The sequence below is a fragment of the Python bivittatus genome, unplaced genomic scaffold, assembly GCF_059951505.1.
Source record: "Python bivittatus isolate LINGU-HERP-01145 unplaced genomic scaffold, Pbiv_v1 ctg000080_np1212, whole genome shotgun sequence".
In the NCBI taxonomy this organism is placed as follows: Eukaryota; Metazoa; Chordata; class Lepidosauria; order Squamata; family Pythonidae; genus Python; species Python bivittatus.
The window spans coordinates 28,323,045-28,608,386 of NW_028277035.1; the positions used below are offsets into that span (position 1 = coordinate 28,323,045).

The 285,342-nt window shown below is 38.9% G+C and overlaps 7 protein-coding genes and 2 long non-coding RNA genes across 13 annotated transcripts; 5 read left to right on the forward strand and 4 right to left on the reverse strand.

Moving 5' to 3' along the window:
* Window positions 1-849: 849 nt before the first annotated feature.
* On the reverse strand, window positions 850-2,806 carry LEAP2 (liver enriched antimicrobial peptide 2). The gene is made up of 3 exons (XM_088133720.1): window positions 2,677-2,806; window positions 1,747-1,883; window positions 850-1,120 (listed from the first exon to the last, which is right to left on the reverse strand). The coding sequence occupies exons 1-3, from the start codon at window positions 2,734-2,736 to the stop codon at window positions 1,084-1,086; spliced, it is 234 nt and encodes a 77-aa protein (XP_087989846.1). The 5' UTR covers window positions 2,737-2,806; the 3' UTR covers window positions 850-1,083.
* Window positions 2,807-15,995: 13,189 nt separating this feature from the next.
* On the reverse strand, window positions 15,996-18,631 carry GDF9 (growth differentiation factor 9). Its single transcript, XM_007431889.3, has 2 exons — window positions 18,198-18,631; window positions 15,996-17,743 (listed from the first exon to the last, which is right to left on the reverse strand). The coding sequence occupies exons 1-2, from the start codon at window positions 18,601-18,603 to the stop codon at window positions 16,797-16,799; spliced, it is 1,353 nt and encodes a 450-aa protein (XP_007431951.2). The 5' UTR covers window positions 18,604-18,631; the 3' UTR covers window positions 15,996-16,796.
* Window positions 18,632-22,599: 3,968 nt separating this feature from the next.
* Window positions 22,600-48,765, forward strand: LOC148216651 (uncharacterized). The gene is made up of 3 exons (XR_015794751.1): window positions 22,600-22,687; window positions 23,833-23,961; window positions 48,628-48,765. It is a non-coding gene; the product is annotated as an uncharacterized LOC148216651 (long non-coding RNA).
* An 8,116-nt stretch (window positions 48,766-56,881) lies between these two features.
* LOC148216652 (uncharacterized) lies at window positions 56,882-64,591 on the forward strand. Of its 2 annotated transcripts, XR_015794749.1 has the most exons (5): window positions 56,882-57,373; window positions 58,772-58,891; window positions 59,045-59,125; window positions 62,704-62,824; window positions 64,455-64,591. It is a non-coding gene; the product is annotated as an uncharacterized LOC148216652 (long non-coding RNA). The 2 variants fall into 2 exon arrangements; XR_015794750.1 differs by lacking the exon at window positions 62,704-62,824 and having other exon boundaries at window positions 56,882-58,891.
* Window positions 64,592-64,603: 12 nt separating this feature from the next.
* SHROOM1 (shroom family member 1) lies at window positions 64,604-84,562 on the forward strand. Its single transcript, XM_007431894.4, has 6 exons — window positions 64,604-67,228; window positions 70,747-70,817; window positions 73,820-74,386; window positions 76,446-76,596; window positions 82,957-83,229; window positions 83,810-84,562. The coding sequence occupies exons 1-6, from the start codon at window positions 64,604-64,606 to the stop codon at window positions 84,062-84,064; spliced, it is 3,942 nt and encodes a 1,313-aa protein (XP_007431956.3). The 3' UTR covers window positions 84,065-84,562.
* Window positions 84,563-96,865: 12,303 nt separating this feature from the next.
* On the reverse strand, window positions 96,866-101,027 carry SOWAHA (sosondowah ankyrin repeat domain family member A). Its single transcript, XM_007431893.4, has one exon. It carries the CDS (start codon window positions 100,801-100,803, stop codon window positions 99,319-99,321), a length of 1,485 nt encoding a protein of 494 aa, XP_007431955.2. The 5' UTR covers window positions 100,804-101,027; the 3' UTR covers window positions 96,866-99,318.
* An 11,162-nt stretch (window positions 101,028-112,189) lies between these two features.
* SEPTIN8 (septin 8) lies at window positions 112,190-184,518 on the forward strand. 3 transcript variants are annotated; one of them, XM_088133724.1, is made up of 10 exons: window positions 112,190-112,684; window positions 151,291-151,405; window positions 153,098-153,293; window positions 154,987-155,173; window positions 161,336-161,497; window positions 163,380-163,476; window positions 164,391-164,559; window positions 164,931-165,063; window positions 166,463-166,653; window positions 184,330-184,518. In XM_088133724.1, the coding sequence occupies exons 1-10, from the start codon at window positions 112,655-112,657 to the stop codon at window positions 184,493-184,495; spliced, it is 1,446 nt and encodes a 481-aa protein (XP_087989850.1). In that variant the 5' UTR covers window positions 112,190-112,654; the 3' UTR covers window positions 184,496-184,518. The 3 variants fall into 3 exon arrangements, with proteins under 3 accessions (XP_087989850.1, XP_087989848.1, XP_087989849.1); XM_088133722.1 differs by lacking the exon at window positions 184,330-184,518 and adding an exon at window positions 171,305-174,282 and having other exon boundaries at window positions 112,200-112,684; XM_088133723.1 differs by lacking the exon at window positions 184,330-184,518 and adding an exon at window positions 171,305-174,282 and having other exon boundaries at window positions 112,200-112,684; window positions 154,993-155,173.
* Window positions 184,519-187,633: 3,115 nt separating this feature from the next.
* Window positions 187,634-195,944, reverse strand: CCNI2 (cyclin I family member 2). The gene is made up of 5 exons (XM_088133725.1): window positions 195,607-195,944; window positions 190,073-190,224; window positions 189,479-189,613; window positions 188,096-188,170; window positions 187,634-187,808 (listed from the first exon to the last, which is right to left on the reverse strand). The coding sequence occupies exons 2-5, from the start codon at window positions 190,184-190,186 to the stop codon at window positions 187,767-187,769; spliced, it is 366 nt and encodes a 121-aa protein (XP_087989851.1). The 5' UTR covers window positions 190,187-190,224; window positions 195,607-195,944; the 3' UTR covers window positions 187,634-187,766.
* Window positions 195,945-200,420: 4,476 nt separating this feature from the next.
* On the forward strand, window positions 200,421-231,192 carry KIF3A (kinesin family member 3A). Of its 2 annotated transcripts, XM_088133726.1 has the most exons (17): window positions 200,421-200,577; window positions 204,881-205,163; window positions 206,546-206,690; window positions 208,227-208,311; window positions 208,808-208,913; window positions 210,714-210,853; window positions 211,186-211,383; window positions 214,332-214,506; window positions 215,647-215,748; window positions 220,333-220,489; window positions 221,135-221,315; window positions 222,644-222,754; window positions 225,752-225,877; window positions 226,850-226,903; window positions 227,299-227,367; window positions 227,518-227,642; window positions 228,403-231,192. In XM_088133726.1, the coding sequence occupies exons 1-17, from the start codon at window positions 200,572-200,574 to the stop codon at window positions 228,449-228,451; spliced, it is 2,112 nt and encodes a 703-aa protein (XP_087989852.1). In that variant the 5' UTR covers window positions 200,421-200,571; the 3' UTR covers window positions 228,452-231,192. The 2 variants fall into 2 exon arrangements, with proteins under 2 accessions (XP_087989852.1, XP_087989853.1); XM_088133727.1 differs by lacking the exon at window positions 200,421-200,577 and having other exon boundaries at window positions 204,875-205,163.
* Window positions 231,193-285,342: the final 54,150 nt, after the last annotated feature.

Here is a 285,342-nt window from a genome sequence, read left to right on the forward strand (position 1 = left end):
TATGTATTTTGTGGTATTGAGATTATAGAAAGTTTAGTGTCTGAAATATGCGTTTAATGTGTATTTTTAAACAAATTTATGGCAATTAAATATTTGGAGAAAAGGGTATCACATTTCAATTTGTAAAGATCTTTTTAACTACTGTGTCATTAAAATGCTTTGTACAATGCAGAACTGTAACTGGAGAAACTAAGTTTAATAAATATCAAATAGATTTTCTGTATTAAACTTTATAAGCACTGTGCTTGAATTAATCCTTTAGTATGAGCCTTTCTGCCATGGAACTGCACATTGGATCAGAAAATCTTTTCTGTTTGAGAATGGGAGCAATTATGAGCTGTCCTCTCATTTCCTGAACACAGAATAGTGGGAAGGCAACAGGACATTTTATCCAACTAATGTATTTAAATTCACCCAATTTAAGTATATTAACGTGTTTAAACTCCTACAATTATCACTGAAATATTTGCATTAAGCTGATTGCAGCATTACCCACTACGCAATGAAAGTTTGAAAGCCATAGGAAAAATTAAAAAGGGAAAAAACCTGGAAGAGTGTTGAAATTGGTGGTATTTAAATGCCTGTTGTTAATAATTTAATAATATGCTTTAAGTGCTTCATTAAGGCTGGAAGGTTTTTGAAAACTTCTAGCACTATTAATGATTAGATAGAGTCAGAGTCTTGTCACTTTTGCTTCAGAAGGGTCAACTGTTGGAAAAGTCCATTTCTTCTCAGAATATTTTCATTGTATCTTACTGTTATGTGTCTTTCTCTTTTGGCTGGTATGCAAGACAAATATCAAACTGTAGTTGCTCTTACAGATATTTAATTTTTTTGCACAGAAAAAAGTACAAATAAAATAAAAGATAAAATCAGTTGAAGCTATTGTAGCTTGGATAAAAGCCCACCTTGGAATAAGATGGAAACTAAATTAGCATGTATTTCTGCCATGTGAAATTCTTTCATCTGTCCATACAACTGAAGCATTAATTGAAAAACATATATATATATCAGGAGAGGTGACAATAAATAAACAAGGGGGAGCATCATCCAAGGTAACAGCTTGTTCTTCTTAGGACATAATTACTCTTGCAATATTCTTAAAGAACATTGTTTGTTCCTGCAAAACGAAACAAAAAAGCAAAAGAAAAGAATCAATCTGCTTACTATTTTTAGTCACATTAAGACTAACCCACATATAAGAAAGGATCTAGTATTTTAACAGTACTTTCTGTAATACTAAAGCAAATGTTACATGAGTTTAAGTACTTTGTTTCAGGAAAGCAATAGTGCTACCAGTAATTTCTTATTAGCTCATTTTTTAGAGTTGCACATCCAAATGGGAGATTCTTGTTCTTGATGGTAATGATGTACAGTTGCAAGGAATAAGAAATGTATCAATATAGTTAAACCAGTTTTCATGTTAGATTGTCCTAGAATTACTTGCCTGCATTACATTTTCCAAAATGTTTTCAATCTGTACTGTAATATATTAAAAAAAAAATACTGTTTAACGTTTTCAGTTCTAACATTAAATAGAAAATATTTTGTAAATGAAGTCTAGGTTTGTAATTCCTTTTGTATTGATTTTTTGCTTCTGCTAATTTACAGACTTGGAGAGACAATAATTTATTTTATCTTCCTGCTATTCAAGATGACCTGATGATTGCAGTCATCCTAACAGTAAAAACATTTGCTGGTCTGTATGAAAGTCCTTTTTATTTCCAGGCATGAGAAGGAAATTACCTGCACAAACTTGTGAAGCATTCACTGTTATCCCTGCATGGTGCTCCAACTGGTCTTGAAAGTCCTCTCCAGAAGGGTGTCATTCTTTTTGGCCTAACAAGCTGAGCATTTTGTGGATGCAGCAAGGCACAGTGTATCTGAAACATAATTATAATCTGGCTGTTTAATATGATATTGAAATCTGTTTGGACATTCAGCCCTTAGAATTCTCTTCAGACTTGACTCAGATCATATCATTTCTGTATGGAATCTGTAACAGCTTGCCTTTTCTGTACAGAATTCTCTAAATAAGTGATCATTTCAAAACTTGCTTTTCACACCTGCAGAAACTCATGTAGCCTGCACCTTCGTGTTAGCCATTTTCCACACTTACATATTAACAGTATTTGCAGACTATCCCAATTGTGAGACTCTTTTCTTTTTTGAAAAGAAAAGGCAAAACCAATTATTAAAACCAGCAATACAAATCTATACATATCTACCACAATAGACTCCCATAAGTCAGGGCCAAAAGGACAAGATGTCTCAGTCATCATCAATCTCTTCTCCAAAAAAGCCAGGTTTTACAGCTTCCCAAATAAACCAATGTGACAGAAATCTTGGGAAGAATGTCATTCCAAAGGATGGAAGCCATAACTCAGAAGGTTTGTCCCCATAGTCTCTGAAGATGACATTATTTAGAAGAGACCTGGAGTAACCCACCCTTCCTGATCTTACAGGTAGACAGAAGCAATTGGAAATTGATGTGAATCATTCCACTGAGGAAGAAGTCTAGCATTGCAGCTAGTAATAGCTGATTCCCGGAGTCTCTTGATAATGGCCCTTCAGACATTGAGCAACTTCAGATTCAGGCATATCTTAAGCATAAAATATATGTTGAAATACATTTGCCTGACAATTTTGAAATTCAAATGCCAGTTACGTCCTTACCTGAAGCAGCAGGACTGAACAAATTGAGAAGATTACCACAACTTTTAAACACTGCATCATTGGATTCTTTTTGGCCCATCAAGATTTTTCTCAAAAGGTAATGAACACACCTGAACATCCTCATTCAGCTTTTATAGATGGAAGTCCCCATTGCATCACCTGCCAGCTCTAAGGGACAAAGATCACCTTAGAGACAAAAAAATTAATAAGTTAATGTCTACTAAAGTGATAGTCCAAGGTCTGTCCTATAAGCTAAATATATTTATTTTTCAAGCACTTGTACCTTGATCAGTGTATCATACATGCCAACTGTTCCCTTTTAAAACCTAGATTTCAGTCAGTGTTTCATTGTGTATTTGTAAGTGGGTCAATGGTCAAAGCACAAAGAATAAAACTGATGCTATTTTCTTACTGTTTCTCAGACTTAATTACATAGGAAAAAACTACCAGTTGCATAACATGAAAAAGAAAACAGCGTAGATTTTTTAAAAAGCTTCTATACACTGGTGCCTCTTTACCGTCATCAAACAAATACACAATAAGCATGCATATACACACATTTGGAAGTGATAAAATCCAAGACTGATTTCTCTAAAAGATTGTTGAATGAAACAACTCAACCCTTATTCTTCTGAATGTGTGGTAATAATACATTTTTAAACTTTTCTGCAAAAGTTCATAATGTTCAAGTTCAGAATTTGCTTCAATTGTTAATTCATTGGGAGTATCCCTAGGAAAGCTACATCATCTCAGCCTCACATTGAATGTCATCACTTATCTGAAATATGGAACTCTTGTAACAATTTAAAGATTGTCTACAATATTACACATTTATTTTTCCTCTTTAATAAGTTCAGGCCACAGGATATCCTACTGTATCTGTGCAAAAACATATCTGCAGGAGGTTATGGCAAGATCAGTATGAGTGTTGTGCTTCCATTTGCATGTAGCTTAAATTTTCCCAGTCCAACATCAACAGGAACATTAGCGATTATGGCTTGAATACAAACTGCTTCTGCAGAAGTAGAAAGAACTTCCAGAAGTACAATACTATCTCCTGATTTTTGCCAGCTCCCTCTGTGTTTTACATTATTTATGAGACTTTCCCAAAATCCTTTTTTAAAAAGCGTGAGATGATTTTCCCATGCTTACTTTTAGAGATGAACACTTTACATCAGTTTTTCTAAACCTGGTGACCCTACATGTGTGCAAGAATTCAGGATTCTCAGAGTGGTCATAGTCATGACACATCTGGAGGAATTTCACAAAATATACTTCCACACACCTGGAAGGCTACCTTGATGTGTTTGTGGGGCTTGCATGCTCTGAGGAAGTTGAGACCTATGCCAGAGGTTCAACCATTCTGGACAGGTCTCATCAGAGGAGCCAGACGAAGAGTGTCTCTCCCATAAACAATATGGCGAGACATAACTTACAGAAACCTATACAGATCGGTCATCACTCATATCAACAAGGGCTGCCCTAGGTGTTGAAATTTCTGGATATCTGGTGACAAGTGGACTACAGGACTCAGGACTGTTGGCTGAGCAACCAGGGCTAGCAGCTATAGGACTACTGGAAGAAAAGTTACTTATCCATTGCAAATATACAAAGACTGAAAACAAAGAAATAATGATTTGCTTTTACAAATCAAGTCCAGTGAGAACAGGATATCTGAAGAGAATGCACCAGTTCTGAAAAGAACATCCAGAATCAGAAATAATAGAACAGAGGCTAGCAGATCAACGTCAATTTATAATACAAAATAAAGTAGTCACAGAAGTAGAATTGGAAGAACCGCAAAGGGCTACCCAGGGCAAAGAAATTGAAGCCTTGCCAGAAATAGCTCAGACAGTAGAGACAAACCAGGGAGAGTTGGCAGCAGAGGAAGCCAATATTGCTATTGAATCATTTGCACTCCCAGATAAGGCAGCCTCTCCTCTACTTTCTCCTCAGAAAGAACAAGGCCCTCTAACAAAAAAAAAAGAAGAGGAACTGAAACAAAGAATAACTGAGCATCTAGAACAGCACAAAAAGAACAAAATAAGGTTGCCTGCATTAAAGCTTGTTACAAAGAAAGAGCTAGCACAAATATTACAAGATGCCAACACTATATCAAATATAAGCACCAGCTCACTGCAAGAAACAAACCAACTGATGTACAGCACAGCTGCAGTTATAACTGAAGATCTTGGATGCAAAATCAACAAACAAGAAAAAAGTAAATAGTGCATCACCAAAATGGAAAATAAGATCCGCATGCTAAGTTTAGTTGCAAGCAAACAAAAACAGATGAAAAAGAAGCTGAAGAACAAGAAGACCAAAGAATACCTGATCAAGAAATGTCACCTAGAGACAAAGAAGGTTAAGGAAACACTGGAAATAAGAAAGCAGCAAATAACAGCCATAGCCAAAAAGATCAGCAGATATGAAGCTCGAATTGCGCATTATAGGCAGAATCTCCAATTTCAGTCAAATCAGAAATGTTTCTACCAATCCATCAATGGAGAGACTGCAATGAACCAGTCAACACCTGACAAAGAAGAAACAATGCAGGTCTGGGTGCAGCAGTTATAGGACAACCCAAACAAGAATGCAGCTTGGATAAAAGAGGTGGATAAGAATAAAAAGAAAACAACCAAGAAAACAAGAAAACAAGAAAACAACCAAGCTCAGAGAACCCCAAGGGCTCCACATAAGAATAAAAAAGAAGCTGAAATGAAAGAACTTATAATAACAACAGAAATGGTGGAGAAAAGGGCAAGGAAGATCAAGAATTGGTCAGCACCAGATGAAGATGAACTGCACGGTTTTTGAAACATCGGACTGGTCTGCACCCGCTCATTGCCAAGCAGTTTAACAACATACTGCAAGGAGGTGAAATTGAAGATTGGTTAACATCTGGCAAAATCTACCTGATAATGAAAGATCCAGCAAAAGGGGCAGCATCAGGCAACTACAGGCCAATTACCTGCTTACCAACAACTTTCAAATTGCTAACTGGTGTGGTAGCTGATGCAGTCCAACAGCACCTACTTGAAAACAAGCTCTTTCCATCTGAGCAGAAAGGAAACTGCCCAAACAGCAGAGGGACAAGAGATCAGCCCCTAACTGACAAGATAATTTTCGAAAACTGCAAGAGAAGGAAGACCAACTTGAATGTAGCTTGGACTGATTACCAGAAGGCATTCAACTCCCTGCCACATGACTGGATAATCAAGTGCCTAGATGCTAGAAGTGCTAGAAATAACAGGAGTCAATAGAAACATCAGAAACTTTGTGCAAAGATCAATGGCACAATGGAAGACACAGTTGCTGGTCAATGGCAATAGACTGGGAGAGGTTAACATCAAAAGACGAATCTTTCAAGGAGACTCACTATCACCACTACTGTTTGTCATTGCATTGATTCCTCTGTCAACAATACTGAGCAAGTCAGGCCATGGCTATCAAACATCAAAAACATTTGCCAGGCTATCCCACCTCCTTTACATGTATGATATGAAGCTGTATGGAAAAACACCATCTGAAATAGAATCGTTGCTCAACATTGTCTGAATATACAGCCAAGATATTGCAATGTAGTTTGGCTGGACAAATGTGCCATCCTTACCATCAACAAGGGAAAAATAGTGAAAACTGAGGGAATCAAGATGCCCAGTGGAAATAACATCACGAGTCTGGATGAAGAAGATCACTACAAATACCTGGGCATCCTTCAGGCTGACAACATCAAGCTCATTGAAGTCAAGAAGAAGGTTAGTAGTGAATACATCAGAAGAGTGAAGAAGATCTTAAAGTCAAAACTCAGTGGCAGAAAAATCATCAAGGTGATTAACGCCTGAGCAATTCCAGCCATTAGATATACAGCTAGAATAGTGGAATGGACTCAAGCTGAACTAGAAGCCCTGGACAGGAACACCAGAAAAATAATGACAGTGAATCATGCCCTTCATCCATGCAGTGACATTGACAGAGTGTACCTACTAAGGAGCATAGGTGGGTGTGGAATGTTGCAAGTACATCAATGACAGTTGAAGAAGAAAAAAGGGCATTGGAAGAATATCTGAAGGACAATGAAGAAGATGCACTGAAGCTAGTATACCATGAAGGCTTACTGAATACCAAATAAACCAAAGTGGTCTATAAAAAAGACTAGATGAAGAACAGAAAAGAGACATGTCAAGGCAAAGTATTACATGGCCAGTACATTAAAAAAAAAAAAACAACTAGCAAGCAAAGCAGATAACAAGTCCTGGCAATGGCTAAGAGCAGAAAAGCTGAAGAAAGAGACAGAGGAGCTAATTCTGGCTACACAGGACCAAACCTTAAGAACAAATACATATAAAGCCAGAATTGAGAAGACAGTAATAGACAGCAGATGTTGTCTCTGCAAAGAAGCTGAAGAAACAGTGGACCACCTAGTTAGCTGCTGCAAGAAGATCGCGCAGACTGGCTACAAACAATGGCATGACAAGTAGCAACACTGGTGCATTGGAATATCTGCAAGAAATACCATTTGCCTGCAAGCAAGAACTGGTGGGACCACGAAATAGACAAAGTAATAGAAAATGAAGAAGCTAAAGTGCTCTGGGACTTTAGAATTCAAAGAGACAAGCATCTGCCACACAAAACCCCAGATTTAACAACTGTTGATAAGAAAGACATAAAAGTCTAGATAGTGGACATGGCAATACCTGGAGACAGCAAAATAGAAGAGAAAGATCTGGAGAAAATCACAAAATATAAAGACCTGCAAATAGAAGTAGAATGACTAAGGCAAAAGAAAGCAAAGATAGTACCAATAGTAATGGGGTGCAATATCAAAACATCTGGAGCACAACTTGAACACCATCAGCATTGACAAAATCACTATCAGTCAATTGCAAAAGTCACCTTTACTTGGAGCAGCTTACATCCTGCAACGATACCTTTAATATTATTAAAGAACAACACTTGCTAGATCCTTGGGCTTGAAAGGTGGACAAAAATGCCAAATCCATTCTAAACATCTGGCTGACTGTGCAACCAGCCATAAATAGAGCTACATATTAGCTTTGTTGTATGCCACTCAGAGTCGCCTGTGGTGAGATGGGCGGCTATACAAATTGGTTTAATTAATAAATAAATAAATAAATAAATAAATAAATATTAAGTTGAGTTCATGGTGTGTCTATGGGACTTCTGTACAATTCAACCACTCTCCAAAAACCAAATGCTTATTGGTGAAATGTACTAGCCCCACATTTTAGTTAACCTCATATGTTAAGAATAGTATTTCTTTTACCAACTCCATAAATAGTCCAAACTTATATGATGTTTCACTTCATCTAAGCAAAAAAATGCCCATAGTGTAGAATTTCTCAGAATCCAGCACTATGCTCACTTTGTTTAATGTTTTCAGTTTGCATGTAAGCACTGTTTGTTCTACGTAATTCATCAGATCTCTTGGAAGCTAATCTTAACTTGTTTCAAAATACTTTACATAGAAGGAGTATTCTGGCTTGCCATATAGGACTTGCAAGAGCCGGAACTGTCTAAAACTGTCATGGAGAGAGAACAGAGTCACTTTACAGTAAATCTACTTCATTTACTTATTTCCATGGGCTGCCTAATAAAACATTGTCATGTGGCTTAAGAAATTGCCTCACTCCATTCAGTTCTAAATATGAAAGCAAGATTGTACAACTAATGTGACATGGAAGAATCATTGCTTTAAAGTGCTCAAATACAGGCAGTCCTCGCCTAACAGCCACAATAGGGATTGGAATTTCTGTCACTAAGCATTATGGTCATAAAGCAAGATGCCATGTGACCACATCACTTAGCAACCGCAATCCTGGCACTCCCAGTTGCTGTTGTTAACCAAGAATCATGGGTTGTTAAGTGAAGGGAATCCCAGGTAAGGAGCACAGGGGTGCCACAGGGTGGGGGAGACCCTGGGAGGCCTGGTGCAGGCTGTGTGTGAGTTGGGGGGGGGTGCTGTAGTGTGGCACAAAGCTACCGCGCTCCAGGAAGCATCAGCCGCCCCAGCCCAGCCCAGCCCAGCAGTGCTTAAGACTGCAGGGGCACTGCAACGCCCCCCACTTGCCCATCTCCCCCCATCTATGCCCTTTTGGCCGCTCTGCACAGTGGCATTCTGCGGCAGCAGCACCAGGGCTGGGGCTGAAGTAGAGGCCCAGGGCCTTCAGCAGTCTCAGCCAGCTGCCACCACCCCCAGGCCTCTATTTCAGCCCCAACACCACTGCTGCCACTGAGAAATGCCCCACACCATGGCCAGCCACCCCAGCACCATTGCATAAAGCTCCAGTTGCCCCCACCGTCCTACACTCCACAGGCTCAGCTGCACCCAGCTGACTTTCACCATTTTCTTCCTGCTGCTGACAAGGCACACCTGGCCTGACCCTATTATACTGTATGCAAGGCAGCTGCTGGCCATGCCAGGCCTTCTTCTTGAGGCTGCTTGTGCTGTTCTCCAAGCTGCTTGCACTGTTCCTTCTCCAAATCATGTGCTGGATTCTCATGATCCTTCAGAAACCTTCTGGCCTTCCTCAGGTCTCGCAAGAACAGGCATGCAATTTGGAGAACGTGGTCTTCCAAAGCACCGTGAGATAAACTTTGCATAACACTGGAAACAGGATACAGTACCAACAATATCAGATTGGCAACTTAAACTTGGAAAATATGCTGCAGTGGTGAAACAGTATATATACACAACAGAAGTTTAACTAAATTTAAGGAAGAATGGTTTCCATATGTATTACATATTACAGAGCAAGGTAAATACATACATTTAGAGTACAGTTTCTAAAGCTTATGCCAACAGGTACTGCAGATCAGTTGGAGTACAAAGAAGGGGGAAGTCAGAAATTAAATATTTATCTATATTATTTTAGGGCCTTTTTTCTTTTTCTTCTTTTTTTAACATTTATAAACAATAAAGTCAAACTGGAGATGCCTTGAAAGACAAAATCAACATTTTGGGAAATTTGGTATCATTAGAGAAGGGAAAGATCTTTGTTGAAAGTATTGGTAAAGTCCAGAAATAAGCAGATATCTGTGATTTGCTGTTGGTTTATCTCAAATGTTTGGTGGACCCAAAAATATTTAGCAATCATAAACCACCCAGAGTCACTGGGAGTTGGGTGGCATATAAATTTAATAAAATATTATTGTTCTTGTTGCTGGGCGCACAGCCAGCCAGTTGCTTAGACTAGATTTGGCATTTTTATCCACCTATCGAGTCCTTCCCAAGGACCTGGGATAGGCAATTCAATGCACTCTGCTTGGTAGCTTTACCAATGTTATAGTGAGCAATAATTGTATAACCTCAGTCATTGTCTGTTCATTCATAGATAATATCTTTTTTTGAAAATATATCTTTGTTTTAAATAAAGGGATTATATTTTTAAAAAGAGTCAACATTGTTGGCACATAATCAATCAATCAATCAGTCCTTGTAGCTTTTATACAGACCCAGATGAGGCTTGTTCCTTGCCATTTGTATCCTTACTTAGTTGGGGAACACGCAAGCCTTGCTGCAGTGTGCTATTTACATGAGACTTCCTGACTATCTGGCCATCTCATCTTTGCTCACTTTGTGTTCGTCTATTTTTATCTATTTTTCCTAGCAGCACCCAGTGTTCTCTTTTTTTGAAGCTGAACCTTTACCCTCCCTACAATTATAATTATATACTTTCTTTGACTTTTTCAAGCCATGCAGCAACTAACTGTTCTGTGGGAAAGCCCATGGAAAGTCACATTGTTGTATGTGTGTGGTGCTTACTGCTGCACATAAGAGTTTGTGTATGAAAGCAGAGGAATACAAAAATTGGGTTTTTAGTATGTGTACATTGTACCTTTAATTCTCACACTTCAATCTGATTCTTTTGCTTGGTTTTAATCCTACTCACTCATTCACCTACAAAATGGATATTGGATAAGACTAGACCTGTGATACACAACAACTATAATAACTATTCTTCAAATATCTGGACACTTATTTTATGGCAAATAAAAATGGAAAAATCCAATACAATTGGTTCAAGGTGTCTATTTCCACGGAGAAACCCATCATTTATCCAGAACTAAAGGCAGAAAATCTATGTTGTCTCCGTATCATGTCCTTTGGTGCAGAAATATAAGATGATAGTAAAAAAATACAGAATAAAGTTCCCAGTCTTGGCAGCTTAGATGTGTGGACCAACTCCCAGAATTCCCCAACCAGTATCGAAATATAGTTTTTGAGACTGCTTCTTTTTATACCAAGAAATTCAATAGTTTTAATATTCAATTTGGAAACTGGTATGCTTTAGTCTTCTCCAGGTCATCCAATGATCAGTTGTTAATTGTGAATATGCTAGATTCATAATTACCGTCCAAATTTCACCTAATTTAAACCTAACCCTAACCCTAACCTATTGAAAGCATCGTTTCATCAGGCTCCTGAATAAATAAAGTTCTGTTGAAATCTAAGGCACTTTTTAATTCTTATCACTAGCAACGGAGTGACAAAAGTAAATGGCAACTGTGAAACATTCATGTTTGTGTATTTTCACCTGTTTATGTAATTAATTAGAATATATATATATATATATATATATATATATATATATATAAATATACATACATAAATATATATATATATATAATATATATATATACACACACATACACATACACATACACACACACAGACATAAATTAAATAAAAAAACCTAATTGTTTATGTAATTAATTAAATTATATTTTGGAAATGTAATATTCTATTTTGAGCAACATTTTGTCCTTTTTATTTTTATGTGACTACCAACACTTTAATAAAATTTCATATGAGAATATGAACTTTTAGGTAAACATTAGAATCTTAGCTTACAGGGGCAAAAAGCACAGTTCCCATGAAATCTGTCTCTCCCAGATTCATAAATTAAAGTTCAAGTAAACAAAGCAAAGAGAATTTCTAACTAAAACTAAACTAAGCTACCATAATGGACTGTTCCAAATTTCTTCTGCTGCCTATTTACCATTCCAGATCAATGTGGTCACCTCAGCATATAAATCTCTCTAACTCAAACTGTTAGTTTTCAGTTATTTGAGTTAAAGAATCTCCAGATAACTGAAAGTACTTTATTGGATCAAATGTGATCCTATGAAATAACCAGGTTCTACTTACTGGATTATAGCTGTCTGAGCAGAAATATTCTCAAACCTATATACAGTACTGTCCTCACAGGTATTTATGTCACCTCACCTCCTTTTGTCAACCACCTAATCCTGTTTTGTTTTTGTTTTTTTGTCACATATTTTCCTCCTCCTGCATCCATACTGAGTTATTTGCTTCCTTACCACATATATCTCCACCTGCTTTGAAACTCAAGGCAGCTCACTTACATTAAAACATCTAAAGTCACAACAAAAGGCAATAATGAAAACATCATAATTTAAACAGAAGAGATTAAAAGAATTGACCCCATGCCAGCTAATGCTCAACCTCAAAGGTGTGTTGAAACATCCAAATCTTTGTGGCTTTCTTAAACATTAATAGCATCAGGATCTTTAGCACGGATGGGGCTGATCCAGAGCAGCAGCCATCCTCTGTCTCCACGTTCCCATCTCTCTGACTTCTTTCAAGAAGGGACCCTCCTGGGTGACTTGAACAGGATGGCCAGATTCCATATAGAGGAGATGGTCCCTCAAGTATCCCAAATTCAAGGCATGTAGGCTTCATGTGTTATTATCAGCATTGGATCTTACTGTGAGCCAAAGTTTTACTGCTAAAGTGGCTCTCAATCACCAGTATGCAGGTTCCTACATTCTGCACCAACTGTAGTTTCTGAGTAGTCCTCAAGGGCAGCCCTAAGTAAAACATCCTGCAGTACCCTAATTGCAAGGTAATGAGTATGTAAGTTGCTAAGGCCTCCCATTCTAAAAAGGGCTGTAACTGCAAGATATGTCAAAGTGGGGTGAAGTCACCCTTGGCCAGAGCCTTAATCTGCTGCTCTGGTAGGAGTTGTGAGTTCAATTCCCAAACTGTGGACCTGTTACTTCAGGACAAATGCTACTGCAGAGTAAGTATAAAAACTAGCAGCAAACCAGCTGGTTTCTGTACAGACAACCCCTTTGTTTGCTGGAATGTAATCTCTTATTACTCCCAGACGTCAAGAAGGACAGCCACAGCATCACCTACTCAGCCCTGTGTAGAAATATATCAATAGCCTCAACAGATCCACTACTGTCTCAACAACACTACGCACCCACCTGTGAGATGACTACCATTTCCTTTTTCAGTGACCAGTTAGTAATATCCACTGCTGTGGCCTCACCTCTTTCCCCCCATGACTTGAGGGTGATGCGGTAAACCCAGGGAGCTACTGTTGCACCTTCCACTCAGGTTCTCCATAGGATTAGCACATTTGTGGCTTCACCTTAGACAGGTATGCCCTGCGTGCTAGCCTGACACTTCATTGTTTGGGGAACGTTTGAACGTAGGCCTTCTTAGGCCTAGACTGGCACACCATCCTCTCACGATTCCTCCGGTGCTGCTCCTTTCACATCTTTACTTCTAAATCCCTTCAGTATCCACCTCCGTGCTAATTCCCCTTCTCTTGCTTTGGGCTTAAGAGCCCTCTCGTCCCTGAGCCACTGATGCCATTGCTCAATCTCCAAAACCCACCAATGGATCAAAAGACAGTTCCCTCCTGCAATCTGCATTTCCCTAGACTAGACAAGTCCTGTTTTTCTTGCTGCCCATCGTGCTTAGACTATCCTAGAGCTGAAGGGCTGAAAAGAAGCCAGTTTACACACACGCAAAAGCTCTGTTGCTAAGGGAGTTGGGAGAACAAGCAGATACTGAGGCTTCGCTCAGGAAATCAATCAGATTGCCATTTTCAAGATATCATCAGTTACTTACATTGAGTTTGGCAGGACTTTGGACCACATAAGAACTTAGTTCTACACCATCCCAGTACCTGGTAAGGTCCTTCTCCAATTTTACACTTGATCTTTCTAGTCTTAGCATCGTTAAAGTACCTGTTCTTGCAATGTTAAAAGGCAGCCAATGGTACAGTGCATTTTGAGAAGGAAAAGACGTCATTGGAATCTTTTGCCTTAGAAATCACAGCAGATTCAGCCTCGACTATCCCCGCCCTCCCACTGTACAAACAAGGCATTATAAATGACGCAGATGGTGGGGCTATAAAATATTCTACAGTATTTTCCCAATACTGACTCCATGCAACTTATATACACAGCATTCTTAATGCATTTTATGTCCGTGAGCGTGTGTGTGCTACACTGCTTATGCCTTTTGTTCCTCTGCACCTAGCTTCCCACATTAATAAGGAAAGCCATACTTCTTTACATATTTATACAAGCCAATATGAAACATTTAACTCAATGTGGTATTGTTGCTTCACCTCCATGTAACAAAGCAACAGTATTTTGTGGTGCTTTCATCTATATTTAAAATGGGCTTGGAAATCAGCCTGTGATTTCAGGATAAATTCTACTCACAGGCCAGAATGCACATTCCATTTCTAGTGCATGGCTTCTGGCCCATGGTTAACTGAACCATTGTTTAATTTAGTTGCCTAACTTCGTACTGAGCCACACCGGTCAGTTCACCAACCTGCCTGAGCCATAAATCAGCCAAACACATTTAACTTAACATGTTCTGCAAACATAACCTAGAGATCTGGCCTGGATTCCAAAACTTCACTGTTTCTTGGCTCCAACAATTCACTCTTTCTAAATAGAAAGCCACTCCTGCCAGCACCACCACTACCTTTGCTTCCATATTGCGTGGAACCTCAACCCAGCCATGAAAAATGCTGAAACTTTCTGCTGATGCTGCCATAATACTAAGCCACCAGAGGCACATTTAGTCTGTCGCAATGACCAGGGCAGATGACATTGTTTTGATGCTTTCAGGTCACAAAGGATTGCCCCTTACAATCCTTAGCTACTTAAATAGGCTATTTCTTGCACATGAGGGTAAAGTGATATTTATGGTTCACCTACCTGTGGTTCAGGATATAAACCCCAGGTAGTAAACTCTAGTCACTGGGATCTTACCTGATATCAGTATACTGTAGATGATCACTGGCAGTAATGCCAACTGTGCTTTGTTTTTAAAATTGGTTAGATAGCATCACTGAAGCAATGAGTGTGAAACAGAGCAAACTCAGGGAGGCAGTGAAGGACAGGAAGGCCTGGTGTGATAGGGTTCATGAAGAGTCAGACACGACTTAATTCAACATACTCAGGAAAAGAACAGCTAATGGAAACCAACTATGGGAATCAGGGCCATTGTCACCTGTAGCCAATGGAAGAATAGTAGGGCAGTCTTAAGTCACTGATGAGCTCTCTATTTTTGAATTTCAAGGCTATTCAGTTTCAGTAAGCAATGTTAATGAGATTGTGGGAGATCTAGCTCTAAACTTTGGAAATGTTTGCTTCAGCAGCAGTAAAGCAACCAAATGACTGAAGGAAAAGCTCAGCATTGACAAGGCAACCTACTGAAGGCTCAGCATATACTTCAGTCTAAATAAAATGTGTTAGTGTGCTTTACTGTACAAATCCAGCTGTGATTTAAAAGAAACATGGTTTAGGGTTCAGCATTGTCTAAATCCAGCCCATTGTTGTTTAATAAACCATTAAGTATACCCAAGATCTTGAAAACATTGCTAACTATCCCACCAAACATTTCAAGTTTGTTTGGGGCTCACTGCCAGCTTTGAGTCTCAATGCATTATGGTATGAGAGAAAACGCCATCTGTTCTAGTCCATGCTTATTTCCAAAGTACTGAAGTTCAAACATGCCAATTTCCAATCCCTTCCTCCAATGTTCCAATTACAAACTAACACCTCATCTACCTTCTACCACAGATGTATTGCTCATTACAGAAGTATCTTCACATGGCCCATTACAAAACCTTCAGAGGACAGATTAGGTAAGATTGTACTGTATCCTTAGTCTTCCATGTATTACAGGATTATTTTCATATCAAGTTTACATATTTCAACATACCTAGATAATTCCAAGAATGTAAAAAAAAAATTACTTTCATTTGGGCAGTGCCTTTCTCCTTTAAACTGAACACATTTGACTACCAAAGACTGGTACAAAAGATGATAACTTAATGGTTTGGGAATAATGGGAAAATAAAAACCAAGCCAAGTTACAATTAATTCACATTTATTTACAGCAAGTGTTCAGGTTTATGAGTACACTTAAATGGCATTTCAGTTCAGCAACATTAAAGACAAAACATTAAAATGCTTTAAGCTAGCTGATATCTACAGAACACCTACTTTTAAACTTCAAATATAGTTTACTAATACCAAGGAACACAGTTTCATACTTTTAATTTATATTTAGGTGAATGAAGTTTTCCATTCATAAACCAGAATAGAAAACTGAAAGCATTTAAAACCTGTTGAATGCCAAAGTTAATGAACGTCAATCTGATAAAGGCTCAGTATAAAAGGGATTTTCTCAGCCTGTTAAGTTTGCTGCAAAGCTGCTTTCCACACATACCTGTTACAAAATCCCAAAGTTATTTCCCAGATGTGTATAGAGATGTAACTGCAACATATTCTACATTATTTTGAAACATGAGCTTTCAGAGTCAGACAAAAGGTTATCCATTGCTTTAAAATGACATTTGCATCTGGTAGTCATCATAATAAACAAGAGTTGTCTCAGACAACCAGTTTCAATCACTAGAAGTAAATGTAAAAATTAAGTGATTGAGAAGTTAGCAATAGTAAAACCTTCTGTGCCTAAACACTTGTCATAAAAATTTTCATAAATAAAAATATAGGAAAGACTAAAGAACTATATAGCATGGCATTTACTCACTCTGTTGTCAATTTAGAGAAGTAACATGTTCTATTTTTGTCAAAACAAAAAAATCACAATTCATGGATAATTTTTCCATCTTGAAAATAAGAAAAACTTAATGCCCAACTTTTCTTGCAGATCAGAAAAAGCTAACAAAAACAACACTATACTAGAATTACCTGCTATACCACTCCATATTTTATTTTTCAACTAAGAGTAGGCAATTCATCATTAGGGAAAATAGCAGAACACAAGGCTCAATAAATCACAATTGGTTTTAACGACAAGTACATCTGGTAGCTATCATATTTTCATATTCTTTATACACAATTGATCTATCAGCCTCTACCTTCAAGACACTCAGAGGACTGTATTCAGCAGGAATGCAGGAGGGTCTGGGGACAGAAGAATCCAGCTTTTCATATATGATGTTCTGAACCATTGCATGCACAGGAGAGCCATAGCGATGGCCAACTACCCTTGGACAGTCACCTTTGCAATAGTGAGGATTATATCTGTGTGGTGCAATTATCCATTTGTCCCATTTCAGTTGACTGAATTTCAACCAAAAATTGTGAAGTTCACATTCATTTTGGGGAAAAAGGAACTGTTTATAATACTGACTTAAATCATATATTGGAACTGGAGTGTTTTCCATTTTCCCATCTTCAGCTCTTCGGTGACGAGGTGCTCTTTTTCCCTGTTTAAGGCCTTTTCTGGCCTCTTCACTGGGATCTGTGAAAGGACCCTTTTTCAGACTAGACCATGCAAGGTTGCTCCTTCTGTCTTGGAGAAAATTCCACCTGTGATAAGCTTGCTCACTAGTGTCATTGAGGTACAGCAGAAGAGAAGGTGATACTAGTGCTATATTGAAATCATGTTTAGAGTTAGGAAACTGTTCATTTTTCAAGCAGGTGAAATTCACAGCCATATGGATATTTCTCTTGTTAGAAGCTATCAGAGGATGAAGAACAGTGGTCACATCGATCTCAATCCACTTGCGTCTAAGTTCCAAATGCGGATTGAAAACCACTGTGTGTGGAACATGGAGACACACTTGACCAGAGGCATCATGCTCTTGAATAACTAGATTACATGTACACGTAAGATTTGAAGATGTAGAAACAGACTTATCAGACGAGAAGAGTAAGACTGACTTGAGTAAATGCTCTAAGGTAGTAACGCAGTCCAAGTTGAAAAGCAGGTCTACTGAATGAAGATCTCCTGCAAAGGGATTGAAGAAAAAACATTTAAACAAAGTAGTCCTGCCCTCCCAGCTTGCTTCTATTAACCATGTAATCTTCACTACATTTACTTGGGAATGAGAGCAATTAATCTCAGACTTTCTGATTAGATATACATTTTTCCCCAGAGAATAGCAAGGAAGGCAGCCATTTTAGGGTGGCAGCCACTTGGAATGTTTTTTAAAGCATATCAAGATAAAGCTTTAGAGAAACAAACAAAATAGCAGTCACCACTATTGCCTTCTACCAAGAGAAGGTAATTTCCCAACTATAGCAAACTATATTTCTCTTATGCCATTTAAGGAAAGACCCCAAAAATATACACCATTCCATTGTACACAGAAGAGCAAGCAAAAAGTGAAAAAATCCCTCAGTCCCATATTTAGATAGGAAAGGGACAAAAAAGAATTAGTTAACCCAGAGATCTCACATACCGTTTGCAGTGGGATGCTTGCATTCAGCATGTGGGGTGAAAAGCCGAACAGTGTTGTAGAGATGCCTTTTGTTGGCCTTTGGAATACCTTCCTTGGTAGCAAAGGTTTTGTAAAGCCTCTTCATGTATCTCAGGGCTCTAGAATCCAGTTGTGGTCTTGGGATATCACTTTCCAACCCCTGGTGATTGTGACCGGACAGCAACTTGAAAAGAGGTGGCTGTGGGCCTTGGGTGCTTTCCTTGTCGAGGGGAGACAGCAATGTGGGAGATCTCTCAGAGGCCTGCCCCACTGAGAGCAGTAATGGCTGAGAACCGCCTTCATCCCTCAAACTGGGGGAACACAGGACTCCAAGAAAGAAGAGACTGCTCAAACAGAAACAAATAAATAGTCCCCCCAAAATCTTCATGATGAGCCTTAGTCAGGCAAAATAACCATCACCCCCATGACACATCAAGCCCTAAAAAAAGGAGCCGCTACTTCTAGCCTCTTAAATAAATTCCAGCTGCATTAAGAAAGCTGTTTGCCTCTAATTAGACATTAAGGAAGGACACACACCTGATGATGTCACCCCATTTATGTTAGACTCCACCCCTTGCTCGTGAATAAGTTTAAGTAACGACTCCTTTTCTCCTGCAGTTTAATAGAGTTTAACCAGATTAACTAAAATAATTTGGAACATGTAGTGAAATTTATGCTGTAAACCTGTAACACTTTCCAGAAAGTAAGCCCATAGTTCAAAATAGGACTTGCTTGTGAAAAGAGATATTTAGACTTGTACTTAAGATTAGTTAGGCCTCATTCTGAAACTACAGCTGTGCTTAACTTTAGTGATGTATGGTAGCAACATTTAATTTGATAGTCCTGTGCATGTTAAAGACACACATTCACAGATGACTGCTTGTTTGGGATCTGCTTTTCACTCCATTGGTCTTTCAAGTGAAGATAAACATATACAGAATAATGAACTGTTAGAAGGTAGAAAAGGGCAATATTATTACAGTATTACTTGTTTTTGTTTTCAGGTAAGGTGAATAAGATGAACAGGCCCTTCTATTTTTTTTTTATCTCTACAATTTTAAGAATGATAATGACAATCCAGTGCAAAACAGATCTTTTTCTGCTTAAACCATAATTAATGTCAAGATGATTTCATGAGAGAGTTTTCCATGAGTAAAGTAGAGGAAAGTAGAAAAAAAAACAATTGCAGAAGCTGCTGCTTGTTCTTTTTAAAAAGAGTTTATGGTGGTTGGAAAAAGGAGGCAAAGAAATAGAACAAACAGCTTTCAAATCACTTGCTCCAGCTGAATTTTTTCAACCAATACTGAAGATTTCTAGCTGGAGTCCTTGGTAAATCTAGCAGGCAAGCCTAACTCCTGAGTAATGGTTTCTACCAAGCTCCAGTCTGTGCGTTAATGGAAAAGAGTAATCCAAAGATCTGAGCAGTTTCATAGTGCAGTGACTGGATAGAGAGATTGTTAGCTAGTGTGTTGTGTTACCAGTGGGTGTCTTTTGCTTCAAAACTGCATAATGTTTGGAAGGGTTCCTTCTTAGCTCCTTTGATGGAGGGGAGTTACAGCAAAACGATGAGCAAAAAAGATTCTACAAGCACCCAAAACAGCACATGTAGTGCTTTGGATCTCAAGAATGGATTCCAAATCACATTAAGGTTAATGTTACTTCCTTATAGTAGCATTAAATTGCTGTGGCTTTTAGCCTCAAAGGTACTGGGATTTTCTTACGCATCTATAGTTTGATTTCCTTATACGACAGTATTTTTCTATATTTACTCAGAAATACCTCACAAAGCATTCTGTTGTACTTACTCATCAATGGACATGCATCAAGTTGTTCTGAGGTTTTCTTTAGCTGTGTATCATTCTGCAGTTTGCTCTTTAAGTTTTTAGTATTTCATTTATATAATGTTATGCATTTGTATATTAGATGATTGTTTCTTTGGGTATTTGCACAGAAATGTAATAGTTAAGGATTCCTTCACATTGATCCAAACTCTTGGTGACTTTATTTATTAGACACATTTCTATCCCACAACAATAAAAACAAAACCAAAAAAACCTCTCTCAGTGGTGTAGAAATGTGGTATAGATAGATAGGTAGTTTTATTGGGAATAATATGGAACTGGTTGCCATTGCTCTCTTCCAGGATGTTTTTGTTTTTTGTTTTAATTTCCAATCTAGTTTCCAGCCCTGGGATTTCCTAGTGTGTGGGTTTGTGTAAGGGGAAATCAGTTGCGGCTGGCAGAAATTCCTTAAATAATAAGGCCATAGCTGTGTAGTCTGAGTTTCTGTCTATCTACTTAGAGGTAAGCCACTCTTCATTTAATGGATTTGTTCTCAGACTAGTCAGAGAACTAGTCACTAACATTTAAAAAATGTTCTTTTGTGATGTGGGGCTATTCAAAATAGGGGTCCTTTTCCTCCAAAAATGAGCAGCTTCTGTAGGCAGACCTCAGGGTTACGGTTTATTACATGAAAATTGTACAGTCTATCATCTATCTGTATTTATTTCTAAAATGCTCAGCATTCCTAGAGTACTTAATCCCAGGCATTGTTTAGGGCAAAGGTCTCTCTAGGAGAAGATCTAGAGAACAGCTCATAGACTGAGGACTTAGCTAATTTTGAGGGGTCCATCTGCTTGTAGTGGAGAGGGGAAGCAAAGCTAATTGTGGGTGATGACACCACCAAAACAAGTGCAATAACCACCATTTTTTTCCTCCCCTCTCCATCTTCATCTGGGTCCAGCAGGCAGACAAGAGAACACAGAGAGATTTGTCAGAATCCTAAACTGATAATTACAGAGACTTTGGAAATTAAGCCAAGGACTGCATGTCACTTTAGCCTTGAGAGAGCACGGGGACCAGAAAAAGTTTGTAACCTATTATAACAGATTAGGAAGACTACCATTTCTTTCAACTTCCATTCAGTTTTAGGAATCATACATAATCAAAGAAGTTTAGCTTCCTAAATAATCTTTATTTAAAGAATGATTTTTTACAGAGCTTTCTCTTGAGGTTTCTATCAAACCAAAGGAAGGACATTTGGTCCTGAACTAGCTCCTGGGTCTCCCAAGGGACCAAATTATTCTCAGGCTCTGTTTAAAAGAATGGGTCTAGAACATAGCTTTTCTGATCTGCAAATCTTTCAATAGGCGGCAGGCCTTTTCTGCTGTGGTGCCTGTGCTGTGGAATCTTCTCGCCCCCGAGGTGAGACTGGCCTCGTCATTATTGAGCTTCTGGAGGTCCCTTAAGACTTGATTATGCCAGCAGGCCTGGGGACTCCAGGGCACGGGGGAATCAGTGAGGTGGCTCCCTTATTTTTAACTTCCTTTTATTCTCTGTTTTATTTTGTTGTATATATATTTAATGTATTTTACTGCTAAAAGCTTTGCTGTACGCCCTCAGAGTCACCTGTGGTGAGATGGGTGGCTATATAAATTGATTTAATAAATAAAATAAATAAATAAAATAGTTCAACTACTTCTAATGGGTCTAGATTCCATCCTTTATTTTGCTCCACTCTAGTTACTGCAAGACTTCTTCTGCATTTCTTCCTCTGGATTTCTGCTTGATTTCTGTTGAAGTCCAGACATGAGAAGGATTACACTTTTTGTTTGTCTCTCGCATGAGTTCATTGTCTGATGAATCCATTATTTTCCTTAGATGTTTTCTGCTATGTCTCTGTTTTGTTACCAGTCCATCTGTTCCTCATATAACCCTTACCAGTATTGTCACATTGATGCTACTTTGTGCTGGACTCTGCCCTACTTTGAAGGGGGGATTAGACTCCCAATTTGGCCCCTGCTTATAAGTCTGGAAGACCTTGGCCTAACCAGTTGTAATATATTCCTTGTCTCTGCTGCTAATGTTTCCTAAATTCATCAAGAGATACCCAGTGATTCAAATAAACCCTCTCCATTTCTTTGTCTTAGTTAGTAAACAAGTTTTACCTTTTTGTCTTGTTAACTTTTGTGCTGGACTTAGGTTTGTAGATATTGTCTTTTGATGAAGAAACAGTGCTAGATATGGATTTGGTCTTGCAGCCTTTACTTTTCTCAATAATTTTTAGCTGATTTTATGGCTGGTTCTACTTTGTATTACACAGTGTTAAATATTATGATTAAAGTCTCATCCTAGCTTGCCACAGAAATCTTTCAACACTCTAATGTTATGAATACACTTTGTGCTTGATTTCTGCCAAAGAATTTCTGGAATCATTATTCTTTCTTCCCAGAAGCTGGTGCCATTCTGCATAGACAGCTCATGTCATCTTGAAATAATTGCATAATTTTCTTCAGTTCATGGTCCTTTGTTTCTTGCCACCTTGTAATAAAACAAATTTCAGATTCTGGGAAAAGTCATTTTCTTCTTATCATCGTTGTAATTCTAGCAGGATTTCCATGGACATCGGTAATTATGATGCCATATTGATGGATTTTATTTCAACTTCTACTGATCCCTCTACAGAAACTTCTGGTAAGGGTCATTCTCCTATGACTTCTTGTCACCTGTTAACTTGATCCTACAGTCTAGCCCTGTTTAATGTGATTTTTCTGTGTATTGTTCTCTTTAACAATGGTCAGCTTCTTGCCAGTCAGTATAACTTAGAGCAATATTTCTTAAACTTTTTTCTCTCAGGACGCCTTCCCACTTCTAAAAATTATTGAAGACCCCAAAATAGCTTTTGTTTGTATGGGTTATATTTATCAATATTTACCATATTAAAAATTAAAATTGATGCATTTGCTGCCGCTACCACTCCTCATGATTGTTTGATGGGATTTTAATATTGTATTATTTTTCAATATAATCTGGCAAATAATTTTGATTTTGTGGACCTCTGAGAAGGTCTTGGGGATTCCCAGGGGTCCTAGGATCACACTTTAAGACTGTCACACTGTGTCAATAGTGTCAATAGACACTGACTATGTCTATTGACACTATTGGCAGGCAAATTATTGGATTGTTGAGTAGGCATGTATGTATGTATGTATGTATGTATGTATTTATTACATTTGCATGGCTGCCCATTTCAAGTACAGGTCTTTGAGCAGCTAACATTTGAAAACAGAATGACCTTTGTGGGAAGATCATGTTTGTTTGATGGTTCATCTATGTTGGCATTTTGTTTAATCCTGGCAGCAACTGGCTCAGTTATAAAGTAGAAACAATACCCTCTCCATTGTTTTCTTGACCTTACTTGCTAACTATACTCTGCTCTCCATTCATTTTTATGAGGAAACTTTAGACTAATTCTAATAGCCATGTTTTTCTGAATAAAAATGTGTTTCAATATTGTACTATTATAAGTAGGAACAGTTTCAGAATTTAACTACATACAGTAAATTGTTGGGAGGATAGAATCCATCTGTGGGGTGCTGCTGAGATGGCAAAGATATAAGAGGAAAAGTAAAGAAACCCATTTTCTGATAATAATCAGAGTTATCAAAAGGTTCATATTCAAAACAGAAATAGCTAGGAAGCAAGAAGAGGACAGGATTTTTCTGGTAGCAAATTAATGATTTTTGTTCAGGTTTTTTGTCTGATTATCACAGGGCAGTGACAATTATATGAAGATGAGAACAAAGAATAACAAATTCTTATGTTCTTTTCCTTTTCAGAAGTGGAAGAATAAATGTAATCAATGGTTGTGAAATACTGTGTGGCAGCAATTCATGTTCACAATGCTGGGGAATTCTGGGAGTTGAAGTCCACTCATCTTAAAGTGGCCAAGTTTGGACAACACTGCTGTAAGTTATACAATACATACAATCTTTTGGAAAATCTGTTTCTCCCATTCTTATATATGTATGCATTGGTATCTGATTTTACTCATACTGTACATATACTTGGCACTGCAGTGCTGTATGTGTTGCCATGTACCCTCCAAGCAGCTATCATGTCTGGGACAAATTCTGTAATTCCATGGGTCATGTTTGAAAGAGGTTCTAGTGTAGATATTCCATGAATTGACAGTTATTCACCTTTCTAAAAAGTAGCAAACAAGTATGCACAGGAGGAAATATATTTTGAGGTACAAACAACCATAATTGATCCTTGAGTGTATTAAAGTAATATAAAAAATAAAATGAAAGAACAATAGAACAATAGAACAATTAAAAGGAGGATGAGAAGCACTGTAGGAGGCAAAGCCTCTCTCATGGCTAGGGCTTCCATTTTTGAGGTGGACACCTAGGTGGGATTTACATGCAACTCAGCCACTTCATGGAGAGAGGAACCTGAATTGTTTCTCTGCTGAATGTGGATCTGGTACCAGAAGAAAAAGAACATAGAAAAGAAGATGCAGCACAAAAAATAGACACGAATTAAGGAAAAAAGAGTAATGATTTAGAATAACCTGCTAAGATAAGTTAGGTTCCAAGATTGATCCTGGCTGGTTTGACTGTTTGCTGATCTAAACTTTGCCTTCCCTACTATATAACTTTTCCAGCACATACGGGAACTCAGTCAATAAACAGATGTGAAACTGATCAAAGTTCAAGTTCCCTGTCAGCCATGGAAACTTACTGGTGACTTTAGGCCAATTATTATTTCTCAGGCCAGCCTCCCTCCCTTGGTGGAGAAAAGTAGAAGGAGTGAGGGCCATGTAAGAAATCTTGATACCCTGAATGTAAACAACACTTGTAAAATCATTCCAGAATAGCTGGAGAAAGGAAAAAATGTATTTCTATAAAGTGTCACAGGGGGGCAGAAGTGCTATATAGTGATGATAAACCCCAACCCAATATTCATCCAGTTTTTGATCAAGTCAAAGAGTGATTTGCTTTGATTTGATTTGAAACCTAGCTTTGATATGATTCATATGAGGGAGCCTCAGTGAATGGTCACTACCCACAAACTTTAATTGATTATATTAGTCTTGCCTTAATTTTATGGGAAAATATTGTAATATTAGGCACTTTGGTCAAAGAGTGGTATATTGGAAAAAGAAATAGATGCTTATATGCAGGTAATATATAGATAGAATTTCCAAATAAAACTAAATAACAGAAGACAAAATCATGGGGTACCTGAAAATAACCACCTGATTAATTATATGGTTAAGTCATCCTACAAAGAGGAGGAAAGTCAAATTATGTTTATTTTTGACATATTTTTGTTAATGATAGATAAAAAAATAGAAGATGATAGATAGGAACATAGCACAATATCTAGGTTCAACAAACACGGGGCAAATAACAATATAGGTTGTAATTACCATTTCTTTTCTATTTAAAGAACTTGCCAGAAGTATAACAATATATTTAGTTTCATAAATGGCACATTATTGCAATTGAATGATTTCATCTGCCTCCTAAGCACAGATTTCCCTCCAATCTGAAACACTTTCAGAATTAAACATATTCAAAAGAGAAATGATAGGAAGAGATTTGACATAGTTGGAGCATGAACAGTTAGACAAAAAGAGGAAAGAAATGTAAAATGTAATTTAAAAAAAATCCTTAGCAGATCCATTCATGGAAAATGATCTAACGGCAATTAGGAAAGCAGATCACCTAATTCACATATTCATGCAGACTGCAAACCCATACAGGTGGCTATATTTCAGTGTGAAACACCCTAAAATTACCTGTGGTAAATGTCACCATTATGGGTCAACCACTGTTTCAGACCATGTACCTGTACTTGAACAGCTGCCCTGTATCTAGATGCACTACATATGTGAATATGGTAACTAAAAGTCATGTTCTTAACAATCAAGATAATACTATAATCGTTTCAAGGAAAAGTTCACCTTTGAGATCCAGAAATGTATGAGCTCTATCAAAAAGCATAGGCCCCCTGAACACCAGTCTTCATCTCTAACAAAGCAACTCAGGAACAAGCCAACAGGATCCTTACACACTTTGAATCACTAATTCAAGACCACAGAATGTATAACCTCTAAATTATGCCTGTACTGCATTTGAACATCTGAAACTGGAAAAGGACTAAACAGAAAGCAGAGAGGGGCATTGGGATTGAGATGTATTTATTTATAAATCATATTTATATGACTGCCGATCTCACAGAGCATGACTCTGGGCGGCATACGGTAAAACCATAAAATAATATTAAAACAGAATGTCATTAAAAACATTGATGTTATTATTAAAAAAAGGCTAAGTGAGAGTGTTAGATACTGTGAACAGTGGAGCCACCTCAGGAGATCACCATTCCCTTGAGACCCCAAGGTATGTTGACATAGCCAAGTTCTGAGGGATTTCTGGAAGGATGGGAGGGAAGGGGCCAATCTCACCTCAGGGGAGATGATGTTCCACAGAGCGGGCACCACAACAGAAAAGACCCATCTCCTGGGTCCCACCAGATGTAACACTTTAGTAGACGGGACCTGCAGCATACCCCTTCTGCTGGATCTGAGGGGATGGGCAGATGGAATTGGTAAGAGGTGGTCTCTCAAATAACCCAGCCCCATGCCATGAAGGGCTTTGAAAGTCAAAATCAGCACCTTGATTTGGACCCAGAAACAAACTGGGAACCAAATACAGCTCACAGAGCAGAGGTATAATGTGCACAGATCTAGGTGCACATATAACTGCCCATGCTGCTGCATTTTGCATCAGCTGAAGCTTCAGAACACTCTTCAAGGGCAGCCCCATGTAAAGCGCATTACAGTAGTCCACACAGGAGGTGACCAGAGCATGAGTGACTGTGAGCAGAGGCTCCTGATCAAGGAATGGGCACATCTGGCGCACAATATGAAGCTGTGCAAAGGCTGCCACTTGATCTTTGAGCAGGAATCACAAGTCTAGGAGGATCCCCACGTTGCGCACAGGGTCTATCTGGGGCAGTGCACTCCCATCCTTTTCTGTGTATTATATACCTGTTCTAAAATAAATGACGTGAACAAACCTGAATTCTTTGTCCTGCTCAGATGTGGAGATCTAACAATGTAACTATAATTGTAAAAATAAGAAATGGCTTCTTTTTAAATGGTTTGTGAAATGCCTTTGGGATCTATGCATATTCCAAGTTTCCCTGCTTGTTTTTAAATCTTATTAGAATGTTTATCCAATCATTTTCTGATTGTATAACTCCATGATTTTATAAATTTTGTAGTCTTCTTGCAGAGACTGTAATAAAGTCCTGGTGTTTCTTCTGTAGTAATTTAAGACTTCTGTCTAACTGTCCCTCAAGACCATCTCAGGATGCAGAAAGAATTCATTCCTGATTGATATTCATGTTCATATTCAACATTCTGGAACTGAATTTTTTCCAGGTTCATAGCTTAGACAGGTTTAAGATTTAACAGGTGTATTACAGAATTTTTAGGATTCTGTACAAATTTTCTAGACTCGTTTTTCTTTGGGCTAATCAATTTGAGTTGGTATTGTCCTCCCAGTTTTAATTCAGTGTAATTCAATGTATTTTAAAAACTGATTTGTCTCTTCCAGTGGAATATAGTAGTTCACCAGGTTTCCTGAAAAACAGGGATAGCTGGCTTCACAGTCTAATTGGGATGATAATGTTTTATCTCCAGTTGCACTACTGCTGCAAATTATTAGCTTTTCCTGTTGCTGTGTTCATTATTTGATCTGCTACCAACAGAACACCTTCACTTTCAATGACACTCTTCATATTTATAGGGTGCAAGTCTTGGATTTTTTTTGTTTTGATAGGCACCTGAATACAAAGTGATTTAATTTATCTCATTTGTGATCTTTCTTCTCATGAGCTGCAGATGTTGACATACTTCTATTGTTTGCAGTTTACTGTATTGTTTAACTTCTACTTAGTTTTGGTTCTCTCTCTTTTATGAACTGTCTAAATAGGGTTCTTGCCTGTCCTACCTTGTTTCACCAAAGGTTCTCTTTTTCTTTCCCATCTCCAAATGTCCTGGATTCTGCACAACATCAGATCCACTACTAGTATTTCTGAGAACTCTAAAGCTGTAACTCTCTACAAGTTTTAAACAGCTTCATTTTAAAATGTCTTGCTCTGTCACTTGATTCCTGGTTCAAAAAAAAAAGCAAGCTATATCTTTCCATGCCTGCAATACTCAGGGACATTTAATTTATTATTAAAGCTGATGTATCCTGTTCAAGGGGATATTTGCGCTCTCTCTCTCTCTCTCTTTTATTTTTTGCTTTTCTTACCTTTCATTTAAAAAGTATAAAAACAGTTTCATTTTCACGGCTTCCTTTTTAAAATCTATTTTGCAAAATTTATAAAGAGCTTAAACACCTCTTCTCAAATATTTCATGGCTGAACTCAGTTCTGAACCTACAGATTTAATGTGGTTGGTGGTTTCAGAGTCTCCATTTATATTCTTTTTCACTGTTTGTTGTTCTTCTGGCTCACTTTCCGTCACTGCCGCCAAAATGTGTGTAAGAAGTTAGGAATGCTTTGAGGTTTTCAGCCTTTCTTTCAACAACACGGAAGAGGCTGGTGTTGCTTTTAACTCATTCCTTCCTGCCTAGAACTCCATGATATGGAAACTGTATCTTGTGGTTCTTTCATATTACGTGCCATCTATCCTCTCCCGTGGCTCAGAATTTAGGAGGGGGCTTGATTTCCTGAATTTTCAATTGGAGAGTGAAAGAAAAGAAGGCTGGTCTGGTTTTTTATTTGTATTTATTTTTTGCCTTTTAATAATTGTCAAAACTGCAACATTGGAATAGATTTTAACATTCTGGAATTGAACAATATTGCCTGCTCAGGTTCATAGAGTAAACAGCCAATACAGACGTGAGTGTAAAAGACAGTAATAAAGTTGGTTCTGGCTAGTTTTGGATTCTAGGATAAAACAAGGTAACATACTAAAGATGAATGATAAAGCAGTGACAGGACATGTCTTGTAACAACATGACTTAGTATCACAAGTCACAAAGACTTTACTACTGCCAAAGGCCAGCATAAAACAATTCAATATAAAAAGGGTATAGAAGTATAAGACTATAATATAAAAAGCAATGGATGATACAGTGTGGGGAAACAGGCCCATAGGACTTTTCATAGGGAATCTAGGCCTAAGTAAGAATAAAATTAAAATATGGTTAAAATTTATATTTTTACAAAAAAAATCCTATATATAAATAAATAAAAGAAATATAGGTAGTCCTCAACTTATGACCATTCATTTAACGACTGTTTGAAGTTATGACAGTGCTGAAAAAAGTGACTTACAGCCAGTCCTTGCACTTATGACCGTCACAGCGTCCCTGCGGTCACATGTTGAAAATTCAGGCGCTTGGCAACTGGCATGTATTTATGATGGTTGTAGCATCCCAGGGTCACTTGATTGCCATTTGCGACCTTCCCAGGCGGCTTCCAACAAGCAAAGTCAATGGAGGAAGCCAGATTCACTTAATGACCACATGGTTTGCTTAACAACCATGGCAAAAAAAGGAAATAAAATTGGGCATGACTCACTTAACGACCACATCACTTAGTGATGGAAGTTCTGGTCCCAATTGTGGTAGTAAGTTGAGGACTACCTGCAAGTAAATACATAAACTTAATAGCCTCTTAACCATTAAGGAAGCCTTTGGAACTTGCTTACTCAACTCAGAATGGGGATGGAGTAGCTAATTTGGAAGAAACAGCACATGAGTTACTTACTCCCTAATCTGAAGAAAGAGTATTTTGATGCAGTTGTTTACCTGTGATATTTCCCTATGACACATGCATAGAGTTTCTAGGGAGTGTCGCAGCTTTCACACCATGCATAATCTCCTGCACTTGCAAAGTATTTTTGATCCATGTTTGTCCCATGTTTTCTATATTCCATCCATTATTTCACGAACTATAACTTGACTCTTGAAAGGGTATGTTTGTGAGTGGGGAGGTGGTCCATTAGTGCATGTTGCGAGTAATTGGACATTGTTATTCAGTAGTTGATTCTTGCATGCCTGTCTTAGGAATCTCTGCTGCTTTGTGTCTTAAACAAAGTGTGTTGAACCTAGTAGAATCTTAATCCAAGTATTTTGCTCCTTATTGTGTTAAAACTGTGAAAAGGCATGTGGCCAGATTTTGGTATTTTGTCACTGAATATCAGTGGTGTAATCAGAGGGGGGATTAGGGCTACGAAAAAGAAATGGGATGGATGGGGGCTATGGTTTCCCCTTCTGCTGTAATGCATTATATGTGGGGATGCTACTGGAACTTTAATAAATAAAATGTGGCTGCCATAATTCTACCTCACGGAGCCAGATGAGGTACGTGGTGTTTTTTTGGTGCCTTTGAGTCAAGCTGGACTCCTGGCGACTGCCTGGACTAGTCCCTGCAATTTTCTTGCAAGGTTTTTTGGAAGTGGTTTGTCATTGACTCTTTCCTAGAGCTGAGAGAGAGAGTGATGGGTCCAAAGTCACCCAGCTGGCTTTGTGCCTAAGGCGGGAGTAGAACTCCCGGTCTCCCAGTTTCTAGCCTGGTGCCTTAACCACAGTGCCAAACTGGCTCTCCATATGAGATCATATGACACTAATATTTAAAGAATCACACTGGCTACCAAATTATTTAAGTCCAGTTGAAGGTTCTGATAACTACCTAGAAAGTACATGGTGGCTTTGGATTCAAATATCTGAAGAAGCACCTCATCCTATATCTATGTGGGCAGTATTTTGGAGACTGGGGTCACTCGTAACCCCATAGTGAGTAAGGTGATTGGGCAATGTTTTGCCACTATAAATTGTCTATATATAGGTGCCTCATTTGAAAGTAAAGTACTTGCTGGAATTCTTGTGTTGTACACTTAGAAAGGTTACCCAGAGGCTGATAGAGCCTGGGAAGCAGGAGACTACTGTAAGTCCATGTATTTTGTGTTCTTCACCAATTCCCTTTGTAGTACCCTTACAAATCCAAGAGTCCTTCTTGGTCTTCATGTCAGCCTGAGATATCTACAGATTCTAAGGGGAGATGACAATTTAGGACATTGAGGGAGGCGTTGACTGTTTATAAAAACCTTATCCCTTCCTAGCCTATATCCTCAGAAGAGATTTCTGTACAACAGGAGAGATGCCTGATTCTGAACCTGAACTGGACTTTCCTTCTGTCTTCCTTGATCCTAGAGTCAGTATGGATACTCTCCCACCACCTCTGCCAGACCGTGAGGAGAACAATCCTGATTTGGATGACTTGCTGGATAGACACTGGGCTGCCATAAACCCCTTGCCTGAGACTTTTTCTTGGGAAAAAATGGAAGCTTATTTCTCTCCTGACTCTGGGGCATGGGGGAGAGGAGAGAAGGTAGACATTATTTGCACATTGGTTGTTTCTGCCAGGATTGGCCAGGGGGCAGGGGAGAGAGGAAAGAATATCCAGGCTTCTCTGGGGACAGGGAAGGCAGAAGAGAACTTGAAGAGAAAGTGGTCTGAGAGTTATTTCTCACACTGATAAGATGCCCAGCAAGTTTCAAAAATAACTGATACATACTGCATTTATAAAAGTGACAAGCTTCCAACCTTCTTCATTTTAAGAGCACAACAAAATTATGCTGCCATAAATAGTATATATAAAGGTGTTACATTTGAGGTAAAGGAGTCACTGGAATTCTTGCATTTTTACCTTATCCTTCCTTCTAATAAATTTTACTAATTGGAACTCTGATACTTTTTCCTTGGATTAACTGTTTTCAGTCCAGACTGCTAGGAGGGAAATCTGACACTATGCAGTTGATATAACTAAATGGATTTTCTGTCTAATGAGATGGACAAATATGTTCTTTTGTGTTGAAAGGCCCTTAAGACCTGGCTATTATCCCAAGCTTGAATCAGAAAGTTAGGTGAGCCTATGAGTTAGTATTAGTGCTGATAGTTTGGGGCTGCCATTTTAAATTTTTCTTGCATATTGTTATTTTTTGATTATACTGAAGTTTTTATTTCTCTTCACTGGCCAGAGTTGCTTATGCGAGATGGGCAGCCATATAAATAGAATGCATGAATAAATACATAAATAAACTTTAACTGTTTCAAAGAAACAAATCAAAGAAAAACACCTCCCTCCTCCTCCAAACAATGATCGAACAAGTTGTAATTCAGCAGTCTTGTTCATTTGGAACATTTTTACTTAACTTTTTTGTCTTGTGTTGTCTTTGGAAGTGTTATGTTGTGACATCCTGAGTATAGCTTCTAGTTGGTGGGATGTGGGCAGCAGTATGTTGGCTTGCAAGGTAGTCTCTAGGTTAGAGATCCTAACTTTCATAGAATAGCATGAGCATACTTGGGATAAAGCTGGGCTTTGGTTGCACTTGTGGCATGCTGGCCGAAATGTGCCAAAACCAACAGCTACTATTGTTACTGCTAACAGAAAATGCTAAAAATGGTACAGGTAAGCTTAAGCCTGCCAACCTAATTTTCCTATACAGGTAGTCCTCAACTTACGACCACAATTGGGACCAGAACTTTCATCACTAAGCAATACACTCATTAAGTGAGTTGCACCCGATTTTACAACCTTTTTTGCCATGGTTGTTAAGCAAATAATTGTGGTTATTAAGCGAATCCGGCTTCCCCCATTGACTTTGCTTGTCGGAAGCCCCCTGGAAAGGTCACAAATGACAAGCACATGACCCTGAGATGCTGCAACTATTGTAAATACATGCTAGTTGCCAAGCGCCTGAATTTTGATCATGTGACTGCAGGGATGCTGCAACAGTCATAAGTAGAAGGACCGGTCATAAGTTGTTTTTTCAGTGCTGTCATAACTTCAAAGTGTCATTAAATGAACAGTCGTAAGTTGAGGACTACCTGTATCTTACCAAAAATTGTTATATGAAAACACCAATTGACTAAAGCCGAAGACTGAGGAAGCTATGGTTGGATGGAGTTGATGAGATCTTCAAAAAGAAATTAGAAGTTAAGGAACAAAGGGCAATGTTTGAAGTGGTAGATACAGATTTGATACAGCAATATATTCATGATGCTGCTTACTTTTATATATTTTTTTAACCTCAGAACTATCATTGCAGGTATAGATCACTTTACTATAATTTTAGCATTAATTTTCCATTTCTCATATCTTTAGTATCTTTGTGATTTATGCCATTTTATAGCCATATTTATTTTTGTGTTATTTTTAATTGGAGCAATAGCACTCTTCCTACCAAGTAATATTTTCTTACAAAGGGAAATATTTCCATTATCATGTTTAACTATGTTAGGGGCTCTTTTTAGAATGGTTGTATTGGTTTGATAATCTCATAATTTTTGAGCTTTGCAATTTATTATTTTTATTTATTATTTTTTTATTGATTCCATTTAGTTCTATTCCATTACCCATGGGTTATAGCTCAAAGCAATTTATAGTAAAAATAAGTCAGTGAACATCTCATCTCTGGGACTGTTGGATGAAGAATGGTCTATCAATTAAAAATGATAAGTAAAAGAACATTATAGTTCCAATTCTATTTTTTTAAAAAACACCACCTTTCTGTCATTTAAGAAGGAGATTATTATTGTCACTTCCTTGCCCACATAGCTACCTATTCTCATAAATGTGCGCAGAATAGAAGGAGATGTATACTAACAACATACTGTGCTGCAAAAGGTCAATAGCTTATAACTTAATACTAAGATCAGTTGTGCCATTAGGGGACTGCATCAGCCAGGTCAGATGCCATGAGTCTGCAGTTATCTAGTTGTCTTTCCTGAGCACCCCAGCTTCTCCTTCTGCTAGAGGACTCAGTTCCTTTGCCCTCTGAATAAATCTGGATCCTCTGAAGTGATCTGCTACCTGAAGGTACAGTGGAAGATGGTAACTTATCCTAGTCTTACAGTAAAATTTACCTGTCAGTTCTGTTGACTGGATGGAGTAAGAAAGGTTCTCCTACTGTCCTCACCTCAAAGGACCAGACGTCTTGTTCTGGCTCTGCCCAAAGGAGAACAAGAATTGGGTATCTTTTAGGGTCACATTTATCTATCTATCTATCTATCTATCTATCTATCTATCTATCTATCTATCTATCTATCTATCAATCAAATAAATTTATATGGCCATCCATCTCACAAATGTGATTCTGGGTGGTGTACAATAATATCAACAATTAAAACATTCTTCAAAAACCATTAAAGCAATTAAACATAAATAGAAACAAGATCACGAGAGAATGTATCAGAACCTTAGATATGATACAACCAAGGCATGGGCTCCCTGTTACCAGGGAATCCCCAGGCCTGTTGAAAAAACCATGTTTTGAGAGATTTGAGAGACCTTGCCTTCTAGAAACACCCCACATACACACCACCTTCATTCATATTTCATGATGCAAAATCCAAATGAAACAGAGCAGCTGTGTCAGGTTTATGAATTTCCTGTCCACAGCTTACTATGAATAAAACTGTCCAGACAACATTTGTGAAATTTTACCTTCAGGAGAGTGTATAGTTCTCATGCTATCTCCTATCCTTTAGGTTTTTAGTTCATAAGAATTATTCCATAAGTCACTGTATTATTATTATTTTAAACTTATTGGCTGCCCAACTCCAATGGATTCTTTCATGAGACAAGTCACAAAAGGAGAAGGGATGTGTTTATTTATACACTTGGTTATAATTTTGGGATATCTTGCTAAGTGCTACCTACTTTCTGCTGAGAACATTTTTTCAAAATCTCATGACTGTACTCTTAGTTGCATTACCTAAAGATATTTAACTGGAGCCTTTCGGATTGTAGTAGAGGTCTTGTTACCTGAAAAATCATTCTGCTGTTGAGCTATAGTCTTTCCAGGCAGTTGTTAATGAATTATATATGGGATACACAAAGTCATCCCTGGATTTTAATATGCACCTGACATATGAGAAGTTGAAATGTACATTCTTTCCACACTATGATTTTCCTCATGCATATAATTTGCCAGTGTCTTTCTGGGAACAAAATATGTAATTAGAAAGTCAGAGAAAGAGCTGGAAGGGTTGCCAGAATATTTTGAAGCCAACATAAAAAAATAAAGAAAAGACAGGAGTGTTACAAGAATTTTCTACAAAGACAAAAGAGTCATTTGAAATCCTTACTGTAAACAAAGATCCTCATGAACGTGTAGCCATTCTGTGCAATGTTTTAATACCTTAAAAGATTCTAGTTACCATCTCAGCCTTGACACAGATTCTAAGCTGCGTGTAAATCATCCTAGTTATCATTTTGTATGCTGGTGGGCGCTTCTCTTTTTCTCTTGCATGAAACAATCAGGGTCAGCCTGAAACACACTCACTCTGAAGCCAGCGTTTCAGGTTCATTATTTTAACCCCACCTACTTTCACATGATTGGATGGGGAATTCTTCCAATTACCTTTATGATCTAAAAGTAGCTAGGGAACTAAAGGAAACTCAAAGAGCTGCTTCTGTTGTGCTTAAGGAAACCGTACTCCTATATACAAGAGTAAAGGAACAGCAGCAACTTCTTGCCATAGGCCAGCACAACAAGGAAGATCATATCATCTGCATCGGTCTCTTTAAAGTAATTCTTCCAAGCTGCTACTTTGGAAAGTGCAGTTAGGCAGAGGCAGCATCAAATGATGACAAGCAGGTAATTATGATTGGTTTTATAATGGATCCCCTGTATAGTCTGACAGTATATTTAGAAATAGACAAATTCAGAGTGGTAACATGTGATACCCACCCTATGTTGGTTGGGTCTGTTTCATAGGAACGTGACAACAATTTATGCATCTGGCAGCAATAAATTTTTAGGGAAGGTAAATAGAGACTTCTAGAGGAAGATGACTTTGAAATTGTCAGAGATTGGAAGACCTTTCTTGTTGATTATAGAATTTAAATTTCAGGGATACTTTAGGGGAGAGAACAATGTAAACCATTTGAACTGAGTTTGTTGTATTTAACATGAGAAAAAGATAACTGTACATGGAAAGCCACTTATTTATATCAGGCAAGATTGAACTGGGGTAGAGGAGGGATGAAAAAAATGGAGTTTTGTGTGTTTCTTATTTCTTGCATTTGAACTATGGATGATTTGGTTTTTAATATATTAATTTATAGTCTTAAATTACTATAATATATAATATTTTCTATAAGTGTGGGGAACCTTATAAGAATTTGCCTTGCATAAAATAATACTTTGCAAATTCAGAATAAACTACCTAAAATCCCAAAACACTTTAGAATTACATTCTCTGAAGATGTTTGTTTACTTTAGGAAAAGCAAGTTCTTTCAGGACCAAGCACATTGGAATTACATTTTCCAGGATGCTGAGGTTGTAAAATACATGGACCTTTCTTATTCATTTTATTATTCACTCATAAAATGTTAGTGAAACCATCACCTAAACAGCAGCTATTTCTATTTCGCTGGCTGCTGAACTGTGCAAGGGTCCACTAATATGATATTCATTGCTTCCAGAGCAATATTTCAGACAAAAGGAATAAGTAGAAGCTGTGTAAAATCAGCAACTCTTTTTCAACAAAAAGTTCAAAGGAAAAAAAGACAACAATCTTACACAAATTAGATTCCACAAGTCCTAGACAGGCTGTGTTCCTGTGTACTGGATATCATCAGAATATAAATATATGTCAAAATAAAACTTTGTATATATTTGCTGATTTTGTTTTCATTGCCACAAAATATAAAGTTATGCACAGATATATATATATATATTATACATACAAGCAAAGAAGAGAGAAAATAACCAATTATTTTGAATGAAAATGTTCTATAATTTCCTTTAATAAAATCCTACTTTCCTTCGAACTATTTAGGGAATTTACCAAGGCTTTTCTACATGAGTGGAATTAAAAAAAATTAAATACAGCTGAAGACACATAAATACAAGAAGAAATAAGTCTGGGGCTATCACATCTGGGCTGCAAAAATCCAGATAGCTTGCAATGCAAGCCAAGATTCAGAACCTTCTATTTGTCTCTGGTGCTACCTAGTGGCTGTCTGGAGTTTTGCAGCCCAGATGTGATCACCCTGTGAAATGCTAGACAGTAGTCCTCAACATGTTACTGAGTTTGCTGCTGTTGAGAAATTATGTTGAACAAAAGCACGTGAACTGGTCAGGGCATCTGGAAAGAATGTCATTAGTGAGAGGGGCCTTCCCACCCAGCCTAATAAAAATAAATTGTGACCCTCCACAACCCAATGGATGTTTATAATGATTAATTATGGGAAATATCACCACAACTGTAGCAGAAATGGTAGCAATATTAATTTGCTAACATTAACATTCTGAATGCTGAATGTTAACTGCATTAAGAGTTGTTACTTCGTAGAAACTTTGGCTGTGATTTTGGATTTGTTTTATTGTAAACCATCCTGGAAAACATTTGATTCAAGGTCAGACAAAATATCTAAACTTAAAGGCATGCCCTCAACTTAGAGGTAGCAATAATCAGACCATGAGAGATCCAGATGTTATTCATTTGTTTTCCACTCTTTCTATGCAATGTAGAGTAAGATTTAGGGGATAATTAAGTTAGCCTTGTCAAGGCAGTGAAGAGGCAGACTTGGGATCCGTTTTGGTTTTTCATCCTTCAAACCATACTTTGATTGCCATGAATTTGGCAAGAGACCATGAGGTGAAGAAAGCTTGCATTTTTCTGATTTCAAACATTCTATTTGGCATCTCTTTTTTGCCTGCTTTTCATCGTCATTTATATAGTAAATCCAGTGCAAACTGCGAAATGAAAGATGAAGTAGCTGCAGCCGTAGGTGGGTCTTGTGCTTGTGACAGATGGCCCTTGGCTTCACAGGTCTCAAAGGGCTTTTCAGCAAGAAACACTTGGGCACGGTTAATGCACCCCTCTATACATGGAAATGCAAATAAATCAAGTCTGGTGTTACGTAAGTAATTCCGGCATTTAAGGAAATGCTGCATAGCTCAGAGAATGGTAATTTTGTGCAGTCGCACAGGGTGAAATTACATCAATCTTAATAGTAACCCTTCCATCAATTTACATGACATTCAGTTTTTCTCAAGTTTTTTTTTTTTTTAAGTGTTTGACTTAGCTTTGTACAGATGGCTTATCATTTAAGAAACTATTAAGACTTGGAACAAAATCAACTGGGAGACTGCTTTTAATGTTTCCACTTAAATAAGATGAGCAGCAGAGGGATACAACGTGTACAGGAGAACTTCCTAGTGAATTATATCCTTTTAAAAAGTAAGATTCTGTTATTCTAACATTTATGCAACAGCTATAATTTCATTTTTATAACCCCTTCAAAATGGTATAGAAATTATATATGATGTACATTGGGAAAATATAAATGATATTTATTGCAAAACTCTGTTCTTTGCAATACATATTCTTGCAGATTGAATGCGGACTAAATTTGTTGCTTTTAAATCCCTTTGAAATCAGTATGAAAAATCAGTCATGGATTATATTCCATTGATGGTGTTGATAACCAAATGCAGTCACATAGTTTACCTCCACTGTTTTGAAATTGCAAAAAAGGTCACCAGTCAGGTAGAAACCCTATCTCTATTCTGGAGAAATCAAACAAAACAAAAGGGGAAATTTCACATACTAAGTTAAAATTAAATACAATTTTAGAGAAAAATAATGCATGTGTGGTTGTCAAACCTTTTAAGGAAATTTATAAAATTTACTGAACTTGCACTACTTGAAGCTAAACATTGAGAAAATATGTTCCTTGCATGTAACAATTAAATTGTTTAACCTGCATGAGAAACCTGAAACAGATTGTGTTGTTGTGAATGAAATGATTGCTCACCCATCTGAGGCTTCAACAGCACTGGCAATTCCAAGCTGTGGTTGCCGGCCAAAGGTTGACTGAGCATCAACACACCTCCTCTCCATGGCTCCTTTCCCTACTTTTCACTGCAGGATGGCTAAGTGCAACTCTTTTAACATAATCACAGTGTTTTAGGATACTCTTTGGGCAGAAGATAGTTCTGAGCAAGGTCTGAAATTAAGCTAATTTGAAAGAGAAATTTGCAGACCACGTTAAAGGGCAACAATGGCAGAAAAATGTGTGGGCATGAAATCTTGCTGGGGAGGGTGAGCGATGGATTTAAGGACTGACAGGTCTGTTTTCAAGACAGTAACACTTGCAATTAATTGCGCAATCCACAGCCTTTTAAATAGATGGCATGTTTGTGAAAGCTGGAAATACAAATTGATGGAAATATATTCCTTGCCACTGAATTCATATCTCGTTATTGGTCAGGCTTTCTTTTCCATGGTTGTATGGTGTGGCACTCTCTCCCAACTCAGTTAATTTTTCTTTTCTTCATCCTCATTCCCGTTCCCACATTCTCTTTTGAATGTCTTTCAGTTCCTTAGTTTATCCAGATTTCCATTCTGTTCTTTTCTTACCCATCCTTTCCTTTCACCAGATATTCCAACCTATTATTTTATTTCAAGACCATAATTTTACAATTGAACTAGGATTTTTTCCCCTCCTCCTTCATTCATCGATTCCTCCTGCAAATCATTCATTACTTATTATTGGTGTTCTTGCTTTTTTTTTTTTTTTACTGTGCAACTAATTGTAAATACTAGATCATCACAAACACTTCTTGTCTTTTTTTGTACTTCTACACCATAACCCACATCCATCTGACTTTGGCACTTTTGATGGATTTGCACTTATTAGGGCAGATTGAGAACTGAGAGGGATTGGGTCTCAATCAAATTGTTCTGTAAAAATTATGAGGAGAGTCTCAAAGTGGTCTGAGGGAAGAACTGCCATGGTTAAAATATTACTGTATGCAACATAAAAAAGAAATTTGGCACGTGGGTCTCACTTTACCAGAAGTTTCATTCTGTTCTGGTAAAAATCAAGTGTGTGTGTGCGTGTAGTATTTAGATGTTCTTCAGTAATATGGATTGTAAATAAGCATAACTCAACCCCTCCTCTTTGTCATGCTTATGAATTTAGATAGGCTTCATCCCCCCATAAGAAAGCCCTGTGAATCAGGCAGGTGCGAATAATTGTAATAAGTAATAACACCCTAATGTTACTGCAAATATTTGCCCCATGCTGATCAACTACAAAAGTAATCAGTGCTGTAGATGTTTTTGTTTTTCAGATGCTACTTAATGGGAGAGTCAAGCTTGGGATTCCCAAGTAACATTTGGGAACAATGAATGAAGCTAGATCAGCTGTGCTAATGTTACTGCAAATATTTGCCCCATGCTGATCAACTACAAAAGTAATCAGTGCTGTAGATGTTTTTGTTTTTCAGATGCTACTTAATGGGAGAGTCAAGCTTGGGATTCCCAAGTAACATTTGGGAACAATGAATGAAGCTAGATCAGCTGTGCTCCAGAGGGACACAGAATCTGACCAGGAAGGGGTCAGGAAATTCCTACTAAGTGCTTCAGTAGGAACAGGCTAGAACATCTGAAAATTTACAAAACCCAAAGAAGCAAGTGATCACTAAGGAGCAGAAATATCTGTGTCTGTATATTTCCTTCCTTCCTTCCTTCCTTCCTTCCTTCCTTCCTTCCTTCCTTCCTTCCTTCCTTCCTTCCTTCCTTCCTTTTTTTCAGTCTAGTAAGATAATCTCCATATGTACACTATTACCACTACAAATTAATATTAATACTTTGCATGTGTAGGGGACTTATGTGCGCATTAGAACACTTAAATGTACATAGACCTCACACAGTGAAACATTTGCTGAATGAAGTATCTATTAGGATACTTTAGACACATCCTAAAACTTGAGCCCAGCCCAAGCTATTCAAATTTAGTGTTCAGTAAAGACCCTTCCTTCCTTCCTTCCTTCCTTCCTTCCTTCCTTCCTTCCTTCCTTCCTTCCTTCCTTCCTTCCTTCCTTCCTTCCTTCCTTCCTTCCTTCCTTCCTTCCTTCCTTATTATACAGTCCAGCTATCAGCATAGCCCTATTTTTAAATCAGTTTTTGCAAACCAACAGCAGCTCAAGAAGCAACACTCCTTTCTGCATTACTGAAACTGGCATTCAGAACAAATTGCAACTCTACCCAACAAACATATTTCACAAGGTTATTATCTGATCTTTTTATCTTAAATCTGCAAGTTCTTGTTTTGAAAAATAAATTATGCCCTTTCTTAATCTGATAGGAAAGTCCATACAGGTCATGCTATGTTGTAATCTTTGAGGTGGTCATCAGTTATGTGATACTTAACAAAGCTTCATTTAGGACTAAGATCTGAGAATTGCCAGAATTGTCAATCCCAAGAGTGTTGGAGGGCACCAGGGTGGGGAAGCCTGAGTTAAATGGATGTATGCCAGATAAGAATGGCACACATACACCTGCAGGAATGCTCATTTTGTGGGATTTGAAATGAAATCACCCTTCCTCTTAACAGACATTTGCAAGAGTCACATGTCCTGCTTTACTTGCGCCTTCCAATTACAAACAAACTTAGCTCATAGTCTGGTTAAATTCATGAAGGGTGTAGCCTCCCTTGTAGGGGCAAATGTTCCATGTGCTTGATACTTCTCTAGTCTACCCTTCAGTTCCTTTTAATTCTACTCTTTTCAGAAGACAGCATATATATGTATGCATAAGTGCTTATTCTTTACAAGTTGTAATTTCTGAATAATGTTTGTTTATTTTTTTCCATATGGTGGAGTTTTAAACTGCAAATCTGATAGATGTACCCCCCCTTTGCTCCCCTCTGTCAAACTTTTCTTCTGATCTGTGGCACTGAAATTTCACTGTGGCTCAAATTTTTAAAACAGCAATACTTTGTCAGGCAGATACAGAGAAATCTCATGGCTACAGCATAAAAAAAGGCCTCATATCATTCTTATAGGGAAGTCCATGTATAGCAACATATCTGGTATAGCCATTAGGAAATGTAGGATGCCTTGGGAAAGGGGACTTAATCTCTGTGTAGGTATTTTTGCCAACTATGCTCCCTTCCCTTTTGGGGGAATTCATAATGTCCTTGTGATTCTCTAGAGATAGGGAGAATATTGGTATAAAGTCCTTTTGTGTGTGTGTCTTTGAGTCAGTGTTGACTCCTGATGACTGCCTGGACTAGTCCCTGCAGTTTTCTTGGCCAGGTTTTTCAGAAGAGGTTTGCCATTGCCTGCTTCTTCCTAGGGCTGAGAGAGAAGGACTGGCCCGAGATCCCCCAGTTGGTTTTGGGCCTCAGGTGGGACTAGAACTCAGAGTCTCTAGCCTGGTACCTTAACTGCTACACCACACTGCCTCTACCACAGATAAAATGATGGGAACTGTGTCATAGTGCCAGCTGGAGTATCCACCACTTGTCATAAAGAAGCCAGTTGATTAGCATAATTAGCTTTCCTCATTTGAGGAATTAAATAAATACATGTGATTTGTGTTCTACAGCTCAGCCTGTAACTCATACATCTATCTCTGACATCTGAAACTTTGCCTAGACACAATAAAAATATAACCTCTTCCTTTTCAAAAAAACCCCTAATGTTTACCTAGTCTGAATAATTTCAGCTTTATTAATGAGTTTTAAATTTAAATACAGAACCCAAGAATAAGATTTTACTTTTTGTTTTATCTCAGAGGAATGAGAAAAGGGGCCCTTTTCCTTTGTAGGTCACTGGTTTAAATTCAAACCATGAAACTGGTGTTAATATCTAATTGTATAAGTGTGTCCTTATGTGGGATTTTTAGAACTCTCATCTCAAAACAGAGTAGGATTTCCAGTGGTTTGGTTGATTAAAAAAAAAAAAGATTCATCCATTTTTCTGAAAGTGGCCTTGGAAAAAAAGGCTACGCACTTGTTTTATTGTACTCAGTTCTCATGATGCAAGTACCCATCACATTTCAGCTATTCAAACAGATGCAAAGTCTGATATGTTGGCTGGAATAATAAAACTTTAATGCCTTGTTCTTTATCTTGCCAGCATTCCGGCTTACAAAAATCAGGCAAATTTTAATTTGTAGTTATATATAACAAATTTTCCCCTTCCAGTATGTAACATAGCAAGGATTGCTTTGTGATCAAATGTTATAATTTTGTCCATCTACATTTTCAGAAAATATTAATATGATTAGTACCATTTTTCCCATCAGGAAATGGAGCATGCTGTACATTACTGGGACTAGTTTTTTGCCACAAACACTGAAGCCCAATTCTATGGGTGTGTTCAGACAATGGGGCAAGCACAGTTTATCATTACTCACGAACACCTCTTTTCATGGACTGGACAGCCATTTGTCTGGGTTGGTCTGAGGATTTCTGTATTGGGCAGGGGGTTAGTCTAGAAGACTCCTGAGGTCTCTTCTGACCCTATGGTTCTATGATTCTATGATCTTCTACCTGCCATCTTGCATGCCTCTCTGCAGCTACTGCTACTTGTTTAATAGCAGTTGGGTCATTTCCCACCCATTGCCAATCAGAGGAACATTTGGGTGTATTGAGAATTAACCATCGGCTAGGCTCATTGTGTTATGTAAACCTATCTGTGCCTTTTGGAGCATCAGTTTTAACCTCTGTTGGTTTATAATCCATGCTGTATCAATCATCTTGCCTAGAGTTTGTGTTTCGAAGAAACTAGTTCTTGTTTGAATCGAATAATCCCTTTTCTGTCAACCTCAGTTAATCTGTGTCTGATTCATAAGGTAGCTTATGTTTGGGTGAAATGCCTCTTTCGCATGATTTTACAGGGAGGTGGGACTGATCCTAAATATTATCACATTCCATCTGTAAGCTTCCCATATTTTTCCATAGCTTCTTCTGCTTTTCTTTTCCACAGAAATCCTGGTAATAAGAAAAATATGGTTGCTAAATGTATTTAATAGCAAGGGAGTGCTCCATTCGGAAGAGATAGAGATAGATAGACGGATGGATGGATGGATGGATGGATGGACAGATAGATAGATCAGGTTGTCCTATTGACACAATGATATCTATGAAAACAGTTGTTTTTATTTGACTTTTCATTTAAACTGTCTGAAGGAAAAATGAGATGAAATCTAATTTGCCACTGAATAGAGTAACAAAAGACATTGCTCTTACACATGAATGGGTGAATATATGAGGCAAAGAATCTGAAGTTCACATATGGAGCTAAATCTGCCTTCCCCAGTCTGATGTCCTCTGGCCATGTTGACAACAGCTCGCATAACCCTTTAGTGAAGATGGCCAAGAGCTATATCGGTTGGGATAAAAATCCAACAGAAATGGAGAGCACCAGTTTGAGGAGTTCTGGCCTAAGTGATTGGAGTCCTAAGCTGTTTTGTTTTGGGAGGTTTGCAGAATGAAGAAGAAAGCTTGCTTTTCTGCAGTTGAGGGTGTTATTATTTATTCAGTCACTTAGTAACAAAGACACTATTGTTTCAAAACTTTGCCTCTGCCATGTAACACTAGCAACACATTAGCAGAAGGCTTCCTCCTTCATTTATTCATTGGCTTTCATACCAAAAAGGGAAAGAGGCACCTGATGACAATGTAGCATTTTTACCTTTTGTGATAATTTGCCAGAGAAATTATTAGGCCTCTGAAGTGGAATGACTCCTCTTTGGTGCTGTAATGCAGAGGATTGTTTCTTTATTCAGCTGGATCTTTTTAAAGTGGCTGGTTTTGGATGATAGCCATGTAATGTTATTACCTCTAGAAGGAAGGCAATATTACAGACTATAGGACTATGTCCTATAATATTCTGGGACATATTCAAAAGACAGCACGCAAGATAATAAGGGGTTTTTTGGATTTCCTCTCTTTGCCTGGGAGCAAGTTTATTTATTTAACCTGAACGAACTAGTTCAGGTTCGTAGTAAGTACACATTGGGGCTGGAACCATTCTGTGCACACAAACACACACACACACCATCTGTCAACTCTTGAATCTCAAAAGTCCACAGTAATAAAAGGAGGAACTTTTCTTGCCTTTTTCTCCAGATAAGTTTATTACTCAGCCATATTGTAATGAACAGAGATAGATAGGAGAGAGAAAGAGAAAGAGAGACTGACTGACTGACTTCTGGTTAGTTTATAATAGAAGGAAATGCTAGTTTGTATACTTCTGGTGGCGTTGTTAGGTAGCAACTATGCTATGCTATGCTATTTTATTGAATGAATCAAAAAAAGGCAATATCTTAATTAGGGTCCAGCAACTGCTATTTCATGACCTGGGAAGCTTTTAATTAATCGATCAAATTCATATTCTTGTTTAACATTATCCTCAATTGGTTTAATAGCATTAAGTCAAATGTCTAATCATTTAATGATTGAGCTCCTTTCAAATACTGTGACTGCATTTTTTTGTTAATAAGAGCTCAAATAAAAAAATATGAAATAATGATCCTTATTTCCACACTATAAGTCGTTTTTGTGTTGGGCTTGGCAGTCATTCTCATGTTTAAGGGTGCTGTAGAGTTCCAAGCTTGAAGAAATAGCAAGCTTAAATAAAAGATTATTGCAGTGTTGTCTTGGTAGTGACCTAAAGCTTTAGCTAGTTTTCAGTTACTGCTTACTATATTTGCCATCGTACTATATTTTTAAAACTTTTAAAATAAGCCAGTGAAGTTCTCATTTACCATTAAACAGTACTATAATTCTCCTATGATTATTTTATTAATTTTAGCAGTATGCTAAAAGGAGGCATGCCTTTTCTGCTGTAACGCCTGCCTCTAGAACATTTTCCCGTCAGAGATTAGGGTGGCCCTGATCCTGTTGGCCTTTCATAAGGCCTTCTGGGAGTTGAAGTCCACTCATCTTAAAGTGGCCAAGTTTGGACAACACTGGACTAAATGGTCTCCACTGTCCTTTCAGAGTCTACAGTTCTATGGTTCTGTGATTCTGTTCATGGAGGTCAGAAGATGAAAGAAAGTGGAAGCCATCTTAGTCTTCCAACATTCAGTTGGATGGCTTGGTCCAACTGAATTTCACTGTGACAAGAAGTATGAAAAAGAAATACAGCAAATTTACCCAGTGATTTTTTTTTATATAAAGGAATAGTCTATTCTAATATCCCATTGCTACTATTGATAGCAATCCATTGCCTTAAAAATGAGAAAACTCATACGAGAATAAGAACACGAAACAGAGCTACCACTGCCATAACAGAAAGGAATAGGAAAAGGAATAGGAAAAGCTTATAGCTATAATATCTGCAAGGTCTTGATATATCGTGATATCAAAATATCTGGAGAGTATCTGATTGCCATAGAGTATGTCCAGAATATGCATTTAAGAGTAGTTATTTGGAGGCAAAAGAAAAAAAGGAGATTGATATTGAGAGAATTATTCTTCAATATGATCATTTCTAAAAACTATTCTACTAAGTAATATATAAATGAATAGTTTAAAGTGGTGTGGTATTGTCACCCCAGACTGCTGGGATCAGGGTGGGGATGAGTGTCTATTATATTAACAATTCAAATATTCCTATAAAAGCAGGAGGATGATGGAGAGCTATTTGCATGGAGAGCTATTTGCCTGATCACACGCTTGCTATATTTGACAGCTGCAGACCACCTTCTTTCTTTTTTTACATGATTCGTTTACTTGAATCCCATACAGAAGTTGAAATCAAAATATATGCCCGGTGATAAAGCTGAAAGTCAGGAAAGTTAGACCCTATTATCATATGACAGCATAATTTAGATCAGGGTTTCTTGAACCTTTTTTTCCTCTCAGGACCTCTTCCCGCTTTTAAAAATTATGGAGGTCCCCAAAATAGCTTTTGTCGGTATGGGCTATATTTATTGCTATTTACTGTATTAAAGATTAAAATTGACACTTTTGATGCTGCTACCATTTGTAATGATTGCTTAATGGGATTTTAATATTGTATTATTTTTCAACATAGGCTGGCAAATATTTTTGATTTCACAGGCCCCTGAATAAGAACATGATATAGAACTGAGAGGGTCTTGGGGGACCCCAAGGGGTCCTAGGACCACACTTTAAGAAACACTGATTTAGTAAAGAAAATCCAATCCTTAATCTCTTATCACTCTCCTTGAAATAAAGGTACTAAGATAGGAATAAGTAAATATAGCAATTTGTAAGTAAGAGTTATCTTTACAATATTTATCTTTCCCATATTTTATAGTAATTTTTATAATACTCAGTTTGTGTCAGTTTTGTTTTGGGATTTTAAAAAGTAGACATAGTTATGGCCACAAATGAAGACAGGTACCATGCAGTATAAAAATTCCCAAATTTTGACAGAATTCAAGCAATAATTGAAACTCTACAAATTTCCATAAAAACATTATAGCGTATAGAAAGTATTTGAGACTTATTCCAGTTGATTTCTTAACCTGATAAATTGCCAAACTGTTGCACAATAATCAAAAAGTTGTGGTACAAAAATACAAAATTACTGATGAGATATATCATTGGCATATCTGTCTTTTGACCACCAGTCTCTTGAAGGAGCAGAAGAATGATGCTGTGGTGTTTTTCAGCCCCATCCCCTAGTGACTGCAGTGATTTTGCTCAAATCATCAAAGCAATGGACTCAGTGTGGAAGTGAGCCCAGCCCTGGTTGGAAGGAGCTCTCTCTGGCTCATGGGAGGGGCTCTCAGTGTACTGAGGCTGGCTGCAGTGGGTGCAAATGCCAATCAGCTTTAAAGTGACCTCCGGGTTTGAGGAGTGAAAATCATTGAAGGGATCTTAGTTCTGGAGAGCAGTTAGGGACAACATTCTTGGGGATGAAAAGAGGGTGCATTGTCATCAATTTTTTTTCTTTCCAAGAACATGAGCAAAATCTGTATACAAATGACGACCACTATACATAGGCTAAAAAAATGTAAAACTTCTCCTCCTAGTCAGTTATTTCAGAATAAACCCGTATTCATTAAATAAAAGGAAGAAACCCCATTATTGCCCAAAGAGACTTTTTCTGAAATGGTATCCACATTTTCCAAAGAAAATTCATCACAGGATTGTGCATCCATCCTGTCCATTTCTCATCTCCCCTCCCCAAAATCTTTAGTATTATTTCTGTTTGCTTCTTTATCTAATTTTCTGCAGTAAGAAAAATGATGGGGAAAGTGATGGAAACACATGTAGGGATGTCAAAAGTTAGACAATATTATCCGCACACAGATGCTTAAAATATGATGATTTAAAAAAAATCTTTTTTTAAAAAAGGAAAATAGTACGATTAATGACATATTCACCATTGCCTGAAAGCTAACTCATTGCAGCTAATTTCAATCTCTGCATTAGCATATTCCATTGGTGTGTGTGGGGGGGGATGAATTCCCTTCTACAGTAGTACAGAAACATTATTATTAATGAGAACAGTTTAGCACTCAGTAAATTTGTGTAACAGTGAGGTAGTGTCAGCCCACGAGGTAGAGCAGACCAGGAATCAATTCCACAGGAAGTCTAAGACTACTTTTTTTGAGAGTGGCTATAATAACAGACTCTTGCAAGTCTGTGCTGTACCTCCTCCCCTGCTTATATCCTTGTGAATTAGGGAGGTGTCTGTTTCAGCCACTTCTGCACATTTTCTGCTTGTTCTGCTGTTTTTCTCCTTGTTGCTTTAGTAAGGGATCTGACTTTTCCCTTTCAAGGTCATCTTCCTTATTTTCTGCAGGTATCTTCAAGCTGGTCCAACTAATTTGGTCTACTCCAGAACTCCGGGAACAGGGAAGTATCAAGAGATCATTCAGACCGGCCCAATGTCATTATATTCATGAAAATCAAAGAATAATAAGCCAGTGCAAGGTTTCCAGATGGTGACATACACTGGGATGTAAATTGAACTAGTTTCTGAAGCATGATGGGACCCATATGAGACACCCTAAGGACAGAATTTCCCAGGAAGTCAGCTTTAGAAATAGTTCAGAAATATCTGGACAGAAAGATGGAAGTCTGAAAATAACATATTGATGAATACGCTAATAGGCAAAGAAAAATGGACTAAATTTTTATTTTAAATTCTCAGCCAATTTAGTATTTCCTGGCCTATGGTTGGTAACTTTTCACATACATTTATTCATTCTATTATTATAATAATAATATAGACTTGCCTCTCCTAATCAAATAAACACTACTGAATGCTTGCTTGCAGAATCCTCATATGGTTACAGAGGCTATTATGGTCCTCCGGCATGGGTCACTGCTTGTAGTTGTAGCTGAATCCATGTACATTACCCAGAGTCACTGTCGTGAGCTGGGCAGCTATATAAATTATTTTAATACATGAATTAATAAGTAAAATACAGCTGCATTTATTAAGGCCTTCTTAAGGTCAACTGATTATTGTACATGTAACAGATTTTTATCACGAATAGTCTTAGTTCATTTGCTGTCGCTGATTCAAACATAAGACTTAGGTGAAAATTTGCGGAGTTGGAGAAAGTCAACAAAGACATTCATTGTATAACTGTTGGAATAGAGTAATATCCTAATTAAATATCTTATATGGCTATTATTGTTTTTACTTCTCTTGCATTTTCAGAGAACAATCATTTAACTATGTTACTGTACTCAAGCACTGGGTTAAGCTAGAAAAGGCTTTTTCCTTGATACTTAATACTGGATAGCCTAAGTGCAAAATTATACAGAAGGACTTCCTCGTCAAGTAATGATATGTTCCTTGCAATGTGTTTAATTTTTTTCCCATCAAGAACAGAGATGAGTATCGGCTAATTGTAATGAATGCAGTCAGTTCACATTTTGTCTTATCGTGGCAGCTGGAATCTCAGACACTAGCAAAGGATCTACATTATATCCTTTTTGAATACCATTTATTTATTTAGCTTATATATCTTCCACAGGCACTCTGGGCAGTGAACAAAGATAAAACCAAAATCATTATCATAATCCATTGCAAAAAAAAAAAAAAAGCCTGCATCATCATCCTGATTAATACAATTCATATATCTAATCTACCCCCCTAAATACATGGATTCTATTAACTGCAAGGGAGCAGTAGACGTAATTAAAAGTAAATACATAGTCATATGGGAAATGTAGTTTTAAACTCAGCCCAGACTTGAAAATATGTTTACTTTGCAGGAGTGTAATATGAAATCACCTCATCTTTTGACATGAGTCAAAAGGTGGATTTTATGGTTGCAAGCCACCCAGAGTCATGCATTTGAGATGGGCAGCTATATAAATCAAAATAATAAACAAACAAATGCAAAACATGTACTGGTATTACAGAGAATTGGGTATATGTAGAATTTTCTTTGCTTATGTTTCTTGAGCAGTTAAGATACAGAAGAGATTGTGCATGTGCAGTACAAAATCCCCCTCAATTACCCTGCCCAGATCAAAGACATCATGTCCCATTTCTTCACTTGCCAGTTCAGTGGTAAAATGCTAAAAATGATCTCCTTTACCTCCTAGCTTCAAGCTCCAAATTGTCCAGAAAGACTGGTTGTGATCCGAGATCTCACTCTGGCTATGAAAGACCTGATCTCTGATATTTGCTACAGGGCTGAGCTGATAATTGTCAAGTCTGTGTCTGTTGCAAGAAAAACAGAGTATTACGCAGAGCCTCTTGAGCCCTCTGTGATGCACTGATTATTGTTCGCAGGTTGGGGTCTAGACAGATTTTGCCAGAAGAGGCCTTTATGTGACCACAACTGCTGGCTAGATGTTCTCCACTGATCTGGCTTTAGACCAAAACCTGGAAGAAGTAGAGAGTGATCATTGAATTAGAGTGCCATACTTGTCATAGAAAATGACAACATTTTGAATATGCACTTGACCTGGTTTAGTTGTGAAATAGTCTTCCTTCTTCCATCTGCCTTCTCTATTTTTGATGTTTGCACATTTTTATGCAGTATTGCTTTTATGTAAAAGAGAAATGAGCTCTGGATTTTGTGCTGGATGTAGTAAATCATGAGAAGGCATTACCTTCTGTTGCTGCAACTAATTTTTTTTTTTTAATCTGATTTGTATCCAGAGGCACATCAATATTTCCTTCTAATCTGATAGGAAATCATTTTCTCTTCAATGCAACATTAGGCTTGCAGTAGCTTGTATAACATGCCTTTAAGTTGTTTAGCAATAGGAGTATGCAATAGTTTAACATTTCCTTTTTATCTCCACTGAAGGTCACTTTTTACTCTTATAGAGAAGTAAATGCATAGTTAATATTAAATCAAGAAAACACACATAAAGACTAAGCATATATGTGTATGGAATACTGGTTCAAAATCTTTACAGTTGATTTGGTGAATAAGGGCAGATTTTTCTAACTGGAGGCTCTCCAGATGTTGGTTCACAACTACCATCGTCCCCAGTCACTGATGTACTGGAGCTGGCTTATCCCAGCTCATGAGAACGAATTATGCTTTTTAAAATTTTGTGAGCCAGTTAAAAGCAGAGCTCAGCAATGACGCCTAGTATGCCCATCAGCTGTTTGCTGGTCAGCAGTGCAGCATGGTGGTGGCAATGGAACTGGCAGGTCCAATAAAACATTTACCTGCCACCACTATCCCCAGTATATATTGATATGATGTCTGGTGTTGTTGTGAGGGTACCAATTTGGGATGATTAGAATGAGATCATTAGTATAATCCTATGCATGTCTACTCAGAAACATGTTGAACAATGAAACAAATATGCATAGAAATGCAGCTTTGATGGACAAAATTTTTCAAAGGGGCACTCTAGATTTAAGTGGAGGGAACATGTCCTGCAGGCATGTTACTGTGAAAAAAAGTGACAACATATGAGCATTTGTAACTCTAAGAATAGTAAAGTTTAGCAAAATTTGTAACATCTCTAAGAGCCTAAGGGGCCCTCTGCTGGATCTGGTCTCTTCAGCCTATAATTTAGTTCTCACATTAGCTAACCAGATCTGGACAGAAATGCAGTGGTGCCAGCCAGGATATTGAGAGATATTGTGACTCTCATGTTGGAGCTTCAGTCATCAGTGGTACCCAATGATAGCATTATCCTCATTGATCTTGTCCAATTCTTTTTTTAATGTCATTGACGTTGGTATCTATCACTACATCTCAAGTTAGCAGATTCCATAATTTGAGAATTTTGTGAAGTCCTTCCTTTCAACTGAATATCCTCCCACTCTAGTTCATTGTTCAGTTCTAGATTCTAATATTATAAGAATGAAAGAAAAAAAAATCTCTTTGCACCTCTATGCCACCTCTACTTTTTCTCATCAAAAAAATCCTAAATGTTGTAATTTTTCATCGTTCAGAAATTGCTACAGCCCTTTGATCATTTTGGTTGCCATTTTCTGCAACATTTAAAAAGAATCAGTTAGTTTGGAGTTCACTGGCAGAACTCCTAAGGATTAGTTGACATGCAGAAACATGAAAGTTTCTTTTTTCTTTTTTAATTTATTTTTCTGGTCCCTGGATATGGGGTGAACTTCTTTGGAGAAATGACAACAGTGATATATTTATGGTTTCACGCCAGAAATGTGAAGGTGGCCATATGAGAATTTAGGTGGAGTGAGTGCAAGCAAAAGTCCTTTCTCCCTGTGGTCTTCTGTATGGGAAAAGGTTACAAAGAGAATCCAGCTACTTTTCTAACTTCAAATAATTTTGTTGCCTTACTCAGCTATGAAAACAAAAGCTCTTTTTAGATATTAAAAGGGCTGAAGCTGACAGAAGACATTAAAAAGTACAACCATGGAAGGGAAATTATTTTTCACTGTACTTAACTGAAGGTTGTTGTTTTTTTCCAGAAACTTATGAACTAATTTTAGTTCTAATTTATTGGACTAAAAGAGTTCCACACAAAACAGTGATGAGGAACCTGTAGGCCTCCAGATGCTAGGCTACAATTTGCATTTTTCTCTACCATTGACAAACAACATCTCACTCACCCTTATTGATGTTTCAGATGCTAATCAGAGACTCACATTTCAATAATTAGATCTCTCCTGAACGTCTAGTTTGGCCCTGATGGTGGTGCCTTCACTCCAGAGTTTCTGCTTGTGAATAAGGAGAAACTGTCGGTGCCATGCACCAGTTGTACTGAGTGGAATTTTAGGAATTTAGTTAAATATTGATCTTAGCTATTTGTACCTTGATAAGCCATGGGTCATTCACAGCTGGGTACCAGACATAACTCTGGTAAACTAGTCATGATGTTTGCTTTACATTTCACATTTTTATTGATTGCATTCTTCTGAGAACTGCTGGATTTTGGTTTTTGTTTTTAAATAAAAATGATTAATAAGGGGATTTCTTTTGTTTTGAATTGAGAAAGGGCTTTTTGGGGGGGGCTTTTTCCATTACTTGGTTAAAAGCAAGTGCTCAAATGCATAAACCACCAATCACTTCCTGACAGGGAGACCATTAATTAATGAGAGAGTTGATCATTTCGCTACCTGGAAGGCTACAAATCAACCCATGCGTGCTCCAGCCGCCTTTTAATGTCACTAGAACAATACAAATCCAGAGTGACCCAGAGTGTCTGCAGTAATTTGCACTTGATGAGGGGAAATGTAGTGAACGGGGTGCTGATCTTGAAAGAGTTAAAAGAAAAAACTGATCTGTTAACTCAGATAAATGGGCAGGTACATCTAAAGCCTGTGAAAGTCAAACTCTGAAGACCTAATCAGGAGTGGGAAGTGGCCCTTCTTGGGTAACCTTTTAAAAAGAGAAGGGTTAGGGTTAGGATTATGGTCAACAAAAATTAACAAAATACGTTTGATAGATAAAAATGGATCCATGCCAGTTTTCTATCTCCACATACGCTCTAGACGTGGTTGCTCTATGGAAACATAGGGGTGTGTGTGTTAGGGTGGAGGGATCTACAGATTATTTTATTATTTTATTTTTTATTTCCCTATGGAAATAAATCAGTTCACCTGTCCAAGACTGCTGAAATTATGTGAATAGAGAAGTCTGAGCATTCAAGATAGCTCAAAATCAGAATGGAAAAGTGTCCAGACTTAGTTCTTCTTGGACTTGGATCTCTTCGTGGTTTTGGAAATGCAAGGCAGGAGGCATGGTGCTTCTTCTTGTGACCTTTGGTCTCTCTTCTCTGCACAGCCATCTCTCTGTTTCCTAAACTTACTATTTCTTTCTTCAGTGTATATTTATTTTTCCACTACCACTACTAGTAGTCACACTAGTAGATTTATTTATCATGTGCCTATAACTAAGAACAGTACAAATGTAGAATAAAAACAATCTAATACTGTAGCTGTAATGGGCTGTGAGAATTACCCTGGAGACAGGAGGAAAAGCCACAGCCTAGACAATGGTCTATAAGAGAGATCTGAGTCCAAAGGAAGGATAGAGGAGGAGAAAGCATCTCAGGAGGGATCCTCCCTAATTCTCTGGAAGATGAGGGCGGGGGGGGAGGGGGGAGTGCTTTCAGACTTGCAAGTTTCTGTTACTGTAACCTTACAATAAAGGTAGTATTAAAACTCATGGTTTTGGTTTCCTGTCTGGACTACCTTGAAGAGCTCATAGTAGCATACTACAATCTACTACAAAATCACAGTAAAAAATAAGTCATCTCTAGATTAAAATTGCAACATTTATTTATTTATTTATTTATTTTATTTATTTATCATTTTATATAGCTGCCCATCTCATGAATGTGACTCTGGGTGGCGTACAATAAAAAACATAGAGAAGCCCCAACCTTCCATCCGCTATCAGTTGATGACCTCAGCATTCCGCCTCCTTCACAAGGGGCTTCCCCAGCTCTCTGCCCTCCTGGAAGGCCCATTTTGACTGACAATAGCACTAACCCCAGGTACATTGCCAATGACCTGCCTAGCTTCCCCAAAACTAGCCAGCAAATCAGATCCCTAGGATTTTCTGCCTTCTGGCCCTCGACTTCTATAAAAATCTTTGTTTGTAAAGCAGGCATGCAATGATTATTGCAATCAACATGGTTCTTCTCCTCAGTGTTGTGCTCCTTCCTTTGGCAAAATTCCATGACCATCAAGGAGGTCCTTCTTCTCCTCCTGCTAGAAGCGATTCTCATAGCAATCATAACAATGAGAAAAGGCCTCTCTGAAAGATCTTAGAACCTGGAAAACTCAGATAAGAGAATATGTTCTTTTAAGAGCTGTAAGAACTTTACAGGTCATACCTAGTCTGGAAACTGAACAATATTCAGGACTTGCTGAATTTGATTCCAGCAGCATCACCCCCACCACCCCCACTCTTGCATATTTTTTGTAAATTATATTGTAGTTTAATATTTGATTATTTGGTTATTTCCTATAATTAAATATGGAAAAATATGTATACAGTTTGTTACCTGCTTTTGTAGATAACACTAAAGGAAGCTGCTTTGATGAAACACGCAAAGCCCACAATAAACCTTTAGGACATGATCTTTCTCTTGGTTGTGGTTTGCTGGATGCTCCCAGGGTTGTTTTGGTCAGGTAACCAGGCGTTGCCATGGCCTCAAACAGGCATGACTGATGCATTAACCATAACAGTGGAAACGTACATTCCTGCCAAAGGTGGGCATCCTGTGCAGAGTTAAATCCAGGAGTATATTCAAGCTGATGCTTTTATAACTCTTTTCCTAAAAGAGATTTTTAAAGAAACGCTCTGCTTTCTGACTCTGTCTTGTCTGTATCAAACTTGAATTTCAGTGCTTTCACCAGACTCTGATTTATAACTTGACCAAAAATGATAGTGTTACAGGTGGCCATGAATTCCAAAACTCAACATTACCTCTCACAGCAAATTAATAGATAGCTTTATAGGGTGCTGAGCAAAATAAAACCCTAGAGAAGACTATTGAACCTGGGTGTCCACAGGGGGAGGATCAACAAGTTCATCAAGGAAGGGTGGTTGTGGCACCAGATTTTTCTGTTTTTGGCTTTATTATTTTTTGTTTTATGATTGTATATATTGTTTTGTTGTTGTTGTTGTTGTAATCCACCCAGAGTTAGTCTTAAATGGGCAGCTATAGAAATGTTTTAAATACAATAAATAAATAATAAACACAAGATCAAGATGGCAGCCATAACAGCGCAATCAACCCTCCCCTTTTTGTGTATGTCATACTGTATGAGCTTGTGCATCGCAAGGAAAAAAGGGCAGAGCTTTGATTACACAATTGCAGCTGCCATCTTTATTTTTTTACACTCCCTCTCTCCCTCCCCCACCCCCCATGCCTCTGCTATTTACCAAGTGGCTACAGAGTCAACCCAGGATCCCTAGCACCACTTAATGAAATTATTTCATCAAAGTCCCATCCTAACCAGGTGGTACAATATCATCAGTAGGATTGAACTAACCACCACTCCCAATTCTCAACATAGATTGTCCACCAAGTTGACCAGAGAAGTCACTGTGTCTCATAACCAGCCCCAAAAGTGTGACTTTGCTGTTCCTCTGACAGTTTGGGAAGAGTTGTTTTTTCTTCCTTGCCTCTGGATAGTATAGCATAAAAAGTAAGTGTGGAAAAGTTATCCTGTTGCATGTAACAGAGTTAGTTATTCATTGGGTTATATACTGGTGTAGGCTTTCACAGCCACTATCTGTTGGGCAGTGTTGAGCTTCAGGTTTTAGTGACTGTGGTCTAGACAACAGATTTCCTGACATTTCGCTGGCAACTGTGCTAGGCAGGCCACAGGCAACTGAGCAGGGACTGACTGGGCTCCTGTCTTTATAGCCAGGAGACCTGACTTCTGAAGTCACTTCCTACTCAGCACTGCCCATTGGGTTGTCATCATCAGACCTTTATATGTTAGAAGCAGAGGGTTAAGTCAGGCAGTGTAGAAACAAAAGAAAATTCTGCCACCATTTCCCCCTCCTTCCTTTTTTTTTCTCCTTAGGTATGAGATGGATCGAAATGTATTAAGGGGACCCTAGCAAATGTATTCTGTAGTGAATCAGGGTGAATGAGAAGGAACATGAAGGTAAAGCCAATTAGTTGTCATGCTTATTTAATAAAGCACAGATTCCCTTGATAAAGAATAGTAGAACACATCATTATTATATACTGAACAATGACTACCACTGTTTAGCTTTGCCTTCTGCATTGTTTTGGGGTTTGGTGCAATACCCACAGTAGTATGTGTGTGTGCGTATAAAACCTGAAGCATCATATTCTTTAACTGTTGCAAGTATCTTCCATGCTGGTCAGGAATTATGAGATTTGAAGTATTCATAATATGAAGGGCACTGAATTTGAATAACACCAAATTTGTATGCCGTCCACATAATGCAGCCCTCCAGTCATGCTTAAGGCTTCTCTGTCCAGTTTTTCTCACATAAAGGTCCCAAGATTTTCAAAGCTACTCTCTTCCTTGATGTCAGTTCTAGAGATGAATGCAATGAGCTCCTGCTTTCCCTGATCCTCAACTGTCTCCACAGTTTTAGAAATCCTCAATTTCCACAGAGTGAACTCGCCATGCTGGTATCAAGGCAAGTGGTCTTAACTGGTCTTAATTCAATGGTCAGCTGAAAACACTCGGTCAGGTTCCCAAGGCTATGGACTCTCCTCTCCATGCAAGTACAGACTGCTCTGACATAACAGCATGTCTTACTTATAACAGCCAGATGGATTGTGTGGTAAGAGAGAGAAGGAAATCACTAGCTTTTATTTCCTTCAGTCATTCAACACTGACATGCCAAACCCTTCTGAAGGCCTTTCTTTGTAAAAAGAACAAGTTTCCTGTCTTACTTTGTTCAGATAGCAGAAGAGAAGACCTGCAGAAGGTCAAGAAGTTCTTTTAGGACAAATCGGGTTTTTCACATTTTCACAGCATAACTTTTTTTTCCCCAGAGACATATCTGCCCTTCTCTGTTGTTTGCCAATTCAGCTATGATGTCCTGACTCCTCCTTAGGACTTTTCTCACTTGCAAGGCTGGCCCTAGCATTAGGCAGAATGACTCAGCTGCAGCTGCATCATTCTGCACTTGGCATGGGAAGAGCTGTACTTTCCTTCCCGTCAAGCAGCACATCATCTTGGATTGATTCTTCCCCCTTATTTATTCTGTCTTGTAAATCCACTTTATAAATTAACTATTCCCCACCTCTACCTCTTACCCATCTTGGCCAATTTCCATAATCCCTTGGCTCAAAATGAGTGATATCAAAACTGTTCTTGAAACTATGCTGGAATGCTAAGCTTTTTGTCTGGAGACAGTGACTCTCCAATGAACTAACTCACTTCCTTCTGACTGAAATCCAAAATGCATACAAGGTCCCTTGTATGGAGAATGACATTTCTTTCTCGTGAAAGGGCTGCGGCACCTTCCGTCTCCCATTCTCCTGCTAGGAAGTACTGTGAGATGGATGACTCCAGAATCTGTGTAATTAATTGTGCATATGGGCTATGGAGGTGCTTGCTTTGCCATTAGGCAGAATGAAGCATCTGCCTTAGGTATCTGAGTCTGAGACAGCAGACTGTAAGCTACTTATTTAGAACTGGAAATAATTTATCAGTGTGTCAGAGGTTTCAAAAATACAGTCTTTTGACAGCTGCATTGCTAAACATGCATCTGAGTGCTTCTAGGGACTTGCAGACCAGCATCTTGTGCCATGCATGTTCTTAAGTGAATGTAACATCTGATTACATTTGACATTTAATACTGTGTAATCATGCATTAGGGAGTGCTGCTTTTTTTTTTTCCAGCTGAAGTTGGCTGAGTTGTCAGAAGACTTTAATCCATACTAGGTCAAAACAACATGTGAATCATGATGTCATCACACAAATGGCATCATTATGTCATGATGTCTGATGCATGTATGTAAGTTGGATCTTTTGTACACCCACATTCCCAGCAAACATTTGTGTTTCTCTTTCCTTTCTTATACAGGCAACAAATGCTGGCTACAAAGTTCTCTGTGCTTTGTTACGGAAGCAACGGGGAGGGTTGGTCCCACAATTTACTTACTACTACTTAGTACATTCAAATGGCATGCTATTTCAAGCCCCTGTGAGTAGTTTCTTTTATGTTAATGTGTTACTGTGTCCAGCCCTTTAAAGAGACGACAGCAGATTAATAGTGGCAGACAAGAGTGGCCACGGACAAATGGTGAGACACTGCCAAAGAGATAATTAAGTCCTGAAACATGTACATTTTTTTAAGGACCAGGAACCAGAGAGGAGGACCAGGTATAGATCAGCCTGGAATGGCCCAGAAGCATCTCAGTGATTCCACCTGCTATAGGTTAGTTGATCACACCTCTGATGTAATGGGTGGTGAATCAATGCAAACCTTGCTGCTACAATGGATGCTCTTGATTTAAGAGAGAAAACATTACCTTAGCATCAGTAAAACTGCAAATGTTTTAAAGCTGCCTTACCCTGGGCTGAGGATGAGTTGAAGGCAATATCATCAGGACAAGGTTAAAAAACAATTACCAGAGCATATTTGTACTGTGGTTAAGTGCAAGTGGGAAAAGACACAGAGAGTGGGAGCTAACTCTAAAAGTCTCTAGTTGCTACTGGGAAAGCGATTCTGATCTCTGGCTGCAGTTGGTTGAACTGTCTGTTTCATATGAAGGGCTAGGATTCTGGGGTCCTTACAGAAAGAAGAGTAGAAGAATATGCACTCATCTCGTGGATTGTAGTTGTTCCACTAACTACAGCATGAAGATGCCCTGTGAGCCATTCTTAAATGATGTATCTTCAATGCATTGCCTTTATCTCATCTCCAGGCCACCAGGAAAGCTAGGCCAATGTAAAAATGGTACTTCCCCTCTTTTCCCAGCACAAGCCTTGCTGAACAAATAGTCATTGATAACATAGTCAATGACATGGTCAAGGCTGGGATTTGCCCAGCTTCCATGGCCGTTTTAGGCTACTATGGGTATACACCTCCCCTCTGCTCTATTTTCCAGGATCCTTCTGCTTTTGGCAGTGGGACACTGTAAGCCTTGTGAAACATTATCCCAAGTGCATCAACTTGCTTTTTAGGGTGGGAAGGATTAATCTCCTTATCGCATAAGCTACCTACAGAAAATATGGCTGATTTTTGAGATGACAGAGAGATAAAGTTTATCCACTCATTTATTAGGTTTAAAACCCACCTGTCAAGGCAGTATACATTGCATTCTCTTTTTCCACACAACCACCATCTTGTGAGGTAGGTTGGGCTAAGAGAGAAAGTGGCCTTCCAGAGCTGAGGGGAGACCAGAACAACAGCAGTGGGAATTAGGTTACAGGTAACAGCCCAAAGATATCCACAGAGGGAGGTCAAAAAAGTTAACCTTGGCTCTTTTGATCCTCCACTTACAGGATACCCCTGTAAATGTCAGTGCTGCAGACCCAGTGGCCTCATTTTTTCAACATTTGATACCTTTAAACTGTATTGACCGTCACGGCATATTTTGAAAAGCAGAGCTCCATTGAGAGACAGCTTATTTTTTTTCTCCATTACCTCAGGATGTTTGCAGGGTAATTGCTATTTTGGAGGCCAAAACTGTTTGCCTGTCATTAAGATGTATGACTCACATCTGTCAGAGAACTTTATTATGGGGCACAGAGTTCCCCCACGGTAGTTGATCTGAAGTTGGATTTTCTAACATGTTAACATCTGAACATTCTTTCCTTCATAAAAACAATACCACCAGAGCCCCTAAAAACTGTGTACCCATTGACCTGGTGACCATCTGTCCAAACCTGGGGCAAATGTATTCTAAAATATCAGAAATATGTGTACTTTTCCAATACACCCTCCCGGGGCTATGAAGGTGACTTGATTTTGGCAAAGATTAACAATAACCTTTGTGAGGTCCATGGGCCATTTAAACACTAAACTCTGCATCCTTTAGCCTCATGATCATTAGGTGAATTTTGTACTACATTCCAGGTACAATTTTTCCAAGTAGAAATGGTGCCCAAGACAATAACTAATTCTGTACCCCCTTTGGTTATTTTGAAAAATAATGTTTTTCATGCCTTGTTCCTTTTCCATGCTGTCTTGGAAGCAGGAATAATAAGGTCTGCTGTACATGGAGCAACCCCTGGATTTGTTGCTGAGACATCCCATGTGCTCTGGTTGCCACCATCTGCAATCTGGATGGAGCAATGGAAGCTGCCATAAACAAACAAACCAACAAACAAAATCTGGCTGCTCTGCAGAGATAGTTGTTTCTTTAGCCCACTTCCACAACAGAAGAAATAAGTTTTCTTCTGGCACGTTGTTCCCATGCTTTGCTTCTTCATTGAAGAGGCTGCTGACTTGTCGCTCAGCTGGTAGAAATGAGAGCAAGATGGGGGGAAAGCTCTTATAAATGGCTGGTAAATGACATAGGTTGTAGTGTGATGAGGCCCCTTGTGTAGGCAAATATTCCAGCAATGACCAGATGGCAATTCCAAATTCAGGAAGGTATATTGTCTTTATGTCTGTCTGCCTATATACATATGTGTATGTGTTTGTGCCTTTGAATCAATCTTGACTCCTGACAACTTTATGGACAGGATCATGCAGATTTCTTGGCAATAATGCAGAAGTGGCTTGCAGTACATTCCTCCAGGATGCTTTTCAACTTCCTAGGCTAGGGCTCAGAGACAGACTTGCCCAAATTCATCCAGCAGACTTCTGTGCCTAAGGGATGACTCAAACTCAGGCCTCTCTGTTTTAGTGCAGCCCCTTAACCATGCACCCAACTCGCTCTCTGAGATAGATAGAGAGACAAATAGACAGACAGACAGAAGCAAACACAGACACAGACACAATGTAGGCCATTTGTATTTGGAAAATAGTAACCAAAATGGGGTGCTGAATTTTGTTCTGGCCAAAACCGATTTGAGAAATGTGTAAGAAATAATTCAGAATTCAGCTGGTTTTCCCTATTTGTTTTGTAGTCCTTTGAGGAAAAATCAAAATAGTCATGACCACTATAAAAATGGCTACCTTCTTTATTCAGAATTATGGAAGAAAAATTGCCCTTCTGAAAGTTAATGGTCATGGATTTGAGTGAGTAGAGATACAAGGGTCCCCAAATTAAATTAAATTAAATTTTGAAAGGCTGAGGTCTCACTTCTAAGATCCTATGAGATTTTGATCTTTGCACCCCAACTTTTGTGAGTTTTTAGCATTTTTTAATATATACTTTAATATATTTTTGTTTAATTTTGGAGCTCTCTGGGAATGTCATGAGTGCAGCCATCCTTGATCTAGTACTGTCAGATCAACTGAATCTTCAGAATGCCTGGCATTTTATCTGGTTGTCCTTCCATAGTCTGTGGAGGAAATTGCCAGATTTCTCTCTTCTAGGTGGAGAAAATTAAGTGGCTTGAGCGCTTTACGCATGCTGCCAATTAAGACACACATTTAAGTCTAGTTCAGTCTTTGATGTGGAAGCGAAGATTGGAGAATGAGTCCTTATTCTTTAAATATGAGTCTTAGTTTATCTAACTGGATTAGAAACTATTTACTCAGCATGCACTTGGGCCTCTTGGAGTCTCAACCCAAACAAAGAACAGGAAAATAAAAGTTCATTACTAACCTAACTGATCTGTGGAGCTCAAGAATGTCAATATGAGCATGGAAAATGAGTAAAATCCTGCCTTCCACTGTGTAGCCGATTTAGATTGGTAGAAATATCACTTTTCCAATATTATATTTGCCCCATGCTGGCAGTGAATTCTGACTTGGAAAGTCTTCATTCTCAGTAAGGTCACAAAACCAGTGTAACTCTCGGGAGCCTTACCAACTTGACTTATGTGACATGACAATCAGGGACGTGGTGTTTAGGGGGGTTCTTTGTATTCCTTTAAACATACTTCTTATTTTGGCAGCAAAGAGGCCTTGGCGATACACTGCCAAAATTCCTTCACCGATTAAACAGAATCCAAACTGCCACTCTAGAAAATAACCTTGGAGCAGAACAGGATAAACATACCATTATCCTCCTCTGAGGTAAAAGGCTATTTCAGCAGACTTGCTAAGCAGTATCAGCCATGCTGGCTTTAATATCATTTAAAATAGTTCAATGCATGTGATGAGGATTGGATTTGAATGTCCCAGCACTGCTGACAAGAATCCAAAGAAGTATTTGAAATACAGCTATAATTCTTTTTTTTTTTCCAATAATCTTTTCTTTGAACAGCAGATTGCTGAATTCAGCAAGTTCTGCTGTTAGTTGCATCGCCTGCTTCAGAAAAAGCATTCAAAGATTCTTTGGTCATGTAGTCCCACTTGTGCTGTCTTTGGAGCCAAGGCTTTGTTTACACACTACACTTTTTGTTCAAAAATTAAAGGCAATCAGGTCACTTCTTTGGACTAATATAATTTTTTAAATGGTTTTAAAAATTTCCCACCAGTACATGTGAATTATGGGGACAGTCTTCCAAGACGTTTTCATATGCAAACTCCTTTTTTCTAAGCATTGCATAATAATAAACATGATTAGCTAGAATTAGAATGCTATCAAATTCATATATTATTTGGAAAACAGAAAGGTCAATCCTGCCATTTACAGTATAACCATACAAGAATAACATTTGCTATGGTATCTTCAGAGCTGTGGGGTCAAGTGGGATCTTTCATTTGCAGTCTCAACGTCAAATATATCCAGAGAGAGTAAAGGCTTCTTGATACCAGGACAGCCAGATGCAAAAAATAAGAGAAATTCCTGCTGGGGAATCAGGTGGGAAGAAGAAAATTGCATAAGGGCTTGGCAGTTTCTAGGTGACCAAAGTCTGAATGAGAATCACATTCCAGAATGAGGAACCAGGAAATTAAAAACTTATCACTCAGATGAAAGAAATCAGTGAAAGCAACCCAACCTTGTTTTTCTCTGACCAAAAAAAGTTTCAGGGAGGAATTGTACATTTGCAAGTACATAAATGGCAGAAACAAAATCTGTTCAAATTTTACACTGCAGTGGCAAAAGCAGCTGAAACTTTTCTATGAACTAGATGAATAATTTTTCAAGGCCAACCAATCAAATGTTTCTGGATAAACGTACAAGTGGGGGAGCAATAAATAAATTTTTGCTGTGTCACAGTCAGCCATACTGGTTGGTCACTGGACAGATAATTTGTAAAGCAAATATATTCATGCACAGATGAGAAAAGTTAATTTGATCTCTTCCAATGTAATGCATGTGATGATAGGGTTCGTAGTGATGGCTTCAGTGCTATTACTCCTAATATTTAGTATCTGGTATTTGTTTGTTGTATCAGTTAAAAACTGTAATATATATAATATATATAATATATTTTATAAAAACTGTAATATGCATTAATTACAAGACTGAAATTCCAGCAACAGTTGTGTTTATATAATATATCAGAAAACAATTCCACAATTACTTCACAAGTTATAAATGAAATAATTAATAATTATGCACCAGGATTTCACATATATAAGAGCATGTTTTTGAATTATACTATGATGGATTGATGATTTCCTTTACAAGATGTGGTACTGGATGTTTAAAACTTCTGTGTTGATAAACATTGTGCTGGGTCTATCCCCCAGTGATCAGCTAGGAAAAACAAACAAATGTAACAGATCTGTTTTAATTGCCTTTTTTCTTTTCTAGCATCCACCTCTCTTCTCATGAAGGGTGAAGCTGACGGGTGAAAATCCCTCCAAAGAAATATGTGCTAATATGCTCATTCCTGGCAATAAGACCAAAGGACTCTTTCGATTACTTCTTTTCTGGAATACCAGCTTGATTCATAGTACAGGATGTCTTCTTCTGATAATGAAGTGTCAAGATGGCACCCGAGGCATGTCAAAGAAATAGCTGAGCTCTTGTCACCATTGGTCTCACCCAACAATGTTCACATTTTTTCACCAGAGAACCCTCTTCCTGGCATACACCAATGTATGCACATTTCTGGAAAAACAGATTCTGCATACAGTTCTTTCTCAGGGAGCTCAAATCTTCCAGATTTCCCTGTGTCATTAGGCTCCAATGAACATTATTTGCTTCCTCTGAAGCAAGTGTCATATATGGACTTAGGATACATAGGAGGTATTTGTAATCCCAGGGCTTGTAAACCCCAAGGAAATTTTGAGTGTAGGCAGAAGTTTGAAAATAATTTAGTGAGAAAATGCAATTACCATAAGTTGGACAGTCCTGCACATACCAAATCTTATGGAAGCAAGCCAGCCCCTGGGATGTTATACCAAACTGCATCACCATTGGCCAGGCTTTCACCTCTGCTTTCTCATTCACCATCCCCAACAGCTCAAATAGATAACTATAAAGCTAACAGAAATGTGGATGAAACTCATGCTGGACTTTGCTTGAACAGTAATGTTCAAGGAGAAACTTACATGCAAGTGCTTCCTTTGCACACCCTACCAAATTATTGCAATGACTGTTGGCTCTCCATTTCTCAGAATGAAAGTCCAGTCACAGAAAAGGGTATCATTTGGTATCCTACAAACCTGAATACCACAAAGAAAAATAGCACTACCTCTTCCAACAAGCGTTGTATTCTTCAAGAAAAGTTAAAATCTGGCTGTTTGGCCAAGGAGACCGAGGAAATGTTGACTGCTCAAAATGCAATTCATGCTTATAAAATTCCTGAGGCAATGACGGCTAAGCCTTCTCTTTCACTGCAGACCAGCCACAAACCTGTTAATGATCCACTGGAGAACAAACAGTATTTGTACGCCTGCAGTGTACACAAGCCACCCTTTGGAGAAGCAGATTTGACAAGCACGGCTGCAGTGCCCAGGAAACAGGAGGGGCAGCTGTACGGTGTTCTGGACCTGCTCAGAGCTGATGATTATTCAGGTTTCGATCACAGGATATACAAGAGCAGTAAAAGTTTAAAATACGCTGACAACTCTGTTCCTAATAAAGCTATACCAGGAATAATTAATACGTATGAAGATAAGGACTGCACTTTCCATTCTGAAGAAGAAAACAGCAGAAGCATTTGGCAGCAACCTTTAAAAATCCAGAAGCTGCCATCTCAAGCCTTGGATTCTACAGAAACATCTTATAGTGAGATTTATGAGACATCAAGTCCAGTATCTTATTTCAACCATGATGCAGAGGAAGTTGCTTCTCAATTATTCAATGGTCTTGGAAAAACAGAGCAGAATACAACCAGCAGCACCAACCTTTTAACAAATCCTGGACAAGAGGAAATGCTCAAGCCTTTTGGTTTTCCCAAACTGCCATTTTCAAAGGCAGAAAGTCAATCCCAGAATGACTCTGCCAATATCAAGATAAATAGAAAGACAACTCCTTTGCTTTATTATCTTTCTGGTGGGAGAAATTCTAGCTTTATGAATCATAAAAATCAGGGTCAAGAACATGAAGACTTTTTGATGAAATTTCCAAGGAACAATCATCCAGGCTTGGCTGAACCACTAGAAATACCAAAGGACAGTAACAGCCGTGTGGATGATACTGCCAATAAGAATGAGGGCTCCTTGGATGAAAAATTTAAGAATGACTACCGAGAAAAACTTAAAGTTGCCCAACAGAAGGTCCTGAGAGAAACATCTTTTAAGAGAAAGGATTTACAGATGAGCCTGCCTATTCGGCTAAAGGAGAAGCCCTCTTCAAGGCCATCTATTCAACATCTCCGGTCATTGTCATTATCTAGTACAAATGAAGACTCCAAGTTGATTCCTCCACCTAAGCCACAGGAAAATACTTATCCAGAGGAGGAATCAAAAAAGCCACAGACTGTTCGAATTGGGGGAAGAAAAAGGGCAACCAAAGAACAGAAGAAAATGTCCTATTCTGAACCTGATAAGCTCAACCAATTGGATGACCTGAGGGATCAAAGTATATCATGGGGAGAGAAAAATGCAAGGTCTCAGTCTGAGGAGATTACTGGACAGGACATGAAGATAATCAGAAGTAAGGCTCTGGAAAATCAAGGCAGGGCTATTTCAAAAGCTGAACTGAAGCAATTACAGCACAATGCACTACTTGAGTACATGGAACGAAAGATTGGGCAACAGCCTGCTATTGCAAAGAACCGGTCACAGCAGAAACTATCTTCGCAACTCAGAATTTTGAGTTCAAAGAGGCTTCCAGAAGACAGCACTTCCAATCCTAGTACCACTAGAATATCACAGAATACGTTCTCTCTATTCCCTGCTTCTGGGAGAATTCATGAGCCACCTTCTGTCTTCCCTACTTTAACTTCTACAGCCACCACAACTGATAGATGTATTGTCAGGTCACTGGAATCTGAGCTGCTGAATACAAAAGCACAGCCTGCTATCAGTGAAGAAAGCTATAACAGCAAATATGCACCAGCTCAAAGTTCTCTTCACTCAGGTTTTGCTTCCAGCAGACCCCGAGAGAGATCCCAATCAGTTCCTTCTCCTGTTCAGGTAGTTATGAAACTATTAATATATAATTTACTTTTGGTGATAATTTGCTCTTTCATTTAGTATATTATAATACATATGATCTTGAATTTCAAAAGGCAATACATTGAAGAGATCACTGAATAAAAAAAAAATTGAGGGAGGAATGAATGACTTATGTTTTATTCTCACATTTATTTCCAGTATGATCTTAAAGAATGCTTGAATGTCATAATCTGAAAAATTACACCACTTAATAATCCCTTTCTTAAATGCAGAGGCAAGTTAAAATGCAGCCCCAGTGATGTCAACTGAACTTCTGTATGTTTGGGTATTAATAATTAAACAGAAGGAAAGAGAAAATATAATACCTTCTCTTTCATTGAAATCACTGGGGCTTAAACAGTAACTTGCTATAATATCATAAAATAGTTAATAGATTAGTGATAGATCTGTCATTATATATATATATTTTTTAAAAACCTGAGCTTTGCAAGAATGAGAGACTAAAAGTAATATCTTCCTCTTTATCTTAGATATAGAATTGTTTTGGCTAAGAACTGTGTCATGTAAAATTTTGGTTTCTTATGATTGATTGATTGATTGATTGATTGATTTAAACAATGTATGCAGCCATCCATCTCACAGCAATGACTCTAGGTGGCACAAAGAGGATTAATGCCAAAAAAGAAACAACATCATAATACACAGAAATAAACACATAAAAACACTAATCCAGAGTAGTAATAATAACATATACCAGGGTCTAAAAATCAGCTGATGCATTTCAACTGATAAAGACCAAACAGACAAAGGCATCAATAGTGCTGGTTTAACATTCTGGCCCAAATGCCTGAGGGAACATCCAGGTCTTTAATGTCCTATGAAAGGCCAAGAGGTTCAGGGCCATCTGGATCTCCAAGGGGCTGCTGTTCAACAGGGCCGGCACTATGACAGGGCAGGTTCCACAGCATGACCTAGTAGGGACCTGCGGCATGCCTACCCTACTGGTTCTGATAGGGTGAGCAGAAATAAGTTAAATAACATCCTTGGCTTCCAATTTCTTTTCAGCTCTGTCTTTTCCAAGGGAACATGCTGAGAGAGGCAACACAATATGATGTTCATTGTGAACCGCTTTTGGGTTTTTTGATGGAAGTCACACCCATTTCATGTAAAATAATTTTTATGTGAAATTAATTGGTGTCAAACTGCTTTCAAAGTTTACAGTTTTCTGTATGCTAGTGATTTTTGAGTAAGAAGTTTTGTCTTGAATTTAGAGGTGATCAAATATCATGTAGGATAGTTCTCATATTACAGAGAGAATGGGAGGCCCTCTCCTTTTCAGATGATAACTCTTGAGCTATTATTTTAAAAGGCTAGAGGGAAAAGAGATCTCCGTTTCTTGGTAAAATTGTGGAGAGGATAACAGAGAAGTGGGACTTACGAATTTCATGAGGGGTCCCTTATTTTTCCACTCTGTTGTCCATTTATTTATAATTTACCATCATTATATTTTAAAATACCTTAGTATTTGGACTTAATTGCTTGAAATATGTTAACTAAAATGTAGAACTGTTTTTACATCTACTGACTGTAACTTGACCAGTTAAAACCATGGCCCTCCAGCATTTGAGCATGTAGCAAGCAATGGGAAAGTCCTGGAAAGTCCTCAACCCAAGACCGTATAAGCTGCTCCCAATGAGAGACGACACTGGGCTAGATTAACCAGTGGTCTGCACTGTGGTCCAGCTTTATGTGTCCATAAGCCATCGGACATATGAAGATATGGAGATAAACAGACTATAATGAGTACTGCACACCCTGCCTTGGGAATAATTTACACATTCAGCTTCTTGTATAGCCTGTTACTTTGCTTTCTGATTTTCTTTAATTACTACATATACAGTATGTTGGGTGAATTATAGCACACAGAACAGGGAAGCTGTACCTTTTCCTTTTGTAGCAGTGACTCTGCCACTTCCCCAAATATGTTTCCTCCTGCACAGTTATGAGAGGTGGAAAAAAATTCCCATTGCTACTCTGTGTGTGTGTGTGTGTGTGTGTGTGTGTGTGTGAGTGAGTGATGAGTGTATGTCAGTTGTAACTGCACAACGGGATATTTTATGGAGGGAGAGGTGCTCAGTCTGGATGAAGAAGGAATCAGGTATATAGTACTCCACTTTGAATTAGCTGTTCCTTAGAGAAACCACAGCTTTTCCTGGCTCCTTCTTGTTAACAGGCATGGTGAGTAGATACATGCTAGATCTGAACACCTTTCCCGCTTTGGTTCTGAATACTGCACATCTCAAGGTGCCTTTTAAAAAAATCAGATAGTGAAGTTACATGCCACTTGATCAGTATTCAGGTAATAAGTCAGTGGTTTCACCAGCAAGCTGAGGGAGTGTGAAGCTAATGTTTTGACTGCTTGGATTTTCTGTATCTCTCACTGTGTGAGAGAGGAGCCACATCTAATCCTTTGCTAGGGGTCACTTCAGTATAAGTCAGACAGCCTTTCCCCAGGAACACCTTTGTAATTTCGTAGAGTTAACTGCTTATTTCAAACTGAAGTATGAGACTACTGAAGATAGTGAACATGGCTTTGAACATTAGAACAAACCAGTAGTGCTCTGCATAACATGCCATGTGTTAAAATGGTGCAAATTAGGCAAAAGTCTTTGTGGTGTGGATGTTTTTGTAATTAGAATCTTGGCACCTCGCTTTTATCAAAGCTGCTATGTTGTATTTCAAAGAATGTTACTGTAGTGTCTTCACATTTTGAATGATACTTGTATCTCCCTCCTTGTTATCTTGCATCCTTATTAGTTGTAAAATAATTCATCTCAGTATTTGGGGTCCCGGTATAGATGTGTGCATGCTCAAACTTTGGTCAATATGCTGTATGAGATGTCTGTAACCTTGGGGGCTCTTGCACTTGGCTCATTGTTGTACGCCGCCCAGTCGCTTTGTGTGAGATGGGTAAATAAATGTGATATATACATACATACATATATACATACATACATTTGGGTGCAAGAGACCAGTGACTCACTGTAACCTGCTAGCTTTAGAAATTATAAAACAATTGTTGGATCCTCTCCAGTGGTTGGCATTTCTTGGGTGAGTTTTCTACCACAGTGGCCAGTCTGAATCATAATGAGGGGTAAAATGCTCTGCAGAATGTTGAAATATCACGTAGTGCAAAACCTATCCATACTTAAACCTATCTTGGCAATCAGTTGACTTGTGGCCCTCCTATCGGCCATGCTGGCTGGGTTTGATAGGTTTCAAAGTCTTTGTTTCTGCCTTTGAACTGAAAACATGCCTATCTGGATTCTCAGCAATCTACGTTCTGCAGCCAGAGACACTGCGCACAACACAAACACTTTGTCCCTGAACACTTCTCACTTCCTGTTGCTAACATGTTATATTACACCTACAAGTTTATATGAAAAGTAAAACAAAACAAAACAAAACAAAAAACCCAACATGGGATGCTTTGTATGATAAGATTTTTCTCACAGCATTTTATTTTTATTTTTTAGGATTGCTCTAGATCTATAGCTTTTTCAGCCTTGTCATCTCAAGATCATGAATATTATGCTACACATCACAGGTAAGTAGAAGTATATAATAAATCCAGCCAGTTGATTTAAAATTTTCATACATGCAAACGAACATATTCACCTACATGTGCATTTCTTGCAGTATATAATAACTTTCTTGCATTTTCATATGCATTTTTCCTCACCCACATCCACTTTCACTTTATCATTCCACCAAACATTCTTTTTCGTACGTTTCATTAATGTACTGTAACTGCACACACTTCTGTGGTTCTCTGAACATCATTCTCTGCATTCTGTTCCAAAACACCTTCTAGATCCTTTGCCATCTTCTAATATTTTTTCATTCAGGATTTTATACTTTCTCTTCCTGCAGCTATTCTATTTTTAGTTTCTTCTTTTACTTTTCTCCTTTTCTTCCATTTCCATTTTGTTTCTCCAACATCCACTCTTGGCATTATCAAAAAGTGGTTTGTTCCACACTGAAAACCTCTTATCTCCCTTTTATGTTTCCCTCTGTCTTTCACCATAAGCAATCAAAACAGTCAAGTTTCCCCACTCATTCCATTTCCATTTATATGCAGAGAGAGACTTATGCCTAAACTATGTATTTGAAAAAGCCCATTTTTCTAAACTGCTATTCATCAATCACCATTCTCATTCACTGTTGGGTCTCTGAACTGCCCAGTCACTTTTATTTGTTATCCTCTCAACTTGTTTCCACCCATCCATTCCTGTCTTCTAGCCAAGTACCTTTCTGACTTTGAATCACATTCATTCAGAAATGTTCCACAGTTTTTCCTAAACTCAACATTTGTTTTTTCCATTACTATTACTCACAATTGATTTCCGCTACCCATAATAGCTTGTGAGGCTTTCACACTTTCTAGTAAGAGAAAGAAATAATAGATTAGGCTTTCAGCCTTAGTCATACCCATACCATATATAGCATTCCCTGCTAACAGTGATAACAATACAGATTGATTTTGGCACATTTTGACTAGCATGCTGCAAATGCAACCAAAGCCCAGGTGTGCCCCAAGGATATTCATGCAATTCTATGCAAATGAGGATCTCTATTCTAGAGATCCCCTTGCAAGCCACCAAAATGCTTAATGTCGCCCACATCCCACCAACTTGGAAGTCTATGCAGTGGACTGACAGACTCAGGATACAATGTTAATAGTAAAAATATTGTCTAATATTAACTCATTAATTAATTTTTCACTTTAAGATGAAATACTTGCCAGATTTCTCTTTCTAGAAATTTAGGAAGAAGCCTTCCAGAATGAACTGATAGCACAAAATGCCCTGAGAAGTGTATTTTATTTGTTAAATTTATAACTTGCTATTTCATAGAAAATGCTCAGGGCAATTACAAAATATATTTAAAAATGTTTAGTCAATGTGATAATATACATATTAAGCAATCACATAATAAATGCTACTGAGAGCAGATTACTGGAGAGTCATTTTCCCAGTAGTGATTTATAGCATCTTCTAGAGTAATCCAATCATTGTTATGCCAAAATAACCGTAATGGGGATGGACCTTCTGTTGCTTCAACAATGGCTGGGTGAAACTATGAAGACTGTGAGAAGGCTGAAAAAGAAATGAGAGGCCATAAACCATCAACAGACGGCAGGGTTCATTAGTGACTTATCAATGGCAGCTCAGCCTAGGTTACAGAAAACCTGAAAAGAGATTCAAAACTTTCAAAGACACTCTTTCTTAATGAACTCAGTAATAAATGAGTAATAATTGAGGGCTATAAACCAAATAGGTTCCCAACATTCTGTATCTTACCCCTAATAATGGCATTAGAAATCCTTATTGAAGTCCGTGTGATTCTTACTTCCTTGATCATGCCCTCCTGTAATGAGCTTGACAAAGATGCTATAAGTCATTAGGGGGAACTGACTGATGAAGATGCCAACCTACCAGAAATAGGGACATAGCTATTATACTGTACCCTGCGTAATACAGGGCATCAACTTTTTTTTTGGCCACACTACCTGTCCCCCTGCATGTTCAAAAAGACAGACATTAGTAACTGCAGCCAAAGCAATATTTGCCACTATTCCTAAGCCTGAACTAAGAAATAAGTTTAAATAATGAATGGGTACTAAAATACTTTTGTTGGATAAGGTCTTCTGGCTCCAGCATTTTAGCAGTTTTTGAATATAAAATAATGTTTAAGGTAGGAAAGGAATTGAACACGTAAACATGCTTACAAAATAAAATAGTGTTTTGATAAGAGTTCAGTCTCAACTTGAAGCAACTCTGAAGTCTGTGCTGTGAAAGTGTCAGGTGTCAGTAAGTCGTAACAAGGCATTTGAGATGCATAGGTCCCATCAAATACCTGATATATAGGCTCTGCACTTAAATAATTGGTGCAAAACAGTACTTTTAGATTAATATGTAGGAGTATGTCTTTAAATGAATTTTTATTCATAATTAATTTCTGGCTTTTTGAGAAAAAATATTAATCCTGACAGGAGATGATTGAGGCATGTGAAGCATTTACGGCTCTGCCTATGATATTCTAATAGTACTATTTTGTAGAATTTTTGCACCCTTTAAAACTTCATGGCATTATAGTTTGGGTGGGTGGGAAATAGAAAACAAGGCTCTCCAAAGAGATATTTGACACTGTTTCCAAATTAATAACTTCTGGGAAAACTATTTTAGTTTTTTAGTTATTATTCTAGTATAAAATGTATATACTACTTAGTATATACTTGGTGAGAGAGTGAGATTATGGAAGAGTGCAGCTCCAAAACTTTTTTTTAAAGAGCAGAACAATGATGACATCTGCTGAAACCCTGGAATATAACCACAATGTTTGGGTTTACACAATATTCTAAACCAAAATTAAAATATATTGTGGCTTACTGTCACATGTCATGTCATGACTTCTTATGAGCCAACACATGGGCTGGGTTTACTGTCACATGTAAACCCAGCCCATGTGTTGGCTCATAAGAAGTATCATTTAAAAAAGAAGGCTGTGTGGAATTAAATAATTCTGTATCTACTTTTTTTCTTCTAGCTTCTCTGTGACTGAGAAAGAAGATTCTGGAGACAGCGAAGATGCTAAGAAATCCATAGAGAATTCACATGGCCAAGAAACTGAATTGTCTTTGTTCTCCAAAGAAAAGAGTCAGAATGCCCAGCTGAAGCAAGAAATAAGTGAAAACTCTGAAGTGTTCAGTGAACCCGGGGGAACCTGGTGTCAGCATAGGGAGGAAGAAGACACATCAGATCATTCAGAACACAGGACAGACAATTGCACAGCTCTGTTAGGCAATGAAGGATCTAAACACTTGAGTCAACAATTAGCAAATGTAAAAGTTCTGCAAAATGAACATGAGCATCAGTTTTCATTGCAAGATACAGCTTTATCTATAGCTCAGTCAAAATCTCAACAGGACCAAAAGTATGACCACCTTGCAGTTGAGATTATTGCTGAAGACAAATCTCTGGTTGACATCCTCATGCCTCATCCCTCTAGAAAGACTGTTTATGATCTCATGGAAGGCCTTTTTCCTGTGAACACTTCAGTGTTAGGGAGGTCTCGCAGAAGGAATTGGGGAATTCAGTCTGCTCAAGCAAATGAGTAAGTTTAGGAAGCATGGAACTTTAATCAGAATGGATGGGTAGAGACAAATGTGTGCAGCACAATGGATGTTAACAACTCTATGGATTATCTGCAAATGGAAAAAATACATTGGTGCCTCAACATCATAGGCTTAGTAGGTGGAGAGCTATGTTAATCTATAGTTGCAAAAAATCAGGAGTCTAGTAGCACCTTTTCCAGCCAACAAATTTTATTAAAAGATTGAAGCTGTTGTGATTCTTCTGTTTTTTTGCATGAACATCAGAGATACAGCATTTGCTAAAATATGTGACCCTGTCCTGGAGAAGGGACTATAGTTCAGTGGCAGAGCAGAGAGGTTGTGTGTGGAACGTCTGAGATTCAGTCAAAGTAGAATACATTGTGTAGATGAATAAATACTCTTATTTTGGATCAGATAGTTTCCAAATTCCATAGTTCACAAGGAATTTTTGACAATTTTTGGCAGGAATGTCTGATGTTTTTGTAATCATCTTATTTTTAAAAAAATGTACATGTAAAATCTGGAGGAACCACACAGTGTAAGCAGGCAGCAAAACAGCTGGTCCTTCCTTCTCTTCCTCTCTTGCTGATATTATCTTTCTCTGTGCAGTTATCTCCAACTTTGAAAATGCAAACTTACAGCATTGGCTTTGAGCCCAAGGCTGCAAGAAAATTATTCCTTCAGAAAAGGTCTCCCCACTATAAACACCTATTAGAAAATATCTACTAATTGGGTGTCACAGTGTGATTGGGTTCTTTTAGAACTGGAGGAGGTATTTTAAGGTTTTCAAGGATGGCAATTGGTACAGAGAAACGAAGTGAGTGGAGGATTTTATGCTTCTTCTCTACTATATACAGTAACACTATTTACAATAGTTATTTACAATAAGATCCTGGCTTTTACCCAGGGTCAGGTTTCTTCTTTCAAAGATTATTCCCTCCTAACTCTGTTCCTAAATGCTTAATTTCCTCCTCCTTCACTCCATCTCACTCTCCCATTTCTGGGTTTATCAAGAGACAGTACAAGGAAGGAATGTGCTGGATTTACGAATGAGCGTACTCAGTGCTGCTTGTCTCCTTCCTTGGATCCACTCAGCCAATCCTTGTCTACATTGTCTACATTGTCTCCCAAGAGGGGACAAACCTCTTTTGGGAGTCTTCTGCCTAGTCCTTTCCCAGAGACTAGGGCTTAATCAGAGATTCCAATGCTTTGTCCCTAGCCAGCTATCTTCCTCCTTCCTCTTTTGGGTCTTGAGTGAAGATACCATCTCTTTGGGATTTTGCTGCTCTTCCTCCAGGAAACCAGCTGTTAACTTTTCTTCTCCCATTCTGACTCAAGAACCAACAACTGCTCTGCACAATCATGTCAACTGTACTCTCCAGCTTTTGTCTCCACCCTCTCCCTTCTACAATGGTCTTTGTAGTTTTCATTTCTTTTCCTTGTTCTCCCCTCATTTTCTGTCCTCCTTTCTCTCTCAATTTTGGGCTAGACCAGCAGCACCCCAGCAACTGAGGAGGTGGGTGTCCCCCTCAGGGCTGTAGTTACCAGCATCTATTTACAAGGCTGGACCAATGGGAATGCTGTCTACATCTGCCCCACAACAGTCCTGATAGCAGCCAGTTTAGCTCATCAGCCCATGTGACAGTACACCTGCACATCATGGCTAGAATTGAGTTTCTTCTCCCCTTTTCTCTCTCCTTTTTGCTGACTCACACCAGCACAACAGCAGCCATACCAGGCCACGAAAAACCATATGCCACATTAGGAAAGCAAGGATCTTAGTATTGTTCAGTAGCTTAGCAGCCAAAACAATACCTACATTGCACTGGGAAATATTTGAACAAGCATATCCCATTCTATCTCTGATATGCATGAAAATATTAGGTAGAATCATGGATACACCATAGGTTTTCAAGGATGCAAGAAAACTTAAATGCTTGGAAGAAAAAGTGGTTTAGAGTAATTTAGAGCATTTATTTGAATAATAACCTTTCTATTGGTTAGTTGTTTGTCACATGGTTATGGTGATAACATTGTGATTGTTTTATATTTTTGCAGCCAAAGGAGCAATGAGTGTGGAACAGATCCATATCATGGAACTACAAATGATCTTGGACAAAGAGCAGAAGATGACATACTTCATATAAATCAAATCCTGAATGAAAATACAGAAAGATTTCTTGAAGTAGACAGAATCACATCTAAGAAAGTAAGTAGATGAATGGCAGGACAATCCTATACATGTACTGTATATTCACAGGAAAGTTCCCTTGAGTTCAGTGGAATTTATTTTGTGGTAAATGCATATGGTGTTGCTGAAAGACAAAAAGTTATGGATAAAATTCAGCTGAAGATATGTTCACTTACAAACAAAAGATTATATAAGATGGAAAGCCATTTTGTCAGAACATCAAGTCAGGAATTATGGACACTGCAGATCCATTTCTATAAAATTGTAATGAATTACTGATACTTCACCTCCCTGAAATAAAAAAAATGTTTTTCTTGTACCAAATTCTTTTTTTCAGAAAGGGCAAAATGATGTAGTCACCCAATAGATGCTGGGTGACAGAGGTAATAAAAGTAACCTCCAGCCATTCTTGCTGACCCCACAACATGAATAGGCCATACAAATAACCCTGGATAAGTTCAGGAAAAAAATAGGAATAAGCATACATAAATCTATAAGATACATTGCAGCTTATAGAAAATGTTGTATAGTTCTTTGGAATAATTCTGATCTTAATATAAACAGGACAAAAGTTTTAAAGTAAAATGTTACTTTAAGGTAGCCTTATCAAAATGTGTCCTTTTGATTGGCAGGATTAAAATTCTAGTGTTCCTAGCCAGCATACCCAATGCATCTGGAGGGCCAGACTGGGAAATCTCTCTTGGATTAGTTTATGACTCTGAACTAAGTGAATACAGTAACATAGGAAGCAACTTGCTGAATCAGACCAATTTAACACAGGGCGACTTGCTATTCTGTTCTTCATTTGGTCTTTCTTATAAGCCAGTTTGGTCTCTTCAGTATTCAGTAAGCCTCCATGTTGTACTAGCTTCAGCTTCAGATATTCTTCTAATGCCCTTTTTCCTTCTTCAACTGTGCCCTTTTTTCTTCTTCAACTTCTTCAACATTACTTGCCCACCTATCCATGCTCCTTGGTAAGTAGAGTCTGTCAGCGTCACTGCATGGATGAAGGGCATGATTCATTGTCATTATTCTTCTGGTTTACCTATCCAGGGCTTCTAGTTCTGCTTGAGTCCAGTCCGGTAATCCAGCTGTGTATCTAATGACTGGAATTGTCCAGGTGTTAATTCTCTTGATCGCATTTCCTCCACTGAGTTTGGACTTTAAGATCTTCACTCTCATGATGTATTCACTACTAACCTTCTTCTTGACTTCAGTGTGTTTGATACTGTCAGCTTGAAATATGCCCAGGTATTTGTAGTGATCTTCATCCAGACTCTTGATTCCCTCAGTTTTCACTATTTTTCCCTTGTTGATGGTAAGGATGGCACATTTGTCCAGTCCAAACTCCATTGCAATACCTTGGCTGTATATCTGGACAGTGTTGAGCAGTGATTCTATTTCAGATGGTGTTTTTCCATACAACTGCAGATCGTCCATGTAAGGGAGGTGGGATAGCCTGGCAGATGTTTCTGATGTTTGATAGCCATGGCCTGACCTGTTCAGTATTGTTGACAGAGGAATCAATACAATGACAAACAGTAGTGGTGATAGTGACTCTCCTTGAAAGATTCCTCTCTTGATATTAACCTCTCCCAGTCTATCACCATTGACCAGCAACTGTGTCTTCCATTGAGACACTGATCTTTGCATAAAGCTTCTGATGTTTCTACTGACTCCTGTTATTTCTAGGTACTTGATTATCCAATCATGTGGCAGGGACTCAAATGCCTTCTTATAATCAATCCAAGCTACATTCAAGTTGGTCTTCCTTCTCTTGCAGTTTTCCAAAATCATCTTGATCTTTTGTTCCTCTGCTGTTTGGGTGGATTCCTTTCTGTTCAGATGGAAAGAACTTGTTTTCAAATAGATTCTGTTGGGCTGCATCAGCTACCACACCAGTTAGCAATTTGAAAGTTGTTGGTAAGCAGGTAATTGGCCTGTAGTTACCTGGTGCTCCCCCTTCTGTTGGATCTTTCATTATCAGATAGGTTTTGCCAGATGTTAACCAATCTTCAATTTCACCTCCTTGCAGTATGTTGTTAAACTGCTTGGCAATGAGTGGGTGCAGAGCAGTCAGGTGTTTCAACCAAAAACCATGCAGTTCATCTTCATCTGGTGCTGACCAATTCTTGATCTTCCTTGCCCTTTTCTCCACCATTTCTGCTGTTATTACAAGTTCTTTCATTTCAGCTTCTTTCTTATTCTTATCCACCTCCTTTATCGAAGCTGCATTCTTGTTGTATTTCTTTGGGTTGTCCCATAGCTAGGCCCAGAACTGCACTGTTTCTTCTTTGTCAGGTGTTGACTGGTTCATTGCAGTCTCTCCATTGATGGATTGGTAGGAACGCTTCTGGTTCAATTGAAATTGGGGATTCTGCCTATAGTGTGCAATTTGGCTTTGTATCTGCTGATCTTTTTTGCTGTGGCTATTATTTGGTCCTTTATTATTTCCAGTGCTTCTTTGATCTTCTTGTTTCTAGGTGATATTTCTTGATCATGTATTCTTTGGTCTTCTTGTTCTTCAGCTTCTTTTCTTTCATCTGTTCTAGCTTGCTTACATCTGATCTTAGCATGCTGATCTTATTTTCCAACCTGATCTTCCAGTTTGGTGGTGCACTGTTTGGCTTTTTTTCTTGTTTGTTGATTTTGCATCCAAGGTATTCAGTTATAACTGCAGCCATGGTGTACATTAGTTTGTTTCTTGCAGTGAGCTGGTGCTTATATTTGATATTACAGTATTGGCATCTTTTAATACTTGTCCTAGCTGTTTCTTTGCAACAAGCTTTAATGCAGGCAACCTTATTCTGTTTTTTTTGTGCTGTTCTAGATACTCAGTTATTCTTTGTTTCAATACCTCTTGTTTTTTAGTTAAAGGGCTTTATTCTTTCTGAGGAGAAGTCAGAGGAGAGGCTGCCTGATTTGGGAATCAAAATGATTCAATAGCTGTGCTGGCATCCTCTGCTGCCAACTCTCCCTGGTTTGCCTCTACAGTCTGAGCTACTTCTGGCAAGGCTTCAATTTCTTTGCCCTGGGTAGCCCTTTGCAGTTCTTCCAATTCTACTTCTGTGACTACTTTATTTTGTATTATAAATTGACGTTGATCTCCTAGCCTCTGTTCTATTATTTCTGGTTCTGGATGTTGTTCTTTCCAGAACTGGTACATTCTTTTCAGATATCCTCTTCTTGTTGGACTTGCTTTGTAATAAGAAACCATTATTTCTTTGTTTTCAGTCTTTATATATTGTGATGGGTAAACAACTTTTCTTCTAGTAGTCCTGCAGCTGCTGGCCCTGGTTGCTCAGCCAACAGTCCTGAGTCTTGTAGCCCACTTGTCACCAAATTTTCAGGAACTAGAACACCTAGCATGGTCCTTGTTGACCCAGGTGATGACCAATCTGGTATAGGTTTCTGTAAATTACACCTCACCATATTGTTTATGGGAGAGACACTCTTCATCTGGCTCCTCTGAAGAGATGGGTCCAGTATGGTTGAACCTCTGGCATAGCTCTCATCCTCCTTGACCATGTAAGCTCCACAACCACATCAAGGTACTGCCTCACTGGGGTATTGGTGGTGGTGGTGGTGGTATTATTATTATTATTATTATTATTATTGGAATTGACTACTGTAGTTTGACATTTTCATTGAGCTGTTCACTGTGATTCCAAGATCCCTTTCTGGATCCCAGGCCAGAACCCATCAAATTATATGTTTAGACTGTTTGCACAATATGTTTTGCGTTACTCTTGTTTAGCCTGAACTGCATTCACTATTTTGAGACATATTTCCCCAATTTAGAGAGAACTTTCTGGTCAGCTTCATACTCCCTTTTTGATTTTCCATCCCTGAGGAGTTTGGTTTCACCGACAATCTTGGCTACCTCACTGCTCACTCCTAATTCCTAATCATTTATAAACCAATTACAAAATACTGATCCCAATATAATAATCTCTCCAATTTGAAATTAGTCCATTTTGTCCTATTCTTTGTCAAACTATGATATTATCTTAGCCCATGGCTACATTTGTCCTTAAACCTTTAAAGAGGGATTATGTAAAAGGATTTTTGAAGTCCAGGTAAATGGTATCTGTTGAATCACCCTGTCTGCATTCTTGTGACACCCCCAAAATAGTATAGAAGGTTAGTAAGACCAGCTTGTCCTTTTCTCACTAACCTTCTATACTAAATGTTAGTTTACCAGGTTGGTTGCTTTACACAAGTTCTCATCTTTCTATACAGTATGTTTGTTTATTTCTGTGATGGAATGGTTTGGTGAAGGCCGCGCTCAGGGAGATAAGCATTTCCTTAGCCCCCAGCAAGAGCGTGGGAAGGTTAAGAGGATGAGACTGGCACCATCCTAAGGAATTCGCGGTGTTTGCTTGCTGGCTTGGGAAGTTTAGATTCAGTCTGGCAAAATTCTATCTTGTGGGTGAAAGCTAATAAAAGCTATTGAACTAGACCTGTACTGTCTCGTGGAGTTCTTTGGGCTGAACCCAACAATTTCCTCTTTAATAATTCTTTCTACTATCTTACCCAGAACAGACATTAAACTAACTGGCTTGTAATTTCCTGTTTCTCACCTGGATCTCTTTTTGAAAATTGGAGCCACATTGTCATTTTCTAGATGCTCAGCTCAGAATAGATGCCTTAAAAAGAAGTTGCACATTTTTGTCATTTCATATTTTAGTTTTTAAATTGTTGGATACTACCTAGACCCAGGGATTTTTTAATTTTTAATTTTTAAAAGCATATAATGTCATTTCTTATACATACAGTATTTCCCTCCCTTCACCTGAAAAAAACAATAGGGCATCTGTCCTATGTCATTATCAATGAAAAGACAAGCAAAGCATTAATTTCATTTCCCTGCAATTTCCCTACCCTCATTTAGCACTTCTTGGTGATCCAGTGGCTCCAAAGTCTCCTTGTGACTAGTCACAAAGATCACTTTGATTTGAGGACATTGTAGGAGGAGAGCCATATTAGTCAATGTGGCAAAAAATCAGGAGCCCGGTAGCTCCTTTTCTGACTAACAAATTTTATTAAAAAGGCATAAGCTTTTGTGATGCTTATGCATCATCTCCTGCATGGAGTGGCTAGCCCAGTGTTTTTCAACCTTGGCATGCTGACTGGGGAATTCTGGGAGTTGAAGTCCACACATCTTAAGATTGCCAAGGTTGAGAAGCACTGGGCTAGACTGATCTAGGATTTAAATTGGAGTGAGGTGAGGGAAAAGGTGGGGGAAAAGGGATGGGAAGATAGGTTGGTTATGCGGGTGCAGGTGACCTGTGAAACATGTGAGGATGGATTCACAATCCATGAATCCAATTCTCCACTCCCTTCCTCCTTTTTCCTCTTCTACTAAAGTGTCTTCTCAAGCATGGGGTATGTGGCCCAGGATGTGGAGCTCCAGAATTACATATTGGGGAGGGTTTTGATCTAAGACACGCCTGCCTCACTTCAAATAAACTAAACAGTTTCCTCACATTGCTGCTTTCCAAACTGGATTCAGATTCACGTGGCATCTGAGTAGACTCAGACATTTTTCAACGTTTCTGCCACACTGATGGTGTAGGGAAAATGCTGACCCTTTTTAAACCTCATTGGTGCCAGAGATAAACTTGACCTACAGCTCAGCCCCAACTAGGATCACTGCAAAAAGCAAAGAGCTGAAACCTTCACACTACCATTTTGATCTGGATCAAATCCATTGCAGTTATTTTAAAATTACAAATGAAAAGTCTTAGCTGGTACTAATGAACAACTAGTGCTAGCAAATCTGTTTGGCCCACTGAAAAAAAAGCCAATCTTCTTTATTCCTATGCAAATCCAGCAGGATCTTTGATTGCAGTAAAAACAGGACAATATAAATCCTTACATCTGCTGGGTCAGATAAGGTAGTATTTTAGCCAAAATTTGCTATTCTGCTCTTCAAGGTGCTTCCAAAATTCAGGTTGCGCCTAATCCATGGACCACTTTTTAAGATGTCTTTCTTAAATCCAGTTCAGGCTCTGTCAGCCCTTCAAGGTAGTTCAGACAAGAAACCAAAACCATGAGTACTAACACTACCTTTATTGTAAGGTTACAGTAACGGAATCTTGGAAGTCTGAAAGCGCTTCTCCTCTCCCCTCCCCTCCCCTCCCCTCCCCTCCCCTTTTCCTTCCCCTCCCCTTTTCCCTCCCCTCCCCTTTTCTCTTCCCTTCTCTTTCCTTCCCTCACTAGGGAGGGTCCCTTCTGAGGCCCTTTCCATGTCTCCCTTCCTTCTGCGGCTGATATCTTTTGTCTGACCATTGTCTAGGCTGCGGCTCTTCCTTCTGTCTCCCAAAGTTATTCTCACAGCCCATTAAAGGTTCTCAGCTGTTTCTCTTCTTGCAGAAGCAGCTTATTTCGAGCATCCAGTCAAAACTGCAGACTCTTCAGGATGAGAGGGAACTTATCCAGTCTGAAGCTACAGAGCACACTGCTCATGGGAAGGTGCTGGGATCCCTGGTGCAAGATCTCTGTAAACCCAATGAGTATGAGCGCTACCAGATGTTCATTGGTGATTTAGAGAAAGTTGTGAGCCTGCTGCTCTGCCTCTCTACCCGCCTTGCCCGGATCCACAATGCTATGGGGAAAATGGATGAAAATACAGATGCTGAGGAGAAAGTGAGTGCCAAGAAAGATACTGTACAGTTTTATACTACATCTTTCAGATGTGTTCTGGTGCTTCTTTTCCAGTTGCCTAGACTTTTGCTAATACAGGATCTCAAAATCTGAAGTGAAGTCTGTGCCTATTGGCTGGGATCCCAAAGAAATATTACACAGGGTTGGAAGATGGGACATGATGGGACATGAGCAGCTCCTTTCCTCTTTAGTCATTATTGCCTTTAAAATTGCCTCTTCTTCCACATTTTTCTATCTGTAATGGAGAAAAAAAAAGAGTGGAAAAAAGAGATGGAGTTGAACTAAAAACCAACTGGAGGAAGAACAACTGGTTTTTGTATTTAAGTGGGTTGCCTGTCCACAACTGCTTTTCATTATGGTATGTAACATCTGATTTGGTTCCTCACATGTTTGGATTTGGTCAGACAAGAAAGGACGATTCTAGCTGAATTCATCTGCTACACAGGGTGTCAGTAATCATAAGATACAGGGACATCCCAGGAGGAATCAGTAATCCTTAGGTTATGATATATTCACATTACATTTTACTTATTAACATTGTTTTGGTCATGTTTGTCTTCAGCAATCCTTAAATGAGCGGCACCGACTTTTGTCCAGGCAGCGGGAAGATGCAAAGGACCTGAAGGAGAACTTGGATCGCAGAGAAAGGGTGGTGTCAGGCATTCTTTCCAAATACATGACTGAGAATCAGCTCCAGTACTACAGACACTTCATACAAAAGAAGATAACTCTGCTGATTGAACAAAAGGACCTTGAGGAACATATTAAATTTCTTGAAGAGCAACTGGAGGAACTAGAGAAGAGTATTCCTCCTTAAAACCCTATGACTCACTCTTGCTTTCCTAAATATCTATTAACAGAAGGATCCTTTAAGATGTGCACATTTTGATTATTTCAGGCTAGCCATCACAAGATCCCACCACTGACAAAGGCTAAATTGGCTCAGGCATACATTCTTAGAAGGAAATGAAAAAAACTTCACTGCAGATAGCACTTTTTAAAAATCTTGAAATGACTGGTACAATGTGTTTTGCCTTTTCACAAGGAATTAATGTGATCCTTTCTTCTTTATTGACTGCAGTCTGTTTCAGACTGATATAACAACAATAAGATTAATAATAATAATAATAATTCCACAAACATATTTTATGCTATATTGAATGTTCATCAATGCCTGCCCTTAATTCTTTTTTTTTTTATCTCAAACATCATCAATATGTCTTTCATTGTTATTTATATTATTGCCAGATATTATTTTAAAATCATGCACTCTGTTCTTGGGGCCCTTTCAATAAAAACATGTACATTGGGTACAGAGATCACTAATTTACACTCTTATTCTCAGGTAGTAAATGCTTTAAGATTGCAGCATGGTGTGTGGCAGAAGCAAAGGCTGGTTCTCATGTCATGCTAACAATTGTTGGCTTCATCAGCCTTTATGGAGTAAGCCACCATTAGCTGGCCTTGCTTAGCATCCTAAATGTTAACTACAGTTACAGTAACCATATGTCCTTTATTATAAAGGACAGTCCTTTATTTCAGAAAGCTGTTAGTTAGATTTATTTAATTTAATTATTTATTTTGGTTGTTTTGCTGTTGAATTTTCCTTTGTAAAGCAAAGTTATAAACATAAACAATTAATTTTTTTTATTCTTATGAACCTCTTTCAGATTTGCCCCTTTTTTAGTTTGTCCTTTATTTTTTCCAAGAAAATAAGGTCACTGTAACTATAGTTCAATTCACACAACAGTCAAACGCAAACAAACCAAATTATGGATTGGTATCTGTGAACCCAGGTCATCTCTTATTCATCCAGTATTATTTAACAGCATCAAAGATACTGAAAGCATAGAATAACCATGAACCAGGAAAAGTAAATACATTCTGGAGGTCTATATGACATTGCCTTCATCTCATCAGCAGCCCTTGAATGGGTGGGTGTAACTTGTCCTTAGCTGTACTGACATTAAAATAGCATTTTCCTCCATCCTCTAATGCTGTTCAAGTCAGCCTCAAGGTGTGTAAAATCTATGAGGTTTTGCCAACCATTTCTTTGGAGGGAAGTCAGGTGACTGCACTGCCTGGAATAGAGACAATGGAGGCAGGACTGGGATGGGTAGTGGGGATAGTAAATTCCATGCCAGTCTAGTTTTCTGCAGGACTTTTTCTCATGAATCATTTAAAATGCTACCCGCTGAGCCTGGGGTTGTCATCCACATCAGCCAGCACAAAACAACTGGAATGAAGCAAACAAATGCACGTGGCATTTCAGTGCTCTTGAAATGCATAGTGCCTTGAAAATCCTGGAGTTTTTTCACTATATCATTCTAGAGGAATGCTATTCCAAGCTACCATAGGGTCATTTATTAACTGTTTTGCCACATCCTACTTTCAAACACCCACTATCATTTACACATGATCTTTAAGTGACTTTGTTTTAACTGAAGGACAAGTAAAGGATGCCAGGTATGTAAAGCATGGATTGGATCTAAATTGATAGGTCAGAGGTGAGCAGTAAAAGTAAACATGTTTCTTCAAAAGTAAGTTCCACACTGTTCACTGAGTCATAGGTCAGATGTGTACTTTCTGATTGACACGTTGCAAGCACAGGCCATCCACCACTTCTTGAATAGAAGAACAGGCATCAGTGTCACCAACCTCTCCTCGAAAATGCATCCCATGCTGGAGTTTGGACGTTCTGGTTCAAAAGTACTATTTTCCATCCTGAGCTACCTTAAGCCCACCCCAATGGTCGGTGTACAACTAGATTCATTCCAATCTAGCAACAGCCCCAGCTCCAATTGACTACAGTGACTGGCACACATCCCCCTCCAGTGGGTGGTTGCTGCCCCACACGATAATTTCATCCTAGACTGCTGGGCTGCTCTGTTCTCAGCTGGTCAGCAGCTTCCATTTTTTTCTTCTTCCAGTTGATCCAACAACAGTCCATAAAGAACATGGAATCCAGTAATCTCCTGGCTACTGTATTCCCCACCCACACCACTTCCTCTGCCAGCACACTTCTGTCTTTGGTTTCATCCTTACATCTCCCAATGGGCACCCTTTGGAATTCTATCCAGATTGAGTGAAGCATACTCTGTTTTCTTTTCTTTATTACCCTGGGCCCACCACACTACAATGGTTCCTTTTCTTCTTCTTCTTCTTTTAATATTTACATTGCAATATAGACACATTGGAATGCAACTTCTTTGCTTCTGTAAACTAAACCATCAATTCTTCAATGCCTCACTGTTTTTATGGACCTACAGTGGAATGAAGGAACATCCTTCCTTTACTTTTAACTATTATATTATCAAAACAACAATGGTATAATAAAGAGGAGGAGAAAAGGCCTGAGTTAGTGTCAAACAAGAGAATGTGAGAAGAGGTGTGTGAAGACATCCATGTGTGCAAATGTCTGAGAAAGGAAAGGAAAAGAACAGACACTGAGAAGCAAACAACTTGGAAAAGGAAAAGGCAGACACTGATGGACCCACCCTGACACAGGCCGGCCAACAAGGGGTTGTGGCGGCCATACTCTAGACTGAGTGCCAACCTGGCTCCATTGCCAAACCACTGCAGTCCAGACTGGAATTTGTTAAGTCGGCTTTGGGACAGCCAAGAACAGCCTAAGGGACTAGCAGCTTGAGGGTCCTTGTGGCCACAGAGTAGGGCTAACAGTAATCGGAGAGAGATACAGAAAACCCATTGCTGCTATCTACCGGTTGTTTAGGTTTTTGCCCCCTAGATCTGATAGCCCTACTTCAGAGGTTCTGCAGATGTTAACTATTTCAGCTATTTGGAAGCTGAGAATTTCTTCAGAGACATTATCTCTGCTTGAGCCTGGGGCCCTGGGTCTGCGATGGAGCCTTGTTATCCACCAGAGTCGGTGCTCTGCAGTTCTAAAATGATCTGTTTCTTCTCTTTCGTTTTTTCATTTTAAACATTTTGAAACATTTCCTGCAAGGTGAAAGAGCACCTTCTGGTGGCCAGAATCATCCTTTGCTTCTTATTTGTTACAGTCTTTCTCCATATAATTTCATCTGGCCTACTAGTTGGAATCAAGTAACCGTCCTGACGTGTTTCCATAAATACTGATGAGTACAGTACAGACAAGTGCAGCTACAGCTCATATACAAAGAGGGAGAAAATCAACAGCTCCAGATAAAACCTGAATGGCAGTGCAATCCTATAAGTGCATATTCCCAAGTAACCAGGTAGAGTGTTGCAGGGCAAATACATTAGGAGCTGCCAGACTGGGGCTGCATCCAAATCTGGGTGACCACTAGATGATAGCAAAGAAGCAAATATTTATTTCTCTTTCTGTGACCATATAGTGGTAACTAGACTTCTGCAGCCCAGGTCTGATAGCCTTGTATCTCAGAAAAGCTCGACCCTTCTCATCTCTTTCTCACCATCTTTCTTACTTATAAACAAGTCATGTGGTATTTGATCAGTTCTCAAACACCTGAAACCTGGTCTCCCTTTGGGAGGAAAAGCACTTGTTGTTGTTATCATTCCACCTCAAGCCTTCTGTTAATTAACCTCTGGATCCCTGTCCCTTTTCAAACCAAACTCAGAGCTCAGAAAAGCAGAGTTAAAACAGCATTGACCAGGGAGCAGGACAGCCCAAAGCTGGCCCAGTCCAGGCAAACATAGCAAGGCTGAAAACATTCTTACCTTTTGCCCTACAGAAAGTCTGCATGAAAGTGTTTATATGCTAAATTTTTTTTACAAAATAGCCATTTATGTAAACAGTCCTAATCAACTTTCTATAACGAGGTTTTGTGTAGATTTCTGGAGGAAAGGTAAGATACAAAACTAATAATTTATTATTATTGCCACACATTTTCTCTTTATATAGTGTTGTTATTATTGAGACCAGTTTTTAAAAACATAATATAACAGTATATCAAATATAAAACAACAATAAAATTGTATGGCAAAGTCTGAAACAACTAGCAATGTGAAGGAGGCACCAGGTGATTTCTACAAGCAATTGTTAGAAATCTGGCAATCTTTTTGGAAATGGCTGAACTTTGATCTTATAGGAAGAAAGCAATGACCTCCTGCTCAAGAGAACAATTAAGATGTCTAACAAGTGATTTTATAAATTCTGTCCTCCATTTAGTATATAGTGGCACTCTATTGGTACATGAGAAACACACTTGAGCACTTATTGGAGCATAAACAATTATGGCTTTCATAGGGAATGCTGGTATATCTGCCACTTGTCTAATAGATACCTAGACAATTCTATGTGAAATAAGTAAAATATTGAACAAGTATCTGGGAATGGACCAAGGAGGGGGTGATTATTGAGCTATAATGCAAGTGGGATACTCTGATTCTTTCTATTTAAAGATCTAGGTCCTAATCCTCTGCTTGAGATTAGTTATGGTTTTGTTAGGGCTGAGAACAGCTAATGCTGGGAAGGACAAGCCACAGTAAATCAAATCAAGACTGATTTTTCCTCTTAAGGAAGACTCAAACCTATCTAATGAGGTAAGGTGAACAAAGGATGTTCTCTAAAGAGTTTGCTTCAGCCAATAACTAAGGTGGCATAGGCTCAGACAGGCCCCAAAGGAGTTGCAGCCTAATTCTAATTGAATAAGAGAATGAAGGGTGGAATAAGGAACCCAGAATTTAGATTGAATAACCTGATCGAAGCATCTCTATAGACATCTCTTTATAACTTCTAAACTGGAAGCATCTTCTATAGAACGTTCTACAGAACTCTATAGAAAAGGCACACAGAAAAGCAAGCAGATACCCAGATGCAAGATAACAGAAACACAGTTACAGAGAGATTCTTTCTCCATCTCCCTGGTTTAATTTTGGCAAATGGCAGTACTCTTCCCTACTTTTTCTCTCCCTGTTGCATAATTCATTCTGGAGCTCACAGCTCCTATAGGTGCGTGCAAGCCACCACCCAAGACAGACCAGCGATCTGAAGACATTTTAGAAACAGTTCTTTGTTGTTCCAATTTTCTGCTAGCTTCCTTTGCTTCATCAAAATAGCGAGTAAACGATAGAGACAAAAAAGCTACAAGAAACTGATAGTGAATTGTACTCCCATTTCAGTTCTATGCAGCATTTATTATTAGATTTATATCCTGCTCCCCCCTTCTATTTAATCCACAGCAATCCTGTGTGGTGGGCTGAGCTGAGAGAGAATGACTGGCTCAAAGTCACCTAGCTGGCTTTTGTGCCTAAGAACTTGCAGTCTCCAGGTTTCTTGTCCAGCACCTTAACCAAATTGGCTCTCTTTGCATTTGCATGGAAGGAAAGACACCAGAAAAGCAAAAATGTTGATTCAACCAGATGATCAAATGGATAGAAGAATATGGCTCAGACTAAAGGCCTGTTTAGTCCAGCATCTCATAAAGATGCATCAAGGAAACTTACATGAATGTGGGTTATATTAGCAGTGGGGAACATGTAGCTCTCCAGGTATTGGACCACAACATTTATCAGCCCACATTAGCTGCCATGTCAAAACAGTAAAGATGGTTGCTGTTGTTGATGCTATAAGCTTAGTTATGTAAGAGTTTTGAAGGCTGCTGAATACATCCATGGTATCAAAGTCCATCTATGAAAATAATAGTTACCTTTCCCCAACCTCACCCTTTATTATAGTTGGAACGATCACATTGCTTGCAAATGTTAACTTTGCACCCATGAGCCATACATAAGTCAGTAATTGTGAGCAGCTAAGTTTGTATTCCCTCCCTTTCAGTTAAAATAGAGCTTTGGGGGCTAAATCAGCATTAGATTAAGCAAGCAAGCCCCTTTAAATCCTATCATCCAGATTTTGTTCAAAGACCAGGAAATGTTTGCTCAGCTATTATCTCAATTATTACATTTAAAAAAAATTAATATGGAGTGACTGCACTATAGTTACTTCCATTTCACAGGATCTGTGAATAAATTGGGGTCAGTGATTATTTCTCGTATAGCTTTTTTCACTGGTAACTTGGAGTTAAACATTAATTATAACACGAGAGAGCTTTTCTTATGTAAAATATTTCAATTTTGACACAACTATGTGCATTTGCAGAGTAAGTGGGCATAGAAATAGTGACTGCTGAATTCAACGACTGAATGCATTTGGTTGTTGGAGAGGCCCAGGGTAGTTGAGGGTGGGGGAAGGGAGAGAAACTGCTGAAGGAATCATTTATGTATGTTGTCTGAGAAATTAATATTAGGAAAAGTTGGTTTCCAGTGGGTCTGTGCACACCTTGAATGTGATTTGGAAAAATTGCCTCAGATCTCATGTGAACACTAAACGTCTCTGCTACTAATGAAAGTAGACAAGTCCTTTTTCTGGCTTCTGCACCAGCCTTAAAAATGTAGTCCTTTCAGGAATGATTTCACTGACGCAACTTTTAAAGCAAAGGCCTTTTTTCTTTAGGCTGGTGCAGAAGCTGCAAAAATGTGGCTGCTCATGTTTTCACGAGGGGCGAAGCAACTTCTGAATCATTTCCAAAGCATGCAGGGTTTCTGCACTAGGAAGTACCTTTATCCTAGATACTATTACACAAGGCGTGGGAGAAATAAGGCAACAAAGATTTAAGGCAGGTTTTAGTGTCATTGGAAGCTATGTTTAGTTTCCCAAACAGTAATACATATTAAATTTGTTCATGATTGATAAAAGCAGTCAATTTAATTTCATTTTTCAAACTGATCAGCTATTGAAATAGAAATTCAGTGTAAAAAGAATCAAGTGTTTCTCAAACCCTGCAGCTTTAAGATGTGTGGACTTCAACTCCCAGAATTCCGCAGCCAGCATGGGGCCTAAAGTCTAAAAATCCCTGTCTCACTAGCAAAGTTGCCTTGTATTAAGACAGACCAGGGGTTCGTCAAGTGTGATTTTGTCAACACTTATTACTGGAAATGTATCAGAGGGGAATCTTCTCCAGACCTGCTTGGAGATTAATTCAGATCTTATTCCTTCCTCCAAATGTCATTCTTTTAGCCCTGAGGAAAGTCTTCATGTTTACCATTCCACCTACATCAGCTGAAGCAAAGATTAAGAGACAGAGAGTTCCCCCCCCTCCCCAGAAAACAGATCGGTACTGGTACTTGGCCTGATGTTTTTAGTAGACTTTATGCCTAAACAAATTTCAGATACCAAGGATGTACCATGAATATCTTCAGTGACCTATTTTGTTGCGGGTACCACCAGTACAAAATATCCACTGTTATTAAAGTGCCTGCTTTGAATCACATGCAAATAAAGTAACAAAGGGCACCAACGAATGTAGGTCAGGTAACTTAAATACACAGAACGACAGGGAAACATAAAATTCTCTATGAAAGAATGTTTTCACAGAATAAGTGATGTTTCTGTTCCCCTGATTTAAATCTGGGTCAATGATCTTAGATAGCTTATTTTCTGTGTTCCAGAAGCTCCAGAATGTGACCTGGTCTCAGGTAAAACATCTTTACAACAATGCCAGGAAAAGCTGAAGGAAATGGCTAACTGCCATCACTTCCAAAAGTTGTGCAGAAACTTTTAGGCTGCATTTCTAAACACATTTATGTCATTGATCCCGATACAGTTCACTTCTCAGTACGCATATATATGATCACTCTACCTCTATGCTTCTTTAAAAGCAAGTGCTACTGAATCTAAGAGGGGTTAGTCTCAGCAACTAGAAATAATTTTTTTTTTTTTTGTCTGCGCTCAGTCATTACTGACCCTGCAGTGACTGCTTGGACAAGTCCTTGCAGTTTTCAAGGCAATTGTTTCGGAAGTGGTTTGCCAGAGCCTCCTTCCTAGAGCAGAGCCCAGCTGGCGAGCGCAGGAGGTGGGGTTTCCGTTGCTTCACGCCCTTTTCGGGCGAGCGCGGTTTCGCGTTTTACCGGCAACTGCTCCCGACTCCTTTTTGCAAGGCGCCGCCAGCATTTTTCCTCCCACCAGAGTGAGAGTACCCATTTATCTACTCACGTGAGTTTTCGAACTGTTGGGTTGACAGGAACTGGGGAGGAAACAGGAGCTCACCCTGTTTAATGCGAAGGCTGGACTCGAACCGCTGAAGCGTCGACCATTTCTGTCCGGCAACTTTCAGCATCATTAAGCCACTGCGCCACCGCTGAAGAATTATTTAAGAAACTACTGCTGAGTAATCGTGCACTGGATAATCGGTATCCAGAATTTTCCAAAAAAATATTGTTCTGTAGTTCCTGGACAAAAGAATGTTTCCCAGTGAGGTGAAAACTGACTGTCTATGCTATTTGGTTGGCAAATATCTGTGCTATTTAGTGGGAGCCAAGAAAACAAACTCATGGATCATGGAACAAATCAACCCAGAGTTCTCACTCGCGGGACAAATGACCAAGCTCAAACTATCCTACTTTGAACCCAGCTCTCTGGAGAAGGCTCTAATGCTGGGAAAGGTGGAAGGAAGAAAAGAAGAGGATGACCAGCAGCAAGGTGGATGGACTCAGTTACAGTGGCGATGGGCGCACCGTTGGAAGACCTGAAGGACCAGGTTAGGGACAGATCATTATGAAGAAAATCCATCTATGTGGTCACTGGGAGTCAAAAACAACTTGATGGCATATAATCAATCAATTTAGTGGGACTTGTAAGAATGTTATGTTAAATCCTCAATCTCATGGATTATATCAAGGACGGTGGGGTTCCCTCACTCCTCTAGTCTTTTTCCCATTGCCTCTCACATCTTTCTCTCCCCCATCCCCCCCATCCCCCCCCCATTGTAATCTGTTAGCTATTGTTCTCTGGGGACAAGGAACAAGAAGCTCTGTTTGGATCCTTCATTCAGATTCATCATTGTTAAGAAGAAGGAAGAAAACATCATCTGGGTTCATATAAAGTCCAGTCAATAAAACATGGTGATGCACATCCACACCTGCACCCAGTTTTATCCTGAGGCTTCTTTAGCGCTTACCAATTTCTTTTCTATCAGCAGCATTTGCAAGGGGTGCCAGGCAACCAGCCACATAAGGATTGCTTTCCCATAAGGGTTTACAGATTTCTACGGGAAAGATTGACATGCGAGAGGTAAACATCTCCACCTTTTTTGCTCCAGTTTGAGTCATAGACTTTATTATGTCTAACTCAGAGGTAGACTGCCCATTACTCAGTGAGAAGTAATTATTAGATGTTAACTATCCACTATGTCTACTGAATAGGGTGAATTACCCATAAATAATCCAATTCTCATTATACTAGAAGAATTTGCTCTGTAGAAGCAAACCATACTACCATATTGGGAAATCAGAAATAACCCTTTATGGAAAAGTTCTAATCGCTTTGTTTCTAGAATATTAAGGGAACATAGTAATATATTCTCTTCTTCTAAGACAGGAAAGGGCATTATCAGTTTTAGATGGCATATGCACACCATATTTGCAGGTAGGCAAAACTATACCTCAGGGTGCCACTGTTTTTGGTGAAATAAAGTCCTTCCCTGTTTTCTGATAAGATTTCATCCTTGTAAATCCTTATGCATTTTTCTACGTATATATTTTATATCCCATTTTTATGTCCATGGAACACAAAATTGGTTAGCATTAAGTCTACAAAATAAGCCAACAAATATATACCTCAAGGGGAAAAATGGCCCAGTTTTATTAGTAATACTAATTGGAATTTTAAAAAGAATTATATCCTTTATAATTCCACAGGAAAATAGAGAGATTTTTTTAGGCTAATAGGACACAGGCAATATAAAATGCATTATATATGGAAATATTAATTTACTGCTTATGTAAATGTACTTAGCAAAACAGAAACAACCTGTAACTTTTACAAAAGTTAACACAAATGAGTGAGGCTAATCCATCAGTTCTTCTGTTAAAGATACTGTCATCAAATCAGCTTAAATATAGTTCATGGCTGACCATAGAAAGTTGCGAGACACACATTCTGTTACATAAAAATCATTGTATCTTTACCAAAGAAGCATAGTATGAACAGCTGTCAAAGTCACCACACTGGATCTTTTTATAACTTTAAATCTTTTTATGACCTCTCAAGCATCAAACTGCCTAGCCATTCTTCCCTGAGCAACTGAGCACCCACCTGCTAAATAAAATGCAAAATGCAAAGAGATGGTTTTGTAAAGCAGATAACAATGCAATTACAAATGATTCACTTAAAACCAGCTTAAACCAGTTTAATGAAATAGTTCAGGCACTTAAAATCTACTGAAAGTGTTAAGCGGAAGAATGTTCAGTTATATATTCTATCAGCATGCTTTAGTTTTATGTTTATGTCTAATTGTGCTTTTTTATTTTTTAAAGACTTTTTTCAGCACATTGTCCTTTTAACTTAAATATGTGGAACTTACAGATGCCCTTACTTTCATACCCTTTCCACTAGGGACAAGGAGCATGGGGCTTGTATCACAACCAGTGTGCCTGCACACATTTCCCTTGCCAAATGTCAAGCTCCACAGCCCTCCTGATTTTAATTTCAAAATGAAGTGGCAGTTAGGATGCTGGAAACTGAAACATCAGTCTCCAAGATCATCTCTATTTTCAAGAATGCCTTGGAACTCAGAGACATCAGAAAAAATAAAAATGGGACGGGAGAGCTTCAGATAGTTGCTTTTGTTTAAAAGTGGGACTAGCAGCTCAGATCACACACACGCATGTACAAAGACAAAAATAAGTTGGACTAGTAGAGATAATCTTTTTTAATCTTATTATAACTGAGCACAATCACCATAGCAGCCTTTTGTGGTTAGGCAACACCCACTGATAGAAATGATTTTATAACAGCATCCTCCAGTGCTTTGAAAATTCAAAATTTAAGTATCAGCCTCTTCTAATATCTGCTTTATATATTTAAGAATTGCCTAACTGACTGAATACGGTGGTAAAACAAAAGTGGCAATTTTGGGGTTTATTTATTTATTCTATTTATACGCAATCTGGGTGGCTGACATGGGATTAAAAACTTAAATTAGCAAAACATACAAATGAACAATAATTTCTGCCCTTCGTGATCCTTCTAGAAGCAGGTGAAGAACCAGAAATGACAACCTTCTATCAGTGATGTTATGCTAGAATCACATATGAAATCTAGAAGTTTCAGCTGCTGTAATTTCTTATCATCTCAGTTTTGATGGTAGTTAATAAATATGCCCATTGTGAATACTGGCTTGCTGGCAAAGTGCATCATATCAACACGCCACAACCAGGTGTTACTAAGGCCTAACTCTGCAAAACAGTCATTGTATATTCAAAAGGGACGGACTAAGGTTTCATAAAAGAGGTGCATGTATATTCCTCTTGGTCTTCAGTGAGTAAAAAAACACACTATTTTATTACATATAGTGATAAAGAACTCTGAAACAGCTTGGGAGTGTAATAGTCTTCAATCAATTGCTACTCTTCATTGAAGCTCTAAGGCAGTGTTTTTCAACCTTGGCAACTTTAAGAAGTGTGGACTTCAACTCCCAGAATTCCCCGTGCTGGCTGGGATATTCTGGGAGTTGAAGTCCACACATCTTAAAGTTGCCAAGGTTGAGAATCTCTGGGCTAGACTGATCTAGGATTTAAAAACACTGCTAAGGGATTTGCACCTTCAGCAGAAAGGATATGAGGGAAATAATGTGTTTGCAGGTGGGAAGGCCAGAAAAGGAACTGAACTGCAGGCAGCACTTAGTTCCTTCTGGGGCAGAATTAATTATTTAATTAGATTTCTATCTCACCTTCTGTTCTGGAGTTCAAGAGGGGTACATAACATTCCCTTCTTGCTTTTTGCACAACAACCCTGTGACATGGGCCGGGATGAGAGAGATTGCCCAAAGTCATCTACTGCTTCTGCATATACAAACGTGGCCAAAAGTAGTGGTTTGATTGATTGATTATATGCCATCAAATTGTTGTCAACTCTTAGTGCCCACATAGAGAGATTGGTGTTGGAAAAATATTGGTGCCCCTCCCTTTTTTCTCAAAGAATCCCAATTTGTCGTGAAATAAATTGAAACTGACACAAGTAAATGGCATCCACCATTCTTTAGTCCATAATCCATAGAGCAGATGCCTTTGATGTATGACTTAACAAACATCACAAAAGTGGAGGAGTACCAATATTTTTGGCCACATCTGTATATGTTGGAGAGCTCCCCTCATTTTATTTTCATGTTTACAAGGTTTGTTTTCATTTAAACAAATCTGCTTCTTCCTCCCATTATTCCCAATGAAAACAGAATAGGTTGTATTACCTCCATTATCACTGTCTTGTGTTCCTCCCATTCTAGAAGTATGAGAGGGCTTTTCAACAAGAACTGTTAAATAACCTATAGCTTTTTAAGTGTTCTCAAGATCTAATATCAGAAGTGAGTACTGCTGAAAGAAATATACTTAGGTCAAAGACTTGCACAATCAAATGGTCCAAGAGAAGGTTTCTACTCTGTCTGTCCCTAACTCTGCTAATCTGGGAATCCAATTTCTTTTCCTTCATGAAAGAGGTTGATCCTAAACTGTTTGCTTAGGTGCCATTGTTAAGTGTAGCTTAGCCAAATTCTGTGCTGGACTGTGGTCCCTACAAATTATTGTCAAAGAATGTGAACAGTAAATAATTGCTGTCTCCTCCATATCATAGCACATTTATTGCCATACTTCGTAGCGTTTATTAAAGATTATGCTATGCATGCATGAACACACATATCCAGAAATAAGAAGCACTGACTTTATTAATACAGGGTTGGTAACAAAACATTCCGAAAGCCACTGACCCTGAAAAGAATTTCAGAGTAGTCCAGTGAAATGCTACAGTTGAAATTTGAAACTTGTAATGTGGATTAAACAACCAAACTATTGTAAACAGATATGCTAGCCTGTTTGTCCATTCTATTGTAACAGAATAATGGATTTTTAAAAATACCATCTATAGTGCTAAAGACAGCCCTTAAAGCAAACTGCATTAAAGAGAGAGTGGTTTCTTTAAAGTTGTTGATCTTGCTGGATTCCCATCTAAACTATGTGGATCTTACTGGCATCCTTGCACTCCATTCAAGATTCATTTGCTAAATCTGTCAAATTTACAAGTTTACAAATATATATTGGCTTATATTGTGCTATTCAGCATTAGTAATGTAGAGTTAAATAATCATTTGGCTTTTAAGCATGGTCCTATAGACTTATGTTTTAGTTTTTACTTATATACTTTTATTTTCCAAAGTATTTAAACATCTTCATGGAATATATGTCATACTTCTGTGAATGCATTTTGGAAGTTGAGTGACAGTCCCAGATTCAGTTAAGAAAGCACTTTCCTACACGAGATGATAGTACCAACAGGGATAATTATTATATTTCTGTATGTAGCTGAATTATTAACTACAGTTGCTAAAATGGATGGTTTTCTTATCTGAAGACTGTACCACTTGCCATGTTATGTTTGCACTTCATGCTAATCTTTTCAGATTTAAGTTGGCTTTGGCTTAGAAATATAGCATAAAACTAATTTTACCATGATAACAACAGCACTTATACATTGTACAAACAGCACCAGAGAGGCACAAAAATAATTTTAATGTTTTGTGTGCACAAAATCTTGGGCTTCAATTCTGTACACATTTTAGGATGTTCTTCCCTGTAAATTCACATCAGGTTCAGAGTCTTTATTTAATTCCACAGAATAGTTAATTGTATTAAATCAATGTACACAAAACAACTATACATTCATTTGTAAAGCAGGATGATAGCCACCTTATTTATACAAGGCTTTCATAACAGTTTATGAAAAGCATTTTCAAATCTAGGAGGACTTCATGATGAAAATTTCACAATAAAATTTAAGGTCTTATATTGGATGCATTTTAAGGCTGCAACTGTATACAGATTTACTTCAAAAGTTTATAGAATTAACAATATAAAAATAACTCCTTAAGCTGTTACATTTTGATTCCTTCTTGTATAAAAATAAATATCCTAAATAGAATTTTTCTTACTATACTTTTAAATATTTTAAGGACAGAGTATTATAATTGTCACTATATTATCAAGTGCAGGGAATTTATAACTTTGCAATTAGGAGTGTACACATTTTCTAAATAAAAAGATTTAATTAGTCATATAAATAGTACAGTGAAGTAGAGGTATTAGGCTTCCCCTCTTTTGTTTTAAAGTTGGCATGAGCTAGATTTATAATTTCACTATATATTCTGAGTTCTACACATAGTAAATATATAAGCGTATATTTGATAGAGGGCTTTTAATTTTAAAAATAAATTAACCTTTAGTTGGCTATTAAAAGCCATGTGTGTTCCTTTTTCCAATTTATTTAAAAAGGTTAATGGAAAAGAACCAGTCTGGAGTTTTAGACTGTAAACTGTAATATAGTTTTACTACAGTTGCTTTCTTTTCAGCTACAGAAATCAGAGATCAGCTGAAAATTAGACTGGTACAAAATGGGATCTTGTGCAATTATTGCAGAGAAGATTAAACACTTCCAACCCTAGAAACGGCACATCATTAGGGAAGGGGTGCTGCTTTAAATGAATTTGTTAAATCCACTTTAATGGAACAGGATAGGATGCCATGAAATACTAGAAATAGTTTTTGTTCCCATTGCAGGACATTTAAGAGACTTTTGCGAATGGCATGCATGAATAAAATACAGTGTTTTTGTTTCAAGATAAACTATCCTATATATAATGGCATTTTTCAATTCTATCAGTGCTTACTCAGAAGTCTGTCCACTGATTTCAGCAGGATTTATTCTCAAGTATCCAGGATCGTTGCCTTACTCAGCTGATTTTCATAGAAATCTGTATCCAGTTAAGTGAATACAGCCTAAATCAAACCTTACATTTTATTCAGAAAAAAAAAACCCCAAATCAGATAAAATTGAGATGAAACTTCAAAATGTTCACATTTAGTAAAGGTAGATTTTGTAATTGAAAAAATCTGCCTTTTCAAACGCTGGAAAGCATCAATATCAAGTTAAAACATAATCCTATTAATAATCTTTTCTTTTTCCTCCTTGGATTAGGCCTGAAGTGAAACACATTCAAAAATACAAGGCAAAATATTTTTGCGGATCTGTGATCAACACGTTTAGTTAAACACTGATATTACTTGATTTCAGTGAGACAAGTGACCAAAAAACAATTCTGAAACTGGTCTGTGTTTTGATGTGGTTTCATCCTGTTCTTCCTCCAGGGCCTCTGACAAGGAAGAAGAAGAAGATAAAGTTCTACGGGACTTCAACTTCCTCCTAGGGGTTGTGGCTATGTTAAGGAACTTATTGAGAGGGGCAGGTTTCTTTAAGCCTTTTGTCAGCTCATAGAAGGCAGTATCATCAGACAAAAGTCCCAGGACAGTGCTGGTAGAAGTCAAGATAGAAGCAGCCACTTTTATGTTCTTCTTGATGGAAGGGTTTTGTCCAGTGTTGGTGCGAAGACCAGGATCATTTAAGAGATGCCTGACTGCAAAAGAAGAGCCTTCTTTTAAATACTGGAATGGTTTCTTCCCACTATAGTCTCTTAAACCAACCTTGGCATTGTAAACTTTGACCAACTCGGCAATAACTTCTTCTTGCCCATGGATAGCAGCAATATGGAGTGGGGTATAACCTCCGTACGACTTGGCATCCACATCAATGTGAATACCTCCTTTCTCAGTCATTTCTATAACTTTCTTCAGCGTTCTGCAATTTCCACTTTTAGCTGCCCAGTGGAGAACTGTGAAGCCACTCATGAAATCTCTTTTGCTTGCCAGATTCAAGTCAATGAGCAACAAGCCGTGAAGCTGCTGAGACCACTGGCCAGCTGTGGCTTTCACGACCCACTGGTGCTCTGCAGGTTCCAGTGGCACACTGGCTGTGCTGTCAGCTTCCTCACCCACCTTTAGTGGTTTGGCCCCCCTTCTCAGGGAAGGGGATTTCGACCCCATTTCACTTAGCTGCCGCCTCTTGGCGCGAGGGGAGGCAGACAGAAGTATGGCAGAGGCATCCACTTGAAGACCATCTCTGACTCTGGTCTGGTCTTGCTCAGGGCTCAGCTCCTCAGTGCTCCTAACGCTGCTGGAAGGAGGCATGAGGCGGACCGGCAGCATGCAGGGCTTCTCGGGGGCACCCTTGGGGGCCAAATGGTCTTTGCCACTGGGCACTTTGGGCATCTCCAAGCCCCCCTTCTGAAAGAGGTTCTTCAACTGGAACACAGGGATCGTCCCACACACTTCAGGGCCACCCTCTCCAGGCGGGTTAGGAGACGCCATGAAGCCGGCAGGGCAAGCAAGTGCCCAAGAACCTGCGCCTTCTACTTCCTCGTCCTCGCCAGACAGGTCCCCGGAGTCTATCGGTCTCCGTTCCGCATCGGAGGAGTCCAGGGCCAGCTGGTGTTTTTTTTTCAGCACTACCAGCTTGACCCCCTCCAAGTCCTGCACGACGGCCACGCTGTTGACCAACTGGATGAAGCGCTGGCGGAGAGCAGCTCGTTCCTCCGGCTTCGCCGCAGGCACGTCCAACAGCGGTTTGAAGCGGCTGAGCAGCAGCGAATTGCGCACCTTGCCGCCGTGTTCCTGAAGAAAGCCCAGCACGGCAGCTTGGCTCAACGCGGATTCAGCCATGCCCGCTGCGGCCAGATGGGTGAGGCGGACAACGGGCGTGGAGCCGCGGAGAGCGATGGTGACCGCTCCGCGGGCGGCTGCAGCCACCTGCCGCCGCCGCTTCCTCGGCTGAGGAGGAACCTCCCTCCGGAGCCCTCCTTTCCAGCTGGCCAAGAGCGCACGGGGTGGAGTGCGATAGCAAAGCCACCGACCGTGGAGGTGGCTGGGATTTGTAGTCAAGAACACACCTGAGTGCGAACGTGGCGTTTTTCCTGAAACCTGAGGGTAGCTCCCAGGCGCCGCCGCAGGTCGTTTTTCCCCGCCTCGCCTTCCCAGGCAACAGGCGCCTGCCGCCTTCCATCCCACCACGTGCGTCAAACTAAGACAAGATGCGCCCCCTCTCGCTCTGAGGAAAAGCAGCAGCAGCAGCAGCAGCAGCAGCAGCAGGAGCGTTTCTGTGGTCTTGGGGGTTTCTTCTGGAGCCCTCTCGGCATGGCAGCCCTGGCCCCCGGGTTGAACGAGTGCCGGGTCACGCTGGCCGAAGTAGATCAGCCGCTCGGCGTGGCCGAGGCCAGGGCAGCAAAGCGGGCGTGGCAGGGAGCTGTTTTGAAGTACCTTCCCCGGCGCTCTGGGAATATTGCGCTGCGTGGGCTTGGCAATAGGAGCAGTTCTGTCGACGCAGAAATACGCTCAGGAAAACAGTGTTGGTCTGGAGCTCTCCGCAGTGTCGGAGGATACCAGAATCCTAGAGGAAGGGCATACATTATACGTGCGAATATGCTACAGAGACACTCATTCTGTTAGTGCCACACATTTCTTTCCATTTTGCCTCTGTCTGAAGCAAGAATGGGCTTTGGGGAGCCCACCCGGTTCCCTCTCCAACCAACTACTATCTTTAAGAAATGATTATGTAGGAAGGTAGTATGTTCCAAAGCAAAGCACCAGCTCTACTTGGGGCCCACCAAAGTCCACCAGTATGGTAGAGAGTATCTGGAAGAGCTAGGGCACACCTGGGCAGCCATTTTTGGAATAGGAAGAAATCTCCCATGACAGCCATTTGGTGACTGCGCTGTCATATAGTCCTTAATTCCAAATGTGTCCGCTGCTCGACCTCTAAATATTAAATACAAGTCAGCAGATTCAGAGGCCAACCATAACACCTTGTAGCAGCCCAACCTTGGTAGCAAAGTAGGGGCATGCAGAATTTAGGGTGTGAGGCAATTCATGTGGGCATCAATGTTCCCGTCAATAGGCAAGTCTCAAGCCACTGAGGTCTTCAGAGATATGCACATTTTAAAAAAATCTATAAGTTTTATTAATCCATTTTCAAACAAACTTACATGAAATAAAAATGAACAATCACAGCTCTGCACATGCTATTGAATTATATACCAATCTCTTGGAATTTAACATGTTCAAAGCAGAGATATATATTAACAACTCCTTGAAATAGATTCAGAACTCACAATGGCTGCTCGAAGACAGCAGTTGGACTGATTCTTCTTTCCATCTGAACCCATGGAAGGTATTCAAGTCTTAAATCACCACCTGAAGTTGGTAATGGATAAGGAGAAACAAAATTTAATCCAGCTAAAATACTCAAAAAGCAAATACAAAACAAGGGCAAAATTACACTTAAAAAACATGCCCAATAAAATTAAGGCATCTGCCTTTGTTTCTTCTGAATTTATGGAGCCAAATTTTCACTAGCTTCAGTAGGAAGAAAGATGACCACAGCATGAACAAATGTACTTGCCAGATTAACTTCTAAAGGCAAGAGAGCAAAGAACATTTACAGCAAAATTCCCTTGGCTGGTATAGTGTTTGCTTGGTTTATTTCTGTCAGGATTTCCTTAAGTAATTAATTATTTTTGCTCCCAGTTATTATGCCAAAACCACAGCTTTCAAAACAATTGCTGAAGCTTAGAAACTGAAGTTTCTTTTGTCCTCAGGGTGTCTTGTTAATGTGCATCTGCTTAAGCTGTAGTTTTAAGGAGTCTGGATTGCCTAGGCTCCATCCTTTGGGGCCACTGGGCACATCTGGGATTTTGAGAGCATCTTATGGGCACAAAAGAGCTGCCATGGGGAATGTGGCTGGTCACAGATCTCCCACTGAACGAGAAGCAAGCTGGTAAGCTTGCATCCCCACTATATTTTCTAGACTCTCAGTTCATGTTTCTGCAACAGTGGTGGTCTATCGTTCTGGGGAACAGGGCATGCTTTTCATGGTCTAACTTTTATCCTGTACTGCACTTAGTTCTAACTGCAGGTCAGACTTAAAAAATCGCTGCTGCTACTGCTATTAATCTCTAGGCCTCATAGGATCTGCTTCCAGCAGTGCAAATATTCTCAGTTAAGGCAATGAAGGGTACTCGCGCTAGCAATAGGACTGGTAACAGGACTCGTACTTATAAAATACCATTATAAGAAGAGCAGTTACAAGTATACTTAGAACATTCCAGACTCTTTTTCTGTAGGTGGAGAAAAAGGCAGGAGTGGATCCCATAGCTCTGATCAGCCTTCAGTAAGGTTTAGCTCATTAATGGAAGGGCGGGGGCTCTGTTCTGGTCTAAACTGGCTGCAGCCATGGACCCCTGCAGCTGCCGGCAGGCTGTGGGTGGGGCTAGCATTGAAAGCCAACCGAGTCGCTTTGAAATCCCTCTGCAGAACAGATTGGCTGATTGAGGTGGCTTGGTCTACCTCAGCTCTTTGCCAAGGTAGAACAACTTGCCTCTGCTGGCAGTCTGCACATGCCTAATATTGACTTAATTAAACTAAATTAATATTAAATGGTAATTAAATACATTTGAATGTTGCTATGACCCTGCCCATTTTATCTGGAATGTAGCCCTAAGCATGCTACTCAAAAGGCCAACTCCCAGAAACTTCTCTGCCTTACGTATTTGTCTAGAGCAAAACACGTTTACTTACACATTTCCACTCTCACACACTGAGACGCTGTCTTCCTATACCCTTCACGCCATTCAGGTCCATGATCTCTTTTATGTCACTGTTAGACTTTGAGGCATGTTCTATGGCTGTTGTGAAGCCTCACTGCTCTGTGTAGGGTCATTCTCTCTGAGAACAGCATTTGAGAGAGGGGAATGCCTCCAGTATAACAAAACGCAGTCTAAAATACCACGCATTGATGCCAGCGGATGAGTTGTTTTAAAGTGTGATTGGATTGTAGGCTGTGTGCGACTTCTTATTCCCTTTTGCAATTCAAACTTCAATTGGAGAAAAAAAGAAAGAAAAATTGTTTTTTTTTTTTGACCAAACCAATTTGCAATGAGTTCTGTGCTTTCTTAATACCATATAATCCTCCTGTTGTCTTGTAACCTTTTCAAGTTTACAGGCTTATTGTGTAACTATGTAGCCCTGCCTTTCACCTTACTGATGTATTACCCCACCCTTTGCCTTGGATGCTTGTGATGTGTGTGGGAATTTTGTTGAGATGACCTTTTTGCTAGTTACATCTACACATGAAGGCTCGTTCCCAGAGGTACACTTTAGCTAAACATGGAGCTGTTTATGTATTACATTAAGACCTATACTATCAGCCCATCAACCTTCCTGTTCAGTGAAGTAAATATATAGAAATACAATAAAAAAATCTTTCAAACTAGTTAGTAAAATACATAGAAGTCATGCAATTACTATAATTAAAACAACTGCAGGGCTCTTAAGGGAGTATTCCATAAGGGTGTGTCTGAATGTGTTCCTTTTCTCAGTGTAATGGTGGGGCCACTCAGGTTTTCAATGGACTTTTTTCCCCCTTTCAGACAAGACTGCAACGTTTGCTGATGTTTGTGGCATTGTGACAAAAAGTATTCAATAGATTACATACAGTATGTATGTGTCTATATGTTTATATGTATATGCATATGTGTATGTGTGTGTGAATGTATATCTATATCGATATCTAGCTATCTATATAATTTGTCGAGCTACTTTTTGATCAGTATATATGTTCTCTGTTCCAGTAGTAAGGATTAAACAAAGTAAGGGGTGGGAATTTAGTGTCATCCTTTACTGTGGATTTCCAGTGCTAATTTACATACTGGCATTGTAGCACTGTTCCAGTCTTCCACATACACGTGCATTACTGTAAGCAGGAGAGATCTAGATGTGTGCAACATAAAAGGGCATACATTTCAAGATCCACGTACTATAATGGGATGAAATATATTAAATAATGACATTGAATTTATTCCATAGACTTTTACCCTTGACTCTGGGAAGAAGCAAGGCCATGCTTACAATGCAATCTGATGCAAGTTTAATCAGAAGTAAGTTCCCGTTGGGTTCAGAAATACTAAAGCATTCAAAATATGTGTTATTACTAATGCAAATAATACATTCAGGGGATTTTTGTAAAAAGTAAAAGAATACGAATCTCTGTCCCAAAGGGCTTGCAATTTCAGCATCAGAGGAAGGGTAAGTGAAATGGAGGTAGGACTGAATGGGATCAGCATGTATATGTTTCAGTTTATGCTTAATCTTTGTTAAGGTCATATAGATTAAATGACTGTGCCAAAGGCTAATTTAATTTACTTTAACCTAAAAGTTCAGGGTCAGTACGAGAATATTTCTAGCCTGATGTTCTTTCATAACCAGACTTTACTGCAAGTATTTAAAGCATTTTTCCTCTGTTGTAAGGAAAGTGTAGCACTGTGTTGCAATACTGATGGAAGGAGGAATAGCAAAGGCATAATACGAGTTTTTCCGTGCAGCATGAATGTTATTAACAGAAAATTGAAAGTTGTTCTTTGCAAACGGTGGAAAAGCTGATCCTTATTCTTTATTTGGGAGGGTGTTATGGTGCCATTTTTAAACCTTCAGGACAGAGCTGATCTGCTCCTAGAATGCAATCTTGTACTCTATAGGCAATGGAATCATAAAAGTCAGAGCTATCAAATTATTATATTTTTCTTTGAAACAAAGGATATGTTATGTGAAGGCAAACAATTCTTCAATTGTTCAGGGGAGAGATCAGTAAAATTTCCATAGACCAAAATAAATAAATAAATAAAAATCAGATAAGAGCTTGTGGAAGAGACAACATTCACAGATAAAAGGCACCATTTGAGTAGAGATTGATATAAATCAAGAGCCAATTCTACAATGTATTGTGTCATGTAGAACAGTGGACAATATCACACACTGTTTTTCAAGAAGGCAAAGATATCGCTGAATTGGGTTACTGTTGAAGAATAATCTTTTGTCTGAGCCAAGTATTTTATTTAAAGTGGCGTTATACTTGAGGATGGACTTGACCTGATCAATATTGTGAGATGGTGTTCTTCAGAATGCAGATGGAGGAAATCAGAAGACAATATTTCAATCTACACATTTTTTTTCCTTTGGGGGAGGGGAAAGGAATATGGAATCCAAGGTGTCTAGCTTAGCTTTTTAATATATAGTGGGGAGGATTATGGAACCATGTAGTTCTTCAGCTGCTTTCAGAAATAATCAGGTCCTGAAAAAATTATATGGCATTCCTTTTCTGAATTATGTAGATGCCATTTTGATTTACATGCCTGGGTAAAATTGGGAGAAAAGGACGGTGCTAATTTTGTTAAGAGATATGGAATTCAACACATTACTGTAAGTATTCTCCAGAAGTGTAGTAGATGAGGAGGAGGAGGAGGAGGAGGGAAAGGAGGATTAAATTGCTGGTTAAAGCTTTGAAAATTAAAGTGGAAATACAAATGGTAAATGACCTGGACAATGACTTTTTATTGGATTTACAAAAGAGGTTTGCTAATGCCACAAAGAAGCCTTTGGGATGGGAAAAAAAATTGAAGAGAGACCAAATCCTATGACAACATCTGAATGAATTAAAGATCAAGATTGTTAGAAGTAAAAGGAAGGAATCTAAAGTTGGTTTGTTTGACCAAGGTTAAAATGTGACATGTTTCTATAAAGCTCTGGTAACCCTTTATGGACTTTTTGCTGACACCAGGACTGAAAAGTTGATGATTTATGGATTTGCCTATAGATAAGGGATGGCTTATGGGAAGAAGAGATATTTGTTTGTAACCTTATAGGGGGTGAAGAGTTATTATGTTTGCTTATACTTGCTGTGATGAAGATTGGAAGTCACTTCTTTATATATTTCTTTTCCTTTATCTTACTTTCTCCTTTCTCTTTTTTTCTTTATCTTTCCTTGCACTTTTTATTCTTTCTTTCTATCCCTCTTTCTTTCTTTGAGTTTAGCTTGTATTTGCTTTTACTCTTGTAATCAAAATCTTCAGTAAAAATTATTTTAAAAAAGGATTAAATTGCAGGTTATGCTAGATTAGTTAAAAGTCAAATGATCAGTTAAAAGTATTGTGGTGGCCCCTTACCCTCCTGGCTTTCCAAAAAGGTTTAAAGACCTGGCTCTGTCAGTGTGCATGGGGCAATGTGGGCTCTACCGGTCCCTGGGGGTGGTTAGCCCCCTGACAACACTCCCTGGAATTACTCACCAACTCTCCATCTTTCCTGGAACCTATTTATTTTTAGGACTGTTTTTATGTTGCATTTTAATGAATTTTATCTCTGCTGTCAATTGCCCAGAGTTGTTCAATGAGATGGGCGGTGACAAATTTGATAAATAAATAAATAAAATTTTCTTTTGTATGTAAGAAGTTAAATGACAATTGCACAAGAATTTGAATACTAATAAGGGCCTTGTTTCTGAGGCTCCACTGGAATGAGAATAAAAGCAAAGAAAAGCAGAACTGTAAATAGCTTGCTTGTGCAAAACCTAGCTCTTATTTTAGTTTCTTGAAATCCACTGGTCAATCAAAGATAAGGAATTATAATGTGGGTATCCATACGAAAGGTATCTAGGTGTCCAAACTGTAAATGGTGCACTACAGAAATGTATACCTCTGTTCCAGAGAAATTTTCTTTCTACTGCATATGCCCACACAGGTGAGTCAGAATACAGTGCTGGGGTTCTCCTGCTCTATAAAGTGAGTTGCCTAGATTACGGGCTACCTTGCAAGATAATTATGGAGGGTAAAGTAGTTTCTACCAGAACAAGGGAGATGAAGCTAAGATGTAACAGAATCTACAATTATTTAGGATGCAGGGTAGCAGGATCATAAGATGCCTCATTGATTCTAGCATTGCCACAGTAAGCATATAGTGACATAAAAGTTCATCTAAATTAAAGGGATTGATATAGCCTTGGGTGAGCTTGTTGCTCTCATCTAGATTATTTAGCACCTACATGGGGCACAAAGGTCATGCATGGTCTCATTGGCCTCTCAGAACATAATCTTGTTGAGTAGCTAAATCTTCAAGGATAGGTTTCTATTCACATCTGCTTAAACATGGGTAACAATTGTGGAACTAAGCTTATGGTTTAAACAGATGGGACATGTGGGCATAGGGATATCTGGAACAGTATCAGGATCCTGTGCCCCTTAGATGCATGTGATTTTCATAGGATCATAGGGTTGGAAGGGACCTTGGAGATCTTCTGGTCCAACCCTCTGCCCAAGGCAGGAGTCCTCATAACATCTCAGACGAATGGTTGTCCAGTCTGAGTAAGGGAAGCAGATACAGAACAGAGGTTTACTGTTCATGCTGTATAAAATGTGACATCTCATGGAAAATTGGGCTATAGCTAAAATGAACAGCTGCAAAGCAATGAATGTTTGGAATTTACATTTTTGACACTGCCCTGTGGCCTGTTTATTTTAGGTTATAACCTCGCTTGCCATGACATGTGATGAGATCTTATCAGGAGACCAACTGAGCTAGCACAGTCCGTCTTAGCAAAAGAATATTTCATTAAATATTTCAGTGAAATGGAAAAAGTAAATTATTTTAGCTATTGATCAATGTGTGACATGAAAATATTTATGCTGTTTGTGTATAAAGAATTATATCAAACAGTAAATTTTTTAGATGTTTTTGTATAACCCTGGGATTGCATATATATGTTCAGGACATTAAGACCCATTAAACACAATTTGTTTCATTAATGAATAAGACTACACTGAAATGTAGATTCTAAAACAAATAAAATTACCAGACAGTATACAGATAATCCTTGTTTAGTGACTGCTTTGTTTAGCAACTGTTCGCAGTTACGACAGTGATGAAAAAGTAATTTTATGACCAATTCTCACATTTATGACTTTTGCAGGTCTGTAAAGCAAAGGAAAGCTGAAGTAAGATCATAAGCACAGTCGTGGTTTCACTTAGTGACTGCTTTGCTTAACAAGTGAGTTGCTGGTCCCAATTGTGATCACTAAATGAGGACTATCTGTATATGCATAAAATAACAATTTGAACATTACCAGAAAAAAACACAAATCAGCCAGTGTCAGCTAGTCAAACAATAAATTGCCCAGTTCTCACTGGGCACCAAACTGGAGTTACCCATCTCTTTGTTTATAGGTCTCTATCACATCTTTCCTTGGTTGGGGCTGATGGACAGTTTTAAAAAAGCTATTTTTTAAAAACTGTTGCTAAATTTGTGAGTTGTAGCCATTTTTAACTGTTTTTGCCTAAATTTGTGAGTGGTAGCCATTGGCTTAAAGGGAAGAAGTAAATATATAATTAGATAAAGAAATTAGATATTTTTAGACATACAGAATGACAATCAGGTTTTTCCTTTTATCAGATATATTCTAGAGTGCAGCATATTTCCTTTTTCCCATAGAAGTCAAGGGAAGTTATGTATGATTGACCCATCCCAATGTATATGCATACTTCCTTAATTCTCTTCATTCTCTTCTCTTCATTTTGCATTCTGTTGTCCAGATATAATGTTATCCTGAGGAAGCTGGCAAATTATATTTTAAACATGCTGATTTGGTATTAACATGCCAGAAACCTCCCTGTCCTTGTTATTTTCATTTATAGCTGAATGTCAGGATTTGGTAAAGGGGCTAAAGCTTGGTGATTGACCAATGGTTCTGCCCCGCTCCTTTTACAGGGGGGAAGGGCTTTGATGTTTTGGGGCATGAAAATGGGCAAAAATGGGACAAGCGCTCCTCATTGCTTGGCTGAGGCATCTCTGTGTTCCCCTATTGTAGAGGACCCACCCAGAGTCCCCTGTTGTAGGGGAAATGGGCAGGAGAGAAATCCAATAAATAAATAAATATAAATAAATAAATAAATAAATAAAATATTGGTCCCATATATTGTTCTGATTGCTGGGTTGGCAGTGCTGTGCAAGGTAGACTCACAAACATACCTACGCATATAGTGTCCCTGTATACTAAAACAGTCTGAACAGCCCCCTAAATTGTGGATGCCTTTTAACTATGAAATATCAGGGTGAAGAAAAGGCTGGTCATTTGGAAATGCCATGCTTTGAGATGCCTTCTTCATTCCAGATTAGATCAGCAAAACCAGTATGAGGGGATAAGCCCCTGTTACCTGAAATACACTGTAGTTCCTATTTGAATATAAATGAGGAAGCGAAATGGGGAAGCGATTTATAAATCTGGTGAATAAAAAAAAGTACTAGGAAGAAGTATTTTAGGAGACCTCTAGCAAATTCAACTATTAAAACTAGTTTTAGGTATAGGAAGTAATTTGTTATTGTGCAACAAATGAAAAGCATCCCAAAAGAAGGAAAAACATGAGAGACCAAATATCATGACACAAAAATGAAAGTGGCATTTTACATTGCAGCATAGTAAAAAATGAACATACATACTCTATGCTGATCTTTGATTGTAATAATAAATTTGATTTGATATGTTCTGGAGCTATAAAGGTAGAGGTAAAGTCTTTTTTGACTCAGAGGTGACTCTTGTTGAATCATCAATGCAGCCATCATTTTTCTTGACCACACTATGGAAACAAACAGTTATGCCAGGACTGCACTGAAGGCACACTCTAGAAACTATTACAGTTTTGAAGAAGATGCTGAGACATAACACCATATACTGTAATGGAGCCATTCTGCTTCATTGGCATCCTTGAACATTTGCATCCCCAAGTATTGGGTTATTTATCTACTTGGGCTGAGGCTGGAAACAAAGAAACAGCCACAACAAAACCCAAATGCCTGAGATACAAATGAAAAATAACTCTCAGTGCAGTTTTTAAGATGTGCCTTCAGGGTCATACAGCCAGCACCGTGTCATGGTTAGAGTGCTGGGCTAGGACTGAGGAAATTACAATGAAGTCTCCAGTTGAGCTTGACTCTTGGAGATTGTGTGGACATGTCCATGTTGTTCTCTTGACAGCAACATGGAAGTGTTTGCTGTCATTTTCTTTCAGTCCAGTTTGCAGTCCTGGGGCTTCCAGGTGGTCTCTCATCCAAATACTAGCGCAGTATGTCTTTGATTTGTTTTTTGAGATCAGCCAAGTTTAGCTGGGTGTTGCTCCTTGGTGTGACCCAGATTTTAAGTCTCTGCTCAGATACAAAATTCACTGGATGATTCTGGTCTAGTTGGTATGTGTTAACTTAGTATCTCACATGCTTGTTATAAAGCTAAAATGTTCAGGGAAAGGAAAACTACCAATACTTTGAACTCTTTGAGGAACATAACAATATAAATGCAATAAATAAATGATACTATATATGCCTTTTCAGAAATGTTCTACTTAGCTCACTGTGACTTGGTCCTCAATAAGTGGGCATAGAATTGCAGCATCTGAGGCTTATTTTAGATGCACTGGGCAGTGGCTTCTCCCTTTGGAAAAGTTATTTTACTGGGGCAGTGTTATTGTTACTATTTATTAATTTCCTGTTGCTATCCAAACGCACCGTTGATCTTGCTGTTCGTCACCGAAGACAAATTCCTTGTATATATTTTATACTTGGTCATTAAAGTATTTTGTATTTGTATTTGTATATAAGGTTGAATAACATTTTAAAACAGCTGCAGTAAGAATTTATGTGATCCCACAAAACTGTTGGATCATGGTGGAATATAGTGATTAAACAGACTCAGGTTTGCAATCCTATACAACCTACAGCTTGTGGGCCACACGTACTATAGTCACCACAGTGTCCTTGTGAGCCACTAATTCAAGAGTATACCGTTTTAGAACGTGCCACTTTTTTTTCCTTGATGCGTAATCTTTGTCTTAGATCCTTTTGAATTTTCCAAGATGCTTTTTCTATTTTTTTCCTGGCCTCGCCCACTTAAAAAAAATGTTCTCCCTTGCCTGATACTCAGCAAGGTTTTTCTCCCAAAAAACAGTTGTCCATTTTTGCTATATCCAAACTAAGCTTAATTCTAAATATGAAGAATTTCACTGTGGAATTGCACCTAGGATTGCACTGTAACCTGGGCAGGTAAATAAACGAAGAAGTCCTCATTTTACATTTGCCAGCAACTTTTCTTAGGTGAATTATTCTCTCTCTGGACTGCTGCACCCTATCCTAGAGTTAAGGAACATCAGACTCCTTTACAGAGCTATTGGAAAGAGGTCAGCGATGCTGCCATACTGTGCAGCGTAGTGCTACAGCATGCTTTTTAAACTGATGTTGTTATTTTTATAGCTCCTGTACACACACATCTGCACAGACACGCAAAGTAGACTGCCCGAATCCGCATGGGATCGAAACAAGCAAGGGACGATAATTCCCAGCATTCCTCCTGTGGACTGCCGGGCTGCAGCAATTCATTTCGTCGTCTTCTCGCCGCTCCACGGAGACTTCTGCAAGCGCAGGGGTTCGCGGAGGCTCTCCCCGACTTTCCCCACGGCTGGGAGCCCCGGGCGAGCAGGGGCGGGCCGCGTCTGCGTTCTCCCCAGCCGACGAGGGGGAGTTTCCAGGAAGTGGCCATATTGGATTCATTCAGTTGCATCAATCTAAGGGAGAAGAGCAGGTCCGGGGTGAGACGACTTTTATCTAGCGCTTGAGAAGGAACTGCTGGCCACTGACCTCTGGACCTTCCCAGCGATGGCTGCTACGGACTTGGATCGGTTTTCTGTGAGTAGCGAGAGTGCGCTGTCCCCCCACTGCCACCGGGCTAAGGGCAGAGGCTGGGCGCGCGCTCGCCTTCGCCCGGCGCTGGAAGGAGGCTAATGGGTTTGGAGTAGCCCGTCTGCTTCGTGGTGGGTTGAGGGAATCTCCTAGGTAAAGGAGCGGGGGAAGATGAGGTCTCTGTCCCTGTGCCCGGGCTCTGGGGTGGCTGGGGTGTTTTGCTCGGTCTCTCTTGCGGGGCCAAGCTGGCGGTAGAGCTTGGGTGAAAGGGAGTCGCCTTCTCTTGCGAAAGAGCTTGCACCTAAGCGCACTCCTGAACCCCGAGGAGTTGCTACTCCCCCCGCCCGCAGAATAAACTGCGTTTTTGTGTTTGTGGCAGGAAGGTGGCTCTTACCGGGGTATACCTAGGACCGGAGCGGACGGTCTCTTCATTTACTTGGAGTGGGTGTAAACAAGGTGTGCAGTTGAACACCAAGGATCTTGTCCATATACCCAAACGCTCTACTAGGTTTGGTGCCTGTGGCCTGTGTTAGGGTGATACCCATCATCTCTTCTCTCCAGTTGTTGGGAATCTGAGCTTTCCAATGGATTCTGCCTTGCGGTATTTTTTTTTTTTTTTTTAGCTCTGCTGTGGTAGGAGATCCCTGGTTGGGCTCCACCAATGATACTCACAGCTGTAATTGTGAGCATACGTACCACCCAGTCCTGGAGATGTTTACATCAAATAAAGTCACATTACCTTCGGAGTTATTTCTTTCACCCCACCCCACCCCCAGTGAACCCCACTGAAAGCAGAAACTCATTTGTGCATCTGGGAAGAGGCGCCACCTTTCACCGGTAATGGAATTAATGAGATTTCTCCTTGGTGAGAGACATTGTGCATTTAATGCCACCTACTTATTAGCATGAACGATATCTACAATTGTTGAGCTTTTCTGATTACAGATTAGGGCTATCTGGTCTCCTTTGTAAAAAAAAAATCTAGATAATCACTAGATGACACTAAAGGACACTCTTAACTCTTTGCTGCCATTTAGTGGTTATCCAAATTTTTGCATACCAGATTTGGTAACACTATATATTTTCTTTGAGTTTTAAATGTATTGAGATAGAGTAATTGGACCCAAATTAATTTTTTATTTGATGGGTTTTATTCCAATGAGAAATTCCAAGGGACTTGATTTTGTAGATGAACTGATGATGCTAGACATATTCCCCTGGACAATTACTACAGTTGTAGAAGCACATTGCTTCTATGAAGGTGCCTTTTATTAATTAATACTGTCCATAGGTTTGGTGGAACAATTTCAGGACGAGAGTATGGAAACCAGATCAGAGAGTATTAGCTACAAGCTTTTTTTTTTTTTTAGTGTTTTAGTCATTTTTTTCTGCAAATGATTTCTCATACATCTGCAGTACACTGTGTAAGATAAAGAGCTCACTCAACATGGTCGAATGAAGCTTGATGTTTGTGGCACATTTCAAATAACCAGTTCAGACTGTCTCTTTCTAATCTTTTTTATACAGCTCTGCATAGGAACGGAATATTTATTTTTCTGTAATCTCCCAGTATTCTGCCTGTCCTTTGTAAAACAAACAGCTATTTCCCTCACTTTCCAAGTAACATTTTACAAGCTGATTGTCAGACTTCTGTGTGTGCCATTATGTTATGTAGAATACAGCTAATGTTTTGTTTGTGTGGCCAGATGTCTTTGGCCATTGCAAATCCTTAATTGTGTGAATGTTGGCATCTCAACAAGGCAGAAGTAAGGAATGGCTTTCAAAGCCAACACTGTGCATATCTCTGAGTGGTAAAATCAATTAAATGTTGGATTTGCACATTTATGAAACGCATGCTAAACTGTGGCTTGCTGTGTTTGGAATGTCAGATGGAAAATGAGTGTGTTCTGTATACTGACACGTTCAGTGTGAAAGAACACTCTTGTTGAGAAGAATTGGAATACTATACACATATTGTACAGCTGCCTGCATATATTGAATACATTGTATAAGGAGTGAATACGTGACTCTCAGTGGAAAACTCTGTTAAAGGAATTTGGCATCGCCTATAAGTTTGTATAGTTTCTGACTGCTCAGTTGAGCAATTACATTATTTCCTACAGTTCCTTTTAACTTGTGCTGTTGCACCCAAGCATTTTCTCCCATCTGGAGACATCTCTCTTTGACATCCCTTGGCAGTAGCCAATTGGAACTCTGTGTCGTTAAAAACATACATTTTGGTTTATGGCAGCCACACAAATAGCAGCTTGGATTTGGCAAGTTGGCTTCTGCCTTTGGCAGTTGCTCAGAATTCCAGTTCTTTAAATGAATTTTGGCAACAAAATTTGGAAAACGCATTCTGAGGTGAGAGAAAACTACTGTGGGAATCATGTTTTGACTATAATACCGGCGGGTTTGAAAAGTGCTTTATTACAACGTTAAAGCAATGGCTACTTAGAGAACTTGTGATAAGGACTGTCTGGGTTCATAAACATACTTTTAAGCCTTCGTTACAGGATTATGTATTTCTGTTTTCATCATTTCACGGCAGTTCTCCCCTAGTTGTTGCTGAATTACCTGCCTTAGGCTGATAAGATCTATTAATGGAAACTGAAATATATACATTAACATGTACTGTGGAGTTTCTTGGGAGAAAATAACTTTAATATTTTCTCTAGGCTGTTTGATATTAATATGGATTGGAAGGGTGGGGAGGCCCAAGGCAGCCAAGAAGGATACCAAAACAAATACAACTCTTACAGTGAGTTGCAGTGTATGCTTGCAAGTACCTAACCTATACAAACAATGAACCAGCCAAGCTGAGAAACAACAAGATGATTTGAAGTAGGATTGACTGTGGGAGGGATAACCATACACAGAATCTATTAAAGAAACAGATACTGCATCAGTTGAAATGCTGGCTCTTACCTTTACAGCCTGTGATTTGGCTCCAATCTGATGTGGTTCTAAAGGATTTGGAAAATCAATTCAATTATTTGGATCAGTCTGAAAAAAAGGTATGCACAAAAGCCCTACTGAATTGTCAGATTATGAGGGGGCATACAAGATAAGCAGTTCCATATGGCGAATGAAAGTATCAGTAAGAAGCTGTGCTCTTCAAGATGTCATTAAATTGGGGACAAAATATGACATTGATGTCATCACTAGGGGTGTAGATACATGCAGTGATCCCTGTGCCCAGTGACACATCCTCTTTCTGCCTGTCCTTTCAGTCATAAAAACAAAGATCTAAAATTAAGATGTTTAGAATTGAACATTTTAAAATAGGTTTTGCATTTTTTCTGAAGTTCACTAAAGAAAAACACATTTTTTTTGTTATTAATATCCCTCGTTTATGGAATTTATCAATATACTAAAATAGTTTTGGATTTTGCAGGCCTGCAATATAGCTATGATAATTATTTTGCTGTATTGAAGACCAAATCTGAATCTGTTTTCAGCAGATATTGGAATTAGATGTTCTGTATTCATATTTAAATGGCTCTTTTTTTATATAAAGTCAAGGAAGAGATTTACAAGTCATTTGGTCAAATTCCCTTGCCAGGTTTGCCTACAGTGCTATGTTAGAGGTTTTAAAAGGACATTAATATTTATATAGGAGAGGTAAAAGTAATATTTTTTTAAAGTTCATTTGTACTCCAGTTTTGCTTTGATGCCTTGAAAGCTTGCTCACGTGCTTGTGGTATTTCTATAAAGAATAATTAGCTCAGAGGAAAATTATTTCAGTAGGTATGTTAGAAGCACTTGAAGTTAAAAATATAACAAAGAAACAAATTAAGCATTGTTCAGATTGAGGTTGATTTTAAAAAAATAAAAAATAAAATCTAAAACATTGCTTAGAGCAGCTGAAGAGTGCAGGCAGTATGTACTGTATAATTGTTTCCATACATTGAACTGTATGGGTGAGTGGTGGTGTTCAAAAACTTACATTTAATCGTTAAATTCTGAAGGAATTTGAATAATGAACTACTTAAGTAAACATTCTAAGCTGAAGCAGTGATGGTAACAGTAGTTCCATGAATTAACATTTTCCCTTCCAAATTGTATGTCTCTTTTCTCTCTTTTGCCCTCATAAATATGTTTTCTTTTTGTATTTCCAAAGTTTTCTGAATAAGAATGTTCAGCTTGGGGATCCTTCAGGGAGAACGTGGAACTGGTGTTAATTTGGGGGTTTTGTACAGCTCCTGTTGAAAGGAAAAAGTAGCGAATGGGATGGTTGTATTTAAATGTAACAGATTTTGAGCTAAAGTCTCCCTGCAAAGCTTGGAGGTTTTAAAACTGGAGATTTCTGGATTCCAACAAACGAAACTCTTGTCCTTCCAGGACCTTCTCAAAAAAACAAGTACCAGATTGAAGATGTGGCCTCATGTCCCTGAAATAGTTCCCTAATAATAGGTTACTGATAGTAGATTATGAAAATAAATGTGATTATTCTGAATTCTTCTTCTTTACTGATATGAACTGTGTATGTAATATGGCAATTAAAACAGAAGATAGATACAGTGGTCTTCCTGCCCCTCTGACCTTGTTATGGAAGATTTTCCAAGCACAGTGGAAGATTTTCCAAGCACAGAGGGATGTTTTGGATGCAACAGTATCTTGCTGGCCTCCAGATTACATCAATACTAATTAGTGATGTGGCCAGCTAATAATCTCTGCACATTCATGAAGCTCCCTAGCTGGCTTGAGATAATCATGATTTTTAAATATTATCTTCCTACTGGATGGAGCAAAAATTATATATATTTTAATATTTCCCGGAGTGTTGGCTAATAGTTGCTTTGTTTTACTGTATATATACTAAATAGAACTATGATTCCATTCCTACCTATGTTTGGACGTAAGTCATGTTGGCCTTCATGGGACTTTCAGCTGAACAAAATAAACATAAGATTGAACTGTGCTTTCCATTGAAAGACTTGGAATCTGGAGTTTTCCCTTTGTTTGTATGCCAAGAGGGTAAAAAGTAATTTTAAATTCTTTCTACAGATTTACAATTATTAAAATAAAGTTCAGACAGTTCTGTAGGCTGAGAGCTTACATTGAAAAAATGTTCATAATTCTTCTACGGCTAATTCAAGCAACCTCTTCCCAGCTGAGTATCAATTTTGATTCTTGAACAAACAATGCAATTAGGTACATGTAGAACTTATTCACTAGTACAGTATATATGTTTAGGATTTCAGTCCTGGATTTAACATTCATCAGTGCCTTCATCTTCATTAGAATTGTTGATAAATCTGTTCTTTCCTCCTATTCTTTGGTTGACTATCCACATAGATGGAGAATACAATAAAACCAAGAAGATACGTTTGAATGTCCCTCAGCAGTTGTCTGCCTATTTCCTGAAATAAGAATGAGCACATCAGGGCATATAGAAGGGCTTCATGACAGCTTTGCTTTCAGTTCATAGTGGGTTGGAGAATGATAGTATTGCTTGCTTGTATAAGAGCATTGAATTTACTATCTGGACTATTCTAAGAGGGCACTTGCACCATGTGATTATGCTGATGGAATGGCTTAGTCTTTAATTTCAGTTGTGGCTTCTTAGGATTTAGCAGTGTAACATATAAAATAAAGAAAATATTTGCCTGCCTTCTGATAGAGTTTGTGTATGTGTATGTCCTCTTACTTTTCTACTTTATACACGACTTGTGAACTTACTTGATTCTGTGCCATCAAGTCCATGTCAACTCTGAGTGACTACACAGATAAATCTCCAGGGTGATCTGTCCCCAACCCCAAGTCTTCCAATGGTGCACCCTCTGATGCTATAATCAAGTCCATCTTGTTGTCTCTTCTTCTCTTTCCTTTCATCTTTCCTGAGAGAGCAAAGTCTTTGCATAATATGTCGAAAATATGATAATCTGGTTATCTGTGCCTTGAGTGAGAACTCTGGATTTCTTGGTTTGTTTTCTTGGCTAGCCATGGTATTCTCAAGAGATTTCTCCAACATCAAAGTTCAGAAGCATCAATACTCTTTCTATCCTGCTTCTTCAAAGCCCAGCTTTTGCTTCCATGAAGTGTCACAGGGAAAACCATTGCCTGCATGATGCTGATCTTTCTAGGTATAGACATGTCATTTACTATTTATTACTTAATAATTTATTATTTTACTTTTTAATAGGGAGAATATGTCTAAGATGCAGAATTGAACTTATTAGAAAGTAAGGCTCTTTGAGTTCAATAGAACTTCTTAGCAAACATATTTAGGATTGTACTACATGTGATGCTGGGAACCTCAATTTCTCAGTTTGAATGAGGCTGAAAACCATAATTTCCCAATTTGAATGTACTGAAAACTCCTTAGTTGACCACAGTGTACTGAGGAGAGAAAGAGAGAGAGAGTGCATGTGGGCAAAATGCATATCTTGGCTTCTTTATCCAAGAAATGATTGTCGATACTATCTATTATATTACTCTTGTAAGGGAGTTCTCATGGGGGCATTCTGAGCTTCTCAAGCATTAAGAATGCTGTTGAAAGAACAGTAAATTCTCAAAATAACAGGTCCTTTGGCAGTTCTGCATGACCTAGAAAATAGCACTGTATGATATCCTGAAGAATAAAGGCTTAATCATACTTTAAACTTTCAACTGTAAGTATCCAGTGTGAATTTGTTGTTGTTGTTTAGTCGTTAAGTCGTGTCCGACTCTTCGTGACCCCATGAACCATATTGCGCCAGGCCTTCCTGTCCTTCACTGCCTCCCTGAGTTTGCTCAGTTTCATGCTCATTGCTTCAGTGATGCTATCTAACCATCTCATCCTCTGCCGTCCTCTTCTCCTTTTGCCTTCAATCTTTCCCAGCATCAGGGTCTTCTCCAAAGAGATCTCTCTTCGCATTAGGTGACCAAAATATCTGAGCTTGAGCTTCATTATCGATCCTTCCAATGAGCAATCAGGGTTGATTTCCTTTAAGATTGACTGGTTTGACCTCCTAGCAGTCCAGGGGACTCTCAAGAGTCTTCTCCAGCACCACAGTTCAAAGGCATCAATTCTTCGGCGCTCGGCCTTTTTTATGGTCCAGCTCTCACAGCCATACATTACTACTGGAAAAACCATAGCTTTGACTATGCGGATCTTTGTCGGCAAGGTGACGTCTCTGCTTTTTAATATGCTATCTAGGCTTGCCATAGCTTTCCTCCCAAGGAGCAAGCGTCTTTTAATTTCATGGCTGCTGTCTCCGTCTGCGGTGATCTTGGAGCCCAAATAAATGAAGTCTGTTACTGCTTCCATTTCTACCCCTTCTATTTGCCAGGAATTGATGGGTCCAGATGCCATGATCTTAGTTTTTTTAATGTTGAGTTTCAAGCCAGCTTTTGCACTCTCCTCTTTCACCCTCATCAAGAGGCTCTTTAGTTCTTCTTCACTTTCTGCCATTAGGGTGGTATCGTCCGCATATCTGAGGTTGTTGATGATTCTCCCTGCAATCTTAATTCCGGCTTGTGATTCTTCCAGCCTGGCATTTCTCATGATGTACTCTGCATATAGGTTAAATAAGCAGGGTGACAGTATACAGCCTTGTCGTACACCTTTCCCTATTTTGAACCAATCGGTTGTTCCATGACCGGTTCTAACTGTTGCTTCTTGGCCCGCATACAGATTTCTCAGGAGACAGGTAAGGTGGTCTGGTACTCCCATCTCTTTAAGAATTTGCCACAGTTTGTTGTGATCCACACAATCAAAGGCTTTTGCATAGTCAATGAAGCAGAAGTAGATATTTTTCTGGAACTCTCGTGCTTTCTCCATGATCCAGCGAATGTTGGCGATTTGATCTCTAGTTCCTCTGCCTCTTCGAAACCCAGCTTGTACATCCGGTAGTTCTCGGTTCATGTATTGCTGAAGCCTAGCTTGTAGGATTTTGAGCATAACCTTGCTAGCATGTGAAATGAGTGCAATTGTGCGATAGTTTGAGCATTCTTTGGCGTTGCCCTTCTTTGGAATTGGAACGTAAACTGACCTTTTCCAATCCCGTGGCCACTGTTGCGTTTTCCAAACTTGCTGGCATATTGAGTGCAGCACTTTAACACCATCATCTTTTAGTATTTTAAATAACTCAGCTGGAATCCTGTCATCTCCACTAGCTTTGTTGTTAGCAATGCTTCCTAAGGCCCACTTGACTTCACTCTCTAGGATGTCTGGCTCAAGGTCAGTGATCACACCAGCGTGGACATCAGGGACATTAAGATCTTTCTTGTATAGTTCTTCTGTGTATTCTTGCCACCTCTTCTTAATCTCTTCTGCTTCTGTTAGGTCCCTGCCTTTTTGGCCTTTATCATGCCCATCTTTGCACTAAACGTTCCTTTCATATCTCCAATTTTCTTGTAGAGATCTCTAGTCTTCCCCATTCTATTGTTTTCCTCGATTTCTTTGCATTGTTCATTTAAGAAGGCCTTCTTATCTCTCCTGGCTATTCTCTGGAAATCTGCATTCAGTTGCTTATATCTTTCCCTTTCACCCTTGCTTTTCGCATTCCTTCTTTCCACAGCTATTTGTAAAGCCTCATCAGACAGCCATTTTGCTTTCTTGCATTTCTTTTTCTTTGGGATGGTTTTAGTTGCTGCCTCCTGTACAATGTTACGGACCTCCGTCCATAGTTCTTCAGGCACTCTGTCTACCAAATCTAATCCTCTAAATCTATTCATCACCTTCACTGTGTACTCACAAGGAATATGATCTAAGTCATACCTGAGTGGTCTAGTGGTTTTCCCTACATTCTTCAATTTAAGCCTAAATTTTGCAGTAAGAAGCTCATGATCTGAGCCACAGTCAGCTCCTGGTCTTGTTTTTGCTGTCTGTATAGAGCTTCTCCATCTTTGGCTGCAAAGTATATAATCAATCTGGTTTCGGTATTGACCATCTGGTGATGTCCATGTGTAGAGTCGTCTCTTGTGTTGTTGGAAAAGAGTGTTTGCTATGACTAGCTTGTTCTCTTGACAGAACTCTATTAGCCTTTGCCCTGCTTCATTTTGTACTCCAAGGCCAAACTTGCCTGTTATTCCGATTACTCCTTGACTTCCTACTTTAGCATTCCAATCCCCTATGATGAAAAGGACATCTTTTTAATGTGCTAGTTCTAGAAGGTGTTGTAGGTCTTCATAGAAGCGGTCAACTTCAGCTTCTTCAGCATCAGTGGTTGGGGCATAGACTTGGATGACTGTGATATTGAATGATTTGCCTTGGATACACACTGAGATCATTCTGTCGTTTTTGAGGTTGTACCCCATTACTGCCTTTCCCACTCTCTTATTCACTATGAGTGCAACTCCATTTCTTCTAAGGGTTTCTTGCCCACAGTAGTAGATATAATGGTCACCCGAATTAAATTCACCCATTCCCGTCCATTTCAGTTCGCTGATTCCCAAGATGTTGACGTTCAATCTTGTCATCTCATGTTTGACCACATCCAGCTTGCCTTGGTTCATAGATCTTACATTCCAGGTACCTATACAATATTGTTCTTTACAGCATCGGACCTTCTTTTTGCTTCCAGATACATCCACAGCTGAACGTCCTTTCGGCTTTGGCCCAGCCGCTTCACTCTTTCTGGAGCTACTTGGAAATGTCCTCCGCTCTTCCCCAGTAGCATATTGGACACCTTCCGACCTGAGGGGCTCATCTTCCGGCGTCATATCTTTTAGCCTTTTAACATTGTCCATGGGGTTTTCTTGGCAAGGATACTGGAGTGGGTTGCCATTTCCTTCTCCAGTGGACCACATTTTGTCAGAACTCTCTGTCATGACCTGTCCGTCTTGGGTGGCCCTGCACGGTATAGCTCATGGCTTCACTGAGTTACGCAAGCCCCTTCGCCACGACTAGGCAGTGATCCATGAAGGGGCAGTGTGAATTACCTGCTCTTCAATAACAGCATTGGAACTATACAGTACAAGCACTGAAAATAAATATAGTTAAATTTTATAAAATCACTGCCCTGTAGTGTTCATTCTCAGATTGACCCTGTTCTTTTTCTTTAAAGTTTCAGAAAATCTTGCAGAAGACTGTCTTACTTGGGCATATATGTATTACTGGTTTGTTGATGAAAATTCTCAGTCATCCAGGTGGAATTATCTGGAGGTTGAGTCATGACAACTTCTTTTCTTTTGGTTTGATAGTTTTGCTGCTTGTCCAAGCAGCTTCTTCAGTCTAGAAGGTTGGTTGGGGGGACTCCATAAATGTCTTTCAGGGTGGCTGTGTTTCTCACTAACATGATGGGCTCTGAAGGGACAATAGGAGAGGTGATTAGTAGAGTCTTGGGGATGTGGATGTCTTACTCCTAATCCCTCACTCATTCCCAAGTGGGTCGTTAAGTGCTGCCTCCCTGGTGAGCTTGTGGAGTGGTCTTAATCTTCCTGGGGACTGATGAAAGAGCAGCATGAAAAATGGGAGACAAGTTGTGTCTGAGGCCTCCACCTCTACTGAGGGAAGGATTTTCCACTTTGGCATAAATGGATTCCTTCACTCCTCTCTCAAACCACCTACCTTCTCTGTCCAAAATGTGAACATTATTGTCCTCAAATGAGTGTCCTTTTTCCTTTAGATGAAGGTAAACTGCTGATTCTGGTCCTGTGTTATTGCTCCTCCTGTGCTGGGCCATCCTCTTGTGTAAAGGCTGTTTGGTTTCTCCAATGTAGAGCTCTGAACACTGAGTGTTCAGGGAGGCAACACTTAACAACCCACTTGGGGATGAGTGAGGGATTAGGAGTAAGACTCTACTAATCACATCTCCTACTGTCCCTTCAACAAGCCCATCATGTTAGTGAGAAGTACAGCCACCCTGGAAGACATTTATGGGGTCCCCCCTAACCAACTTTCTAGACTGAAGAAGCTGCTTGGACAAGCAGTGAAACGTCTCTAACCAAAAGAAAAGAAGTCCAGTTGCCACGACTCAACCTCTAGATGTATTGCTGGTTTAACTGGATTGTTAATATTCTTTAAAAAATTGACTTCAGATTCTACAAGCTTAGTATCTAATTCCATTCTTTAGTGCTATGGTTGAACCTTGAAACACATGGCAGGTCAGTACAAAGGGAGTCCCTCTGAGCATGTGCTGTGTGTGATTTATGTAGGATATTTTTTTTGTGTGGAAGGCAGAACTATTTTCCCTCTCTTTGTAGGAATCTATTGAAGCTTGCTCACTGGAAATGACCGTCTTATACATACATGAAAGAGGCTTGCTAAAGTGGAGGTCCTCAATGAATATTTTGATCTATCTTGTTAACTGATGACATGTCTAAAACATTTTAGATAGAGTGGGTTCAGGGTAGACATGTTGAGTGATTTTGGGAAGTTCCCATAACTTCCAAGTCTATCTGTCCCATTCCCCTCCCTCCCCCATGGCTGAATGCAAAAATGTTAGTGAAGGAATTATTATAAGAAGCTGATAACTGATGTTGGACAATGTGGGAACCTGGACTTTCTAGATAGAACTTGAAAAATGTGAGTAACGTTGTGCTTAGCCAGCTGCGTAATTTTAGTGTAAAGCTTCGAGATGACAGGAAGTCCATGGCAAATAAAGGAGTTATTAAAAAAAAGAGTTCAAAAATGTTACAAACATCTGATGCTGGAGTGTGAGAACTGGTTATATGCTGCTGTGCTCTCATTTCATAACAGACCACAACTGTGAAATCTTCTGTGAGTGTTGGTGTGGGAAAGTTGATGGGTGTGATTTTCTTTTGGTTGCCTTGGAACTGGCTTTTCATATTTTTTACCTAACAGAAGGAAGGAAATAAATGTCTAAAGGAGCTGAGGGAGCTGTGGGGTAGACTTTCCACACTGTGGCATATACTTCCCTTATTTAGTGTCTGAATTCTTTTACTTTGGCTACCCTGAGTATGTTTGCCTTTGTTTTTGCTTTAGGAAATCTCTTTTGGAAGAGTATTGAGATAGTGTTCTCTGCAATGATACAGAGCAGCTCATAACTGAAATGGATGGGGAAGGATTAAGACAGAAGGAAAAGTTTAGCATGATAGATATAACCAGCTGTCATTATACCCAGGAATGTTTGAATGAATCAAAATGCTCCTGTGATCTTGGAATAATTTATTATTACTAGCACATTTCTGTACTAACAATTACGTGTCTCTTCGTAGTTGTAACAAATCCCCTCAAAGGAGATTAAACAATTGAAATAATTCAAATATATTAAACATCAGCTGGCCACAAAAAATCATTTTTAGGGCTTTTTTAAGGGCCATGAAACACATTGTCCTCGTATTTCCAAAAATGCATTGTACAGCCTAGGAGCCACCACACAGAAAGCCTAATCTTGAGTTGCTGTCAGACAAGCTGGTGGGAACAGCTGTGGATAGACCCCCTCATGTGACTTCATAAGCAATGAGGTTCACGCAGAAGAAGCTGCTCTCTAGGTGAGTCGGATCAAAGGTAGTGCAGTGATGTACCACTGAATCAGCCTGGTGGGATTCTAAGTGAGCTGAAGTTTTTGAGTCACATGCAAAGGTAACCCTATGTAAAAGGGATTGCAGTAGTAAATTTTAAGGGTTACCACCATATGGACTACTATTTTTACATTTTTTTTAGATAGATTTTTTTTAGATTTTTTTTTTTATCTCGCGTTTATTACTTTATAAGTAACTCAAGGCAGCGAACATACCTAAAACTCCTTCCTCTTCCTATTTTCCCTACAACAGCAACCCTGTGAGGTGGATTGGGCTGAGAGTGAGTGACTGGCCCAAAGGCACCCAGCTGGCTTTCATGCCTAACGTGAGACTAGAACTCACCGTCTCCTGGTTTCTAGGTCAGCACCTTCATCACTACACCAGATTGACTCTAATTTTTGGCCTTAGGGCTGTAATAAATGTGTGTGTGTGTGTGTCTAATTTTTTAATACAAATGGACCCAGCCCAGTTGATGTATTAGCAGAAGCTGATAGAAGGTACTCGTGGCTGCTCTGTCACTTTGAGGTATTGAAGTCAGATCCAAATCCAGAAGCACCTGCATGTTTGCTCTTCTGGAGGATTGTAATCCAATCTAGAGCAGGAGCAGGCTTAGAAAATGACCCTTCTTCCTCTCCCAGAACAGCTTCATCTTATTTGCATTCACCTTCCATGCAGTTAGTGCTGTTCTGCAGTCAAGGTGAACATGTCCCCATCCCATTTGATACCATGTAATTTCCATTGGAAGGAGAATGCAAGTGTGTCTGGATATATTACTTTATCAAACAAAGCAGTCATTGGCAACAGTCAGGAATGTTAGATTAGTTGACCAGCAAAGGAAACTGTATTTTTTTTTTCCTGCAGTGGAGTGTGTGTAAGCAGCAGACATGGGGTTATACAAGGCGGCAGGGGATCAGATGAGCCTGTTGTTTTGAGATGGGCTGCCTGAGTTTCATCAGAAATGTCAAACAGAAGCAGATGTGGGAAACCAGATAGGACCGCTATACATGAACAAGATGAAAATGCACATTTCCCCACTGCATAAAAGAACCTCAGTGAATCCAGTAAAAAAAAAATAATAATAATAATAATAAAAAAAAACTAGGCAGTTCCAAGCTAGAAACCCTACCTGCTCAAAAATTAAGACAGAAGAATTTCTTCCCATGTGATCCTTAAGAAGGGAGCATAGGAGGTTAGATTATGGGGCAACAGCAAAGTGAAGGCCATATCATTAATATAATTCAGATTCAGTTGTCAAATTGATTTTTTTTAAAAGACCACTTGTAATAAATAATATGTGTCTTTAAAGTATGGAGTAGAGTAGATGGAGAGTAGCAAGGACTTGGCAAGTTCGGGTTGTCTGCTTACTGTGTGACCCTACAGAGGAGGACAGGGGTCTTGTCTCTGATGCTGTAAGGTGCTTGGAGGCCTCCAAAAATATTTATCTCTTTATTTGTTTAAAGCATTTATATGATCACCCAACTCCAACAATGTAATTCTGGGTGGCATACAGGAGAAAAAAATAACAATTAATTGTACTGGGAGCCAGTTGTTCTTGGGAGCCAAAATGTGAACCTTTGAGGTCATCTAGCCAAACCACCTGCCCAAAGCAGGAATCCTCATACCTTTCTGGATGAATGGCTGTCCCATCTTTTCCTGAAAACCTCCAGTGATGGAGCACCCATGACTTCAGGAGGGAGGCTTTTCCATAGCTCTCACAGTTAGGAAATTCCTTCATATTTCAAGTTTGGATCTCCCTCTGTAAAGCTTCTGCTCACTTAGCCTTGGGTGTGGTGGAGAATAAACCCACACTTTCTGCCCTGTGACAGCCCTTTATGTGTTGGAAGGCTGCTATCATGTCTCTCCTTAGCTTTCTCTTCTTTTGGCTAAATGTACCAATTTCCTTCAACTGCCATTCATAGTATTTAGACTCCAGGCCCCTTATCATCTTTGTTGCTCTTCTCCGCACTCTTTCCAGTTCCTCAGCATCCTTTTTGTATTGTGCCCAGAACTGGACACAGTATTCTAGGTGCAGTCTGACCAATGTGGCATGGAGCAGTACTGTCACTTCCCATTATCTTGACATTGTACCTCTGTTGATGCAGCCCAAAGCTGCATTGGCTCTTTTGGCAGCTGTGGCACATTGCTGGATCATATTTAATCTGTGGTCTACCAAGACGCTCAGAGTAAAGATGTCAGATTGGCATAACAAGAAACCACCCAAATTACCTGCAATGCCACATTCTGGACCAATGCATTCTTGGAGATATGGGGAAGGCTTTAGGTGTTTCCTGAGCCCATGGATCCAGGCTCCTGTATAGGGATCAGAAAAGAATGGACTTCCATAAGCCTATGATTTGCACCCCTGGACTTTAAATCTAAGGGAGCAGGGGTGGTGCCAAGTTGAGTATCAACATGTTGAAAGTTGCAAAAGGACCATATTGCAGAGAAACGTTTAATGGGAACAATGATTTCCTCTCAAACTGCTGTTGCCTCAGTTGGCCCTGGATTCTGAACAAGGCTAGTGGCTGCCTGAGCTTTAGATGCATCAATCTAGCACCTGTCTTTTACCAAAACAGCCATGCCTTTTCCACAAAAGCTGTAATCCCAGGAAAAGGTGCATCTGTTTTAATACATAGTATTGCAGACAAGGACTTTGTTCATGCCCCCACATGCCCCAAAGCAGCTTCTAGTGCTAAAATCATCAGTGCTGCTCAGAACTAGCAAGTGCGGCAGGGCTGTGATGGAAGTTTGAGATAAAGCTTTCCACTAGCCAAAGATAAGCCAGGAGACAGCATCAATCTGTACCTCTCTGGTTCTTCTGACTGATTTGTTGTTTTGTCTTAATTTTTCTTTGTGACCTGGAGGACTATCTTGATTAGCTTGCTTGGCTTACCTCTTGGACTTTTAATTTTTTTTTACCGCTACTTCATTGCTTTACTCACTTTTTAAAAAAACGTTCTACTATTCCTTTTGCAGAATTTTCTGCTCAGGACAGGTTACGGGTAGTCCTCATCTTAAAACCACAACTGAGACTGGAACTTCTGTCACTAAGTGTTGTGGTCATTAAGTGAGTCACACCCTACTTTATGATCTTTTTTGCTGCGGTCATTAAGCGAATCACATGGTTATTAAGCGAACCTGGCTTCCCCCATTGTCTTTGCTTGTCAGAAGCCCCCTGGGTAGGTTGCAAATGGCAGTCGTGACCCCAGGATACTGCAACAGTCGTAAATACATACTGGTTGCCAAGCACCTGAATTTTGATCACATGTCCATGGGGGATGCTGCGATGGTTGTAAGTGCAAGGACCGGTCGTAAGTCACTCTTTCAGCATCGTTGTAAGTTCCAGTGGTCATTAAATGAATGGTCATAAGTTGAGGACTACCTGTATGCTCACCATGGAAGAAAAGTTTTGTACTCCTTCCCCCACCCCCCAGTGCTCTCTCTGACTGGTGACCCTGATTTGAAATGCATATCAGCTTCATCTAAATTACAGTACTATTTCATTTTTTTATTCCTCAGATATACTGGGCTGCCTTTCAGTTTGTTTTGTTAGGCATTTTATGAATGCTTCAGTCATCAGAACTGTGCAAAGTAAACATGAAAAACCACATTACTGGAGTCCAGGGGATAAAAACAAGCAACAGCAACAAATATAGATTCACTTGTCTAATGGGAGCCCATTTTGATTATGATTCTGTTATTCCTAGGAAAGTGGGGGGGATCCAAAGATGCACATAACACTGAGCACTGAGTTCATGGCCCTTGAATATTTGCTGTTTTGATTAAATAAAGCTTTTGGACCTCTTGCAGCTACAGTGTATAAAAACTTAAAAGCAGAGCATAGCCATTTCTTGTGCAGAGCTGTTTGTACTTACATGTGCTGTAGAATTTGAATAAACAGCATTTTCAGATCATGCTGGAAAAATTCAGCAGCAAAATAGCAGAATCTGGATGGCAGATTTTTTAGGTTAAAATAGGAACAGGAACAGGAGTGCAAGGCCTATGGTGAATAACTCTGATGCAGTCCTGTGCCCACTCTTAACATCTCCTGGCAAATTTTGGCAGGACATTGCCCCTCCTTCATTGGAGGGTTTTCTGCACTCTTACTAGCAAGCTGGGAGACTGAATCGCAGCCTTTGACCTGAAAAAGATTGCCCACCACAGGACTACAGGGACCCTCACTCCTTTTACACCAATGTGATATAGGAGATAGAGAAGGGATCCTGGAGGTATTTTGGGCAACAAGTCCCACAATTCTTTGCCATTGGCCATGCTGGTCAAGACTGGATAGATTTTAAGAACTGGGCTGGGAAGACTTTATTTCCTTGCTCAGCTAGGATGTATGTTTCCCTTTTTGGTCTGACCCACCCCAGAGAGTTTCCATTAGGATAAATCATGCAACTGCATTCCTTGAAGAAAGGGCATTCTGCTGAAGGCCTGGGGCTTAAGCTTTTACATTCTCTGGAATTTGTCTCATCTAGTTGTAAGCCAAACCAAATCTGTCTGATTTGAAATCCTAGATTTTAGGATTGTGTGATGCATTAGGATGATGTTTTTCCAGCACTGAGGAGCTCTGAGTCTCACAGTGCAGGTTGATGGTACCTCCATAGAAGTGTTGTGAGCAGGGGCTTGTTAACATTACTGACTTGGCCTTTTTTAGGCTGATACGGTTTTCCTTTTTTTCAGGGTATTCTCATTTGGGGAATGAAATCCTTGTACTGCTGAAATTGTGAACTCTCTCATGCTTTAAGGTCATCCTGGAGGAAATGTCTCTCATTCTTTTGTTTCTTGGCTTCCAGCTGCGTGTTTGAGCCCTCCCAAAGCCCAGCGGCTGTCTAAAGAAATATGGTTTGTGTGCAGCAGTCAAGGCCTAATTTGCTTCACCTATACCTGGCCTGGGCCACTTGAAGCTAATGGTGGAGATTCACATAATTTCACAGTTTCTTCAAGTAGGTGGGTGGGGGAATTCTGCACTGAAAACTAGTGTGTCAAGCAAATGGGTTCTAGTATTGTCTTCTCTGTTTTCATAAAATTGAGGTGTGACTTTCAACAGAGCCCTGAAATAACGTGAACTGAATCATAACTGAACTGAACTGAAGTTAATCAGTTCTATTAGTACAAGAGTAGAATGAGCTTGGTCCCTAAACTGTTATCCATAAATGCAACAACAAAACTGAAGAATCAGATAGATCAACATTCTTCATTCTGCATCATTTCTGAAACCTGATCCAAACTTTTGGGTTGTGTGGATTAAGAGAGGATAGAATTTGGTCTGAATTAATTTTGCTTAATCTGGAGAAGATATTGCTGTTTCTGTCTATAGACTTCTTGTCTTACAGCAGTGTTCCTCAGCCTCAGCAACTTTCAGATGTGTGGATTTCAACTCCCAGAATCCCCCAGCCAGCATTCTGGGAGTTGAAGTCCACACATTATAAAGTTGCTGACGTTTTCAAACACTGTCTTACAGGATGACTTGGAAAGCTCTGTGATCGGTGGATAATAGAGCAGGCAGTGATAGGTCCCTTTGAACAGTCCCATAGCCCATAAAGTGACTTGTAAATATATTGTAACAGTCTTCCCCAGTCTGCCTGTTGGCACCAGGCTGAGAAAAGTTGTTTAATTTGCTCTATTGCTTAAATAATCTGCAAATTTAATGCAGATTAAAAAAATATCTCTTAGTATTGTTTTTTAGAAGTTCGTTTTTCACAAGGGAATTTGGTGATCGTTGTTATGTGGAAAAACCTTCCGTATCAGTTCAGAAGTGTTTCTCTGGGTATTGGATGTTTCCAATTTCTCTCTTCACCCCATTCTGATTTCCTTTGCACTACATTATTTTTCTGGAGGGCCCCAGGGCTCAGAAATACCTTTTGAGGGAGACAGAGAGTTGTGGCAGAGAATAAAGTTTACAAAGTGCTTGTACCCTGCCCGGCTGTTTCAATGTCTTACATGGTCCGTGCCCATACTTCTGTGGTGTTTAGGTTCTATTTCTGTTTTAGTTGAGGAAACCGTAATAAATCGAGGTTCTTCTTTGTTTCCATATACCAAAGGTGTGGCTGGTTGGTAGGAAAGCTGAATCTGTATTTTGATCTTGCTGGAATATATTATTTTGTCCAGCCTTACAGGCAGGTGTAATGTAGCCCTGTATCCACACCTGCTGAAGTTATTAAGTTCATCCAGAGCAATAGAAAGGCCAAGGGAGTAAATGTGCAATCACTTTTTTTGCCAGGGGTAGGAGTGTTTAATGGGCTGGGCAGCTTGGAGAAGGCATGTTTCTAGAGCAGGCAGTTATTTCTTTCACAACTGAGGTTTTTGATAATACTGTAGGTTTTGATGGCAATTAAGATGTGAGGAATTAAGCAATCGTTAGGCAAAGATAAGTGATGCATTTATGTTAAGAACAAGTCCATTTTTTTTATTTTCTACACTTTCTATTTTTTCTTTTCATTCTTTTCTTTTTCTTAGTTTATATTAGTTTTTGTCTTTTTAATTGTAAAGTTTAATTTACTTTAAAAAAAGAAAAAACAAGTCTAAGATTAGCATTAATATGTGCAGAGGATTCAATGTGACACATGCCTGTATAAAGTAGAATATGTGCTTTTTCAGAAGGTAGTGCAATGCTATTATATTGTATTTAGCTCTTTTCCCAGGATGTTCAGGGTAATTTGCAGTATTATGGTTAGGTTCATGGGAATGAGACTTGATGCACCATCAGAATATCCCAGTTGAAATAATCATGGCAGAGGAATGTTGGTTTCCTAATTCTTTGTGATTGAGTACACACATTCACACTCTAATGTGGTTTGTTCAGTTTCAGTTTCATGTATTATGTGAACCCAGTTTAACCAGGATTGTAAACCATGGTTAATGGTTTAGAGTGTTGCGCATGCCAGACAGTGTAAGGTCAACAAACTAAGGCTTAAACAGAGCATGGTTTAGCTCATTGTTTGATATCAGTCTATCTATGTCTGGGTAAAACCACACTTTAGGAATGCAAGAATGAGCTTTAAGATCATGAGTGTTGGGTCCTTCCTATCTTTTGCTGTGAGGACATAGGAAACATTCTGTTTGAGTTAACCCAGTTTACTTTGTTTAGACAGGCCAAAAGCAATAATAGTGTTGCCTTTGGGTTAGGGTAACAAGGTTGGAAATGTGTTTGATTAGATTCAGAGAAAAGGGATAATTGCTAATAAATAGTAAATAATTAATATTAATATATTAATATTAATTATTAATAAATAATTGCTAATAAATAAATGGGAAGGAAAGTCTCTGGTCTTCATGCCAGATGAGCAAGGGGAGTGGAGAAGAGGATATGATTTTAAATAAAATTTATTGCATGCAAACAAGGTTTCTCAAAGCATGGGTATAACTCTGTGGCTAGGAAAATATGATGAATTTGGGATTTCCCTTGTAATGCTTTTAGCATTATCTGTGGAGCTTTGGCATAAAAAGTTTTGAGTAATTCCATGATGCTTCATTTTGTCATTTGAACAAAAAGCAGCTATACAGTATGGCTTTGTAAGTGACAAAAGATGACAGATGTTCCAAAGTATTTTATAGACTGCAGGACAATGTTATGATCTTTTGTGCAACAGAAAAGTCTACAAGAAACTTTTATGTCCATGTTTATTAGCTTGTTAAATAATTATATCTTCCCCATGTTGTGTCAGAAAGAGATGGAATTTTGATTTGTAAAAAGATTTAATGTGTGGGTTACCAACAGTATTGCCTAGAATTTTTTTACCATTCTCAGAAAAGATAAAAGGATTGATCTGTTTCCAATAAAAGCTTAAGCATTCTAATGGACAGGTTGGCTACTTTGAGGAGCTGTGTAACAAATATATAGCTGTGATTAACTTAATTTGAATATGTTTATATAATTTTGAAATGTTTATGGCTTGAACAGAAGAAAATGATCAAGCTGCAAATATAATTTTTTTTCCTGTGCAGAGAAGATAGAATTATTTAACAAGCTAATAGACATAAAAGTTTCTTGCAGACTTTTATGTTGCACAAAAGATCATAACATTGTCCTGGATTCTGTATAATACTTTGGAACATCTGTCATCCTCTGTCCCTTACAAAGCCATCCACATTTAGAAGAGTTTTATAGTACGGCCTTCTTGGAATGCTAATATTTTTAGAATGCATATGGGAAATAATCCATGTAAATGTTTTGCAAGTGAATGTTTATCTTCATGTAGAAAACATATGGGTGAACTTCTCCTGCATCCTCTTTCAGCAATGGATTTCCTGCTATAATTTTGCCAGAATGTATAACAAATAAGTAATTAAGCACTAAGAATCAAAGTGGATTTCTCCAAATTTCTTATTTTTGTCTTGGGAAAACAACCTGATATGAAGATAACAACCTGGACTTTTATAACTATGTATAATTATTTCTAATTTTCCGGTGGAGATAGAAAGGGACATCCAGTTTTCACAGTTACTCTCTTGGTCATGTGGACAATTTTTGTGAAGCATTGAGTCACATTTAGTTTTGTGTGACGTGTTGAGAGCTGCCTATCAATAGATTCAGGCAGGAAAAAAACCCAAAATATTTCTGATATGTGACCTTAATATTAAGAGTCATTCACCTTAAATTCATACTCTCCTGTGTGTTTATTGTATTGATTTGTCACAGTTTTTCCCAATCAACCTAGATGTTATAGAGAGGCAATTGTTAAGTGGTTTGCTACCAGAGTTTTGTAGCAGTTGGCAGTAACCCTGAAATTTGGTGGCCAGTGAGGAGAGGGATCTTGCAGTGGTTAACTCCCAAACTGATGAAGGCCATTTTTATAAATGGCCAGCTTGAAGCGTCTCTGTTATCAGTGAATAGACCTGCTGCCTTATCAGTTAATACAAAGACTGTTAGAAAGAAACTAAAAAAAAGTATCTCTACCTGAGTAAATAAGAAGATTAATTGATTTTAAATGGGAAATAGTTCAGTAGCTGGAATTCTTGCAACCCCATCCCTTTCATCTTAATCCATCTTGCAAGAGACTCTGTGTGAATCTTGCTTGGAAGGAATTATTTTCAATTTTAGTCAACTGAGGCAGTTTCTTGGGAGGGGGCTGTAGGGTGCTTCCCCAACTGTTGGAGGGTGGGAATGGATAGGAAAGAAGCTGGACACACACTTGCAGCTAATGAGTGGAGAGAGTGTTCTCTGTTACTAGGCAAACATAGTGCAATGTGTAATTACAAGACTTTACATATGTAAGTGTTTATCTATACGTATATCTATAGTGACTTAGTGTAAATATGTATTCTAATACCTACTGAATGACTTACATTTCTACTGCTTATAATAATTCAACTGTTTTGCTGCTGGTTTCTTCCTCCTCCCCCCATGCTACCTTGTCTACCAGAAGACAACAGATTCTCCCCTTAATACTCTAGTCTCCAGGTCTCCATCATCTGAACCACGTGGAGTTCACTCTCCCACCATCTGTGTTTTCCAGCCCAGGGCTTCATTTCCTTTCTGCTGGCTCTTTTCTGCAGGTTCTTTCTTGGTTTCAGCTGTTTCAACTCCCTACCCCCACCCCACCATTTTCTGCAAGTGAGTATATGCCTCAGCTGGACAGGTGACAGTCAGACCGCTGCAGAGAAAAAAAAAACTTGTGACCTTGGTAGTCACATGAAACATTTTTCCATTTCAAGGTAGTTCATCCTTCCACACCAACATAATGTAAAAAAAAAAAAAAGGCAAATAGTCAACATGTAATTTTTATCTCCCTCTTTACACCACAGTGTTAAAGTTTTTATTGAAAGCATGTCAGCTGTCCCTGTCCTGACTTTCAGTGGCAGGCCTATCTATCTGTGCCGTTTTGTTGTGTCACATGCCATACAGAGTTCATATAAAATGCAAATTATTCTAATGTGCTTTGAATAGAAAAAACGAGTAGATAAAGATGGACTTAATATGGAGCTGGCTGGAAGGAAGTGTGCATGGTGGTTAGAATCCTCTGATGAGACCAAAAGTTCTTTTGTAGAAATTTTTTTATCAAACTTTATATTTTATTTTTTTCTAATTAAAAATCTATAAGGAAATTGTTTGTCTCCCTGGAGCCATCTTGAAACTGAATCTATGGCAAGCTGAAGGTAAAGAAGATAGAGGGTTTTGCTTGAACTTCAAATTCCCATGGCTGGTCTGTGCATGATTTTGGTAACATACCATTTGGAGATATTACACAAACCTGATGAACAAGTTGGATTCATTCACTCTCTCACTTACTGAAATATGGACACTTTTTTTTTTAGGGACCTTTTTGGGAGTCTTTCTCACTTAGTTCAAACCAGCTTACTTGGTACATCAGAGAGCCTTCCGTGTATCAACTAGGACAGTTTTACTGCCTGTGCGTGGTAGACATTTTTCTAAAAGGTCAGAGGGTGTCATTGCTAATAGAGCATCTGCTTGGCTGAGCTGAAGCAAATTGTCTTTGTGTCTGTTTGCAGTTGCAACACTTGCAGACAGCAGAGCATAAGGCATCTGTTGATTGTTTAAGCATTTCTTAGAGCAAACAGCCGAGGGTTGGGGAGAACCTATGGGTTAGGGGAAACGGCAGCAAAGTGATTTATTATCATCCCACTGATAGTGAAACTTGCTATTTGCTATGCGGTGTAGCTGGCTGTGGGGGATGGCAGAAGATAACCCTCCCCAACCTACTACTGTCCCAGATGCTTTTCCAGTTGGTATTAACATAGGACATGCAGGCTGGGGATTATGGGGTAGGTGTCCAACACATTTGGAAGACATCAGATTGGGTGAGGTTGCTATAACAAGAGTTGGATATTAATATTGGTGTATTAATTTATGGCATATGCTGAAGCAGGAGGAGCTTTTAAGAAAATAAAAGATTTAAAAGAGTTTCTGCATGGTTCTCACCAGAGCCTTTGCCATCTTTGAAAGTCCTGCTCTGTTGGCCCTCCACACTTAGATGTGCTGGTGGCTGCTTGGGAACCCCCCAAGCTGTCCCCAGAGAGCTGGCCTGCCACCTAATTTACTGTCTTTTGGCAGCAGAACAAAGTCAACTTGGTTCTTCTTTGACTTCTAATGTAAAATGTCTATTCATGTTTCAGTGAAGCTTTTTAGTTACGTTTTTATGGTGGCATTGTTTGTTAGCTGTCTAGCAGCTGTGGGTTTAACTGTATCTTATGCAAACCCACATACATTTGTATCTGTGTGCATATTTTGGTGGTTAGGATTTGCTTTATGCTGCTTTTTTTAAAGCTACGGTTTTTAAAATACTTTATCTGTAGACTTTTTGTTTGGATGGCAGCCTATACATTTTATATAAACAAATATCTCAGTTGGTCCCTTGCTTTCCTCATCTAAAAAAAAATAGGATTTATTTCACGAGTCCCGAAGTTATAGCCATTGATCAAACATTTCTCTGCTTCATTCTAACAAAATTACTTGCAAAGATTCTGTGTTCTGGAACTGCACTGTCTGCAAGTGAATGAATTGAGAAGAATATACAGTAAGTCTTCTCATGTTCTTTCCAAAGTCACACAATCTGTCCAAGTTGGCTACTGTGTTTCTCAATATAGATGCCATCTGGATTTTTGCTTTCTGTTAAGTATTTGTTGCTTGTTATTAATGAGGTAGCTGTCTGAACAGCATTTTTTGGTGACTTTGTTCTATCATTATAATTTGTGATAAATACCTGTTTGGTTAGGTGCAAGAATATTTTGTACATGAACTGAGTGGAAATGTAGTCTCAGTTCTCAGTGAGTTGGTAAATGAATCTGGGGGAGTTACCATTTTATATAGTGGATTATTCCTAATCCAAGAGATAAGAATTTCTCCTTGATCATTTTAGATTGCTAAAGAGAAGCATTCTTCCTCCAGGATGTAACAACAACATCAACAATGATGTGTGATTTCTTCAGCAAACCATTTAGCCATTCAGTTCAGTCCACGTGTAAGGCACTTTAGCCCTGGAGATGGTTTTATCATGTCAGGGAAAACTAGATCTGGTCAGTGCTTGGTGCAATATTGCTGCACCTTTTAAAAACTGCCAGGTTTTCTGACTGCAGTTAATCATTAAGGACAAGTCATTGCAAAGTCATCTCTGGCTAACAACTCTGCATTTAATAGGTGGATTACAGCGGATGGGGTTTACTCTGGTCACGTTTTCTGCATAGACAGAAAGCAGCATAAACTAGACAGAGCTGCCTTTTCTGTGTGTGTTCTGGAAAGCCTCAAATATTTGACCAACTAACATTAGACAAATGTGGATGGATAGGAAGATGGAGTTGAGATGAGGCCTGAAGGAAGTGTGAATACTTCCTAAAAATGTTCACATGTAAAAAGCTTGAGATGCTGGGGGTAAATGTATCTGCAGTGCTCACTTGTGTTGTAGCTATTGAACATATATGATGATAACTTTGGAATTCCACAGAGCAATTTGTCATTGAGAAATATCAAAGTAACAATGGACTGTATGGCCATCACTAATTAGTATGTTTAGTTGACTGTAATGAATAATAGCTTGTTTTAATGCAACCCAAAACTTTCTAGGAGCTGTATGCAGCAGTCATTCTTAGCTGACATTTTCTGTTGTGCTTATGTGCATCCCTTCTGTAATGCTCACTTTTTTTTTTTGCTCAATACATACATTTCTTTTCAGTGCTCCCAGCTTTGATTATCGGTACCTGTGAACTGAAGAGGGACCCCTCCCTCCCTCCCTCCTCCCTTCCTTCCTTCCTTCCTTCCTTCCTTCCTTCCTTCCTTCCTTCCTTCCTTCCTTCCTCCTTCCTTCCTTCCTTCCTTCCTTCCTTCCTTCCTTCCTTCCTTCCTTCCTTCCTTCCTTCCTTCCTTCCTTCCTTCCTTCCTTCCTTTCTTTCTGTCTTTCTTTCTTTCTTTCTTTCTTTCTTTCTTTCTTTCTTTCTTTCTTTCTTTCTTTCTTTCTCCAGTGTATATAGCCACCCATCTAAAACTGCATTGAGGCTCAATAAAAACGTGAAATCACTAGACACATACATACATGCCAGGGCTGCCATGCTAATGCCGATGCCTAGGGAAAGAGCCAGGTCTTCACAGCCTTGTGAAAAGCCAGTGGAGTAGGGCCTTTCCATATTTCAGGAGGGAGGCTGTTTCATGGGCAGGCACCCTAATGCCTGACCGGTTGGGCTGAGTTACTGATGAGATGCATGGAAGATGTTTTTGCAAACTGTTCAAACGTGATCATTTTAGGAAGCCATGTGTTAATATTAATGGCATGGACTTGCATCATCAGTCAGAGTTTGGAGGTAACTCCTGTGCCTTAGAAGGAAATGTCAAAGGGGTGAAGCAGTGTTGGTCCTGCTTTACAGTCATCCTGTGATTCTGGAAAGAATCAGCTTTTCAGTGCCTTGATCCTCTCTCCAAAAGTGGTGCTAAAACTAAACCTTTATGACTTGTCACAGTTTTCCTGAAGTTGAAATAGGAGTCTATATTAAGCATTCATACCAATAGATTTATACTGTGAATATTCCAGCCTCCAACTAATTGGCACCCTGGTGACTTTAACCAGGTCAGAGACTATTTTCTGTTGGTTTATTTTTAAAGTATGGATCCTGTAGAGTGCTCTGAATTCATTCATTTGAATGTACAACTAATTGCTGTCATTTTGAGTGCTAATGAATGTGTGTCTTTCCTAAAAATATAATTTGAAATACTTCTGTTTCCTGGTAGGATGATGGGCCCAATGCTAATTTCACTTGATGTTTCTGTCTGTCACATAAGACCAAGTTGCCTGTGATTGTGTGGTAATACAGCACTGGATAGTTTCAGATAATACAGCCAACCTCCTAATTTTCATATGGTCTGTGAAATGGCAGAAGCCACACAGTTCAAACATAAAACTATAATAGTTTACAGTCTGAATTTAGAGAACATATTTAAGGCAGTTGCCGAGATGCCATACTCAAGAACTGTAAGCAATCTGTGGATTTGACTACATCTCAAAGTTAGCTAACTCCTGAAGATACTTTTACCATTCTCCTGATAAAATAGGCCATTGTTACTGCATTATTGTAACCAATTTTTGTATAGGTGGGTGTTATCTAGGTTTTAAGACCATTCCAGTGCTTTGGATTCAGTTTGGAAGAACTGCATTGGAATTTTGCACAACTGCAAATGCAGCACCTACTTGTGACTCATTAAAACAGCCACATCTGGGCAGATGAAGTTGCTTTAATGATCCACTAACTGGTTCTGCATTTGTGATCCCACACCACACATATCAAAGTACTTTTTCCAACTTGAGTGTGTAGCATTGCACAGCCATACTACATATGTGTTTTTAAAGGTTTGTGCTTTATAGCTTGCAAGCTTACTCTTGGACATTTCTGTCATAGGCTTGTCTGAGAAGGAAGAACATATAGAAGGAACATATAGAATAATAACATCCCAACATAGGTATAATGGCTCATCTGGCTATATAGATTGGGAAGTTCAGATCCCCATTTAGCTATTAGGATGACTAGTCACTATCACTTAACTTGTCTCACAGGATTATTGCAGTAAGTGTTTTGGTGGAGTTAGAAAGGCTTTGAGAAGGCACAGTATAACTATGAAAAAGATTGAGGGGAAGATCTTTCAAAAATATTTGAAATTATAGGAACAGGCAGTTCTTTTTCTTAAGTTAAAACAAAGATTTTTGAGGCAAGAAATAAGGATCATAAAATGCATTAGTTAGTGTTACAATTAAGCTGAGCAAGAACTTAAAAATAATAGATTTCCTTATAAATTATTGATGTATAGTTTGTATTAATACATATTTCTAATTTATGTTCTGCTTTTCAATCCCCAAAGTGTTCACAACTGAAGTCCTCAGTATTAAAGTACTAAAAATAATTGAATATAAGGCAGGTGTCTAGAGCAAGGTAGCCTCATCTAGAAGACTTGTCCTTTGCAATATCTTTTGCAATCAAGTTGGCTATGCAATTAAATTATAAAATACACACATTTGGGTTTCCAGTACAATCCATTATGTTTTGTGATGTAAACAGTGTAAGGGGATGTAGAGGAGGCTGGAGTGGGGTACAGCAAGATGAGAAGGGTCTTTGCCCTCCTGACTATGACCTTCAGCCCCCTCCTCAGCATGCTTGGTGCATTGTGGTTAGGGGTTATGTAGTACTTCAGCTGCCACCAGGAGGAAGGACATACTTGACCAGACTCCTTTTCCTTGGTCCTGGCTTGTGAGAGAGAGCAATTTACTCAGTTGTAAACTGGGCATCATAATAATGGCAATAATAATAAAAGTGATGATTATGATTGATAATAGGAAAAAAACCAAAATGAACTATAGCACCAGTTCCTGATAGCACTGAGGCTTGTGCCCAGAGAAGTGCAGCCCTGCCACCTTTTGAGAAGATGAAACAAAATCATCCACCTTATGATTTAGAAATAAGAAAAAAGAAGTAAAACTCAGTTTCAGCTTTAGGCAATGGTATACCCATACAATTACAGTTGGATGGAATCAACATTTAGTCCTGAGAAGATAACACATGATGCTTCAACATCAATCTCACATTAAATGGTGTGGGGAGAGAGGATACAGATCCAAATGGACAGGATCTGAGGTTCAGATACTTAGGTCAAACAAAGCGTATAAGAATGCAGCTTGAACAAGGACAATAACCTTCTGATACTAGAGGCAAAATCATGGGAACAATTAACAGACATACTAAAACTAGCAGAATTATAAAGCTGACTAGCATACTTTAAAACAAAGAACCTGATGCAGGATTTAGCTAGCTCAGTTCTCCGACTGCCAGAGATTTCAACTTTCAATCAAAGATTTTAGGAACACTTCCTGTTGACTCTCTAGAGATTTCTGGGTCATGGTTTAGTGTCTTATTTCACCTCCAGCCCAGAGGTACTTAGCTCTGCTCTTACCACAGGCTCCGAGCAGTCTACTCTGTTCCTCTAGAATCTCTACCTCTGCCTTATTCTCTGTTCTCTGAAGATTTCCTTATCTCTAATTCATTACCCATCCTCATTACCAGTCCTAGAGAAAGTTTACTTTACTCTTAATACAGTTCCTTCATGTTTGGGCACTGTTTAGCTCTCTTCTTCTACTGGAAACTAGCTCTCCCAAACTATGTTTCCAGTCTCCATCCTGTCTTTCAGCTGTCTATTTTTATCTTCTAGGTGTTCTTTCCCCTTGGTCCCCCTGATGCTCTGCTTCCTTTAATACCTGCTAGTTATCTTGTTTCCCTTTGTCTCAACACAAAGCTTTTTCCAACAGCAGGAGCAAACTATGGACAATTTCTTCCCTTCCCACTCCTCTTGAGGCTTGGGTTTTGCAGTGAACCTGAGCTCTTCTGCCTAAATGTTCAGTCATCTGGGATATATGATTTGTCTGTGTGGTTGCAGGTTTCCCTGCCTGGCCTATGTGCAGCCCCAGTCTGAGCAAATGTGGGGAAGGAAAGCACCTTGCTCTGCTTCAGCAACTAGCGGGTTGCCTATTCAGTTCAGGGGGAAAATAGAAACTTTATATTGTACTTTTTGTTTTTAAAGTAACAGTTCATGATTGTACATAGGTAAGGCTTGTTAAGTTCCACTGCCATACATCTAGGTAGATAGGCATAGGACTTCAGCTTTGTTTAAGAAGTCGTCATAACAGTTGGAGAGTTTTCTACACTAAAAATATGTATGTGTGGCTTTCTGACAAAAATTATAGGGAAATATGTCACAGTAATAAAAATAAGTTAAGAATGTGTTACAGTAACTAAAGTTATGTTGATTCGAAGTTGAAAATACAAGGCAAGGAAAATTTGTATAACTACAATTAAAGCAGATTCAACATAGTTAGTGTAGGCTGTTTCTCCCCCCTCCTGGCTGATTTTTAGTATAGTAAGCCTTGGCTCACATTTTGCTTTTGGAGCTAACTGGAAGCATTCTTGGCTTTGCGGCTGACCTATTGTCTGCCAATTTTTTTCCAGGCCCTTGGATGCTTTCTGTTGTTTGCCCAACAGGCTTCATTTAGCAAGCCCAGTACAATGTGAGAAAGGGCCTCTAGGCCTGTTGGGTTCCCAACCTGGAGTACTCCAGATGTGCTAGTCTAACAACCCCCTTCATCCTCAGCAGGCCTGACTAACGTCTAGTTAGTAGACAGGAAAAGGCCCTCTAGCTTCTCAGCATGCAGCACTGGTGAAATGAGATGAAAAAAGAAAATATGCCATTTTTCCATTTTTGCTTCCCCCTTCTTATGTTGTATTGGAAATCACTCCTGCAATTCTGCCAAGCATCAGAAGCAACTAGTTAGGAATTTTTGACTATTTTTTGAAGAAGTAATATTAGAAGCCTGCTGAGCCTACTAAACTAAATTGGATATAGACAGTTTTCACTCTTTTATTTCCAGATAATAAAAGAAAAAATATATACTTTCTTAAACTATTTTGTAAGCTGCTCAACTTCCAGATGATGCAGGAATGTACATGTGTTCAAGTGAACAAATTTTGTTTAGACAGAAGGGAAATGGTCTATGTCAGTTGAATCCAAATGTACACCACATACTTCAAATTAACTCAGGTTGAGTACTGACCTTCTCAGGCTTGTGCATTGAGTAACGAACTCTGCAACCCAACTCCTCTCTAGCAACATTGTTTAATTTTTATTTTGAATACTTTTGAAAATATAGATTTTTTAGAATCAGGATTATATAGCAGCGTTGCCAAAAGCAGACACCTTGATTTTTTTTTTTTAAAAAACCCTTTTGTTTCTAAACAAATGAACTGGATGTCTAAGAAACCATGTGGTTTTGTTTACCTCTGGGAAGGACCTGCTTTGGATAATTAGGAACCATTTACTGTTTTTTGCTGTGGAAGAGAAAACAGAAGGAAGAAACACTGCTTTGAACTCCTAAAGGAAAGGCAGGATATAACTCCAAACAAATACTGCAAGTAATAAAGTACAAGACCATGATAGAAAGACAGAGGGAACATTTAAGTATATAATTGAGAGTTTTTTTCATGCTTGTTTATGTTTCCTGTTTTCTAAAAACTGTACATGATGACTATTTTAGGGTTTACACCCCTACCTGGTGTTAGGCTGTCATTGCTCTCATGTAATTAATGATGAAAAGATGAGTTAAGTCTGGGTATTTCCTGCCTCCAATGTATTTTGAGGCATCCTACCTTAGTACTCTTTCATGGAATTAAAAACTCTCCCTGGTACCAAATTAAGGCCAATTAAATTATTCCCAGTATAATAGATCATGCTAGATGACAAGAAAAAGGCAAGGAAATGAGGACATTAGGAACAGATTCTTTATAGCACTAATTAGGTTAATGTGGTTTTGCTGAAGCAGCATATCTAAAATTATTGGGGGGGAAAATGATTGGTTAACTGGCTTGTAGCTCAAAGCCTAAAACTCTCCCACCCTTTTGTTCACTTAATTTCCTTTGTGTAGAGCAGCAGTGACAGTCTGCTTTTTAAGTATTGTTCCATTCAGGTGCTGCAGTGCTTTAATATTTAGTCCTGTAGATTTCCATATCTCTTCCCCCCAGCATATAAGAAATCTTAATTATCTTGAATCGTTGTCCCTTCTGTATTTCCTAGTTATGAAATGTAAGCTTTATGCTGCTAGTTATCTTGGGCTCAGCCCAGCCCAAGTTAAGAACTCTTATACTTGCATTCTCTGCATAAACTTGCATAAACTCTGTTACTTGCATTCGTATTTATCCCTGAGACTGAAATTAATTTATATATTTCAATATTACTATCTGTTAATACTGACATCTATTCATTGCAATTTAGAAATTTAAGTGAGATGGTTTAGTTTGGCAGCATGTCTGAACTATCAGTACCCAACAAACTTAAGACTTAAAGTGGTTGCCAGACTAGTATTTGAAACCACTTGTTGAAGCTTATCTGTAAACCACAGCTTGGACATCTAACTTAGCAAAATAAAATTTGATATACAGTATTGCTTAATCCTCCATGGATGCTCTTTTAAAGGTTCTCCAGATTGCCAGATAGAAGAAATAAATAGTATGAATTATATAGTATTTGCCTGTGTTATGTAATGTTTAAACTCTAAACTATGTAAACCATTGTTGGGTGCTATGAAAGTAATAAAAGAAACCTTTTTCACACTCATAATAGGTTTTGAATTAATGTGTCTTCAATGCATAAGTATAGTCTTTGAAGATGACACAGAAATGTACATCTTTCTATGGGCAAAATGTGTATTTCTTCTGGAAGAAAGAAAAACCTTAGCTCTTTGGGTTATTGTTTATTCATCAGATGGTAAATGCTTAACTTAAGGTTACAGTATTATCTTTCTTTACTTCTAACATTAGTAAGTCAGTGGAGGTGCTGCATGTGGACTGTCATTAAATTTTATCAATATACTTTCAAATAATGCAGTTACATTTTGTATATATTTGTAGCTATATAAATTTGGGGGGGGGCGTCTTAATTCATTATGCATTTGTAAAAACTCTGGAGGAGACTTAGGCAAGCAGCTTAACGAAAATGTTAACTGAGGTATAATATCTGTAGAGTAATCAAGAAATTGGTCCAAATTTATTTTTTTATTATTTTTAGTGGTAGACATTTTTTAAAAAATCTTTCCCTTTTAGCCATCAGCCTTTGTCAGCTTCACAGCTGCTTTGGCAACAGGCAAGAAGGATTCCGAGTATAGAACTATTATGAAGCATCCATGCACAGTTTCACTTCCTTTAGTTTTCTAGCCACTTTCATAGAGAAAACTAACCATTTGGCTTTGCACACAATCTTCTGTCTATATTCAGACCATGATCTGAGCCTTTTATTTTAGGGTGGATTTATTATTAACATTGTTAACATTTGAACATCTGCTGTTCCTTGCAAGATCATAAACTGCTTTTAAAACCCTTTCCATTTCAAATGCAGCTTGCTATGACACTTGAAATAAATCAAAAGCCTTTCTTTTGAAGTACAACATAAGAGACAAGACCTCTTTACAGGTAGTCCTTGACTTACAACCATTTGTTTAGCGACTGTTCAAAGTTATGACGGCACTAAAAAGTGACTTACGACCACTCCTCACATTTACGACCATTGCAGTGTTCCTGCAGTCAAATGATCAAAATTCGGGCGCTTGGTAACCAGCATGTATTTACAATGATTGCAGCATCCCGGGGTCACACGATCGCTATTTGCAACCTTCTCAGCCAATTTCCGACAAGCAAAGTCAATGGGGAACTGTACGATTCACTTAACGACCCAGTGATTTGCTTAATGACCATGGCAAAAAAAGGTCATAAAAATCAGGTGCAGTCATGTGATGCCTCGCTTAATGACTGCACCTCTTAATGATGAATTTTCCAGTCCCTATTGTGGTTGTAAGTTGAGGACTACCTGTATTAATTTACATATTACAATTGTTTATATCCTACCTTTCAGGATAACTAATCTCCCAAAGCAGCTTACAAGCAATATAAACTATTCTTACTGAAGGGTCTACAAACAAAGAATTTTCTTAGATCCTTCTCTCAGGGCATTTGGTGGGATGACCCTGTGGATGGATGTGGGGTGAGGAGAGCAGGTTTTTTGGATAATCTTTGCTTCCTTCCTTTTTTCCTCCCTTCTCTTCAGTGATCCCTGTTATCACCCAAGCCCCATGGAAGTAAACGGAGCTTATTATTTAATACATCTAGGACTGCACTGTCACTAGTGAAGTTCTGTAGATTGTGGCCACCATAGTGCCAAAGCCATCCCATCCAAGCTGAATCTGACCACAATTTGGCAAAGTGAGACATCAAATGACTCCCTTGACTCTTTTCAAGCCTGATTTGCTGTTAATGCTGTTCCTCTTCCTAACACTTTGTAGGGAGGAGTATATACTTGGGAATAGCATAAACTGATGGGGAATAGGGTAGCACCTCTGCTTCAGTCTCTTTTGTAAGCTGCTGCTCTTTGTATAATTCATTTTTGGCCCAGGGGCCAAAAGGTTGTTAACCATTTGGATAACATAATGCAGGTCATTCTCCCAAAAATAGTTGGGGGCAGTATAAAAATCAAGTTTAAATTGTAGAGACTCACAGGTATATTAAATTGATTAAACACTTTTCATATGATTGCTAACCATGTATTTTATAGATTGAAATATCAATTTGCTTGCAATTCTTGGAGGGTCCATGGAGGCCATATTTGGCCTTGGACCCTCAGCTTGTGCACTGTTATGACATTCAGGGCAGAGCCTTTGACTTGTTAATCATTAAATAGTTTATGGTCAGCCTTCTAAAGAGCTTCTCTGTTTCTGTGTGGTTTGTGATAGTGTTTGAGGAGAAAAGTGCTCTCTTTGTAAAGGATGTTCTCACGCCATTCATTGTGGCAGAGCTCTTTCCAGGCTGTGTCTTTGCACAGCTCTGTTTGGCTTGCTTCTTCATGGGAAAACCAAAACTGACAGGAATGGGTACCCCTTTTTAGACTTATGTAAAGCAGGGCTCGAGGGAAGCGGTGGCGCAGCGACTTAATGACGCTGAAAGTTGCCGGCCAGAAATGGCTGAAGCTTCGGCGGTTCGAGTCCAGCCTTTGCGCTAAACAGGGTGAGCTCCTGTTTCCTCCCCAGCTCCTGTCAACCCAACAGGTCAAAAACTCACGTGAGTAGATAAATGGGTACTCTCACTCCGGTGGGAGGAAAAATGCTGGCGGTGCCTTGCACGGGAGTCGGGAGCAGCTGCCGGTAAGCGCGAAACCGCGCTCGCCCGAAAAGGGCGCGAAGCAACGGAAACCCCGCCTCCTGCGCTCGCCAGCTGGGCTCTGCTCTAGGAAGGAGGCTCTGGCAAACCACTTCCGAAACAATTGCCTTGAAAACTGCAAAAGGACTCGTCCAAAGCAGTCACTGCAGGGTCAGTAATGACTGAGCGCAGACAAAAAAAAAAAAAAAAGCAGGGCTCACTTTGCATTACAGAGTTGGAACAAAAGAGCAATCTGATTTGAAGCAGTGCTTCATTGGCAAAGAAGTGAGATGTTCCATCTGAGGAGTCAAGGTGGGCTGGTCTCCTGGGGTTGGCTGCTTCCATTTTCTGAAAGTGTCTCCTGCCTGCATTAAAAGTTCTAAGAGTGTTTCCTTTGATGCCACTTGACTATGCCAAACCAACCAGAGCAACCCTTTGAGGCCTTGGGTAGCCCTGACTTTACAAAATTACATTTCTTAAATACAGATACTACAGTCCATCACTCCTTCAACAAGAGCAGGGGACAAGGATATATTAAAGAATGTCAGGCATATAAGATTGTATGGATTCACAGCTCTTCCAAAAGGTAACGCCTTATATATTTGGTTATGTTCGTCATTCACTTAACACACTCTGGGTGGTGGGCAAAATATTTGCACTGAAATATATACAGAAGTTCTTATAGCCAAATCAGTGGTTTTCCCCATTGGGAATATGAATTTTAGAAAATAATATTTTAAAATATTAATATGTTAATATCTGTAGGGGGAAAAGCTGAAAGGGTTGGAGGGCCAACTAGAAATTGAACAAATAATCCCTCCAACCTTTTTCAGCTTTTCCCCCTACAGATATTAATTTTTTTTTTTTAGTTTTGAACTACCAAAGTTACTGTCCCAATTCCATACAAATGCTGAGGCTGCTGTATGTAAAGCTGTCTCAGTGGGATTGACATGCATGAACCAGGATGCGGTTTCAATCATGTGACACCAGCATCTATTAGCATATGCAGAAACAACTGTCCCACTTCTGTACATCCCTGTTTTGCTTGCCAGTTGAACACAAAGCTTTTATTGACCGCTGACCCTGCTGCTTTTGTTTCACAAAAAGGGGTTAGATGAAAATTTGCAATAAAGCAACACTCCGTGCAAGAATAACAACAGCCTCCACTGATGCGCTGTTTATGCATTGGTTTATAGGATTATTTTACAAAGTGAGATATGCAAGACAGATGGCAGCAACTCTGAAGATGCTAGGATGATAAAAGGGGAAATGTCCCAAGGCATATAATACCTTTTCATCTTCCCTTTCCAGTCTATCTGAGTTTGAGACTTTGGGCTTAGCAGTGAGAGAGCCTTTTTCAAAAACCTCCCTAGCACTGATTCTGGCTGTTGCCTAGGAACATGTCTCTGGTCTTTTGGTGCATTCATATTCTAATCATAGCACTTTGGCGAAGGCTTGTTTACTTCCTTTGCAAGCTGTGGAGATGACAAAACCTTTGCATGTTTCTTGTTTTCTGTTCATATTTTCATCTCATTTACACATGAAACAAAGCAAGGGCAAAGAGTTCCTCACCCAAGCAAATTTGCACATAGGACAGTTTGTCAGTCAGAATGATCTGACTATATTTTATGTTCATAGTCTGATAGTAGAGGTAGTCTTGAAAAAAGTAACTTATCTGGTTTCTTGTGGTATGGAAAAAAGGTTTCCAGATGACCAGAAAGAGAAGCCTTGGTAAATCAAGAAATAAGTTATTTCTTTCACACCATCATGACTACTAAACTACATATTACATAAACATTTAATGTTCTTTTTTAAAGAAAGTAATGCGCGAGACAACCAAAACTGGGACTCTGATAGAAGGAGGATTAATCCCTTTCCTGTATGCAGCAGTCCTGCCAAACATTGTCATATTCACATACACAAATGCACGCACACACACACACACCAAGACAGTGAAATGAATACCAATGGAAATGTCCTCAAAATTGCGTAACATATTTTTGTGTGTGGTTTTCATTAAGAGTAGGGTTGGATAATGTACAAAAGCCAACTCCATTACAAGCGCTATTGTTCCCACTTAATGCTTGTGTTCTGAAAATCAACATAGAAATCATGTCACTAGACAACCACAAAATCCCATTCAGATAGGTATCTTGCTAAGGGATGGATATATCTTGTATATGAAGTCCTCATGCAAGTTTCAGCGATGGAATAAGGCTCAACACTAGTTTTTCCAATTTTCACTCAATTTAAACCTTTTGAAGGATGTATGTCCTTTTGGTTTCACCTTACACCTAAACATATAAAGGCTGTACCTGTTCAGACTACATTGGGTTTTCAGTCAAACAGTGTACCTTTCACATACTGAGGCTTGACTTTAGTCTATATCAGTTACATATTGTGTATCTCTCTTCTTTCTCCTCCATGTGAGTTGAAGGAGCGGAGCAATTCTGGTGCAGGCAGGGTCTGCCTCAGTGCAAAGGAATCTCTTGGATTTTACATACACTGTAATTGTAGAGAAGCAGCAGGGACCCAATTCAGAACTATTGGTAGTTGCCAAGAGTTGCTTGTTACCTTCACTGCAGACTTTCTTTCATGCTCCCTTGATACCTATCCAACACTCTGCTCTTCAGTTTTACAGTTTTACATGTTCAGAAAGGTCATTAACACAAGAAGGAGAGAGCTACACATGTTTATGTTAGAATAAAATTATACCATATGGGATGTCAAATGCATGTACAGATGGAATGTCTCTTGTAATAAATTTGGGACTCAGCAAAGTTTTATATAGAGACAAATTTTTCATCCTTTATCACCTAACGGGGCATTTCCACATAAGTAAATGATGTCTGCAGATGTGCAGTGCAAACACATTTCCACATAAATAAATGATGTCTGCAGATGTGCAGTGCAAACACATACAGTCTGTTTACATCAAGACCAGTTTTGCTGAAGATCCTAAGTTTATGCATTTTGGCTCTCTTGGTTGAGCAACTGGTGGTATTACTCAGCTTGGATGTTACGTTATGTGACAACTTGTAGTACAGTATGCTATGAATTACAGGGATCATCCTGCCCTTAATGCTACTGTTCAATCCTTTCTGATTTTGTGATTTGTTCATGGCTTGAAGTCAAAATACTTTTTAGTCATCTAATAAACAAGTCATCTGGGAAAGCATTAGCTTATTCCTCTATGCTGAGAGGAAAAGAACAGATGGAAGGGGATGAGAAAGAGATCACAGCAGAACAAGATACTGCTTTAAGAAGGAAAATAGATAGAGTTCCAGATGACAAGGTGAGATGATTCACTACTGTCATAGTGAATATTGTTGGATGCATCAAGCCTGTCCACCAAATTGTTTCTTTAATGGTGTGGAATAGAGGAAGGGTCACCTTGTATCCCACTTTCCATCTCTGATCTGCTACTGTTATGTACATAAAGGGTTAAAGCTGCAATCACCAAAGGCTACCACCTTTTGGACTCTCCATGCTAATAACCCACAATATTGTTTCTAGTGGCTCTGGACAGTTGTGTGCTGATAGATAGATAGATAGATAGATAGATAGATAGATAGATAGATAGATAGATAGATAGATAGATAGATATTAAGATAGAGATCACATAAATCACTGCCTGTTGTTCATGTCTCTCTTCCTCTCTTGGTTCATCTGCCTTTTGTCCCTTGTTTTGACGTTTGCTGATCTTTAACAATTAAACATCAAGCTATATATTTTTTTTTGCTAGCTGAGCTGCATGGTATGCCTGTTTGCTCTGATGTGGATGTAAGGATTGAATGAGAGTGTGGTGGGTGCAAACCAAGTTGGAAGCTCCCCACAGTAATATTCCCACAAATATAAGGCAAAAGATACTTATGTACATAGTTTCTTATGGCAAAGTCTGAGGAAACTGATCAAGGATTTCTTAGAAGTGACACGATTCAGATCTGAATATTTTAGAAAACAAACAACTAGTGGTGATAAATCAATAAAAAGATTAAACTCAGGACTGATGGGCAGAAATACTTTACACTGTGTGTAAATAACTTGTGGAATGTGCTAGTTGTAGAAGTTGTAATGTCAACCAACCTGGATGGTTTTAAAAGAGGACTGGATAGGTTCATGAAGGATCAGGCTGTTAACGGCTGTTAATAGTACTTCCTGAAGCAATGCATGTCTGAAATACAGATTGTTGGGAGGCAATTGTACTTTCAACAGAATGTCACAATGCAGTCTTCGGTCTCTTTAAGATAATTATCTGCTAACTCGCCCCTCCCTTTTCTTTTCTGGTGCTTGATTGTAATTAATAGTATGCCTGGAATGTGGTATATAAAAACATAAATCTTTGAATAGCTATCTGGAGAGATGCTTCTCCAATTGGGGAGTTTGCTGCATTTCAAGTAAAATGGTTGGGTTTTCAATGAGCTTTTGGGATGATGATGATGATGATGATGATGATGATGATGATGATGATGATGATGATGATGATGTAACTTCTATCCAGATAACCCCTGCATAATGGTGTCATTCCTTTTTAATAGAATGAAGAGAAAAGAAACCTATCTTTGGGAGGCCACGTTGGATTTGACAGTCTTCCTGATCAACTTGTCAGCAAATCAGTGGCGCAAGGTTTCAGCTTCAACATCCTCTGTGTAGGTCAGTAAAGTGCTTATTGTAAAGAGGAATACTTAGAATCTGAATAATAACCAGAAGCTGCCAAGTTGCAAGAATAAAGGGAGGGCCAAGGCTTATTAGAAGAGTAGTTGTTTAGCATACAGAGAGACCTAGCTTCTATCCCACCATCTCTGTTAAAAGGATCAGGCAGTGGATGATATGAAAGATCAGGTTGTAAGGGAGCTTCCTGTATTCTTCCACTACTGGCTAGGTTCCCACATCATGTTAAGCCATAATGTGATTTATTTGGATTTTTGCCCTACGGTTTTATGGGAACTCAGCTGTTCTGACTTACACAATACATTGCATCTGTCAGTGATATAAACCTGATTGGTTTTTCAAATTGAAACAACTACAGTATAGCTAATATGCTAAGAAGTTAAACTTTCCAAATTTGGGTTATCACATGCTGTGTCTTGGAATGCAGCTAAACGTTTTTTCAGAATTTTGACCTTGCTTACATTTTTTCTGAGTGAGAACAGAACCCAGTTTGAAACATTTACATGAATAATGTCATTTTACTCCACTGAGCTTTTGGTAATCAAAATGAAGGCTCAACTATCTATTCTGTCACCCTTCTGGCTCATTAAGTTGCCAGTGAATCCTGGCAACTTAATGAATCATTTCTACAATTCCTGACTTGTTATGTATAGAAATTGTGGCATAAAAATATTTAGTTACTTGCTAAACAAACTGTTTCATGTACGTTTAGACATTTATTTATTCTACAGTTGATTAGCAAGGAAGTATATTTTAGATACCTAAAATATTTTTATTTTAATTTATAGCTAAAGTCTCACAGGATTTAAGCTGTGCTTTAAAAGATATTTAAACTTTTAAATTTCAGCTTTCACTTGCTTCCAAGACCTGGACTTCGGAGTCTGCCACAAGATGTAATGTGATGCCTTTCCTAGCAAGCTTTAAAAAACATTTTAAGCTTTGGTTTTAAGGTCCCCTCCCCTCAAAATTGAAGTCTCTTGATATGTTCTGCATTCAACAGTGATCAGTTGAACAAATACAAATAGAGTCAGTATTGCTGTATGAGAGGATCTGGGCCAGCTTTGAATGTTTTTTGTTCTCTAATGTTTCAAAAGTTTGGTGCCACTCCAACAACTCAGTTCCATTCTTGCACATGCATAAAGTAGTTGCCTGCCATAGCCAGGAGCAAAAATTTCTAGATTCAGTTCCTACCTGAACTTCTAACTCTGCCAAGAACATATCCTAGCATCATAAAGCACCAAGATTTTTTAGTGCCTGTCCATGTATTAAAATGCACACAAAATCCTGGAAGGATGTTTTTGCCATTAACTATAATTTTTAAAAACTGCTTTTTTTTTTTTAAAGGTGTGAGTGTTTTTGTCATAATTAAGGGCAGAGTACTCTCCTGGCACTGTAGATCTTGATCATGTTGAGATTCCACAAATGTTTGCCTTACTGTTCATGATGTTTTGGTGCTTTTCCATTTTATGTCTGGAAAAGTATCTCAAGTCCATAAGTTTTTAAAAGTGCAAAGGACTAAACTTTACCAATTACTGAAAATTTAAATGTGAAAAGATGCAGTCTTATGTTACCGAGTTGGTTCTTCACTATGCTATTTTCTTTTTTCAGAGAAAAAAATTGTTTTTTGTTGATTTTGTTGATCACCGTTTGAATAAACATTTTAATTTTTTTTAGGTGAAACGGGCATTGGGAAATCTACCCTGATGAATACTCTTTTTAATACAACGTTTGAGACAGAAGAAGCCAGTCATTACGAGCATGCAGTCCGTTTACGGCCACGAACGTATGATCTGCAGGAAAGCAATGTCCATCTGAAACTGACCATTGTAGATGCTGTGGGATTTGGAGATCAGATAAATAAAGATGAAAGGCAAGTCACTTTCCAGTTTGGTCCAGAAACATTTGCAGTGTTTTGGTGGGAAAAAGATGTGTATATTCCACCTGAACACAGGACTTACATATAGTGCTTGTGATCATCTGCTTACAGTATCTGCCATGGAAGGCTTAGAGGACACAGCAGTCTGGAAGCAGAGGAGAACAGAACAGTAATAGGAAATTACAGATGTCATTCAGATCAAATATAATCCATAGCCACCTTGTGGCTAAGCTGTAATACTATCCATACAATTGCCGAATTTAGAAACGTTTCCATTAGGCTTGGTAGGAAACTAAAGAGTTAATGATGGCTCTGCATTTTGGATTCTGGGCATGCGAGCTATATTCGTTCTCAATTTCTCCACTGGCTCTAATGTAAATTGCTGGGTTGTGTACATGCTGAAAGGAAGATGAAAGAGTGAGGCTTTGGGGCTCTTCTTCTGTCAGTCAGATATCCTGATTCCCTTCCTCCCATTTTCCCATACAACAAGCTGGCTGGAATCAGTTTTGTTCATTTCATTTGAGTAATGATAGCTGCTATACCTCTTGCTTCCAAAGTAAAGACAAGGGTACTTTATCTGCTGTATGTCCCAATACTGAACAACAACAGAGACTACTGTTGTTTTCATATCCTACATGTGAGCTTCCCAGAGGGTCATCATAGGAAACAGGAGTTATTTATTATCGACTTTGGCTTTTATGTTGTTCAGTTCCTAATGGTTCTGAGTGACTTCCAGGATTCTGTAAGTAGTGGCTTTCATGTACTACAACAGGGCTGCTCTTATATTTCAAGTCAACCTGTAGAAAATGTCCTAGATTGGAGATTCTGCAGTTAATCCATGATTTGATTTATACCTTAAAGGAGGCTGAGGATTGAATGCTAGTCTGAAGGAGAATTTAAAGCAAAGATTCTTCTGGCTAGCAGAAATTGATGAGATATGCCTGTTATTTTTACTGCAAGGAACTCCTCCAGTCAAGTGGTTGGGGTGTAACCACTTGACATTCTAACATTCATTTAGTCACTGGATTTATATCCAGCCTTTGCTCCAGGAGCTCAAGTCATCAAACACTCCCTCTTCCAGTTTTTATCTCTTCAGCAGTCTTGTAAAGTAGGTTGGGCTGAGAGAATGACTGGTCCAAAGTCACTCAGTGAGCTTTTCATGACTTACAATGGATTTATTCTGCATGTAGTTCTCCATTTACAGAAACAAGTGGCCAAAGGTCATTGTTGTCTGAGTAGAAGATGCACACCAGGAGGACCTTACACAACAAAAGAAGTGTTTGCTGCTTGTAGAAGGGCATTTCAGTTCCTGCTATGTAATCAATCTGTAGTTTGGAGATAGTAGGTTTATGAGTAACTCTGTTTGCTGTAATACTGGTGTGGGAATCCATGACTGCCAGTTGTTGTCAAACCACAGTTCCAAGTGGTGTACACCAACACAGTCAATGGTAAGAGATGTTTGAAGCTGAAATTCAGCACTAGTTCAGAACTAGTTCAGCACTTCTTACATGCAGTCTTCTGCTAACTTTTGTTTAGTCTGTTTCAGCCAGCACTAAAAGTTTTTCAGCATCTCTTTTGCTCAGATTTTATGAAAGTTTGGTAGATGGAAACATGGAGTCATGTTGAAAGTGTTTAGTCATTCTTTGTGAATGGTACCATTCAAGTTGCTAATGGAATTCGTTTTTAGTTACAGGCCAATAGTAGATTACATTGACACGCAGTTTGAAAATTATTTGCAAGAAGAGCTAAAAATCCGACGTTCCCTCTTTAATTATCATGATACAAGAATCCATGTCTGCCTTTATTTTATCACCCCAACTGGCCATTCATTGAAGTCCTTGGACCTGGTGACCATGAAAAAGCTGGATAGTAAGGTAAGTATCCCCCATCATTACAAGGACTGGCTTTTATCTACCTATCTACCTACTTACTTATTATCTATCTTAATGATGCGCTTGGTCAGGAGTTTTCCTTCAGTGATCTGGAGGCATAAATGAATATCAGACAAATTGAACAAAAACTTCATAGAACTCTAATCCTTTTCTTTATCAGAAGATCTTCTTTTCTACCTCACCCCACAAGAATTGTATAAAAACACTGTTCTTATCAGTTTTTATGAGACTTCATCGTCTCTATTTTATTAGAATCATTTTAACCAAACTCTGTGGATTGTGTTTCCTTAAATGCCATTACTTTAGCAGTCCAAAATTGTGATGCAGCTTCAGCATTACAAGCTGCATCATACTGAGATATGAACAAAAGAAAGTGAGGGTGATTGTATGTGGAGTTTAGTCATTGTTGCTATCCCCAGAGCAAGAGCATTTCAACAGCTGGGTGGAAAACATAGTACTGGAGAAGTTGCAGGGATATAAACCCCATGAATTTGGTTCTGTGAGTTGCAGATGTTCTGATGTAGAAGCCAGTAGGATATAAAGCATTGCTGTGGGAGTATCTAAGGCAGCAGCCTTTTGTGATGTGGTAGTCAAACATAGGCCCTTCTCAGAACACTTGCAATTGCTTCCTTGATGCCTGTTTTCAGGGAACCTAGCTGACAACTAGTCATTTAATTTATTACATGGTGATCAAAGAGGAACAGCTGGTCTTCTGAAGTTCATGCTGGGAGGGGAACTGGAGGCATACTGCAAAGGTCATTGATGTAAAAGAGATTCATGTGCACAAAAAAAACCTGTAATGCTCATTCCTTAATGAGTGACCTTTTAAAACGTAAAAGAAACAAAGAAGCAGTGCCATTTCTAAATAGTAGCAGCACATCTAATCTGCTAGAAAATGCTAATTAGTTTCCTCATCCTAGGACAACCGGATATGGGTTTGAAAACTCCAGGCCACTAGATGGCAGCAAACAGGTAAAGAAACCTCTTAACTCTTTGCTGCCATCTAGTGGTGTGGACTTTAGCAGTACTACATCCCTGCTATATATTTTGTTACCTTCCAATATGCTATTGATTTTGCACTTGGGCTGGATACTGGATATGTAGATGTTGGCCAGCACATTTGTATGTGGCTGTAGCTTTCTGGACATAATTATTTTCTTACCCTTGGACAGATCTGATGTAGTATGGGATCATGCGGATGTCAGTCTGATTACTGGAAATATCAGTGGACGTGATAGTAATTGGGAATCTTCATGTAATGTGAGATTCTTCTGTCACTTGATAAGCATGAACAACTTTCAAGCTAGACTCAGGTCATAAAACCTCTTCTCCCGATACTTCAGGAGGTTTTCTGCTGAAGGGGTAAAGAGCAGCATGATCTTCGCTTAACCCTGATAATGGATTGCAGATGGGAATCCCATAAACCCCATTCCCATGGCTGTAATGGTCCCGAGGCTTGTCTCTAAGTAAACATTGATCTGTTATTTGGCCTGTCTCCTCCTTTCTGTGCTTTACCTCTGGGGGCTGCCCTAAAGGATCCCAGGTGAGGAGGGAGTTGGGTTTAAATAATTGATTTCATTTAATTGGTCTTGCAGTGAAACACAGATCAGAGATGAGTTGTAAAAACGGGATAACTAGCGATGTAGACCTCTGCCATAAAACTTCTGTTATATTTTGCCCTTCCTCATTTCTGCCCAGCTTAAGCAGTGTGAATACTCCCCAAAGAATGAACTGCACTTTTCTTAGGGCTGCAGTGGTTATCCTAAATTTTGTTTCTTTGAAGAACGTGCTATGTTAGTAAAGAAATAAAGAAATTCAAGGGAAAGATTGAAAAATGAAGATATTTGATATGTAATTAAGTAGGAAATAATGCTCTCCTTTTCCAGCCCTTATGTTTCTCTCTTCTGAGACTGGTATGATTTAGATATGGTATGTATTGGCTGGAGATCAAACATCTGCTCAGCAAAGTTGTATTTTGGTAAGCATCTGAAATGGCTATGTATTGATGGGGGCAGATGCTCAACAGTTCAGCAGCGTCAGCAGGATGATGTAAGACTTGGGTAGACTGTCTGGGTTTTCTGTGATATTAAGGGATCTTGTTCACGAGTGTGACTTCATCAGTGGGTGACCTTTTTGCCCAGCTTGCTCTTCTTATGAGTTCAGCTGCGTGTGCTGAACCAAACCAGCTGCTGCCTCCTGTATCTAATTACTTTCAGACAGCCAAAAACTCATCTTCAAAGCTGAATTCTTAAGCTAAATAATAGGTGGTTGGAATTGCAGTTGAAACAATCTAGTCAGATGGAACTGATGCACCTCTAGCTGTTCATAAGGAATAAGAGAAAGTTCAAAGGAACCAACCTATTCTGCTTTGCGATTTAAATTGAATTCATGTACATATAGCACGATAAAGTGTAGTGCCATATACCTGCCTCTTTGGAAGGACTTTTGTGATTGACTCTTATTATATAAATAAAAATTGTTGTGCATCTTTATTCTAGCTCCATGCTTGGTTTTTCCTTGTGATAATTTCAAAGTTCAGGATTTAGATTCACTCCAAGTTCTAGAAATAGTATAGGAAGACAATAGATACAGATAATAGATGTAGTTGAGAAGACTACTAGATGTCATGAGGCATCAAATAGATGCATATTTGAAAACTGGTGGATTACCTGCTAGGGGATCTCCAGTGAACTGTATGATAAAAAGTTACCCAGTTTGCTCTGATTTTTCTTATAATAGCTAACTTGCAAGTAATGTCCCCTTCAGTGGCCAGGTGTTCAACTTGAAGCTTAATTTCAATGAAGTTGAAATGGTGGGATTCTTTTTATAACACTGCTTTTAGATTTCCTGCTGGTAGATTTTTTTGGAACACACACACATTTTTCTCACTTAAAAGAATAAAATCTAAACATACCCATTTTGCAAAACTGAGAAACCAGTGAATGAATAATCGAGCAATTTCCTATAAGAAGTCTTTACATTTTTATTGGTTGCCAGCTGTTTCCAAATTCTGTTACTCTCCAGGATATTAAAGGCAAAAGCTGAAATGCAAAACACCATATGCAGCTAGCACTTTTTGTGGGGGGAGACAAGAGTTTTGCTTTACTTGGATCTTCAGAAAGGTTTCTCTGCAGACAGGAAGTTCTCCATAGTGGTGAGATGTCACTACAAGAGCCGACAGATGTCTGGAAATAATCTCTTGCCATACGTGCATTTTGTGTGTGTGTGCGTGAAGAGTTGGATCTACAGGTATTACTCTCTTGGGGTCCAAATTGCCTGCACGTGACATGTCTAGCTTGTGTGAGTGAAAGCTAAGTCAGAGCCAAGAGTCAGAAAGGCTGGGCTACCAATTTTCCTCCTCCTTTTCCCTCTTTCTTCCTCCTCACCCCAAAGTACTTAGTGATATAAAGGAAGACTTAATAAGATTATTTGCTGCATATCTGGATTTGGGGGGCCAGTTGGATATATCATTATAGAGCATACTGCTATCTTCAGCACGGCAGTATTTTTGTTCTCATTCAGTGAACCATTGGAGCTAGAGGGGGAAAAAACGCTTAGCATAAGCATCTACTGAAAAAAGCAGGACCAAAAGGAGCTTTCTTCTTATCCCTCCCCTTCGATTTTTGGCTCTGCCTTTTCAAGGAGAGCAGTGGCTTCCCAAGTCAATTCAGAAGAGCATTGAAAAGCATGGTAGATGGTCTGGAGCAGACTCATGAGTCCCGAGAATAGATAACCAAATACTAGGCCGTACCTCCTCTGATCTCATAGTCAGCCACCAAGCATTAAGGATCACATCCATGGAGCAGAAGTGACCCTAGCAAGTTGCAGATGCCAGTTGCCCCTTCCTCTAGCAGTTGTCCCTGAAAACTGGCAAGTTGAAGAAGAGAGAGCACCATGCATGATTACCAGCTGAGGAATGTGAGGAATACCAGCAAGCTTAAAGAGTACATATGGCAGCTGGGTAGCATTCCCGCTGGTATTTCCCCAGGGACCGCAAGTGTCAGGAATTTCCCAATAAAGAGATTCTCACCCACCTTGTCATCATCTGAAATGACAGCAGGAAAGAGGAGCACGTGGCATGTTCAAGGGAATGGGAAGAGAGCCAGAACAGGGAAACATGAGCAGGACCATCTGCCTGGGCAGCAGGGTGTGATTTCCCAGCACATTTAACTCAAGAGAAAGACTCTAAGCCTCTCTCAAGGAGTTATGACATCCTCCTCAACCCTGTCCCCTTCTGATCCAACAAAAGTCGGAAAGAGGATGGAGCCAGGTCTCTCCAGCCCTAAACAGTTGTATTAACTGCCAAAGGAAATAATGGAAAGATTGGGCACTGCATCCATAAATAATGTGGTGGCTGATTCTGCAAAGAGCCAGATGAGAAGAGAGCTGAAGGCAGCCAAGGTGGCTACATGAGGCTGCAGCCCTATTAACAGACTGCATCAATCAGTTGGAGCCAGTATAACTCACTGGAGCTGAGTCAGTTCATTCCATCTCACAGGGTCTTTAATTGAGGAGTTCTTCATCTTCATAGGTCATAATCCAATACCGTCTTGCTGTTGCTCAAGTCCAGCAGTTGTGTGAACGAGAGGGGGAAACACCTTGTCAAAAATTCTGGGGATCACCCAAAATGTTTTCTTTGTTGAAGCAGCCACAGAACTTATGCCAAAGATAATTGAACAACTAGGTTGTGCTACTTAAGAGATCAAGGACATGGATATGTATTCCATTCTAGTATCAGATCCGTAAATATGAATCTTAGGGATGGGTTAGGCATTGATAAAATGAAAGATATTAACTAATTATATGTTAACACATCACGTTGAGCATATCCAAAAACATATTCTGCAGATCCAGGTATGCAAACAGATTAAACTCTTCTGATAAAATGTATTTAATCAGTTGCAGAGCATTTTTACAGGAGGTTTATTTTGTATTATTGCCCTGATCAAGGATCAATTAATGAAGGTGTCCTGTAGATTTTGTGGAAATACAGCATATTGGACCTTTGGCCGTGCTAATTGTGGCTGCTGAAACTCCAGTCCAAAGCATCTGAAGGGGACTGAGTTTGGCATGAACATACAGTAGGAATGAAGCTTGTTGTGGTTACAAATGCTACTTTCCCCTTTCAGTTCAGTTAAGTGTGCGTGTGGTATTCAGAGGGCAGCTTGGTTTCACCAAGCTTTGATTGAAACATTCCTTTGAAGTGGTGTCCTAGATTGAAATAGCACTTTTCTTTGAAGCGCTGATCCGAGTGGCCAAGTCATTTGATCTGGAGGCAAAAAAAAGAAACGTCTGTGTATGTTCAGAGGCTTGTTTCCAATGGCCAGATTGAATCATCCCGCTTTTGTCTTGGATAGAGCAGCTTAGTATTTTGGATGAAGGTGCATCCTGGTGTGGCAATCTGGATCAAGGCAGTGCAGGACCACTTAGCAGAGGACATAGTCACACAGTTCCCTTCTTCAGGGTTGTAAAAGACAACACTAGTCTAGATTGAATGAAACAAGTAGCTTGTTTATCTTAGAGTAGGGAGATGTTTCTATAAAGGGGAGGATGTTCTTTGTCCCTGCAGGAAGAAATGGGAGATTTTTTGCTTCCTGATTTTTCCCCCTATTTCCTAAATAGATGGGAGCTATTTCAGGGGAAACAATGGGAGGAAGGGCTTCTTCATTCAAAAGCCCCTCTTTTGAATCCCCTGACTTTGTCACACTTGCAAGACTGGAATAGGAATCATCAGGCTCCTGGCCTGGATTAATTTTCTCTTTCCTGCCTTAAATTCTTAATCTCAGACAAATATTAAATTAGTCAATTAAATTATTTCTATTCATTGTCAGAAAGTTTGGAATCATACCAGTCAAAATGCTCCTACTTTGCTAAGGGAACCATATTACTAATTCACTAACTTAAAGACTGGTTCCAATGCTAATAAAATATCATATCCTTTGATATTTCTTGTATTTGTTTTGTAAAATCTTGCTAAATGTATTATTCCCAGTTCTTTTTACATTCATCCTTCAGCCACTTTTCATTTAATAGTTAATTCTGCCTGCACTCCTAGCTGGCATTAATTCATTTTGTAGCTAATTCATGACTGATTACAGAAAACCCAGTTTTTAATTATTTCTTTGGCTTTCCACTGCTGTCCAGGTGAACATTATTCCCATCATTGCCAAGGCTGACACTATTTCCAAGAGTGAGTTGCACAAGTTTAAGATTAAGATAATGAGTGAACTGGTCAGTAATGGAGTACAAATCTATCAGTTCCCCACGGATGACGATGCTGTAGCTGAGATTAATTCTGTGATGAATGTAAGTAACATGCTTATTCTCCACAATTGTTTGGTTTTGTATTTATAGCAGTGATGCTGAGAAATTGTATGTTGTATTAGCTGGTGAATTCCATTGTAATAGTGTTTATTCCTTCCATTTCTTAATTGGATGTGCCTTTCTGGTGCAAGAAGGCAGTGAAATTCTCTTGGTTTGGAGTAGTTGCCATTATATACACATGAAAAGCTGAAACTGGGTATACCTATGGTTCTAAACAACCTGGTTTCCAGACACTTGTTGAGTCCCATCAAAACCAAGTCAAACCAGTGATTCAGTGCAAAATATAGTCCTTCCCCCTCGATATATTTAACTGTCTTTAGAATGGGGTCTGGATTTGTAATGCAGTCCAGAAAGACAGTATGAGGTCCTTCTTCACATTCTTGGATAAATTTTAGATTTAGATATTCACATTCTTTAGAATATTGAAGTAAATTTTTGACATATGTTGTGTTAAAGCAAAAAGTCAGATTAATGGGTGTAACTACTCTGTATTTCAGAGAGGGAAAGGGGAGAAGATAGAAAAGTAATAGTGTGCATCATTTGATGGAGCAAAGTTTTTCTACTTGTTTTTTAATTTGTTATTACATTTATATCCCGTCTTTATTTTGTACAACTCAAGACATCATACATGATGCTCCCACCTCCTATTTCTCCTCAGTAACCATCCTGTGAGGTAGGTTGAGCTGAGAGTGACTGGCTCTTGGGCTTCCATGTTTAAGGGAGGACTAGAACTTGCAGTCTCTCGGGTTCTAGTCCAGCCAGCACCTTAGCCACGATGCCAAATTGGCTCTCTTTTTCAACTTCGTTTATTACATTATATCCCACCTACCTTAGAATTCACGTTTCTTGCAGTAACCCCATGAGGAATAAGTTGTGCTGGGAGAAATGAAATACCGTTAATTTGGTCAATGACCAGCAGAATTTGAAAAAATACAACACAAAAATAAAATACATGAGATAAAATACTAGCACAGCAAAGGTAAAATAACAAATAAAAACTACCCTCACGTACACTACTATAATGGTTAATTACCTATGCAAGTGTAAATCTAAAATATTACAATCTGTGAAGTACAAAATATATCACCTAAAACAAGATAGCCAACATTTTAAACCTGAAGTGATAAATAAAACAGAATTAGTTATTTTTCTGACCAGTTATGCCTTATTTTAATCACAGCAACATAGAATTTGGCTACTACACAAGTGATAAAGGGTTTCAAATCTTCTAGAAGATGGTTCACATAGAAATTGTCTGGCCTTCCTGGAAATTTACATATTAGGAGCAGAATATAAACAGACCTGATATCCCTGTAGGATTTACTAGAAATTAGAAAATGATTGGCCCCAGCTTAATCTGGCAAAATGGCTCTGAGGCAGAAAACCTCCTGGCTATTCTGCTATACTAGTTATTCCTGCAGGATAACTAGAATAGCAAACTACTTTTTAGCACGCCCATAATAATTTGCAAAAACAAAAGGGTTTGTTTTGTTTGGCTCATTCTTCTATTTATGACTGCTTAAAATAAACTTCTGTGTGTGGATACAAAGACTTGGACTACAGTACGTACAGACTGCTAAAAACATTATTCACAAAACGATGGATTTTTAAATTCCCTAAATGATTTCACTGAAAATTCTGGAGTACTCTTTTTTTTTTAACGGGATGTGGAGTGATAATCTTTCAAAATCAGGATTTGTTTTGTTTTTTCCTGGCAGTTCTGTCTTAACATCATGCTGATTCCATAGACATGGAAAACTTTTTAATTTTGTTTTGCATTGGGAAATTTGCATTAAAAGTCAAAAGGACTTTTGACAGTTCCATTGTTCTGCCCTGAATTCTATAGTTATTTGTTTCCTCAAAGGCTCATCTGCCATTTGCTGTTGTGGGAAGCACAGAAGAAGTAAAAGTGGGAAATAAAATGGTTAGAGCTCGGCAGTATCCATGGGGTGTCGTACAAGGTAGGCTGGAATCCCAGACATGTTTAACAATGATTGAAATCCTTGCATGTTGTAGCTTGCTAAAGAATATTTATGATTGTTGGTTGCACAGTCAGTCAGATGTTTAGACTGGATTTGGCATTTTTATCCACCTATCGAGTCCTTCCCAAGGACCTGGGACGATGATGATGATGATGATGATGATATTATTATTATTATTATTATTATAAATATTTTATATTTTTAATTTCTCCTGCTGTTCTGTTTCTATTACACTTTCGTTTTGCTATTACAAGATTTGATTGTTTAACTGTTCTCAAATATCTGTGGAAAGGCAGATATAAATGTTTGAAAATATTAAGTAAAGAGAGGAAAGGGGTGTATTAGTTTAATCACACTCTGATATATGATTTGATTTAATATTTGTAATTAGCTTTGCCGACAACAAAATTGATCTAAAAGTAGTTTCCAGTATCCTATGAATAACAGGGCTTCAAAAATTGTTTGGAATAAATGCTGGGCCTCTCTGCTGTTCATTAAAGCACAGATGTCATGTTTCAGGCTTCCACATGATTGCTTTAACAATTCAAATAGAGTTGCTTTGTTTGTGTTCCCACACATTGCAAAGCACCTCTTTCAACTGCTTGTGCAATGTAATTAAACACAGTTGCAAGGGAGTGAGCCCCTTTGAAGTGAATGTGATTAACTTCTGAGCAAAATATACATAGGAATCTGCAATCTATCAAAGTTTCTGATCTTGCTTCATGAAACTGTGGTCCTCTTATCCAAAGCAACACTACTTTACTTTTCTGGAGGATGCTGTTTTTATAAAAATGCTACAAGAGGGTGGGTGGGTGGGCACACGTGCATGTGCTTGCCTCCGTGTGAACCACTCATTTTCTCCAATGTGTTTCATGTCTGCTTTGTTTAAATAGTTGAAAATGAAAGCCACTGTGACTTTGTGAAACTGCGGGAAATGCTGATCCGTGTCAATATGGAAGACCTGCGGGAGCAAACTCATGCTCGCCATTATGAGCTTTATAGGCGATGTAAGCTAGAAGAAATGGGCTTCAAGGATACTGATCCTGACAGTCAGCCATTCAGGTGAGAAAGCATTTCTCTTCTTTCTTTCTTTCTTTCTTTCTTTCTTTCTTTCTTTCTTTCTTTCTTTCTTTCTTTCTTTCTTTCTTTCTTTCTTTCTTTCTTTCTTTCTTTCTTTTCCCATTAAAACCTTGCAGGGAGCTGTGAAGGCTGGAAGTTTGGTTGGTGTCTGTGTGAGTTTTGCTCTCAGGGTGGCATTGACAAATCTCTTCATGTTTTCTCTTTGCTGGTCCAAAGTGTTTTTCCCTTGCTGAAACATGCAAACTTTTCAAAGGAGTATAAAAGGATGTATTTTCAGATGTGTGTGACCTTGAATAGCGTCTTACATCTTTGTTTTAATGTCTGGGCAATTTGGAACTTGTGTTTTCAATCAGCCTTCAAGAAACATACGAGACCAAAAGAAAAGAGTTCCTTTGTGAATTGCAAAAAAAAGAGGAGGAAATGAGACAGATGTTTGTGAACAAGGTCAAGGAGACTGAGTCTGAACTGAAAGAAAAGGAGAGAGAAGTGAGTATGGCACAGGCAATGACTCTAGGGTACAAACTCCTGTACCAGATAGGACTGAGCTCTTGCTTTTGTTTGGCCTATATTGATCAAATGCTATAAAAAGGGCATCCCCAAATCCTTCTATGCTAAACAGATTCGTCTGGCCTAATATTCTGTTTCCACTGGTAGACAGCCAAATCCCCCTGGAAGTTCAGAAACAGGACACAAATAAGAGACTTTTCTTATAGGCAAATGTGCACGGGTGTGTGAGCGGATGCTTGTAGGAAGATGTTTGGATCTCAGAGAGAGTCGCACCATTTCTCTGGCCTGTTTGCTTTTTGTTTTGTTTCAACAGTGTGAAACTACTTAAGACTCAAAGTCAGAAGACCAATTTTCCTGTGAAAAGGTTAACATAATTGTTACATTTTAAAATGCCCCAAATGGATGCTAGCATAGAGGATTGTTACTTCCCATGAACCTGCTTATTTTACGGTCGTGGAATTGCACAGGTATCAATTGTAAACCGTGGTAGAATTCACAGAATGGTCTACAGCAAGTCACTCACTTAAAACAAATGGAACTAGTACTTCTTGTTTCCTCTACATCAATAAAACATGATGACTTTAGCAGTACAAAAAAACTGTATATACTTGAGCACATTACAAAACACATATATTTGCAAGGAAATAATCCAGCTAATTAAGAATACGAGAATATAGAATTACAGAAAATGATATTTTTTTGTGAGGGATTACCCTGAAATTATAAAAGGAATTTTGTACAGAAAGCTCGGAATCCCTATCTTGAGATTTCATGAAGCTTCCATAAAGGGGCTTTGGGTATATAAATCTGAGCCCAAAGATAACATCCATGATGCATTTATCTTGCCTGAATCATGTGAGTCTTAAGAGCTAAAATGGGCATTTGTATCCAGGGGCTATATTGTTAATTTACTTTGGCCTGTAGGGCTTCATAAACAGTAATGTCATGATGATGATGATGATGTAGGCAGGGGCACTTGTTTGGACCAGTTTGTGAGTTTGTAGGCTTTTTAATGAGAGAAAGCTTAAGGAACCCTATTTAACCCTTAACACACACACGTGCACACACACACACACTCATCCAGAAATAGGATAGCACTTCAACTCAGCAGTGAGGAAAAATACCTTAGGCAAATTGATATTTTGCCTTCCCATGCTCGGAATGTTTGTAAATTTGTTGTGTAGTTAAAACATCCCACATAACTATTCTATGTAGGCATTTCCTAAACAGCATACAATCTGGCCATCCAGAACCGGCATCTATGATGTATAATTGATTCTGTGGAGTAATCTGCCTCAGTAGAAGACCTTATTGCAGGCCAGAATTGGTCTTAGTGCCAGACAAAGCCTGGGTTATATTTCCCTTTTTCTCCTACCAGCTTCATGAGAAGTTTGAACATCTCAAGCGAATACATCAGGAAGAGAAGAGGAAGGTGGAGGAGAAGAGAAGAGAGCTAGAGGAGGAGATGAATGCTTTCAACAGGCGGAAGGTAGCTGTTGAAACACTGCAATGTCAGTCTCTGCAAGCCACTTCACAGCAGCCACTGAAGAAAGATAAAGACAAGAAAAAGTAAGCTGCTTTATGTACCTTTTCTAAGGTCAGATATTCACACCTGATTATATAAAAATATTGCCACAGCTTAGTTATTTAAACAAAACCAAACCCAAGACGTAGTTTCCCATTTAGAACTATTTCAGATCCTAATGGGATAAGCCAAAGGAACACCTTTTTTAGAAATTAGAAAGAGACAAATGATTCTTAGATCTGAGAAGATGATTCACTTGATTCTTGATTATCCTGATTCCTATAAGGCGTGGTGGGTCTGCTAATCCCCATGGAAGTGAGTGAAGTCTGTATTCTTTACTGCTGGATTCTGCAATCTTTGTTATTTAAGCACTACCAGAACCATAGGATCTTGAAATCAGAACAGCAAAAACAGGTGTTATAAACTGAAGAACAGGAAACAATGAATTGAGGAATAGGAAGCACTTAGCATATACATGTATACCTAACTTTGGAGTATGGTTTATGTTCCATAAATATATATTTATCTTTCTCAATGTTGGTATGTTAAAACTGAATCATATGCTCTGTATTTGGACCAAAAATGTGGTCATTGGACCAGCTAAGCTGTATTCGCTGACAGCAGTTGTCCAGGTGTTCATGCAGAGACCTTTCTTGATGATCTTGCCCGAGATCCTTTCACCTGGACATGCTAGGTATCTGCTCTGTGAAAAATACGTTCTGGACCACTGAGCCAGTGAACATGAAAATTGTTGGGTTGGATTAGATATCAGATATGTTCTTAAAAAGCCTACTACTTTGGATAGAGAAGTATCCTCTAATATTCGTACGATTTGTATGATCTATAGTGGAACCTTCTCTGTATTCAGATGCTGTGGATCTCTCAATCATCTTGAAGGTGTATGATCCTCTTGTAGAGCAATCCCAACCAGTGGCCATCCCATATTTTCTGCTGCCTACATTCAATAAGATATGTTTTCAGTATTTGCATAAATGCATATTGTTTGTGCTGAATCAGTAGCTAAAAGCAGAACGTGTTTTTCCAAAGTTTACTGTTGACATAGCTTCAGCTAAAAAATGAAAGGGATTTAGAATGTTTGTGCTGCTTCTAGTAGATCATGTCTTGAATTAAGAGATCCAAATTTTATTTTTGATAAGCATTCAAAAATGAAGGAAAAGCAGAATATAAACCAAGGTTTAGCAATTGTATTTCAGGTTGGCACTTTAATATACAACAGCTTCATGGTTTGTGTTTTCTTACCAAGATCATTTCAAGAAAATAAATTTCCCGTCTTCCAAATGAATGAATCTAGAATGTTTCCTGTTTAGGCTGTCTTTAAACTTCTTGTCTCTTTCTCTTGCCAGTACTGTATCATGATGCCCACCCTTTTAATCCTTATCAGTGGTAACAGACAACTGGATTTGTAAAGTAGTCACATCACACATCAGATGGCTATTTTATATGCCTTGCAGAGCCCAGAAAGTGCAGCATAGGGCAGGGGTAGTGAAATGACACAAGTAGCAGGAACCTTCTGGAAACGGGAGGCTACACAGATGGGAAAGGCAACATCACTGTGAGGTAGGAAGCTGCCCTTTGTGAAGCAAGGCCATTGTGTCCTCTGGCTCAGTATTCTTTATAGAGACCTGGATGACCAGAGTCCTTCCAATATGAACTGGAAACAACATAAATTGGACCTGGGATCTGATTATATGCAAAGCATATGCTCTTCCATGGAAATACTTACTTCCTTTAGAAGGTGGTTTGTATGCCACCTTTTAAAAAGTTATTTCAAGGTGGTTTATGGGCCTTTGCCTCCAGCAAAGTTATGGGCCTTCGCTGGTTGGGAACTCCACAGTTTTCCAGGGGAGTGGCTGTTTTAGTCTCTTGCAGCAGAAGCAAAAAAGAATTTTATGGAACCTGGGAAGCTAACAAACTAACAGCTATCTAAGCTTTTGTGGATCACTGTCAGATGCATAGAATTTAGAGAAGTTATTACATTTTTCCCCCAGAGGTATTATCTTTCATATTTAAAATGCATTATAATATATTAGCAAATTAAGTAGTCTGTGTTGGTATTGCAATAATTAATTCTTCTAGTGTTTTAATTGTGCTTGATAGGTTTTACCTTTAAAAAATGTGAACAGGATAAATTAGTGTAAACTCTCAAACTGCAGAGCTGGCCAACAGTTACTTAGGTTTAAATGCTGCAATATTAAGTCCGTCATTTTCCTTAATTATGAAATGGGCATAGTGTATTTCTATTATTTCATAGTGTAGCTGAAGATACATTATACACTAATAATAAATGTATTAAAATAGAAATTGGGCTGTTAATAAAACCAATAAAAGCTCCAATCAAATGCAATTTAAAATATAGATTCAAGATATCTGAAAATAGTTTAACTGAGCTGACTTTCTGCTGCTATTTGAAAACCATACTTGGGATTTGGAACCATAATCAGGTTGTCTTCCCCTCCCTTCTCCCACCTCATCCCAATTTAAAACCTAGAGCAGTCTAGGCACTCTATGCATCTGATGAAGTGAGCTGTAGCCTACAAAAGCTTATGCCTTTAAATAAAATTGGCTAGTCTGAAAAGGTGCTTTCAGATCCCTAGTTTTTACTACCATATTCTGACACACCTCTCCTCCTACCATGCTGGTATTTGGGAGGCTCATAACTACAGATTGGCTTGGAATAAAACTAATCTTTAAATTATATTGTGACATCTACATATTTCAGAAAGTAAGATTTCATGGTAACTTTTGTTACATTTATTTTTTCCTTATGGAATGCCTAAAATGAATTGGAGCGAAGTTGCAGCTGTAGGAAAAGAACCCTTTTCCTGGCATAAATTGAAGCAGTTGTACTAAGACTAGGGTATGTAACTGTGTGCATCTTCATCAGAATGATCTTAAGATACAGTGCAGTCCCCTAGACATATTTACCCTGAATAAACTGTCCATCTTTTACTATGAGTTCATACAAGCTGACATTTGAGTGCAGGACCAAGACATAATAGGCTAAAAGATAGGACAGGGATGGCTAAAAGAGCTTATTTTTAAGCAAATTCAGATTGTTTGCTTGTTCTTTATTAATATGTAAAGATTTAGTCATTATTGTATTTCAAAATTATGGAAGTTTATGATTTGAATTGGGCTGAATGTCAGTATGGACATCGCCGATTGAAAGATGCTCAGTTTACATCATTTGATTTGGTTGCTTATTTCATTCATACGTGGTACTTTTACTGGTAAAAACAATCCCAAAGCAAGGATACAGTTTATTAAACACACACACTCACACCATTTAGAACAGTAACAAACAGAATAGAATCTTGTCAAAACTTCCATTCATAAGGGGCTCCAAGAGGACCCCTGGATCGTTCACCTGCTCTTTCAAGGGATGTACAACCCTGTCTGAGGTAACAAGAGAACATCATGTTCACATTGCCATTATACTGTTAGATTCAGCCTCAGCCTCTTGATCCTCATCCAGCCTGCTGCCATGTTGAGATACTGGTCAAGAGCATGTACAGTCTCTCTTGACTCATATGATACCTAACTCTGTTGCTCTGTATTGTCACATATTGATGAAGCTTGCCTCCATTTCCCTTAAGAATGGCCTCCAACAGCTTCATAAAAAGCTGTACAATGCACTATAAACAATGGGAACGCTTTGGAGTTCCATAACATAACTGCCAGGAAGCCAAGATGTAGTCACCTAATGCTAATCTGGGGTACGGTGGGATCACTGTAATGCTATGCTCCCAACCTACAAAGAAAGTTTAGGATATCACATTCAAAGGGAATCAAGAGATAAAAGGAGAACAAAGACACATTCCTCACCCATTTGGGCAATCAACATTGATTTGGTCCCATAATCCGGCCTGAATGAGGCTGGGATGAGTCCAGATATTCCTTTCTTTCAGGACCATCTTCAGTTTTAACCTCTCAAGTACCTTCTCTTGAAAGGGGAGATTAGCCAACTGAATGTTAAGTTGTTAAGAACCAGAAGATCCAGATTGGTTTTTTTAACCAGCAGGCATACAAGGCATCTCGCCCCTGGCCCTTTCACAAAGGTGCATTTGTGAAATGGTAATCCCATCCAGTTATTTTATTTCACTTTTAGAATTTGTACATTGCCCTCAACAACCTATTAATGTGCTCCAGCTAGACCAATCAGCCAAAGTGGACAGGAGTTGAAAGAAGATGGACAGCTACTAGTATCTTGCCCATGTCCTCAGGTTTCAAGTAACTAATATTAGAATAGATATTTCTTTTTAAAATACTCTATTGGTTGTTAAACTTATTATTTCACTAAATGCAATGTTCCTGAATCTGGCAACCATCTAGATATCTTGGAACATAAGAACCATATACTAAATCACACTGTGCACCCCTACTAGTCTGAGATCTTAGGGACAATCCAGTCCTGCTACCACAGATCTTAAAAGTGGAAAAATACAAGCGATTGATCATGAGGCCTCGTATATGTCACAATGCTTTATTGTTTAAGGTAAATTGGTTGAGTTTATCTGCAATTACTTACTTGCAGATTTTTGAGACAGGTGTAATTTGGTTGGTCATATATGGTACGTCCCAAAGGATCACATCATCTTTTTTTTTTATGCTATTATGTTTTTATTATATTTGAGTTCTATAGTTTAATTCATGTTTTTTATGTTTTTGTTTCAGTTAATCTCACACATAGATTACAATGCCATGAGTGGACTCTGTATATTCATATATATGTTAATTGCTTGTTTTCCCACCCTGTGAATACTTCTGCCATCCCACTGTGCAAAGGAAGCAGCATGAAAAACTCATCACCTGCCTTTTTTCAAGAATGGATGGTGACCATGCAGGAAATTAGCATTATTAAGAAAAAGAATGATTTGCTTTGCCTTTGCAGATTCAAGGTGGAAATTCTTCACGTTTAGTTCTGAAATATTGGGAATTTAATTTAAGCATATTTGTTTTAAACTCTTTGACCATCTGTGTATCAAGTGGCCTAAATATGTCTAGTCAGTTTTTAAGATGCAATATAGGTGGGGAGATAGCAGTATAAAAGTTGCCATTGGGAACCTGTTTTATTTTCATTTTTGGAATTTATTTTGAGACAGATATAACCAGTATGTTATTTTTGATCAAACACTGTTTTGAGGCAACACTCTTAACTTTATACTGAAATAAGAAATACAATATGACAAAGCTTAGAGTTTCTGTTGGTGACTGAAATATTATTCAAGACAGCTTTTAAGAGGATATAAGTTTGCTATAGGATCTAGAGGAGACATGTAACCCCTTTTATTAATTCTGTCCTCAAATTTTTAAATTAAAAATACCTCCAAAATCAGTGGTAGAACATAGAAAATCATACTTAACTTTTTAAAAAACACATTCAACATTAATCTTTACCTTTTAAAGATGTTCTTTCACCTTAAGTGGTTTTTAGCCAAGTTGATTTTGGCTATTTTAAATAGTTCATAATTACTGAAATTCTCAAGTAAGTACTATAATTTGTTGTGTATGATACAGGTAAGGCAAAAAATGGAGATAGTGTTGACAGCAGGAGTTCTGAAAAAATTAGGCCAATTAAAATTAGGCCAATTAAAATGTTTAGAGGTTTTCAAATCATACTTCTGTGCTGATTTAAATTATTACTTACAATACAGTCTGCTTTTAAAAATGCACCTTGTCTCTTTTGTTACATGCTTTGGGGAAATGTACAACTGAAATGTGAGTCTGAAAAGGCTAGCTTAGTACACGACAGTCAGTCCTGGGATCCAGTTGGTCTGTTTGTTGCCTATGGAGATCCCAATTAACACTGGACTGTAGAATTCAAATGGACCTTGATAAATGCAAGGTTCCCAATTGTATAGTGTCTCCTTGTGATGGAAAATCAATTACACAATCTTCCTAATTGCATAAATAAGGCCGTCAGACATTCAAGCCAAGCTTAAGTGAAGTATATTTAAGCTTGATCTTAATGCCATTAAAGGATGCAGTTTTCTTTGCCAGAAAATTGGTAAGAAAACCAAAAGCACAGCAGCTGTTAGTGCCAGTTTGTGCACTGCATAGAACTGGATGGACACATGTTTTCTCTCCCTTGCCTTAGTGTCAAGCGAGCAGCTGTTCGCACAACATTTTGCTCAGGAAGCATTTTAGTTGCCCTTCCATTTAAATTTTCTTCAGTGCTACAGCGTAGCCTTTATTTTATTGTTAAAACCTAACAGGCATCTTCTTCCCTTTTCAAAAGCAGAATTTAACTATATTGTGATCCTGAGGTTCTTGTTTTGCACATTCTCTTGCAGAAGCTTCTTGCTTGGATGTTGAAATACTGTTCAGGCTTTTGTTGTTTAATTGATGGCCAATGTCTGAATATATTGAAAATCATGTTATGCTATTACTTGATATTTTAAGGGAGGAAAAAAACCTCATGAAAAAAACTGTAAGGGTACTTTTTAACTGCAAGCCTGTTAAAGTTATACTTTTTTAGGCTTACATTTTAATCTTTTTTCTTTTATAAAGGCTGTGCCTTTATTAAGATAAATATATTTTCTAAAAAGCAACTGGATAATTAGTGAAGGCGAATTGCAGTGCAGAATAGATCTATTGTATTGTTATATAGATGGTAGAAGTTCTGGTACATGATTGGTTAAAGACGTAAAATAAAATGTATTTTTCTTTGGGAGACAAAAATTTCTTATGAGCCTGAAAATGAATGCATACTAAGGAGACTGCAGGGCGGTAGAATAAAGTTATATCAAATATGCCAAGTGATGCAGCTTAAGAGTTTTTCTAACAATTGTGAAAGCCAATAGGATCTCTCCTATGCAGAAAGTATTTTTCATCCAGTTGGCTTTCTGGACCTCAATTTGATGCTGTCCTGTTTTTGAAAATGATTAAGAACATGGGAGTAACAATAAAATATAAAACACGTAGAAAGCATAGCCAAATGGCAGTATATTTCTGATGAAGACATTCAGAATGTATGTAACAATATATTAATTATTATAATATTACTGTTATTATTATTATGTGAGTGCATATTTTATGTTGTGCTGTCTGTTATATCATTCTCTGTGTAATGTGGGCCTCAATTTTTCCATTGTCTTTGTTAATCTGTAATAGTCTTCCCCAGTGGAAACTAATATCCTTTTCTTGGTTGAGGTCTGATTTGGTACTTCATTTTTTCTTTATGGGACCAAATTTAGTAGTTCTGTACATTGTTATTTAATAAGTTACTAGCTGTTATAATGTGACACTAATCTTAAATTAAATCTTAAACTAAGCTTGAAGATTTACCTCTGTTGTGTGAAGTAAGAAAAACAGGAAAACACAACAATCAATTTGGATTTTCCTACTATTTCCTACATTATTTTCTATAATGTTTGACTATTGGAGAGGTGCATCTTCTAATGACCTTAATTGCCCATATTTTCCTGTTTTTCAAAACTTGTGTATTTTTAGTAATGCTTTACTTTATGGTCTGTTTTCAGAAGCAAAAACTTCCATCTGGACAATCATACTGAATGATATTTTTAAAGTGTCAACAGGAGAACCCATCAATTTCTTTTATGAAGTGTTATGTATTGTTCTCACATTATAGTTTTAGTAGATTTTAACCACTTTTTTCAGCTTCCTTTGTACTTCTTTTTATTAAATATTACATTTCATTTTAAGTTCTGTGTTTTTATTTTTACACATTTCATTCAATCCTAACTGGAAGAAAAAAATACTTGTAAAATTTATATAACATTTCCACCCTTAAAGCTGATGTGCCTGGGCTGAAACCATATTTTCACTGATACCAGCACTCCTGAGAATTTTTATGCTGGAATTAAGGTTTGCCTGTATTTAAAAAAGAGATGATTGCATAATCTGGCTTCAATTCTGAATGAAGAATGCATTGGTAACATAAAGATTTAGCTAGGAACCTAAGGAGATTCTACACTGGCAGAATTGCCAGAATTGAGTTGAAGGATATCCAAGTTGTGGAAGATAATACACTAGTATAGGGCAGAGAGATTTCAGTTCTCAAAATCTTGAAAACATATTTTTAAGATGGAAAAGATAACATAAGCAATATGAGTTCCATAGGATAAAAATGTAGGACTGCGTTCAAAACACTGTTTTAATAGCGGGGTTATTTTTTAAAGAATATAATATCAATAGATAAGGTCACCTATAGTGAAAAATAACTATAATTATAGTTTTTATGAAAGTGGACTGGTAGTACAAGGCGTTCTTTTGCACTTTTCCTTCCTGCAGGCCCATTCATTGTCCATGTCTCTTTCTTCAACCCTCTAGAACAGATGTGGGAGACATGTAGTGTTGTGGACATGAAATCAATTGCCCTGATGTTCTGTGAACTGATATACCAATGGATAGAATCCATTGTGAAGTGCTTCAGCATTTAATAATTTTGTACTAGGGTAGCAAAAGTGTATGCAACTTTTAGGAAGCAGAATAGCTGAATGAAACAGCAGTTCCTAATCAACCTCATGGATACATGATGACTTTTAGGACTCAGCAGTCCTGCCACTACAGTGATCATGTTTAATTTTGTTTTGCTGAAGTAAATTGTCTTAAGCAAGTCTTAAGTTGCAGTGTATTAGGTAACTATATTATTAAATGAATATAAAGTGTTGGTAATCTGATGAAATGCTAATTAGCAAGTATAATGCATCATAAAAAGAATGTAAAGTACATTGCATTTTTAAATTGAGATGCAAATATATGAGATTTGTTCTAGTCCAACATTGGGGGTATATGTCCTTTTAGAATGAAGAATATTATATTTCTTGTTGATTATCTTTTTTTTTATTGGTAACTGTCGAATATGACCTCTGCTTCTATTCTTTATGGGAGTACCAATAGAAGAGAATATCTGTAGCTCAGAGCTGAACTGTAGTCTTTGGTGCTCTCTGAGCTTGGTTGTTTATTTGCAGACCTTTCATTACCCAACTAGGTAACATCAGTGTGTGGGAGTAATTTGGAAGAGGTACCTGAATGTTTGTCTCATTGTGGAGAGATCATTGAATGTATTTACCCTTGCAGAAGTAGCTAAAGCAATAATTGCTTATAAAGCAGCTTGCTTTAGTGAAATTTAGAAAACTACATTTGAAGTAAAGAGTAAAAAATGTGGATTCTATTGGGCTACTCTTATGACATATTCTAAGCAGGAAAAAGAACTTTGAGAAGGCCTATCAATAAGTTTCTCATGTTGAAACCTTTATTTTGTGGCTAGAATCAAGGGAAGGAAGTTGTCTTGGCTCAATTAAGGGCTAGTTTTTGCCCATTAATATATTTTGAAAGGGGAGCCTCTATCCCTGTGCACCTCCTATCGTACAGTCCTTATTGGAGTGTCCATGGTTCCTAAAGGTACAGAACTCATTCTGTTCACCCAGGGTTTTTTTTCTCTAAAGCTATTCTCAATTCTGCACGGCAGTGACAATTTATAAACATTACAGTCTGTTGACTGTCTGAACTCTTTTATTTTACTACTGGAATTCTTGAGAAAAAGCAGTTGAATATGAACCTTTTCTCTATTTGGAAAGATCTTGTTGTGACCTAGGTCCCATTGCAATGTAAATTGCAGTAGATAACTCACCCCGTATTTCTCTTGGATAATTTCAGAATAAAATTGTGATGAACCTATAACTTATCAATACACTTATTTGAAGATATGAATGCCCATGTTTTAAGTGGAAAGCCTTCCCCTTCATTTTATTGGACTTTCATAATCCTGACATTTGAACAAGCAGCAGCTGTCCTTTCATTTTTACAGAGTGTGTTTTCTTGCTGTATGTTTGATGTAATTAAGTGAGCCTGAAATCTAAATACTCTCTCTTGTTCTTTCTGTAGCTTCTTTAGTCTTCCCAGTTCGTGCTCCATAACATCAGGAAGATATGTAAATTAGAAGATTTATTAAGGCCAAAACATCTCATACAGAAGAGTTTAAATTGGTGCTTCTACTTTTTTAATGCTTGCAATATATTCACAGAAGAGATTCTAAAGCAAGAATTGATTTGGACGGCACTGCCTGATCAGGTTCCTTGATTAAGTAGAAACTGATCATTCACCTATAAATGTTTAATTCAGACTAAATGCATGGCATGTACTAAAATAAAAACACTAATCTTCCTATATGGAGAAAGAAACCCCAACGAAGTTTCCTAGTGGCAGATTGAACACATTGAGAAGGTATTCAGAATGAATTTGATGCTTCAGACTATTGTTTTACTTGCACTGTAAATAGAGATTTGATGTGTTTAATTATAAACTGGATCCATTAAAATGTGTTTAGTTATAATGGATCAATTAAAAAAAATTGTAATCTAGAAGCCCTACATGAGAAAAGTCCCATCCTTTAAAAAACTAATAATGACACAGTGTGTTTCAAATTGGGACATCAAAGATTACTTTAAATTATTTCTAACCCCTCTATTGAATTCTAGTATCTCTTAGCACTAACTTTGCAGGATTTTTCCCATATGTCTGTATAATGAGATGTTTTGTATGAAAGGAAAATAACTAATTCAATTCCTGTGCATAATTTGATAGAGGGACACCTCCATTCTTTTCTCCTTAGACCATTTTTGTCTTCTCCCTTTCTGTATTTGCATCTGTTTCTTATTTAAAGCCACAATGCCCCAAATCCTTTTCTGTCTTCAAATAATAAATTGAACTGGTCATGAACCATTTTTAAAGGACAACTAAATGGGGGAGGTGGGGAAATTCCACTGTTAATAGGCTTGTTGTTAAGATCCTGAAATAAGAGAACAAGAAGACTGTCTATAGACCCCTTCCTTTAGAAAAATGGATAACATGTATGTAGAACCCAATGCAGAGATACTATCCTGTTCTGGGATAAAATTACTTCTAATGGAAGCCAAATACAACAGGTGGAGCAACAAAATAAATTTACATTTGGTCCTTAAAAATCTTTAGTTTGCCAGCTCATTGAAGACTGTTCATGTGAAGTGGAAACCTGAAGTGGGGTGTAGAAGAACTCTACATTAAGAGAGATTATATTGGAGAGAGGTCTGTAAATTAGTGAAGCCAGTATATCCAAACTGGTATATAGCATTAAGATGAAATGCAAGAATTGCTATCAAGTTAGTGTCCTATATTGTCTTGAAGTGCACAGCGATGCCTGTAGGGAGTACTCTGGGGAAACTGGCCAGGGACTCCTCAGGACAAGCAGGAGAAATCTGAATGCAGCAGGACTCTGTTGCCACATTTTGAAGGAAGCAAAGTGATCGTGCACATTGCTATCTCAAGAAGGTACCACATCAGAACATTGAGCTGAATGGGAGAGAGACCAGAAGCATCAAATCCAGAAACTGAAAGGATCTTATTACAGCAGTGGTAGTCATTGGCTGTTTTTGGTCAAATTTGCTAAGGTGTGAAGAATGAATAATGTGCACTATTTCCCCTCTCCTCCACTTCCTGATTTGCTTGTTATATGTAGAAATGTCTGTTTTAAAAAGGGAATGGCATTCAGCATCTGTGGTCACAAGAACTGTCTCTTGATAAACCCAGCTAAGAAATGCCCTTTCACTTTCTTGAATATTTTCCAGCCTCCCCAAGACATCTAAAAGAATTGGAGGGCTATAACTGAGAAACGTATAAGATACTGCTTTTATGCCATCTTGGAATTTATGAACACCAAGTTACCATTGCTTTCTGTCTCTCACTTTTGTGGTAAGACAGAAGTACATAAGCAGTTGCCCCAGAAGGTTTTACAAATAAAAAGAAACAACCTGAGTTCTGTTTGAAGCCAAAGGAAATGCTGCTTTTGGCATAGCATGGATTCCTGTAATGAAACGTTTTACGTTCATTTCTTCATTTATGGAAAACAAGACTGTAATTGAATTTCTTCTGCTAAAGTCCTACAGATCATCCAAAATATATTGGATATTAATAGAATTACATTCTATCAGAAAAAAATCTTACTGTTTAATATCAAGTGTTCAAGCTTAGCCAAATTCTGCACATTTTCTCCTATTAGTCTGTCATTAAATAATGTCCTCATCAGATCCACTGAAAACTATCGCATTTGAGGAACATTTGTGACCGGGTAACATTAATTTCCCTACCGAACACACCTCCCTGATAGTTATAATTAAAAATCAGAATGGTGTTTTCATTGCATTTTGTTTGTTCCTTTTCACATCCCTTTCTCAACTGTCATATTGTCTGATTCCCTACATGTAGAAGTAAACAGAATATGCCACATTCTATAAGAAAGTATATATTGTGTAGGTATAGTTAGTCAAACTGAAGGAACTTTCAGAAAGTTGGTTTCTGAGATCATAGCCCAATTAAATGCATGCCTGTTCAGATGTTAAGATCTATTGAGTTCAAGGCATATTTCCAGATAAGTATCTATAAAACTATAATGTCTTGAATGCACTAGCTTGTTTTCTATTTGCAAAAGTCACAGGAACCTAGGCCATATTTCCAAAAGAGAAAGCAAAATCAAGAAAGGACAAATTAGATTTAAGATTTTAAATTGTTTTTATTGAACAAAACCACCCACATTTTAAAAAGAGACACCCCCAAATCACCGATATTAAAAATATAAAAAGTCACAGTTTATGATGATGCTTTTGGTCCTATAATTTGAAAGCAAGGTCATGACATTTTCCAAGCTGGCCCTTAGGAGACATCAAGGCATACGAAAACCACCCGATTTTACAGTATAATATATTGCATAATTTAAACTCCTATGTCCCTCATTGTATCAGCAACATTCACATACTGTGAAGCTGGCAAGGCATTATCTTGAGTTCTTGAGCACACAGTAGAACCTTCCTATTGTTTGGGGAAAGGCACATCATTCACACTGCTGCTGCTCTGATATATTCCTACAAATGCGGAAATACCTTTTGCTACACTTACTTCGTTCACATGATCATCAGGTACATAACTGTTGCAGGCAGATGACCTGAAAATGCTGTCTGGGCCAGCTGAATAATGCATGCAAGGTAGCTTGCTTTCTAAATTGGTTTCTGATATAATGAATTTAATAATGATGAAAAGTTGCTTTTTTAGGATTTGTAATAATATATTCCAATATCTCCCTGGAAACAGGTAAGGAATGAGAACTGTAGTTTTTTGTGGTTACCATGCTCTTCAAGGGCAGCCCCATGTAAAGTGCATTGCAGTAGTTCACTTGGCAAGTGACGAGGCATGAGCGATTGTGAGCAGGCCTCATGGTCCAGGAAAGGGAGCAACTGGCACACAACACAGAGCTGTGCAAAGGCCCTCCTGGCCACAACCGCCACCTATACATATTGTGACATCCTTCCCAAGTTGTTTGTGACCTCCTGGGGTGAAAGAATTCTATTGGGTATTTAATGATTAATTATGGAGTATACTATAGTTCGATACCCAGTGGGAAGAGGGTGCTCTTTTGTTGTTCCTCCTTTGGGAATTAGAAGGTTTTAAACCTACTCTGCTCCTTGAGCCATTTCTTTCTAAGGTAGCTGGAAACTGAGTTTTGGAGAACAAATGGCTGTAATGATTTTGAGTGAAATATCTAAGATGTGTCCATATCAATTCACCTATGATTTGATATAATTGATAGCCAGTTAACATCAACTGGTGTGAACACACCTGAATTTGGATGCTATAATAATATCTTCTGCTGTATTGGCAAACTCTATAGGAAACCTGCATCTCCATTTTATTGGATTTAGCTAAGGCGAGAGTGGTCATCCTGTGTAGGCAATTACATTGCTCAGCTCAGCATTTCTACTGTAACAATTTAACACATAAGAGCAATGAAATCTCTCACCCATTTAGCCAAAGGATTGAGCCTTTATATACAGGTCTATCTAAATACCTTTTAAAAATCCATATATTAAAACTAGCTGCACTAAGAGAAGCTGAATTTTATGATGTGTAAGCTATGAGAATCAAGCATCTTTTTGCTCATTTTGCACCATTTTACTAGTCCCTAGTAATCCCCACTGGAATTTTGAGTTTATCAGGAATGTTAGGAGAGTGGCCAGCCACAAAATGGCCTTTTCTGAGAAAGCAAATGGATAAAGCTTATAGAGAGTAACTTGCCCAAGAACATACAGCTGTTCAGAAGTATTTTGGAACCTGTACAATCATAGGACCTCTCTCCCATTCATTAAAGCAGCCACATCAAGTATGCTGCACAAGGATGAAAAAGAGATGGTACTGCTTTAAAAAGCTGGCTCATTAAACTTACTGCAGCTCTGAACACAAACACATTTTTCAGTCCCATGCAGCAGCTGGAAAAAGTCTGCATTAATGAATAGCAGAGAGATGCTGCGATTGTGCACACACTTCTTCAAATTATCTTCAAATTATTTTTGAAGCATGCGTAGCCATGCTAAGAACTAAGGATGTATCTGAGTACCTAAATATATTAATACTCTTACTGGAAGTTTTCTGCCCCAACATCCAGTTTACAGAATATAAAACTGATGAGGCTCAGAGACAATTAATTTCTCCATGGAAATAGAATACAAACCAGTGTGGGGGCTGAGCACCATTTCATGGTGTTCAGAGAAATGTGCATAAGCTGAAAGACAAAAATGTACATCAAATGAAGAGCAAACCAGTTAACACATACCTGTGCTCTTCTAGCCAAACCACTTTGTTGTTCCCTGCAACCATTTTTCATCCTTCAGGACACTCCTTAGTATTTGGACAGCTGAATATACTTGAAAAAAAAACTACGCACCCATTCTTATTTATCAGATAGTTTTAGGCCTCAGGTGGGAATATATAAGATGCTAGAGAACCAGCATTATCCCAAAATATTAGCCTCTCAGCACCAGTTCTATTGACATGCATGTATGTATATAACTCACAGTCATAGAATCGAAAGAAGCCAATCATGTTCAAGCTCCTGCTCAAAAATTAAGAACTTTGAAAAGACAGACCATATCTGTAGGCACTGTAATGCCAATGTACTATGGGATGGTAATGCATCATCTAAGGACAAAAAATTAGCCCTGGATCAATAGAAATCCTGCTTCACTTCCTGTCCTTCTGAGATCTCATAAAATAGTGTATATTCATCTCTGTTTACATAACAGTGCAGATGGGAAGGGGAGAAGGATTTTCCCATGTTTGTGGGATCAATGTCCAAGGCCTATGTTTCTTTTTTCAAAGGGGAACTTTCTACCTGGATGAATTTTTCTATTTATATGGGGATGGAAAGCCATGGCTGTGGCATTAAGCAGTGTAAAAATTAAAAAAAAATTGCTCACCTGTATGGCCTGGCCATCAACTGAAAATCTTTGGATTCTACCGTGAAGTGTGCTGACCATTCCAGTGCTGAGTTCAGATCATCAGTCAACAACCAGAAAAGTTACACTACTCACTAAGCCTCCGCTATTCCTGTACCGTAATTTCACTAGTAATTGAACTCAGCTAAGTGGTGGCCAAGTGGTGATTTAGTTGATTGCTATCAGGTAACTTTCTGCTCCAGTCCTTAACATTTCAGACCTGCAGAACGTAGCCTCAGACAAGAGAACTCATACGCAAAAGTTCAACAAATGGTAGGAGAACCAAGCTAGTGTCTGAATAACAACAAACATCTTAAGCTGTCCTAAGAAGTTTAGCAAGCTCCTATTCTTTCCCGATCAATATTTCTAAGCATAGGACATCTTAATCGCCTGAGGTTTTGCCTTGCAGCTACTCATAGTCCAAATGGATGTCTTTTTTACATTTATATTTTGATCTAATCAAAAAAAGTTTGCTCAAACTTTTTAAAAAATGGAGAGTTGAAAGCTACAGTGTAGGCAGTACTTTGGATTAATACATAGTTCTCACTGATGAAATATTAGAAATAACATTGGCTTTGTCGGGTGTTTGGTCCCTTTTGCTTATATAGGCTTCTCTAATCGATATGAGGGGCAGGTTGTAAAGGTGGACAAGTGCTGATCCTTTCCTCTGGCCCCTGAATATCACCACTTCCCATATTGCTGTTCTGTCCAGCTTCTGAGGTCCCACCTTCATTGTACAGGTACTTGAATCCATCATAGAATTCATCGGTCTGCAGGTCATCTTCACAAACATTGACTCTGAGAAGTGTGGTTTGTGTGTTAAACTGCATTTCTTCCTTTGCTATCGAATAACAGCAGGGTAATGCTTCAGCCAGGTGAGTTTGGATATTTTGATTTGCAGGGTTGAAAATGTAGACAGCGTTGGGTAGCTGGAAGCCCAAGACCTGTTGATCAACAAGTTCTTTGCAGTGGATAAATTTGGTGCTATCGATCTGTCACGTGATAAAAATGTAACGTAATGTAATGAAACCATTTTCTTCTCACTTCCTTAATTTTTCACTGCTATTAGTAATTTACTTTTAAAAGTCCATCAGTTTAACTCCAGTGATTCCAGCAAGCTCACTCTGTACAACCAGTCAAGATAAAGTCTCTCCCTGGATTAGGTACCCACCACCAATGGGGAACCTGGATATGCTTTGGCTGAGTTCACACTTAACATGAAACTTCTATTTCTTTTCATGTCAGAATATTTCTTTTCATGTTGTGAATGTATCATAAACCACAATTAGGGTCAGTGCTCTGCTTTAAAACTCCTGCTCCCTCAAGAGTATGATGTGAAATGAGTCCTGAATCAACAAAAGCATTGCATAGCAAATGTGGCTTATTCTTTTAGCCACATACTCCTATCCTTGAATAGTGTGGCAACAAACCCTGTGTCAATCTTTTGTTTTTGAGAAAATTGAGAAAATGCAACATGATGGAACAAGGCAGACAAGAAAAGTTATCCATCATCCTTGGCCATCTGAGCTGGGAATGCAGTTCTGCAACAATGGGAGAATCACAAGTTCCCAATCTTGGCTCTGTTTCATGAGAACTTTAAAAAATTGCATCAATGAACCCCTGATGTTCTGGGAGTTATAAGAGATGCACTATAATTTTCTCCAGTACTCAGTTCTACCTTGGTATTTAGCAAGTACTATACAGACAGGGAAATGGGGGCACAGTAGAAGGGTCTCTTTTCTGTCTTTAAGAAGTCTATGTAACGCTCACAGTAAAGTGTCAATTTCTGTATTAGAGTATAAGGTTTGACAGCAGTTATTTTCATAGTTAATGCTTCGGATTATGTCATTGGCTAATATCAAATCTGGCCACCTTTAAATTTCCTACGACCATGGGCACCGTTATGTTATTATTATTACTTGTTGCTTTGCTTTTGTTTTGTGGTTTTAAACCTATATGTGTTGCCCAGAATCACAATTGTAAGATGGGTGGCTATATACATTGATAATTAAATAAAAATCCAACCCCTTGGTTCAGTAAGCCGCCCACTACATGGCCATGTGAGATCTGAATGGGCTATGAAGCTAAACTATCTGGCAAATTCTCAACTGCCAGAACAGAGGTAATGCTCTGGTTGAGGTGAGAACATCTGGAATACCTGAAATTCCACTGTGAAATTATAAGCTTCTTTAAGCATGACCCCCTGGTCCCATGTAACCTAATAATGGCTCTCCTTCATCCGAATGTTAATGCCATTAAACTAACCTGGTGTTTTGCATCCTAACAACTACACACAAGCACTCCTGAGAAGTACATTGTCTAAAACGTGCAATGTTTTAAAACAATTCGTCTGCTTGCTTGCTTGCTTTTTGAAACTTGGTGTTGGCCTCCAATGTAAGCTGCAGAGGCCAACCTGACTCCTACCTGTGCTTTTTTTAGCAGATCGGTAATTACAGGAAACCAATCAGGAGTCAGCCTCTCCAACTCTAAGGTGATGATCACCAAGGCCAGTGTGGAACCCTTAAACTGCAACACTTGGTGGCAGGCCATACAGTGCTGTAGCTGTTTGGTCAAGAACGCAACGTGGCGGGAAGGATTCCTCTGAGGCAGCCTAGTTAGTAGTTGGGGCCACTTGGACATCACCATGGCATGGAACTGGAGAGAAGAGAAACAATCAGTATATCACTCATATCCATATTTATATATATATATATATATATAAATATATATATATATATATATGAATGAGAACTTTGTACGTTTTCCTATGTCATTGACCAGAAGTGCAAACTAATTCTTATTCATGGCAGGACCTCTAAAATCTATATTATTATTATTATTATTATTATTAATTATTATTATTATTATGTTCCATTGTTATCACTTGTGTCGTATTTGCCAAATATTGAGATGTTTAAGCTTACACTGAATGTAACATTCTGAATTCGTTGCATTGTCGCAATTGGAAATTCAGAAAGTCTGAGTTCTCATTTATTTGTATAAATAAGAAAATAGTGATATTCAAGCCAGCACAAAGAAATAAATGAGAGTGATCAAAATCACTGCTACGTGAAGATAAACAGTTATCATCCGGGTTGGTTACAACAGGACATTTACCCAAAAAACTCCAGGATGGGAAAAAAAACCTAGTTTATTATAAAAGGAGGAACATTAAGACACTGTTGTATCACTTGATTTTTTGCCTTACTATAGCACATAGTAACTTCTTAAAGGGAAGTTTTCTTTCTATAAATGTTTAGCAGTTAAGATATGACTTAAGTGCCAGATCAGAATGATCTATTTTAACTAAAATGAGGGTTAAGTGCATTTATGCAGGGTGAAAAAAGGCTGATCTGAGATGACCTATTTGTGAAATGTAGCAAAAATTTTGAAAGTTTTTTATGTACAGTATTAAGAGTACAGATAGTTAGAAATATTTTTGCAGTGTGCAAAAAGGAAAAAACCTCTAGTGGACAGTATGAGTATCTCTTTTCAACATCCATTTCAGTTGTCCTTTCAAAATGGGAATTTACATTCATAAATCAGACCTAAGTGTTCGGAATAGTAGAATGTTCAAATGGAAATTCAGTATCTTTGTGGTAAAAATACACTTCAAAATACTTGCAGATAACTGAGAATGTATACTTTGTGATGCTAACTAGAAGGGAATGTACGTGCACTAATGTTAAAAAAAGTCAGCTTAGTCTTTTAACCAACAAAAGGTTTAACGCTTACAATGTGTAAGAAATCCATTGATGTTGCTGTGTAAAGATCCCAGTGAAGTTTATCAAGTATAATCCTTTCCATTCTCAAAATCTCAGCTGGAGAACATTTGCAATCACTCTGCACCGCCAGCTTCTTTACTGATGGTATTATCTGTTCAAAAACAAATGGGAAAATAATAAAAGAAGCTCAGTTCTTATGAAGTATTGTGTAATGGTGATGTGCGTACAATTCTCTGAAAGATGAAGAGTTGCTTTTTGGACTGTCCGTGTTATAACTGAATAACTCCTAAAACAATTCTTCTCCGAAATCAAAACATCCAGGATGCTCAACTGTGTATTACAAGACAATATTCTCGTAAGTTTGAATAAAAACTAATTCATCCATACCAATTCCTTATGTATATGAGTAAGTCCACTGAAGTAACCTAAATTGTGAAGTGTGAAAATTAGCCTCAACTGTGTAATCTGTACTTGAAGCTTTGGTTCATAATTCATAGTGGTTTGTTTTCCAAGCCACTAGTATCTTACTTGCTTAGAAATGGATCTTCTCCACACCAATCTCTACAAACACAATCTCTACAAGCACAAACAAATGAAGCTCCACTTTAAAATCCTGAGAATGTCAACAGTGTATATTTCTGATCTTTTCATGGCAGAGTTTACTAGAAACCAGGTTTTCCTATTGCTTCCCTACTGACCACACATAGGCAAATGCAGCGGGAGGTGAGTAAGTGACACAATGTGTGGCGTGCAAGTATGAAAGGACAGAGCTTGGGTTGTGATGTTACGATGCACGTTTCATCATTTTGCTGTCATTGTGGCTCGGGATGGATACGCACGTGACCACATCTGCATGGAATACAATCAGATTGCCAACTAAGGCCAAGGTTCAAAGGATGATTTAAGAAAGGGACCATTTTTTTAACAATATGGATTACAAGAAGCTGATGAATTTAATTCTAGATCAATGTTTCTCAACCTTGGCCACTTGAAGATGTCTGGACTTCAACTTCCAGAAGTCATGCTTGCTGGGGAATTCTGGGAGTTGAAGTCCAGACATCTTCAAGTGGCCAAGGTTGAGAAACACTGATCTTGATTATCTTGCAACTTTATCTTCAGGTACATGTCTATGACAGCAGTGCAGTGTTGCAGACTGCAGTGCCCGTTACCAGATGATACTGTGCTAAAACTGCAGCATGTACTGCAAGATGTTCCCATCCATGGACAGAGGCAGCAAATTCAGTGACTCAAAACTGACAGAGTTTACACAGCATGTTAAGATAAAATTTTTCAAAAAATTCTGCTGGGTTAGATAAGCCAACATGGGTGGATTCACGCATAACACATGAAGACACGGCTGAGTTCACACAGCACGTTAAGCTGAAATAAGCAAGTCTATGCCTTAGTGTAATGTCTGAACCCACATTCTGTACTTTTAATTCATTCTTGTGTTAACTGCATTCCTCCAGGCCCTCAACTGGCAGAAAAATATGCTGGCAACTGATCTGCCTCAGTTATGAGGTTTGCAGGTGGTTCCATCCTGACAGCTTTACTGTGGGACAAGTTAAGGGCAACGATTGGTAGATCCCCTGGCTTTGTTTCCCCTCCCATCCAATACCACCAACTGGCAGGAAATACCACCATCAAAGGTGCATTGGGACGGGACTAAGGGTGGGGCAGGTGCTAGGATGAAGTACAAGGAGGCTTTCTCAATGTGGCATGCAAACTCCCTCTGGCTTCACCTCCATCCTCCTGACCTGTCAGATGGGCTGTTTTGCACACAGGTAGATACACATTCAAAAATAGCCCAAGTGACATGGCCAGCATTTTCAGCTAGCAACCCACACTCCACCTTATTTTCCCTTCCTAAAAGAATGGCCTCTTGGTTGTTCGAAAGATTGTTGAACACATGTTTAATAACAAGACGAGTGATATTCTGGAAGAGGGATATATCAGTGTGCATAAGTAATCTGTGTCATGCCTGAACAGCACTTTGCAAGGCACAAGTCAGGCGTTACCTGGGAGATGCCTCCAAGGAAATCGGGTGTCAGGATCTCCTGCAGGCCAAAGACCCATGGAGGACAACGACCAAACGGACAGGTTTGTAGCAGCCTCAGTCAGCCAATCGGAGCTTGACAGCTGTCAGCTCCTCTATGCATCATCACCAAAATTGGGAATGAGGCATTGTAGGTTCTTCATAACCCCACATTTTTGTTGGGAAAGACAGAAAACACTACTTTAAAATGGGAACAGCTAAGGAAACATTTATGCTGCCTCTCCAGTGGGCTGCAGTTGAGACAAAGGCTGCATCATGAGGACAGATCCTTTACAGGTGGTTAGGGAGACATTGTAATCCCTTGGTTAGGAGGACATGAAGGCTGATGAATGAGCCATTCCATCCAGGCCCATTTAAAACAGGACAACATCTTGTGTATTACTCAACAAAGTCCAAACCTTTGCTTATTTAAAATGAAGCCTACCTCATCTTCTTCATTGATTTTTGCTGCTAGAAGCAGACAAGCAATTGCGATGCAACGGAGATGTTTTAACTGTGCCTGAAACACAGAGATAAAGAATAAAGGACCACTCTGAAGCAAAAAGTATATAAAACAATATTGCTGTGCAAGCTGCTGAACACACATACACACACACACACGCACACACATCATATATATCTATACATCAGATAAGAATAAATCAGTACCTAGAATGTATTTTATTTATCACTGAATTTATACCCGTCCTTTCTGTTTATTCCATCACTCAAGACCATATACAGCAATAAAAAAGATAGAGGGTAAGATGTAACATAATACAATTAAAATTAAGGTCCTTTCTTGCATACTCAATGATCAAGCACCTAACAGTGTGGACATCTTCAGAAGGGCGTCTCCTGCTGATCTGTGGACCCAGGCAGGTTTGCAGTGGAAGGAGCCATCTCTCAAGGAGCCAGCCTCTACACCATTTACCATTTCAAAGGGTCTTAAATTATACCTGGTGGGCAATTGGTAGCCAAAGCAGATCGTTTAGTACAGCATCCGATGGTCCCTATATCTTGCACTGCTCAGCAGCTTGGCCACTGCATTTTGCACCAGTGGCAATTTCCAGACTCTTTTCACGAATATGTCTACATAAATAATCTTGCAGTACTTGAGATGGGTTGTAACCAAGGTGGGGGTAACTGTTGATAAGCCCAACTGACTCAGAAAGGTTGCAGTTGTGCAAACATACTTCTTGCTGCAGCTGCTACCTGTCAATCCAGTGACTGCTGGGGGAAAAGAGCACCCCTAAAGTGTGAACTTTTTTTTTTCCCTGGGGAAGTCCAATCCCATTCAGAACAGACTTCACTTCAATCCAAGTCCAGCTTTTTCCTAACAGCAGCACCTTCATACAGTCAGTAGGTAACTACATCTTTTTCATGCTTCTTTCAAGTTGAAACTTCAACAGTGAAATAATCATAGGTCATAGTATCATGGTTAAGGACCACCAACTTCAAGTCTGCTCTCAGCCATGGAACCTCATTGGGTGACTTTGACCCAATGATTCTCTACCCAGCCAATCTCACAGGGTTCTTATTACAAGGGTAAACATGAAGGGAGATCCCCATGAAAGCTGCTTTGAGCTCCTGGAGGGAAGGAGGGACATAAAATCTAACAAATACATACAGTACATATGTACATATAAGATTATGCCGTAAGGCTGCAATTATTTCCACACCTGGAATAAGCCTCAATGAGCTTTTTACCAAGAAGACACACCTAGGATTGAAGATTCAATTATCTGACATTACACGTGTGTGATGAGATCTCCTTTCCACTTTCCACTGTTAACAGAAACAACTAGGAGAGGCCAGAAATCTTTACCTTTACTGATGCCAACAACCGGTTCAGAAAGCTGACAGCCAAGGAAAATGTTTGAAAGCAAAACTGAAAGAGTGAGCTTAACTTTCCAATCCACATAACAGCTTCTCCATAAGACAGTGGAGAAATATCTGTGCCCTAAATGGAAAAACAGAATTAAAACAAGCAGTACAATCATTTGGAATCTCTCAGAGTTCATGATCATAATAGCGAATACTTGTACCTGATAAAAGTCAGACGTGTGCATCTTAAGATGCCTGAGATTTTTCTCCTCCTCATTGTAATCAGGAAATGATAATGCCCATCCCTGGAGGTTTAGACCCAGATCCTTTCCCCAGAAAAGTACCAGGATATTCATAGGTGTAGTCAAGGAAAGCAAGAACAGAATTTACTGTTTTACCCAGGTTCACTCTAGAATAGGATTCGATGCTATGCAAATGATAGCACACACAAGCTGTTACACATCCTTGTGAACACTGCATGTGGGAAGAATGTGGATGCATGCAATGGCCATGCTAAGTTTGGGGGATCCAAAGGGAAATTCTCATCTCACGTGGGTCTCAAATGCCATTCGGCAGAGATCACCCTTTCGCATACCTTCAGTGTGGAATCTTGGAAGACTGGTGCTTTCCATAACTTTCCTTCCCTTGCTAGAGCATGCTCCAACACCAAAGCAAGATTCTGGCTTTCCAAAGGCCCAGTGCACTTCATAGCAGTAAATCAATGGGCCTATTTTCTGGAACTACTATCTGGAAGTTAAAAACAACCATTACAACAGCCAATGATTATTTTACTCCTAAAATAACACTGCATGCACAAATGAATCTGTTTGCAGACTATAGTTAGTAGACAGCCACATACCAACAAGGAGACATGGTTTTCAAGAGGCCGGAACACTATTTGCTGTACTTTACAGCGGGGTTAGGAAACCTCAGGAGATTGATGAATAGGTAGCATCCTTCTCTTTGGCTATGCTGATCAAGGCTACTGGAAGTTGAACTGTACCCACATCTGCACGTTTACTTTATAGGAACACTGTAATGATTTGATATGGGCCCAATCTTACCTAAGCAGCATGACCACTATGCTGTGGTAATAAATAGTCCCAGCTATTTTGTAATGCAAGTTAAATTTACAGGAGTATATTATCGTTAGTTTGTTAAGCCATGTCCATTACATTTACTGCTGAAGAGAAAGTTTTCTCCCCATTACAGAGAGTTTTAACTCTCTTCTTTGATGGAGAGACCCACAATTTCTGATATATCCCATTTATATCTCAGATCTTCTGCTCTTACCATATTTCCAGAGACATTAACGGGCATATAATAGAAATGATATACCATATAATAATTAAAAGAGCAAAAACATACAGTAAAAGCACAATTACTTTCTGTCCGAGGTGTGCATTGCAAGGCTGTACATTTGCATCTTCCTCATCTAATGTCTAATAAATTCCTGGGCACAAATCTTTGTTTCAGAGTGAAGTGACAGCAGGAAAACAGGCAAGTAGCCTGGAAAAAAAACATGCATGTTCCTAAATCATGAAGTATAAAGCCATTTCATTTGGACTCTGCTGCTTAGAAGCAACAATAATATAGCAGTGTAAGCTGTTAAGACATGGCCCAGTTAAGACTCTTATGTCTCTTGCTGAATATAAGATAAATAAATGCTCAGCTAATCCGCTGCTTACATTACCAGCAACAGTTAATGGCTCCCTGTGCCATATTGACAATTGTTTTTTTCCGCACCCTCCTCTTTTTCTTAGGCAGGAGCCTGATATCATTCTGCCTCCTTTTGGGAGTCTCCATTTCACTTGGTTATACTCTAATACCCACTATGGTTCTGTGTGGAACCTCTAAGGACCAGATGAGTCTGTTTCCTTCAAAGCAATCCCACAAATTGGGATTTGTGGGACAGAGCTCTGCTGTGAAAGATTTGTCTGAAAGATTTATAAAATTTCTAGGCACAAGAAGCCAATATTTATGCATGGTGTAATATTGGAGGTCTTTGGCAATAAAAATAAGTCAAGTATGAAGCAGAAAGAAATGACCCCAGGTCTAAGAATATGCAACAAACAGGTTTTCAGATAGCCTGCATTCCTTATTCAGTCTGCATGATGAATGCTGCAACCACCAGTCGAACACAGATGTATCCAGAATACATGATTAAGAATTGAGTTAGGAGATTCCCACACTACTCACTCAGGCATAAGAGTGGTGATAAATCACTAATGCAGACAGGCATTTTGTGCCATAATGATGGTTTGGTAACCCCATAAATGGCTGGGCGACTCCATTAATCTTGGCTTGTCAGAAGGCTAGCAAAGCAGTTGGGAAATACCAGGTCTCAATCCATGCCAATCAGCAGTGGTCTACTCATGCATTCCAACTGTGCATTGTGGGACTGTGGTAGTCACACAAGAGAGTTCAGATACTCCCATGTTACATATCGTGCCAAGATCACAACTAGGGCAATTTTCCTAACTTGGTACTTAACAATGCTGGCTGGTCTGGGAGATGATGGGAGTTCAAGCTTAATATATCTGGGACATATCTGTGAAGCCTGAGTGATAGACAAGCTTGTGTCCTCCATGATTGAGACTTCTATCTGTCCTAGTCAGCATAGTCAATAGCAAAAAGTTGTAAGAATGACATTCTTAAACATGAAGGATGAGGTTCCTATCCATGTTTACACCATCTTTTTGCCAAACGTAAGAAAAAGAAGACTTTTGGAGTTTTCTTACTGGGGGCGGGGGGGGGGGCATGCCTGAGTCAGTCTTGATTCCTGGCAACTGCCTGGACTAGTCCCTGCAATTTTCTTGGCAAGGATTTCCAGGAGTGGTTTGCCCTTGCCTCCTCCCTAGGACTGAGAGAGAGTGACTGGTCCAAGGTCACCCAGCTGGCTTTGTGCCTAAGGCAAGACTAGAACTCATGGCCTCCCAGTTTCTAGCCTGGTGCCTCAACCACAACACCAAACTACCTCTTCTTTTCCTAAACTGCTCTGTTTTTCTGGATTTGTACTGGCTGATTTGAGGCTGATTCTAACATTCTTCTAACACAGGACAAACTTGCTCCAGTAATCATTTGTACATGACATGTCCTCATAATGTTGCTTTTGTCTCATGCCCAGTCCAGAGCTGAGGCAGTTTAAAGCTGCCTTTAGTGGATTCAGTTTTACAATAAAGTCCTCCCTCTTCTCCCAACACAGTTTTCCATGGATATGATCTAGCGTGCGTTTTGCCACACTGGGTTCTATGGAACCCTAGGGTGGGTTCTGCAGGACTAATGTGGGTGGGGGGAACCTCTCTGCAAGACTTAATCTGTTGCAGCGAGTTCTGTTTTTTCTTACTCCCTTGTGGAGGATTTCCTCCCCTTTTTTGCTCAGTTAGAAAAACTGCTATGGATGTCCCTCAAGAGCAGCCCTGAGGCGAGAAAAGATAATTGACTGGGTTCAGGGTTTGTTTTTTTTTCCTGCTTAGTCCTTTGCAGAAAGGGTTTTTTCCCCCCTTAGTCCCTCACAGTAGTTTTACTCTCTGCAAGAGACTAAGGGAGAAGAAAACCTCAGATGTACTCAGACATCTGCTCCTGTCTTGATGATGCAACCTGCAACCCTAACAATTTTTCTAAAGTCTAGAGCAGTGTTTCTCAACCTTGACCGCTTGAAGATGTTTGGACTTCAACTCCCAGAATTCCCCAGCCAGCAAAGCTGGCTGGGGAATTCTGGGAGTTGAAGTCCACACATCTTCAAGCGGCCAAGGTTGAGAAACACTGGTCTAGAGGAAAGGGCAAGGCAGGGCTTGTCAGCTGACATTCAGAAGCCCCAGCCTTCTTGATTCTGAGAATTTTTTTTTTTAAATAAACAGGTTCCCCAGCCAGAAAAAAATTGAGAATCCATGGCTTAACACATTTGGTTGATGATGCGGTCATTAACTCAGTTCCCCTAGACTGCTTTCAGAGCCAGGTTGGTGTAGTGGTTATAGGCACTGGGCTAGAAACTGAGAGACAGCAAGTTCTATACTTGCCTTAGGCATGAAGCCAGTTGAGTGACCTTGGACCAGTCACTTTCTCTCAGTCCTAGGAAGCAGGCAATGGCAAGCCACTTCTGAAAAACCTTGCCAGGAAAACTGCCAGGACGGGTTCAGGAATTACTTGAAGGCATACAGTACACACACACACACACGCACACACAGTTGAGAGCTTTAGGATACTGGGGGCATGCTCCTCTTCTAGTTGCTGACCCTGCCTTTCATGGCTATTTTGGCTTGGGCTGTAGGATACCTGGGCTCCAGACAGGTTTCTGTCCCATCATTTTCCAAAAGGCTGGATAGATCTTACCTGGAATCCTTACAAATACAGGTTTAGCACCCTGTTTTTAAAACATGATACCAGCACTCTTTGAAAGAGCTAGGCCCGTGTTTAAAAAGCAAGATTAGTGCTCTCCTAAGAGAATGCTTGTCAGATGCTTCACAGAAGGAAGCTGGGAGAGGAAGCCAGCTTCCACCAGCTGTCTGTTACAAAGGCATTTGTTTGCTGCAAAGAAGGTCAGTTTGAAATGGGGAAAAGAGAAAAGGAAAAGGTTCTGCCAGATGGATGTTGCTTGTTCTGTCATCAGTGAGTGCATTACAAGTTTCTTGCTGTTTCTGACATCAAGAGTTTAACCTGGCTGTACATTTTGCTGTTTTTGTTACTTTGGTTGTGGGAATAATGGTGTCCCATTGCCTCTGACCCAGGTACTTCTGGATGCTGTTGGAATGACTACTCACAGTGCCATTCCATTGCAGCACAAGCTGAGGACAGAACTTGCTCCTTTTCAGTCACCCTCTTCCTCTGTGCCTGTTAGCCTGGGGTGACTTGGGAGGGAGAAAGGGCGCCCAACCTTCCTTGCAACCTTGCTTCCCTGCCCATGACCTGTCAGTTGAACAGTGGTCTAATGTTCCTTGGGCCTGCTGCTCAAAGCATCCACTACATTCGCCCAGCCTTGCCACACCATACGTCAAAGAGAGGGATCATCGATGATTGTTTTCCCATTGGCAGTTGATGCCCAGTGGGAGGGGGAAAAAAGCAGGGGAGGGGAGTCTACCAATCACTTTCTTTAACTTTCTTGCATTAAAACTGCAAGGATGGCACTATGTGTTGGCCATATTATTGAGGCAGAGCAGCACTCAGAGGCTGGGGAAGCACACTTTATGCAGGCTCAAGGCCTGGGGGATTGCACTGACAGACATCCGGCTGTGCCCTTCCTGAGGTTCTCTTAAAGCGTGGCACCGTAACAGTTTCCGTTTATGCTTATTGTAAATGTATCTTTTTTTGCATGCAATGAGGAAACTGTGTTTAAGAGTGGGGAATAACTCCCACTGACCCCCCCCCACAAAACCCCCCCACAAAACCCTATGCAAGTTAGCAAATCTAAATTTCATGAATGTGGAGTCTTTCATAATTTATTACAGCCTCTTGCATCATTGTAAAGGTTGATAAATATTTTATAGCATCATAAATGTGTGAGTTGCAGCTCTTGTTTGGAATTTTTTCATAACTTAGTAAACGGAAACTTCTTGGCAAATTAAAATTTAAGGTGTTAAAGTACTGCTGATTGATAGTGGCTGCTGGTTACTGAATTATCCAGGTTAATTCTGGATGCGTACATTGCGCTGAACCCTATACTAAGTAGACGGTTTGGGTTTGTACTACAAGCTGAGCCATTTAGCTGGTAACCGAGATTAACCAAACATGGCATGTTGTGCAAACCCAGCCGCTGGATCTTTATCTGTCCTAAGTGCGTGGCGTGAACTGAGCGCGTGGTGTCAGACGATGGACCAGCGGCTAGAGCAGGGGAAGAGAAGGAACACAAACCGTCTACCCAAACCCAGCTACAGCAAGCGCGCTCTCCAGGAAGAAAACAACAGGAAACCAAGCACGTGACTCAGATCATATGAGTGGCTGGTACTTTAAAAAAAAAGAAAAGGAGAAAAACAAACAACAAAAGTCACGCTTGCAAAGCAGACCCCGGGCGGAACGGCTAAGGGAGTGGGGGAAGTGGGTCGACTCCGTCAAGGCTGTCACCGCCAGGAATGAGGAGATGAGCGCAGCTGGCGGGCTGGAAGGTCACCTCCCTCTCCTCGGATGGGCTCTTACCTAACCGGCCCGGCCCGAGAGGACCCGATCGCTAAAGCGAGGCTCTACCCGTGGCGTCTTTGCTGCGGCGGCGGCGGCGGCGGCGGCGGCTGCTGCTGCTCTCATCCTGGGTTGCTGCGTCTCTCGGCAAAGGCTCGATAGGCGAGGAGGAGGAGCGGGAAGCGTCTCTGGCCCGGGGGGCTGGGGGTTGAAGTCAGCGGTCCCTTCTTAAGCCCCTAAACTCCTCGCGCAGGAGGGCCGATCCGCTGGCGCGTCCTCTCCTAAGCGTTAGCACCGAAGAGCAGCGGCAGCTCCGCCGCTGACAAGCGCCCTCCCCAAATGCACAAGGGCTGGGACGGTCCTTCCGAGGGCGGGTTCAGTCCGCTTCGGTTCCCTATTCGGGTAGGCCACGCCTTCTGGGAGGCACTCCGTGAGACTCTACACGGAGCCGCCGGGGTGAGCGTGAGAACACGGAGCGGGGGGTTCTGTTTCTGCTACAGCAGGCCAGCAGGAGCCCTCGCTCAAACTGAAGGGAAAGGGGACACACAGAGCAAACAAGCAAGCTGTAACAGTATCAGCTGGATTTGCTGGAACTTCTTTTGTCTAAAGTCTGTTGAAGTTGAAATATATCTATTGCATAACTTCGTGGGGCGACAGCTCCAATAATTCGCAGCTAGCACAGCCCTGGTGATTCGGTTTTATTGCTTCTAGTTCAAACATCTGGAAGACATCACCAGCTTGGCCAAGCCTCGCATAAGACTCTAAAGGAGGATCAAATCTCCGCCTATGAGTTTTATGCATGCTGGGCTAGCGTAGCCAGGAATAGCAATCACTTTTATTGAACGCATCCTGTTGGTGCCAGATCCCGGAGAAAAGGCAGGTGGATAATCCAAATCAGTACATCCAGTTAGCCAACTGGGTACATACAGAAAGTACCACTGGGCCAATATTTTGAGAAGTCATGTGTTGCAAATAGATTACAGAGGATGTTTGCCCAAAGTTCACTTGGAAGATGCAATAAGGAAATAATCATTGGCTTCCTGTATTTGGAAAAGCGAAAACAGGATGTTTCCAATTTTAGTGAGATTTACAGCTACCTTCTTGCCTTAGGAAGACTATTTGGGTATCAGAAAACTCTTGTGCTATTTTGTAAACCTACAGTAGGCTTTGTGTTGATCGGCATATTCATGGCCTTGAAAAATCAACTCGCAAACATACCTATGAAGAATAGAGGAGAGCTCATTTAGGGAGGTTGATTCCAATTTCCAATTCTTCCCTCTTCTTTCCTCCATACAATAAAGCCTCAGAATGTTCATTAAACTGAGGTGGAAGACATTTAGGAAGGGAGGCACTTACATTTCTCTTGATATCTGTTCTCTTATCTTCTAAACATAAGTCCTGATTAAAATGCTGTGCTGCGTGAGAGAAAGGTCTTTTGTCCTCAAGAGGATAGAATAGGCTTGAGGTCAATTCTGCCACATTTTTAGCAAATAGTACAAGTCACTTGCTGGGAAAATGTTTAAGGATTTTGGAATCTGTGTCTGGAACATCATACCCCCTGAGATCAGATTGGCACTAATCCTGCTGGCTTTTTGTAAAGCGTAGACCTGGACATGCTCCAAAGCCTGTGGGTCGGGAGGTTAGATGGCCAGTCGAGAGGTCTCTGTTAATTGCTTTGTTTGGGTCTAGGTGACCATTGTTGTTTTTTAAATTCTTTAGTAATATTTTTCTATTGTTTTATTTGTTTTAGTGTCGTTAGCCTCACAGAATTGCATGTTGCAAGATGGGTGGCCATATAAATGGAATGAATAAATGTGTGTATCTGTGTGTGTGTGTAGGAACTTACAACTGACTTCCCTAACATTAGTGTTTTGTGTGTCTGTGTGTAGGACTAGTCAATCCTTCATGTTTTGCCCATCTGCTCAGATCTCTCAAGGAGGATCCACTGAGCCCATTCTGAGGTCTTCTTCCGTTACATCTTCAGTTATAAGAAATAATTTGGGATCCCTGCCTCCATATTGAAAAGACTAACAAAGGTCTTTTCAGACCTTTTATGGCTCCAATTCCCCACCCCCCCAATGGGATTAGGAATATTATGGTACTAATATAATAGTAATTTGTTGCTGAAATTGAAAGTAGAAATGTAGCACAAAACTTACAATTCCATTGAAATCAATGACATGCAATTAGTGTAGCTCAGACTATAATCTAGACAAAGAAATTATAGTTTGGAGTAACACTAGTGATTATATAAAAGCAAAATCTAGAAAAAATTAAATATTTTTCCATCCCATTGTATCCATGGAAGAGATTTGAGATTGTGGAGCCCATAGGTTTAACTTTAGGTTCCTAACTTTACATCTATTTAATATATATCATTAGACAGCCCTTTCTTTAAAAAACCTGCTACAGTATTTGTTTTGACTTTTTTTTTAATTGTTCTTGACAATTTAGGACACAGCTGTGTTCAGACGAAAACATCTGAAAAATTATTTTTCAACAAAATTGTAAAACCAATCTCAGCTGCAGAAAACTGATGAGGTATCCCAGATGACTTTGAAAAGAAACAAATACCAATTCAAGAAATGCCTATCAACACATTGTGTCAGTAATATGTCACTAATGGAAATGGGTGCTTCCTTTATTCTGTTAATTATTTTTGGATGTTCTACAATTAAACTCTGAAATTCTATATGAATAAGAATTAGTAATAAAAACAGCCACCTACCTGATTTTAGCCAGTATGTCAGTTTTTTACATTTTGGCACATCATTTTAAGCTTTCTCCCAAAGGCTAAATAGCTAAATTTAAATTTGTTTATCTTCAGTCTAATTTGAATGTACATAAGTAGTGTCATGCTGCATGGTGTTGAAACACCGCAACTTTACAGTTCTATAACTGTACTTTCTGGTTAACTGTTCTTCCTCTTCCTCCTTCTAAGAATTGCCAGTTGTAATGACCTCAGACACAGTGAGCTAGATGATCACATATTTCGACAGCTTTTAACCTTTTAATGTTGATACTGCTTTATTTATTTGCCCTGAATATTTTATAGATACGGATTAATAAGTAAAAGGTTTGCCAACTAAATCTGAATATTTTTGTGATTCACTTTATGATGGAAATTACACACATGTATACATACATGTATAACTTATATAGGATTTTATTAGTTTATGGATCAATGAAATCTTGTTGTTACATGTGGTAAGGCAGAGAAAATAAATTGTTCAAATCCTGTGAGAAGTGTGTGACCTGGATAAAGCTGAGTTAGCAACAATAGTAGCAGGAGTCATTCCTCTAGAATGTAATCTGTGTCCAGAAGGTTCTAAGTTCAGGCTCTGGGAAAAATGCTGGAGAGACAGTGCTAGGCAACAGTAGCAGACTATGCTGGATTCTCAAATGTGCATAATCAGCTTTCACCTCTATAAATTTAGTTTAGGAATCTATAAAACCACCAGTCATTTTTATGGGAAAAGCAAAGTGCATATATCAGTTTTGGGAACAGTGATGGGAGAAAAGTCTTGATTATAAGCTAGTAGATAGCTAGCAGCTCAACAACTGCAAACAGGAACATGACAAAGTAAGAACCACTTCCTTAAGATAGTCAGGAAGGAGCACAGTGATCAGATCATGGCTGCAAAAATGAGACAACCAGTAGATGGCAGCAAAGAGATAGAAAAAAATTAACTGCTACTGCCATCTGCTGGTCCTCTGCATTTTTGCAGCCCAAATTGATAATTGGGGAAGAGGAAGACATTAGTAGCTGCTCCCCACCACCCAGTTTGAGCTGCTAGTTATTTCCTTATTTTCTGCAATTGCTCTGTTTTCAATGCTTCTAAAAGTACCTATTGGTTTCTATGTTCATTTGCTCAATGGGATAAAAAGGATTAAGATGAAAGATCCCAACTGGAGATCACTGCAGGTTGATTTCATACAGACCACACCAAGCACCTCTAATAAAAACAGAACACCTTAATTGTTTTTGCAGAAAACAAAATACAGGAAAGGGATAAAAAGAAGGCAATAACATCTAGGCCATTCCCAACACACACACAGACACACACTAGGTGTGCAACAAGATGATTGCATAATACAGCTCTAATGCAAAAGCCCACCAATCTTCCTGGCCATTCTCTAATTTGGAATGGCCTCTATCTATGAGGGGTTACATAACAATTAAAAAAAAGTCGACGATGCACAATGTTAAAATCGAGCCTTGATTTGAAGGACAGCCAGTCGTGTTTCTTACACAGGAAGTATCACGCATTAATTCCATGACAAAGAAAAGGAAGCAAGGAACGGGGATTTACACACACATCCCGAGGACAGGCTGGTAGATGTTATAATCCAAATAACCGTCCACTTTTTTCCAATTAGTTAATTCGAGACATTCATCCAGTTCAGCCAAACCTATTCAACAGAGCCCATCCCTGAGTTCGTCTGCAGAGATCCCCTGGAGTGGCGACACCAGAGAAGCAGCCTCGTTCCCATCTTACAGGAAAAGCGTCCAGGCGCACAAGGACGGGCGCTGCAAACCCCGGACGATCCCTGGATGGCAGCGAAGAGCAGGCGGTTTTTGCCTTGGCCTTTGCATTGCACCTGAGACCGCCTTCGCCGTCCTCTTCCTCCACGGGCGCCTTTTCCCGTTCTTCAGCCTCCTCCCGCTGCCCCCGCGCTACGATCCTCGTCCTCTCATTGGCTGCCATTCAGCACCAATAGGTGAGGAGCACCGGCTCGAGCTTTTTGGCTATTGGCTGAGAAGCCTCTGCAGGACGCCGAGGAGTGGAGAGGCTGCTCGCCCTGTCATTCGGGTGGCGCAAGCGCACTGGCCCCCATTATTGTTACAATTGTAGCAAAGCCGACGGGAACCTTGTATCTCGTGAACGCCCCCTCCGGCTTTCTCTCCCCCTCGGGCCGGAGCGACGCCTTCGAGCCCCGTTGAGTGAGTGCATCGCGGGCGGCGGCGGCAGCAGCGGCAGCAGCATGCCGGTGAGCAGCCTACCCCAGCCTTCCCTCTCTGCCTTTCCCCCGGCTCCTTCGCCCCGGCGCGCCGTGGCCCGTTGCTAGGGGCGGCGCTGCCAGGAGAGCCGAGCGCGGCTTGGCATCAGGGTTGGGAGGGCGGCTGGATGCGGGCGCCTGCAATGGGGCTGTGGAGAGGGCCTCGGGGAGCGTGAGGAGGCGCCTTCACGTGTCTCGCAAGGCGGATCCTCCTGGAGTGGACCTGGAGACTTCTTTCCCACGAACGGAATGGATTGTGAATCGGCAGTAACGCATAGGACGTTAGGTAGCAGTCACAGCCAGCGCCTGTGAGAGGCGAGGCCTCAGTCTCAGGCAGCCCTTCCCCACCTGACGCTATCCAGATGTGATGGACGACACGCCCCTTGTTGCCATCTCATGTGAATCTAGTGCTGGTTGCGGGTGTCAAGAATTACAACCCAGCATATCTGGAGGCTGCCGGTTTGGGGGAGACTCTCTCTGAAATTATCATAACAATGTTAGCACATGTTTTGTGGGAGCTTAAAGTTATGATGTGTGTTTTGATGGACTCATTCCCTTTTGTCATGTTACATTTCATGCATCCAGTAAGGTAGACAGTGGTCAACCAAAGTTTATGCCATAATACATTGATCTTGCCTGTTAAAGTCCTGTAAGGCTTTTGCAGCAACAGACTAACATAATTTTTCCTCTGAAATCTCAGTCATTGTGTTTGGATTAATGAACTCTTAAGTAATTAATTAACTCTGTCTTGGTTTTGCACTTTGGGGGTTTGAAATTGATGATCCTGTGAAATTGATGAGGGAATCTGAAGATACAGAGAGGAAAGAGAAGGCATCTTTCTGCATATCAGAGCACAGACAATAAGGCTGGGGTGCTGTAACTCTTGGAAATAAACCTATTTTATTTCATAACCCACAAAAGTACAGTTCATCTTTTTCACTCTTATGTGAAAACCTAATAGCAGTGAACTGTGAAATGTGATATTGGGACTAGCAATACATTGGTTTGGAAATCAACTGTTTTATACAAAATACTCAAATATGTTTAATATTTGATAACAATATATGAATTCCAGACAACCTGTCTCAATAAGGTGCATTGCTCCACTTCAGGAAAGAGTTGAGGTAGAGCTGATCTGCCTTAGTGGGCCGGTCTGCCTTCTATAGTCCACCCATTAGAAGCAATTGTTGCTTCATTTCATGGAGCTGTTTTGGAAGGTGCTTCATTCAGATTTATGATGAATCAAAGCACTCCTCAAAGATCTTCATAGCCCTGCTGTTTGATGTTTACAGTGATGTTTAGATTCATCACTTCTTCATCCTCTCAATATAATTTTCATTTTAGTCAAATCACTCTTAAAAATCAGGAAAATGAATCTGTTTAATGGTCACAATTATTCTATTTGTATCCTAGATCTGGATGGCTCATTGGTTTATTTGATTGATTAATAGATTAATCAATCTATTAAAGATTAAATGTATATCCAATGTTTCATTCAGGAACTCAGTGCGGCATACATAGCTCTTCCTTCTACTCCTCTTCTCCAACAAAAACCCTGTGAGGTATGCTGGGCAAAGAGAGAGTGGAATCCTTAGGGTTCTCTGAGCTCTCTGAGTTCTCTGAGAGTGACTGCCCCAAAATCACCCAAGCAGCTCCTGTGGCTGAAAGTGGACTAAAATTTGGGTTTCCCCAGTGCCAGTCCAACACCTTAACAACTATACCATGCTAGCTGTCAATGATTTGTCACCTAGCACTTTCGACACACATGAAAATCTTGTTAGAAGATAAGAGTTCAAGGGCAGTACATTCCACAGATTCTTTAAGCTGGTGTATTAGATTAAAACTATATTTAAGAAGGGAATAAATATATTATATATATTGTATTATCTGAATAAAACTTTATGAACTATCACATGACTCAGTATGATAAATCTTAGGTTTTTTGGTTGGTTGTGGTTTTTTGCAAATGTTATAATGCTTAATATCTAGCCCAATGTATTATTAAATTTCATTGATATCATGATTCGGTCCTAGCCTCTATGACTTATGCAAACATATTGTCATTTCTGGTAGTTCTTAAATGGTGATGAAAACTGAAATCTCATCTATGTAAAACACAAGGTTGCTAATTCTGCACTGTATCCCTCTTATGTGCTACACTATTTATCTTTATTGAAGCAAGGCCAGCCTTTTTTCCTGGTACTACTGATATCAGTATATACTATGCCTTCTGATATATCCTTGGTTTGCTGTGAATTGATAGAATTACAGAGAGAATCTGTAAAGCTGTCTGCAAATTACTATATTTATATACTGTTTCCCTCTAATGCTTTCCAAGGAGTTTTGGGTAAACATCAGATTCTAGAGATTATATTTACCTCCTTTTTTTTTTTTTACTCAGTTTTATTGATGACTTATTCATTATAGTAAGACAGAGAAAGGATCAAATGGCAGCATAATGCTTTGAAATTCAGAAGGGTCAGAGACATAACACTCAGTGTTCCTTAAATCTCCAAGCCAGAGATGAACAACCTTTTTTCTTTTGAGGCTGCATTAGCTCAGAAATAGTCTGGGAGCGTGTACCCATTAATGGATGAAGCCACCGCCTTTCTCTTCCCTTAACAACTTTTTTTCCATTTGCTGCCTTTTGAGGTGTGTCTTAGTTTGCCTTGGCTTTCTGTTTTCCAAAATTCTTCACATCTGCTGAATCATAGGCAGTAAACTCAGCAGGTCATGGAGCTGGACCTAAATGCCAATGAGAGGTGCTGGACTGCTACTTCTTTTCCCTCTGATGGCCTTTAAAATGATAATTGGTAGCTGGAGGGAGTGAAGAAGATCTCAACTGGGCACCAGTCATCCAGGCATGAGAAAGGGGTGTTTTCTTGCCCTTCTTGGAAATCCTTGGGGTATATGACTTGTCTTTAAATTCCTGCAGCTTTGGGCAAGAATTGGCAGTTTCCTTAGCCATGGCAAAGGAAATACATGTCAGCTGCAAAGGGGTTAACGATTTGTCGCTAGATTTGTGCTGAACTTTGAGACACATGGAACTCTTTGGAAATGCACCACAGCAACTGTTATGACAATGCACATCTACGGGTCCAAGGCTGGGAAGAAGGCTGGGCTTCCCTACTTCCAGGCTCTGCAGAAGGGTGAATTCTCAGCCTTTGGGTGTATGCTCTCCTCTCCTTTTCCAAGCTTCAAATCAGAGTCGGGGAAATGGAAAAGCTTCTGATGTTTAGAGGTATTATGTGAGATGAAAGACTTAATTTTGCCCCCTGAGAGGAGGGAGATCAGTTACAAATTATGATTGACTACATAGGCAACCCAAATCTGTATTGGTTTTGGACCATAATAAAAAGAGATGATGGTGGTGAACCTCTATAAATTTGGAGATTTGACATGAAAGCTTTTATTAGAATACAAATGCTATTATATATGTGCACATAAAACTATACATAGTTTCCTGCTGAATTTCTCATCAAGTGACTTGTACTTCCTAAGAAATTTTGAAGCAAAGGATGACTTGATTTGATGACTGTTGGAAGGTTTTTCTAGTGGAAAAGGCTAGGAAAAGATCATATAATTGTTCATCAACCTCTTATTTCCAGTAGTTTGATAATATTGCATGCTTCACAAATCAGAAAGTTTCTTCGATAAATGGTGCATCTTAAAAGCTGTGTATTCTGCTCAATACATTTGCCAATTTCATCTGTGCACTGAGAAAGTAAAGGTGGCTGGATTCACACATTTGCTGTGCTACAATGTGGCTTAGTGCAATTTGTAAACCCAGCCTTTATGGTTTGCAAGACGTGGTTTATGGCTTGGCATCATACATAAAATCGGCAATTATGGTTTATTCAGCAAGCCATGAGATGTATGAGCCTGTCCAGAATTTAGTAGAGGTAAATTGGTAATGCACAGTACATTTGTTTTGGGAGACAAAAAAAAAAGTTATTTGCATGTTTTTGAGTAAAAAGAAAGCTTGAGTGAAGAGTGGTGGTTCTAAAACATATAAAATAAAGTATCCTTATGAGCCTAAACCCAAGAAAAGCTTGCTGGATCAAATTCAAAAATAGTTCATAAAACATTTTGGTGTTTCTTATTATTAGTTTTCCAGTGGACACTTAAATATAATCCAAAAATATCAAATCTTATATTTTCCAAAAATACAGAGTGATTGCCAGATTGCTTCAGAAAGAGTTCTTTTCAACTGGAGTTATGACATGTTTTTGCATTCCAGTTTTGTTTCTTGCTCTTTGTTGAATAATGATTGGGCATTTCTTTCTCCATGTAGATCAGCAGATCTGAAAAGCCGGACAAACCTGATAATTCTGATAACGTCAAAGTTGTTGTTCGTTGCCGGCCATTCAATGAGCGGGAAAAGGCAATGTGTTACAAAATGGCAGTCAGCGTTGATGAAATGAGAGGCACGATCACTGTGCATAAAACAGATTCTTCCAATGAACCTCCCAAGACATTTACATTTGACACTGTTTTTGGGCCTGAAAGCAAGCAACTGGATGTTTATAACTTGACTGCAAGGCCAATCATTGACTCTGTTCTGGAAGGTTATAATGGTAAGCACTTCTCCATTGTAATGGGATAAAGAAGGGGAGTGGGGAGAGCCAACTGTAAACGCTTTTTTCTGCAACACAATTGCCTTCTTGAAGTATTAGAATGACTCTGCATTTTGTGTGTGGGTGTGCATGTGTGAATCTATGTGTATAGACACACATGCGCACACCACTTGCTGTTCTATTTCATTATAGAACACCCTGTTTACAACATGGATTTGCTTCCTTTAGCGTTTCTACTTTGAGCCACAGAGAAACAATCATCAATAGAATACTGTGATTAACTTGTTCTAGGTAGAGAAGGGTTGTACTTGTTTGCGTGGAAACTCTTTTGCTCAGAGAAATAATCATATGACTATCTGCCTTCCCTCACCTATACTTATTGCAAGATAACAGTCCAGTTAGATTTATTAAACTGGGATCAGCCAATCCAACACTCACTGTGCTTTGGACATGGCATCAGTCAGGTCTGTCAAAGCTAAACTCTATACAAGTGCATGTATAGCCTTGTTTAGACCTAACAATTACAAAGACATTACAGGCAATCTCATTGAATGACCACTTGTTCAGCGACTACTCGAAGTTACAACAGTGCTGAATGAGGGGGACGTACAATGGGTCCTCATAGTTATGGCCATCACAGTGTCCTGCAGTCACATGATCACCATTTGAAACCTCCTTTGCCGACTTTTGACAAGCAAAGTCAGTGGGATGCTGCAACTGCTTGGGATTTGCCTAACAACAGCAACTGGGACTGCCAGAACTGCCTTCATAAGTTGGTGCAGTTACGTGATGTCACGCTTTATGACAGCATCACTTAGCGATGGAGTTCCCAGTCCCAATTACCATCAGTAAGCAAGGACTACCTGTACAATCTTTGCATATGCAACTCCAAAGCTTTTTTCTGGTGAGACACAAGTGATAAGTTCTTCAGGTGTCGGGAGTAGGGATGTTCCAGGATGCCCAGGGTTATTTGGCTTGACTCAAATGATACTGAACCTGATTTGCACATTCTGGATTAATATGCTGATTGGAATGCACTTACCCTCCAGTTTTTGAAAACATTTTCAAATTTTAGTACACTTCCCTGTTCTAAAACCTAATAAATATATATAGAAAATTGTATTTTACGCTTAGAGAAAAAAGTATAATTTGGGGAGGATACATTTTTAAATAAAAACTTCACAGTTTGATTCAGAAATGGGATAAAACAGAGTTATGAATGAACATACGAGAAAGTGACGTGGACCAGGAAAAGAATGTTGTGTTTGCCCCTCCCTGCTTAGAAGTTTCATAGAGATCCTTCCTTCTAGGCATGCACATGTACAGCTGTGGCCTATGCCCTCCTGGTACTGGGAGTGCTAAAGAAAGGATTTGTATTACAGGTACCATATTTGCTTATGGACAGACTGGCACAGGAAAGACTTTTACTATGGAGGGTGTCCGGGCTGTACCAGAACTCAGGGGAATCATTCCCAATTCCTTTGCTCATATATTTGGCCATATTGCAAAGGCTGAAGGTGATACAAGGTAAAATTATTCATTTACTTTCTTCACATTCCGGTCCTGCCAGTATCAACTCCACTTAAGAAGTGCTTTCCTGGATCAGACCGAAATTTCACCTAGTCCAGGACTCTGTTTCTGACAGTGGCCAATCAGGTGCTGGTGGGAAAACTCAGACAAGACATGAAGGCAGCAGACCTCATCACACTGAAGACCGGAAAGCACCGCCAGTGCTACTCGATCTTTTTTATCCAGAGTTTCAGGAACTTAGAAACAAATGCAAGCTTACAACTTTTACTGTTCCCTTTGTGAACCAAAAGCTCTGTTCATTCACACATTTGTACACCCAGGCCCACTGATCTGACTCAGAGTCTAGCTGGCCAAGCTGGGTTTGAGTTCCCCAAGAGTTGAGGCAGGCACATCCCATGTACTCATCCTTTGGGACGGGGGTAACAGGATTACAGTTCTGTATATTTTTATACTTTCCAACAAGTTTGACCAGAACCATCCTGGCACTTTTCTTATACCACTTAGTGACGATATATTGGCATTAATGTACTGATTGATAAATAGTTCATTAATTAATCTGATTATACATGGTTAATGTATTTAAACACCATTCCCTCTTGCTTTCCCTTAATATTCAAAGAGAGACAACCTTAGAGATTTGCCTTAAAGTTATCTAATGCTCCTGTTGCTTTGCTAGTAGCAAAGAATTCTCTAACCTAAATATGTGTTTCATGAAGAAGTACTTCTATTAGTGTGTGCTGCCACTAACACCCTCAGTAGTATATGTGTCGATTCTTGCTTGTGAGGTCTTCTCTGTCTTTTATTAAACCTGTTAGAAACTTGAGGTCCACCAACTCAAGCCTTTTCTGAAAGAAATATTCTTAAGAATTGTATACCAAAAATTGTTTTGAATACTGTAACTTAAAGGAACTTGGTTCTTCCACATAACCACTCCACTTTTGATTACCCAAAGCTTTCTTCATTTTAGTATAATTTAGAATAAAGGAAAGTCATTTCTGTTGAGCTGTCATTAAACAATTAAGAGTAACCAATTCTTGGGCATCTCCTGCAGAGGTTCCAGAGATTTTACAGTAGATCATCATGTAAGATGGATTCTCCTCTTCCCCTGTAGTTTCCCAAGCTCCTCCAAAATCTACTCGAGCAGTGTGGGGCCCTGAATACTTCAGAGAGAAGAAAGAAAGGGAAAGCCTTACTGTAGAGATCTGCTCATATAACATTGGATGGCACTCCACTGTCTTCACTTCATAGCTTTATGGGAAAATCATACTGGCCATGACATTTGCGTTTTATTAATTTCTTGTTGCATTCCTGTCCCAAATATATTTCTTTTCTTAATTTGAAATGCCTCAAATGGAATCTTGTTTTCTAATAAGATAGGGGCTCTAAGCCTCTTTTCAAATTAGTTCCCTTAATTTTTTTTTTTTTTTATCATTCCAGTGCATCTCTCTCTTTCTCCCTCTCCCTCTCTCCCTATTCATATGATAAAATTAATTCTGGCAATGCTTTTGCTGTAATTGTAATTTTAAACTTTAGGTTTTTGGTTCGAGTCTCTTACTTAGAAATCTACAATGAGGAAGTACGTGACCTCTTGGGGAAGGACCAGACACAGAGGCTAGAGGTAAAAACTTGTTGAACTCTTAGCATTGTGAAAACTAGCTGTATGATCATCTCTTTGCTATTTGGCATGCTCCTCTCGCCAATAACATTGGAGTGCTCACTTCTGATTTATTATTATTACTATTATTATTATTAAATTTTTATTCCACTTTTTATATGCAGCGAATATACCTAATATGCATTAGGAAGGAGTATTATGAATATCCTTCCTCCTGTTTTCTCCACAACAACAATCCTGTGAGGTACATTGGGCTGAAGGAGAGTAACTGGCCCAAAGTTACCTTTGGGCCAGTTTCATATCTAAGGGAGGCCTAGAACTCACTGTCTCCTGGTTTCTAGGCCAGCACCTTCACCACTATGCCAGACTGGCTCTTACTTTAATATTCTAAGAACAGAAATATTTGTATGGTCTATTGTGTTGAATATAAAGGGTGTCAAGAATAGTTGTTCTAAAATACACATCACTCGTAGAAATTACTAACTAAAATGTCTTGTAGGTTAAAGAACGACCTGACGTAGGAGTTTATATCAAAGATCTTTCGGCATATGTTGTAAACAATGCAGATGACATGGATAGAATTATGACACTTGGCCATAAAAACCGTAAGTTGCATAGCTCTGTTTGAGTGTTTCACATCCTTTGTGGATTGTCCTCAGTTTCATTAAATTTGACCATTCACTATAAAAGAGTAAGAAAAACCATCCACAATACTTATGCTGATTCATTTGTCTTTTCCAGTACAGCTGGCTCAGTTCATGTGGTTCTATATATATAGCCTTTGATATAAAAAAGTGATCAAATTTAAATTCAGTTCCTGAAACCTGCATAAGTTACTTGTTTTTATCTTCCATTCTTTTTCCTAGCTACTTATGGTGATATTCATATCCTTATTTCACATTACCTTAATTTAATGTCTATATTTTTAAAACAGTTAAAATTTTAAAAATAACAATTCAGTAAAAACCCTCTAAAAAGGACGCATTTGAAGCCATAAACTATTTAAAATTTTTATCATCCAGGATAGCAGTACCAAACAAGACTGGAAGGTAGACCAGCACCAAATTAACCCAGTCTGAAAAGATACACCTTAACAGGACATCAGCCATGTACAAGACTCAGCACCAACTATAAATAAGTAGGGTAAAAATTTCACAACTGAGCCCTTTCTCAGGTCATCGCGTAGCATATTCCTAATGTAGCATCTTTAAGTAGGCATGTCCCCTAGAGCTAAGTGGACAAACCAGTCCATGAGGAGCTGGCACTCCAGATATCGAAGTCCTAAACTGTATAAACCCACCTTGTAAGAGAATTAGATTGAGATATGGTAACTTGCCAAGGGCTCTTCCCCATCGTTCCGCTAATGTGTCTGTGAACCAGAAGACAAACTCATAGATTCTGCTGTCCACATTGCCAGTCACATTTGCCTCAATTCTGGCTTGCAGCTGGAAGATGGTGTCCTCATTTCTCAGGGAAGGCTGCCCTCTCCTTGCCTTCTCACCTTCCCAGCAAGTGGGAAAACCATTGGATTTAGCTGTGCGTTGGAGCTCATACCTCCTTCACTTGCTACCTCTCTCAGCCTAGGAAAGAGGGCTGGTGAATAGGGAGAGAAGGCTTTTGAACAACCTGTGATCAGAAACAGTTGACGGTAGGGTTGGGTGAGCTTTTCACTCTCACTTTCTCTCCTTGCATAATCCTACAGCAGCCAATAGTGCTGAGTTAATTCATCCTCTAGCACCACCAACAAAACATATCAGTTTGGGGGCAGTGGCCTGGCTTGTTGGCTGCTTAATAGAAAAAAATACTCTTTTGACATTGAAAAAGCTAGGGATAACTTAAGGCTATTTGGAGTATGGCCAGGGACAAAGTAAAGTCAGTGTCATGGGCACCCAGCAGATAAAAGTGGTTGTCAGGGCTTGTTCCTATAGTGGTTAAATACAAATGGGGAAAGGTTCTAAGAAAGCTTAGTAGGCTTCATGGCTAAGAAAGAATGGCAGGTTCCAACCCAGTGCTCTGCCACTATGTCCCTCTGGCTCTTCACATTGTCTTTATGGAAAGGAAGAAAAATGCTTTCAGTTTAGGAAAATCCACGAGTTTTCATATACAGATTTCCATTTCAGCTAATGTGTTTGGCTACTGATGTAAGCTGCAGAATATCAGTTAACATTTCATTCCAGTATGTGATCTTTCAGCGGAGTCACTTTTCTTCTTTTCTTGTATAAATAAAGCATGAATGCAAGCTGAAGACAACTTGAATAGATGGAGTCTTGATACCTGTTCATTCATTTTCTTCTCTTCCCTTCCCCCAGTGTTAGAACAGGGCTGCTAGAACAGTGTTACTTCACCAAATTAAAAACGCCGTTGTTATTAATTTAAGCTTTAGTTTCCCTTCTCTGTGTCAATAGGTTCTGTTGGTGCCACTAATATGAATGAGCACAGTTCCCGTTCCCATGCTATCTTCACAATCACAATTGAGTGCAGTGAGAAGGGTGTGGATGGGAATATACACGTGCGCATGGGCAAGCTACATCTAGTAGATCTTGCGGTAAGTTTTTTTTCATAAGTTTGTAGCATGTTTGTCATGGGTATTACAGCCATTGTAGGAACCTCCTCTGTGTTTCTAAAGAAGCTGCTGCAAACAGCCAGTAGAAGTGGAGGATTTCTTCATGCCCTTGGGAAATGGACCTTCATTTCCAAACCTGTATTGCATTCCCTCTTTAAGAACACCTCTCCATTGGTTTGGGCTTTTTGTGCGTACCCTCTCATGTGTGGTTTCATGTCAAGCAGACAGCCTTTTTCAATTGCTTTACTCAGTGCTCTCCTTTGAAGAAAGTTCTTTTGGGAGAGCCCTAATTCTCTGCCTCTTTCTTTTTTAAGGGTTCAGAAAGGCAAGCAAAAACTGGAGCTACTGGGCAACGACTGAAAGAAGCAACAAAAATTAACCTTTCTCTCTCTACTCTTGGGAATGTCATTTCTGCTCTGGTTGATGGAAAGAGCACTCATGTGCCTTACCGTAACTCTAAACTGACTCGGCTACTCCAGGATTCCCTTGGTGGCAACTCCAAAACTATGATGGTAATAATAAGGGAGTATTAATAATTCATTTTGGGCAAGCAAATGACAGTCTGGAGGCTGTCAGGGTGTGGTTGGGAAAAAACAAGTTCAAACTCAACCCAAACAAGATGGAGTTGCTGTTGATTCAGAGGTGGACTGATTCCAGGACTACACCATCTTTGGCTTTTGATGGGATTGTTCTACCCCCCAAAAGAGCATGCTCACAATTGGGGGTCTTCCTGGACTCACAGCTCCTGCTCAAAGAGCAGATGAAGACCGTGGCCACAAGGGCTTTTGCAGTGTGCCTTACCTTGAAGAGGATGCACTGAAAACAGTTACTCATGTCCTTATCAGCTGTAGATTACATTACTGTAATTTGCTCAATATAGGGCTGCCCCTGAAGATTCCCAGTAACCTTATCTGATCACTATCTCTAAAGCCCTGTATGGCTCAGGGCCTGAATATCTTAGAGTCCTTGATAGTTTTTGCCTGTCCCATGCAACTAGGGAATGCCTGCTAATGAACTCCACCTTCCAAGAAGTACAGCAGGAGGGGGCCTGACAGCAAACATTCTCTGAGGCATCTCCCCTCCTTTGGAACAGTTGCTCCCCTGAACCAAGAAGGGCCCCCATCCTCATAGTCTTCTGGAAGCAAGTGAATACATGGCTCTTTTGGCAGGCCTTTTAATTATAACCAGCAGTACCATATCAAATGCCAATTAAAATTTTAGCTATTATTTTAACATCTAAATTAGAAAAATAGATTATGGATTATATTGATCAACTTTTAATGCTGATTTTATTGCATATTGTATACAGTACAATATACAATTGTGTTGTAAATTCTGCAAGCAAAATACATAAATAATTTCAGCTTCTGGTTCTCCTTAATGATCGTGATTTTTATTCTCGCCACATATTTTCTGCATTTGCAAAGTATGTTAAGTCCCTTATTCGGCCCTTGAATCCCCATTTTGCAGTTTTTGAAGCCCCTCCTAGCATAATTCCTGAAAATCAGTGGTGTGGTTTCCGTATGTTGTGTGGCAAAAAAACATATACCACCCCTGTTCAGGAAAAATGTAATATCTTGGCTTCATCCATGTGCTTTTGCAACATTCTCCCAGATGCTGGGGCCATTAGCCTACCCCAGATGCAAATCCCAAAAATTTGGCCAGCTGAGCAGACATATTCATTCCCTCCTTCCTTTCCTTCATGCAAAAATCTTATAAAATAGGATGATGGGTAGTAAGTAACATAAGTTCACCTGCTGAAGCTTAATGAAGCTGGTGAAATATAAATCAAATGCTTTCACCACTGCACTAAGCAGATCTTCAATGGTAGTACATATTTGAATTAATTTGGGTACAGAGATCATGAAACATTAGGTTTCCATCTTTCTCTCTGTCTCTCCTTTTAAAAAAGCACCTTACAGCAGAATAATCTCTACAGATAATCAAGCTTTGCTAGTTTGCAGGCTTCCACAGTGCACTAACATATATATATATATATTAATTTTAGCTTCTGTATTCACCTGTTGAAAAAGGTGGGGTGGCTACATAGAATAGATCAAATGCTTAAGGGGAACCAAGGGTTGCTTGGTGTAGCTGGGTGGATATAGAATATATACCCACCCAGGTGCGCTTTGGGAAGTTTTCTTTGGCCTAGCAATACAAAGTGCCATGATTAATCCAGGTAGTTAATGCCAAATGGAGCATTAAAGAACTGTTAGGCAGACCTCCATGATTCCTAAATACTTTCAGATATTTGAGAATCTTTGTTCTCTCTTTCTCCCAAGTTTGGAGTGTCTTGCTATTTAAGGCTATAATACTGTAATTACCAGAAACTAATTCTCATTGCAGTTCAGGGGAAGTTTCAGTAAATATTCATGGGATGGTTCATGAACTGGTTTTTATATGGAGTGATAGCTTTTGTGGATACTTTATAGCTCAAGAACATCTCTCTGTTTTTTACTTTCTTTTGGGATAGAGATTAAGGCGAAGTTTCCCTTGAGTTGAGCTTAGTGGCTGCTGTTTTCCTGGCAATGCCACAGAAGGGATTTGCCTTCTTCCAGGGTGTTGTTTCAAATTCTCAGGGTAGCTTCCAGCACTAGAATTCCCTGGTTGTCAGATCTGGCCCTGTTTAGCTTCACTTCCTACACAGGGTCAGCCAGGCGCTGTCAAGAGAATATTATGGGTGCCACAGGGATATTCCTGCCCAAAGTACCAGTAGTTATGAGCAGTACCCACAATAAAACATTGCTTTTCAAAGTATTTCTGTACAGGTGGACAGCCAGACACATTTATTTCTTAGATACTCCATTCCAGGTCCCTTCTTTTTATGTCAAGTTATCATAAGCAAGCAGTGTTTGGTTTTTGCCAAGCATGGACAATCCTCAATGAGCTGTTTTGGGCTCTCTTCCCTTCAAGTTTTTTTTTTTCCCTTAAAGCTTTTTCATACTTTTGCAAATGTTGGATTTTCCTCAAGCTTGTTAAATTCTCCCTCTTGACATAACATCCACTCCCAGATAAGATGCTTGCTAATAGGAATTGTATCAGTTGGCTCTCTATTACATTACCCAGTTTGTTGCAGTCAAGTAAGGGTAAGTTATGAACAATTGGTCTCTCCCTAAGCTTTCCATACCAGGAATGTAAAGGACTGGTGCAGTGGAGATGACCAGTGGTTTTAGCTTTGATGGTGCTGCCTACTGTAGAGAATGGCATTGCCAAGCATAGCTGGAGAGGTATGCGGTTTTTAGCTTTGAGCATTTCTGGATTGGGCTGTATACGTTTCCCACATGCTCAGTTCTGAAAAGCATATAAAATGTACTTGCATTTAAAACCCAACTATGTTAGAAATCTAGCTTCAGCCTAAATTTGATCATGATGTTATACTTTCTGTAAATTGAGAATTGGACTGCTTTGTACTTAATTGCAGTTTTTTAGGCTTATTTAAGTTTTTCTTTCTTCTTAGTGTGCAAACATTGGCCCAGCAGACTACAATTATGATGAGACCATCAGCACTTTGAGATATGCTAACCGTGCCAAAAATATCAAGAATAAGGCTAGAATTAACGAAGATCCAAAGGATGCCTTACTTCGTCAGTTTCAAAAAGAAATAGAAGAACTTAAGAAAAAGTTGGAAGAAGGTAATTTGTTAATTGTCTCCTATTAATATACCTTCCTTGTAATTTCTCATTTTAAAGACATTCCAAGTTCTCCAATAAAATAATGAATTATGGTTGTAGATTTTAATATGTATATCAGATTATGGGGGGACGTGGTGGCGCAGCGGCTTAATGACACTGAAAGTTGCCGGCCAGAAATGGTCGACGCTTCAGCGGTTCGAGTCCAGCCTTCGCGTTAACAGGGTGAGCTCCTGTTTCCTCCCCAGTTCCTGTCAACCCAACAGTTCGAAAACTCACGTGAGTAGATAAATGGGTACTCTCACTCCGGTGGGAGGAAAAATGCTGGCGGCGCCTTGCAAAAAGGAGTTGGGAGCAGTTGCCGGTAAGCGCGAAACCGCGCTCGCCCGAAAAGGGCGCAAAGCAACGGAAACCCCGCCTCCTGCGCTCACCAGCTGGGCTCTGTTCTAGGAAGGAGGCTCTGGCAAACCACTTCCGAAACACCTTGCCTTGAAAACTGCAAGGGCTCGTCCAAGCAGTCACTGCAGAGTCGGTAACGACTGAGCGCAGATTAAAATATATATATATATATATATATATATATATATCAGATTATAGCCTGTGCTTGCTTCAGGAGCTTAGGATGATACACAGGCTTGTTTTCTCTCTATTTTTGTCTTTGTGGCAGCTTGGGAGGGTGGTGGTTAGGCTGGGAGATAGTGACTGTCCTAAACCCACCCATCAAGTTTAACAGCTTAAGGTTTTCTTTAGTCTACGTCCAGCATTCAGCCTCCATATGTAGTCTTAACTTCTTTCAATCAAATATTACATCTACTAACTAGAATAGTAGTTAAGAATGTATTACAAATGTTACCTATTTTTATTCACTGACTGTGGGTTTGTTTGCAACAGATATAAAGCAGAAGGCACAGTTACATTTGATAAAAAACAGAGCCTTTGCTAGCAATAACCAGCTGCTAAGAATTTACCGATAATCTACTAATTATTTTGATCAGTTTCTTTGCAGTCCGATTTTCTAACAAAACTAGAAGAGGCTAAGGAGAAAAATTAGACTGAGATTTAAATTAACATACCAAGATTCTGTAGATAAAAATTAATTTAAAAGAATCTGTTTCTTGTATTAAAAATGCTGAACTACTGTAGGGGAAGAAATCTCTGGCTCTGAGACCAGTGGTTCTGAAGAGGATGATGAAGAAGATGATGGGGAAATTGGTGAAGATGGAGAAAAACGAAAGAAACGAAGGGGTAAGGTGCTACCTAAGGGATAATCAGCTGATATCATCTTCAGTGTTAGTGCTTGAGCGCTCACTGCAGTTACTTGTCCTTCTGTAAAAAGTTTTGTTTAGTTAACTCATAACAATGAAAGGGGGGAAATTGGGTTTTTTTTATTTTTTTTTAGAAAAATGTGGTTTTTGGGGGCAATGACTCTCAAATATCTCTAGGCTAGTACTGATGTTTCATAGACTGCACAAAAGTTAAGTTCTTCGTTGTCTTGTGAACTTTGGCTTGTACTTCATTTAAATTGATAAGTTTTAGAACTGGAGGTGTTTGTACATAGAAATTTGGCTGAACATATTTGATATTCATTCCTAAGGACAATATTTTTGTCTTCTTTTGGGGGAATAAATAATGAGGGGGCTCTTACTGTTTACCTCTAAAGATAAAGGGGATCCTTTTGTTGCTTCGCGAAAGAAAAAAACCCTACAAGACTTCAAGCCTCCTGTTGATTTTCATTCAGTTGAACTTAATTTTTTAAAACTTATTCATAAAAAATATAGATGGGAATAATACTTCAGTTTAACTGCACATAAGACTTAACTTAGTCTATTGACCTGGCTCTGCCAGCTTGAATGGGGCGAGAAAGGGGGCAACCAACCCTCGGGGTGGCTAGCCCCTTAAAGATGTTCCCATATGTTAATATCTTTTCGATCACCAGCATCTTGGAATATATTATTATTTATGTATGTATTTAGTTTTACTGTATTTTTATACTGTTTTTATTGTATTGTAACTAATATTTATTTGTTGTTTTTAATTGTAAACCGCCCAGAGTCACTTTCTCGTGAGATGGGCGGTGTCTAAATTCGAAATACAAACAAACAAACAAACAAATTGTATGTATCAAGTCAGGGTAATAACTTGGGATAGAATTTCAGAATTTATTTTCAAGCTGAGTAATGTGCTATGGACACAAAGGGGGCATTTTTGAGTTCCAGTGTTTCGGATAGGGAAAGTCCATTGTTATTTGGTTGCAGGACCTCTTGGCTTAGGGGTTGTCATCCATGTATAATTGGATAGCACATGACCCCAACCCTGCCCCGCATTGCCGATTTAAGCAAACCTTCCCCAACCTGGAGCCCTCCTGATATGTTGAGCTTTAATTTTCATAATCTCCCCAGCAAAAACATTGGCCAGGGGATTATGGGAGTGAGAAGTTCAACATACCTGGAGAACACCAGACTGGGAAAGGTAGTTTAAATCAGGGATGGGCAATTCACAAGCCCATCAGTCCCCAGGCCCACATTTTGTGTACTTCAGAGCTCCCTCTGCCATATTTTAATGATTTTCGCAACCATCATTTAAGGTCTGTAGACTGCTGTGAAGTTGGTTTTGATTGCTTTCTATTGGGAGATTTCTGCCTGGCCCCACCCACTTTGTTTCATAGCTCAATCATATTCCTTGAAATCCTGGGTCAGAATAACAAGTCCAAATGCAATTTTCATCCACCTTTGCTCTAAGCAAACATTTTGTGCTTATCTGAAAGGAGCCCTAATTTGTCCGAAGCAGAAACAGATGAAAGACTGATGCTCCTTTCCCCCTTTTTGGATTTCTTCCTCCTCTGAGTTTTTAATTGATGCACTGCTAGTTACAGTTAAATTCCAAATCCCCAAATCATGTTATTAAAACATTGCCTGAAGAAGTGAGAATTGCACTTCTTTATGGAGACCAAGGGATTATCAGTGGTGTTGTTGATTTCTCTGCTCACCCTCAGAAATGACCTCAGGATCATTTGTGAGTCAATCAGGGTGTATTAATTCTGAACTATACAGTAGCACAGCAGAGCTCTTAAAGGAACCTGGGGTGATGCATCAAGGAGCCAGTCTCGCTGAGGAATTTTGGGTTGCTCTTTTGCCCTTTAGATTTAATGTTCAGCATGTATTTCTTGTTTCTTCTTCTTCTTTCCTGGGATTTCCATGGGGCCCACTTCTGTATTTTCCAGGCAGTAGCAGCAGCAGTAGTTCAGACTCTCCATGTTCTGTCATAGAAAAACCTCTGGATAAAACCTTCACTAGTGAGTGGGAGCTCTTAAGTCATCCAGTGAAGCTTTGGCCTCTCCATAATCTGTGCACTCATTGTTTTGATGCTGCATTTTGCTCCTCTGTCCCTGATACATCAGTTTTGTTCAGAGTGAAATGTGGGTTTGCTCCTCACTAAATAAAGCATGCTTTTTCTTTTGCTGTTTCAAACTTGAATAAAAAACAACAACAACTGACTCTCCTTAGCTAAATAGCTCAAGAACGCAAAAAGAAATATTGGTATTGCTCATGCAGGCCAGACTCTTGGGTAATAGAACCGATTTTTAAAAAGGCATTGTTGGCATTCTCTGATGTGATACAATGATACTAAGCATAGAGAGCATTTTGGCAGATTTTTCTGTAGGTGTGTGCTTCGGAAAAGGAGCTAGATTGGATAATCTTTGATACGACTGACACCGAATGTCAACAGTAAATGACTTCAGACATCCAGTGCTCGGCTTACATAGGGGCCTCCCATTAGTTTCTGGAGCAGGGGTGTCAATAGGGCATGGTTAAAAAAAAAAGTTAAAATGGCAGCTTCCATCACATTATTGCAGCCACCGTTTTAACTGTTTTGACCACACCTCCAGACAGCTTATTGTGGAGGAAAAGACACCCATGTCTTGATCGTGCACATTTGCATGTCAGCTGTTTCCTGCTTACCAGAGTAAATGGGAGGTCTCTGCTTCAGCAGAGCTTTGCTGATAATGATCTGCTAGTTCCTGGCAGCAGACGAGATGGAACAAGTTCAGCAGATCTTTATTACGCATTTTCATTAATAGTTTGAAACAAACAGTCTTCCTCCACCCCACTCCCCCTGCTGCTGGCTTTTAATCACAGTGGAATGTTTTCATTGGGGAAACACATCACAGCCCATTGAATACTCTCCAGCTTGATATGATGAGTGGGATAGTGATGGCAGCTGCTTTTTGAAATCAGAACTATCTTTCCCATATAATGGCTTTTTCCCCTTCTGCATGCTGCATGTTTTCATGGCATTTCCCTCCTTTCTTTCTTTCTTTCTTTCTTTCTTTCTTTCTTTCTTTCTTTCTTTCTTTCTTTCTTTCTTTCTTTCTCTTCTTTCTCTTCTTTTCCTTCTTTTTGTTAACACCTGTTAAAATGTGCCACTTTATCTCTAAGGAAACATCTGAGTTTTTAGAAAGAAACCTGTCTTTATTCAAATCAACAGTACAATCATATTAGAATCTGTTAATGATACAGTTGACTGGAAATTGTGATCAAATACCAAGAAAGCTTAACCGGGCATGTCTGATAATTGGCTATTTCAAATACCCCAGCCTTAGTCTAGGTAGTATATTATTTTCCTGGATGTTTCTCTGGGCACATTCTCTGAGATAAGGTTGTAGCTTGAACTGCAGAATTATCATAATACTGTTCAGATGAATAATGTTATGCTATAATAAGAAAGCTGAAGAGTAATTATATTCTTCAGATTCTTACTCTACTTCAGTTTTAAAATGGAACAACAATGGTGACATATAATCTTGCATTGTGGTGTTTTTCTTTTTCGTACATAGATGCAAATTTTGGAATGCCTTTATTACTCTTTTATTTTTTAAGAAAGAAATCAAACAATAATATGTTTCTTTTTTTCCTCTCCACCTCCTTCCTCTTTGTGCGCGTGCTGCCTCTCTGCGATTTGTTTGCCTCTTCCTCTTAAATGCAAGATCAAGCAGGTTGGTGTGTTCAATTTGCACTCCATCTAATAGAATTTAAAGAACTGTTTAAAGCTTGCCTAGCCTTTGTGCTCTGAAATCTCAGTGGATTCAATGGGCATGCAATTCTATTTAATATGTTTTGTTAATGGATCCAGTGCGGCTAAAACTGAAGTTGGGAGGGTTCACCATGTAGACAAGTTTGGGTAACATTGTCCAAATATAGATATGGGAGACAAGGCAGAGATTGTCCCTTTATAGCAATAGCTCAACTTTTGTTTCTTTTTACCTTACCAAGATTGTCATTCCAAATATTTCAGATTGTGGAGATGGGGGGCAAAGAGTAAAATGGGGCAAACAAAAATATGATCCTTCTCTTCCCCTCCTTCTGTTTCTACCCTTTGACCATATGACAAAGTCTGCTTTAGCTTAATAATTTTGCTTTTTTTTTTCTTCCAGCATTTTATTATTCTAACACTGTGCATCTGATTTTTAGTTTTAAAAAGTTAATCTCTCTAGGGTGTGTAGTTTTTTTAAATCAAAATCTATGTCACTTTAAATTAATGAACATATTTTTGGTTTGATAGTAGTGGGACATCTTACACAGCTGATCATTATAAATCTACCATTTATCCCCACTAGGAACCAATAAAAATGCATTTGATGCACGATTATGCCATGATCTCAGAATGGTTATTTCCTGACACTTGGATGATATACATTTCAGAAGTCCCTATGTTGCAGTGGCAATTACAAGCTTGTTACAAGTACAAATCTAATGCAAAATTTTATCAAGGTAACATTATAATGAGAGAATGCATATGCTTAATTAACCTTGCTTTTAAATCCCATAAAAGGAAAAAAGAAAGTTTCTCCTGACAAGATGATGGAGATGCAAGCCAGAATTGATGAAGAAAGGAAAGCACTTGAAACAAAACTTGATATGGAAGAGGAAGAAAGGAACAAAGCCCGTGCAGAACTTGAAAAAAGGGAGAAAGATTTGCTTAAAGCACAGTAAGCATTCTGAAATTTAAGAATACTTAATACTTAACATTCATATAATTTAGTGTTCTCCAGGCTGGTCCCTGCTGATCTGTTTGAAATCAACTCTGGTCAGCTCACTATCTTGGAAGGAGGATAAAAGTGGTTGAATAAAAGTATTTAAAGCACTTCACATGCATTATCTAAATGTAGTCCTTATAACAACTTATAAAGAAAGTTGGCATTATTATTTCTTTCATCCCTATTTATTGAAGTTCAGTGGAGTCATAGTAGAGACATTAGAGAAGTCACTATTATCCTTTGTTACAACAATTCCAGTGGTACAGGAGCATTAAACTAGAACACTTTTGAGTGAAAAGAACAAGAGTTTTCCCTATTGCAAATACAGCAGCACTGGGGTCCTGGTAGATCAAATGAATTGCTGAAAAGTAGGCCATGTTCAGCCTGTCCGAAGTTGAGAGAGCATTATGCCACCCTTAAAATCAACTTAAATATCCCTACCATAGTCTTAATTTACTTAAGGTTAGTAAATAAATGTAAGGAATTGTTTAGGACTTCTGGCATATACTGTATGGGCTGCTCCCTTACAGTTGGGATTTTTAGCTGTAGAATCCTGATTCATAGGAACGCAAAGTTTTTTTCCTTCTCTTTCTCTAGGCAAGAACATCAGTCTCTTTTAGAGAAGTTGTCAGCTTTGGAAAAAAAAGTGATTGTGGGAGGTGTGGATTTGTTGGCTAAAGCTGAGGAGCAAGAGAAGCTTCTGGAAGAATCTAACATGGAGTTGGAGGAACGAAGGAAAAGAGCAGAGCAACTCCGAAAAGAGCTTGAGGAGAAAGAGGTCCGCTTACTGTCTTTGCTGAACTATTGATTTCTTTTTCTCTAGACGCTCTCCCTGATACTGTTCTTCATCTACCTGGTCATATATGCAGGCAAGGCTAAGGCATAATTAAGGAGTAATAGCTGTATCTGCGTAGAGCATGATGATATCTAAAAGATTAGAGATGCAATTATTGGAAAGAGGGGAATATTGTCCAATGAAACCCTTTTACTTTCTACAACACTATTTTTTTGAGGGGATACGGTTGTAGTCCATAGAGCAGGGTAAACAACTAGCATACTTACCACCATCCGTTGAGAAAGAAGCAGAACCCCTTTATGACATCCTTGAAAGGGAACCAGCATTGGAACTTTTCTAGATCATGGGATTTAACTGAAGAAATGAAAAGAAATTCATGGGTTAATTATTAAAGGAGGCAGAGAAGGGAGCAGCCGGTCAAAATACAAGTGTGCAGTGATGCCATATCTGAGCTGCATACATTTGGGCAGGCACTAGCGGGCAGCAAAGACAAACAGAAAATGCTGTTTTCTCTAGTGGTCACCCAGAGTTTTGCAGTCCAGATGTGAACAATGCTTCTCAGTTCAGAACTCAAGGAAGCAGTAAAGGAGACTGGAAAGTTGACAAGTGCGTGACAGACTTTTTTCTTCCTTAGACTCTGTCCAAAAACGTAGCAAAAGGAAGAAAATACATCTTTAGAATCCAAGTAAATCTAAAGGAAAGCAGGGAAAATAGGCATATATTGACTGTGGCAAAAGTCCATCTTGCCTGCATTGAAGTTACAGTCCCAAGAGTTAATGCACTTGAACTAACAGGTCCCCTGAAATACCAGTCAGGGCATCAAATTCAGTTCTAGTTTCAGGAAGACAAAGCTAGTGAAAAAATAAAATAACAACTGGAAGGAAGGAGAAGTGGACATTTCCCTCTCACAGAAATGTCCGTCTTTCTCTCAAGCTTCTTCCTTGATAAAACCAGATGCTTAACTCTATGTGGATGTATCTTAATATTCATTGGAAAGCACCATACCTTTAAGATGAAATTGATAGGAAATATAGGAGACCGGATACTCTTTTTCCGCTTCAGCATAAGTAGAAGCTGGAAAATGTCTCATGCTAATTTGTCAGACTTTGCTAATTAAAGATAGCAACCTCTGGGTTAGCTTTGGTGAGTGGCTGAAATGCATGCCAAATGGCAACCCTGGTGACAACGTGTTACCACACTCTTTATTTTGTGAATCCTCCAAGTGCTTGTGTAAAATAATGTTCTTGTACTAGCACATCAGTTGGATAACGGTGGCCAATCTGTGGCATTTTTAATTATTTGAAAAATAGCAAGAGCGTTTGGACATTGAAGAAAAATATACCAGCCTGCAAGAGGAAGCTCAAGGGAAGACGAAGAAGCTGAAAAAAGTTTGGACCATGCTAATGGCAGCCAAGTCGGAGGTCAGTATTATAAATAGTGGAAGGTCTGGTTTACGGATAAAGTTACAGCTCATCAGCATAGAGACATGATTCTTGTAAGAGGGAGAAGACCATTGCTCAGTGGTCAAGTAAGAAACTAAAGGGGAAAATGCTAGTTGGTGTCTGGATGTGGATGTTCTCTGAGGTTGTTCAGAAGAGCCAGATTAGCTATCGAAGCAAACATGCCTGCTGCATCTATGAGCATATAGGAACAAGGTTTGCTTGAATTATTTACACTTGAGAAAGAGTTTGCTGATACATCTAAACAGCTTATTACGAGAAAGAGTGGTCTGATCACCATAACGGGGATGGTCATAGAATTCTTTTTCAAGAAATCTGCTCTGAATTCAGATGATGAAGCACATCTTTTCTCCTGGGCAAGGCTCTTGAATGACTAGTGGTCATACATCTCAAAAGGACTAATGATTACTTTGAGAGACAGAGATACACAGAGAGAGAGGCAATTTTGAAATGGCAAATGCTAAAACAGTGCAGCATTAGTCTTACAAGCATAAGCCTCATATTAAGCATATTTTATTTATATTTATATAGCAAATTTGTCACCACCCATCTCACTGAAAAGTGACTCTGGGTGGTTTACAGAGGAGATAAAATCAATTAAAATATAATATAAAAACAATCTTAAAAATAATAAATAAATTCCAAGAATTATGGGATTGGTGAATAACTCAGGGAGTGACATCAGGGCGCCAGCCACCCCCAGGATTGATTAAAATTCTTATTGCCCCATGCAGGTTGGCAGAGCCAGGTCTTAAATCCCTTCTGGAAAACCAGGAGGATAGGGGCCCACTGCACCTCTGGGGGGAGAGTATTCCAAAGGGTGGGGCAACAGCAGAGAAGGCTCTCCTACTGGGCCCCGCCAGGCAGCATTCTCTCACTGACGGGGTCCACAACATGCCCTTTCTGCCTGACTGGGGGGGATGGGTTGATGTAATAAGGGTGAGGGTCCCTCAGGTAACCTGGACCCATGCCACGTAGGGCTTTAAAGGTGATAACCAACACCTTGAATTGGGCCCGGAAGCAAACGGGCACCCAATGCAGGTCCTGCAGCAAAGGTGTTATATGTGCCATCCTAGGGGCACCCAAGATTGTTTGCATGGCTGCATTTTGAACCAGATGTAGCTTCTGGATATTCTTCAAGGGTAGCCCTATGTAGAGTGCATTGCAGTAGTCTAACCAAGAGATGATCAGGGCATGAGTGACTGACCAGAGAGCCTCCTGATCCAGGAAGGGGCATAACTGGCACACCACACGAACAGCAGGAATTATGAGTCCAGAAGGACCCTCAGATTACACACTAGGTCTGTTTGGGGCAGTGCAACCCTGTTCAAAACCAAAGGTGGTAAATTCCCAGATACCTCCAATCCACAGCCATTCCATCTTACCAGGGTTCAGCTGAAGCCTGTTCTACCCCATCCAGACCCCCACAGCCTCCAGGCACTGCGGAAGAGTGGTCATGGCATCACTCGAGTCACCTGGGACGGAAATGTATAGCTGGGTATCATCTGCATATTGGTGATACCTCATCCCATGGTGGTGGATGATCTCATCCAGTGGTTTCATGTAGATGTTAAAAAGGAGCGGAGAATGTACCAAATCCTGTGGCACCCCACAATGGAGGGGCCGCAGGCTGGACCTCTTGCTCCCAATCAACACCAATTGGGATCAACCTTGGAGGAAGGAAGAGAACAAGCACAAAACTGCTGCCCACTCTCAGCTCTCCAAGTTGACCCAAAAGGATGCCATGGTCGATGGTATCTAAAGCCGCTGAGAAGTCAAGAAGAGCAAGGATGGATGCGCTACCTCCATCCCTCTCCCACCAGAGATCATCCATGAGTGTGACCAACGCCATTTCCATCCCAAATCTGGGCCTGAAACCTGACTGGAAGTGGTCCAGATAATCCTTGTAATAATCTTGTTATGTTATATAAGCTCATATTAACCTTTACTAAGCCCTTAATATAGCTGTTTTAAAGAAAGCAACCAATTCCTCCAAAAAGCCCAAGCAAAAGAAAGAAAAATCTAGCCCTGTCCACTTTGAATGGTGACTTTCAGTCATCAAATGGTTGCCACCACTGGGTTAGACAAAATTAAGTACTGTAAAGCTTGCAATGTGGGCCTGTTCATTCAAGATACCAGTTTTTTTTTAACTACACATTTTGATTTAAGTAGCTCCAGTTTATCACTTTTCACACTGACCTCCTGAATGTTTTCTGGTTAAATTCAGAACGCTAACTTTAAAGTCTTTAAAACTAACTTAAGCAAGGATGATTAAAGAACCACATTCTCCCAGATGAATACTTCAGAGGTTCTACTCTAAGTTCTTCTGCTAGGATGGTGGCAGCTAGAAAGGGGAGCTTCTCCTTTTTGGATTGCTGTTCTTTAGAGATACAAGAGAAACCAACACATCAAGTAAAAATTTTTGATTCTTTGCTTCTAGTAGTTTATGCACCTATTATTTCAATTTTTTGAGTCACACTAAATATTGTTTTAACTGAAAAGTGGTTAAGATTTTTTAAATTTAATTTTCACTATAAAGGTAATTCATTGTTGTTTAAGTGTTTTCCCAACCAAATGGTTTGTTTGGTTTTCTTGACCATTGTTCAAAGAACAAGAGAGGATATTTCCTGATGGATTATCTTTAAGTAGGTTACGTCCCTGAGATGTAAGTATTATAATTCCCAGATAGTAGATCCTTGCTCCTATGGAATGGCAAGATAAGTAATACATCCAACACATCTGGAAGGCACTAGGTTGGGGTAGACTGGTGTAAAACTTATTACTGGTGTTAATCATTGTGGCACAAAGGAGAGAAAGAACAGCAAAAAAAAAAGGATAATGTTGACTATTTTAAAAAATATGATGCAAAAATATGATTTTTTAAAAATATGATTTTTAAAATATTTTTTAAACTATGATTCTAATTATAGTTCTGGATGGTTTGGTTTGTATTTTTAGATGGCAGATCTGCAACAGGAGCATCAGAGAGAAATTGAAGGCTTACTGGAGAACATTCGACAGCTCAGCAGAGAGCTTCGTCTTCAAATGCTGATAATTGACAACTTTATACCTCAGGATTACCAGGTGAAAAATTCCTGATGGTTTTGAGAGATTAAGTAGTAGCTCTAACATGAATCACCTCTCATAGCTAGTAAGTTAGAACCTGCTTCTCACCGCTGATGAGTTAGAGCAAATTCTCGTTATTAGGAAGCTGTTTGCTTGAACATCTCCTTTGCTGCCCTTGTCATATTTCCAGCCCAGATATTTTATGGAGAAGCAGACAGTGAAGGTACTTCCCACATATTTTCTCCAAAATCAAATGCTACTTTAATTGCATTTGAGTCATAAGCTGGTAGTTACAATGGCAATACTGAGCATCCAGATTTAGACTGCACTGACTATCAGTAGCTGGAGGCCAAAAGTATGTGTGTGCAGGCCTTCAAATCACTCTTGACTCCTGGTGTTGCCTGGACATGTCCCTGCAGTTTTCTTGGCAACATTTTCAGGAGGTGTTTGCCTTTGTCTTCTTCCTAGGCTGAGGGAGGGACTGGCCTAAAATCACCCCGATGGCTTCATGCCTAAGGTGGGACTAATAGTCTCCCAGTTTGTAGCTGGTGCTTTTAACCATTGTGCCAAACTGGCTCTCAGAGGCCAGAAGTAATTGAGGCCTACAGTTGGCACATTTGTAAGCTTCCACAGTAGCATTCAAAATGCAGGGTTAACTGAACCCTTTATTGTTCTTACTTCCTTTCTTTTTATTACATAAGGCAGCTCCTCCAACCTGACCATGCTGGCTGGAGAATTCTGAGAGCTGAAGTCTACACATTTGATGGGGGTCCAGACTGGGGAAGACAGATGCATGATATTTCAGCACTGAAAAGTTGGGCCTAATTTATCAGGAATGGGGGAATATTGGTCAAAGTTCAGATCCATTAGAGGAACTTGTTGGGAATAACTTGCTGAAACAATACTTACATGCTTCTGAATCTGCTTTGTTTAATGGCAATACGACTTGTTTGTCTGTCTGTCTGTTTGTTTTTGGTGATTCCTTTCCAGGAAATGATTGAGAACTATGTTCACTGGAATGAAGATATTGGAGAATGGCAGCTGGTATGTGAGCTCTCTTTTGATACAAAAATAGTGCAATCTGCAGAATCTCACTCTTATGCGAAGTCCTTGTATTAATTTACCAAGCCTCCCCCTAGTCTGTTGCTGGTACAACTACCAGTGGCGATGTTAATAGAGTTTCATTATTTATGTATGTAAAATATTGTCTGTATTTTCTTTGAAAGGAAAACATTTTTGTTATACAACTATCCTGTCCATATTTATTTGGAAATGTGTTTGGAACTACATTTCACCTTTAATTTACTAACCTATATTGGGTAAAGCAAGGACAAAAATGGTCTCACCTTAAATTGGTGAGACCACTCCTCACAGTGGCAAAAGCCAACAGAAAAATGTAATTACTTCTGCAATATCTAATCCTTTTTTTTGTCTTTAAGAAATGTGTGGCATATACCGGAAATAACATGAGAAAACAGACTCCAGTGGCAGACAAAAAAGAAAAAGATGTAAGTGCGCCATTGTGACTGTATGTTGTTGAAGTCCACAGTTTTCAGCTTTGCAGCTATCTTTGATATATGAACTTCTTGATTTTGAGAGGGTACTTTGGCATGACCCATGAATGTTTACTCATCATGTTCCCTTTTTCCTCCCCTCAGCCCTTTGAGGTGGACCTTTCCCATGTATATCTGGCTTACACTGAAGAGAGCTTGAGACAGTCTTTGATGAAACTAGAAAGACCACGAACATCAAAAGGAAGATCAAGGCCCAAAACTGGCAGGAGGTTAGAACCACTCTGAAATACTGCTTTGTGCCCAGCTTCAGATTTAAGAGGAGTGAGATGTCCAAGGCTGTATGCAAACAAGAGGAACTTTCCCCCCTCCATTTGGTGATAGTAAGAGCTCCATATATGTCCTTGTTACATATATTGGGATAGTCCTGTTTTGTGTGCATAGTAGAGCCAGCAGATTATATGATAACCCTGGATCACTTTTCAGTTTAATGGAATATTTTGCATTTATTAATCTACACTGCTATAAGTGTAGCAGAACATTTGCCTCACAATCAAATGTATTACTCCTTGCACAAGTCAGTAGAAAAGGTAAAGCTTCTAGAGGATCCCATGAAGTATCAGTCAGGAGTATGTGAAGGATGTCTTGACTGGAGTTAGGTCAAGGCTCCCTCCTGCATCTCCTGAATCAACTCATCTATTCCCTATTACAGTCTCCAATTATGGTGACTTATGTCTCCCATTCTGCTGCCTCACTTTTTTCCCACAGTCCATTCATGCCATGGATCACGACTTTCCTTTTGTACAGTATGTAAAATCAGTATTGTTGACTCTTCTGTGAGTGTAGGTTCATTTTTAATGCTTTGTCGTGACCATGAGCACTCCTAAAAGAAGGCAACTTGGTTTCCTTATGAAATCACATGCATCTGTGGGGAGAGGACGTTGCTTTTTGTTCTCGGCTGTTTCTTTTGAATACATTAATGCATTGAATATTCTTAATGTGACTAACATGCACCATCTTCTCTCCAAACAGGAAACGCTCTGCAAAATCAGGAGCTGTGATTGATTCGCTGCTTCAATAGGCCAAAACAGTTGGGGATTGTAATAAAGATGAATGCTTATGTGGCTTAACACCTGGCCCAATATTATCAACCTGCAGTTGTTACTTGAGACAATAAGAAAATAGTTTTCTTCCTGTTTGGGTTATCATTACATCTTCTGCTATGCTAATGTGATTAATTCAGATTCAGCAATGTAGGGACTGTAAACTTGTCATTGTTATGAATGCCACTAGGCATTGTGCAAAAGCAGCTGTTGGGAATCGCTTGTGTTTTAGAATGGTATGTATTCAGTGGAAAAGATGGTGTGTGTGTCAGTCTAAATTTTAAACAGATTAGCCATATTCTAAGTAAACAAACAGATTTCTATATCCTGACATACCAGTTTTACTTTGTATGTTGCCATTTGCCATGGACATTATTCCCTGTTTGTACAGCTACATATGAGTAGTAGTTACAAAGTCTGGGAATTCTGGAATTCTTCCTTTCTCTTAGGCATCTTCTGCCACATCTGTAGGAGAATTTCCATTTCTTTAGCATATGTGCATATACTTGGTAATATACAAAGATGGACTGTTATAAAAATAGGTGGTGTTGGATTTCCCTGATCTGGATGGCAGGGATAAAGGAATCCTTGGGATTTCAGTTGTAGCAAGTACGCAGTCTACTTCAAATGTAGATGCTTGATTTGCAGGAGGAAGCTTTCAGAGATCATTTTAAAGGTAATGTCACTTTAAGAGAACCTGCTTTTTTCACTTATAACCCTAATTTTTGAGGAGAGCAAGAGAGCTTAGAAATATTTTAGAAAAGAACCTTGGCCTTGCTTTCTGCACAAACATTTCAGTGGAGGAACAGTGCAGATCATCTCAGAATGACAACCACTAAACCAAGGGATGCTGTACTTACTGAGCACTGAGACTTTGGCATGCAGTACTGTAGGCCATGTAATGTGTTTTTATCTGCTCTTCCTGGAACAGGCATCAACAACATAAAGTCCATAGGGGCCATACTCCCAAGAAACTACTAAGTGGCACCCACAGAATTCCCAAAAGCAAGCTTTAAAGAGGGATGGAAACCTTACAAGATGGCTCAGTCTTGCAGGCTTTCACTGTTCTCACATCTCAGGAGTGAAAGTTCCGAAATCTCACGAGATGTTGGCTGTTGTAGTGGCTTTGGTGCGCACACCATCACAATTCAAAGGGCTGTCATCTCCTGCTCTAGTGCTACCTGCTTGCAGTTGAAGGAACTGAAACATCCTGCTTTTTCATCATTCATCATATTTGGTTGATTCCAACTAGTTCCAAATCCAACATTTTATTTATGAAGATATGCTGCTTCCACCCACAGATGTATTGTATTTACATTTATATGCCACATGGAATGCTGGAGATCCCCATTAACTGTATATATTTGAAAAATCTTAATTTTAATCTAACATTGTGATTTGCATTTTAAAAAGCTGTGAAGGTTAACGCTCTAAACAAAACGAATTTAGATTATACGCTGGTAACAGGGTTTACAATTCCTGTTGTTGAATCTTACAGATTGCATCTGTTTGCTGTAGATGATCTTTACTTTTTTAATCTACTGTAATAGCTTTATCTGAATGTCAGCAAAGGCAAAATTGATGCTGAATATGGAGCACAGGTATGGGTACCGGAAAAAGAATGAACGTGAGGGAAGAATAACAGCCTTCTAAAATCAAAGCTATTCACTTTTGAACATTAGAAAACAAAGTTTAGTGATGGAATATAAGTACATAGTTGGTAGCTTATTAGGTTTAAAAACAAAATTGTCTAGTTCTTTTCAAAAACAGCATCCTAGTTTTGGCACAGACTTAGGAGTGGTGTTCACTGTGGCAAGGAGAAAGAATAAATAGTGGTGCTTCCATAGACGTGGGGAACTTGTGACCTGCTGGATGATGTTAAACACCAATTCCCAGCATGTCCAGTGACCCTGGATAATGGGGACTGTCACTAAGCACAGAAAGGGCTGTGGCTTTTCTCGGCAAAAGAAGGGCACGGCATCACAGGTAAGTATCCTGCAGCTTTCCATGATCAGTATCTGTACATGGCTTGTTTCTAGATGAGGTCTCTGCAAAGCCTTTGCAAGAGATGAGCCTTTGTTCTAGAGCCCGGCTGCTCATAGCTACTTTACTTGTTTTCTTCATAGCAGCTTCATGAAGATGCAGGATGGAGTTAGCTGAGGGTGGCTTTCAAAGCATCCCAAAACTTTGCAAAAGACTCATCTTGCTCTCACAGTTCAAAGAGAGATGGTCTGTGTTGTGGAATAGCTCTGAAAAGGCTTTGCGCAGCCCTGTTACAAACCCAGAATTCAGGAGACTCATATTTAAAAAGTCAAGTTGGGCTAAAGCTTTTGTTCTTCCTGTTTCTTCTGTTGCAACATTTAAAGTCATTTGCAGGGGTAGGGCTTCCTTTTCTTTTTTTTAACTCTCTCCTTTTTCTTGCATTTCAAGCAGAGCAGGAAAAATGCCACTGTCTCACTGTTTTTGCAGTTAGTTACCTTGAATTCTTTCCAGTTTAAATTTATAACAACTGATTACTGCTTCTTGCAACCAGTACTGCATATATTAGGAGAAAAAGATGTACAATTTGCCCCTATTTATTGTTTTGCTAACTTCTTTAACATTTCAAGGTTGTGGTTTTGTTGTATACAAGTTGTGTTCTTCCTAATGTATATACTAGTAAAATGTCTTGACAGTTAAGCATATTGGTGCCAAGAAATAAATGTCTTGGAATCCCTTACACTTGTTTCAATCTCCTACCTCTGCTCATATCCATATGAGTAAACTAGCTCATGTGACAATTACCCTTATTTTCTTTTTTTCCTGCACCCCTAAATCTTCTCTGAAAGAGACTCCAACTCTCTGGAGCATCCAGAAGGTGTGTTGAAGAGAGAGGTCTTCCTTTGGCAGCAGGTTTTGCTCCACTGGGGGCAGTAAGGATCACTTTTCCAAATTTGTTAATCCTCTTCTGGAGGAGCAATAACAGGTCCTTTACAACAACAATATCAAGAAGATTTGCATCCTTAATTCAAGTTTGAAAGGATTAGCCGCCAAAAGAGGTATTTATAACAATCCTCTGGCAACCACAGATCACAGAGAACTATAGATGTGCAGACAGAGAATATGAAGGCACTTACAGGTGACTAAGCAGGAAATACAGAAGAAATGTTGTATACGGTTTGATAGGGCTACCAAATCTGGGCTGCAAAAACTTAATATGACCAGTAGCTGGCAGCAAAGAGGTTGGAGGATCACTGTAGGGCCATGTAATGTTTGTATGGATGTTTGCAGCCCAGATGATGTGAGATAACATTTTGAGTGCTTCAGTTAAGCAAACAGTGTTGGTTATTTGGGAGATAGATGTTCATTTTGGATTGAAATCTCACACAGCATTCTTACAAATCTGACACTGTCATAGGATAGATTTGGAAATGTCTGATATAATTTTGATCTCCATTTTTTGTAACACAGAAGCCAAGGTGAAAGCAACTCATAAAGGAGGTTCTACAAGAGAACTTGTACAGGGAGGTGTTGGTTTATTTGGAAGATATCCTGATTTATACTGAAACTATGGAGGAGCATGTGCAATTGGTGAGGAAAGCGTTGTGGAAGCTGTTTGCCAAACTCTCCAAGTGCGATTTCCATAAAGAACAGATTGACTATTTGGGGTATAGGATATCACATCAGGGGATTGAGATGGACCCAGCCAAGGTGAGGGATGTGATTGGCTGGGAAGCTCCCAAGACACGGCAGCAGTTTCAAAGTTTCCTGGGCTTCGCTAATTTTTACTGCGTATATACTGTAGAAGCTCAAAAGGTGCTCAAATGCAAATTTTTAAAAGGCTTTTAAGGATTTTGAGGGGGTTATCACCAGATTGCAAATTGTAGTAGGTTTTATACTTTGGATGGAGAGGAATAAAGGAAAAAGCATTTTGTTTTCAGTTACAGGAATCTTTCACAACAGTTTTGTAAGAATTATATAATTTTCATTGACAGGACATCTTACCCAACATCAAAGAGGAAGAATAGTCCTTCATCCTGTAACGACCTGACACCTCCATCTCCCAGTTCCAGTAACTCTCCTGGCAACCATTCATGATTCCAAAAGAAAGTTCATTTATTGAGAATAAGTGTACAGACCCAAAGCATTGCCAAGATTGAGCCCATGCACGCCAAAAGTTGCTTTTACCTTTTTTCCTTCTTCCCCCCTCACCCCCCCCCCGATGCCCTAGTCTTCTCACATCCATATTATCACTATTCACAAATAGCAGATCTCTAAGATCTCTAAGCAGGTCTTAGAGAAAATAAAAGTGTTTTGTGGTGTTTCAGTTACAGCTTGCCTTGTAATGTAGGTTTATATCATTACTCCCCACCCTAGATCATCTATATTATTTTATTCTACAATAAAAGTAAAAGAAATTAGATCATTTAACACCTTTGAAACAATCCTGTAAGGTGGAAATGTTTCATCTTCATTTAGTACCATAAAGAATGAGAGCATTTTACTGGGTGTAATTTGCAAGGCTAGAATTGAATGTTCTGTGGTGAGGATATTAAGCAACTGTTTGTTAAACACACACACCCCAAACATATTTTTAGAAGTATTGCTTTAATCTATAAGCAAAGAGGAAAACCACACTAGTGAAATAAAAAATAAAAAACATAAACAAATGGACAAAAAGACAAAACATGTTTGATATACATGAAACTAAAACTTAGCTCTTATCAGCAAAGTTTACTCCTTGTCCACACAGAGTAATACTGTTAATACTGATTCTGACTGATAAAAAGCCAGCTCATTTGTAGAGAGTGAACATGCATCTTCAATCAGGTGTAATAGAGACTTTACACTGGAGTAAAGCAAAGTGTTTAGTTATAGAACAGGCACAACAAATCTAGAACAAAAGCAGAATGTTAGGTTGAGGGTATGTGTAAAATTGAAAGTCAGTTTTGTTTAAAACACAGTCTTGGAGGTTCCTTGAAAAATAATGTGCTTAAAGATATGTACGTCCAGCGAAGTTCTTACATGGAAGGTTGTCCGAAAGGAGATGACAAGGTTGAAAAATGAGAATGTGGAAGAAGGAACTCTCCACTGGAAATATGCATCCATGTCATCTCTTTCATCCATGTCATCTCTTCTCTTCAGAAGAAAACCAGTGTGATGTGGTGGTTACAGTGTTAGACTGGCCTTGGAGAGACCCAGCTTCGGGTCGAGCCACAGAAGTTCACAGGATGACTTTAAGCAGGTCACTCACTTTCTCAAAGCTACCTACCACATGGGACTGTTATGTGGAAACTTAGGAACAGTGCTATATTTGCCATCTTGTAGGAAAGTGTTAGAGTGGGATATAAATCTAATAAAGAATAAATAAGCAAACAAACAAATAACCCTGCCCTTGCATGGAAAAATTGCTTTACAGAAATATTGATTTTGATGGTGCATAGCATCAAGCCAATAAACAAAGTATAATATATCTATTTTAAATGTTCATAGTTACAGGCCTTTTTTAAAAGGTGGTTTATTATTTTGTTTTGTTTTGTAAATGTTCATCACCTTCAAACTCCATTGCCAAAGAACTAGAACTAGACAGCAAGATATTTGAGTGTATTTTTGTGTATATTTTCATCTCTCTCTCTCTCTCTCTCTCTCTCTCTCCCTCTCTCTCCCCCCCCTTGTTTGTTTCCCTCATATCACGTTGTCATTGCATCCAGTATCTGTACGGAGCAAAAAACAGAATGCCGTGTCTGCAACATTCATGTGCTAATATGTACATTACAAAATGTAAACACACGCGCGCACACAGTAAACGAAACCAAAAACACTTGCTTAGGCAGTTGTAACAAAGAACTTAGAATTGCTCCACATAAGGAGATTGGGGAGTAAAAGGGAGGAGGTGATTTGGAAAACGCTGATATAAACTGTTAACAAAATGCTCCACCCTTGGATGATTGGTCTTTGGCTAGGGAAGGTGTGACGAGCCAGAGCTCCTTGCTGGCTCTTTATATCCATGCAGTACTTCCATGCAAACTATTTCTGCTTTGCTGTTAAAGGAGCTGAAAGTAGGAGAAGGAGCAGCAGCAGGTACAGAGTGGCAAAGGGGGAAGTCTTAAAAAAATACCTAGGACGAATGGGGGAAGAGGGAGGTTGGAAATGTGGGGATGACCGGCAGCTAAAATGGCTAATGCAGACTTTGCTCTAGTGGCTGTCAAAGGTGGACTGTTGATTTCAATCCAGAGAAATGATTGCTAGTGATTCTTTTAAAATGTATTAAGCAGTGTTTGCCCAATAGTCCATGAATGGTCTGAAGTCCACAAAGTGTTCAAGGCAACAATGTGGGGGAAGCATATTGAAGAGGAATAGTACTAGTGTGAGATCACCTCATCATTGGAGACCTCAGTGGGGTGAAGGTGGTGGATGAGAAGATCAGAGGTTTTCTTTGTCAAAGGATCACCAGCTAGATCAAAGCCAGCTGCCAGTAGGTTTGACTGGGAGAAAAAGAATGGAAAAATTGCCACTTTCTGAACTCTAGAATTGGAAAGGATAGCTAGGGAGAGAATTAGGACAGTGCACATACATGCTAAGCTTGTATCATTTGTGCACATCTGTATGCTTAGAGTTGACTAGAACTGAACGTTGAGTTCAGAAAAAAAATCTCACTTGTATTTTTTAAATATGTCTTAACTGCAGGGGAAAAAGAAACTTTGTGTTGATATGCACAGCAGTTAGAAGCTATTAAGTCATATTTGCAAAACTTGAAGAGATGAAACTGTTCTAACTCTGTTTTGAACAAAAAAGGAGGAAAAACCTGGAATTCTGTTTTGCATTTTTGGTCACGCTTTCAGAACCTTAGACATACACCTTGACAGAAGGCATCCTGGCATAATGCTGGCTAGCTCTGATGTGCAACTGTGGCAAATGTCACTGTGAAGACCACCGGGGAATTATTTTTTTTTTTAAAGTGGTACATTCTTTTTCAAAACCAAGCTTTCCCCCATGGAGGTTTACATCCCATTTCAAGGTAGTTTACAATGTATAAGAGAAGAAATCAATATTTAATTTGCCACCTGAATGGCAACCATACATGGAATATTGTGCCCCAGTTTCTGACTGCTGCACCTCAGTTTAAACTTACAAACAGAGGAAGAGGCACAATATTGGTATGCATAACACGTGATATGAACAAATTGTATGGGGACTTTTCCTCCCTCGTGATATTACCTAGAACCCAGGAATCATCCAGTGAAACTTCATGATGTTGGGATCCAAGACAAAAGAAAAGGGATGTGCCTTCGTTCCAGGCATAGTTAAGCCAGAGATTTTGTTAGACACGAAGTGATGGGGTGGCTGGTTTAAAAGGAGAAGAGACACATTCAAAGGGAAATATGAAGGAAAACAAACCCAAATTGCACATGCTTTGGAAAACACTTTGCAGCCATATAAACAAGGCTGCACTTTGCATGCCAGCCAAAGACTCACTATTGAGGCAAAAGCACTGCTAGTAGGGCCATCACAGAGTGGTCTAAAGGGCTTCTGGAGTGGAAGCATATGCAGAATATCTACTGCTACAAGCATGCACAATCTTCTCAGGGACTGAGAGTATTATTTCCCTTAAACCTCTGGGGAAGGTGACAGAACTCTCATGGCAGTGTGAAACCCCAACTGGACCCTGCCTGTATAGCCCTCATTCACAGCAAAGCATGCTGTTCCAAACTACAGCAGGCTCCAGAAGATTGTCACCATTTTTTTCAATGGTGGAATGAAATTAGAGCCTGCTTTGCAGAGACCCCCATGATAAACAAGACTCTGAACTACTGGTCATGATTGGGTGCCCAGCTTGACAGATAAGGTCACCTACAGCTGCTTAGGTCTTTAGCAGTAGCTTGGATCTCTAGAAAGATATTTTGGAAATTCTTAACATGCAAACATTTTGGAGTCACTCTGGGAGGAGAAAAAACCACGTCAACTGAATTTTGCTCACAATTTTAATGTATGTTTGCTATTCTTGACATTTTTTCTATGCATTTCATATCCAATGTCAACTTAAAGACAATATCAATTCAGTGATAATATACACACATATAAAATCTATAAAAATCAGTGGTAAGTCAAATGCATATAAAATTATAAAAGGGAAAGCTGAGAGGAAGAACTGGAAGATGAAGAAACAAAAACAGTTAATAAAAAGTCAATATTACAAATACCAGCTGTTTATATTTTAAATATTTAGATAAATGTATATATAAATGGAATATGTTGAACTTATAAATATTAAATATGAACCATGTACATTTTATGGTTCCTGGTTTCAAGAAAATAGAAATTTCAAATCTGATTTTCATTTAAACATTACATAAATAAACTTAGGCTATGCAATGACATAGAATTGTTAGTGAATAATAAAAGAGTATATATCCAACATCTCTCCACCCTTATAAATGGATTCAAAAATCATTTTACAGAGGTGAGTTTAGATTTTTTTTTTCTTTTTTTAAGTAGGTATGCAGCATAATCTGGACAGGGTATATACAGACACTCAAACACCATCCCTATATACATTTTCTGTTCTTAAAAGATCTTGTGCATTTAGTTTCCACAGACAAGTGAGTCAAAGGAGTCTGAGAAGTATTGTAGAATAGATTTGCTACAACGCTGAAATTATTAGTGCTGAATAACTTGTATTCATGTCATGACAATCAAATGGGGAAATAATATTTTTTGGTATTTTTCCAAATATTTTTTATCCTAAAAGTATAAATAGAGAAGGTGCACGGATGTATGTATGCTCATACGCATTTGGGTAGAGATAAAAAAAGAAAGAAAACTGGTAGCTCTCCTTTTTATATTGGAATACATTTCTAAATAAATTAGTTTCTACATTTCCTCTCAACCACATTATTATGGATAACAAATATGAGAAGTCTTGGTCTTTAGAAGTAGATTAGTTGTGGTATTTTCTTGGATGGTTGCCTTTCCAAATCTTTATTGTTCTAACATCTGTTATATAATCTTTGGACATAATCCTTAAGTTTGGGGCAGAACTCCTTCACAGTAGTGTGATTGTCTGGCAGAGTACATTTATCCTATAGAAAAGAGGAGAAAAGAAAAGGAGATTTGAATGCTGTTGCAGTCCCAGTTGGACATCGCACTCAAGTACACAAATCCCAGGGTTTGTGTTGTGACATTGGGTCATTGGCTTCCCTTTGTTTCTCCCATGCGTAGGACCACTTTTACTTGTACGCCGAATAGCTTTTGCAGTTCTTGACATATATACTTGCCGTAAGTTCCAGCGTGCTGAGTGAGACTTATTCCAAACACAGAATCTCCCAGTTACATGGCTATAAAAAATGTCTTTTAAAGCGCACTTGCCTCCTGATAGGTCCATAGCCACACCCTCATGGGTTATTTTGAAAACAGTACAGATGTGGCTTGCCACTGCCTTCTTCCAGGATGTTTGTGCTAGGGCTTTGCAGCACTTGGGATTCAGGGTAGGCCTGGATGCCCACGGACTACCCACTAGCAACTCCTTGAACCAAAGGCATCTTTTCCCAGGATCACACGGCAACTGCTCAGGGCAGCCACCCAATCCTGAGAAAAGATGCAGCTGTTTTAAGGAGTGGCTGAGCTTTCCTTGGACTCTACATCTCTGTGTAGCCCTCAGCTTTTGCAGTTTCTCAATTCATCCTAGAGCTCTGGAATTCCTTGAAGTTCTCCCACCCGAGAACTAATCAGACCCAGCGCCACTTAGTTTGCAAGCCCAGTCTACTAAGATGATATGACTATTATCAGTAAATATTTCTGCAAAAAGGGAAGCAAATAAAGCATGACTAATATCCAAGCATACTAGTTTTCTAAACTTTCACGGATGGGAAATAAGCGCTTTTAAATGGAATACTCACCGTTTTTTTCAGGAAGCTGTGGATTTCTTGGGTAAGTGATAACGTGTTATTTTTGCATATCTCATGGTCAAGCATCTTCAGAGTTTTGTCTACTTGGCAGAACAACTTTTGGTAGTTGGCACACTGGTATAAATGGAAAATTGAAAAGAATATTGAATGCAAGATTCATACAATTTTTACTTTCATAAGGTCTCCTAATTTTGAAGTATTTGTACTGAATCATTAATAGTCTTGTTTTTCTTTCTAAGTCAGTTTCACCTTATAATTTTCATAGATGGTGGCCCAGCAATAGCACCAATAAATCTTCTGGGTGGAAAAAAGAGCAAATCATGATGGATCCCCACAGAACTCTCTAAAAAACATGGCCCCCCTTCTTCTCCACTCCATAGAAATGCACCTTGCTAGTTTGATCAATAATTTACAGCAATAATTGTGAAACACTTTTGATTTTGGGGGGTTGAAATACTAGATTTGAAGAAATTGAATACTGAATCATTGATTCCAACATTTAAAAATTGTTGTAAGGCCTAAACAGTTTCCAACAACTGTTGTAAATAGTGAACACTTTTTCAAACCTCCAGCTTCAAGGCAAAATCAAAATCAAAACAATTCTGTTTCTCAGCTCAATACTGTAGTTTTGTTTTTGTAATAGAGTACTGTAGATGTTATACATATGCTGCCCCTGTGTTTTGCTTTAATAATACACTCACCAGTTCTTCATTGCCCAGGTCTACAGTGAAGTCCAACTTGATGGACCTAACCTTTTGATCTCCGCAGGTTGCATTCTATGAGAAAGAAATTATTGCATCAGAAAAGGAAGAGGCCCAATGAAATCTCTCTACCTGGTCATATAGCTTTCAGACCTTTAAAATAATTTATTTTACTTGTATTATTGAAAAAGTTATTTTAAAAGGTACTATTGTACCTTGGAATAATTCCAGCAAAGATTTGGATGTCTGCTTTTCATTCTTCTATACCTGTGGGATTCTTTTATTGATTGTTACTATATATATTATAACATTGGTTAATATATTGTTTTAGCTATAATGGCTTAAAAGAATTTAGGTTCAATGCTTACTGCTGCCATAATTATGAATATTAATTCTTCTCATTGATAAACAATAAATTAGGTAATAATGCTATCTCTAATTATGTCATACAAAATATGCTAATTTCAGAATTACAATTGTTTTTAAAAAACTTTCATTCTATTATATTGAATATTTTTGTGACAATTTTAATGCATTTTTACAAGTATTACATGTAAAAAGGTTGCTTATGAATAAACACTGATTAATCAGATTTACATACTATTTACATATTATTTTAAGAGCTTGTTGCGAAAAATGTTGATTATGATCATATTCAGAATAGTGCAGTCTCTCCTGCACAAAGGGGGACATTTCTAAGAAGGTCTGCACTATTGATTGAATGTTACTGTTTTTTTCGTTTTTTAATATAGAACACCATAGTTATTAACAAATTCATTATTTCATAGGTGTTAGTAATTTTTCATGTATTAATATTCAGTCTTGTCATGGGCAATAATTGTGATAACTCTTGTTTAGCTTCACATGCAATAGTCTTCAGGTATATAGCTTCTGTAAAAATTATTTCTGTAAAAATCATTCATATGGTAGATGAGAAGATAAGAAAATATCTTCTGGTTTTAAAAAAAAATCATACATTTCCCCAACTCTTCCCTTTTATCTCTTGATTCTTTAACTATTTTTTAATTAGCTTTCGACTTCTCTTCACATTAATCTCATTAATTTCAATAATAGAAAGACAGTTTCATGCTTTTTGCTTCAACTGTTTTAATAGTCTGGTAAAATTAGAAATCAGTTACCTATTCAAGGACTATTGTTGGAAGGAGAAAGATAACAAAAAATTGTATCTGAATGACACCTCTAAAAGTAATAGTTTGCACTGGGTTCACAACTTTTTAAAATAGTTTAATGGAGCTATTCTTACCAAATTACACTTGTCCTTAATACTATCCATGATCATTTTCATTGTTTCTCCCCAAATTAGGTACCTACATTGGTACTTGCACAACATCTGCATAACAACTTCAACATCAACTCCCAGTGGAAAGTTAAATGGGTTGATGAACACCCAGCTACAGGAAGACATATAGATGACCCTACGCAAAAGGTGCCAGGTTTTGATCCATCTCTCCAGCAATGGACGACCTTGTACAAGATTCGCATCTTACATGGCGTCTGCCAGGATTCACTGCATTAATGGGGTATTGCATCGTCACCTCCCCCTTCATGGATCACTGCCTTGTCGTGGCGAAGGGGCTTGCGTAACTCAGTGAAGCCATGAGCTATACCGTGCAGGGCCACCCAAGACGGACAGGTCATGACAGAGAGTTCTGACAAAATGTGGTCCACTGGAGAAGGAAATGGCAACCCACTCCAGTATCCTTGCCAAGAAAACCCCATGGACAATGTTAAAAGGCTAAAAGATATGATGCCGGAAGATGAGCCCCTCAGGTCGGAAGGTGTCCAATATGCTACTGGGGAAGAGCGGAGGGCATTTCCAAGTAGCTCCAGAAAGAGTGAAGCGGCTGGGCCAAAGCCGAAAGGACGTTCAGCTGTGGATGTATCTGGAAGCGAAAAGAAGGTCCGATGCTGCAAAGAACAATATTGTATAGGTACCTGGAATGTAAGATCTATGAACCAAGGCAAGCTGGATGTGGTCAAACATGAGATGACAAGATTGAACGTCGACATCTTGGGAATCAGCGAACTGAAATGGACGGGAATGGGTGAATTTAATTCGGGTGACCATTATATCTACTACTGTGGGCAAGAAACCCTTAGAAGAAATGGAGTTGCACTCATAGTGAATAAGAGAGTGGGAAAGGCAGTAATGGGGTACAACCTCAAAAACGACAGAATGATCTCAGTGCGTATCCAAGGCAAACCATTCAATATCACAGTCATCCAAGTCTATGCCCCAACCACTGATGCTGAAGAAGCTGAAGTTGACCGCTTCTATGAAGACCTACAACACCTTCTAGAACTAGCACCAAAAAAAAGATGTCCTTTTCATCATAGGGGATTGGAATGCTAAAGTAGGAAGTCAAGGAGTAATCGGAATAACAGGCAAATTTGGCCTTGGAGTACAAAATGAAGCAGGGCAAAGGCTAATAGAGTTCTGTCAAGAGAACAAGCTAGTCATAGCAAACACTCTTTTCCAACAACACAAGAGACGACTCTACACATGGACATCACCAGATGGTCAATACCGAAACCAGATTGATTATATACTTTGCAGCCAAAGATGGAGAAGCTCTATACAGACAGCAAAAACAAGACCAGGAGCTGACTGTGGCTCAGATCATGAGCTTCTTACTGCAAAATTTAGGCTTAAATTGAAGAATGTAGGGAAAACCACTAGACCACTCAGGTATGACTTAGATCATATTCCTTGTGAGTACACAGTGAAGGTGATGAATAGATTTAGAGGATTAGATTTGGTAGACAGAGTGCCTGAAGAACTATGGACGGAGGTCCGTAACATTGTACAGGAGGCAGCAACTAAAACCATCCCAAAGAAAAAGAAATGCAAGAAAGCAAAATGGCTGTCTGATGAGGCTTTACAAATAGCTGTGGAAAGAAGGAATGCGAAAAGCAAGGGTGAAAGGGAAAGATATAAGCAGCTGAATGCAGATTTCCAGAGAATAGCCAGGAGAGATAAGAAGGCCTTCTTAAATGAACAATGCAAAGAAATTGAGGAAAACAATAGAATGGGGAAGACTAGAGATCTCTTCAAGAAAATTGGAGATATGAAAGGAACGTTTAGTGCAAAGATGGGCATGATAAAGGACAAAAAAGGCAGGGACCTAACAGAAGCAGAAGAGATTAAGAAGAGGTGGCAAGAATACACAGAAGAACTATACAAGAAAGATCTTAATGTCCCTGATGTCCACGCTGGTGTGATCACTGACCTTGAGCCAGACATCCTAGAGAGTGAAGTCAAGTGGGCCTTAGGAAGCATTGCTAACAACAAAGCTAGTGGAGATGACAGGATTCCAGCTGAGTTATTTAAAATACTAAAAGATGATGGTGTTAAAGTGCTGCACTCAATATGCCAGCAAGTTTGGAAAACGCAACAGTGGCCACGGGATTGGAAAAGGTCAGTTTACGTTCCAATTCCAAAGAAGGGCAACGCCAAAGAATGCTCAAACTATCGCACAATTGCACTCATTTCACATGCTAGCAAGGTTATGCTCAAAATCCTACAAGCTAGGCTTCAGCAATACATGAACCGAGAACTACCGGATGTACAAGCTGGGTTTCGAAGAGGCAGAGGAACTAGAGATCAAATCGCCAACATTCGCTGGATCATGGAGAAAGCACGAGAGTTCCAGAAAAATATCTACTTCTGCTTCATTGACTATGCAAAAGCCTTTGATTGTGTGGATCACAACAAACTGTGGCAAATTCTTAAAGAGATGGGAATACCAGACCACCTTACCTGTCTCCTGAGAAATCTGTATGCGGGCCAAGAAGCAACAGTTAGAACCAGTCACGGAACAACCAATTGGTTCAAAATAGGGAAAGGTGTACGACAAGGCTGTATACTGTCACCCTGCTTATTTAACCTATATGCAGAGTACATCATGAGAAATGCCAGGCTGGAAGAATCACAAGCCGGAATTAAGATTGCAGGGAGAATCATCAACAACCTCAGATATGCGGACGATACCACCCTAATGGCAGAAAGTGAAGAAGAACTAAAGAGCCTCTTGATGAGGGTGAAAGAGGAGAGTGCAAAAGCTGGCTTGAAACTCAACATTAAAAAAACTAAGATCATGGCATCTGGACCCATCAATTCCTGGCAAATAGAAGGGGTAGAAATGGAAGCAGTAACAGACTTCATTTATTTGGGCTCCAAGATCACCGCAGACGGAGACTGCAGCCATGAAATTAAAAGACGCTTGCTCCTTGGGAGGAAAGCTATGGCAAGCCTAGATAGCATATTAAAAAGCAGAGACGTCACCTTGCCGACAAAGATCCGCATAGTCAAAGCTATGGTTTTTCCAGTAGTAATGTATGGCTGTGAGAGCTGGACCATAAAAAAGGCCGAGCGCTGAAGAATTGATGCCTTTGAACTGTGGTGCTGGAGAAGACTCTTAAGAGTTCCCTGGACTGCTAGGAGGTCAAACCAGTCAATCTTAAAGGAAATCAACCCTGATTGCTCATTGGAAGGATCGATAATGAAGCTCAAGCTCAGATATTTTGGCCACCTAATGCGAAGAGAGATCTCTTTGGAGAAGACCCTGATGCTGGGAAAGATTGAAGGCAAAAGGAGAAGAGGACGGCAGAGGATGAGATGGTTAGATAGCATCACTGAAGCAATGAGCATGAAACTGAGCAAACTCAGGGAGGCAGTGAAGGACAGGAAGGCCTGGTGCAATATGGTTCATGGGGTCACGAAGAGTCAGACACGACTTAACGACTAAACAACAACAAAATCGTCACCTCAGTGTGACTGTGGGGCCGCATGTCAAACTATAGATCACATTGCGACCAGCTGCAAGCTGCAAGCTGAGGGCATATAATGGCCCAATATCTGATTTTTTATATATATAAATGATGCTGTGCTTCAATGGTTAGATGGCCTAGACATTGGTATTTGCATTTAGATCTTTTTAATATTCATATTTTAAACTGCTTTTAACTTAGGCTAAAAGTTAGTATCTAATGTAAGTCCATGTATGAGATGCCATATGCTAAATAAATAGCTACCTACAAAGCCACATAGGACTAAAAGCCTCTGGGGAGGCATCTCAGGGACCAAGATCCTTGTGTATCTTCTGCTCCATCTGCAGAAAGAGAAGACTGAAGCAGGAGGCAGAGAAGAAAGTTTGGTTGAAACCATGGCACTGGAGAAGACATTAGATAGGAGTAACTCTATTCAAAATTCTCTTATTACCCCAAAACAATGCCCCTAGAATAGGGGAAAAGCAACATCAGTTCTGGATTTGCAGTAGTCTGTTTCCTCCCAATACCATCAATGGGAAGGCAAACTTTTTAAAAAGAGGAAATCAAAAGGCACTCGGGAGCGAAATCCATTTTTAAAAAATTAGTCACAATTATAACTCATATAACTTTAGATGTTCCTGCAAATGTTTTTTTTTTTTTAAATATGTTCCAATTTTCTGTGACTAATATGTATTGGGGGAAAATTATGTTTAATATTATTGTTAAGAACAATAACAATAATGTTAACTGTTTAAATAACATTTAAAAATCAACTTTATTTCTTAGTTCTTTGCACTCTCTCTTTTTCTTTTAACAAGATTACTTAAGTTATAGAACAAAAAATCAATAGTTTCCTTCATGTAATATGCCAAGCACTGTATGGGAATGTTCTTGAAAAATTGCCTTTTGGTCTGCCAGTATTACCATTGTCTTCTACTACCTTGCTAGAATTAAACCTATGGCTATAGGGTCAAGAAAATGGAAATGGAAAACAGTTTTAATTCTACAATTATCAAAAGTAACCTCTGAATTAAAAATTGGAAGGTCCTGAAAGAGGGTCAAGTTTTTAAGCTATTGAAAAATGTTTGCCTATTGACAACAATTATAACATGTAATGACATTTAAAAGCTTTTTAATGTACACATAATTAAAAATAGTATCTACCTCTGAATGAATATTCACTTTGTGCATATTCTATCTCTATCTATCTATCTATCTATCTATCTATCTATCTATCTATCTATCTATCTATCTATCTATCTATCTATCTATTCACTTTGTGATTGAGGCAACATAAAAGTTGATTAAATAAATTAATCAGTTTATATATCATTGGACAATGTTGGCATAAATATTTTACATAGATTTTTAAGACACAAGAACTTTTCAAACAAGACAATGCAAACACATCTTAACTTAAAGTAATCCAGTTCCTGACCAATTTTTGCATTTGTTAAACAAGGACTATATTAACTGTACTATATAATATCAATATGAGAGAAATAAACATATACCTTCAATATACTACACGTTTCATTCAAAGTCTTCATCAAATATTCTGCCTCTCTTCTGAATTTGTTCATCGATTGCAATGGAGTCATTGTAGTACTTTGTATCAGGAAGCAGATAGCAAAGATTGCTTTTAAAATCATGATTGTGATTTTTGAAAGATAGATAGGATCCCTTCTGTATGCAGTGCATTTGAAAGCCAATTATTTATATAGAAAAAAATAATGTGACGTATGCAATGTAGTCACGTACTATGAAAATGGAAACTGCATCTTCTAATGATAAGATAAAAATGAGTAATGTCTGAAATTTCATAAAACCTTAAATTTAACATAATATCCAAATGATGAGTATTGACAATTCTTTGGCCCTGAAATTGCATAAAAAACATAAATTTAAAGTGATATCCAAATGATGAATATTGACAATTCTTTGGCCCTCTTTATCGATAAGAAAGTACCACTGTAAATGTTGCACTGATTCAGCAGAAATGGTTATCTCAACATCACAACATCCGACTTCGCTAGAGGCTGTAGTTTCTATCTTGATTGACAGGTACAGAATAAGCATTTAGGCACCTAGGCAATCAAGTATGAAGACCATCAAATAGAAGAATGTCGTTTTTCATTTTTTAGAAATAGTTACACTTACATAAATATATGCACACTTCTCATCCTCTTTCTTTCTCCTTGATCATCCTTCCAGCCTTCCTAAACACCCTCCTTCCTTTCTTCGACCACTTCTATCTGAAGGCAGGTTCTCTGCTGCCCCACCTTGCTAAGTCTTCTTCCCAATGCATTCAGCCACCTCTAGCCTCAGACCTCCATTGCCCCGCACCACTGAATCACTCTTAGTACCCCCACTTTCTCTGTTGCCATCTCCAAGCTTCCTTTTTTACCAATAGCGCCAGTCCAGATCTGTCCCTTCTTTTTCCTTTTTGGGGTGCATCAAACAGAAGTACCCTGTTTTCCCACCAATGGGTTTCCCTCCATGACTAAGTTAAAGCACTGTCCAGCCATTCTTGGAACTTCAAACCCAATGCTGGCATAAAGTCTGCTGTCCCCATTTCCATTTCCACTCTTGCCTCTAGTGCATATATTGCCAAATGATATGATCCTGATTGGTCAGCATGCCTGTCATTCTAGGAAAGGTGATTCGTTTTCTTCCTTAACTATGCTGCCTTCCCCTTTTAGCACCTCACCAGCCAATGGAGAACCATTAACCAATCAGGACAGTTTAACAGGAATGAGGTGGCCTCGCTTTGGAACCCTGCCTCGGCTTCTCTAGGCTGATTTTTCCACCCTTCCCACCCAACCACATTTCAACATCTCCCACGTTACCATAAAACATTCACAAATGTACCTGCACCATAGTGATCCATGTGCATAAATATTCTCACCTACCTCTAGGAACACAAGCCAGAGCGCACAATAGCCCCTGCCTTTCGTTCCCACAACAACTCTGTGAGGGAAGCTCAGTTGAGGGAGAGTCACTGTCCCAAGATCACCCAGCTGGTTTTGTCCCTCAGACAGGACTAGAACTCACGGTCTCCTGGTTTCTAGCCTGGTGCTTTAACCATTACACCAAAATGGCTCTTATAATATAGCAGTATTTTGTGCTTTTATTATACAGGTAGTCCTTGTTTAGCAACCACTTGTTCAGCAATCATTTGAAGTTATGATGGTGCTGAACTAGGAGACTTACAACAGGTCCTCATAGCTGCAGCTGTCACAGTATCCCTGTGGTCATGTGATCATGATGTGGGTGCTTGGCAAGCGGCTTGCAATTAAGATGTCGCAATGTCCAGTGGTCACATGATCACCATTTGCGACCTTCACTGCCAGTTTCTGACAAGCAAAGTCAGTGGGGAAGCCAGCAGGAGGTCACAAATGGTGATCTCATGACGTCGTGCCTAATGATTGCATGGGATTCACCTAAGAGTGACAACTGGAACTGCCGTAATTGCCGTCATAAGTCTGTGTGGGGACATGACATCGCGCTTTATGACCGTGTGACTTAGCGATGGAGTTCCTGGTCCCAATTACCATTGCTGAGCAAGGACTACCTGTACTGTGGCCATTTGCAATATTTAAATTACAAATCACTTTAGAGCAGCTATTTGTTCAGAAAGCATGATATACAAAAAATTACAAATAAATGTAATGTTTATGCATATGTTTCAAACAATAAAATTTGAGGATAATACATATATTTTAAAATATATCTTCAGCTATTAAAAAGAAAAGACATAATTATTTGCATGAACCTTTTATGGAACCATATTTCAAATGCTTACAGAGATTAGCAAAATCAAAATGGCCAGGGATAAAATATATAGCAGTTAAAGGAATTATTGTGGGGGAAAGGAGCATGTCATTATTTTCTTTTAATGTGAATACAGATTTTGATATTATCAAGGAAAGGGGTTATGGAAAAGATATGTTGCTTCAGGCAAAGCAAGATAAAAGATATTATCACTAACGTGAAGCTGAGAAAAAAAAAATCACATACCAAATTTGCTAAGGCAAATGTCAGGAAATGGTTACAATGATGTGAATGGAAGAGGTTCTCAGAGCTGATAGAGTGGTATTCTGAGAATCTACGCCATAGATTTTGCAAGTATGCTTAAATGAACAGTGGAAGAATTTATGCTTTGTCACCGGGTTGAAATGCTTCTAACATGGACCTCAATGTAATTCCCAAGCCCCCTTCAGGCTTTGATACCAAGCAGGACCTGCTTAGCTTTAGTAAGGTAATTGCCTCCTATGCTCTTAGACCAGGAATAGGCAAAGTGAAGTTCCCAGAGCGCAAATTTTCCTCAGATTCTTGTTTTATGGTTCAAACAATTTAAAAAGATTGCAAAATATTGGCTGCCTTATTTCCTGCCATTTTGAAGTGGGCAGCATAAAAAACATCTAAAATAGGCTTTATGTGGCGATTAGAGAAAAACAGAAAGGCACAGAGAAAAAATGAAATTCCTGGCCCCACCATCATTGTCCCACAGAAGGCAGTCTCTTCTGTGTGGCCATGTTAAGACGCATTCCTCCAGACCCTGAGTCAACAGAAAAGCATACCAGCATAAACTGGGATGACATGACAGCTGAGCCCTATCCTACTTCATGAAGAAGTCCAGCAAGTGGTACTGTTTTAATGTGCAACAAATTAAGGAACGGATTAGTGGAATCCCCAGCTTTGTTTCCCCCATCAACCATTACCAGCCAGCAGGAAGAACATCTACCAATTGCTCTTCTTAATGTATGTGGGGAAGGGGCAGTTACTGGGTACTGTTCTCCCTGACCATTTTGGCTTGGGCTGCAGACAAGACCAGACATCTGGCCTCTGCAGGCTTCTTATAGACATGGGCAAAAGATCTGCATTAAAAAAGAATAGTCCCATTAACAGCCACAAGGACAGAGTCTGTGAAATGTGATAGTTATCAGCACTGACAGGGACGTGAATGTGTAACTGAATGCAGAATTGAACTTCTCTACTTAGCTGTGGTTTGCTACAAGCAAATGGCTCTGTTGGCAGTGAGTGATCAAGGAGGCCAATTTTGACCAGGGAGCACAGAAAATGGTGTCAGAGTAGGCAAAATGCTCCCCCCCACACAAATAATAACACAATAAAAGTCTCAGCCATGTGAAACTGCTTTTTGGTGGAAACAGGATAAAAACTGTAATGCACTCATCTGAGACAGAACCAGCAACACACAGTGGGCACAACCTGCCTGCTTTTCCTGTTTTAAATTTGTGTTCTGTGCAGCACGGGTCTAGGACTCTCTGAATAGTGTAGTGTTCTTTGAAAACTATCCATCATTATTTTGAAAGAGTGCTAAATCCAGAGATAGAAAGACATACAGGCGGTCTTCATTTAACGACCACTCGTTCAGTGACCATTCAAACTTACGATGGTGCTGAGTGAGTGGTAGTTATGACCAATCCTTGTACTTACATCAGTCGCAACGTCTCACAGTCATGTGATCGCCATTTGTGACCTTCTTTGCCAGCTTCCTACAAGCAAATTCAATAGGGAAGCTGGCAGGAGGTCACAAATGGCAGCCATGTGACATCATTGCTTAATGACCTGCAGTGATTTGCTTAACGATGGCAACCTGAAGTACTGGAATTTCCATCACTAAGTGATATCGTCACCTGACATCATGCTTTACAACTGTATCGCTTAGCTACAGAAATTCTGATCCCAATTACCATAGTTAACCAAGGACTACCTCTATAGAGATATATAGAGATAAAAAGATAGATATGTAAAGCCCATGTAATGCTTGGCTGATGCTTTCTGAAATGCTTCTCGGTCATTTTACAGGCCAATGCCTGAAAAGGCAGGTATCTGGTCCTTCCTGCAACCCAGACCACAGTAGCCCTGGAGGGCAGTGGCCAGAAACCACAGGGGAGAGTGCATCCTCAGCAGATTAAAGTGGCCGGTGGGAACTAAGCAGATCCCAGCCACTGACTGCATCCTCAACCATGTTGTTGAAGAAAGTCCCAGAATGAGTCTGTGGCAACATTGTTGGGAGAGGAAGGAAAGTGCTACTTTAAAATTGGATCAGCTAAATATGACTTTAAGCTGCCTCACGGGTGGCCTGGGGATGAAATCAAGGCAATGCCATAGGAGCGTGTCCTTTAGAAACAGTTTGCAGAGCATCTTCATGCTGCATTTAGAGAGACGTGAAGATGAGCTTTCAGAGTTCTGGAAAATACAGCATGCGGTCCCAGCGCAAAAACTCCACTCTTCAACTATCCTCCAGGCATATTCCTTCCCATCTGAAAAATCGTAATTTAAAAAACAAACAAGCAAACACAATGCGGTGTTCAAAGCATCTTCACTTTGAGTGGGTTGGTTAGCTGGTAAGTTCTATTCTCATTAAGGATAAGAAATAAATCGTTTTCAATTTTTTCAAGGGGAAGACCATTTTGATAAAACCAGAGCAGAGCATTGGTACTTAGGTTCATTATGAACTGGCTGAGGGATCCTCTCTTTGCAGATGACTATCTTATTTTTAATTATTTATACTGCTCCCACACAGTCTGCAGTCTCCCCGGCTTCCAGACAGACTGTACGGTGTATGATGAAGTTGCTTCTTCCATGTGGGTGGCTAGGAAAGCTGCAGAGCAATGACAGATAGCTGCATCACCAAAAAGTAAAACAAAACAAAAAAGAAAGAAAGAAAGAAAGAAAGAAAGAAAGAAAGAAAGAAAGAAAGAAAGAAAGAAAGAAAGAAAAAGAAAGCTCTTCACCACATAGGTAAGCTCCAAATCATTCCCCAAATAAATTCTAAAGTACCCTGAGAAGGAGGGGGAAAGGCAGAAGCCATTTATTGAGGAGATGATAACATTCAGGAAATCAGGGACAGGTTCTTGGCGTGATCTTAAAGACTCATTCCCTTAGCAAGGGCTTTGAAAGCTAAGGTAAGGATGATGGATGGGCTGGTGAGGATCCCATATCTCCCCAGTCAGTGGTCCTCGATCTAGTTGGTTGATCAGTGCTGCCAGATCAATGTTTTAGGAACAGGGACTGGGTTATTAGTTAGTTAGTTAATTGGTTTATGTGCTTATCACCACTCTGAACAGCCAACCCAGGATTAAAATAAAAAAGTAGACCAAATAAAGAAATAAATGAACAACATGTAAAGAGCATGTATGCTGCTTTGAGCTCACCGAGGAAAAGTGAAGTATAATCTAACCGATGGTTTAAAATGATAATGGATAATATATGCATTTGCAGTCCAATGTTTAAAATCATTTTAGAACAGAAAAGGGCATCATGTTTTCAGATGACAAAAGTTCTGGATGAGAGAGAACATAAACTCCTGGCCGCCTAGATGCTTTATTAAAATCCTAATTTTTCTATTGTTTCCTAAGCGCAATTCTTGCTGTCTCTTCAGGAATAGGAGAACTATAGTATCAAATCGTGTGTGTGCCCATATGTGGGGGTTTGTGTGAGGGTGGGAGTGGCATATCAATGATTACCTGATCAGTTAGCTGGCTGGGATCAGATTGTGGCTTCCACGCCTATTGGCAGCAGAAATTGTGCTCCCTTTCGCTGGCAGCTCTACGACTTGCACTTTCAGCAGCCATGGGTAATATGTGGCCCAGGGGCCATCAGTTGAGCACTGTGCTCTATTACAAAGGTTTGGACCACGTATTAAGGCCTACGCACACACAGATGCTACAGCTCAGTCATAGAGCATATGTTTGTTATGCCAAAGTGTCACATTTAACTTCCAGCATCTCCAGGTAAGGACAGAAGATCTTCCACCTGGTGCTCGGGACAGCCATGGCAGTCAGTGTTGATTGGCTAGACAGTCCAGTTTTTGGAGACTTATAAGTCAGTACGCTGTGCTCCTGATATTGGCCATACCAAATGAAATGCATTTTGTCCCACAACACTCAGTCATTCAGCCATGTCGCTGTGCATGATGAACATGAATTTCAACGATGCTGGAACAAGGCTCAGCCTTTCCGTGCAGTTGGGTCATTAAGCGAAAGTGGTAAGGACTGACAGAAGACTTGCTAGATAAGCATTGCAATATCCTGGGCAGAGAAAGGTTTTGCTTAAAAAATGCATACTGTCACCTTTATAGATACAAAGTAGTTGTTTGTAATCAGGCTCATATCGATGATTAGTATTCATTTTTAGGAAAATATGTTTTAGGTACTTTAATTGATATAAAACAATTGTGACTCTTTTGTTACCTCAAAGACCAACCAGTTCATTGTAACACACAATGTGTCAATTGCATTCACGTGATTAGCGGTATGGGGTAAGGTCACATGAGAGGAATTTTACAGGTATACATAGATATAGAGAAATGGGGGATGCTGAGAATAGGAAGAATGGCCTTAGAGACAGAAAAACAAAGTTGCTCAGATAGCAACAATTACATCATAAGATTTCCTAATTATATGGAGTTCTACATGCGTCCTATTATATAATTACACATTTTATTATACTATTATTTATTTATTTATTTAAATAAGTTATATGGCCGTCCATCTCATAGCAGGGTGTATAAGGATTAAAAACCCAACTGTTTGAAGTAAACATCATTCTGGAAGAAGACAGTGGCAGACCATTTCCATATCACAGCCAAAACACATAAGAAAGCAAAACACCCGATCATAACCCCTGGACAGCTCCATGAAAGCTCTGAGGGCAAAAACACTAGAAAGACATACATAGGACAAGGCAGAACATTTTGGAATTTAAATTTGAACTGAAACTGCAACTTTTTTTATTAGGAATAATCTCAGAAAAAATCAAGAAGAAACATCAAAATGTAATGAGAGATGCTTTCAGCAGTGAGAATAAATTTTGCTCTACACTGGAAGAAAGACACAGTTCTGACCATACCTGACTGGAAACTTAAACTTGACGAATATGCAGCAATGGCAAAACTAACAGTACACAATAGAAGTTTAACTAAATTTAAACAAGAATGGTGCCCATACATACAATACGTCATGCAGCACAGCAGATATAATAACTTAGTTTGGCTTTTAAGGGAGCCTAAACACTTATAATTATTGCAAGGTAGCAGAAAGGGGGGAAATCAGAAACTCAACAGCTTCTTTTCTTTTTTCTTTTTTCTTCTTTTTAATGTTTTCTTCTTTTTTGCCTTTTTTATTTTACTTTTTTAGTATCTCAAATTTGCTAAACTTTTGTTCATTTATTTTTTCTTTATTAACATGTATAAAAACACATACATCCATATTCATACATATATATTCATACAGACAAATAACAACACAATGGAGATTTTAATATCAGGGAATTTAGTTTAAGACTGAAACCTTTATTATAAAACAGATACCTTGATGTATGCTCTTCCTTCACTTTTTCATTTCATTTCCAATGTTATATTTAATTCTGAAGAAAAGTCAAATAATATAATGCTTGTTACATTAATATCCAAATAATATCCAAATCATGTCCAAAGTCAAATAATTATGTTTGTAACATTTATATCCAAAACTGTAATTAATATTGATAGAATACCAACTTTTTCTTTCTCTTATCTATATTCAATACTCTAAGGCACTTAAATAATAGAATATTAAGAATCTAAGTATATTATGTAAATATCATTGTACTGAAATAACATATTGTATCAAAACTGAGAAGATAGAGCAGTAGACAGTCTATACGGCTAGATTTAGCAATACGTTAAAGGACTGAACTAGTTCTATATTAACACTTTATGGATATATTTTTAGCTTGTTCAAGTGTCACTCATTTAATCATTGTTCTGTATATTCTGTTTTTATTAGCCCTGTTGTATTTTTGGTTGTACTTCATCATATCTTCTGGTTGTTATATTTCACAAATGATTAAAAAAAAAAAATCCAGGAATTGAACTCAATGCAAAGTAGACTTTACTGTTAGTTTGCAGTAAGTAAAATTTAGAATCTACAAATTTGCTGATTAAAAAAACCCAGCATACTGCCACTTAGAATTGTAACAAATTAGAACAATTTTAAAATGCATACTGCATACCATGAAATAGAAACCAATATATGCTTACTCAGAAATCCTACACAGTTCAATAGAAAATAATTTGTTTCCAAGTATAGGGTTATGTATGTAAGCTTATATAAGCCAATTTAGACATTTGCCCCTCTGAGTACCACTAGATTTATTTATTTTAATCTATAGAGGACTGCAGCCTTCATCTTTTTGATGATCAATAATCCAGATGGCTGGATTGTGGTCCCTGACAGCAATACAGTAAGTCATTCACATATAGCCATTAGATGGATTAGATGAAGACCATGACTTTAAGTTTGCATTACTGTTGTTTTATTTCTACTTGTTTAGACTTACAGTTTTTTTATAATTAAAACTTTTATTGTGATATATAAAAAACACAGTTAAAATACAAATTGAAAAGTATAGCGAAGAAAGAAGAACTAAAAGAAAAAGACAAAAAACTAAAATAGTGAAAATAGATAGGAAGATGAAACAGAAAGTGACAATACAAATATAAATACAAATTTAAAAAAGGTTAATCTCTTACCACTATGTAATCCAAATGCACATTATTTCTATCAGCACAAATCATCTAATCATTAAATCCCACAATCAAAGCTTCATTTTTTTCCCACTCCAGCATGTAATCTAAGAAGGGTTGCCATGAGGAGACAAATATAGAAACAGTATTGTCTCTTATTAACGCTGTTAATTTCACCATTTGAGCCAAGTCCATTGATTTAAACATCTATTCTTCCACTGTAGGTATTTGTGAATCCTTCCATCTTTGCGCATATAGCAGTCTTGCAGCTGTGATCATATATAAAAGCAAGATTCCGTGTTGTTTCTCCAGTCCTTTCTCCATCAAACCTGACAGGAACAGTTCTGATTTTTTCTGAATGCTCACTTTAAGAATCTTTTGAATAACAATACATACCTGATCCCAAATTTTTTTGGCCTTTTCACAGGTCCACCAAAGATGATAAAAGGTTCCTTTTCCCTGCAAACATTTCCAACAAACATTTGTTATACCAGTATACATTTCTGATAACTTATCAGGAGTTAAATACCAAAGACTTACAGTTTTTACTGTGTTGTCGCTTTTTATGTAGTAACATTTATATCACTTAATTTTATAAGCACTGTATTATAGTTTACATAAGTTTTAATACCAATATTAATTATCATTTTACAAGTAGATTTTAGTGATTTTATACTCTTCTATGAATAATTCTGATTTTTAGCTATTTTCCATAGTTTTTATATATGAACACTTCTATTACATCATTTTATTCTGTGCTATAGTTATTTATTTGTTTGACTATATCACTATCCTCTCAGCACACTGTAGTGTTCATTCTCTTAATTTTAATATTTTAGCAATATTATCTTATAGTTGTGTTAGTAATTCTAAATTTTAATTATTTTTCCAGAACATTTGGGTTGACTGTTCATATTGGGAAGGCTGTACATTGTTGTCTAATGTTATTTCATGCTGCTTAATGACCAAAATCACAATTGGACCAGTGATAACAGTATTTTAAAATAATACTTTAATATTATAGTACATCGCCGTCAGCTTTTAAGAAAGCCCTAAATACCACATATATATTTATCTCTAAGTAAGTCTTAGGGCTTTACTCATATTTCTAATTGTAAGAGGAGTGGAGTTTAGTATTCTGAAAGGGAAAGCTATTACTGTAATTGGGAGCCGTTGATATAATTTTGGCTATATTAATGTTCTTAGTGTTATTACGGTAACTAACGACGACAACAATTAACTGTGGTTTTGTTCATGTTGTCTGGAAAGGCAGCCTACAGCTCTCTTGAGAACATTAATACATTATTTTGACAGTTTAGCCTGTTATGCAGCCCTGCCCTAAACTGTTTTGTTTTCTACTGTTTTGAAGAAATCATATTTGATGATAAGCAATGCTCTATATTGCATTCAGAATTCAACCAGATATTTTATAGATTTACTCTTGCCAAATCTCTTTTTGCTGCTTTATCTATGGGGAAGTGGTATCTATGGCATTGTTACAACTATGCTTGCCTTTTTTCTAAAGCAACCACATCTATTCATAATTGGTATCTAATTTGCATTTACCATAACATTAATAGAAGAAATGGAATTCCTCGTAGACTGCAAGCAATAGCAATTATGAAACCTAGATGTAAAGTCAGTGCGGTTACTGACAGTTTCCAGCTTAGACCCAGGAGACAAGCAAGGTACCAAAAAAAAGGGCAACTTCACTTGCTACTTTTTAAACATTTTATTTAATATTGTTATTTTTTGTAATAAAACAATCTTTAATCTTAAAAAAGGAACTTAAAAGAAAAATAAAACACAGACCAAAAATATAAAATAAGAAGGAAAAGAAAAAAATACCTTATATTTTATACTTATTGGTAGTCACTGGCTTACCAATAAATTCATTACTATGATATAAACAATTCAAGATATTATTATAAGATATCACAGAATCTCCGCCATAATAACGCATACATTATGATTGGTAGAAATATAGTTTTTTCCAAAGCAGATAGATCACATATTTCCAACAACAATTCTTTGACTTCTGGAATAATATCACATTTCCAATTTCTTAATATAATTCTTTTTGACCCCTGCCCCCCATGCTCAATACAACATCAATTCCTGATAAACAGTCAAATTCCAAAGCTTTGGTATATAATTCAACATTACATTAACATCTTTAACATTTAAAGATTTTCCCACAAATCTAATATACATTAATACCCAATCCCCAAAAGGTATTAAAGATCACATGACTATATCCTGTGGGCGATTCCCTTTGCGATCATGACAAGTGCTTGGAACACCATGGTGAGAAATCTTTGGGCCATATTGAGATATAAATTGAGTTTTGATCATGAGACTCATAAATATTTAACTCTTCAGAAAAATTCTACTTTGAGAATTGGTGCTAAATCATTTTATTGGAAAGCTTGGGCAGATTATGACTTTAAATCAGCTATGTATTGACTGTTTTAAGGACTTTTCTTGACTTCAAATTGAATTTGGTCTTCTCAGTTCAGAACAGTGGGAGGTATCTTCAGCTTAAGCCCATCCTAATGGATCAAGATGGACCAAATGCTTTGGCTGCCTCAAAGGCATCTGAGTTGCTTTCTTGCCTGATGGAATCCATTATACAAATAAAACCTATAACTTATCTCTATCAAGAACTCAATATATTTTGCCCCCATTTTCTTACACCTCCAACAAATAACATCTGATGTCCATCCTTTCAAATACATTCTTTGGGGAATCCAATACACCCTAAATACAATTTTTGCTGAATCAACCTTAATCTCAAATCTGTAGATACCATTTTAACATTTTAAGGCTTTATCAGAAATTCCAGTTCTTTAGTCCATGTTTGAACTATCCCAGAAATGTCCACCTCAAAAATATATTGAGCTTTTGATAGAGATAAGTTATAGGTTTTATTTGTATAATGGATTCCATCAGGCAAGAAAGCAACTCAGATGCCTTTGAGGCAGCCAAAGCATTTGGTCCATCTTGATCCATTAGGATGGGCTTAAGCTGAAGATACCTCCCACTGTTCTGAACTGAGAAGACCAAATTCAATTTGAAGTCAAGAAAAGTCCTTAAAACAGTTAATACATAGCTGATTTAAAGTCATAATCTGCCCAAGCTTTCCAATAAAATGATTTAGCACCAATTCTCAAAGTAGAATTTTTCTGAAGAGTTAAATATTTATGAGTCTCATGATCAAAACTCAATTTATATCTCAATATGGCCCAAAGATTTCTCACCATGGTGTTCCAAGCACTTGTCATGATTGCAAAGGGAATAAATAATAACTTTCTAACTTAGCCCATAAGGGATAATATCCTATTTTATCTTCATTCCACTAGCAGGTGGCTGTTAAAATATTGGTCCAACGTTATTTTTGTAGATCAGATAAATTTAAACCCCTTTCCTCAAATGGTAATCTCAATTTAGCTAAGGAGAACCCTAGTGGTACAGCTTCCCAAATACATTTCCTAAATAACTCATTAATCCAAAGAAAATATTTATTTGATATTAACATAGGAATACCTCTAAGAACACAAATTAAATGGAAGGCAATGTTCATTTTAATAACATTAACATAGGCTTAAGGGAATTTTAAGCCATTTCAACGCTTTTCAAAGTTTCAACATATTTATTTCCACATATTTAGAAATATCTTTGGATATATACAGCTCCAAAATGTTAATATAATCAGTAGAAATCACAAATCCCATCTCTTTACATAACTGTGCTGATATATTAGGGCCCAGGGGAAGCAAACAAGTTTTATCTCAATTAATCTTATAGCCAGAATATTTTCCAAATACTGCACAACTTTTGTAAAATTGGGCAGAGAAATAGAATATTGATCCCAAACTGCCAAAATATCACCCCCGTACAGAAATAATTTAAACTCACATCCTGCCAAGATAATACACTTAATATCTAAAGATTGCCTTACCATGGTGGCCAAAGGTTCAAGAATCAAGATAAATAGCAAGGGAGAAAGTGGGCAGCCCTGGCGTGTACCGCATTGTAACAGAAAACAATCGGAGATCATTCCATTTGTTATAACTCTGGCTTGCAAATAACAAATCTCAATTCACTGGACAAAATCCCATGGAACACCTTATCTAATCATCACTTGCTCTAAGAATACAATCTGAACCAAAGCAAAGGCCTTTTCTGCATCTAAACATACTAATACTGCAGAGTCCAATATATCCTTGGCTATTTTTATTATATCAATTTGTAACTATAAATTATCTGATATCTGATGATTTTTGATAAACCCAGACTGGAATAGATAAATTACATCTGGCAAGACCTTCTGCAAGCATCTAGCCAGTATGGTAGTTAAGATCTTGGTATCCACATTAGTTAATGAAACAGGTCTATAACTGGCACAAAATTTAGGATCCTTATCTGGTTTTAAAATCAATGTTATATATGCCTCATAGAAAGATTATGGCAATTTACCATCCTTAAAAGATTCATTATACATCTCCAAAAGTATAGGAGTCAACAGATCTTAAATGCCTTACACCAGTGTTTCTCAACCTTAGCAACTCTAAGATGTGTGGACTTCAACCCTCAGAATTCCCCAGCCAGCCATGCTGGGGAATTCTGGGAGATGAAGTCCACACATCTTAGAGTTGCTAAGGTTGAGAAACAGTGCTTTACACCATTCCACTGAAAAGCCATCTGGGCCTGGAGCTTTCCCATTTTGCAATAATCAAATAGGATCAAATAGTTCCTGGAGCAACAGAGCAGCCTTCAGCATATCAACATTATCTAACGATAATAATTGAATATCCACCCAACCCAGGAATTGATTAATCTCATAATGGTCCCTCCTTTCATCCAAGGTATAAATTGACTTGTAGAAAAGGCAAAACTGATTATTAATAGCAGCAGAATCAAAAACAGTCTGGCCATCCTCAGTAACTATTTCAGAAATTAAGCTCTGCTGATTTTGTTGCTTCTGACAGGCTCAATGAAAATTCTACCTTCTCAGCATAAAAATCCCCTAACTGCAGTTTGACTAACACAAGTGCTTTATAGGTCTGCTCTGTGGGCTCTTTTGCATATCTATAATGAAAGTTTCTAACTGTTGATGCTTAAGATCTTTTTCTCACTTTCTGTTAGGGGTATAAGCAATAACATAATCTCCCATAGAAGCCTTCTAAGAATCCTATACATTCTGAAGAGCAGATGAGTCATGATTGATTTCAAAACATTGTGAAGTTAGCTGTCTAATATAACTACAAAAGCCCTCCTCCTGTAACAAAAAAGTATTAAAATACCATCATTCATATGCTGATTTAAACTTCTTACACTGAATGGTTAAAGTAATAGGAGCATGGTCTGATATAACAGTAAAATAGAAGAATCTAAGATATGTTCCATTAAGGAAGATGAAATTAAAAAATAATCTATTCTAGAGCACATTCTATGAGCATAAGAACTAAATGTATAATTTCTAACAAGGGGATGAACACGATACATCTATCAGTTGAAACTCTTGCTTATAAGCCTGTTGCTGCTTCAAAAATCTGCTATTCCTCCAAGATCTTTATGTTGAATTGCTATTGACAATACTGTGAGACCTCAGTAAAGATTATTTTTTCTCAATTCACATACACAGTTGGCTTATAGTTTGGAAAAAATGTTTTTATTCACTGCAACATGTATATCTTGTATTTCTAAATGCATGAGAATATTGCCCATGTACTGATGTGATGGGAGGCACAGGATTGCATGCATGAAGAGTTGGGTGAACTGATTTTTAGAAGTGAACTAACACATCCAAAGTTCTCAGCAGATCTACATGCCAATATAAGAAAATGGATGCTGAAGTTCCTGAAAAGATGAACTTCCATAAATATTTGGCTCCATAATTATCATCATTATTATTTCCCATGCACCCTTGTATATGAAAAAATACTCTGAGCTCCAAAACGAGCCTTCATGAGTGCTACAATAAATGCACTACCTGCTTTCATCTGCAACTGAACTTCACTTTCACTTAACACACCATATTTTCTTAGTGCTAACTTCACTTCCATAGATGGTGCTATTTTTATTTGCACTCCACCTTTCCTCTGTCTTGATTAGGCTATCCAGATTTACTGTGCTGCTCAACATTCCCAAGGATGGCCATTCTGATGTGGTGGAGGCATGTGAATTCCATAGCTCTATTGCCATCACCTTTCATAGGGAACGGCCCTTTCCTGTTACTAATTTGCTCTAGAAAAACAAACAAACAAACAAACAAAGATTTCCCCTTTAAAAACTTTTACTCAAGAAAATAAGCCCAAATGTTTCCTTTTTATTCTTTCCAACCCACACAGAATGTTGGAAAGAAAGTATGTAAAATTGCTCTGGATACTATCTCACTGTCCATCAGCAGCATGAGTCTATGGAGACAGACAGAAGGAAACAAATTATGGCATGGGGAAGAAGTCAGTGAAAGAAAGATCAGTTTATAAAATGGGCCAGATCAGACCTAGGATTGCAGAGAAAAACACAGCAGAAACTTTTGGGTTTTAGGAAACTTTCCTCTATATTTTTTCTCTAAAGTCAAAGTGCATCCTTCTAACTCGTGGGTGCAAAAAATAGAGGCCAAAGATTCCAGTGACTTTTTTGTAATCCCCAGAATCCCCTAGAAAAGGTATGGGTGGGGGGGATGTTAAAACACTTGTTTGTGCTTGCATGAGTTTCTCAGAGCAAAAGTCATGAAGTGATTAAGGTGTTAGTCTAGGACTAGATAGACCCAAGCTGTAGTCCATCCTCAGACATGGAGGCTCACTGGGTGATTTTGGCCATAACTCTCTCAACCCAATCTACATCACGGGGTTATTGTTACAGGAAAAATTGGATGAGGGACTGTTAAGTATGGAGCCTTGAGTTCCAAGAGGAAAATTAGGATAGAAACCTATAAAATAAAATACTTTCCAAGTCTTTCAGAAAGTGTAAACCTTTGCCCTTATCATCTCTCCTCTTCCAAAGAAAGGAAGGAAGGAAGGAAGGAAGGAAGGAAGGAAGGAAGGAAGGAAGGAAGGAAGGAAGGAAGGAAGGAAGGAAGGAAGGAAGGAGGAAAGCAAGCTACCATGCTTTTGTTATCAGTAGAGGGAAGATATAACCTTGAAACAAGAGTTTTAATGTCATTGACCCTCTTCTAATGAAGCCTATCATGGAGCATTTTATTATTATCAATTCTGAATATTAATAAAATAAGAAATAACAGCAATAGCAATATGTATGTATGTATGTACGTACATACGTATGTATTTATTTATTTCAATGTATATGGCTGCCCATCTCAACATCATGTCTCTGGGTGGTTAACAACCATTAAAAACACCAAATCACAACAACAACACAATAAATGCCAAATCAGCAGCCAAGGTAAAAAACAAAACAAAACACTACAACCATCAACAGAACCATCCCACGTGCTCTGCCCTGCGTCCTGACCCCCATGCCCAGTGACAGAACTAAATTTTCAAGGCTTTATCAAGGCCAACAGGGTTTGGGGCTAATCTGATCTGCAGGAGGAAGATGTTCCAAAGAGCAAGCACCATGACCGAAAAGACTCTCTTCCTGGGTCAACCAAACTAAACTAAATGCGAAAAGGCCCCTGCCCTCCATTGAAGCCTAGCCCTTGGTACACCATGCAAAGATGGTGTGGCCCTCAATCTGACTGTAATTGTACACTCCTAACATAACTCAATCATCCCCCAGTTTATCCTCAGCTACAGAGAGAGAAGCCTGGATTCTTGGGAGACTTCCACTCTGTCTCTTTGCATTGCTTTCAAGTAACTCCACACTTGTATGATCTCATATCATCATCTGTGGCTAGCAGTTGATAAGATTTATTTCTAGCTCTCTTGCAGTATAGCTAAAGTTGCAAAAAAGATGGTCTTTTCATTTGTAGGCTACCCAAAATTTGTTGGCAGGCAGTTCTCTCATTGGTGGAACCCTTTCCTTAACTTGATTCCTGATTCTTGGCCTCTAACATTCATTACTCGCCTTCTCTCTCTCCCTTTCCCGCAGATGCATACCATTCTTGAATATGGTCTCTTCACCTAACCTGTTTCAGATTCCAACACAGTATGCAGCCAGAGTTCCATAAATGCTAACCTGGATTCCTTTCACTATTAAAATTTGCATGTGCCACAGAGACATGGTATCTTTACAGTCAGGAAGGTTCTTGTAGCAATAATTCAGAACTTGTATTTGGTTTTGCAAAAAATCAGACAAATGCACATGACGTGTATTGAGACCATGGAGGGAGGTGGTGGGGGCTGCTTATTTTATTTCCATTTTGGTGGAGTTGAGGATTTATTTATTTTTTATTCATTCATTTATGTTATATGGCCACCTAACTGAAATGTAATTCAGGGCAGGATACAAGAATAAAAACAACAAATATTAACCAGCAAATATTATTAAAAAGAATACATTGCTCCAGGAATTGGAAGCAGAACACCACTTAGATGGTCTTTGTGCTCCCTCTAGTGGGCAGGTGGAGTGGAACGTTAAATGTGTTTCCTGTCAGCATTTCTAAGTTTACAGGAAGGAAAATGATTTTAATTTGGTTTCAAACTGCTTTGTGATTAATTGAAAAGTGCACAAGGTATGGTGTGGAAGTGCCATTGCCAGAGCAGACTTTTTTACCCATAGGTTCACTATGAATCTCAAAGTTTCCTCTTTGTCTCATGATTAAGAGTTTCCTCTGCATCATCTTCTAGTGACTCCAGACCTGTTTCCCTGAATGGTCTTTGCCTGTCTCTAGCTCATGTCATGTTGATCTGCTGCTGAAGGTCTACTTCTTCTGATGGTCCATTATTCCCTCTGCCTACTGTTTTCTTTCATTTAATGTGCCCTCCAGCCCAGTTACTAATTTTGGTGCAAACTTTGGGGCCTACCATAGCCCACTAATTCATTGACTTTAGATTATTAAAAGATTTATTGTCTTAGTGGTCAAGAACATTTTCCAACTGGCTGAAAATGACAAGTTTTCAAATAAAAAATGTTTATATAAGTATAACTGGAAACTACCTTCATGACAATTTTTTTAGTTAACACTAGAACAAAATATGATTTGAAAAAATATAATATTAAAATAAATATTAACATTGTAAGTGCTAAACCAAATGGAGATTGCCTCAGACATGCTGCCCTAGTTATTTCTCCTCTAAAAATGTTATATGATTAATTCCAAATCCTCCTCTAAGTACAATACCAAAATCACACAGAACATTTAATAGAGCATGGGAGGGAGAGGTGATACCCTCAGCCTTGAAGGAGGATGTGGTGCATCCTCTTCTTAAGAGGATGGTTGCTGGACCCAACCATCCTGGACAATTTTTGACCGGGTTTCAACCTCCCTTTTGTGGGGAAGGTGTTAGAGAGGGTGGTTGGGTTTCAGCTCCAGAGGATCCTAGAGGAAACAGATTATCCAGACCTGTTTCAGTCAGATTTCAGGCCAGGGTTCAGCATTGATTGTGCATGTCAATGTCCTGTGTCAGAGTTGGGATGGTGGCTGCTCCTCAGCAGCTTTCAATGCCATGGATCAATGCTTTTAGATCTGCTTCAGGAATTGGAAGTGGGAGGCACTGTTTTGCAATGGCTAGTGATCAGTGATGACAAGGGTGGACAGATCACACTTGCACTCTGCCACTTGTGGGGTGCCACAGGGCCTGATACTTTCTCCCCTCTTGTTTAGCATCTATAGTACATGAAACTACTGTGTGAGGTCATCCATTGTTCTGAGGTCATTATCATGAATATGCTGATAATACTCAATTATAGTATACATCTCAATTCCAGGCTGGCCAAGTGATGCTGTCAAAGTCTTGACCCAGTGTCTGGAGGCTGTATAGGTCTGAATAGGGAGGAACAGACTCAAGCTTAATCCTAACAAGACCAAATGGTTCTGTTTGTTTGGTCTTTCCAGCTCTGGGGATAGTCCATCTTTAGTCTTCAGTGGAGTTAAACTCCCCCATGCAAGATTTGCGTGCAATCTGGGGGTCTTCTTGGGCTCACGTCTCCTGCTCAATGAGCAGGTGGCAGTTGTGGCTAAAAAGGACTTTGCACAGATTCATGTGGTGCATCAATTGTGCCTATTCCTGGATTAGGAGGCCCTTCAGGTAAATTACTCATGCCTTGGTCAACTCATGATTGGATTTCTGTAATGCATTCTACATGGGGCCATCCTTGAAGACCTGATGGAACCTACAGCTGGTTCGGAACACAGCAGCACAAGCAGTGATGGGCGTGTCATGATATGCTCACGTGTCCCACCATTTAACAAGCTGCAGTAGTTAACAGTCAGCTTCTGGATGCAATTCAAGGTGCTGGTTATTACCTGTAAAGCCTTTCATGGCATAGGGCCTGGCCACATGAGGGACTGCCTGCTTCTGAATATTTCTGCCCATCCAGTGAGGCCAGGCAAAGTGAGAACACTTTGGGTCCTGTCAATTAAATAATGTCATCTTGCAGGACTGAGGAAGTGTGCTTCTTGGAGGTGGCTCCTGCCTTCTGGAATGACATTCCCACCTCCAAGATCTGTACTGCTCCCACCTTAATGATTTTCCAGAAACTATTAAAACTCTGGTTCTCTCAGGCCTTGGGATAGGATGGCCGAGGAGCCCCCTATGGGTTTTTTTTTTTTTTGGTGATACTGAAGTAGTCTTCCAATTTGCTGTGGATATATACCCTTTTCCTTTTAATTTTAAGCTGCCCAGAGTTGCTGAGGAGGAAGGTGGTCTCTAAGTTAAATAATAAATCAATCAATAAATCAACATTAGACAAAATATTGCATTACATATCCTACCCCCTGTTTTCAAACCAGAGATGGACCATTCCAAGGAAAGTTTATGTCCCCTGCCAAGGACACAGTATAGAGTCCAATTATGCTCTTTAGCTGATGGAAACATTTTTTGTATTGAAGAAGTTTTTTACAAGGCAAAAACAATACAAATTTTAAAAAAAATGTAATTAAAGAAAACAAAAAGTGATAAGTAAATAAAAAAGAAATGAAACGAAAAAGACAAAGAAAGAAAGAAAATGGAAAAAAAGATATAAAGAAGTGGCTTCCAATTTTCTTTACAGCAGTTATAAATGCATTTCTATCTTATCCTCTCTCTCTAAGGTTACATCATCATTTCCTTCTTTCCATAGTCTTTTTTTTTTTTTTTTTATCTGCGCTCAGTCATTACTGACCCTGCAGTGACTGCTTGGACGAGTCCTTGCAGTTTTCAAGGCAAGTGTTTTCGGAAGTGGTTTGCCAGAGCCTCCTTCCTAGAGCAGAGCCCAGCTGGCGCACGCAGGAGGTAGGGTTTCCGTTGCTTTGCGCCCTTTTCGGGCGAGCGCGGTTTCGCGTTTTACTGGCAACTGCTCCCGACTCCTTTTTTGCAAGGCGCAGCCAGCATTTTTCCTCCCACCAGAGTGAGAGTACCCATTTATCTACTCACATGAGTTTTTGACCTGTTGGGTTGACAGGAACTGGGGAGGAAACAGGAGCTCACCCTGTTTAGCACGAAGGCTGGACTCGAACCGCTGAAGCGTCAGCAATTTCTGGCCGGCAACTTTCAGCGTCATTAAGCCGCTGCGCCACCGCATCCCCCTTCTTCCATAGTCTACCCTTTCTAATATTCAAACCTATAAATCACAAGTTCATTTTTTTCCCCATTTTCAACAAAAAGTTCATAAGGAGTTTCCAGTCACTAACAAATGTACTTATTGCCCTTTCCCTAACTAAACAAGTCCATTTGCCACCTCTGCAAATTCTGTCATCTTCACCAACTGGTCCTCCATTGTGGGTATTTCAGAGGCTTTCCATCTTTGTACATATAATAATTTCACTGGCTGACAGATACAATTTCATTTGCAGAGCAAAGAAGAGAGACTGGCCTTGGAAGCAATGTGGCTGAAAAAGATTTAAATACCTAAGCTGATTATAAACATAAGCTTGGGAAAATAATGCAGCTACTTGAAAAAAACAAACAAACAATCTTACACTGCATTAACTACATGCTTAAAGTTTTAACTTTCCCTAGTGGCAGAAATAGAGAGCCAGTTTGGTGTAGTGGTTAAGACACCAGGCTAGAAACCAGGAGATTGTAAGTTCTAGTCTTGCCTGAGGCACAAAGCCACAGCTGGATGACCTTGGTCCAGTCACTCTCTCTCAGCCTTTGGAAGGAGGCAATGGCAAACCACTTCTGAAATCTTGCCAAGAAAACTGCAGGGACTTGTCCAGGCAGTAACTATGAGTCAACACTGACTCAAAGGCATAAAAATTAAAAAATGGCAGAACTGTATTTATTTATTTATTTATTTATTTATTTATTTATTTAATATTTCAAATTTAGTCACTCCCCATCTCACTCAATGAAATGGTGTATTTGTAAGTGGCAATCTATCAAAGTCAACAGGGTCTAGATCTAGAGAATTGGAATACAGCTTTTTTACTTCTTAACAGCATTCAAGAAGTGAACTACTAACACAAGAAAATGGTAAATGAATCATGTCTTAGAGTACCAAATACAGTATAAAAGAGATGGAAGAATGAAAGCTAGATAAACAGCCAGGAGTTTGCGAACAACCTGTACATCATCAGATAACTGGAGTATTATCCTGTTAGAGGAGATGTATGATTGCAAGAGGGAAGTCATGCAGAAGGTTCAGATGGAGATAATTACTTAATGACTATGATACCAACTGTCATTCAGTTAGAAATTCTAGAAGGATTATAATTGGCCACCTGATGAACATTGCCTATGAAGGCAGGGAAAAGCCAGCTAATTAAGGGATTGTTGTTCTTTTCTCATGAGTACATCCTGGGGACCATTTAACAGGCAGCTTAACAGAGACCATTCCAGGGTTTCTTAGAGACCAAATAAAATTTCTTGTTTCACAGCAGGGCAAAGCTAAAAAGATTAACTCATGTTACAGTGGAAATGAAGATCCTTTCAGTTGAGAATGGATACTAATTGCTAAAAATGATAAGGAATGGCATGGTAAAAAAAGAGTTTTGCTTTTCAGCAACTCTCGTAGGCTGCCAATGCTAAGCAGTCATAATGCCAAATGTAGGATTCTCTGAAGGTCTGGTCCCTGAAACAAACTCTAGTATTTCTTTGAATCTGGTTGCATCCAAGCTTGGCTAAACACTAATGGATTTTAGGATTTTAGTGGCTATAGCCTGAGTAGGTTGTTGAGAAGGTGATGATGAAACAGATAACGAGGACCCTAGAAAAAACATATCTGAATCTTTTCCAGAGAGGATTCAGACTTGGTCAGGGAACAAAAATGGCATTGGTCACTCCCAGATGGAGCTGCTATTGCCATCTGGACACTCAAATACTACCGGCCCCAGTAGTTTACCCAAGGAATTGGTTTGTGACTTGCGAGTCCTCCTCGCAGCTGTGTTGCCAGTGCTGAATTTGGCCTTCCATCATCTCAAGTGGGCCTGTTGAGAGGAACATGGAGTGTAGACCAGATGACTAATTTTCTTGGTGATAGTCCCCACTCTTTGGAATACCCTTCCCCAAAGGCCCACTTGGCTCCAATCCTTCTTCCATTCAGCAAGGAACTAAAATAGGCACTAGTCCAGCATGCTTTTGACCCTAGCTGATTGATTTTGGCTGGCCATCATATTGCTGTTTTTACCACTTTTTATTGGTTATGGTTTACTACTTGTTTATTATTGTGCTGTTGTTCACCAGAGTTTGTCAGGATTGGGTGGTTTATAAATATTGGTAAATGTATAAATCAGCATTGGTCACTTTAGGCTACTGTGGGACGGTCACTGATGGTTTCCCTACATGGACATTTTGGCTATGGCAGCAGGAGAGAGAGGGCGTTTGGCATCTATCGCACAAGACAGGCACTTCAAATGGGCTTCTTATCTCAGCAGGTCTGGTAAATCTGTGTGAAACTACCCATTAAAAAAACAATGTCCACGGCAAGGAACACTAGGGAAGCAGCAGGGGGGGGGAATTGTGTAGTTGTGGGCCTGATTGCTGAGGAAATATAGCACCAATTAAACTGGCAGATTTTTATGTTGTCTCACAGACTGGAGGAGTAGTGAGGCTGCAAGGAACAGCCCTGACTCTGATTTGGGATCAACTGACCTGGAGCCAAACAAACACCAGTTCTCCCCTCCCAGTGACCCAGCTTCATGATGCCAGGCAGTTCCAGAGCCCATATACATGCAATGCAAAGGGAGTGTATGGAGGGCCCTGCTTTTCAATCCCACCACAATGCAGTGCAGAGGAACACCTTCACTCCATGTACGTAGCCTTGCTTTCATTTACTTAATTTAATATGGCCTTATTAGGAACAATTCTTTCTTGTCTTTTTTATCACATGATTCATTGTCCTCATTTTAGACTTTATCCTAGATTTGGTTTACTTGATTTAGATCACTATTCCAGATCTATAGTCTCTACATTTAGCACTATATTTCAATAAACCACTTAAGACAGTTGAGTTACAATTTTACATATGTGCGTCTTTTTGTTGCTTCTGCTTTACTCACTGAAATGAAATATCCATCTCACCATTACAATTTTACAAGGACTAGATTCAAGGACTTGAAAATCCAAAGGGCCGAAAGAAAACTTCAAGAGGATAAACTTCAAAAGGTATTTTTCTCCATATTTATTTTGTTTTTGGAATAAGTAAAATAATTTTACACTTGCATTATTTTGTTTATAAACCAAATACATCGATTTCAGTTTAAATACATAATAAAATCAGTTGTAAATACAAATATGCATTAAAGTATAGATTAGAATTAAATCTGGAAAGTTGACAACAACAACAATAACTAAAATGAGGCAATGAGATTTAAAAATGCCAATGACATAATGAAAAAGAAATGAATCTGGGTGTCTGGGTGGATCACAAGCTCTATGTGAGCCAACAACATCACAGAGCTGCATGGAAGAGCAAATGCAACTCTAGGTTGCCTCAACAGAACTATAGTGTCATGTTCAAGAGGAGCAATTGTTCCTGTTTCAATTAGACTGCACCTAGAATACTGCATTCATGCCCAGGGACCCATCTCAGGAAGGACATTGACAAGCTGGAACTTGTCCAGGGGAGAACCACAAGATGATGAGGGACCCATAAGAAAAACCTTATCAGGAATGGTTGGAGGTATTGGGTATGTTTAGCCTAAAAAAGAATGGTAGGGAGACATAATAGCTGTCTTCATGTATCTGACAGGTTGTCATATGGACAACAGTAGAATTGGTCAAACTTGGTTCAGAAGACAGGACAAGAGACAGTGGCTCTATTGCTACAAGGAAGTAGATTTCAGTTGAACCTCAGAGGGAATTTCCCAACAGAAAAGCTGTTCCATTATGGCACAGATCACCTTGGAAGGGATGACCTTTCCTTTGCTAGAGGGGCTTAAACAGAAGCTGGATGGCCATCCGTTGATGTGCTGTAGTAGTGGATGCCCACGGTGAACAATGGTCAGGCTAGATGATCTCTACATTTTCTGCCAACCATTACATTCTATGATTTTATGAACACATATAACTTAAATATTAATTACTGCCCATGTAAATCTTATGATTTGGGGTATCATGAAACATCCCTCATCTGGAGGAATACTTAATATGCCTAGTGGTAGAACAAAAGCATATGACATTATTATTATTTTTTAAATACATTAACAGCAATTTAAAAATATATTAAAACTGAGCACGATAAATAAACTGAATTAATAAAATAGCCAAGAACTACAACATTATCAATTTATAAACATTATAAATTATTTCTACACAAGATTCTTATCCATTGACATGACTTGTATACCAATAATTTATAATATTTATAAATATTATAAATATGTGCAATCAAATACATAAATATTAAATCCTTGTCATATATATCCTAAGCTTACCATTACTAAGAAAATTTCCCCCTTCAGGAGGAACTCTATTCATCATTATACTTAAGCACAGATTGGCTTTCTGGTCAGGACCAGAAAATGTTTACTGAAGAATATATAACATTAAATATATTAAATAGAACATAAATAAGTCCAACATCCTAAACTGCTAAGTGGCAGTAATCACTTAGGGTACCAGCCCTTTCCCATGCCTGCCCCTTTTCTTTGGTGGACACTGATCAGCCTTTTACCACATATCTGCCCATGATTTGGGTTAGGGTTTTCTGTACAACTTGGCAGGAGCCGTAAGATAATGCCCATAGACACATGAGATCAGTTACTACTTAGTAAAACATTCATCTGTAGTAACCTCACCTTATACATGAGGAGAAAGAAGAAATAGCAAAGAGTACCAAACATTTCTCTTTCATATTAAGATCAGATGCTCACAACTATTTCAGTACTGAACCCTGAAATGGCCTCTGAGTTTGCTAGGCTTCTTCTGGACTATTTGCCAACTGGCTTTCACAAGGGCTGTGAACCTCCATCAGACCTCTGATGGAAGTCTCTGGCAGAAAGCCATGTTGTCCTGTCTATAGGCGTTTCCCCTTTACATTATTTTAGGAATGCCAGACTGGTCTTGCTCTAGCTGGATTCCAGTGCTGAATTAGTAGGGCAAACTGCACAATCAATGCACAGTAGAATCAATCTAAAGTAAATCAGTGGTAATGCTGGTTTGTGAGGCAGGCAGCAGAGGGTAAGATAAATCAAAAGATTGGTGGGGAGGGGAAGGTCAATAAATTTAGGAAGCACTGTTTTAGCATGGTAGCCTTTGGGGAACACAGGATTTCTTTGTATCAATGGTCCAACATGCTCAATGGCATCTGGCTGCAAGGGGACAGACCAAGAAACATACTTTGCTATGCATTGCATCCATCCCCATGAGCTATCTGCCATAACAAAGGGGGAGAGGAGAGGTACATGTGGAATCTGCCAGCATACATCTACATCTCTATATATAAATAGAGGAATGTGACTAAATAAATTAATGATTGTATTTCTTCTTTGAACAAACATTTGACAAAAACATTTTAAGAGGAGCAAATCTGAATGAGTTTTTGATAATCAGAAAAATATCAAGTGCTGTATTTTTGCTAAAAACACTTCTTTGGGTTCTCATTACAAAATAGCTCTTCTCCTTGTAGTTGTTCATTAAGCAATGTTAAATGATGCCCTTTTCTGCCTTTTGAATGTACATCTCCTATAGAAATTTTGGATGTAGGCCATCGTTTTTGAGCAGAGATCCTTCACGGTAATAAGGTTTTTGCCCGAAGTGCAATTGGTCTTTAAAAAAATGTAGAAAAGATTTGAATTAGTGAAGCTTTTCCTAGAATATTCTGATCCACTGTACATACAGATGAAATTTGCAACAATTTACATTCCTCTAGTTTAATGGAAGTTTTATAAGTGTGGAAGCCTCCAGCTGCTTTCAGATTTCACATTAGGGACATTTAAAAAAATGATCATCAATTCTGTCTGGATGGAATCTAGGATTTTTCTCCCCCACCAGTCCATAAAAGATAAATGCTAACAGGAGCGAAACCTGCTTAGTGTTTCTCTCCTTCCTACTCCCTCACTCCATTTTATACTTATTTCTGAAAATGTCTGAGACAGTCAGGGATTTTATCTTTATCTTTCTTTTCACACTGAAAATCCTCCAGCCACCTCATAGCAGAGGCAGGGCAATTTTTCCTCTGCGGCACTTCCTGGAGCGGCCATGAATCAAAAACACAGCAGAGAAGATGCAGTCCCTGCTGAGAACCTATGCTGTAAAGAACATGTGGATATTTTGGTGGTGAAAAGAAAGACATTCTTCCGTCTCATACATATTCCAAAATAAACAGGGGGCACTTCTGTCTCTAAACAAACCAAAAAAATTATGTTCCACCCCATCTGGACATAGCTGAACTGGACATCTATCCTGCATATATTGATCTACACCAATCCACAGACCTCTAACATGCCACCATAACAAATTTATGGCATAGAATAGTGTTTCTCAACCTTGGGAATCTTAAAAGATGTGTGGACTTCCCCATGCTGGCTGGGGAATTCTGGAAGTTGAAGTCCACACATCTTACAGTTCCCAGGGTTGAGAAACACTGGCATAGAGGTTCTCAGCTTTTGCCAGATCATGTTTGCCAGATTCAGTCAACTGATGCTAACAAAATAGCAAATTTTAGCAATATACCTCAATTAAACTATTTTGATAGAAATTAAATCACCTAGTTTGTTATAACTGACTGATAGTGAACTTCCGTAAGAGAATGGGGAGAACAGTACATAATAGCTCTTCTAATTGTTCATTTTACCAAAACGAATGCTTTTAATGTAAAAAGAAACCTTTTCTCTAATGCCTTGCATGCATATCTATTTTTTAAATTTATACTGCGCAACAATATACAATTGCGGTAATGGAAGAAAACCTATTTGGATAACAAGATAATGAAATGAACTTTTATGAATATATTAGGTAATAAATTAGTTTGAACAAATAAAGCAATATGAAATAAAGCATATATTGTAGTAGTCATTTGTAAACAAATTTGTTATAATTCCATGCTGAGAATAGTAGTTTTAGAAACTTTTAAAAAAGGGGGGGGGGATTTAATCTTCTCATAAGGAAAATACTTACATCTTTTCCATGTAGGATACCAGAAAATATATTTGAATTATAATCTTTGCAGCTGAGCAGAGCACGGTTGACTTGGCAGAATGTGTCTTGATAAGCTGCTTTGTTGCACTGCGAAGAAAATGTGAACAATTTCCACAATGCAGAACAAACACAAGATTCATACAGCCTTGTTACTAGAGTGCTTTAGTTTTGGATTTAGTTTACAGAAGGAACAACCTTACATATATTGTTCTGATAAAAGGAATTAAATCCCTCACAGAAACAATAGAATAAGTCTCGTTTAAAGAGAGTTAAATGTAAAGAGTCCCTTAAAAACTTGATGTCTTCAAACAGAAGTTATTGCAGTTAAATTCTAAGCCATACTGCTTAGTGGATAAAAACTGTCCTCCACTCCTACCTTTTGCCTAACAAGACTTAGGAAATCTTGGTTTCTCTATCATGAACATGGACTCTGCACTTTTCTGACCTCCACAGGATTTCTCTGCATATTTTCTAGTAAGACTTCCTCTTTTTTAAAAAGATCAGGTTAACCTTAAGGTGTTTAAAGAGAAGGTTTCAAGGTCTGGAGGACCAAAATAAACTTCCAGGTTGGATTGGAATGGCACAGTACAAAGATATGACTAGACCAAACACTTTGCTGCATTAGATGAAGATCAAGAGATGATCTCTTCCCTTTCCATGTGCAAAAACCAAAAGGACAAGCAGCGTAGTCTTTTCTTAAAAATGACAGTTGGACAGTGTCCTCCAGGATCCTTGAATACAGCAAAATGCAGGCTAGGTGACAACTGACTTCAAGAGTCTGCTGCTTGAGACAGCTGCCTCACTCTGCCTAATGGTAGGGCCTGGTCCAACACAGAACAATTTGGAAAACATTTCCATCACATTCTGTTGATGCTCCAATTGCTTTTGATCTAAACCATAAACACTGATTGAGAAGAAAGTATATACTACACTGAGGAAAAACATGAGAAAGTGTAAAATTGATTTTAAAATACTATTAGTATATGGGAAATATTGCATGAAATACAATTATTTGACGTACTTTGTGGATACTTTTCATAATAACTTTCAAATGCTAGTTTTTGCAAAGTGCCAGAATTTTCATAGAAATAACTGCTATCATTTTTTTCTGCTAACCTAAATTATATCTTAAGTTTGTTCAAAGAGTATATGGCATAGATACCAACTTCCTGCTATTACCAACAAAAGTTTTACTTACATTGGTCTCAAATACAACTTCATTTACTATATTGCAGTCCCCATTCTGTAAGACAAAACATTCAAGTAAGGAGTTGCAAAATATACTATATTCTAACATTTCTGATACCTGTCCATTTTGGCCAAATGTTGGGGCCTTTAGAATAATTTGTTTAGCATAGGTGATATGGTATCACCATTGTTCAAGTATATCCTTTGTATCCAGGTGAGAATCGGACTCCATCATATCGCCTTACAATTTATAAAGCAGGAAAGGAAACCTTTTGCTCTCTGGATGTTGTGGAGGATCCCATATTGCTTATCTCTGCTGTGAAGCAATGCAAATGAGCAACGGCAACTTTTATTGCCAAAGTAGGTAGAAAAATAAACTGAGATCCACCAGTGAACAGTGGCCAGAGTTTGTAGACATTCAACATGCCATTTACCAGCTGGGATTCTTGCAAAGTAAAGCAAGGTCTATTTCCTTTTCCTCTCTGTCATCTGTGATAGCTCAACTGGGCATCTCTCTGCTTTGGCTATTAATTGAGACTCTCTTCAGTTAGCTGACAGAGCTGTGGGCAAACATATCTAGCTCCATTGAGTAGAAAAGGAGAATTTTGAGACAGTGGAAACGTGATGTTCTTAAAAATGATTAGGTAAGTACACAGGCAGGAAATATCTCTATAGTAACCCAAAATAAGGGCTTCACCTTCAAAGACTACAGATATGTCTGTGAAGCTGTTGGGTGCAAACTGACAATGACTATGTCCTATTCATGGACTTTTTAAATGAAATAAATTATTAATATGATGATGATGATGATGATGATGATGATGATGATGATGATTTATGTATGTATGTATGTATGTATGTATGTATGTATTTATTTATTTAAATCATGATATGATTTATTATAGCCAACCCACCCCAAAAGACTGGGTGGCTTACAACATCCAATATACAATTAAAAACATAACCCCAAAGCATAACCATCTTCCTGGATTTTCCCTTTTTAGTATTGTTTTAATTCTATATATATTATGTATTTTATATATATATTTATAGTTTTAATGTCTTTGTAAGCCGCCCAGAGTCCCCTATTGTGGGGGAGATGGGTGGGGGAGAAATCCAATAAATAACAACAACAACAACAACAACAACAACAACAGCCTGGACAAAAACAGCCATAACAGTCAAAAAACCCAACAGGGCTCCATGAACTCCAGGCCTAGGAACAGAGGGAACAATTTCATAGAGGACTTTAGTGGTGGTAGTGAGGACCATCCTCATCCTCATTATCACCACAGACTACGCAAGCTGATGTCAGCAAGAGGAAAGTATTTGCTTTCATAGTAGCCTAATTCCATGCATAGAATCAAGTTTCCATAGTTAGCTTCCACTGTATGCCTTCTGAAAAGCCCATTCCATGAAGAAGTACTCAGCAAAGGAGAAATGGGGGTATAATCTCAGAACATTAGCCCGTAGAGGAGCAAACAGATATGCTTCCATATATTTCTGAATTGTAGTCCCCATCATATAGTTGAATACATAAGCTGGAACTTTCACTGGCCTCTGAGTGAGCCAAGCGGCAATTAGCTGAAGAAGGAAATAATGGTGGGGTGTCCTTTTAGTTTGGAGAAGCCCTTGGTATAGGATGCCATCTACATATCAGTTAACCCATCAGTAAATGAAAACATGATTTTTGCTTATATCAGGATAAGTATTTCTGCTACTTCTAGAATTTATGCTAATTTGATTATATTAATGCCAGTCAGCAAGTCTGAAAGGAGAAGATGATTAGGATAACCCTCTAGTTAGCCAAAGAGAAGTCCCACAGAAGAAAGCCATGACATTCCAAGAATGCAGGATATGGAATGATGGAAGATGCATGTCCTAAGAATAAAAGAGTGGGGTAGTGTAAAAAATTAGTCCCTTTGCTGGATGTGGTCATGCATCTCTGGCATTGCATAATTTGGATTCTTGGAAGAAACAGAGCTAGACTCAAAGATTTCAGCTCTATGATTCTGTAGTCTTTATACTTAGCTTAATAGTTTAGTCTCCTTAGTGCCCCAGATTTTATTCCTAAAATAAACATATAACTATATGCTGAATCATACATTGAATTATAAGCAGGACTGACAGGTCTCTGTATTTTTTTTAACAATTTTTTAAAGCAAAATTTAGCAAAAATTTATACAATAATGAATATTGTCCTCTCTGACTTTTCTTCAGTTGTTAAATAAGTAGTACATGGACAGATAACAACATTACAATAAGGATATAATATTTACCGTCAGGTTGAAACAAGTAGCATTCATGTCGTTTATCAACATAGTTAGTCTGTATGTAGGTATATTCCGATTGTCTGTTGGATTGGCGAAAACCATTGCGACCAAGCAAAAGATGGTTAAAATTGATTTCATGACCATATTCTTTTGATAGTCGAGAACTGAAAATTGAACCTTTTCTATCAAGCCTTTTCTGCACCAAATATATATGCGTAAGATGATGCAGCTCCGCCTCCCGATATCAATAACCACCATCTCTTTCTAAGTATTCAAGATAATGCCTTATCTCAGTGTATGAGTAATTATTAATAGAAGAGGTTGAATGTAAAGTTTTCAATATGAGAAACGTACGGCCTTTTCAATGTTGGCGCCCACTCTTTGGAATCAACTGGTCTCGGAAGCTGGTTTGCTCATTTCATTTCTTTTTAAAATGTTGGGAAAATCATCCCAACAGCTTTCTGGACGAAAATAAATCTGTCATTTTTTTTATTGTGGCTGTCACTGCATGCAGGTTTAAATCTTGTCCAAAAGCAAATCTTTAAAATGAATTAATCTCATTTCACCCACCATTGAAAGTCAGAGCTAAAAAAAAAAAAAAGTATAGGCTTGCCTAAAATTAAGTAAAACTGAAACTAATCTGAGCTCCTTGTGTATGGGGGGGGGGGGGGAGAATAAGTCTATAGTCAGAGAGTTGCTTGCCACTATAAAACAGAAACAGGTAACTTCAGAAGCGTTCATGATTAGATAGCCATGCTTCATTTACTAGGGTGTGAATTGGGTTTTTTTGGGGGGGTAGGAATGTGATTTTGCAGAATAGTCAGATATAAATAATGCCAAATCAAGCTTAAAAATAAATTTGAAGGTAACTCTTCCTGCCTGAAATGTTCCAGTGTTGAGGATTTCAATATACAGGTAGTCCTCAACTTATGACCACAATTGGGACCAGAATTTCCATCACTAAGTGATGTGGCTGTTAAGTGAGTCGCACTTGACTTCATGGCTTCTTTTGCCACAATGATTAAGCAAATCACACAGTCGTTAAGTGAATCTGGCTTCTCCCATTGACTTTGCTTGTCAGAAGCCGGCTGGGAAGGTTGCAAATGGCAATCATGTAACCCCAGGATGCTGCAACCATTGTAAATACATGCCAGTTGCCAAACACCTGAATGTTGATCATATGACCACAAGAATGCTGCAACGGTTGCAAGTGCAAGGACCAGTTATAAGTCACTTTTTTCAGCATCGTCATAACTTTGAATGGATGTTAAATGAATGGTCGTAAGTCGAGGACTATCTGTACTTAATCCTCTATTGGAGGTTCTCCATCTCTCGTTCTATTTTAGATAGGGTGAAATGCCAATTGTAAAATGTGAGAAATCATTTATGCAATCTCTATTGCTGGTGTAAATTTTTCTTCTCCCCTTTCTCTCTCCATGATGCTGGCATTGTTGAAAATATCATTCTGATCCTCACTCCTCTTTTTTCTTTCTAAAGTCAGAATGCACAAGTCAGGACTGAAGGAATAGCCAAGGCTAGATTATTCTCATTCTTGAAGGTGTAGCTCTTTGTGAACTGAAAGGGGGAAAATAACTTTCCAGGACCATAGAATTGTACCCTTTAATAAGAATTTTTTAATATATACAATACAGTACATGATTCTGATACTTGATTTTTCTTATAATCATGACATAGTCTTTCTAATCATGGCCACTTTAGCCAACTGCAAAGATCATCCTATTGGAAAAGTTAAATGCTAATTTCTGAGTCAATTTGGGGAAAACGTTTAGGAAACTGATGCATCGTTTTTGAAAATGTGTCTAGATTTGGTCATTATCAAGCAAGAGAGGGTAGTTCTTAAAATAGGCAATTTTGGGCAGACATGTCACTTCAAGCAAAAGGAGATAAGAAGATTGTATCGCAGTGACGCTGGAGAGAAAATGACTTTACAGTCAACTGGAAATTGTTGTGATAGCACACCCAGAGGCATTTGAGAAATTTTCTGAGAATGCAGATTTTACATGTATAAGCAAATTAAAAAGTGGATCTGCTATATCAGCCAGAGTACATGAGATGGAAAGTTTAAACAAAAGTCAATTCACAGTATAAATTGTTAGTTAATTTTCAGCAATATCAGCTTCTAATTTTTTTTTTCTTTCTAGCATTTTCCTGCAGGTGCAGGGTCTGCTTTTTTTCGGATCATCGGAATGTTGATCCATTGGTTGCAACAGGAATTAACCGACTGGCTTGTCGCCTGAGCCTGACGTCGTGGTCTGAGAGAGGGGGACTGGCCCAAAGTCACCCAGCCGGCTTTCATGCCTAAGGTAGAACTAGAACTCACCGTCTCCTGCTTTCTAGCCTGGTGCCTTCACCGCTAGACCGTACGATAAGTACGATATTATTTAAAAAGAGGTCATCTCTATCCTCTTTCAGAAGCCAAGATATTGGAAAATGTGTTGTCATTCTTTGCCATTTTGAAAGAAGGCCTGTTCTTGTTTTTATGACTTTAGCCAGCAAATTAACTGTTCTAGCAGAATACTTGTTTCCTCTGAATCATATGCATTCAGAACTGTGCACGATTTTTACAAAGCTCATCTCTGGTTCTTCCATTATCATCATTCCCTGAAGGATAACTTTCAATTATCATTAGACTTTGGATTCCTACTTTCTCCCATATACCTATAACAACCTAGATAATACCAATTCATACTTTCTGAGATACATTTTAGCCCTGTCGTTCATAATTAAACCCATATCTTGATTTCCCTTCATGCATTCATCAACTCCATGTCCTTTCCCTTTCTCTTAGTTTCAGAGGCACACAATATATCTATTTTCTTTGGGTCATTTCCATTGTTATCTCATGCTCTTTAAGATTTACTCCCGTTCTGTTCTGAGTTGCAATCTTCCATATGCCATGGTCATTAACCGATGGGGCCATAGAGATTGACCACCACCCATCATGGCTTTAATCAACTAAGGCCAACTGAGGCTTTCACATAACCTTTTAAAGTAACACAGAGGAGATATAACTAGGTTACCTGCCATAATCTTACCTGTGCCACATGCAGCTTTCCCTGCTAATCATAGAATACTAGCAGGCTTGGGCACATTTTAACTAGTATGCTACAAGTGTAATCACAGCCTTGTTTTACCCCAACAATGTTATACAGTTCTATGCAAGGTACAATGTCTAATCTAGAGGCTACCTTGAAAGCTAATGTACTGTCACCCACATTTCATCAGCTAGGAGGTACATATATTGACACACTCAGAACAAGTAAGCCAGAAAATATATTCCTGTGTTAGATTAATTTCCTGTCTGTCTCTCTAAAATGGTGCTTAATTTGGGTCTCAATACCTTGATTTTTAGTTCAGCTGACCAGGAACATTTCAGTCTCATCTGGATGGACCATTAATTTGTTTTCCTTCATCCAGTCCATGACTGACATCAGACGCTGATTTATCTAAAATCCTCAAGTTCTTCTTTGGATTTCAGTCCTTGAGGATTTTAGGCATAAGTGAAAGGATACTGTATTGATTCTAGATCTATCTATTAAAAAAGAATTAGACCCTGCATACCATTGCTTAAGGTCAAGCCTCTTCTGTCTTTAACTTTTGTCTGTCTTCTGTCTTTGACCTGCCACCCAAGCTGTTCTGACACCTGAACTGCTGGAAATAGTAGGTATGTTCTCTGAACTGATCCATTTTTTAAAAAATTAAATGTGGAGACAAAAATCTGCCATTCTAGAAACAAGTAAGCAGTTCCAAGAGCATTTGGGCAGCTTGGATGGCAGGTCAAAGACAGAAGACAGGCAAAAGTTAAAGACAGAAGAGGCCTGACCTTAAGCAATGGTATGCAGCGCAAAATTCAAATCAGGTCAAAGATGTCTTATGTCAGTGGATGAACAATAATGTCCATATAAAGGAGTTCTGCACTCTGGCCAAATACTTCTATTTTTTTCAGTCCCCATTGCCAAAGATAGTATGCATAGATTCTACTAATGTTCTCTACAGAATCCTTCACAGCGCTTTCGGGATTAGTAGAGAACCTTCATTTTTGCAAACAGGTCCCAGAATTACCTCTAGCCTCTCTTTGGAAAGCGGCCGTCAATCCTTGTGGACTCTATTGAGTGTGAGGGGCCAATGGACTGGCTTGAGATAAGGCAGTATCTCATCTTTGTATCAAAAATATTGGGGCTTTTTTCCTGACAAATTACATCAAGTAGTCAAATTTTTAATTACAAAATTGATCAGTCTTCCCATTTCATTGCTAAAGAGATAATTCAAAGACTGAGACTTGCCTTCAATTGAGGAGTTTCAGTCTAGAGTAGTAATTTCTTTCCAGCTGTAGAAAGTAAGGAAAATGACCTTGATGGAAATATGCAAGAAACATTATCTAAGCAAAGGCACTGAAACATTTTTTAAATCTGAGAAACAAAATAATACTCAGAAGTGGCTCGGGCAGATGCCTCCCTGGTTCACTTGAGTATAAGAAGGAGGGGAGGTACAGCATAATGAGACTTGCAAGATTGATGTCAACCCTACTAGGTAGACTAGACCTGGAAATCAATTCCACAGGAAGTCTAAAACTACCTTTATTAAAATTGGCTATAATAACAGAATCCTGCAAGTCTGATTGGACTATACTTCCCCATCACCCTTCTGATACACTAGCTGGTGGGTAGCGGATTCTGAATGCTTCAAAGTGGCAAGTGATGTTGGAGAGTATAAAGGGCATTGTCCCCAGTGGAAGGATGGAGCCATTTCCAGGCAGAATAGGAAGAACAATGGCCAGGACAGTGAGGGTATTCCTGAAACTTCCAACAGGTGAGTGAGTTGGAGGTGGTAGCTTCAGGGACCTCTTTAACATGAATGGCCCTGGGAAATTCAGTAGGGACTTTTGGGCTAGCCTGGAACCAGGCAAGAAGGGCTATTCCCAGTTCTGGAGTGGAGGGACCAGAGAATCCTGGCTTTAAGCCAGCCTGGGGAACTCATGTCTCACAACAACTTTGATGCTAAGAGCAGGAGAGATGGTGTTGATCTTAAAATATGTTCTTTCTGTGACCAGAGTCCTGCTCTTGAAGTGATAGAGTATGAATGCCTGTTTGTTAAATTGGGCCATTAGAAACAAACTGGGGAGCCTGCTGGTGAACTAACTGCCCTGCTTCTTGGGAGGATCCTTTCCCCAAGTTCCTGGATCTGGTATTTGGGCTGGTGTTAGCATCTTCTAGCCCTTTTATCTTTGGTGGCTTCAATCTTCATTCCAAGGGCAGAGGTTGGATGGCCCAGGAGTTGATGCTTCTCTATAGCAACTATGGGGTCATCTTCAGTAATCTCTGGCCTGACACATACAGGCAATCATACACCAGACCTCATTTTTACTTCATAGCGGTTGAGCGCCCATCTGAAGTGGAGAACATTACACTCAGTCAGATCACTTCCTTGTCCAATTGAGGTTGTCAGCTATGTGGCATCATCCCTTTAGGATGATCAGTCCTGTTTAGATGGCCATCTCAGTCCTGTTTAGATGGCCATCTCAGGATCCAAATAAATTCTGGAAGGTGCTTGGGGAGTTTCTCAGCAATTTGGCAAGCAATTCTGTTCATTGCATGACTAATCCTGGAATCAGAGGGCAAGCTGGTCTTTTCATGTTGATGTTGGCTGTTCCAGATGGAGTTCTGGGAGAAGACCAAAAGTGAATCTAGTGGCACATGGAACAGAGTTCATGCTCAAGCCTACATCATGGTCATAAAACAGGCCAAGTGCCTCTACTACTGTACCTTTAATTATCAGTGGGCTGTCAACTAGATATCTTGTTTAGGGTGGCCTGAAACTGTTGAGCTGCACTGAGCAAACAGAATTCCCTTCTGGCCGATGGGACTAGTTTGCACAGTGGTTTGCTGATGAAGTTATTTCATGAAGTCTTAATTCTGCATGGGGGGAGTTTAATGTGGTAGCTGGGCAGCATCTAGCCATGTTACCTGGGACTTCCTTTAGCTTTTTGATTCTGAAGGATAGGGTGCTTTCAGATGGTCAATGTCTTATTGTGGGAGGGAGACATGCCTGCAGTCTTAAAAGAGGCTGTGGTGTGCCCCCTTCTCAAGAGTCCCTTCCTGGATTCAGCAGGTTTCAGCAACAATAGCCCAGTCTCCAGTCTTTCTTTTTGGAGGAATGCTGTTGAATGAGTAGTGGGGAATCAGCTTCAAAGCACCCTGGTGGAACCAAATTATTTGGATCCTTTACAGTAAATTCTGGGACTGAGATTTTATTTATTTATTTATTTTATTTATTAAATTTTTCAACTGCCCATCTCTCCCCAATGGGGGAACAATAGCATTGGTTGTCTGGTAAATTATATTTATCAGTCCTGGATGGGGTTAATCCTATTGCAACTCTTGGTGTTCAATACCATTGACTGAGGATCAGAGGCACAGTTCTGCTTCTTCCATAGGAGGTAGTGTCAGTGGTAGTGGGGGAGAAGATGTCATCCTGGTTTGGCCACCCCAAAATGGAGGGTTGTGGGATTCAGTACTCTCCCTCCTGCATTTAAACATCTGCATGAAACTGCTAGGAGAGGTGAACCACTGATTTGGGGTGTGGTATCATCAATATCCAGATGATGCCTAATTGTATATCACCAAGGTAGCCTGAAACAAGGATGCTATCAAGTTCTTTCTGGAGGTTGTTGTGGCCTGGATGGAACATGCTAAATCTGAACCAAACCAAACTGATATGTTGTTTCTAATTGCTCAATAAGCTGTAGCAGTGCCTCTTGATGGGAAGGGACCACCTCTAAGGGAGGAAATCCACAAATGTGGGTCCTCCTAGATGGACAAGTTGAAGCCATTGCCAGGATGACTTACACCTAATTCTGGCTGGTGTGCCAGTGGTAGATGTAGCTGGGTTGGGAGGATACCTTTAAACCCTCCTTTAAAGTAGACCAGACCAAGAAACAAACACAGTGTGGGCCTAAAGCTACTTTTATTAGAACAGCTATAGTAACAGAATCTTGCAAGTCTGAATGTGTTTCCCTTCCTCCCTCTTTTATCTCATGTGAATGGGGGTAGAAGGAGAGAGGGCGGGCTAAGGTGTCTGGGCTCAAGCCATGTTTATCTGATCATTGCCTTGGTAACAAATCCTCCCTCTGTCCTTCAAGGCCACCCACCATACCCTCTGCAATACCTCACATCCTCCTATGGACTACTGCAATAAGCTGTACCTGGGGCTGCCTTTGAAGACCATCTGGAAGCTGCAGCAGCCTGTATGCTGTCTGGCATTCATCACCACGAGGGCCTCACACCAGCGCTGCAGGCCCTGAACTGGCTCCCAATAGGTTCCTGTGCAACTCAAAAGCTGGTATTCAGCCCTTTATGGTTTGTCACCATAAATACTAAGTATTTGTGTGCCTGCCTCTTCCAACCAGATAAGATCATTGTGGAGAAAAACTTCTGGAGGTCCTCTGCCTCAGTGAGGTGAAGGGGGCCAAAGCTGGCAGATGTTGTTTCTCAGCGACAGCTCTTTTGTGGAACAGGCTCAGTTTGGTTAGCCCCCATGTTGGTCGCCTCCAAGCAACAGATTAAGACTGAGGTCAGTAAGTTTTTTAGTTTTGTTATATTAATTCGTCGTTTTACCATGCATGTTTTAATTTATGATGAGTTTTATAGTGATGTTTTGAGATATGAAGTGCTAGGGATATATGATTTTAAAAGCACCCCAAAACATATCACAACAAAAAGATTGACACCAATACCTTTTTTTAAACATCCACTAATTCCCAATTAATACAAAAAAAAAAAAAATTCTCTTTTCGGGCTTAGAAGAAACCTATTTAACATTCTTTAAAATTAAAAGCGATTGCTTGTTGTAATATGAGTTGTCATAATAGCTTTTTAGAGAAATAAATTGTAGATTTAAATTCTTCCAAAACTTTCCCATACAAGTAATTTGGGAGTTTCAGAAGCTGATGCATCGGGTTCAAATTGAGAAATGGAAAGATATTTTAACTGAATGTGATGCTTTTCTGCAGTTTTAGACAGTTCAGGTGCCTCTTGGTACCACAAATGTGATAAAGGAATCATTAACACTTCTTGGCTATAGAGTATCAATAATGTTTTCTACCCAAGGAAAAAGAAACATTACTTCTGATTTTCCAGGATTATCCCAAAATAATTTATTTTTCATGTCAGAAGGAATTGTACTGAATCTGGGCACCATTTGTTGTTTAAAAACTGAGTTGCTTTTACATATAATTGTAATATTATCTTCGTTGTGTGTCTATTTTTACATTGTTGCTGGTTTTTTGGGGGGGCTCTTTTTCTTTTATTTACATTTTGTTTAGCAGCGTGATGCAGTCTGTCGTTTTGTTCTTCTCTTTTTTGTATCTATTGTAGCAAGAACAATTTTAAGAGATTCATGAACAAGTTGGTCTTGCCTGGAAGATCTAAAATATTTTTCACTTATATTGCATTACTGTCATGGAGCAACAAACACACATGGAAAGATGGATGTGTGGGTTGTAGCAGCACACACTTCCTACGCTAAGTGCATTCATTTCTAAGTACAGAAACAGGATAACGTAGTATGGGATCATGATCAAAAGGCACGCAACTAGTTAAGAGCTGGAATATACATGCCTCTAGCCGTAAGGTGTGCCAGGAGTTTTCTATGGTGAGAATGTAAAACTGGTAGTCTTGAGTTTGTGTGCTAGAGTTCTGAGTATTATGCCATGATCAGTTTGGCCAGATATTCCTCCTCAGATTGGTTTGGTTTCTCAACTGCTATGTTACGTTTGCATATTTTACATTATGTTCCGTATTGCTTTTACTTGCTGTAAGGCACCCAGAGTCATTTTGTGAGATGGGCA

Coding starts and splice junctions, on each gene's coding strand:
- LEAP2 (XM_088133720.1), bottom strand. CDS start 2,736: ATGATGCAGTGTTTAAAAGTTGTGGTAATCTTCTCAATTTGTTCAGTC. Junction 1,884..2,676: donor GTTCAGTCCTGCTGCTTCAG/GTAAGGACGTAA, acceptor ATTATGTTTCAG/ATACACTGTGCCTTGCTGCA. Junction 1,121..1,746: donor TGCTTCACAAGTTTGTGCAG/GTAATTTCCTTC, acceptor TTCGTTTTGCAG/GAACAAACAATGTTCTTTAA.
- GDF9 (XM_007431889.3), bottom strand. CDS start 18,603: ATGAAGATTTTGGGGGGACTATTTATTTGTTTCTGTTTGAGCAGTCTC. Junction 17,744..18,197: donor CAAGCATCCCACTGCAAACG/GTATGTGAGATC, acceptor ATCCCTTTGCAG/GAGATCTTCATTCAGTAGAC.
- SHROOM1 (XM_007431894.4), top strand. CDS start 64,604: ATGTCTTCTTCTGATAATGAAGTGTCAAGATGGCACCCGAGGCATGTC. Junction 67,229..70,746: donor CAGTTCCTTCTCCTGTTCAG/GTAGTTATGAAA, acceptor TTTATTTTTTAG/GATTGCTCTAGATCTATAGC. Junction 70,818..73,819: donor TATTATGCTACACATCACAG/GTAAGTAGAAGT, acceptor TTTTTCTTCTAG/CTTCTCTGTGACTGAGAAAG.
- SOWAHA (XM_007431893.4), bottom strand. CDS start 100,803: ATGGCTGAATCCGCGTTGAGCCAAGCTGCCGTGCTGGGCTTTCTTCAG.
- SEPTIN8 (XM_088133724.1), top strand. CDS start 112,655: ATGGCTGCTACGGACTTGGATCGGTTTTCT. Junction 151,406..153,097: donor CTTCAACATCCTCTGTGTAG/GTCAGTAAAGTG, acceptor AATTTTTTTTAG/GTGAAACGGGCATTGGGAAA. Junction 155,174..161,335: donor TGAAAAAGCTGGATAGTAAG/GTAAGTATCCCC, acceptor ACTGCTGTCCAG/GTGAACATTATTCCCATCAT.
- CCNI2 (XM_088133725.1), bottom strand. CDS start 190,186: ATGAAGTGCACTGGGCCTTTGGAAAGCCAGAATCTTGCTTTGGTGTTG. Junction 189,614..190,072: donor TCCAAGATTCCACACTGAAG/GTATGCGAAAGG, acceptor TTTTCCATTTAG/GGCACAGATATTTCTCCACT. Junction 187,809..188,095: donor AAATCAATGAAGAAGATGAG/GTAGGCTTCATT, acceptor GGGGTTATGAAG/AACCTACAATGCCTCATTCC.
- KIF3A (XM_088133726.1), top strand. Junction 222,755..225,751: donor TAATGGCAGCCAAGTCGGAG/GTCAGTATTATA, acceptor TTGTATTTTTAG/ATGGCAGATCTGCAACAGGA. Junction 226,904..227,298: donor ATATTGGAGAATGGCAGCTG/GTATGTGAGCTC, acceptor TTTGTCTTTAAG/AAATGTGTGGCATATACCGG.